The sequence below is a fragment of the Ceratotherium simum genome, chromosome 12 (genome assembly GCF_057802395.1).
Source record: "Ceratotherium simum simum isolate JZ-2026a chromosome 12, ASM5780239v1, whole genome shotgun sequence".
In the NCBI taxonomy this organism is placed as follows: domain Eukaryota; kingdom Metazoa; phylum Chordata; class Mammalia; order Perissodactyla; family Rhinocerotidae; genus Ceratotherium; species Ceratotherium simum.
This window is the reverse complement of record NC_141911.1, coordinates 33,030,540-33,318,897: the sequence shown is the minus strand read 5'-3', so window position 1 is coordinate 33,318,897 and position 288,358 is coordinate 33,030,540. Positions and strand designations below refer to the sequence as shown.

Genomic DNA, 288,358 nt, shown 5'->3' with positions numbered 1-288,358 from the left:
AAGCTCTTTTTTGGACTTTGGTGCCAAAATCATTTAGCACTGTTAGTTGGCTGATTTGTTTGATGCAAAAGACCTACCTGGGGGGCCGGCCTGGCGGCGCAAGGGGTTAAGTGCGCGCACTCTGCTGCGGCAGCCTGGGGTTCTCCGGTTCAGATCCCGGGCGTGCACCGATGTACTGCTTGTCAGGCCATGCTGTGGTGGCATCCCATATAAAGTGGAGGAAGATGGGCACGGATGTTAGACCAGGGCCAGTCTTCCATAGCAAAAAAAGAGGAGGATTGGCAGATGTTAGCACAGGGCTGATCTTCCTCACAAAAAAAAAAAAAAAAAAAGACCTACCTGGGAGGGATTTAGTTGGTAAATTGTGGGACATCCATATGCTGATGTTTTAGTACACATTGACATGAAAAGATTGTCATGATATATTTGATTTTTTAAAAACCAAGTTATAAAACATGCATAGTATATCTTTTTTTAATAAAAAAATGTAAACACACATATATATGCATATGCAAATATACACACTACGTTCCAACATACACACTCAAGAAGTGCATGCATCAAAATAACAGCGACTAACTCAGAATGGAGAGATTATGGGTGACTTTTTTATTTTCTCCAATTTGCTTTTCTAACTTTTATGATTTCTCTTCCATGGGTATATATCATTTTGTGTAAGAAGGCCTTCTTCACCCACCCTTAAAATTTTCCCCCTTTTCTCTTCACACTAAGTTCTTTACATGTTCCTGGTGTTCGTTCTCCTAAGTAAATATTTAGCTCTATGCTCTTCTCTATACAGAACATAAAAGTTCTTTGGGAGCAGAAACTAAAAAAGCCTCCCACCCATGTCTACTTCAAGGACAAAACAGGGCAGCTACCAAACCTCCTCAGGGCCCATATTTTCTTTGCACAGTGAGAGCACATTCAAGGGCATCTAAGAACTGAACTGAATATAACGATTATTTCTTCAGGATTCCTGTGCTCCGCAGGGTATGCATAAGAATGGAATACACCAACTTGTAGATCAAAATGATTTATAACAGCAAATACACCGTAATAAATACTTATAGAAATCAATGAACAAAACTTACATGTTACAGCAGTGCCTGAACAACATTCAAAAATCAATAGTTGGTGTTTGCAGCCCTCGGTAGAGTAGTAAATTCTCTAGCAATTCTGTGCCCAAGTGAGTCTGCTTGAGACTTCAGTATGCTGGGGACTCAAAGCTGTGCAGGTTTGAAGATGGAAGATTCTGCAGTGTAAAGCCAGGGCCCCTTGAGAGACAAGCCTCAGGTCCAGGCCTCTTCCAGTAAAGATGTTTTTGCAGTGAAACAGGAATCACTGGGTGATGCCCTGGTTTGGGGTGATCTGGCTCAGTCACTCCCAATGCCCTGGGTCAAACCACCCACCTAGTTAAAGAGAGGGGGTGGCTATTGGGTATCCACAAGAACAGAACCACCTTTGGCCTCTAATGCCACTGGAGCCAGAAAGGGAAGGAATATGTCTTCTTTCATGTGAGTTTATGGAAAGGATGAGGGGAAATCATTCACTGAGCAAAGAGAAATATTTGAAACTAGAACATCACTAAGCCTGCAAATAAAAATCTATAAATCTTCAGAGTAAGATCATGAGGGTGAAAGCAATGTCTGGCCCAGGTCCCAACCCTTAAGCCGTTCATCCAGGCAACCCTCCTGAGGAAAACAAAGGAGCCACCCTCCTTGAGGCCAGCCGGGTCTGGCCTGGAGGCTGGTTGCTTAAATGGATGATTGTTTTCTAAAGAGCTTTCAGGGAGAGCAAAAGTCATAAAACCATTTCATGGTCTCTATCTGGGAAGGTCATCCTCTGGCATTCTCGGCTCTTCTCCTGAGCCTTATCCATCACTGTCACTGTTAGGCAAGTCATGTGGGAGCTAGGTATACAAAAAATGACTTCACAGCCCCTGCTCTGCAGGTTAGGGAGCATGGTAACTGTTTTCACCTGGGCACCCAACGGCCAAGAGGGAGGCGCCAACAAGCACTGGGTGCTTGCTGAAGATATTTCTTCTGAATTGTACCTTGGCCCTATTGCTGAACTGATTGTATCCCAGACTCACTTCCTCTCTGAGGTGATCTTTTGGAATGTATGTGTGTGGGAGGCTTCTGTCCCCCGCCCCAGCCTGCCTTCCTACTATGAATTCAATCCAATTTCCGTCTAAGCCTTCAGCAGTGAGCTGTTGTCCATGGGTTGTTCCTTCTCCTCCTCTCAGCACTCAGAGGGTCTGTGCAGACTGAAGCCCTAGAAAGACGGGCAGGGCAGGGCAGGACAGCAGTGAAATGGCCAACCAGACTGCACCTCACATACCGAGCCCTTGGCACAAGGAGCACTGAGAAGTTTCTTGACCAATCTAAGTCAGAGGCAAATGCACAGCGATCTAACACCTCTGCCTCAGCAGAGAAGCAAAACCATCACCTGACAACTACAAAGGAGAAGGGAACTCTTAGAAAGAGTCTTGAAGAACCTTGACAAGTAGCTAAACACAATGAGACACAAAGTTGCTTTCTAGCCAATGTCTTATATTTTGCAGTTCTACCTTTCGTGTTTATAACTCCTAACCACTCCATATTATCACTTGCCTCCTACTTCTCCAGAAAGGCCCACGGAAACAGTACCTCACTGAGTTGTCTTCTAGAATCGCAGACTGTTTCTCGTCTCCTGCATTCTAAGTGTAGCATACCTTTGCTCCTCTTGGAATAGAACCAGGGCTGCCTTCTCTCTTCCTGTCCTCTTCCGTCTTGTGGATCCATCTGAGGAAACATTCACTCTGCCTTCCTACGTTGTCATTAGACACCCCTTCTTTTGGTAGCATTACACATGCCTTTGTTATCTGCTCTCTCCCTCTCTACCAATTTCTCAGGGTACACTGTTTTACTTTCTAAACAGCCTGTGCAGGCAGGTACAAGAGAAAGAGCCCTATCACGTGCAGAACCTCAACCTCAGCTACTAAAAATGAAGCTGGAGCAAAACATCTGAACAGGTCACCTAAAAAGCTAGATGGATGGTAAGCAAGCACATGAAAAGATGCTCAATGTCATCTGTCATTAAAGAAATGCAAATTAAACCACAGTGAGATACCACCATAGCCCTATTATATTGGCTTTCAAAAAACAAAACAAACAATACCAAACTGCTGATGAGGCTATGAAGCAACGACAAGTCTCACACACTGCTGGTGGGAACGTAACAAGGTACAACTACTTTGGAAAACAGTTCGGCAGTTTCTTTTCAAGTTAAATATATACTTACCATATGATCCAATAACCCCACTCCTAACTGAAATAAATATCTATGCTTACATAACAATCTTTATGCAAATGTTCATGGTGGCTTTACTCAAAATTGCCCAAAGCTGGAAACAACCCAAATGTCCTTCTACTGGAATGGGTAAGCACACTGTACCACAACCATACAGTGAAATATTACTCAGCAACGAAAAGTAATGAGCTATTGATACATGCTACAACATGGATGAACCTCAAAAACACTATGCTAAATGAAAGAAGCCAGACTCAAAAGTCTACATATGGTATGTTTCCATTTATGTGATATTCTTGCAAAGACAAAACTTTAAGGACAGAAATTGGATCAGTGGTTGTCAGGGACTAGGGGTGGGGAGAGGGGTTGACTACAAACGGGCAGAGAGGAATTCTGGGAGTGATGGAGCTGTTCCATATCTTAATTATGGTGGTGATTACACTGCTGTACATGTTTATCAAAACTCATGGAACTATACACTTAGGGTGAATCTTACCATATGTAAATTATACCTTAATTTTAAAAATACGAAGTCAGAGTTGGACTCTGTCTTCAGGCAGGGTGTGTAAATGCCCATGATGCCACATCTCTAGTCAGCTGTCCTGAAGGGACAGGCCACTGCTTCTCTCTTTCCCCTCTCTAGGAGAAAGGTCACCTCAGAGCCACTGAAAATAATTGCAACTTTTCTACGGAGCTTATAGCTCTGGAGGTAATTGCTATTGCTGCTTAGTTGACAGAGGTGACACTAGCAAAGATAGTCAGCTTGTGTGGCTGGTTAAATGTAACTGGAAGGGGCTCTGTCAGAGCTGCCCTTTATAAATAATGTCATATAATCAGTGGTCACGTAGTAAGTGGCAGTCATGGATGTTGAACATGGTCACCATAAGCCATTTAACACCTAGGATAACGGCCAGGGAGGCAGCCCTGCCTACCATGTGGTCAGCACACGACAAGCTCAAGAAAGTCCCGAAACCCAGTTTCCCCTCCACGCCTCCCCTTTCTCTCACACACAGCACCCAGTGCCATGGAGCCACTGTCCTGGTGAGCAACACCTCACTCTTCAACCAGAAAGCCATCTGCCTTTGGCTTTGGCTTAGAAAATAGAAAGTCTCAGAATGGACAGACCCCCATTGTCCCTTGTTTCTCTGATAAGCGAGGTCTGTTTCAGAGTCAGTTTGGGAGTGTGGGTTCCTTCTATCACAGAAAGCACGTGTTCCTGGGATCCAGTCTGCCGCTGGCTCTGGAGAGAATCCTCTGGGCCGGAGATGAACTGGAGCCTGGATCGCTCTCTTAGGTGAGTTCCTCTCCAGTCGGCCAAGCCCAGGGCGGGGCCCTGACAAGGCAGGCCACCTTCCCGCAGTGTGGAGGCCAAAGAGTGCCAGGACTCACCTTACCTCTGGTTTCTACCTCGCCCTGGCTCCAGGCTTCTCTCCTGTATCTTTTCTCCTCATTGTTCTTTCCTGGCTCTTAGTTATTCTGACCAGCGTCTTCCCCCTTTCTCCCTAACAGCTTTGTTGAGGTATAATTGACATACAATAAGCTGCACATTTTGAAGTATACAATTTGATAAATTTTCACATGTGCAAACATCCAGGAAATCATCACCAGAATCAAGACGGAGAACATATCTATCACTCCCAGAAGTTTCCTGGTGCCATCTTGGTAATCCCTCCCTCCTGCCCTTGCTCACCCCTCATTCCCAAGAACCATGATCTGCAGTCTGTCACTATAGATTAGTTTGCATTTTCTAGAGTTTTATATAAATCAGTCACACAGTATTATTCTTTTTTGTGCGCATGGTCTTGTTGCTTTCAGAAAAATTATTATGAGATTTATGCGTGTTACATCATGTATCGACAATTCACTGTTTTTTATTGCTGAGTAGTATTCCATCATATGGCTACAACACAGCCTGTTTATCCATTCCTCTCTTGGTGAACATTTCAATTGTTTCCAGGTTTGGGCAGCCTTTCTTTTTTTTTTCATGAGGAAGATCAGCCCTGAGCTAACATCCGTGCTAATCCTCCTCTTTTTGCTGAGGAAGACCGGCTCTGAGCTAACGTCTATTGCCAATCCGCCTCCTTTGTTTTCTTCCCCAAAGCCCCAGTAGATGGTTGTATGTCATAGTTGCACATCCTTCTAGTTGCTGTATGTGGGACGCCGCCTCAGCACGGCAGCCTTTCTCTTAAACCAGTCAGGCTGGCAGGTTCTCAGGAAACACCCAGAGCTCCTCACTGCCAAGGCTTCTTGCTCTGACCCCTCCTGAGCTGCTGCGGTGGGAGCCGCAGCAGTCACTCCACAGAGCATGGGAGGAGTTGTGGGGAAAGCTGGCATCTCCACACAGCCCCGCTGCTTCCCCACCTGTCCACTGCCTCCTGTCCAGTGGCCTCTCAAACCACAACTGCCCCTTGCTTTGAGCCAGAAAGGGAGGCGACCCTATGAGGACTGGGAGGAACGGGGCAGTTCAGTTGTGACACCTCCCACTGTTTGCCCTTTGAGAAGAATCATGTCTCTGCAGGGTGGTAGATTTGACAGCTCTTATAACACTGGCTCCTGGAACATGTTCTTAAGAGAACAATATAGAAGCTCTATGGCAGTGCTCCGTAAACTTTGACATGGACACAAATCATTATATGATCATGCGAAAATGCAGATTCTGATGCAGTGGGCCTGGATGGGGGTCTCAGATTCTGGATTTCTAGCAAAATCCTAGATGATTTGATGGTGCTGCTCTTCAGACCACACTCTTGGAAGGGGTCCTGCATTAAATATTAAACAAGGTGTTTAATCATTTAATAGTTGCTTTTGAACAAGTGTTTAATCACTACCTATAAAACTCCACTAAATACAGGCTAATCCAGGCTTCCTGTCTCCTGGAGATCCTGCGGCTATCTGAATTGGCCAGGGCCTCCCGCTGAGAACCTGTGTGCTGCCTGGAAGCTAGGCCTGGCGATAGTGCTGGATGGTGTCAGATTTTAGAGTGTCGAGATTAGTACCTCCTGCTGGCAAAATATCTACAGCTTCTCTTGTTTGCTGCCTCGCCCCTTAGTTCCTGGGAAATATTAAGTTCTGGAACTAAGACTCTGCACAAATGGGTTGTGGGATTGGCTGAGAAAATGTGAAAAAGAGAAAGGAAACAAGGGTATTGATAGGAAAGGGAGGAGAAACTCTTAATTACGTTCCCCAGCCTGACCCAGTGAGTGGCCCAAAGGCTGAATGTTGTATCTGAGATGTGCTGAAAGTTTGAAACCTAGATCTCCAGGAAAACTTTCCATATAGCCTCATCTGGTCCACTGTTCCCATTAAAGGTCCCTACTCTTCTTTTCGTTGGCTCTCAATAACTCCCGTGTTTGAGGAATGGCTGCGTTAATTCAGCTCATTCTTCAGGCTGTATACACTTCGCCCAGAGCCTAACTCTAATTGAATCTTTGTTCCGTAGGGGCCAACTATCACAGGCTTATCTAGAGGGGAGATGAGCTGGTTAATGGTATCTGGAGATCTCAGATCTCTGGGTGTGAAGTCCTGATAAAGCGATTTACTCAATCATGCAAGTGAATATTTATCTCCTATAATGTGCAAGGCACTGTGGGTACAGTCCCTTCCCTCAAGGGAGGACAAGACATAAACTGATATGTCTATACTCATTCAAGTTGGGAGGTATAAACTAAAAGTTTTAGGAGATCAGAGAAGAGAAGGGTCACTTCTAGCTATGGTATACGGGAGAAGGCAGCCTGGAGCAGGTGGCAATTACCTGAATGATCGCCAGGAGCTGGTTGGGGGGAAGTTAGGCAGAGGATACTCCAAGCGAAAAGCACAAAGGTGGTAATGTGAACTGTCTTTAGGGAAAGGAAGCCACCCAGTCTTTGTGCCTGGAGGAACAGGAAGATGTGAAGGGAGGCTGGAGGACTACCTTGACTCTATTTCTACCTGGACTGTGTTTGGTGGCTAACTGAGGATACAGAGTGACAGAACCAGAATGGAGCTTTCAGGTTGATTGGCCCCAAGGCACTTCGATGGATCAGAGTGGAGTGAGCGGGGAGCTAAGGAGAACAGTTAGGAGTCCACTGTGTCAGTCCAGGTGGAGAACCTCAGTCAGCATGGGGTTCCGGGAATCAAAAGGTAGGCTGAATGAGGGAGTGGGGAAGAAAGACGCCTCAGGATTGGGTGGCTATATGTCAGGGGTGATGGAGAGAAGGCAGTGATCATGCTGTGATTTGGAGTCTTTCCGGGAGAATGACAGTTCCAAACCATGAGTTTGGATTTAGTTAAACTGAGACGTGTATGTGAAAACGTCCAGCAGGCGGTTAGAAACACAAATCTGTAGCTTTGAGAGCAAGGGCGTCCTGGAGACACATATTTAGGTTACTCACATTGGGGTCCTTCTACAAACAAGCCAACAAAACCCTGAGAATCTCTAGTACTCCTCACAGCGCTACTCACCGGGGCTGCGAAAGTGAGAGAGACAGGGTCTTCCCCTTGTGTGGTTCTCAGGCTCCTGGAGGACACAGTCCCCTCCTGCAATAACAGATTCCAGCGCCTGTGGGAAGTGCTGCAGGAGAGGTGTATGCGGGATGCTGCGGGAACACAGCTGCCAGTGCGGAAACCCTGGGGGTGGATGAGAGGGCTGACGAGGCAGGGGCAGGGAGGGAGCAGGCTCTTTTCTCATCCACCTGCATTTTCCGAGAGCTCACAATGTGCCAGGTGCTGTACTGTGCACTGCAAAATGCAGACTGGTTACCACTGTGCTATACTGTCCCACCGCCTTCTGTCTGCATTCTGCAAGCAGGGGAGAGAAATTAGAGAAGGAAATGGAGGGAAAAGGTCCCAGGCGTAGGAAATCAAGATACTGAGATGCCCCTGAAGTCAAAAAGAAAAAAATTTCAAGTGATAGCAGTGGTTATCAGTGTCAAATTCTACCAAAAAGTCAAGGAGGATCAAAACTGAGCAGAGATGACTGATTTGGGGACTTGGAAGTCATGGTGACCTTTGGTAGCAATTTCAGTTAAGAAGCATCAGAGAAAGTCATATTCTAAGGGATTAAGGAATGAGCGAGTTTTGAGGAAGAGGAGGATCATTGAGTGTAGATGCCTTTTTTGAGAATTTTGGTAATAAAAGGAAAAATGAGTGCTGGTAGTTCAAGGTGAGAGCAATTTGGGATTTTTTTTTTTTAAGATAAAAGAGGCTGGGACTTGTTGGCATTCAGAGGAAGAAGAAACCAACAGAGTGGAAATATTCAAAGATTGAGGAGATAATCAACTACGTAGATTCCGGGGAAAGAGTGTAGAAGTCTTCCTGGCTGCTCGCCTCTAGGGACCCTGCTCTCCACATGGCCATCATTTAGCCTCACCTGTGCTCGCAGCCCTTGGTGCCGAAAATGGGGCCCTGGGTCAGTAGCACTCTGGTGGGACCATGAGCCCTCCTGGAGCCCCTCGGCCCTGACCAGTGGCTTCTCCCTTGTGCTCCATTTCCCTGAAAGCGAATCTGTGGCCTGAAGTCCAGTTTCCTAGTGGCATTATTTCTGCATTCTCATCCTGTAAATAAACGCTTGACCAGACCCAAAGATCTCCAGAAACTGGTTTTCCTAGTTCTGAACACTAGAATCTTCTGATCACCAGTGACAGCTCCTTTAAGTGCTACCATTTATCCTTCTAGATTTCTGTGAACGTTGACACCCAGGATTTGGGACTTGTTTTGGAAATTTTGCTAGTTCTTCTCCCAAGAGACTTTACATGGAAAACACCTTTTTAACACACAGCTATCAAGTAACCTGCCTTATTTGCACCAAATAACCAGCATTTGGCTGTCTCCAGTTTAGCTTAGCCTGCTGTTGCCTCAGCTTTGGTGTTGAGAGCAGGAGAAATTGTGACAGAGTGTAGGTGGGAGTGCCCCTCTTCCTCCTGGGAAGTTTAAAGGAGGGGAAAGATTAGTGAGTTCGAGCAGGTCAGCTTCAAGCTCCCCATTCTCCAGCCAATTAGCCATCCTCCTATCCACTCATTTATTCATCCTCTTCATTACTCCCGTATCTGTTTACCAGTCAACACAATTTGTGAAGCACCCACAGTAGGCCAGCCTCCAGAAACAAGAGACAAAAACAGAGAGAAATTCTTCGGAAAGACTGAAACTAGCCCATTGGTGACTCAGAGACCTAGACACACCCAAATTCTCTCTTGCTTTCGGCCAAGGAGAAAAGGAAAAACCTGTTTTATTCACACACTCAGTGCCGGGGCTCCCCTTAACCATTTAGGATCTCAGGCCTCTCTCACCCTCCGGTTCCCCCTAAGAGGTGTGAGCAAAACCACTATTTGGCAATTCTGGGTGAAAGGCAAGCACCGGATGACAAGTCATTTAAAGACCTTGCCCACATTGCCAAATCTAAAGGTGGGGATGAACATTACCTGCTTAATAATTCTTGCTATTCATCATGGCAAGAGGAAAATGAGTATATGTAACATTTGGAACTCAAATCTAACATGAGGCCCTGCTCCAGCAGAAGCCCCATTACTGGGGGCTTCTCAACTTTCCACTGCTGAGCAGTTCGAGACCAGAAGTGGCTCCCACTCATCCCAGTCCCACCCTGCAGATGCCTGCTTCTGCCTCCACTTCCTTCCCAAACAGGACTCATGGGACCCAGAATCCCACCAGCCTCATCTGCTCCTCCAGGACCAGAGCAGAGCCCAGCCTGGGGCCAGGGAAAGGAAGAGGCAGGGGTATCAACTACAACTACAATGCAGAATGAAATTAAAGACTTTAACAAACACGCAGGAGGGATACTCCCCCTCACCCTGCCACTGTCAGACAAGGGAATGTGCAACAGGTCAACATCTAAGTAAATTTCTGATTAAAAACAAAAATATTGTTATAGTGGAAATTGGTAAAATATTGAAAAGGATTAAGAAGAAATAAAAGTCAACCAGAAATGACTCTGTTAACATTTGGGCTGTTGCCAGTCTTTTTTCCTTTTGCTATATATATTATGTATCTACAAAGCTGTTATCAGTATTGTGGAGACTCTTGTAATCTGCTTTTTTTTCACTTCATATATCATGTCCATTTCCTCACGTTTTTATTTTTTTAGTTTTTTTGCTGAAGAAGATTCGCCCTGAGCTAACATCCACTGCCAGTCTTCCTCTTTTTGTTCTTGAGCCGCCACCACAGCACGGCCACTGACGGAGGAGTGGTGTAGATCTGCACCTGGGAACCGAACCCAGGCCGCCAAAGCAGAGCATGCCAAACTTAACCACTTGGCTACCAGGGCTGGCCCTCCTCATGTTTTTAGATGTTCTTCTACACCATATTCAATGGCCGTGTTGTATTCACAGAAAGAACAATAATAATAACAGCATCTAACACTTAGACTATAGCAGGCACTTTACATAAAGTAACTCACTTAATTCTCACAATAACTTAATGAGGCAAATGCTATAAAATTATCCTCATTTTTCATATGAGAAAACTGAAGAACAGAGAAGCCACACAGATATTAAATGGAGAGCCGGAATTTGAACCCAGGCGGTCTCACTGTGCACGCTCTTCGCCGCTTTCTCCTACTGTGATATAACTTACTGAACCTGTTCCCTGTTGATGGATACCATTCCAACTCAGGGGCTTTTGTGCTATCATAAACCATACTGAGTTGAACATCCTTGAATACAAACTTCTGTACACGTGCTTAACTATTTATTTTCGAGAATTCCTAGACCAAAGGGAAAACTTACTTTTAAGGCTGTTATACATATTGTCAAATTTCAGAAATATACCAAATTATATTCTGCATATATGGAAGTACTCCGTTTTTAATAAATGCTTACCAATGCTGGTTATTTTTTTCTTTGCCATTTATTTGGTGGAAATGTTTCCTCATGATTGTTTTAATTGCATTTCCTTGTTTAGTAGATTTATAGAAATTTTTTTTCATAAAATTATCGGCTATTTGGATTTTTCTTTTATAAATAGCCAATGTGTTTGCATACATATTTTTTTCTATTAGGGTATTCTCTTTTATTTTATTTATAAGATTTCCTTATATATTAAGATTTCAAATCTTATGTCTGCTATGTATGTTGGAAACATTATTCAAGGTTGTCATTTGCCTTTTAATGGTGTTTACACTGGTTTTTAAAAAATATACACACATTTTTAGTTCTTACTGTTAAATTCACTGACCTTTTCCCTCATGTTCTATTTTTAATGCTATGTTTAGAAAAGATTTCCCTACCTCAAGAGAAGATGAATATTCACTCGTATTTTCTTGCGGTTCTCTCCAAACAATGTCATTTAATGAGTTTACGATCCAGTGAGGAAAACTGCAGAAAATCCAACCAACTTATCCAATGACTTGACTGATTGCGCAGCTCAATATCTTCTTTGCTGTCATTTCAAAAATGTCCCTCTTGGGGGAAGACAGGACTCAGCACCATTTCGTAGCTCTCTTGGGAACCACCTATGGTCTGACTCGGGGTCTTGCACTCCCGCGTTCCCCCAGGTTCATTTCCAATCTCAGAGGTTGCCTGCTTGAGTCAAGACGATTTCTTTGCTGCGTTGATGGGAGCTGTGGGTTTACCATCTGTGTGCACTTGGACCACTTTTCTTTCCTCTCCAGGCTTCTCCAAAAAATATGTTTAGGAAAAACAAACATCTAGAGCTTCCAAAGACATTGAAAAGTTGGTCCAAGTTCTCCAACATTTCTTTTTAAAAAAAAAAAAAATTGCCGTTGTAGATGCTCACTAAACCTTGTCCCTGCAAGAACAACCCCACCCAGGGGACCACTCTCTACCTGGCTGTGATCCTAATGGTAAGGTTGTTTTCCAAGCCCCACTGGGCGTTCTTGCTGAGCGACAGGAAGCCTCAGGTTATTGAGCTGCGTCCTCACAGCAGCCACTGGAAGTAAGAAAGAGATAATTTATGTGCACGAGAGTCACACACTGCTGGCATAGAGTATCTTTCTAGACAAACTTTACCGATGGGGAATGAATGAGACACCTTCTAACTGCCTGAGCAAGAAGCTGACAGTCAAGCAAATGAAATCATTTGTGAGTAAAGAGCCTATGAATTCACTATTATAATATTTCTCCCTCCCCATTTTGAGTAAAGTAAAGAAAAATGTTTTCTCTGCATAATTTATCCTCATCCCCTACTTCCATCATCTTTTTTTTCCTGTATTATCATTACTCTCCAAGGTCTTTCAAGAGGTTCTCCAAGAGAAGTGTTTTCTCCCTGTAATGACAAAGGTATAAATGAAAGGAGTTCCTACTGAGACAGGGGAGGGGGTACTAGGCCCAATCTGCCTGAATTTTTAGAAAACAACAGCATTGTGTTAATCACACAGTTTTCTCCCTATCTTCCCCTCACCCTGCCCCCAGAAGATGCTGGCCTGCCAGTGTAGCTGCAACCGCGAGGTGCAGACTAGCAGTAAGTCTGAAAGTAGTAGCAAACTGTTCGTTCTGAAACAAAGGGGCTTCAAACTTAGAAGCAGAGGAGTGCCTATGAAATAGCGACTTTCAGTCACTTTCAATTTCTTCTCTCACAAGCATACTTAAAACAGTCTTTAGCTAAGGATTTAGCGGGTCTGCTGGGGGCAAAAGAACGTTAAAAGCAGAAAGGAGAAATTCCAAGACCCTCCATACGTCATACTATCATACCATACCCAATAACCAATAGTTTTGTTTTTTAAATACACTTTCTTTTTATTTTATTTTATTTTTTCTATTGAGGTCATAATAGTTTATAACATTGCGAAATTTCAGTTGTATTTTATTATTTGTCCGTCACCATATATATGTGCCCCTTTACCTCTTTAAATACACCTTCTATTTTAGGACAATTTTAGATTTACAGAGTTATTGTGAAGATAGTACAGAGTTCCCATATACCCAGTTTCCCCTATTATTAACATCTTACAGTAGTATGGTACATTTTCTTATAATTGAAGAACCAATATTAATACATTATTATTAATGTATTATTAACTAAAGTCCATACATTATTCACATTTTCTTAGTTTTTACCTAATATCCCTTTTCTGTTTCAGGATCCCATCCAGAATATCATATTACATTTATTGTCATGTCTCCTTAGGCTCCTCTTGGCTATGACAGTTTCTCAGACTTTACTTGTTTTTGCTGGCCTTGACAGTTTTGAGGAGTACTGGTCTGGTATTTTGTAGAATGGCCCTCAATTTGGGTTTGTCTGATATTTTTCTCAAGATTAGATGGGGTTAATATGTTTTTAGGAGGAAGATCACAGAGGCAAAAAGCCATTCTCATCACATTCGTATCCAGGGCACATACTGTCAATATGCCGTACCACCGTTGGTGTGGACTTTGATCACCTGGCTTGAGGTAGTGTTTGTCAAATTTGTCCACTGTAAGGTTACTGTCTTTCTCCCTCTTTTCTATTGTACTCACAGGAAGAAAGTTACTATGCCCAGGCCACACTTACAGAGTGGGGAGTTATGCTCCACTTCCTCAAGATCAGGGCATCCACGTTAATTATTTGGAATTCTTCATTTCTCTCTTCTTCTCCACTTATTTATTTATTCAATCATTTATTCATATCACTATTGATTCATGGACACTTATTTCATACTTTAGGTTAAAATCCAATACTTCTTTAACCAATAGTTTTTTTAAACTTTTTATTATGAAGAATTTTGATTATATGCAGAAGTAAACAAAATAGTATAATGAGTCCTCACGCACCAATCACCCAGCCCCAATAACCATTAAGCCACAGGCAATTCTGCCTCCCACACATCATATCATTCCATCCCTAAATATTTCTGCATGTGTCTCTGAAAGACAAGGATTTTAAAAAAGTAGCTATAGTACAATGACCACAGCTAGAACAATTAACAGTAAATCCTGAAGAGCAAAAGCTCAATGTTTAAATTTCAAAATGTTTCATAATCATATATTTTACAGTTTTTCTTTTAACTCAGGATCTGAATAAGATTCATACATTGTGATTTGTTGATGTGTCCTTTAAATCTTTTTTAATCTACACATTCTCCCTTTATCTCTCTCCCTCTCTGTTTTTTTAAGTCTTGCAATTTATTTGATGAAAGAATCAACTGTACGTCATGAGAGTTTTCCAGTCTGGATTTTGCTAATGGCATCCTTGGGGTGTATTCCTCTGACGTCTGTAGTTCCTTTAAGTTGGTGGTTGGATCTAGAATCACTAACAGTTTTAAAAGTATACAGCAATTGTCAGTGAATAATGAAACCGAGTTATCTATACTTGTTAGTGTGACCAAGGACATCACAGAAGCCGGGTCGGGGAGGAGCCACATTCAAGCCTTGGACCAGCATTCCCTTGAGATGGGTGAATGCCGCATGCCTTCAGAATTATGTCCTCACCTGAAGCAGCCCGAGGAGTGCCCACCGGCCAGCTGTGAAAATGCTATCATACTAACTTGGCATGCTCTGATAGCAGAATCCCCACAGAATTCAGGTTCAAAGAAGTCTGCATAGATCTCAATCTCCTGTTTCTATTAATTTTTAAATGCCTTTGAGATTCTTTATAAGCAGCCGCTGATGCTATAAAATAAGTTTCTTAACTATTTAAATTCCTGTGCCCTCTGATCAGAACCAACTACATAATAGGTATGAAGCCTAGGTAAGAAGATGTGGGGTCCCTTGTTCAAAATTATTAAGAATTTCAGGAGGGGCCGGCCCCGTGGCTTAGCGGTTAAGTGCGCGCACTCCGCTGCTGGCGGCCAGGGTTCGGATCCTGGGTGCGCACCGACGCACCGCTTCTCCGGCCATGCTGAGGCCGCGTCCCACATACAGCAACTAGAAGGATGTGCAGCTATGACATACAACAATCTACTGGGGCTTTGGGGGGAAAATAAATAAATAAAATCTTAAAAAAAAAAAAAAAAGAATTTCAGGAGGACAACAGCAGAACAACAGTCCAAGCATTGGACCCTTCTAAGTGTGGGACATTGAGTGACTGCAGGGCCCGTGAAGCCAGTCCTGCCTGTGATACTCCTTAGGAGTTAAATGGGGAGATGGCTACTCTTATTGTCTCCACCCCTTACGCAGGCCCAAGGAAAGCTCCCCCCCCGCCCCCCATAGAACAGAGCACTTACAACCTCAGAACTCACTGAGTCCTTTGTGGAACACCACGGGACACTGACATGTTACCTCCCTCCACGACAAATCCCTCCTCATCTAACTCACGGAGACCCAGAGGCAATGTGCAAAGGCCTTGGCCCTGCATCCAGGACACCCTGGAACTGTTCCATGGCCGGTTACACTGCATGGCACCGGGGGAGTTCAGATTCCAAGAACACTATCTCCAGTGTTGTGGTTTTGTAGGAAACGTTCTTAAGACATATGTACCTAACTATTTGGGGTGGAGCATCAGAATGCCTACCACTTCTTTTCAGATGGTTCAGGGTATATATATAGAGCTATACTATATACACAATATATACGTAGTGGTAAGAGAAGGCCTCTCTAAGAGTGCCCACTTGGAAATCTGAGGAAAGAGTGTTCCAGAACAGGGAACCACAGGAGAAAGCCTTGAACCAGGGTGTCCTGGCCAGGCAGCCAGGGTGGCAGAGCTAAAAACCTAAATTTTGGATTCCAAAACCAGACAGGTATCTCCTATAGGTCCTGCTTTACTCCATCATAGCGTTTATCACAAGATGAACTTACTCTGCTCTGTAATTTGTTTGCTTCTCTCCCCACTGGAACGTAAGCCCATTGGAGAAGGAACCTTGTTTTTCTTATTCACTCTATATGTACCACTGCACACCAACATCTGGAACAGGCCACAGCAGTAGGAACTCAACAAGTATTTGACTGAATGATGATGTATGGTCAAAACAATTTGACCATTTAGCTCAAGAACGTCTCCAGGGAGCATTTCTCCCTTGGTCTCCAGGGCGCATTTCTCCCTTGGTCTCCAGCGCACTGCTGGCCCCAGGGGAGGAGAGGAATCAGCAATGTCAATCACACTGGCTGGTCAGATCTCCCACTACAGCTTCTCAGGAGTATGAGACATTTCAAAGAAAACAAAGGGAGAGGATAGTGCTGTCACTAGAACAGCAAACATCCATGGAAGAGATGGTTGGGATCAGCGGAAGAGAGGATTAAAGAGAGGAACTTACCTGCTTTTCAAATCATTCCACATGATCAGAGTTTGGAGCCCACCCTCCCTTTCCCTTTGTGGACCCTCCTAAAACGTGTGTGCGTGGAGGGTGGAGGAGTTGCTCCGGGTGTTATTTCATCTTTGCTCAGCAGCTCTCTCTTATCAGAAACAGGAATTCAAAGGTCCAAGGGTCAAAATACCACTAAGACCCCTCACCAGGCGCCCCAGTGGGCTTTACAACCTGTCAGAGTTAATCTCCTAAGGTTTAATCCACCAACTGATTTTATTATTATAATTTTTCATTTTGGAAATACACAGTAGCAGGCCAGATTTAAAGGGAGATTGACAATGACCTGTAGAATGTTGATGATCTGGCAGAATACAGTGGAATCCAGAGCCACATTTTCTCATAATTTTTAGCAGACAGGCCTATTCTGGTGCCAAGAAAAAAAAGAAAATGAAAACAAATGTCTGGGAGATCAAATAAAACAATAATTCCAGACTTTAAAAATAAGAGTTGGATGTATGCCACAGGGCTCAGCACTCTTGTCGAACATGTTTTAAGAACAGCAGGTTTCTTAAGCACAGCACCACATGCGGTATTGGCAAACCGGTGAGGTGGCTTCCCCGCCTTGCGAAAATGTGTGCATTTGTTCATCTGAAAACACCTTGACATTGGCAAATATTAAAAAGCAAAAATAGGACTTGTTGTGTTATATAAATAGGATTAATGAACCAGATATGACTTGTATGTCAGAGAACAAAAACACCAGAAGCTTCTAAGGAGCTAGGAGGTTGAAAATCTAAAGGGGTTTTTCTATCGTTCCCCAAAGCCAAGAAAACAAAATAAAAATGATGCCAAATTATTCCAATGTTTCTCTCTGCTAGTGAGTTTAAATTCTTTTTAGGGTATAGTCCCTCTGTTTAAACAAAAGAACAACAGCCCCTTGGCCTTGACACAGGTAAAACTCCTTAAGAGACTTGGCCCTTTGCCTCAGATAGAAGCTAGACATGCCAAGTCCACAGACATCAGAAGTGGAGGTGATCCCCTTCCAGGAACACATATCGGTGTAGCCATATGGCAAATGAATAGGTAAGCATCGTGTTGGCAGACAGATAAAACTGAAGCAAACAGACAGCTTGAAAGTTTCTGCAGCTTCTCTCAGAATCAAAGAAACAGCAAGTTGGTTATAGCAACCAGCCCATTATGGATTAGAAAACCTGGCATTAAATATCGGATTGCAGCGCAGCTTGCATCACACAAATGACTAATCTAAATACATCTAACAGTAAACAGCTGTTTTAGAAGAATTGTCATCTAAGTTTTTATTTTAAGTCATCACACATTTTTTTTTAATAATTTTTTTTTTAACTTATTTATTTTTCCCCCAAAGCCCCAGTAGATAGTTGTATGTCATAGCTGCACATCCTTCTAGTTGCTGTATGTGGGACTCAGCCTCAGCATGGCCGGAGAAGCGGCGTGCCGGTGCGCACCCGGGATCCGAACCCGGGCCGCCAGCATTGGAGCGCACGCACTTAACCGCTAAGCCACGGGGCCGGCCCTCACCACACATTTTAAGAACACACTTAAAACTACCGGGAATATCAAGCAGATTCCTTCAGATGATAAGTAAGGGTCTACAGAAGACCTAGGAAATGGAAGGAGGCTGAGTTCATTGTCTTATTTTTCTCTGGCTGTTTAGCTCTGTTTCTTTTGCTTTCAGAGTGGGGCAAGTCCTTTCTTAAGAGTGTTCAGCTGATGTCTTAGAAACTAAACAAGTAAGAATAGATATAGGGACATATGCTGTTGAGATATCCTCTAAAACACACAACTGAAACGATAACAGTATTTTTTTAAATAGTTTGAAATCTGAAACTGTTTTCTAAGACCTATATCTAAATACCAGTCTGATAACTTTTTAAAAGACTAGGCTTTCATGAATTCACTTGGAAAAAATTGTTTATTACATATGTATGTTGGAACCAAAACAACACCTCCAATTTTTAATCTCCTTTTCCTTATTCATATAAACGAAATAATGATTTCTATCTTATTGTGGCTGCTGGATAGAAAAAATGCCCCCACTAAGATTCTCAGCAGAGAGGGCTGATCATGTGTACAGCTTTGGTCTCTCTTGCCTATAATACACACCATTCATCCTCTATTTACTGAGACCTACTACGTGCGAAGAAATGAACTAAAGGCTCTGGTGCATATAGAGTTGGCTTGGATGTGGATCATTTTTCATGGGATGTCTGGGATAAGGAACACACAGGATTAGGAACTGGGAGATGGAGTTCTACTCCTGGCTCTGCTGCCCACCATGTGACCCTTGGCAAATCACTTAACCCCTGGAAGCCTCCCTGTCTTCACCTATAAAACAAGGGAGAAACCAGGTCAGTAATTCTTTTTTTTTTTTTTTTTTATAATTTTATTTATTTATTTTTCCCCCAAAGCCCCAGTAGATAGTTGTATGTCATAGCTGCACATCCTTCTAGTTGTTGTATGTGGGACATAGCCTCAGCATGGCCGGACAAGCGGTGCGTCGGTGCACGCCCGGGATTCGAACCCCGGACCGCCAGTATCAGAGCACACGCACTTAACCGCTAAGCCACGGGGCCAGCCCCAGGTCAGTAATTCTTAACGTGGGGTCCACGACCCCCAAAGTGTTCAAGGATAATATTTGCGGTCTATAAACTTGTATGGGGAAAAATTGTGTTTTATTTCCACTAAACTCTAACTGAAAATGCTCATTTCCTTCCTATGTGAATGTAGGCAACAAACCACAATAGCATTAGCTGTGCTTTGTCACCAGTAGAAATCACACACAGCTTCATATTATACGCCAGTTGTTGCAGATATCTAAACTATTGTTTAGGCTCATTATTACTTCAAAATTATGGTAGTTATTAGACCTGCTGATAGAATTTTTTTAAACTAATATGTTCATAAAAAGCACATATATGTTACTATATTACAAATTTGTTTTTAAAAATATGTCGAAAACTCCACCTCATACCCATTAGGATGGCTACTATTAAGAAAAGAAAAAGAAAATAACAACCGTTGGTGAGGATGTGGAGAACTTGGAATGCTTGTGCACTGTTGGTGGGAATGTAAAATGGTGCATCCACTACAGAAAACAGTATGGTGGGTCCTCAAAAAATTAAAATCGAATTATCATCTGATCCATCAATTTCACTTCTGGGTACCTACCCAAGAGAACTGAAAGCAGGGACTCAAACAGGTATTTGTATTTCCATGTTCATGGCAACATTGTTCGCAATAGCCAAAAAGTGGAAACAACCCAAATATTCATCAATGGATGACTGAATAAACAAATTGTGGTGTATACATACAATGGAATATTATTCAGCCATAAAAAGGAAGGAAAGTCTGACACATGCTACAATATGGATGAACCTTGAGGACATTATGCTAAGTGAAATAAGCCAGGACAAAAGGGCACATGCTGTATGACTCCACTTTTGTGAGGTACTTAGAGCAGTCAGATTCATAGCGACGGAAAGTAGACTGGTGGTTGCCAGGGGCTGGCAGGGTGAGGGCTTGGGGGAGGAGAATGGGAAGTTATTGTTTAATGGGTATAGAGTTTCAGTTTTGCAAGATGAAAAGAGTTCTGGAGATGGATGGTGGTGATGGTTGCACAACAATGTGAATGTACTTAGTAACACTGAATGGTATATTTAAAAATGGTTAAGATGGCAAATTTTATATTATGTGTATTTTATCATAATTTTTTTAAAAAGTAATAAAAATATATGCTGATAACTGTATTTCAACATGATTGACATTTCTGGACTCTTATGCATTTAAAAATATTATTCTGTAAAGGGGTCAGTAGACTTCACAAGAATGCCATAGGGGTCCATGACACAAAAAGACTAAAAGCTCCTTAAAAACCTCAAAAGTGTTTTTCAGCTTTGAAAGTCTATGATTCTCTGCAATGGAAAAGGAAACAAGAAAAAAATAGTTGTTTTATAAACGGGATGAACGCAGTCATATGTAGGAATATTTAAAACTTCACTATAAATTCATATTTTTTTCCTAATAAAAATGTTAAGCTGTTTTCAGAAACATCGAAAATGTTCTTTAAATCCCAATAAAGAACAATCATATTTTAAGCTGCCCTTTTCTTCAAAACACTCACCTTGGGAGTCTGGTCAGTTGCTTTATGAATGATTTTAATTATTGATTATAACTAATCAAGCCAGATTTTTTTTTTTCAACATTTACCAAGATACTATAGCAGGCTAAGAACAAGGACTTGCACATCATTTTACACAAAGGAAAAATATAGAAAAGATCTCCTTCCACTTTTTTTTACATCTTAAATTCAAATGGGAAGAAGAAAGTATCTCAAATCTTTAAAGCAGTTTATCTGTTTCCATTACCCACCCCAGTTGGCTCTGCTATAGGAAGCACAGGTTGGTTTAGCCAAAAAGTCAAAAAGAATTTTCTTCCTCAAGAAATAAAGCCTTCTTTACCAATTCTGTTTCCCCTACCTAATCTGCAAGGTTTTGTCTAATTACCTAAGCTGCAAGTAGGTCATTTTCAGTTGAAATGGATTTTTATATAAATTGCTAAATATTATGTCATCTGTATAGACTGCATGTCCTACAGAATGCCTTCATATCCCGTGTCTTAGTAGTCCTTACAAGGGCAATTTTGTCTTCCAGGGGACTTTTGGCAGTGCCTGGGGACATTTTTGGTTGTAGGACTTGGGGAGGGGGCTGGTGTTCTGGCATCTAGTGGATACAGGCCAGGGCCAGGAACGCTGCTAAACATGCTGTAATGCACAGGACAGCCCTCGACAACAAAAAATGATCCTGCTCGGAGTGTCAATAATCTCAATGCTGAGAAACACTGCTTTATCTAATTTTGCTAAAAAAGAAAATGATTTTCAGATGTCTCTTGAGAGCCCATCTTGGATGAGGGAAGGTGGGCAAGAGAGGAGAACATAAAATCATAGTGAGCACTTCAGGCTTTACTTATTACCTTAAATGCTCACCAAAACCATGTGTTTTAAGTATTTTCTCCATTCGTGAAAGTGAAGGAACAGTCTCCATGAACATGTCCAGGTCATAATGTGACAGAACTAGAATGAACCTGGGCCAGTCTGGCCCTAAAGCTTATGCATTGTCTATCATCTGTGCTGTAAGTACCAAAAATTCAGCTAGAGTGTAATAGAATGAATCTCAAAAACATGAATCCCTGGTCTTTATTAAGTCCTACCATGCCATGGACAGAGACCTAGGATCTTATATAATACTCTATCTAGCCTAACTCATTGCTGCTAAAGTAGCATACAAAAGAAGTATTAGATTGTTCTAGGGGAGCAGAAATGAATTGAGGAGAAAAAATGGATCCGTATGAAGCTACTAAATAATAGCACAGTATATTGTAACATAGTATATTGAATTGAAGTAATAGCATAGTGTATTGACAAGTGTTGAAATACTTGGCACCAATAGTGAATGCTATGGGAGTTGAGAAGGAGACCCTTCAGTGTGTGTTGGAGTAGACAGCAAGGCTTAATAAAAGAAGTGAGACTTGAGTTTTCAGAGAGCATGAGATTTGAAGACAGAGTTAAATTCAGGAGAACAAGACAACATATTATTGTGGAAAGTATGGGCTGCTCTGGAATCAGATTCCCTAGGTTTAAATCCTACCCCTAGCACTTAATAAGTGGTGTGACCTTGGGCAAATATTTAACCTTTGTGTGTTTGTGTTTTCTTTTTCTGTTTTTTTAAAACTTTTATTTATTTATTTATTTTTACCCCAAAGGCCCAGTAGATAGTTGTATGTCATAGCTGCACGTCCTTCTAGTTGCTGTGTGTGGGACATGGCCTCAGCATGGCCAGAGAAGCGGTGCGTCGGTGCGCCGGTGCGCCTGGGATCCGAACCCGGGCTGCCAGCAGAGTAGCACTTGCCCTTAACCGCTAAGCCACGGGGCCGGCCCTGTGTGTTTGTTTTTTCATGTGTAGAATCCAGATACTACATTTTTTATTAGGTTGTTATGAGAAATAAGATAATGCACGTGATGTCGTAGCATAGTGCTTGCCCCATAGTAAATGCTCACTGAAGGTTACCTTAAAAAAAGAAAAAAGGCAGGGTGTGTGTGTGTGTGTGTGTGTGTGAAGTCAGTTGAGGTTCTTATTTAGAAGCAACAGAAATATAGCTAACTTAAGGAGGAAATAATTTTACTTGAAGTCTAAAGGTAGCTCAAAGTATTGACAGAGGGCGAGAAAACCTGGATTAAGAAGTCAAGGGCAGCTGGGTCACTGAAACTACAGCCAAACTACAGGCAGAGTCCTGGCTTCTGCCAGATCACACGATGAGGAGGTCCCCCAAATAGGAAGGGGATTAAGGTGTTGGGTAGCTCCTAGATTAGCAAATATTTACTAAAGTGGGTGTTATGTTTTGGGGGAGTAAGAATGGATTCTAGGGTTTTGAGTTCGATGAAGGGTAATGGGAGAAAAGTCTTAAATACTGAATGGGCACACAGGATCACTGGGTAGGCGATCAGGAGTGCAGATGCACCTTCTGAGGCCGCCTGTGTGAGCAAGGAAAATGAAAAGTGGTGTGAGTGGAAGGCAGCACTTCTAAATCTTCCCACTGAAGCAGCTTAACCAGCAGGCGGAGGAGAATGAACTCTTACCTCTGAGGGACCAGAAGGAGCAGCCCAGAGGGGCCTGCCACAAACTCATACTTTCTTTTAAGTGTCCTGGTTAGTCTTTAAAGTTCTTGTGAATTTACTATTCTTGTTCATAATGTGTTTGTTTTGACATATAAAATAATTTAGGTTACATACTAGTTAAATTCTTTAATATTTTCTCCTCAAATCTTCAAGTAAAATTAGGATGTGCCAGGAAAATATATTTTACCCCTGTGACTTCATACATCCCCACCCGACCAAATTGGCCTCGTACTCTCCAAGGAGATACGCAAATTTTCAAGCATTCAACAAATGTTTATTAAACCCCTCCTATGAGCCAGATGTTAGGTACAGTCACGTGCAATATTTGGGTCAATGACAGATCACATATATGATGGTGCTCTCATAGGATTATAATGGAGCTGAAAAATTCCTATACCTAATGATTCTCTAGCCGTCGTAATGTCATAGTGCAACAAATTACTCACGTATTTGTGGTGGTGCTGGTGTAAACAAACCTACTGTGCTGCCAGTTGTATAAAAGTATAGCACATGCAATCATGTACAGTACATAATACTTGAAAATGATAAAAGACAACTATGTTACCGGTTTATGTATTTACTATGGTACACTTTTTATCACTATTTTAGAGCATACTTTCTACTTATAAAAAAAAGTTTACTGTATAATAATATGCTGTTACGTCAGCAGCAGCCTCATACATCTCGTGTTTACCACATCTCTCGATTGCATCATTTTCTCTTTTGCTTGATTTAATCTCATGTTGTTTTGTTCATCATGGCCCCTAAGAGCACAAAATCCACTGCTAATGTTGCCAGTAAGAGGCCACATTGAGTGATTGACACAGAAATGAAACAAAAAGTGATTAAGGACTATGAAGGTGGAAAATCTGTGATGGTTATTGCTCGCCAGTCAGGCATGTCCCATTCCACCATAATTATGATCTTGAAGAACAAGAACAAAGTGATGGAAGCTGTTAAAGAATCTGCTTCGGGGCCAGCCCGGTGGCGCAGGCAGTTAGGTGCGTGCGCTCTGCTGTGGCGGCCCGGGGTTCGGAACCCGGGCGCGCACTGACGCACCGCTTGTCAGGCCATGTTGTGGCGGCATCCCATATAAAGTGGAGAAAGATGGGCATGGATGTTAGCCCAGGGCCAGTCTTCCTCAGCAAAAGGAGGTGGATTGGCAGGTGTTAGCTCAGGGCCAATCTTCCTCACACAAAAAAAAGAAAAAAACAAGAATCTCCTTCATTGAAGGTAACGAGACTAACAAAAATTCTAGAAGGGCCTGTATCAGACATGGAGAAACTTCTATTGACCTGGATCGAAGACAGACACAGAAGGGTATCCCTCTCAGCACCATGAGAATCACAGCCAAAGAAAAAAGTTTGTTTGCTTTGTTGAAAGAAAAGGCTAGATCTCCCGATGATGTTGAATTTACTGCTCTCTTGGATGGTGTAAATGATTCAAGAATCGTTATTTATTACATAATGTGACGGTGAGTGGTGACGTAGCTGAAGAATTTTTGGAAACTCTAGATAAGCTGATTATGGAGGAAAATTACTTCCAGAGCAAATATTCAATATGGATGAAACCTCTCTATTCTGGAAATGGATGTCTGAAAGGGCTTTCATCCATAAGGAAGCCAAGTCAATGCGGAGTCCATGGCTTTTAAGGACAGGATAACCGTCTTGCTTGGGGGCAATGTTGCAGGCTACAAATTGAAACCCTTGGCAATATGGCACAGTGAGAACCCCAGGGCCTTCAAGCATATCAATAAGCACACAATTTCATTGTACTACAGGAGCAATAAGAAGTCGTGGATGACCCAACTCCCCTTCCAGGATGCCCTCCTGAATTGCTGTGCCAGCCAAATGGAGAAGTACTGTTTGGAGAATAACATACCTTTCAAGATTTTGCTTATTGTTGATAATGCTCCCAGACATCCTCCTTTGATTGGTGATCTTCATCCCAATATCAAAGCAGTGTTTCTCCCTCCAAACACCACCTCTTTGATCCAACCAATGGATCAAGGAGTTACAGAAGCTTTAAGGCCTACTACCTGAGGAGGACATTTACCCAGGCTATTGCTGCAACTAGGAAGACACTGAGAAGATGCTGATGCAATTCCGGAAGGATTACAACATCTATGACTGCATCGAGAACCTTGCTTGGGCTTGGGGTGATATCACTGAGGAGTGTATGACTGGCATCTGGAAGAAGACATTCAAGAGGTTCGTCCATGATTTCAAAGGATTTGCCAAGGGTGAGGAGGTTGCAAAAATCAACAAAGGTGGTATTGAGATGGCAAACAACTTTAACCTGGGTGTGGATGAGGATGACGTTGAGGAGCTCCTAGAGGTGGTTCCTGAGGAATTCACTAATGAGGAGCTGTTGGAACTGGAACAGGAACGCATAGCTGAAGCAGAGCCAAGAGAAAAGGAAGCTGCAGGAGAAGAAAAAGAACCCCCAAGAAAATTCGCAGTGAAGGGTTTAGCAGAAGCTGTTGCAGACCTTAGCAAGCTCCTTAAAAAGTTTGAAAACATAGGGCTGGCCCGATGGCATAGTCGCTAAGTTCGCATACTCTGCTTCGGCAGCCCGGGGTTCTCAGCTTCGAATCCCGGGCGTGGACCATCGCACCACATATCAAGCCATGCTGTGGTGATGTCCCACACACAAAATAGAGGAAGATGGGCACAGATGTTAGCTCAGGGCCGGTCTTCCTGACCACAAAGAAAAAAAGTTTGAAAACATGGACCCTAACACTGAAATTTTTTCGTTAATAGAGAGGAATGTTCATAGTGCATTATGTACTTACAAGCAAATCTGTGATGAAAAAAAAGCAAACTACCATGGATATATTTCTGGAAAGAGTGACACCTCCTCAAGAAGAGCCTCAGGCAGGTTCTTCAGGAGATATTCCAGAAGAAGGCATTGTTATCCTGGGAGATGATAGCTCCGTGCATGTTATTGTCCCTGAAGACCTTCCAGTGGGACAAGATGTGGAAGTAGAAGACAGCGATATTCATGATCCTGACCCTGTGTACGCCTAGGCTAACGTGTGTGTTTGTGTCTTAGTTTTGTTTTGTTTTGGTTTTGGTGAGGAAGATTAGTCCTGAGCCAACAGCTGTTGCCAATCCCCATCTTTTTTTTTTTGCTGAGGAAGATTGGCCCTGGGCTAACATCCATGCCCATGTTCCTCTACTTTATATGTGGGACACCTGCCGCAGCATGGCCTGATAAGTGGTGTGCAGGTCAGCGCCTGGGATCCGAACCCGCAAACCCTGGGCCGCTGAAGCAGAGCACACAGACTTAACCACTACACCACCAGGCTGGCTCCGTGCGTCTTAGTTTTTAACAAAAAAGTCTACAAAGTAAAAAAATAAAAAATTTAAAAAATAGAAAAAAGCTTATAGAATGAGGATATAAAGAAAGAAAACATTTCTGTACAGCTGTACAACGTGTTTGTGTTTTAAATTAAGTGATATTACAAAAAAGTCAAAAGTTTAAAAAGATTTAAAAGTTTATAAAGTAAAAAACTTATAGTAAGCTAAGGTCAATTTATTATCGAGGAAAAAAATAGTTTTTAATAAATTTAGTGTGGCCTAAGTGTCCAGTGTAAAGTGTGCAGTAGTGTACAGTGATGTCCTAGGCCATCACATTCCCTCACCACTCACTCACTCACTCACCAGAGCAGTTTCCAGCCCTGCAAGCTCTGTTCATGGTAAGTGCCCCATACAAGTCTATCATTTTTTTGTCTTTTATACCATATTTTTACTGTTCTTTTTCTACGTTTAGATACACAAATACTTACCATTGTGTTACAATTGCCTACAGTATTCAGTACAGTAAAATGCTGTACAGGCTTGGAACCTAGGAGCAATAGGCTAGACCACATAGCCTAGGTGTGTAGGAGGCTACACCATCTAGGTTTGTGTAAGTACGCTCTATGATGTTTGCACAATGAGGAAATTGCCTAACGATGCATTTCTCAGAATGTATCCCCATTGTTAAGCAATGCATGACTGTACATAGAAGTGAGTAATAACCAATGATGTCCCTTTTCTCATGGTGTTATGATCTATATCGTACTCCAATCTAAGAAGCATAAATCCTGGAGGGCTGTAAACAAATATGGCTGGAGAAATATAGATGGCACAGATCATAGAGTCAATCTCAGCTCAACAAACACTAGGCCTTAAAGAGAAAAAAGAGTTTATACCAAGTGGGAGAGGCAGACAGGAGGAGGAGAAAATCAGACTCAAAAAGTGGGCAGAAAATATATAAAGACATACAACAGGTATGATAGTTCCTAGTAGAATATGTATAAGAAAGAGAAAGCACAAAGGAGATAGCAATGAATTCTGCTGAGGAGGAGATGTTGGCCTGAAGAGAATTTTAAAGGATGACTAGGAGGTGACTAGGCAGACAAGAAGGGAAGGGCATTCTAGGCAGAGAAAGACAGAGCATTGTGAAACCATGTGGTGTGTTGGGAGTGGAGAGAAGAAGACCAAAGAGATGATCAGGGGCCAGATTGTGGCCCCTTTGTGTGTCTGACACATAAGTGCTGGGACTTTATCTGAAAGCAGTGAGGAGTCACCAAAAAGTTTTGTAACAGGGGAATCAAAGGATCAAATTTGTTTTCAAGAAGCATAACTATGGAAGCAGTGGGTGGGTCTAAAGGAGGCAAAACCAGCGGCCGGAAGACAACTTTCGAGACTAGTGAGATAGTCTAGGCAAGAGACGGTGGATGCCTGAGGTGAGAACACTGCTGTAGGGATGGAGAGGAGGGGACAAATCCAGTAGTGATGAAAAAGATGATGATAAGTATAGCAATAAAAAACCCTAGGTAAGATGAATAAAACTACTACTATATGCTAGGCACTGTTCTAAGGATAGTAAGTGAATTATTTCCTTTTATTTAAGTCACTCAACAAATATTTATTGAGCATCTACTATATGCCAGACATAGATCCAGGCAATAGGATATGGCAGTGAATAAAACCAACAAAATTCCTTGCCCTCACAGAGCTTACATTCTACAGATAGACAATAAACAAGATAAAATTTAGTAGCATGTTAGATAGTGCTAAGAGCTAAGAAGAAAATAACACAGGAAAGGGGAAATAAAGTGTGGAGGAGGGGAGTAAAAACTAGATAGCAGAGCTGAGCAAGGCCTCAATAAAAGGTGAGATTTGAATAGACTTGAAGAAATGAGGGGACTAGCCACAAAGATATCTGGGGGAAGAGCATTCCATGCAGAGGGGATAGCATGTGCAAAATTCTGGAGGCAGGAGTGTATCTGGTAAGTTCCAGTAACAGTGGGAAGGTCATTTTGGCTAGTCTTAAGTGAATGAGAGGAAGAGAAATTGGAGATAGGATAAAAGCAGTAATGAGGTCCCAATCTTGGACTTTGAAGTTCATAATAAGGACTTTGGCTTTTATTCCGAGTGATATGGAAGCCACTGGAGCATCCTGAGCAGAAGAGTGACATGATGTGACTTAAATTTTAACAAGATCACTCCAGCTGATTTTTGAGAATGGATTGCAGGGAAAAGGGCGGACTTGGAGAAACCACTAGTGCTATAACCCAGGAGAGAAATTATGGTGGCTCAGAACAAAATGGTTGCAACGGGGATGGTGAGAAGTGATCAGTTTCTGATTATAATTTGAAGATAGAATCAATAAAATTCGCTGATGGATCAGATACAGCATGTGTGTGTGAAAGAGAGAGGGACAGAGAGAAAGCAAGGATATGTCTAAGGGTTTTGGCTGAGCAGCTGGAAAAATGGAATTGCTCTTAACTGGTATAGGGTAGACTGTAGGAAGAGCAAATTATTTTTGCAGGGAGGCGGATATCAGAAGTTCAATTTGGAATCTGTTAAATTAGGGATGTGAAGTTGGCAGTTGGATATATTGGCCTGGACTTCAGGGGAATGGTCTGCATTGGAGATAAAAATGTGGGAATGATTGATACACAGGTGTTGTTTAAAGCTATGAGACTAGATGAGATCAACTAGGGAGTGAATAAATAGAAAAAGAAGGGGTCCAACTACCAAGCCTCTGGGCATTCTGACAGCGAGAGGTTGAGGAGCTGAGGAAGAAGAAACTATTAGAGGAGAGGAAGATGGAGCAGCCGGAAAGGTAGGAGGAAAACCAGGCAAGGGCACTGTCCTGGAAGCCAAGTGAAGAAAGTGTTTCCAAGAGGAGAACGTCAAGCCACCGTAAAATGCTGCTGCTGGGTCAAGTTAGATGAGGACTGGGAAATAACTACTGGATTTATCAATATGGAGTCGCTGGTACCCTGCTAAGAGCTGTCTCCTAGTGGAGATTCAAGAAATAGTAGGAGGAAATTGGTGTCTGTGAGTATAGACAATTCTTTCAAGGAGTTTTACTCTAGAGGGAATGAGGGGAATGCAGCAGTGCCAGATGGGAGGCTGGGGGTAAGAGACATTTTTCTTAAGATGGAAGAAATAATAGTATGTTTGTAGGTTGACGGAAATGACTTTGTAGAGATGGACAAACTGATAAAGATAGGAGGGAGAATTTCTTTAGCAGTGAGGGGAGTGGGCTCTAAGGCACTATTGGTGAGCTGACCTTAGCTAGGAGCTAAGTTCACCCGTAGAAACAAGAGAGCACAAAGAGAATACAAGCACAGATAGATGCTTTACATTTAAATTAGTTAAACATTAAATAAATTTAAAATTCACTTCCTCAGTGGCACTAGTCACGTTTCAAGTGCTCAGTAACCATGTGACTGGGGCTACCCAACTGGACAGAGCAGATAAAACATTTCTATCATCGCAGAAAGTTCTTTTGGACAGCACTGGCTGAGGGTATGACCATGGAAATAAGTGGCTGAGGTCGGGTGGAGGAGATTATTGGAGGAGAGGCCAGGATGTTGGAAAGGTCATCTGTGTGTAACTTGAAATTGCTAAGACTCAAGACAGGGTAATACTGGAGAAAGTAAAGGTGAGACAGGTATTAAAATAATCAAAAAGTGACAGACATGACTGGAGACTAAGTGTTACAGTCTGATGATAAGATCATCAAAGCTGAACGAGGTTGGGCTAGAGGCAGCAAGGAGGAGCCAGAGGAGCCCCACCTCACCTCCAGGCCCTACAGGAAAGACTCCAGCCACCACTGCAGAGGGCGGCAGGGGAAGCCATGTCCCCAGGGGACAGAGCCAAGTTTCAGTTAGGGAGGTGAAGGGACACTCAGCGGAGAGGTAGAGGGGAAGAAGGATTTTGCTGATGATTGACTCAAGTTCCAGAAGGCAAGTGAAAGGGTTTCAGGAGATGGGGAGGGGTGCCCGATGAGGTCAGAAAAGGTAGACAGAGTCATATGGGGATTAGACTCCCTGGATGAGAGATGACCTGAGAGTCCCATGTCTTGTGGAGATGGACATCAGCAAGGATAAGGGACATGATGGGGTTAGTCCTGATGGTCACACGGCAGATACTGAGGAATCCTGGGCTGGACAGGTTCTGGGGATCCCCTTGATGGCTGCTGGGAGAGGTGTGGAATCCCGCACAGGGGTGGACTTACACCGGGCAGGCCTTCAACTACAAGTTGAATCTCGTCTTACTCACCAGTAAGGAAGTTGAGAGGCAGTCATTTGGGAGTGAAAGTGGAGGGGAAGAGGAACTGGGAATTGGATTCCCATGTGACAGGTTTTGAGCTGAAGGTGTTGGGGGGGTGGTATTGACTAGTGGAAATGGGTTGAAGATGGTCAAAAATACAGAAGTAGGCTTGGCTTATGCGGGAGAGGTTGGTTTGGGAGTCAGCAATCCAAGCTAGAGCAGATTTTTCAGTCCCAGATCTTCCCAGGTAGAGGTCTTACCACCACAGGGAAAACGGAATTGTTTTCTAGGGGTGAGAAACAAGAAGATATTAGAAGTGAATTTCAATTTAGGAACTTGATAAAATCCCAGCTGTGGTTCTCAAACTACCTGTATAATATCTTTTCGCTGGTAGTGTTCTGAAGGATTCTTTCTCAATTTTATTGCTGGTTTAAGGCTTATGCTTTTGAAATATTGCTTTAACAGTGACCTCTAGTGTTACAAACAGATCTCTGCTATCTGAGGAGGCGGTCTGAAAACGAAAATTCCCTTAACCTGAGTCATCCTGTAGATTTGTATTGCCAGAAGGTACCTTAACAAATTATTCAGTCCATCTTTCTGCCTCTAGGGAGGACATCACTTGAACAATTCCAGGTCACTTCCCTTCAAGGCAGATGTAATGGAGCTTGAGAAATTTCGGAGAATGGCAACTACAGTAAACAAGGAGGGAGATGCACTTTCCTGTGAGAGTGGATTTTAAAAGAAGAGCATACTACAGACTAGAAAGTGGGCACAAATAAAACACTGAAATAGTAAAACAAACAAATCTCCAAGTGCGAGATCTAAGAGGTTCCTACCACTTTTGAACATTTGCTTCGTTGGGTATGCTTACAACAACCCATAAGGTAAGAATCATTATTATCTCCATTTTACAGAATGGAAACCAAGGTATAGCAATCAATTAATTAGCCAAGGTGATACAGCTGAAAGGGGGCAAAGTCAGGATTGGAACCCAGGCTCTTTGACTCCCAAGTCTCTGCTCCTAACCTCTAGATACAACAACCCTCTAATAAACAGGAATGCTCACGTAGATACAGTATGGGCATGTCAGTAAATTGGCAAAGGCTGAAAATATAAATTTGTTCAAGAAACGTGTGGATGTGGACATGGCAGTTTGGGAATGTGTGGGATGTTTTCGGGCATGGGTGGCCCATCCAGAGTTCCTCAGTCCTAGCAAACCCCTGATCTGATCCTGTGTGCTAGTTCTCATGTCTTCATTACATGTCAAATCTACAGACCTTCAGAGAAGAAAGCCCACACAGACTGAGCCATCATTTCAATTTTTAATAATCCTCACTAGCAGAAAAGTTCTTCATGTCTAATTGAAATCCCTCCTGTTGACGCATTTTCTTTTATTCTGTCATCAGTAAAGATTGAAAACAGTTGGAAATAATCCTCCTTAACCTTTTCTGTACGTGAACACCATCGTTGTCACTCTTCAGCCTTCTGGTCTACCCACCTTCAAGATACATAGTCCCCCATCCTTTGGAATATCTCCGTAGATCTTATGGTCTATCTTGAAGCTTTAATGCATCTACTGGGACCATTTGCAATTCTAAAAGAAGTTTGTGCTTATGTAATTAATAAATCATAAAAATGTCTTCCTCCATAATATTTACACTATATATCTCATTTTCAGAGGACTCATACTTTATCTTGCTTGATCCTCACAAGTTTGTTCCTGTTTAACAGAAGAGAAAGTGAGTCTCCAGGAAGTGATTTGGCCGTGGTCCCATAAGGGAATAGTTGGCAAAAAACCAAGATTGTCAAGAAAAGATGGTACATGGTATTTGATGACTCGGAGAATCAGAGAGAATTTTTTAGATGGCACGTAAGTTTTGAAAAATAATCCTTTTTGTCTTTTCTGTTTGTTTTGGTAGCTATCAGCATCTGGTAACATAAATATCTAGCAAACAAAACAAAACAAAAGTGCATCCCCTCTTTTGGGTCATCTTCTCGGCTTTCATTTTCATAACTAGAGACCAGATCTTCTCCTTCAACCTATAGGCTTTAGGTGGCTCCAACTCAGTGCCACCTAATTATTATTATTTGGTGCCAGGCACTGTTTTTTGTTTTTTGTTTTTTGTTTTTTTGTGAGGAGATCAGTCCTGAGCTAACATCCAATGCCAATCCTCCTTTTTTTGCTGAGGAAGATTGGCCCTGGGCTAACATCCACGCCCATCTTCCTCTACTCTATATGGGATGCCGCCACAGCATGGCCTGACAAGCGGTGCGTCGTTGCATATCCAAGATCCGGGCCTGCAAACCCTGGGCCACCGAAGTAGAGCTCGCACACTTAACCGCTGTGCCACCGGGCTGGCCCCCAGGCATTAAACCACTCTACGTGTTTTAACTCATGTAGCCTTCACAATAACCCTGTGGGGTGGTCCTATTTTTACCTCTCATTTTACAGATGAGGAAACAGGCACAAAGAGGTTAAATAATCCGCTCAAGGTCATACGGGTAGTCCTGGTGAGTATAATGGTAAAGTTTATGGAAAAGCCATCGAAACTCTGCTACTAAGCAGTAAGTGTTCATTACGGACTATGACCCATTTCAATGCTATAAGGTAGGCAGGACAAATATGATCCCTTTGACGCATGAGGAATTTGGGTCTCAGTGAGATTAAGTCATTCAGTGTTGGTCACACAGTGAGGCTGGTCTGATATCTGTTGGCACCCACCAGTATGGTCATACCAGTTGTTAAAATGGTAAATTTTTATGTACAGGTTGGCAATGGCTGCTGTCTCAAGTCCTCCCGAGAACCCTCATCTCCCCTGCCGCCCAGGCCCCTCCCCTGCAAGCCCTCCAGTCTTCTTATAGCCCGGTGGCTCCAGGGGTCCCTGCTCCAGTGAGGGTTTCACTCTGCCCTGCAGGCTTTCTTTGGGAACTGGTGGGGAGACAGGAGCGGGGTGCCGGGGCAGAGCAGGGGGCCAGAGAAGAGAGGGCAGCCCAGGACAGGAGGCTTTAAGGGAGGTCTGCTGTGTAGTTGGTTTCACTTTCCCTCTGCATTGTTACCCAAAAGACAAAAATAGAGAACAGGAACAGCAGAGAAGGTATCTTCTTTGTTTTCACATTAGCTGGAGAAACTCTAGGTGTCTGAGCAAGGAAACAACCCTGTCTGTGGTGCAGAGGTGCCCAGGGGGACTTAGAGGAGAGAGGACCAGAATTTGGGGAGAGCCAGAGGGCTGGAAATGAAGACTGAAGGACTTTTCTCCTCTCTATTTGGTGGATACATGATGATACACATGCATGAAACCCTCCAATACAGAGCTGGGCCCCTACCTGGTGCTCAGTAAATATTTGTGTACTTTCTTGACTGATTAAGTTCTGATGTAAGCTGTTTAAAACAGCTTTCAGCCTTGAATTTAGTAGGGGATTACTATAGCTCCAGAGCAGACATGCAGGGGCCGGGGAGGGGTTATCAAATAAGGAGACATAGTTTCGGTAAAAAAAAAGAAAGTCTCTGAAATGGTCCGGTAGTTATAAATACCGATGGCAAATGCCTGTATGCTGATGTCAGAAGACGAATTGTAAAAGCATGACTGTCTTAGAAAAGACCTGGGCATAACTGATTGTTCCAAATGTGAATCCACTGGGTTAGCCCTGAGTCTCCTTAGGCATCACATGGAAAAAAGGGCAGCAGACAAGGCACCTTCCATCTGCACAAACACACTCCTGCTAGTGCCTCTCAGAGCTCAAGGAAGCAAACAGAAGCAAAAGACAGGATAAATGGCACAGGGTGAGAAGTCAAGATGGTGAAAGACCACCAACAGATGGAGCCTGAAAACTAGCAGGGAGTTTGTGAAGTGTTACTCGGTCGACAAAGAGATTCTACAAAGAATCTCTTGTTGAGTTTAATAATCTTATTCTTGCAAAGGATATAGGAGAAAGAGAAATGAGTCATAAAAAGCAAAAGATGTTTCTGTTACTTTCCTAAGGCTGCTGTAATTTGGTGACTTAAAACAACAAAATTTATTCTATCACAGTTCTGGAAGCCAGAAGTCCAAAATCAAGGCGTCGGCAGGGCCATGCTCCCTCTGAAGGCTCTAAGAGAGGATCCTTCCTTGTTTCCTCCAGCTTCTGGTGGCTCCTGGCATTTTTTGGCTTGTGGCGGCATAACTCCAAACTCTGCCTCTGTTTTCACATGGCCTTCTTCCCTGCGTGTCTCTTTGTGTCCTTATGTCTTTGTATTAGAACACCAGTCACTGGATTTAAGGCTCGCCCTAAATCCAGGATGATTTCATCTCGAGATCCTTAACTAATTATGTCTATCAAGGCCCTATATCCAAATAAGTCCACATTCTGAGGTTCTGGGTGGACAAGAATTTTGGGGGAATATTATTCAACCTACTACAATGTGTGACCCATTACAGAAAATGGACAAAAGAAAGAGATTGTGTATTTAGAAGACAGGAAATTTGTTTACTCTTTATGATTAACTTGTTATTCTTACTTCAGTTAATTATCTAATGATGTGGACAGTCAAAAGCAAACTTGACCTTTATCTATACTATTCTGTAAGACAGTGGTTCCCAGATGCTGGGTGATGGAATAGCACTAGTCTGAGGGGACATTTTCACAGGCCATGGCCTCTTTCCCTGTAAACCCAGTAGGCTCTACATTGAGGCCCCACGGCCTCCAGCTGCCCAGCCTCAGTCAAGAGGAGCCACTGAGCAGGAGAGTCTTATAGGTACCTGGGTTCCACTCCCTAGATTCATCAGAGCCTGGTAAGGAATAAGGGTAGCTTCAGAGCTGTCAGTGAACTTGCTTCAGTTTACACAGAATATTCCAGATGAAGGGAAATGCCACTAAGAGAATTCCTTCCATTTTTGTTAACAAATCTATGAGAAACTGAATTTAATAGTGAATGATTGAGATAAAATATGAGAATAAATTGAACATACATTTATGCTCTACTTCATGGTATCCATTGAGTATATAACCACAAGCTGATAAATGCGTATCAAACTAACAATTTTTTTTTTTTTTTTTTTTTTTAATTTTTTGTTTATTGCAGTAACATTGGTTTATAACATTGTAAAAATTTCAGGTGTACATCATTGTACTTCTATTTCTGCATGGACTACATCATGTTCACCACCAAAATACTAATTACAACCCATCACCACACACATGTACCGAATTATCCCTTTCACCCTCCTCCCTCCCCCCTTCCCCTCTGGTAACCACCAATCCAATCTCTGTCCCTATGTGTTTGTTTATTGTTGTTATTATCTACTACTTAATGAAGGAAATCATACGGTATTTGACCTTCTCCCTCTGACTTATTTCACTTTGCATTATACCCTCAATGTCCATCCATGTTGTCACAAATGGCTGGATTTCTGCGTTTCTTATGGCTGAGTAGTATTCCATTGTGTATATATACCACAGCTTCTTTATCCATTCGTCCCTTGATGGGCACTTAGGTTGCTTCCAAGTCTTGGCTATCGTGAATAAGGCTGCAATGAACACAGGGGTGCATGTACCTTTGCAAATTGGTGTTTTCAAGTTCTTTGGATAAATACCCAACAGTGGAATAGCTGGATCATATGGTAGTTCTATCGTTGATTTTTTGAGGAATCTCCATACTGTTTTCCATAGTGGCTGCACCAGTTTGCACTCCCACCAGCAGTGTATGAGAGTTCCCTTCTCTCCACAACCTCTCCAACACCTGTTGTTTCCTGTCTTGTTAATTATAGCCATTCTGACAGGCGTGAGGTGATATCTCATTGTAGTTTTGATTTGCATTTCCCTGATAGTTAGTGATTTTGAACATCTTTTCATGTGTCTGTTGGCCATCTGTATATCTTCTCTGGAGAAATGCAAACTAACAATTTTATACAATGCAACATTGTAAAATAAAATTTTATATTGTGATTCTTCTAAACTCAAAAATAATGTATATATTTGTAAAAATATCTTTCATTTGTGTTTGTTGTCAGAATACTAACTGTTCTTTATGCTTATCCTTTTACTTTTGGGATGTCAAATTATTATTTCTCTTATGAAATAATAGTAAAAATAGATTTTTGCCTCACAAAATATAAAGAGGGTGACTTTTTGTTGGTCCTGTGCTTTTAAAAAAATTTACTGGATATATTTTATATTTCAATGATTTATTATTCAAGTGCTTTGGAACACAGAATGATAAAAGAAATAGATTTCAGAATATAAAGGTATTTCACCATAAGAAAACTTGCCATTTAAAAATCAAACTTAGAGGACATATTGGTTAAAATATGATTATCTGTATTGTTTTGCTTTAAAGTAGGAGAGTTTCCACTTAAGAGAAGGTACACCACGGATGTTGTTTATACAGTAAACACATAAAGTGCATTTATAATATGATTACATTTTATATTTAAATCCAAAATTTCAAGAGTAGAGACACTTTGCAAATCAGGTTACACCTCCAATTTTTTCCTGAGGCAATTGTCAGCAGGCAAGCTATTCCAGCTACAGCACTCACCTCTCCTGCCCACCTGACTGCTCACCAGGTGCTTTGAGATCAGGCAGGGAGAATGACTGCAGAGGAGGAAGCCATACCCAGACTGGACACAGTTGTTCTGCCCAGGACATTGGCTTTTCCTTTCCTGGCCCTTTATTCTGATTGACCATCTGACAAAAAACTGACAGCAACGGCAAGGTCACTAGATAGTTATTGCAGTCGCTTTCAAAAGTCAGAAGACCTCAGTCTATCTTCAGATGGAAACTCTCACCCCTCTCGTCTGGAGGAAGTATTGAGTCCCTACTCAGTCCAAGGTGCTCTAAGGGGAGTGGCTTTCAGTCTACTCGTGTTTTGTCTTTTTACCTCCTTGATGTTTCTTTTGTGCAACTGTTTCTGTGCTTCCCTCCTTCTACACCTAGGGAGAGAAGGCAAAAGTTTCAGATGCCTTACCAGGAATTGATTTTGTCAGTTGCTTATAATTAAAAAAGCACTAAGTTGGGGCTGGCCCGGTGGCGCAAGCGGTTGGGTGCGCGTGCTCCGCTGCGGCGGCCCGGGGTTCGCTGGTTCGGATCCCGGGCGCGCACCGACGCACTGCTTTGGCAAGCCATGCTGTGGCGGCGACCCATATAAAGTGGAGGAGGATGGGCACGGATGTTAGCCCAGGGCCGTCTTCCTCGGCAAAAAAAGAGGAGGATTGGCGGATGTTAGCACAGGGCTGATCTCCTCACAAAAAAAAAAAAAAAAAAAAAAGCACTAAGTTGTCTTCTAGTCTTTGCGAATATTTCCAGCTTTTAGAGACCAAGGTCTTACTCATTGCATTTTAAATGTTTGAATTACAACCAGAGGCCTTATTTACCAATATCCAGTATAAAGTTACATTCTAAGAGATATGTATGTAACATGGCTGACTTGCTTTCTAATTGACTCTCATGGAAAGTTAACCACGTACTTACACATGTGGGTGCAGATACATGCATATCGCTGGCTGATTCCCAATGAAATCTCTTATCCGCCTCCATGGAGATACATAGTTTAACTTGATGCATCAAAACTGCTTGATAAATCTTAGAAGTTCTCATCACAAGAAAAAAAATTCTTTAACTATATGTGGTGACGGATGTTAACTAGACTTATTGTGATGATCATTTCTCAATTTGTACAAGTACCGAACCATTATGTTGTACACCTGAAACTAATATAATTTTGTATGTCAATTATACCTCAATTAAGAAAAAAAAGACATTATTTGAGCTCTGCCTTCTAGAAAAGGAGCTGGCATAGACACAAGGATGGCAGGAGTCTAAAAAAGATGAAAAACATTCATAAGTTTCTTCTTGGTCTTTCTGGCACTTCTGCAATTCATACCTGAAATATATTACGTCCTTGGAAATGGCCTTTCCCCCCCTCCCCTCCTACCATCACGTCAGAATCTAATATATCATAGCGTAAGCCAGATATAAGCATCTTCTTGGATTGAGCTGGCCAGTAAATTAACTTATGCTAAACGGCTGTCTGCCAATGACTGTCAACTCTATCATTCTTGTCTGTCTCCTTCTCCCTTTCCCAGACATTTCATTTCACTGTGGATGACATTTCATTTCATTCTCAATACCATTTCATCTCCTTGCAATGTATGAAATTTTTCAGGGAACAGGATACTCACTGACCCTTCTGAAACCAACAAGGATATTTGTGCGCTTCAAACAAGTTCAATAATACAACACTGCCTGGCTTTCTTTCCAGTCTCTTCCAAGCCAGTTTAAGGTTGAGTTCTTAAAAAGCAGCACCTGTCCTACCTGTGCTTGACTCTCAGAACTTGACTTAAGCCTGCATTATAGACACACACCATCAAGGATAAGCTGTCATGTGAAGGTCCTTAATGGACTAGCGGGCAAAGGTCATCTAGAAATCAGAAATCAACAGATATTTTCTGAGCACTTGCAGTGTGACCTTGGATACTGGGCTGGTCTCAAAGTCACCTTAGGAGCACATGATCACTATAAGCTTTATGATAAGAAGAAGAGATTCATATTTCTACCATGACAACATTCTAGAAGTCCTCTATAAATATACCAGGGCTCTAAATTCTTCCTACCTCTTCAGTCTATATACAGAATCATTTTTTCACACAACCATTTATTGAGGTCCTACTAAGTGCCAGGATATCTATTAAATGCTGAGGAGACAATGCTGAAAAATATAGGTACGGCTTAGTTCCTCACAGAGCTTATGGTCTGGTTGAGGAGCTAGACAAGAAAACTATTAAGAAGAGGAGCTGAGAAGTATAAAATGCTGTGGGAGCACACAGAAAAAATTCCCTTACACAGGTCTTGGGAATCAGGAGGGCATCCTGGAGGAAGCAATATCTAAACTGAGACCTGAAAGGTGAGTAGAATTTAGATAAGGGAATAGTGAGGGGGCCATATCAAATCTCCGCTGTGGATTAAGCATTGGCTAGGTTTATGGTGGTAATCACTCACACGCACATACACACACACCACTCCAGACCAACTGTAACTGACATCTTCCTATTTCATGCTCTGTGAAACCTGAGATGTCATTTCTGGTTCTATCTCCCAGTCTCCCAGCTCAGGCTTGTCCAGGTCCGCTCCTAGCGTCATCGATGAGGAGCTCCTAGGAGGAGAAACAGCTAACTCTTTTGTAGAGCAACAGGTACCAAAATGACAATGACCAACATTTGTTATCATTTCTAAAGCACTGGCAGTGACTTGTTTCATTTGGTTCTTGCAATTTGTGAGATTTTATTAGCCTCATTTTATAGATAAAAAAACAGAGGCTCAGAGAAGTTAACTGATTTGACCACAATCACACAGCTCCTAAGTGGCAGACTGGGACTCAAATCGTGATCTAAGAGGGGTTAGTATTTGTAAAACGCTTTGAACAGTGTCTGGCTCATAGTAAATGATACATGGGTGTTGGTTAAATAAGTAACAAAAAATGTTAACAAAATAGGCTTCCTGATTCCAAAAACAGAGCTGTTCCCTTGATCACAGTGGTTTCTCTTGAGTCCTATGCAGTAGTAGAGTTCTTTGGGGGTTTACTGGGGGTCACTTTAGGGACTCTAAGAGAAGGCAGAGCAGCTGGGACTCAAGGCCCACCCCACCCCATGCCACCAACCAGAGCAACTCTACTACCTACTTTTCCCTGGATAGTTCATTTGCTTGAAGACTTTCTTGGATGTCAGGGGGCCGGGGGTGGGAGGAGCAGCCTCAACAATGACATAGCATGCATATATTCTATAAATACCGTTTGGGGATGATGGTGATGTTATTGGAAAATTGTAACCTAAATATGAGAAAGAGAAACAAGGCTTCCTAATTTCCAAATGCATTGTGTCCCATGGGGGAGAATAGTTTCTATCAGGTGGATCACAGACAGAAGTAGCATTATCTCCTCGGGGGGAAAGATCTGGAACTTTTAAGTTTGAGAGATTTATATTTAAACCCAAGCATTCAGTTGGCTAGTGTGAGCCTCGGTTTTATCACTTGTGGTAATGGAACTAATAAGCCCCCTTTACAGGATTATCGTGAAGAGTCCCTTGTTTTGTTTCTCCACCGTATCCCCGTGCCTAGAACAGCACATGGTAGGTGCTCAATCAATATTTGTTGAACGAATGAAATGGAATGATAACTATGAGACTTTCTAACCCAGCATCTGGCTCACTGAAGATGCATTATTTTCTTCCCAGGAAGATGAATCAACTGGATGGAGACAGAGTGTGTTTTTGGAGAGACAGCAGAGTAAATAGTAACAATAGGTAACGATTAAATACTCTGTGTACCAGGTACTATTCTATGTGTTCACACATATTAACTCCTGTGCCCTTAGGAAAGTTATTTAACCTCTCTCTGCCTCAGTTTGCGCATCTATAAAGTGGAAATAATAATAGTTCTGAGCTCATAACTTTGTTGTGAGAATGAAATTGGTTAATCCATATATAATTCTTAGAACAATTCCTTGTACATAGTAAGCACTCAGTATGCTTTACTTCTGATTAGGTTGCGAAATCTCCACTACTCCCTACTCCATGTTTTTCTAATGTGCTGTTCTTCTGAGCTCAGTAAAGAAATGCTTTCTGAGTTCTGAGATGCGATCAATGTAGGCAGTAGGAGCATTTACCAGAGGACACAGGATTGAAGCTGGGCCTTCACTAAACTCGGTTGGGCAGAATGGAGTGGGAAGGGCATTCCAGGAAGGGGGAGATATGTAGCTGGGGAAGGAGTTAGAGTCATCCTCTTAAGTGCTTGAATTCAACCTTGACCATTTACTAGTTTCCCCACCTGTAAAATCAGGATAATATCTGCCTCACAGGGTTACTGCTATTCGGGTGTTATACGAAATAAGGAACATAAAATTCTCAGCCCAGTGCCAGGTGCATTGTAGGCATCCAACATAGGTAGCTAGTATTATTATTATCATAGAAGATATAGAAGGGCTGAAATAGAAGTTTGTGAGACAATGAGAAAACCAGCTGATTCCATCCAAGAATGGAGCCAGCCCTGGCTCCCCAGAATATATCATTAACTTAGTGATTTTTTCACCTACATAAGACCTTATTAATAGCACAAACCTGATTTAAGCAGAGCCTTAAGTTTTAAAAGTTTGGATTTGGGGCAGGGGGAATGGGAACTGATTTTGAATAGACTTCTTAGAATAACTTCTGTACTTTAAATTAGTTAATGTTAAAGTTACTGTGAAACTGGATTACTGGAAAGTAAACTGGATAGTAAGTTTAGTGCAGAAGTGATTTATTCTTTCTTCAAACCCTTTCTTGCAGGCACAGTTGTGCTCCTCTTAAGTCACCTTGCTGCTGCTGGGGCAGGGAACAAGTAACATGAGCTGGATTACTTTCCAGACACTCCTTAACATGCTTGATATAAACTTCGAGCTCCCAAAATAACCTTCTTGACCTCAGTGCTCGTTGGACTCTGGTATTCCCTACTTGATCCTTTCATCCAACCCTACCCCAGATAGCCTATGGAAGCATGAGCTTAGGCCTAATTTTCCTTTCATATCTATAGCAGGAATTGTTATTTTAATCTTTTTTTGTGTGTGTGAGGAAGATCAGCCCTGAGCTAACATCCATGCCAATCCTCCTCTTTTTTTTCTTTTCTCCCTTTTTCTCCCCAAAGCCCCAGTAGATAGTTGTATGTCATAGTTGCACATCCTTCTAGTTGCTGTATGTGGGACACCACCTCAGCATGGCCAGACAAGCGGTGCGTAGGTGCGAGCCTGGGATCCAAACCAGGGCTGCCAGTAGTGGAGCGCGCGCACTTAACCGCTAAGCCACGGGGCCGGCCCCCTATTTTAATCATTTTTAAAAGTTTCGTTGTAAAGGTTACATGCACATTTGGAATGGAAGGGCATTTTCTCATTGGAGCTTTATGCAATCAAGGGTAGAGTTTTGTAGATTTATCTACAACATGCTCAAGCCCGAGGTGAATCAATGGACTTGTCTTCTACAATCTACACTTGGAAATATTATAAATGTACACTCTTTCTTCCTTATATATGACACAGAAAATATCAACCTAAAAATCCTTTAGAAATTCTTCCAACCTGGATTTATTACCCTGCGCTTTAGTTGTCTAGGCTTGGGACCCTCTACCCGATGCCTTCCTGACTGCAGCAGCTCACACCAAGCTCTTCTGTGAACTCTTGGATTTCTTTTGATGCACTCATTTGAAACAGCGTATAAAGGCTTTTATCACCCAGTGTGTTTACTCTGTCTTGCCAACTCCATGGCAAAATCCAAAGTAGAGACCAGGTCTTTAACTCCTTGATTCCCCCTCACTACCTAACACAATGACTGGCAGAGAAGGCTCTCAAAATAACATTTTACTTTATGTGGCAGTCCTCCTCCCAGGTCAGAAATAGCTTGACTAATAATGCTTGTATGATGAAATCATTATTTTCTTTGCTCCAAAACCAGAAAACACATCATTCCTGGGAGGTTAACAATGTTCAGTTTTTTGTTTTGTTTTTTTTGTGAGGAAGATCAGCCCTGAGCTAACATCCATGCCAATCCTCCTCTTTTTGCTGAGGAAGACTGGCCCTGAGCTAACATCCGTGCCCATCTTCCTCTGCTTTATGTGGGACGCCGCCACAGCACGGCCTGACAAGCGGTAGGTTGGGGCACGCTGGGGATCCGAACCTGGGCCGCCATCAGTGGAGCGAGCACGCTTAACCACTATGCCACGGGGCCAGCCCCTGTAATGTTCAGTTTTTAAACATTGTGTTTCTGTTACTTTTACTAGATGATAATATCACAGAGCATCACAGTGAGCAAGTCCTGGGTATGGAGATTCAGCCTGCTACTAATTCCAGACTCTCTGTTCAGCTTGTAGGGAGCACAAGGCCTCAGACAGTTCTATTTATTAATTGGCAAAGGGAATTAATTCCTTGTAAAAATGCAGCAAGCTATTAAAAATAACATTCAAAGAAGAAAGTTAAAAATAACGTGCAAAAGAAGACCACATTGCATAATTCAAATACAAGTTTAGAAAAATAATTCTACTAAAATTGTTTTAAGTATTATTGGTAACATTGACATGTTTTAAAAAGAAGGGTTAGATGTGGGATGTTAGCTCAATCTCCTCAGAAACTGAGTTTTTTTTCTTTTTTAACATTTTGTATAACTTTTAATAATGAAGACTTTATAAATGGTGGAAAGACGAAGCCGGGTTTCTTAATAGTGAAATCTCCTGAAATTTTAAGCAAATTTTATATACATGTCCTTTTTCTGGAGAAAATCAAAGCTTTATTTGGGTTCTCAAAGGAAGCTGTTAATCAAAAGAGATTTAAAAACACAGGTATTCCTCCTACCCACCTTCCCACCCACCTACCTCTGAGTTTAATAGGAGAGATGGAGACACTTCCAAATGATCTTTATTTCAACTACATCTCAAGTTTCAATGCATTTTTCACTTATTTCAAAGTAAACAAAAACCCTCGCCTTTAACAGTCTCAAAATTAAAAAGAAAAAAAAAAAAACACCAGAAGTAGTATTTATTCAAGGGCTAAACTTACATAACAATCCCATGGGCCTCTAGAACTTGACAAGGATTTCTAGAGTTGCTCTTGAGAGCTTTGAACATCTGGAGTCCTCATAGGAGTGGGGCTGCCACGTCATTAAAAAGTGTTAGCTTTTTAGTTTGCCTGATTAAAAATGGAGTATCATCTCCCTCAGGTCCTGCAAAATCCGCTAAAAGTACTTAACTGATTCCCACACGGTGCAACCATTCTCTGGGCAGTTAATTAGGAGCTGTGCCTTTCCTAGACCCAAAGAAGTTTTCAAACTGTTCAGCACAGTGTGTCTATTACACACATTAGTGAAACTCAGAAAAGTTGCCTGAGCTGGTGGGAAAAGTTCTGAAAGAAATCAAAAGAATCATCTTCTCATGAGGGGTGTTATGCTAAATGAAGTTAGTTTTTAAGAAGTCTGGCTTCTTGTTAATTAAATAGGGTGGGGGTGGAGCAGTGTGAGAAGAAAAACAGGTTTTCAGTGAAGGTAATTTTAGAGGCTCCTGCTCCTGAGAATGTGCTCATCATAAAGCAGTGAATGACACTCCAGCCGAGAACAGTGGTCACTCCAGCGACAAAGACAGAATTTGGAGAGGACAGTGCATAGTTCTAAAAATATATTTTCTATCTTTTATGTTAAGGATAGCTACAGAATATGATTAAAATACCAAAGAAAATATCCACAATTAAAAATCGGAGAAAGGGGCCAGCCCCGTGGCTTAGCGGTTAAGTGCGGGCGCTCCGCTGCTGGCGGCCCGGGTTCGGATCCCGGGCACGCACCCGACGCACCGCTTCTCCGGCCATGCTGAGGCCGCGTCCCACATACAGCAACTAGAAGGATGTGCAGCTATGACACACAACTATCTACTGGGGCTTTGGGGGAAAAATAAATAAATAAAATCTTTAAAAAAAAAAAAAAATCGGAGAAAGAATCTTATCTGTTGTGCTTTCCAAGTCCTGAAAGTATACTTTTACTCTTCCTTCTTGACACGAGCCCCTGTCTGTTATATAGAACAACACATCTTGTTACTATACTAGATAAGAAAAAAAGGAGGAAATCATTTATTAAAGATCATCAGTTCTTAAATAAATATTTATTTTGCCTTTCATCATGTTTTCTTTCCTCAAGTGTTTTCAAATCCTCCTTTTGAGGCTGCAACCTTAAAATACATAGCTTTCAGGCAGATTATTTACTTCTTTTTCAAGAGCACTGAAGATGTTTTATTCCAAGTAGGATGTTAATTCCCAATGAGGCCATTGGAGAGCATTGGCCTAACGTAATTCAAGCTGCCCCATGTAAAACCACACCTCAAAACAGAATTAGGAGAACCTTGGTTATCATTCAACCTGTGCTTCCTCATTACACCTTAGTCATACGTATTTACAGAGAAGAGGCAGAAAGGGAACCAAGAATGTTAATATGAGACTGTTGAAGTCTATTTTATTGGTTTTGTAAAGATGTATGTCTTATAGTATGACTTTATCTCTTTGTTCCATATATTCACTCTTTCCTTCCAGTTTATAATTTATATTATTAGCATCAAGGAAATGGTTTCACCACTATGGGAGTGTGTGTTGGGAGAAGGGGTCAGTTACAGGGATCTTAAATGAGTTCACTTCAGGTCCTGTTCCAAGTTCAGGAATGGGAAGATTTCCCTTCCTCACCCCCACCATCTCATGAGGTGTCCAGGGCCCATCTGCCCTTCTGTTGGACAGTTAAAAGGTACGTTGCTCATACGAGGAAGTGGACAAGATCTGCCAAGGTCTTGGGGCTAAGACTGCAGGCATTTCTGCAAGCTTGTCGCCAAGCAAAGTACTGGCTGCTGTGAAAGGAAGACTTCCCTGAGGATGCTGTGAGGAGGGAGGATTGTTGATGCAAGCCCCACGCCCAGGCAATAGACACTGCTCATTCCAGTGGGGACTGCGCCATCTGCAGAGCCAATTCAATTCCCATTAGTTCCTTGACCTTCAAATAATGTCCCTCTCAGTGACCTTGGCTGTAATCTTCCTCATTATTGTGAGGCCCCACTGATCTCTTTGCTCTCAGAGCCTTTCTCTGTCTCTTTTCTCTCCACACCTGGAGGGAATCTTTTTCATCTTGGGAGGAGACTCGACCTTCCTCACTCTACTTTCTCTCTAACATTTTGCCTATGTTCTGAGTTCTGTTATTTTGCTATAGCCCAGGCTTTGGAAAACAAAGATGGAAAGAGTTCTCCTTTTCCTCCTACGTTTTTTTCCTATAAATAAGATAGTTAATGTTTACCCAGCCCTAACTATAGGCCAGTCCCTGCAAGGCTTGGCCTCTACCTACCTCATCACACTTCTCCTCGTTCTAGACGATTTCTTTCAGTTCCTTAACCAATTCATGCTCCTTCCCTCTCAGAGCCTTTGCCCAGAATGGTCTTCTTTCATGTCCCTTCCTAGTTAACTCCTATTTATCATTCAAATCTCAGATGTCAGCTCCTGACATTTCTTTAATGACCTCTTTCCTGACTTTGAGACTAGGTCAAATTCCCATATTATATGACTTTATAGAAGCAGGTGCTACTCCTTCAGAGTATTTATTGCAGTTGCAATTTTATATTTGTTTGTGTCATTATTGAGTAATGTCTGCTTCCCCAACTGGACTGCCAAGTCAATAATGGCAGGGATTTTTTTTTCACTCTCACCATTAAAAACTCAGTACCTAGCATAATGAACATGCTAGGCTCTTGTGCAATAAATGGTCGTTTTTTTTTCTCGCTACGGTCTTTAGAGTCACTAGGTTTGATTCAACTATATTCAGAAAACTCCCTCAGTAATCAAATAAATTAGATAAGATCTATCTGGACTTCCTAGGATTTTGTATGATTTCTCTAAGAGAATAATTGAATCTGGCAGACAATGATCAAATTTGGAAGAAAAAGACTCAAAGTTGAAATTCCACGGCCTAAGTATAAGTAGATGTTGTAAAAGGTTATTAGCCTTGTAGTGGACTTAAATTGTATACACTACAGTTCGGGAATGCAGAAATATGCTTTTTTTTAAAAAAGTAAATTTTACTTGCCCACAAGCCCCTATTTCCTTTCAGTAGCCGAAAAACAACAAACAATCTTTCCACTTAAATGTAACTGTGTTTTGGTATAAAACCTAATTTCTTCTTAGAAATTATTCGAACATTGTAGGATTTAAACTCTTCCCCAGCATTACTTCTTGGTACAGGTGCAGAAACTTGTTATAAATAGAAAAGGCATTACAAAAGAGTAAACTAGTCAATATATGGTGGTGACTTTCCCTTTAGGAAAAATAAGATTAGATCCTTGCCTCTACCACACACAAAATAAATCTAAATACAAAAACAAAACTTGTGGGGCTGGCCCTGTGGCTTAGCGGTTAAGTGCGCCCACTCTGCTACTGGCGGCCCGGGTTCAGATCCGGGCTCGCCGACGCACCGCTTGTCCCGCCATGCTGAGGTGGCATCCCACATACAGCAACTAGAAGGACGTGCAACTATGACATGCAACTATCTACTGGGGCTTTGGGGAGGAAAAGGGAAAAAAAGGAGGAGCATTGGCAATAGATGTGAGCTCAGGGCCAGTCTTCCTCAGCAAAAAGAGGAGGATTAGCATGGATGTTAGCTCAGGGCTGATCTTCCTGGCAAAAAAATAAAAAAATAAAAAATAAATAAATAAATAAATAAATGCATCATTAGGTGATTTCGTTGTTGTCCGAACATCATAGAGTGTACTTACACAAACCTAGATGGTATAGCCTACTACACACCTAGGCTATATGGTATAGCCTATTGCTCCTAGGCTACAAACTGTACAGCATGTTACTGTACTGAATACTGTAGGCAATTGTAACACAATAGTATTTGTGTATCTAAACATATCTAAACATAGAAAAGGTACAGTAAAAATATGGTGTAAAGGATAAAAAACGGTTCACCTGTGTAGGGCATTTACTATGAATGGAGCTTACAGGACTGGAAGTTGCCCTGGGTGAGTCAGTGAGTGAGTGGTGAGGGAACGTGAAGGCCCAGGACATTACCGTACAATGTTATAGACTTTATAAACTCTGTACACTTGGGCTACACTAAATTTATTTTAAAAATATTTATTTCTTCAATAAATTAACCTTAGCTTACTTAACATTTGTAGTTTATAAACTTTTTAATTTTTTTAAATTTTTGACTCTTTTGTAATAACACAGCTTAAAACACATAAACATTGTATAGCTGTACAAAAATATTTTCTTTATATCTTTATTCTATAAGCTTTTTCTATTTTTAAAATTTTTTTTTTACATTTTAACAAACTTTTTTAACAAAACTTTTTTGTTAAAAACTAAGACACACACACATTAGCCTAGGCATACACAGAGTCAGGATTATCAATATCACTGTCTTCCCCCTCTACACCTTGTCCCACGGGAAGGTGCTCAAGGGCAGTAACATGCATGGAGCTGTTATCTCTTATGATAACAATGCTTTCTTCTGGAATATCTCCTGAAAGACCTGCCTGAGGCTTTTCTTGGGGAGGTGTCACTCTTTCCAGAAATATATCCATGGTGTTTTGCTTGGTTTGATAATGCATCATCATAGACTTGCTTTTTTTTTCATCATAGATTTACTTGTAGATACATAATGCACCATGAACACTCCTCTCTTTTAAGGAAAACCTTTTGGTGTTAGGGTCCATCTTTTCAAACTTTTTAAGGAGCTGCAAAAGCTTCTGCTAATTCCCTTCACTGTGAATTTTCTTGGGAGTTCTTCTTTTTCTTCTCCTGCAGCTTCCTTTTCTCTTGCCTCTTCTTCAGCTATGCGTTCCTGTTCCAGTTCCAACAGCTCCTCATTAGTCAGTTCCTCAGGAACCACCTCTAGGAGCTCCTCAATGCCATCCTCATCCACACCCAGGTTAAAGTTGTTTGCCATCTCAATACCACCTTTGTTGATTTTTGCAACCTCCTCACCCTTGGCAAATCCTTTGAAATCATGGACGAACCTCTTGAATGTCTTCTTCCAGATGCCAGTCATACACTCCTCAGTGATATCACCCCAAGCCCAAGCAAGGTTCTCGATGCAGTCATAGATGTTGTAATCCTTCCAGAATTGCATCAGCATCTTCTCAGTGTCTTCCTAGTTGCAGCAATAGCCTGGGCAAAGGTCCTCTTCAGATAGTAGGCCTTAAAGCTTCTGTAACTCCTTGATCCATTGGTTGGATCAAAGAGGTGGTGTTTGGAGGGAGAAACACTGCTTTGCTATTGGGATGAAGATCACCAATCAAAGGAGGATGTCCAGGAGCATTATCAACAATAAGCAAAATCTTGAAAGGTATGTTATTCTCCAAACAGTACTTCTCCATTTGGCTGGCACGGCAATTCAGGAGGGCATCCTGGAAGAGGAGCTGGGTCATCCACGACTTGTTATTGTTCCTGTAGGACGCTGCAAGTGTGTGCTTATTGATACGCTTGAAGGCCCTGGGGTTCTCACTCTGCCATATTGCCAAGGGTTTCAATTTGTAGCCTGCAACATTGCCCCCAAGCAAGACGGTTATCCTGTCCTTACAAGCCTTGAAACCTGGCATTGACTTGGCTTCCTTATGTATGAAAGTCCTTTCAGGCATCCATTTTCAGAATATGGAAGTTTTATTGATACTAAGTATTTGCTCTGGCAAGTAATTTTCCTCCACAATCAGCTTATCTAGAGTTTCCAAAAATTTTTCAGTTGCCTTCACATCACCACTCACTTTCACATTATATAACGAATAATGATTCTTTTTTTTTTTTTTGTGAGGAAGATTCACCCTGAGGTAACATCTGTTGCCAATCCTCCTTTACTTATTTTTTTGTATGTGGGACACCACCACAGCATGGCTTGATGAGCAATGCATAGGTCCATGCCCGGGATCTGGGCCTGCGAATTCTCGGCTGCTGAAGCAGAGCCCATGAACCTAATCATTTGCCACCGGGCTGGCCCCCTGACTAACAATTCTTGAATCTTTTAAACCACCCAGAGTTAGCAGTAAGTTCAACACTGTGGGCAGGTCCAGCCTTTCTTTCAACATGAAAAACAACTTTTTGCTCCGGTTGTGATCATCGTGGTGCTGAAAGGGACACACTTTTGTGTCTGGTCTTCAATCCAGATCATTAGAAGTTTCTCCATGTCTGATATAGGCCGTTCTAGAATTTTTGTTAGTTCCATTGCCTTCAAGAAGCAGATCCTTTAACAGCTTCCAGCACTTTGTCCTTGTTCTTCCAGACCATAGCTGACTTGCCTGACTGGTAGGCAATAGCCATCACTGATTTTCCACCTTCATAGTCCTTAATCACTTTTCATTTCGTTTCTAGGTTGCCTCTTACTGGCAACCTTAGCAGTGGACTTTGTACTCTTAGGGGCCAGGATGAACAAAACAACATGAGATTAAATCAAGCATAAGAATAAATGATGCAATCAAGAAATGCAGTAAACATGATGCGTATGAGGCTGCTGCGGGCATAACAAGGCATATTGTTTTACAGTAAACTTTTTTTATAAGTAGACAGAGTACACTCTAAAATAATGATAAAAAGTAGAGTATAGTAAATACATAGACCAGTAACATCGCTGTTTACTATCATTATCAAGTGTTATGTACTGTAAATAATTGTATGTGCTATACTTTTATAGGACTGGCAGCACTGTAGGTTTATTTACACTGGCACCACCACAAAACACTACTATGTTACGACAGCTATGTTGTCACTAGGTGATAGGAAGTTTTCAGCTTCATTATAATCTTATAGGACCACTGTCATATATACAGTTGTTGTTGACAGAAACGTCATTATGTGTCACGTGACTGTAGTAAAAAATCACTCACTTTTCTCTGTACTTGCAGAGCAGTCAGCCCTCCGTATTTGCAGGTTTCACGTCTATGGATTCAAGTAACTGCAGGTCAAAAGGCCTACAATGGTTGGGTCTGCACTGAACACTTACAGACTTTTTTTTCTGGTCATTATTCTCTAAACAAACAGTACAACAATTATTTACATATCATTTACATTGTTTTAGGTATTATAAGTAATCTAGAGACGACAAAGTATATGAGACGTTGTACGTAGGTTATTTTCAAATACTATGCCATTTCATAAGAGAGACTTGAGCACCCATGGATTTTGGTATCCTTGTGGGGGCAGAGGGGGTCCTGAACCAATCCCCGGAAGATATCAAAGGATGACTGTAATCAGAAAATTAAAAAGGGAAAATATTCCATTCACAGTTGCAACTAAACTATAAAATACTTAGGAATAAATTAAGAAAATGAAGGATATATATAGTAATCTGAAGCAAACATGGTAATATTAATTATGTAAATTGGTAGATAGATATTTGTATTATATATACTTTCTCATACTTTTTAATGAAAAATTTAAAATGAGTATGTCAAATTAGATATTATTCTCGTGATATTATACATGAGTCTTCTTTTTCCAAGTTTATTGTTGGCTGACTTTACAATAATTATAAAAAATTAACATGGTTGCAGTGCATAGGTCTGAGATTTTTTTGTTATTATTTGCTTTATTTTGTTTCCTCACTTTTTGGTAACTAATTTATTTGGTTTAATTTAACTTAGTAATTAACTGTTCATTATATGAACAGTATGAAATTCTCTTAGATATTCACTTTAGAGTGTAGGGGTGAGGCAAATATCTCTCTGCGAACCACTCCAAGAGTTGAGAGATGCAATTCTGGATTCTTTTGGGGGAGTAGTTCCTCAACATTGCAGGTAGCAACATGAAAATGGCTCTTATCTCTATGCTTAGTTACTTATTTTGCAATATAGATAAGGCGTAGTACCAACCAATAACATAGGCAGTGACTTTGCATTAACAACAAGGAGAGTTTAGTGGCATACAAAGAGGAAGTTAGGGGGAAGCAAAACAAACACAAGCATGGTCTTTATTCCTAATACAGGAAACAAGACTCTCTGTAACCTTTCACTTAGTTCTCCAAATGAGCAGATATTTAACCATATCAACAGCCTGCTTGTATTTAATAGGTACTATTGGGGAGATATAAACAGATTATACAACACTCCCACCTTTGGGAAAAAAAGGTGATCTTGGGATTTGACAACTAAGAAAAAATAAGTAAAAGTGGAGTGAAGTGGGGCACCTATCCTTTCAATTTTTCTCCCTGATGTATTGGCTAAGAGTTCTCTGATTAAAGAAGCTGACATCTTTGGACTTAAATTGGGCTAATGCATGAAGATGCACATGTAATTTACAGTATGTTAAAGCAGCAAGTCTAGTTTTTCACCAATTCAATACTATGTTATAGTTCCTATTTTACTTGGCAAGGAATTTTCTAGCCTTGTAATGACAGTAAGACGTTCAACAAGGAGAATTGGAGGAAGAAGACATTTTAGTTCCAGAATTTGCAAGTCGAATTTAGAAAATATCCACTTCAGTTCAGGCGAGTAAATCTGCATATACGTGCAAGTAAAAGAAGTCAACAAAAAGGTTGGACCTCAATGTTTCATTCAATATAAACATGTATATTTAATCAACTCTCTATTAAAAACATTCAAATAATTCTCAGTCTTTTGTTTTTAAGCTATTATAAGACTGCAATCTTTTATTTGGCTTCTGAAACATGAAAAGCTCTGAAAACCTTTTTGCAACCCATTTGGTGGTAAAAGTGTTACCGCACAAAGGGCATGATCTGCTTGCAGCGAGACAAAGCCAATCATCAAGAGGCAAGATGATGGAAAAGAAAGGGCAGTTTATTACAGCTTGCTAGCAAGAGGGAAGATGGCTGACTAATGTCTCAAAGAACCATCTTAAGGGGGCACAAAATCTTACAGCAGTTATATAGGCCAGTGAATTATAGGGGAGGGGTTAGGAATGTTGACCCTCTGGTGTTATAGACTGGGAATGCCACACCAGATCTTTCAGTTTTCATTGATGATGGCTATCAACATAGACTCTCAGTTTGGGGGTCATCACATTCCTAAGGAACTCAAAAGAACAAGTTATCATCTTATCGCGGCTGGCAGGTACGTGCACAAGCAGGGGTCATAAAATCTACAGAGCAGCTAGATCTCCTGGAGGGTGCAGATCCAGCTAGGTTAGTTTGTCAGAGGTCATTCAAAGTTAGAATAGGGTTTCTTTTCTACAATATGGCTTCCCTTATGTCAACCTTGTCTTGAGCCAGTATCAAAAGTGGACCTGACATGAACTTATTTGGCAATAACAACTATGAAGCTATTAAGTTATTTACAACCTTTACATATCTGACTTCATGTGAATACGTTTCACTGAAAAATTATTAAAGTTTGATTGTGGGATGCTGACCTAGTACCCCCTGGAGGTGTTATATAACATGGAGTATATGCATATATTACCTTTTTCAAATCTGAGAAATTTGATTTCTGAAACATATATGCCCCTAGGGTTTTGGATAAGGGACTATGGACCTGTATACACTGCAACAAATGTCCTCAATATCTTTGCTTTGTTAGGATAAATTTATATCATGTACCACATATTTTTAAGACAGATTTTTTGGGTTTGAATCCTAGTTCTGTTATTTATTAGCTGCAGCTATACCTAAACTTCCTCAGCAGTAAAATGGGGATGATAATAGTCAGAGTTATTCTGAGGATTAATTAAGTGAGGTAACATATTCAAAACACTTATAACAATTTGGTAATTAGTAAGCATTTAATACACGTCAGCTATAATTGTAATAACAGTGTACCAATTTCTGACAACGGTGCACCCATTTCTCTATGCTCTTGCCTATATTTGGTATTATCATTCTTTATGATCTTGTCTAATGTGATAGATTCTCCCCCAAAAGATATCCCATTGTTTTGCTTGCATTTCTTTGATTTCTAGTGATGTTGAAAATATTTTCATACTTTAACTATTAGTATTTTTATACTCAACTATTTTTCTTGAATGTCATACTTTTTAAAAGATATTCCCTATGAAAATGTTATTAAAAAATTTACATTTACTTATATTTTTCCTAGCATTTGCAAGTTTCTTTCCTTTCTCTGCTTTTTTTCCCTTCCTTCCTTCCTTTCTTTCTGTCTTCTTCCTTTCTTCCTTCTTTCCTTCTTTCAAGAGTTTAATCCTTTCAGGATTCATTTTGATGTATGACTTTTTTTTGAATCCTGTATTGTTAACCAGTGGCCCCCAAACAAGTTACTGACTAATCTATCTTTTTCACCACTTCTTAAAAACCATTCTTATCATATGTAAATTCTTTATCTTTTTTCTAGACATCACATATTATTCCTTTGATTGACCTATTAATTCTCTTGCCCACCCTATATTGTTTAAACTTCTGGTATAGGTCAAATACTATTTTTATTTTTCAAAAATTTCTTAGATATTGACATATTTGTTCTTCCAGATAAAAATCAGAGTCTTTTTGCAAAACTTTCAACAAATCTCCATTGGGATTTTGATTGAGATTAACTTGAATTAAATACATATATTTCAATATTGAGTTTTCTCATTTATTCAAGGACATGAAATATGTCCCCATTTCTCCTTAAAGTTTCATAAACTTGAAAGTCCTTGCTAATACTTATAGCTGATTAACAAGTTCTGAAATATGCATGCCCTTTTAGTTTACAGCAAATTGGAAACTAAATTGATTAATATGTGAATACCTTTATTGGTACCAGTTGTTATGGACTGAATGTTCATGTCACCCTCAAAATTTATATGTTGAGGCCCTATCCCCCCAGTATTTGGTATTTGGAGATGGGGCTTTGGGGAAGTAATTAGGGTTAGATGAGGTCATGAAGACGGGGCCCTCATGATGTCATGAGTGCTCTTATTAAGAGACACCAGAAAGCTTGCTCTCTCTCTCTCTCTCTCATGCTGGCACAAAGAAGTCATGTGAGCATACGGTGGGAAGATGACTGCCTGCAAGCCAAGGTGACAGCCTTCACCAAAAACTGACCATACTGGCACCCAGACCTCAGACTTCAGCCTCCAGAACTGTGAGAAAATATATTTCTGTTGTTTAAGCCATCCAGTCAATGGTATTTTGTTATGGCAGCCCAGGCAGACTACTACAGTAGTGTGAATATTAGTCTTCTCCCAGACCCTAGGTTACCCTTGGCTCCACAAGTTATCACAGCCCAAGGAAACAGTACAATTGACTCAGCTAATGTGACAGAAAGGGCTACTTCAGGATGAGTACTTATTTTATTGAATTGCTCTGCACAGGGATCAAATCAGGAAAAATGTAGGTTTCTAAGTTGCCTTACTCTCTCACTCAAAATGAAAATTAATTTTTAGTTCTACAGATAATTTGCATATTTATAAAAATGTTGGCTTCCCTATTTTATTGCATGGAAGAATGTCAATGATAAAATTGTCATTGATGTTTAGTGACCACAATGTTAACACTTGGGCATATGTGGAAGTAGTAACATGGAGGCACCTTTGTAGTCATTCCTTTTAGTTGTGGAACACTTCCGAGTTTGCTAAAGGCATTCACATGCAAAATTTTCTTTCATCCTCAAAATAAATTCAAATGAAGTGTCAGTCTCATTTATGGATGGAGCAAACCGAGATTCAGAGAAATGAAATGTCTTTTGCAAGGTAGCATAGAACTAGAGCTAGATTTAATTTATTCCATTGAATGAAATTTTTTCTGAGAACTTATTGTGTGTACACTATGGCCCCCAACCTAGGCCCTTCTCTCCTGCGGTGGTAGGATCTCCTCTCAGCAACTGCTCTAGCTTCTTGGCTGCCTTATGCCACGCTGTACTCATCTCAGGTTGCTCTAAGGCAAAGATCCAGCGCACCACTGGACTCTGAACCTGTGGGCAGATATGTGCTGCTGCCTCTCCTAAGGAACAAATCTCTCTGCCAGTCTCTATCTAACCCCTACCTGGCCAATGACTGACAAGGGCTTCTCTTGACATCTGAGGTGTTTGCTTGGGAAGCTATCCTTGAACTCCCCCTCCCCTCCCTCCCTCCCCCTCCCAGTTATTCTGCTTTGTATACAGTAAAAGGGAGGTTTGACATTTGTCTTAGGTCCAAATGAGAAGCCAGGCAGGCAATGAAACCCACAGGCCTTGATTTACTCATTGTCCTACTTTATCCGGAACCAAACATTTCTCTAGTGAAGTGAAACAATGTTCCAAATTCAATCTAAGATTTGCTGCTTGATGAAGTAGAGAGAAGTGAAAACATGGTTGAAATAGTAGGAATTTATAAGCCAAGAACAATGAAAATAATGCCACATTTAATTGAAAAACAGCTGAATTGTAAGTTATTTTTTGAAAAGACAAGTGACATTTATTCCCAACTCTGTATTGACCGTGTATAGAGATGATAAATCAGGAGTAAGGTATGCAGCAGTGACTGTCCCAGGAAAAGCAAATTTTTAACATTTTTATTCTGAAAATTGTTTAAATCTATTTATCTTGTAAACTACACAGAAGACTGTACATTAACAACTTAAAGAAAATTTATCTCTGAACTTAAATCTGCAGGCATCTTTTCCTTATTCTTTATAGGAGTCTTGTCTTATTTTTGTCACCTTCAGATTTATTATGCCCCCCAAGTGAAAAATGGATCATGTCATATAGGAGGAAAAAAGAGTAGGTGGTTTCTCAGCACTTTGGAAATATTAAAGTTGTTTTCAATATTTTCTTTAGAACTCCACTGGAACCTCTGTGTTAGAGTGGTACAGAATTACCAAATCAGAAGGTCACAGTATTTCCTTAGTAACAGTGTTCTCAGGAGAGATCTTGTGAAGAGAGCTATCAGTGCAGATCCAGCATATTCTCTGAAATATTTCACCCTTGAGCCCCTAAATTCAAGGGAAAAAAACAACAGAATTTTCTTTTATGGAGTATAGAAAAGCAGCATTGTGGAATATAGTTAGAGGAATGCAGAACTAGGTGGCAGGGAACTACTGCATTTTAGTTCTGGTCCTGAGATTTTAACCAAAATCATCTTTCCAGGGTTTAATTTCCCTATCTGTAAAAATGGAGATAATAATTCTTATGTCATAGAATATCTGTAATGATTAAATAAAAAACACTTGATATCAAATGGTATGAACTAGAGAAAGAAAGAGAGAAAAATTATTGAGGGCTCAATATATGCCAGGTACTCAAGTTACAGCTGGGGTTCTTAAGAGAGAATTAAGGGCCATGATTTAGGTCCATGATTCTATCACAACAAAATTTTAAATCAAATCATTAATAAAAATGCTTTTAATTAAATTTAAATAATCCATATTTCACTCTAAAAGAAACTTTCTTAATTTTAATACATTTTTAAGGCTTACTTTACTAAAACTCAAAAGCAGAGTAAATCAACAGTGGAAAATAAAAATACTTTCTATAAATATTCCCTTCCAAATGTGTCTTTTGTTGACAGACTAATAATAATTCATAACAAAAATAATCTGTATAAGGTTTTATATTTTTTCAAAATACTTTTCAAAGGGGACTCTAAATTAGATGCAGTAAGTTAAATAAGCATAGTATTTAAAATTTAACAACATAAAAGTCTGAGACACTGTTATATTTTTCTACTGTTTAAAGATTATTTTATGGAGAGTAAATAATTTCATATAATGTTTTAAAATATTGTGTAGACAAAACTTCCTCAAACAGAAATTTAATCCAAAATGTTACCATTAAATTTGAAAAGAAAAAAAAGGATTAAAAACATCAAAATATGCTGAAAGGATGCTCAGTTTAAATCAAGAAACTAATTAAATATTATAGATTAAAAGCTTCAGCTATTAAAATTAGAAAACTATCCGAGAACCACATAAGATATTTTCTTTTTTTGTAACTGCATATGTATCTTCATAGTACTTTTTAAGAGTACTTTTATTAAAATATAAATATCATAAGAGTTTAATAAGTGTTTCAATAATGCATTTTTCTATTAAACACACACATATACATACAAATATTTAGGAAGAATCCATATCATTTTCTGATTATAGATGACCAAAAAAATCTGATAAGGTCATAGTCTTTCATTTGACCTTACATAGAAATAACTTGAAAATAGTAAGACATATATTTTTAACCATTTTGGTACATAATTGGGTCAGATTTTATTCTAAGTAGTTTTTCATAATTTCTTATTAGGAAGACTAGCTAGTAATGAGAAAAATAATTTAAAATTAATACTTGATACTTAAGAGTCTAGTTAGAATATATATGTCTTTATAAAAATAAATATCTAAGCAATAGATAGATATTTTGTTTCTTAGATGAGGTAGACAAATTAAAATATTCCAAAACATGATCTGAATTTAAAAGATAAAAACAATAGAAAATAGAAATCACCAGTTCAACCTGTATGAATCAAATAGCTGGAGAGTTCTTTTTACTTTTGACGTATATACCATGTTTCAAGCACAAGGCCTCTGAAATACATTTTCTACTCCCCAAAATCTTGCTAAATTGAAATTCATATGTTTCATTTACTTACTCAATATTTAATCTACCTAGGGAAATTTGCTATTCAGACCAAAGACATCTTCAATTAAACCAAAGATTACTAGTTTTTCATTTTTTATGTTTAAGTGGTATTTTCCCTTTATATACCTTATATAGTAAAATACATTAAGAAAAGCTATTATTCTTTAGATGTTGTACGATAAATAGTTATTTAGATGATAAAGAATTAATAAAAGTTTCAAGATCTGCTAAAGAATTATGAAGCCCATCATTTATATCTTGACTTCTAAGAAAATTTTTAAGAGTATCTAAAGCAGTTATTGCCTCATTTTTTGATGGTAAAGGGAGTTCGGTTCCTAGAGATCCACCATCATCCTCTTCATCAGAAGTATAAAATCCAGTTTCATCTGATTTATTTTCTTTGGTCCATACCGAATCACCACCCGGCACTGCTTCACATGTCTCCAAATCATCATCCAGGGCAGCATATTCTTCTATAGATAAACCTTCAGGAAATTCCACTCCTGCCGCCCGGGCATGGGCAACCAAATCAAGACCAGTGTCCGTCTCTGCATTTGTCTGGTCACTTTCTTCCTTTTGAGATTTGAATCCTGCCTCTTCATAGCTCTTCACAATAGTCTCTGGGGTTACAGCCCTCCAACAGAGATGCAATGTATCAACTGCATCTAGTAAGGAAAACATAAATTCTTTACTGCCTTCAACAGAGCTTAAAAATTTCTTGATAAGACAATGTCGATATCTGATTTTAAGGCTTTGAATAACACCTTGTTTCATAGCTATAAATTTCGAAGATAAACACGATGGAAAGAACGCCAACTCAATGGCCTTTAGGTTCTTTACCTCTGGATGTGCAGGAAAAGAATCAACAAAAATCACCACTCTTCGTTGCTGGGCTTGAAATTTCTCATCAAGCTTCCACATCCATTGTTCAAATACATCTGAGGTCATCCATGCCATCCTGTTAGCTTCATAATACACAGGCAATGATTTTATACCTTTGAAACACTGTGGATTTCTGTTTTTTCCAACGATGAGCAAAGGAAGTTTCTCTGAGCCATCCATGTTTGCCCCAACCACCAGAGTTATTCTGTCTTTGCATAACTTTCCAATTGAGCATCTTTCTCCTTTAAAGGCAAATGTATTTGTAGGTAACATTCGGTAAAGCAACCCAGTTTCTTTTATATTAAAAACGTTCTTAGGATGATAATCATTTAAATAATAAGGCAGTACGTTTTGCTGCCAGACAGTTGAAGGGTCTACTGACACACCTGTGGCTTCTACAGGTTGAGCTCTGAATACTAAGCCATACCTGGATTTAAAGCGATCCAGCCAACCATTACTGCATTTAAAATCATTATGTCCCAGTTTCTGGGCAAAATCATTCGCTTTTAGACGCAACATTGGACCATTAACTGGTACATTTAGACACTGAGCAATTCGATACCACCTCATTAATGCCTCTTCCAGATCTGTATAAAAAGCAGTTCTCAGTCTTTTTCTCTTTGGGTCAAATCTCAGAGATTCAAAGGCTTCTAGAACCTTGTCTTTATTCTTCATAATAGAAGACAATGAATTTTTCTTTATCCCATATTCAGCTGCAATCTCTGCTTTTTTCTTGCCACTTTCTACTGCATTTATAATGTCAATCTTTTCTTCAATGGACAGACTTTTCTTTTTCTTCACTGTTACAGGCAGAGTTGAGGCATCCCCGGAAGCTTCCGCCATCTCAACCAGGGCTTATGTAGAGATTTCTCTTCCTTCTGGCGTCTGTTTCTTTAATTAGATTTCTTTTCCAGTATGATAAAAATTGCTACTTTCTGTCCCACTTCATATATTAAAAGTTGATAAGTGTCTAATAGTTTTATTCCTCAGGAAATTGATGAGTAAATATATTTTCCAAAGGATCTGAATAAGAAAAATGTTATATGCAGCTAGAATATTTTAGAAGAGAAACTTCCCTCCCGGGACTTTGTGTAGCTCAGTTTATAGTTTCTTCAGAGTTCCAGAAGTCAAGCTAAAATAGAAATCTCATTATGTCAAACCTGTCCAGTCCTGCTGATGTATTTTTGGAACTTCAATCCTTTAAGATGATCTATTTTATCCATGCGTGCATTCAACCTCCTATTAATTCTCCACAGAAGGCCTCAGAGATAAGAAGAAAAAGCATTCAGTAATTTTCACACAAAATGTTACCCATTAATTTCCATATCTCTTCAGGGTGGAGAAGAAAATGGTAGAATCCTTCTAGGACTTGATGATATATCTTCTGTCTCTTGAAAATGTAAAAAGAAAAAAAAAGTAATTTTAGCTATGATATGTCAATTAAATGTCAAAAAGAATATTTATACTAATTACTTATGCTTTTAACAATAATGAAAAGAATGAGAAGATGTTTCTGAAAATACAATAACCAAAGCTTCCAGGAGAAATGCTTACCTCCTAAAGGGCCTCTTAAAAAGCTCTCTAGCTCTGCTCTGTGCATTTGAATTCTCACTTGCTTTCGAATGCTTTGTAATATATACTTCTGAAATGAATCAGACAAATTTGATCTGTTTTGAAAATGTGGGCTTACCAAAATTAAAGAACTAAAAATGATGCTGGATAGATCTTTGGTGGCTATTTTTTACATGAAGTCACAGACTGCCGCTCTGACTTCACTAAAAGAAAAACATAGCCAGACAGTAGTCACAAGGTTCGACTGTTAACAGCACATGGGAGACAGTGTCTCCTTCATAGGAGTCTGCTAGAAAATGCTTCACTAAAAATCAAATCAAGTGATTCCATTACAAATTTTTAAAATCTAAATGCTTAAAAACCTAGTAACTTTTGCATTAATTTTACACATTAGCCAGATGCGCAGAGGCCAGAAATACTTGACAAAATGCACAGGAATAAACAAATTATTAAGAGGATATAATGCAGAAAAAGACTGAGACTAAGAGTGAGAAGGAGTGACTACGGGTCTTAACCTCCTCCTTATCTGTAAAATAAAGGGCTTATCATAGTGTAAGGACATGGGCTTTGGTGCCAGACACACCTGCACTGACAAGTGACTCTGCCATTTAATACGTGATCCTGGGTAGTTTACCCGACCACTTGAAGCCTCAGCTTCCTTACTTGTAAATTAGGGGTCATTACAGCCCTACCTCATAGGGGTTTTGTACATTCAGTGAGCTCCAATAAGAGAGTGTAAAGCACTTAGCACAGTCTTCAGCACCTTACAAGTGTTCAATGAATGTTTGGTGATGATCTCAACATCATCTTCTCTCTAATGTCCCTTCAGCTGTGTCAGTCTACAAAATTTAGAGATTTTACAAAATCCTACTTGCAAGTATAAGCAAGACTCTCACCTTAAACAGATAGTGAAAGCCAAATGTATACTAAGCCAGACAGTACTGTGAGAACAGTCACAGGGCCCCAGATGGGCTGCCCCTACCTTTCCACGTAGCATCTCTCCTACCAGAATCTACAGGCTTTGGGACCACTGCAGGCCACGGTAATCACCTAATTTGATGAGCAGGTGTTACTACTGTGTGAGATAGTGTGGGCATTCCATCCTTCTAGTTTTTTCTCTGTTCCCCCAGGTTTCAAGGTGACACAAGCATTTTTTGCATAAAATTTTTTGACAAAATTCCTCCGCCCTGGCTGTGCAAATCAAAGAAGTAATTTTTATCATAGGGATTAAAAATAAAGGAGTTTTTTGTTGTTGCTGTTATTGTAAAAAAAAAGTCTTAATAATAATTATGATAGCCCAGGGCTTTAGTTTCCAAACTGCTTTACTTCCTGTATTCCAAACAGCTCGGGAAGAAGGTAAAACTGGATTTCAAAGCTTATACAGTTATAATATGGTTGAGTGCAGTCCGGAATCCAGGCTTTCTAATGTCAAGTCTACCGTTCTTTTCACTATATTATAGCGTCCCTGAATCACACTGGTATGGCCCCTCTGAGAACAGTTACATAGTCTATGCCCCCAACAGCAAGCCAAGTCAGCATTTACAATGCATATCCAAGCCTAACAAAAAAAACAATATCAGGCCTCCATAGAAGAATAGGCCATTATGAATTCCGTGACCACAAACAGCAACATATCCGACTGCTGGGGAGGCTGACCTTTCTAAGTAAATAATATTTGACCACTCAACTAGAAAAAAAAATCTTGTTCATACATGGGACCTCCCTGTTCATTTTTCTGCAATTTCCTGTAAATCTACAATTATTTCAAAGAAAAAATTTAAAAATATCTTGCTCTTATTAGTAATATACCAACCTTCAGAAATTGAGGTAGCAAGAATCAATTTTTAAAGAAAAGACAAAACCCAAGCAAAATTACTCTCCAAGAGAAACAGGGGATCTCCCCCTTCTCTTTTCCTCCTTTATTTTGTTCTCTCCTTTCTTCTTCCTTCCTTCCTTTTTTCCTTTTGCCTTATTTCATTTGTCAGAAATAAACCCCATCATCTCAAATAACAAGGATTACAGATAAAGAAATTTGAATTTCCTCCCTTATCCCATTCCAAATAAAGCAATATACATAATCAGAGATTACTGATTATCTTGATCAAATTGAAAATAGTGATATGTTTATTTAAAAAGATACTTTCTTTTTGAGAGTTAACAGTATATATTTCCTTCTAAAATAGTAGTCAAAGTGATAATTTTCCATGATAAGATACAATATATCTTTATTCCTGAAACAATCACATTTCTAATGCCAAACCAGACAAGCTTGACTTTTTCCCTAGAAAAGAATAAGGCACCAATTCTGCCTAATCAACGAACTGGCATTTTCTATTCTCCCAAAGTATAATTAACGTCTGGGATTTTTTTTTAGGGAGTAATGGCAGCAGCTAATGTTTCTCAGAAGTACTCACCCTCTCAATTAAGCTCATTAATCATTCTACCCCTTGAAAATGTTACAGCAGAGAAATGTTGTACTACATGTTAGGGACTATTTTCTCTATGTCAACAGTAAAGCTAACTAAATAGGCAATTCACCAAAAAATTGAAGTCCAAACAAAGAGAACAATGGCCAATTCTACTGGTAACAAGAAATGTAAATCTTCTTTCAAAACAGGAGATACCTTTTCGTTTTTGCCTATCAGAATGGCAGTATCTAGTGTTTCTCAGGATTCAGTTACATAGGTTGTTAGGAGGCACAGAAATTGGTACAAATCTCCTGGAGGGCAAATTAGCAATATATACAAAAACCTTAAAAATGTGCATAACTTTTATCTAGGAAGTCCCTACCTAGGATTTTTATCCCAAAAGAATAATTATAGATGTAAAAATAATCTAGCTTACAAATTTAATCATTTTCCACTGCTGAGTAACAAATTACCACACATTTAGTGGCTTAAAACAACATCTATTTATTATCTCACAATTCTGTAGGTCAAAAGTCCAGGTAGGCTCAACCAGGTCCTCTGCTTAGGGTCTCACAAGGCAGAAATCAAATGTCAGTCAGGCCCGGCACTTATCTGGGAGCTCTGGGGAAGAATCTGCTTCCAAGCTCGCTCAGGTTATTTGCAGAGTTTAACTCCTGGTGGCTGTAGGACTGAAGTCCCTGGGTTTTTTGTTGGCTGTCAGCAGAGACTGCCCTCAGCTCCTGGAGGCCTCCCTCAGGTCCTTGCCCATGACCCTCTTCATTTCAGCAACAGAGAACCTTCTTCATGTCAAATCTCTCTCATACTTCAAATCTCTCTCACTTCCTCTGCTGCCACCAGCAAGAGAAAGCTCTCTGCTCTTGAAAGTCTCATGTAATCAGTTTAGGCCCACCCAAATTATCTCCCTTTCAATTAACTCAATGTCAACCGATTAGTAACTTTAATTACATCTGCAAAATCCCTTTTGCATGTAATTATAATCATGGGAATAATACTCTATCATATTCACAGGGGAGGGAATTATACAAGATGAGGGAGATTGTAAGTCATCTTAGAATTCTACCATACAAGAATATTCCTCACAGTGTTGTTTCATAATTATAGACAAAACTGGAAATAACCTAAATGTGTAACAAAAAGGATTAGGTAAATAAATTAAGGAATATCTGTATGCTAAAATACTACTGAGCCACTGAAAGAGAATATTTAATGATAGGAGGAAAATTCCATAATATATTAAGTGAAAAAAGCAAAATACAAAACCATATGCCAAAAAATACAACACATACTGCAAGTTACACGAAGGCAGAGGCTCATGGCTATTCCTACAGTGCTTAGTGCCCAGTGTAAACAGTAGGTTCTCAATAACAATTTGTTAAATAAATGAAAAAAAGAAATATATGCATAGAAAAAAAGACATTGACCAAAATGTTGAATGTTAACTTTAGGTAATGGAATTATGAATAAGTTCAGTTTTTTTCTTTTTGTTATTATTTTCTTAATTTTTATTTATTTATTATTTTTTGTGTGTGTGAGGAAGATCAGCCCTGAGCTAACATCCATGCCAATCCTCCTCTTTTTGCTGAGGAAGACTGGCCCTGAGCTAACATCTGTGCCCATCTCCCTCCACTTTGTGTGGGACACCGCCACAGCGTGGCCTGACAAGCAGTGGTTTGTGCGCGCCTGGGATCCGAACCTGGGCCTCCAGCAGCGGAGCAGGCGCACTTAACCGCTACGCCATGGGGCCGGCCCCAGTTTTTTCTTTTTGTAGTTAAAACAATTCTACTCTTATGTTCTACTCATTTTACTATTCATGGGCTTCTTTAAATGTTCCATTATCAGTATCCTCTAATAAAGGGTCTGTTTCCAGAGAATTACACTGTGCAATCAGTAACTAAGTATCTCTCCACAAAAAGCAAGATGTTGATAAAGAGCGATGAAATTTTTGCAACATTACCAGAATTCCCCTAGAAAAGATCTGGAGGCAGCACCTTCTTCTTTCTCTTGAGGAAATAATATTGATAAACAGTATACAGTATTCAACATCTAAAGCAAAGACAAAAGGTCACATGTACATTTAATTCATTCAGAAAGAAATAATAACAATATCTTTTAACCTGTTGCCTCCTTTCCTTCCTGGTCAATAAATGAAAGATAGGCTGCCAGAGTTCTCCACAAGCCAAATGAATAAATGGTACCGGATTTTTCGAAAGCGGAGTAGTAGTCAACAGCAGTGCAAAGGTAAATGAGTAAATAATCCCCATGTCATAAGCACATATGGCAGGCAGTTATTCCCTTTTTTCTTACCTCTCCAAATATAAATGCCAACTGAGAGAAAAGGAGTAATCTTTTATTCTTCCTAGAGAGAATGGGCAGGCAGAATTCCCCAAGCTCCAGGGCAAAAGAAAGAAAAAAAGAAAGAAAGGAGGGAAGAAAGGAGGGAGGAAAGAAGGAGGGAAAAAAAGTCTCCACATAAGCAGGGTTAGGTTTAAAATAAGGTCTTTCAGTCAGTAGAAAAAATTTCCCTGGGGCTGGCCCTGTGACAGAGTCATTAAAGTCTGGCTAGTTTTGCTTTGGCAGCCAGGGTTCACAGGTTCGGATCCTGGGCACGGATCTACACCACTCATCAGCCATGCTGAGGTGGCAAACCACATACAAAATAGAGGAAGACTGGCAACGGATGTTAGCTCGGGGTGAATCTTCCTTAGCAAAAAAAAAAAAAAGAAAGAAAGAAAGAAAAAAAAATCCCCAAATCCAAAGAATAACAGGTATGGCTTCCCTTTTCCCAAAGAAAGTGCACAGAATTTCAGTTTTCCATCACCAGCTGAGGTAGCCTCCAGTGTTTTCTTCCAGCATGCCTACATTCTTATTTCCCTTGGGGAAGCAGAAATCATAGGAAGATTAATGAGGGCTAATCATGCACAGTACCAGAATTACACTGGACTAAACAGTACCTAACACAATTAATAACACCTTCACCAAGCAGAAGTTAGCATTAGTTTTAACTGATTCCAAGTCCATCCGAATTTCTATCAAAACTATTAGCAGCTGCCAAGGAAACTATCCAGCTAAGGACAAATAACTAAAGCAAGTGTCCACCTTTACAATGTAAGACACACCTCTGAGTCTAACAGTCTAATAGTTAGACTAACTTTAGTGAAGCTAAGCATTCCCAAACTCAAGAGACAGCTAGCAGGAATCCTTAAAGCACCAGCCAGCTCAAATAGTTAAGTACACATTATTCAAGCATCACTGAGCAAGTGCCATGCACCTCTTCTTAGTCACCCTTCTGAAACTCTAAGAATAACACTTGTACTCAGTTACTAAGCACCATTCTGTTCCTATACAATAAGAGCAGTAACTATTCTAGATTGGGATCTATTTCTCATAATTGAGAAGACAGAATGGCTTTGAACAAGAAAATCCACAGTAAACTATAGAACCAACGTTATAGTTTGAGTGAATTGGCATATATATTTGCTCTTTTGTTAAGGACAGAGTCACTTAAGATAAGGGTCTGTTATACACAGATTCATTTTTTGGGATTTCAGTAATGTTTTTGTCAGAGAAGGTGTCCCGGAGATCTCAGACAACAAATATTGCTGTTTACTTTTGAAACATTTGTGGTGTCATGGGTATTTACTATTCCCGGATATGGGGAAGAAGATATCTGTACAGGGAGATACCGTTCACTACTCTGGAACTTCCCAGAAATTTGTAGAGGCAGAGTTCTGCCTTGGAGCAGTCATTAAAAATGTTCTGTCAACTAGTGTGACAAGGAAAGGCAGGTGAGAAGTACGGTCTAATGGAGGGTAAATCCCACGGAGTGCACCATTATCCTTAACTTTTCTACAAATGAAATGGCTGTAAAAACAAGCATCAGGACTGTCAAAGTTAAAGCAGTCCAGCACCTTGAAGGGAGAGGTCTGCGGATGGATCAGCTGTATGTAATGTAGGTAAATAAGCTTCAGGTATGTCTAGCACCATTGCGGAGCCATCCATTCCCTCCATTCGGCGCTGGGGATAAGGGAGAGCATCCGAAGTACAGGTTGGGGCCTCAATTTAGGAAACTACAAAGGGCTCTGAGAGAAGGGATTGTTCAGCGGTTTCTGTAGACAGGGCAGTGATCTACTTAAGAAGTAACGAGGCAAGCAAAGAAATCGGTCATCTGGGTAACGAAAGAGCAGCAGGAAAGAAAAGTATCAGGGATCCACTGTGGGCGAGCGAGCAGAAAAGAAAGTGATCACAAAGACAGAGCAAGTGACAAGAACTGAGGGATGCCGGGCGTGGGGGTCTTGTCTTCCTGAAGAGGATGGGCGTGAGTGACGTGGCCGGAGGGGGGCCCTCCAGGCACTGGGGAAACGAGGGGGAGGCGCCCGCATCCCGTCTGCCCCCTTAACCCCGCATTCCCGCCACTCTCCCACCCCCCGTGGGGCTGGAATAACCTTCTACGTGCTCTCCGGCAGCTGAGAAAGAAGCTGTGGCTCTCCTGTGATTTGCGTGGCGGCGAGCTACGTCCACCTTTACCCTCCCGCCACCGGCTCACCGTCTGCTGGGGGGACGCCTAACGCGTGAGGCTGGGGTGTGTGAGTGAGAAAGAAGGGATGCTGAGGGCTCCTGGAGACCTCCGACCACTCAAGCCCAGGCCCGCGCGCCCTCCTCTAGCGCCCAGCGCAGGCAGGTGCACAGGACCCGAGCGCACACCCCTCTCTAATCCGGTCGCAGCCAGAAAATTACCCGGGCAACGGCGCCGGCGGAGCCCCGGATGTGGTTGCTAGGGCCTCAGCGGGAGGGGCGGGGCCCGCCTCCTGGAGAGGGGCGGGGGCCCCGGTGGGAGGCGCGCTGGCACCATCGAGACGTGGCTGGGCAGGGACAGATTCAGGGAGAGAGAGGCCGTCCAGGGCCAAGGACACGCTGCTTCCGGTCTCCTCACTTCCGGCTCCGCTGCTTTCGGTGCTGGTGCTGTAGGCTGGGTGGAGAGGCCGCCGGTCTGCGTGTCCGCGGCGGTTGGTCAGTGTGAGGCGGTGACAGCTGCAGTTGCTCCCCGCCCCCGAGGATCCGAGGTGCGTGGGGGGAGGGGAAGAAGGAGAAGGCCCGGGTCGTGGTTCCGCTCACTTCTTGCCAGGGTTTCGGCGACTCCAGGGAGCGGCTGCAGGGATAATCCTCGACGTGAGAGCCGCCGGGTTCCCCGAAGGCAGGTGAGGGCGGAGCTGGCCGGCGGGGAAAGGCTGGGCTGAGGTGTTGGCGGGGGCGGACACGTTGCCTCTGGGCTGCGCCGTTCCGGACTTTCCCAGGGCAGTTCTGTCTTTAGTCTGTGCCATGTCTGCCCAAGTGTTCGGCTTTTGGTTTCTGCCCCTTCGTTCCTCCTGTCCCCCCGAGTGTATCCCGGAAACGGCCGGGTGAAGAGGGAGGACTGGCCCTTCCAGGGCGCCACCTTTTGGCTTTGCATGCATTGGGTGGGAAAAGGGGTTGCAGGATCCAGGTCTTTCTCGACTAAGTCTCGGAGGGGGCCGCCCTCTGGTTGGTGTCCAGCCTTTATTTCTCTCGTCTCCCTGCATCACCCACTTCCTCTCTCCCGCAGGGAGAGGAAGGGAGAGAGCGATAGTCCCCCCGAGAGGTTCCTCGGGCAGTGGGGCAGGGAGGAGCCTTGCCTATGAAATGTCCCAAGCCTGACTGTGCTTGTGAGGCCGGCTAAGGAATGCTGGAGTTTGGGAAGGAAGTTGTGCTGTCGTCTTCTCTTCGTCTTGCCAAGTTACTGCTGTTTACGCGTCTAGGAAAAGGAAAGAGTTTTGTTTGAAAAAGAATCGTTTCTAGACGCTTCTTCCTTTTACTTTATAATTACTTCCTTTGTTTTGTTCTTATCTCCTTCTTGAGTCCTTTGATCTCAGAAACTTTGTAGTTTACACTTCCCTCAGATTCTTTAGCCACTCTTTTAGGATTTTTGTGCGCCTCCCTTCATTTTCTCCTAGATTAAAGTATATTATTTCTCTAATTCGGTTCTTATTTGATAAGGAAAAATGGAAGGTTTGCAGGACTTTTCATAAACTTGTGCTTTCGCCTGCAAGGGTGTGTTCACGTTTGCCGCTTCGTTAACTTAATTGGCATGGAAATATGCATCAGAATTGGTTAAGTCAGTCCTGTGTTAAGGCTGCAGGAATTGGCCATTTCATTGCTGCTATCTCAGAGTGACTACCACAGACTATACGTTAATGCTGTTTTAATTCCGCTTTGCTTCCATTTGTTTATTTTCCTTGCTCAACGTGACCGACACCCTCTCCCACCACTACGTCTAACACTCGTTATCTGAGAAAATAGAAAATATTTCTAATCTTATTTTATTTTCCGGATTAAAATCTCTGCCTCAGTTAATTTCATTCTTTTTCAAATTGGTAAATTAATTTCCCATGATCGTGGGTGATACCTTGAGGTCCATGGTCTAGGGGTCATTGACTTTCAGGGGTCTTCCTTCTCCCTACCCCTGAAATTATGTGCAGAGATTTATTTGAGAGTGTTTTTTTTCTGGGGAGAATGTCCATTTTTTAAAATCAAATTCTCAAAGGAGATATATGACCTCCAGATAGATTAAAAACCACTCCTTAGATAGTGTCTTGTTGAAGTTAATGCAGACTTTTTTTGTGGAGGTATTATTTTTTTCAAACTGTAAATAGCTTGTTTTGAGCGAGTAGAATGCAGAGATTCTAACTTTATACTGAAATCTCCAACTACTTCAGAACTTTTCAGTGTTACTAAATTCCTTCCTAGACCTACAGAAGGAAGTAAGACTGCCTGCTTATTTAGTTCCTGATTTGTGGTTTTGAGGTTTCTTTTTAGGGATAGCTGTTTGTGGCCAGTGCTGTGGAGATCATTATTTAATACGTATTAAATATCACCAACCTTCTAGATAGAAGTTCAGAATAAAAAATTTAAATTCTGGTTGTACTTTGCTTGCATTTTCTTGTTTTTCACTCAAGGCATCTACTTTGGGCCTTGGCTTTGCTAGGAAGGGCAAATAAGATGTTTCAGTGGTGTGGTCCATAAGGTTTTGGTATGTTGCTGCTTACCTTGCCAGCCCCTTTTCCTCCGTTCTATATTAGGTGTTTTAATGATTATTTTCTCTTGTGAATAAGTTAGTATCCTTCCAAACCTAATGTAAGTTTAGAGTGCATGTTTGAACTTACTGATTTGGTTATGAAGTGTTTGTTGATCGAGCATTGAAGTTCTAAATGTTTGACACTTGTTTCAGAGAATGTTAGAACTTGAAGAGACCTATACAGCTCATCATAGTCCATATAGAGTAACCAGTTTCTTCTGCTCAGAAAATAAAATAATTTTCCATCTGTCTAGTATCCTCACTTGGGGGAGTAGAAAACATAACTTTATAAAGAGTAGACTGTGCTTAATTAATTTCCTTCTAAGGTAATGACAAAGTCGGAAGATTATATCTAACACCATAACAGCAATTAACTTCTGTTTGCTTACTGTGTGCCGGACATTATGCTAGGTACTTTACATAATTATCTTATCTGATCCTCACAGCAGCCTTATAAGGTGACTAAAATCCCCATTTTTATAGATGAAGAAACTGAAGCTAAATGATTAACTGAAGCTACAGTAATCTGCTCAGAATTAACACTGGTGGAGCCAGGATTGAACCTAGGTTGTCTGACTGCAGACGGTGAGCTCTTAAGTACTACTCTAGACTGCTTCTCCCGTGTTTCCTTTACATCTTTTTTGGCATGAGTTGAGGGTATCTGACCTGATTTTCTATCAGACATTAAGAAAAGAAGATCTCTTCCTTTAATCATCAGTGGATGAATATCTAGTTGTATGTCATACCGAAAAGTATGACAAAAAGAAATGAATTTGGAGGAGGCCTGTTTTTTTGAGTGTTATTTGATAGGGTTTTCTCATGGGATGGATATAAATCTATGTGTATGTGGGGGGCATGTGTGTGTATTATGACATGTGAGGAGTGGAAGATGTGAAAATAAAGGTTTTAAGTAATAAACTTGGCATTTTAAGAGTCGGGAAGTATAAATACATTCCAGAATGATAAATTTGGGATGGAGTAAGGAATAAATTCAGGATGGAGGAAGGAGTAAATTCAACAGGAAATTTAAGATAATATGGCTATGGATGGAAAACTAACAATATATGTACAGACTGGAAAGAGTAGGTCCACATGATGGACATAATATAGAAGATGATGACTTAGGGACTGTGACAGTCTAAAAGTCAGATATGCACCAGCATTAGTTCTAGGATGTATGAAAAAGTCTATAAAGCAAAAGAATCTGAAAATAATCTTATCTTTTGTTTCTACTAGCTTTAGGTAGTCATGGAAGCCACTGAATAGCTCTTGCAGATTCTCAGCTGTTCTCTACAAGACAAAAGTGTATATTTTCTTTTTCTCTTTCCTTTATTCCTTTTCTCTTTCTTCTTCCTTCCATCTCTTATTCCCCTCTCCTCCATTACTTCTACACCTTTGTCTTAGGATGGGTGTAGGCAGGTATTGCTGGCAATTGCCCAAATTTTTTGTGAAAATATGGCAATATCTTTGCCATATTCTCACCTAAGAGTTTTTATTTTGTTTCATTTTTGTATATCTGTGATAGCATTGGACTAGCACCTCCTTGATGTTCAGGCTTGTTCCTTTCTGATCCTTTGGGGAACTGTGATACACTCTCTTTGGAGCAGCATCATAAAAGCAGCAGAGTTGTTGTGAGGCCTAAATTGTACAGAGGAGGGAGTCAGCTGGCCAACTCCAGTTACTACTAGCATGAGATAGTGTTTTAGAACAAGATTTCCAAACTTTTCTGCATCATGGCACACATGGAAAATGGTTATATTTGTATGGCAGACTATAGCTGGGCTCTCCATGGCTCCCTAAAGGCTAAGGGGGGCAGGGAGAGGGTGTCAATATTTCAGCACATCTGTAATCCCTTCTTGGCACACTGATTGGAAAGCTTTGCCCTAGAGAAGAGAAATATGTTACTCTTTAATTCCTTCTCTTTATTTAGCATATAATAATTTACAAAGCACTTTCACATATATTCTCATTTTATTTTTACTCCAGCCATGTCAAGTAGTAGAGCAGATAACAGTACCATGTTAGAAATGAAGGAATTGAGATTTTAGATGAGGTGCTTTGTATAAGGTCACACAGCTAATAATGGATGGATCAGGAATTCAAATCCCAGGTGGAAAGAGTCCCTGGAAGTTAAGCCAATGGCATGTAACCTCCAGGATGGCTGGGATCCTATCTGTTTTGTTTCAGTGTGCTACCTTCAGCATCGAGGGCAGCACCAGGCACATAGAAGTCCGTAATAGTTGTCGTTTCTTGAGTGCATCTGGCTAGGCATTATGCTGTGTAGATGTCTGTGTGTTCTTATTTTCTGTTAACAAATGAAGAAGTAGATATAGAAACCAGCAGAAGTAATTAGTCCAAGGTCATCCAAGTAGTAAAAGGAGAACCACAACGCTCATAACCAAAATTGCTTGACTCCAAAGCTTGTACTCTTGTCTTTTCACTATAGTGACTAAATGATTTCATGACATTGTAGGGTAGAGATTGGGTTCCAGTTACAGTGTGTGACATTGGTGGCAGAGGGTGATGGTGAGGATGGTGAAAGGGAGATAAGGCAAGTAGACTGTTGTTTTTGGCAGTTTTGAGGTAGCGTTCTAGAGATGATGGTTATCTAATAGAATTTCCAAGATGTTTGGGGATGGGGCTGGAGTAGAAGAGACATGTGATAAAACTCAAAGAGAGAAACTTGGCCGTTGGTGCTACAGGTACTTCTAACAAAAGGGTTAAAGATGTAGATCCTAGGGCTGGCCCCGTGGCTTAGCGGTTAAGTGCGCGCGCTCTGCTGCTGGCGGCCTGGGTTTGGATCCCGGGCGAGCACCAACGCACCACTTGTCCGGCCATGCTGAGGCCGCGTCCCACATACAGCAACTAGAAGGATGTGCAACTATGACATACAACTATCTACTGGGGCTTTGGGTGGGGGAAATAAATAAATAAAATCTTTAAAAAAAAAAAAAAAGATGTAGATCCTCTTCATATATGGCTAAATATGAATTGTAAATTATTTCTTAAAGGTAGGTTTACAGATTATTTTAATTTTCCTCTTTCTATATTTCCTAATTTTTCTATATGGCATATTAATTACTTTTAAAATTAAAAATATTTTTAATTATACAAGTAATATGTATTCTTGAAATAAAAATTCAAATAATATAGTCAGCAGATGGAATGCAAGTTTCCACTTCTCTAGTCCCTCTATCCCCCACACCTGCTCCCAGTTAATTCACAAGGTAGTTGTTGGCAATTAGGTGAAATATATGAGGAAGCTCTAAACTGGTTCTGTCTAATGCTGTAGCCACTAGCCACATGTGGCTATTTAAATTAGTTAAAATAAAATTGGATTAAAAATTCAGTTCCTCAGTCACACCAGTCACATTTCAAGTGCTCAGTAGCCACATGTGGCTAGTGGCTACTTTGTTGGACAGCACAAGTATAGAACATTTCTAACAACAGTGGCCACCCCTGCTAAAACTTTAAAATACTGTATGATTGGTGACGTAATTACCATACTGTTGAACTAAGATTTTAAAAAATTTCTGTGTTCCCTGTGGTGCCTAGCAGTTTTTTGTTTTACCTGATGAAATATTATTGCCGTGTTCTCTCTCAGCTTTTTGTTTTAGCTAAATCCAGATGATCAAAGTCTAATATTTTTCTTGGATATTTGGGGATTATAGTTAGCTGCTTTTCTAGGATAAAGATGTCAGCTTTTCTAAGAGCATGAGTGTTTTCTATCTCCTCTGAGCTCCAGACCTGTATATCTTGCTTTCTAGTTGGCACCTTCTCTTGCATATATTAAAGATATCTTCTCAAATACAGTATGTCTAAAACTAAACTAATTCCCCTTCACTCAAAAAAAAAAAAAAAAGAACCCAAAATGTTGGTCTTCTTTCTTCCTTGTTTCAGTGAATGAGTCTATTATCTTTCCAGTTGTAAAATCCAGAAAACTAGGGGTGACGCTAGTAACTCCCTTTTCTTCATACATCCAGTCTGTCAACAAGTTTTATTAATGTTAATTTTCTAAATATCTCTTAAATCTGTCTACTGCTTCCCATTTCCACTATCACCACTTTAGTTTATTACCATCGTTTTGCCTGAAATTTCTACAATAGCCTCCATTTTTGCCTACCCACTTCTATTTTGGTCCCTCTCTAATCCATTATCTATCCTGAAGGCCCAGTGATTTATTTTGAAACACATATCTGATTGTCACTCTCCTTCTTCCTCCCTGAACTTTTTATGACTTCCCATTGCTTCTAAGATAAAAAAAAAATACTTAATGCTTAGCCCACTCATCTTTCACTATGTTTTGCTTAACCCTCCACTTCAACCATGCTTGCCTTCTTTTAGTCCTTTGTACTTGTCTTGCTTGTTGCCATTATAAAGCCTTTGTGCGTGCTTTTCTCCTGGTCTGGACCACTCTTTCTTTACTTTCATTTCACACGTTGGCTCCTAGCCATCCTTCACACCTCAACTGAAGTTATGCTTTCTTAAGGAATACTCTAACCTCCCAGATTAGGTAGTAACATCATACATTTACCACAGTGGCGATTTACGTTTATTTGTATGATTATATGATTGACTTCCTCTTCTGCTGCCTCCAAAATGCATGAAGACAGGGACCACATCTTCTTTCTTTTTTGGCTTATTATTGAATCCCTAAGACTTAGCTCAGTGCCTGACACCTAAATATTGCTTGAATTTTCAAGTTGATCATATCAAAGATTTCAGTTCATGGAGTTTTGTAATACAGGATTTTGAACATGAATATTTATAAATATAGTAGTTAAAATAGTATTAGTTAAATTGCCAGTTATACTGATTTTTTCAAGTGCGTAAAAACAAATTATTTTAATATAAATTTACATTATTAATAATATTAATTGTTGAAAGCAATTATTATAGACTATAGCACAGTATTCTTAGATTACAGTCATGTGCTGCTTAATGACATTTTGGTCAATGATGGACCACATATACGACAGTGGTTCCATAAGATTATAATGGAGCTGAAAAATTCCTGTGCTTAGTGATGTTGTGGCTGTTGAGCACAACACATTACTCACATGTTTGTGGTGATGCTGGTGTAAACAGACCTTCGCTACCAGTCGTGTAAAAGTATAGCACATACAATTATTTACAGTACATAACACTTGATAATGATAATAAACAATGTTACTGATTTATATATTTAATATACTATACTCCTTATCATTATGTTAAAGTGTACTCTTTCTACTTATTAAAAAAAGTTTACTGTAAAACAATATGCCATGTTACACTGGCAGCCGCAGCCTCATACATCTCGTGTTTACTGCATCTCTCGATTGCATCATTTTCTTTTGTGCTTGATTTACTCTCATGTTGCTTTGTTCATCATGGCCCTTAAGCATACAAAATCCACTGCTAATGTTGCCAGTAAGAGGCCACGTTGAGTGATTGACCTAGAAATGAAATGAGGGCCGGCCCGGTGGCTTAGCGGTTTAGTGCGCGCGCTCTGCTACTGGCGGCCCCGGTTTCGAATCCCGGGCGTGCACTGATGCACCGCTTCTCCGGCCATGCTGAGGCCGCATCCAACGTACAGCAACTAGAAGGATGTGCCACTATGATATACAACTATCTACTGGGGCTTTGGGGAAGGAAAAAAAAACAAAGGAGGCGGCTTGGCAATAGATGTTAGCTCAGAGCCGGTCTTCCTCAGCAAAAAGAGGAGGATTAGCATGGATGTTAGCTCAGGGCTGATCTCCCTCACAAAAAAAAAAAAAATAGAAATGAAATGAAAAGTGATGAAGGACTATGAAGGTGGAAAATCACTGATGGTTATTGCTCGCCAGTCAGGCATGTGGTCTGGAAGAACAAGGACAAAATGAGGGAAGCTGTTAAAGCATCTGCTTCATTGAAAGCAATGAGACTGACAGAAATTCTAGAAGGGCCTGTATAAGACATGGAGAAACTTCTGATGATCTGGATTGAAGACCAAACACAGAAGCATATCCCTCTCAGCACCATGATGATCATGACCAACATGTTTTCTATGTTGAAAGAAAAGGCTGGACCCACCTATGATGTTGAATTTGCTGGTATCTCTGGGTGGTTTAAACGATTCAAGAGATGTTATTCATTACATAATGTGAAGGTGAGGGATGATGTGAAGACAGCTGAAGAATTTTTGGAAACTCTAGATAAGCTGATTGTGGAGGAAAATTACTTCCAGAGCAAGTATTCAATAATGGGCGAAACCTCCCTATTCTGAAAATGGATGCCTGAAAGGGCTTTCATACATAAGGAAGCCAAGTCAATGCCGGATTCAAGGCTTGTAAGGCCAGGATAATAGTCTTGCTTAGAGGAAGTGTTGCAGGCTAGAAATTGAAACCCTTTGTGATCTAGCACAGTGAGAACCCCAGGGCCTTCAAGCATATCAGTAAGCACACACTTGCAGTGTCCTACAGGAACAATAACAAGTCGTGGATGACCCAGCTCCTCTTCCAGGATGCCCTCCTGAATTGCTGTGCCAGCCAAATGGAGAAGTACTGTTTGGAGAATAACATACCTTTCAAGATTTTGCTTATCGTTGATAATGCTCCTGGACATGCTCCTTTTATTGGTGATCTTCATCCCAATATCAAAGCAGTGTTTCTCCCTCCAAACACCACCTCTTTGATCCAACCAATGGCTCAAGGAGTTATAGCAGCTTTTAAGGCCTACTATCTGAAGAGGACCTTTGCCCAGGCTATTGCTGCAACTAGGAAGACACTGATGCAATTCTGGAAGGATTACAACATCTATGACTGCATCAAGAACCTTGGTTGGGCTTGGGGTGATATCACCAAGGAGTGTATTAGTGGCGTCCGGAAGAAGACACTGAAGAAGTTCATTCATTACTTCAAAGGGTTTGTCAGGGATGAAGAGGTTTCAAAAATCAACAAGGCTGTGGTTGAGATGGCAAACAGCTTAACCTGGGTGTGGATGAGGATGGCGTTGAGGAGCTCCTAGAGGTGGTCCCTGAGGAATTGACTAATGAGGAGCTGTTGGAACTGGAACAGGAACGCATAGCTGAAGAAGAGGCAAGAGAAAAGGAAGCTGCAGGAGAAGAAAAAGAAGAACCCCCAAGAAAATTCACAGTGAAGGGAATTAGCAGAAGCTTTTGTAGACCTCAGCAAGCTCCTTAAAAAGTTTTTCATCAATAGAGAGGAATGTTCATGGTGCATTATCTACTTATAAGCAAATCTATGATGAAAAAAAGAAACCAAACAAACCACGATGGACATATTTCTGAAAAGAGTGACACCTCCTCAAAAGAGCCTCAGGCAGGGCTTTCAGGAGGTATTCCAGAAGAAGGCATTGTTATCATGGGAGATGACAGCTCAGTGTGTCGTTTTTACCTCTGAAGACTTTCCAGTGGGACAAGATGTGGAAGTGGAAGGCAGTGAAATTGATGATCCTAACTGTGTGTAGGCCTATGCTAACGTGTGTGTTTGTGTTTTAGTTAAGAAAAAAGTTTACAAAGTAAAAAAATAAATTTTTTTAATAGAAAAACCTTATAGAATGAGGATGTAAAGAAAGAAAATATTTTTTCTATAACTGTGCAATGTGTTTTGTGTTTTAAGCTAAGTGTTATCACGGAAGAGTCATAAAGTTAAAAAAATTGAAAATTTTATGAAATAAAACAGTTAAGGTTAATTTATTATTGAGGAAAGAAAAAAATTTTTTTTATAAATCTAGTGTAGCCTGAGTGTCCAGTGTAAAGTCTGCGGTAGTGTACAGTAATGTCCTAGGCCTTCACATTCACTTACACTCGCTCACTGACTCACCAGAGCAACTTCCAATCCTGCAAGCTCCATTCATGGTAAGTGCCCTATACAGGTGAACCAGTTTTTATCTTTTATACCATATTTTTACTGTACCTTTTCTACGTTTAGATGCACATACCATTGTGTTACAATTGCCTACAGTATTCAGTACAGTAGCCTGCTATATAGGTTTGTAGCTTAGGAGCAATAGGCTATACCATATAGTCTACGTTGTGTAGGAGGCTATACCATCTAGGTTCGTGTAAGTACATTCTGTGATGTTCGCACAATGAAATCGCCTAACGATGCATTTCTCAGAGCATATCCCTGTCGTTAAGCAACACATGATGGTATTTTATAATTATCACTTATTTTAGAACAGTTTTAGATTACAGAATTGTTGCAGAGATAGTGTAGAGATTCCTGTATACTCCATGCCTGGTTTCCCCTATTATTAACATATTACATTAGTATGGTACATTTGTCACAATTCATGAACCAAAATTCATACATTATTGACTAACATATGTTCAGATTGCCTCAGTTTTCTCCTAATGTCGTTTTTTTAATTCCAGGATCCCATCCAGGATACCACATTACATTTAGTTGTCATGTGTCCTTTTAGTTTTGACAGTTTCTTAGACTCCTTGTTTTTGATGATAGGTTGATAGTTTTGATGATTACTGGTTATATGTTTTGTAGACTGTCCCTCAGTTGAGATTTGTCTGATGCTTTTCTCGTGATTAGACTGCGTAATGTGTTTTGGGGAGGAAGACAACAGAGGTAAACTGCCATTCTCATCATATCGTATCAAGAGTAAATACTGTTGCCTTACCACTGTTTATGTTAACCTTGATCACTTGGCTTGAGATAGTGTTTGTCAGGTTTGTCTTCTATAAAGTTACTTTTCCCCCTCCTCTCTTTGCATATTATACTTTTTAGAAGAAAGTGACTGTGTAAAGGGCACACTTGAGGAGAGGGGAGTTATGTTCCACCTCTTTAACAGTGGAGTATGTACATAAATTTTTTGGAATTTTTCTGCAAGGGTGATTTGCCTCTCTCCCCCATTTATTAATTTATTCAATCATTTATTTATGTCAATATTGACTCATGGATAATTATTTGATTCTTTGAGTTATAATCTAATACTACTTTATTCTGTTGCTCAAATTATTCCAACTTTGGCCATTGAGAGCTCTTTCCATTGGTTTCTATGTTCCTTTGAGATATCCTTATTATTGTGAGGTTTTTTTTGTTGTTGTTTTGTTATGTTTTTTTTTTAAGCACTTTTTTACTTTCTGGCACTACAAGATACTCCAGGATCATCTTGTATATTTCCTTCCCCAGTCCTAGAATTAGCCATTTCTCTGAGGAACACTGGTTCTCTTTATTGGAGAATGGTATTAGAAACCAAGATAGAATTCTCTGCTTGTTATTGCTGGGGTCGCTCTTAGGAAGTATACACTAACTCATGTATATACACACAAAAATATTTCTATATGTAACTATCTGTATCTATATTAAGCTATATTCTTAGATTATTTACCCTCAGCTTTTTTCCATTGAAAAAGATTACCTGTGAATATTGAGGGATTTATTTTATATGGTTTTGGGAATTAGTAACTCTCCAATTCTCTTGGTTCTTGGTTGGCTACACTGCTAATGTTCTGGAACTCAGCCATCTATGAAGAATGAGGCCACAGTACACTGAATAATTTAGAGTTTATTTACAGCTAGTTTTCTTTTCAGGAGTAATTTAGTTTTCAGAGTCTTATCATTTTACTTAGTAGTTTCTCTGTAACACAATCTGAATGGGAAAAATAAAAAGACTTCTCCAGACAGTTTTGTTACTTGGATAAAAGTTGGTAATGATGGTGGGGATGGGAATAGTTGAATATCTGTTAGGTTGATTTTTAAATTGTTTCCCATTACTAAATATAATGGAAAATTAACTATAATTTGTCAAAGCTTTCTATTTTTGAATTATCTAGACTGATGTGTTTATCTTAATGAACAACCTAAACTTAATTTATCACTATCTAAAAGGGCTTATAGATGTCTAGCAAAATAGCTTTTACAGATACCAGATGTTTGTTGACATAAAGACAGCAGCATAGTGTAAATGATTCTTTATTATCTTGTTTCTTTTTGTTTGGTTATTCTATTTATGAAAGGAAATCTAATGTACTTTGAACATATTGTGTGGTAAACCATTTTCATTTCAGTATCATTTGCATTGGACAGTAGGGAAAAGGATTTTTTCCCTATGTTAAGAAAACTACCTTCATAAAAAGCAATTATTTAAAATTTTTTTGACTAAAACAGAAAGCTTCTGTATTTTGGATATTATTTTTCAGCTCTAAACATATGTAGTTATTTAATGTAGTCACTATATATTTTAACTCTATTTTTGTAAACAAGTTCATTGTAAACAAGTCAGTTCAACTTGAAAATTAATATTGAATTATGAAGTTAAAATAAGTCTTCCCATTCTCTTCCTATTTATCCATTAGCAAGAAAAGATAGACATATTCCAGTAGATTCCATCAAGAATGAAAGAAATAGGGCCACTTTCTTTAATCTTTAGCTTGGTAACCAGTCTCTGGAATATCAGTGATATAACAGTCTAAAGAAACGAAACAAAAGTTCAGATCAAAGCAAGCCAGTGTGTGCTACTTTGTGCCCTCAGTTTTTTGTATTTACCTTCTTAGCATTGTCCTTGACTCACCAAGTCAGAACTCCTTGGTCCCATACATTATTATTTATAGGACTTCTCCAGTTTTTTTACTAAAGGAGCCCTGGGAAGAATAACTGTTCAGATGTTTCTTTGGAGACTCATATTTTATCATAAAAATTCAGGAAATTTCTTAGAAGACTTATGTGTATGGTTTTATTCAAGTGAATTTTGCTTTAGATTCCATAATGTCATACTTAACTTTAATAAAAAGAGTATAAATTCTCATTTCAGTATGATGTGCCATGTTTATTCTGTTTACGTCTGCCCTGTTCATATCTGCCTTCCTGTGCCTTGAGAATACTATTTCAGACCCCTTGTGGTATGAGTACCTCAATTTGAAAAACTCATGTTATGGTTTCTGTTCAACAATACTCATCCTATACATAGATCCTTTAGTATTAGACTTCTGAGTCTAACTCATTGGCGTCATGGAGACTGTAAGTGCAGTTTTTTCTTTTCTGGTATCCATGGAGTCTTTTGTTTCGTCTTATCTTCCAGGATCCTGGCAAATCTAGTAGCTCTTGCCCTCTCTTTCGTGGGTCCTGGGGAGACCCTAAATGCGTTTAAGAATTGTAAGGTATAGAATTCTCCCTTAAATTCTGGTTAAAGTTCTTATTATATAGTTTCCCTCTAGGTAAATCTATTCTGTTCAGTTTGTAGAAATCAAAATGTAGTTTTGATAATAAAATAAAAAACAATTGGATGAATTATAAAATTCAGGTGATATTATTTATGCATTTTTTGCAAATGTTAATAGCAATTCACATTATAGGTCATTGGTTCTTACACTCATTAGTTAATGAATACCTCTGACTGATTTACAGAAGTAGAGCCCCAGAGATAACTTAAGGTGTTTTTGGCCTCCAGTATAAACTGGCCTGTGAAGCCTGAACATTAACGGTAGTTTTTTTTTTTTTTTTTTGGTGAGGAGATCAGCCCTGTGCTAACATCTGCCAATCCTCCTCCTTTTTGCTGAGGAAGACTGGCCCTGGGCTAACATCCGTGCCCATCTTCCTCCACTTTATATGGGACGCCACCACAGCATGGCCTGACAAGCGGTGCGTTGGTGCGTGCCCGGGATCTGAACCTGTGAACCCCGGGCCGCTGCAGTGGAGCGCGCGCACTTAACCGCTTGTGCCACCAGGCCGGCCCCTGAAGACAACTTTTAAAGATAACTGTAAATTCGTGTAAAGATCAGAAAACATATATCTTAAAACAGCAGAAATTACAAGTCATTAACTTTTTAAATCTGGTCATTCCTCATGTCTGTTAGTTATCAAAGTTATAAACAAACTTTTAAAAAATAAGTGTGAAGAAGGTCAGAGCATTTGAAGAATATGAATAAAACACAGATTTAGTACCTATGTGTGTAATTCTCAGAAATTTGATTTCTGGTTTCACTTTCTGCCAGGGGTCATTTAGTCTTTTCTTGAGCTGGATGGTAATGATATATCTTCCTAATTGGTGCTACTGTTTAATAGAAAGGAGCAGATGTTAACTCCTATTTCACAAGAAAGTAGAAGACAACAAAAATGGACTGCCTTAACTTTCTTCCATTTTCCATTCCACTCTTCACTATCTCCATGGTTCTTTCCTCCTTTTATTCTTCCCTCAGTGGAAGAGATTTCCTCCTCCTGTCTGAGGGTAATTCCTCTCTACCTTTGCTCGGAATTCCTTACTGTTCTTAAAAAAGTTTTATTTTCATCTAACTTTAGACTTGCAATAATAGTACAGAGAATTTCTTTATGTTCCTCACCCTTCCCCTAATGTTAACATCTTACATAACCATAATATAATTATCAAGAATAGGAAATTAACATTGGTACAGTATTATTAACTAAACGACAGACCGTATTAGAATTTCACCAGATTTTCAGCTAACTGCCCTTTTTCTGTTCCAGGATCCTATCTAGGAACCCACATTGAATTTAGTTATTTCTCTCTGTTTTCTTTCTTTTTTTTTTTTTTAAAGATTTTATTTATTTATTTATTTTCCCCCCAAAGCCCCAGCAGATAGTCGTATGTCATAGCTGCACATCCCTCCAGCTGCTGTATGTGGGACGTGGCCACAGCATGGCCGGAGAAGCGGCGCGCCGGTGCGCGCCCGGGATCCGAACCCGGGCCGCCAGCAGCGGAGCGCGCGCACCCAACCGCTAAGCCACGGGGCCGGCCCTCTCTGTTTTCTTTCAATCTCACATTTTCCTTGTCTTTCATGACCATGATGCTTTTGAAGAGTACTAATCAGTTATCTTGTAGAATGTCCCTCAGTTTGGGTTTGCCCAGTGTTTTCTTGTGATTGGACTGAGCTTATGCATTTTTGGTGAGAATCCACAAAAATGATATGGCCCTCTCAGTGCAGTGTATCAAGGGGATTATGATGTTGATATGTCTTACTGCTAGTAATTACTTGGTCACTTGGTTAAGTTAGATCTGTTAAGTTTCTTTACCATGACCTGTGAGTTTCTTCACTGTCTTTCCCTTTTCCATTGATAAGTACCTTGTGGGAGATATTTGGAGATTATGTAAATCCTGTTTCTCCTCAAACTTTTGCCCTCTAATTTTAACATCCATCAGTGGATCTTGTCTGCAACATTTATTACTGTGATGTTTGCCTGATGGTGATTCTGTTTCCCTCTTTCTTTTCTATGTTTATTAATTGAGATTCTGTAGTGAGGAAGAATTGTCTCTTTACCCCCATTTACTTCTTTATTTTCTTATTTATTTATATTAGTGTGGACTCATTAATATTTATTTTATTCTCTGGGTTTAAATCCAGTACTACCATTATTTATTTTGTTGCTCAATTTGTTCCAGCATTGGCCATTAGGGATTCCTTCAGGTTATTTCCTGTGTTCTTTTGACAAGCCCCCATCTTACTTTTTGAACTTTTTCTTAGTTTCTGATGCCAGAAAATGTTCCAGACTCATCTTGTATTTTCTTTGCCCCAGTCTTAGAATCAACCACTTCTCCTTAAGAACTGTGGTTCCTTTTGGGCCGGCCCTGTGGCTTAGCGGTTAAGTGCGTGCGCTCCGATGCAGGCGGCCTGGGTTCGGATCCCGGGCGCGCACAGACGCACTGCTTCTCCAGCCATGCTGAGGCCGCGTCCCACATACAGCAACTAGAAGAATGTGCAACTATGACATACAACTATCGCCTGGGGCTTTAGGGGAAAAATAAATAAATAAAAAATTAAAAAAAAAAAAAAGTTTAAAAGAACTGTGGTTCCTTTTATTGGAGACAAAGATCCGAGCACCAGGTGTACTCATTGTTTCTGAGTATCACTGCTTCTAGGGCCTCTCAGTGAACAAACCTAGGAAACCTATACATATATATATGTGTTACGCACATACACATATGTTAAAAACCATGAATTTATGCTGTTAACTCTGATTCCAGTCCAACACCACAAGGTTCATTTTAGCATTTCTCCTTTCTTTGTTCTCCAACAGTGAGAAACCCACTTCTCAGTATCTACATCCTTTTTCCTTATTTGTTCGATACACATAAAGCAATTTCAGAATTATTAACTCACACCCCTGTGAGAAACACTTTTACTAACTAGATTAACAGATTTACGTATAATTCTTTTTGTCTTTATCCTTATGGTGTTCTGTCAGGATACTCTTATGGTGTTCTGTCAGGATACTCTTTTCTTCTTCCCTTCCCTCCCCTCCTCCTCCTCTTCCTTCTCCCTCTCCCCTTTCCCCCTTCCTTTCCCTGAGTTATTCATTTATAATACAGTTAGGTTCATTTGTTGGTGTTTTTTTTATACCATTTTGAGTTCCTCTCAAATCCTGCTTGGTTTTAATTATTTTTTTTATGAAAGGTATATGAAAAATTACTATGGTTCTAAGAGTCAGAATTATTTAAAAATTTACATTCAGAGTAGTATCATTCCCTCCTTATCCCTGCTACCTTGTTCCCATTTCCTACTTCTTTCCACTCCTTTCCTACCTGCCTCCTATAGGTAACATGTCTCCTTAGCTTCTCATTTATTCTTCTTGCATTTATTTTGTTCCAATGAGCAGAAACATGTATTTTCATATATTCCCTTTGTTTTTACATGAAGGTAGCGTACCTGTAGGTGTTTTTGGACTTTACTGTTTTCACTTAACTGTGTGTCCTGGAAATCACTCCATATCACAGAGATCTTCCTCATTTTTTTTTTTTTTGCAGTTGCATAGTACTCCACTGTTTGGATGTATCATAGTTTATTCAGTCACCTTCCTATGTATGCCCATTTAGGCTGTTTCCAATATTTTACGATTATGAAGAATGCTGCAGTGTGTATGTATTTTTGTATTGTTGGAGGTGTATTCCTAGGATAGAGTCCTAGAAATGGGATTGCTGGGTCCAAAGGTAAGTGTGTATGTGATTTTGTTAAGTATTGTCAAAGTTTCCTCGGAAATGGTTGTACCAATTTGTATTCCCATCAGCAATGTATGAAAGTGCCTGTTTCCTTACATCCTCACTGAGTGTTTTGTTATATTTTAAATTTTTTCACCAGTTTTATAGGTGAGAAATGATATCTCAGTGTTGTTTTAACTTTCATTTCTGTATTATGAGTGAATTTGAGCATTTTTGATATTTTGGAGGGCCCTTTTAGGATATTTTTTTGTGAATTGTCTGGTCATGTCTTTTTCCTGCTTTCTGTCTGGTTTGGGGCTTTTTTCCTTTTGTTTTTAAGAGTTCTTTGTATATTAGGAATATTAACCTACTATGGCATATATTGTGAATACTTTATCCTAGTTTTTCAGTTGTCTTTTGTCTTTGCTTATAGTGTTTGTCATACAATCTTTAAAATATTTTTATTTAGTCAAATTTATCAATTTTTTTATTGTCTCTGGATTTTTAGTCAGAATTAAAAAGCCTTTCCATACATCAAGTTTAAAGTGCAATTCACTCATGTTTTTTTTTCAGTACTTTCCATGGTTTCATTTTTTATATCCAGGTTCCTAATCCATTTGGAGTTTATTGTGTAAGGTTGTGTAAGGTGTGAGATGTGAATCTAATTTTATATTTTTCCAAATGGCTACCTAGTTTTCCTGACATCATTTGTTGAAAAGTCCATCTGTACTCCAGTGATTGGAAATACCACCTTTGTTATATACCAAATTTCTGTGTATATTCAGGTCTAATTCTAGACTTTTTATTCTGTTCCACTGGTCTCTTTGTCTATTCATGCGCTACTACCATAGTGCTTTAGTTGTAGATGCTTTATAGAATGTTTTAATATCTGATAAAGGTAGTACCCTTGTGATTTTCCTTTTTCAGTGTTTTCTCAGCTATTCTTGCGTGTCTGATTTTGTAAATCAACCTGTCTAACTGTATAAGATAGCTTGTTAGTATTTTTCTTGCATTGCATTGAATTTGTAAATTAAGGGAGCACTGACATCTTTATAATGTCATCCTAGCCAAGAATGGGATGTCTTTCCATTTGCTCAAGTCTTCTTTAGTGTCTCTCAGTTGTGGCTAAACAGTTTTTTCATATAGGTTTTATACATTGTTTAGTTTACTTCTAAGTATTTAATCTTTGTTGCTATTGTAAATGGAATTTTCTCTGCCATTGTGTTCTCTGATTATTGTTTTTGTATATGAAAACTATTAATTTTTGTGTGTTAATTTTGTATTCTGCTTTTTCATTGAATTCTTTTATTTTTTAGTTAGTTTTACTATTGATTCTTTGGGGTTTTTCAGGTATACCATCATATCATTTGCGAATAGAGAGAGTTTTCATTCTTCTTTACCTGTTATTTCTCTAATTGATTTCTCTTACCTAGTTGGTTTGGCTAATACCTCTAGTACAATGTTGAATAGTAGCAGAGATGGTGGGCATCTTTGTGTTGTTTCTGATCTTAGTGGAAATGCCACTGTTATTTCTTTATTAAGTAAGATGATGGTTGTAGGACTAAAGTGTGTGTGTGTGTATATATTTTATCATGTTGAGAAAGTCTCCCTTAATTCCTTTTTCCTTGAGTGTTGAATTTTGAATAAGTATTGAATTTTTGTCAAAAGATTTCTCAGTGTCTATGGGGAAAACCATGTTTTTCCCCCTTAGATTTATGAATACAGCAGGCCCCCCTTATCCACCGTTTCAGTTGCCTGTAGTCAACCATGGTCCGAAAATAATGCAACATCACAATGCCTAAGCCATTTTCCTCACTTCCTCTTATCATGTAGGCATTGTATCGTCTCACATGGTCACAAGAAGAAGAGTGAGTATAGTACAATAAGATATTTTGAGAGAGAGAGAGACTTCATTCACGTGACTTTTATTAGGGTATATTGTTATAATTGTTCTATTTTATTGTTAGTTATTATTGTTAATCTCTTACTTTGCCTAATTTATGAATTTATCGTAGGTATGTATGGATAAGAAAAAACATAGTATATATAGAGTTCAGTACTGTCAGTGGTTTCAGGCATCTATTGGGGTCTTGGAATGTGTCCTGTGCCAATAAGTGGGAACTGCCATACAGTATATATTAATAGATTTCCTAATTGAACCAGTCTTGTATTCCTGGGATAAATCCCACTTGTTCATGTTGTATTATTTTCTTAATGTGGTATTGGATTTGGTTTGCAAATAGTAAAATTGTTCCCTCCAATGTATTTCAAGAGTAAAAATTTGTTTCTTAGAATTATAATACCTAACATGGTGTCTTGTAATTATTTGTTTATCTGTCTCCATGATTAGATTCAGAGTACTCTTAGAACTTGAATTAGATTTTACTCTTCTTTCTCCTTAGTGCTTAACAGAGTTCTTCATATATAGTTGGCGTTCTCTAAATGTTTTTGAATAAGTTAAAAGCAGAAATAGCTCATTAAACTTTTATTGAATGAAATCTGAGTATAATGGTTCACTTAGACCATGAGCAGTCATATCTGTTATCAGTACTAAAGAGCGCTGACCAGGGAGGTGGAAGAGGTCTGAGTTCTGGTCTGAAACTTGGGTATTATGTAGGCCATGAATAACATATTTTGGCTTCAGACATCTTTGGATCTCTTTTTTTTTCATCTGTCAAGTCAAGTTGACACTCTCATCTTTTAAATTCTGTTTCATATCTAAAATGGTTTTATGAAATTATTTTTAATCATTGACATATGTATTTTTATATTCTGCATACTTTTTCTGAAATTTTGTTTGTTTTTAGAATTGTTTACGTGTTATAATGAATAGATAGTCAATAGATTGTAGATAGTTTTGCAAAGCAAATCTGACTGCAAATAAATTAGTTATGTTGTGGAATATTTGTAAGAATATCGATGAGGCGATACAGCTCTTTTAACTAAATTATTTAATGCGCTTAACACATTTACTTTTAGGTATGTCTGACTGCAGGAATGATACTACAACTCTTGGTGCATCTAAACCAGCCACAGAAGAAGTCAAGTCTAATTCTGAGGTGATTGGGTAGTATTTATATTGTTTTTCAAAGTCAGCCCATTTCAATCAAAGTTTTAGACTGTCCGAATTAACTTAATTCGTGTAAACATGTGCCATTCTAAATAAACTCTTCTTTACGCATAGACACAGGAAAGGAGTGTGAGGAGAGAGAGAAATTTCTTCATAATGGGAAGTAAGTTACTATTTGCATTTGGACATCTGAAATTCTGGAGTATACTTGTCACATAAAAATGAACGTAAAAGTTGAGGTCAAACTATAGTTTTTAATTTAAATATGAAATGAAGTTTGTGTTGAAATAATGGTAGTAATAGGTTCACATTTGAGCTCATCTACTACCATATGCTTTCTCTAGTTAGGTATGCAACAGAGTCCAGGTGAAGAGTTTGTGAAAAAAATATTGAGTTCTGGACTTCACTTCAGACTCACTAAATCGGAATCTACAGTGATAGACACTGGGCCATGTTTTTTTTTGTTTTTTGTTTTTTCCCTTTGTGGAAATTCTACAGGTGATTCTAATATATACCTCTAAGAACCACTTTTCTAGTTCATTAGAATAAAGAGAAAGATATTAAGAAGTTAGTTTTAGGGCCGGCCGTGGCTTAGCGGTTAGGTGCGCGCGCTCCACTGCTGGCGGCCCGGGGTTCGGATCCCGGGCGCGCACAGATGCACCGCTTCTCCGGCCTCGGCCACGTCCCACATACAGCAACTGGAGGGATGTGCGGCTATGACATACAACTATCTGCTGGGGCTTTGGGGGGAAAAAATAAATAAATAAGAATCTTTAAAAAAAGAAGTTAGTTTTATATTGAATTCAAGTCACCAGATGCTTTTTGAATACCTAGTACTAGTAATACCTCTCATACTTACAGAGATTTATTTATTAAATTAAAGATTTATGGAGTAGCACTTTCATATTGCCCCCTCCCCCCCGATCCTTACAACAATTTGGTATAATTCAGTTAGGTAAGTGGAACAACTATTATTTTCCCTATTTATTTGTTGAACATATTTAACTATCAGAGAGGTGGTGACTGACTCAGAGAAATTGGCAAGGCTGAAACGCAACATGGGATAAATGGTAGCAGGGCTTAGAAGGACGGGCTAATGCCCGTTATTACATTGCTGTCAAATTTAGTAGCATGATGTGAAGGGTCTGCAAAAGCAACACAAGGCTAAACTGTACTCAGTGAGAGAACCAAGAACTGCTGCTTCTATATCAGTAGAAGAAATAATAGCCTAATCAGCACTGTTCACTGAGAGCTTGTTGGGTACGAGGCACTGTACTGGGTTTTACATATATTATCTCATTTAATGCTGCAGTAATCTAGTTTGCAGTTGAGGTTTTCTCCCTCATTTTATAGATTAGGCAACCTAAAAAGGTTAACATAGCTAATGAGGGACAGAGCTGTGATTAGAACCCAAATAGAAGTGGAAAAGATGAGTAAATTTAAGAAACTAAATAGGAAAGAAATTATTTAAAGGTAGAAGCAAGGAAGTTGGGAAAACAAGCAAATAAGATGTATTTTTAATAACAACAACAACAAAGGAAAGAAAGCAAAATAGTTGTGTTAGGTATTTGTTAGCATATCCTGGGATTATTGCCTGAATTCTTCTTTTCTGTCTGCCCTTCAATATAGTAACACTAATACGTATACCAATTTCTAATAGCCAAGAAGAATATACAGATACTTGCATTCTTCTTTTATGTAGTTAACTCAGAGGTCTAAAAAGTGAGTTAGGTACAGATCCTGCACTCAAGGTGCATGTTGATTAATAGAGGAAATTTTCAAATAAATAAATAAATAAATAAAATGTAGAATAATAATGCTTTTGGAGTGGTACAGGTAACGAATTGTGGCAGTTCAGAGGAATATCAGTGAGGTGGCATTTAAACTGAGTCTTATAGTGTGAGTAGAATTTGAGTATGTGAGTGATGATGGTCACTGCTTGAGCAAAGGCATAGAGAAAGGAAATTGAGAGACCTATATGAAGAAGTGTGAATGATTAGTTTGATTTAGTAGGGTATCTGAAGAAGCATAATTGGTGGAAAGTTGATAGTTCAGATCATGGAAGGATTTTGAGTGTCAGGAGGAGTTGGATTTTATGTTGTAAACATATTGGGGAGGAAGACAGACATGTTAAACATACATAAATTATTTTATAATATAATGTAAAGTAGTCCTTACTGCTAAAAAGCAGGATAAGGAGCTGAAAAGTGATGAAGAGTGCTGATTTACATCGGATGGTCAGGGAAGGCCCTTCTTAGAGGATATTTGAGCAGAAACTTGGATGAGATGAGGGAGAGGGTCATGTGAAATTCTGGGAGTAAGAACTTTCCAGAAAGAGGAAGCAGCAGGGGCAAAAATAAGATAGGTTTGAGGAACAGTGGCTTGACATAAAAATGAAAATGACAGGCAGAAGATGAGAAAGTTGGGAGAAGATTTGAAATGCAATATTCAGGTAGCACGTGGTTGAAAACATAAAACAAATTAGATATTGACACACATTAAAACATTTGTTAAGAAAAATTTGAAATATATGAAATAAAGGTTAAATAGTGAATGAATTTCCATACATTCATCATCCAGATTCAATAATTATCTGGGTTTTACCACATTTGCTTTATCCATCCCTTTATATAGGTTTGAGAGTCATATTCCTTTTAAAACCATGAAATTGCCAAGATAGATAGAATAAAGAAAAAAAAGAACAAGGCTATAAACAATAACATTTGTAACCGTAATTCAACTCTGTCTTGATATCAGTCTGTTTTAGAAAAGTGTGGTTAGGGTACTCATAGTGACAAAGTCAGGAAGAGTGGCTGTGCTGGTAAATACTAGTGTTGATGGAGCTACTCCAATATTTGTCCTGTCGGTCCTGAGCTGAAATCAATGTGCTATAATTATAACATCTTCATATAGCAGTTTCAGTTCTCCAAGCAATTTCACATTTGGTTTTTATAATGGCTGTATGATATATAGGTTAATAATCTCATTTTATAAATGAGGAAATTGAAATTTCGGGAAGTAAAGTGACTTCTATAACATTCTAAAAAGAGGCAGAGCTGGTCTGTAAATCCATGTCTCCTGACACCTTGGTTAGTTCTCCTGAGACTTCATGCAGTAAACTTATTCGCCTAATACTTTTGAACCATGTTGAATTAACACTTCGTAATAAATATGTTAACCATTTTTTAAATTATTTTATTGAGATCATATTGGTTTATAACATTGTGTAATTTCAGGTGTACGTTATTATATATCAATTTCTGTATAGACTGCATTGTGTTCACCACCAACAGTCCAGTTTCTATCCATCACCGTACATATGTGCCCCATTACCCCTTTGGCCCTCCCCCCACCCCCCGCCTGCTCCCCTCTGGTAGACACTAATCTGTTCTCTTTATTCATGTGTTTATCTTCCACATACGAGTGAAAGCATACGTGTTAACCATTTTTTAAAGAAGCTCGTGCTTTTACTAATACAGAAGGAAATTTCAAAGACTATTTGAATTATGAGTTTAATAGAATTGCTTTCTCTTTTTGTAGGCAAACAAAAATCTAAATAATTTCATCTGACACAGAAGGCATTTGTGCTTTTTGGTATTGGAATAAAATATGGTCTCTGTTGACATGCATAATTAGTCCACCAGGCACTGCGACCTTCATTGTCTGAAGCCATAACTAGAACAATTAGTGTTGAATATTTGTGGCCTCTCTTCTTTCTTTTCTTCTTTCGCACTGTTTACTTTCTTCTGTGCTCTTTTGTCTAAAATTGACTCCAATTAAGAATTTAGTCCTTTAAATTAGAAGAAAATATAACTACTTGATAGCAGAACAAAATACCTACTGAATATATGCAGTCAGTGGACTGAGCATTGGAAATATTTCACAGTACTTTTTAATGAATTTTCAAATAACTCTTTTTAAAATGGTAGATTTAAGAAATAATTGGAAAAACTTTTAAGTTTATTATACCACTTTATTTTTTCTTGCTCAGTGGTAAATTGGATTAAAGATCAATGTTGAATGTGTGCATTTTAGAAGATATGATGTCTTGTATAGTTCCAGAAGTCTAATTAAGGCTAAGACAAGTTCTTTTACATCCTTTCTAGAAAGTTTCTACCTTGTTTCTGAGCATTTTAGAAATTAGATTTTATCATTAATAATGTAATATATTGATAACGGCAAGAAACTTATTTCCAGTATGCCTTTTCTTGCATTATTAAGATAGATTTTTTTAGTCTTGGGGTGAATTTTTGTTAATGTTGCATCTTTTATTTTGCATGGAGTGTTCACCTACAAATGCTGACCATCATATGTAAAGTCTTTTTAAATGTTAATGTAAAGGTATATTTTCAGAATTTGAAAAACATAGGTAGTGCCAGAAAAAAATTACATGAACTTTTTTCTTTTAGTCTAGGTCTTGGGCAGCTACACAAAAAGCTATAGACTTGGAGTTGAATTGACGTGGAGAAGAGTTACTGTGCATCCTGAGAATGAAAATGAAGTTAGTAGATATTTGGTTGCCTAATTGGGCAGTATGGAGAGAGTTAGGGGAGAGTATGGTATGAGAAGCAGCTGGAGAAGTAGGTAGGGGTCAGATTGTAAGTAGTTTTATGAGCCATGTTATAGCTATTGTAGTGTTGAGAAAGTTTGCTGGAGTGATGGATAGTGTTAATGGTTCACCAAATGAGGGCATGGGGGAGTTATTCTCCCCCGATGCAGTTGGGCTCATGCTTTGAAATGGGTTACATTTTGACATTAAAGTGAGTAACTGTTAAGACCCATGGGGCCTGCTAATGTAAGAAGCAATTTATAGCATCAGGCTATTTACAGAATTTTTCAGCTTTGACACTATGACATATTTGGCTAGATGATTTTTTATTGTGGGGGCTTATCCTGTGCATTGTAGGATGTCTAGCAACATCCCTGGCCTGTACCTTCAAGAAGCCAGCAGCACACCATTCCCAGCTTTTATAAGCCAGCTGTTAAACATAGACATTACTTAAAAATTAAGTTATATAAACTTAAAATTAAATACATATGTTAAAAACAAAGATGGTAAGTACTCAAAACTTTTCGGTTCCTAATATTTTACTGTTATCTGTAGTGTTGAGGTTATGTCTACAGTATTTTCCTGATATAAATACCATATAATTATGTGGTGCTGCACATCTCTTCCCACCTCTAGATTCAGTAAGGTCATATTGGAAGCTTGAAATTTGCCCTAGTGGGACTATTGACACCATGGAAATGGGCAAATGCTACAAATTATGGCTTTTTTATTATTATCATTTTTAATTTGGAGAACTCGTTGTTAAACATCTACTGGCACACCACTGGAAGCATCTTTCTTTCAGTCAATGAATGCCTACTGTGTGCTAGGTACTCTTTATAAGTGCCTTGAATTTATGTTCCCTCAGGTATTATCTGAGATGTGTTTATTTTCTTAATTTTATAGATGAGAAAAATAAGCTTAAGTAACAAAAGATCACAAAGCAACTACTGTATTATGGGGCTTGGGTTTTAACTGAAGTCTCTCATGTTTCAAAGTTCTTAACCTTCTCATTATACCTTGCTGTCTCTCTGAGGCTTTGGAATAAGTTTTATAGAAGAGGTAACATTTGAGCTGAGCCTTAAATTATGGGCAGAATTTTACTACATATGAAGATGGAAGAATATTTTAAACATTGGAAACCATTTGAGCAAACATTCACAGATATCAAAGTGCATTTCACTCCAGAAATAACAGGTTAAATAGATTTAGTAGTACAGGATCTTTAGAAGGGTAAAGTTAAGAGAAGTGTATAGCCTGAAAAGTTGATTGGACCCTATTGTGAAGGACCTTGTCTTAGTCCATTCTGGCTGCTATAGCAAAATACCCAGACTGAGTGGCTTATGAACGACAGAAATTTATTTAATGCAGTTCTAGAAGTCCAAGATCAGGGTGCTGGCATGGTCAGGTTCTGATGAAGGCCCTCTTCCAAGTTGCAGAATGCCAACTTCTCCCTGTATCCTCGCTTGGTGGAAAGGGCTAGGATGCTCTGTGGGGCCTCTTTTATAGGAACACTGATCACATTCATGAGGGCTAATCACCTGCCAAAGGCCCTACCTCCTAATAGCATCACATTGGGCATTAGGATTTCAACATATGAACTTTGGGGGAGATACGAACATTCAAACCAGAGCAGATCTTACATAACATGAACCTTGGAACAAAAGGGATTCTGTTTTTATTTCTTTCTTTCTTTCTTTTTTTTTTTGTGAGGAAGATCAGCCCTGTGCTAACATCTGCCAATCCTCCTCTTTTTTTGCTGAGGAAGACTGGCCCAGGGCTAACATCTGTGCCCATCTTCCTCCACTTTATATGGGATGCTGCCACAACATGGCTTGCCAAGTGGTGCATCTGTGCGTGCCCGGGATCCAAACCGGCGAACCTCTAGCCGCCACAGCAGAGCGCGCACACTTAACCACTTGCACCACCGGGCCGGCTCCTGTTTTTATTTCTAAAGGACATAATTATTTCCCCAAAGCCTTTTGTATGATTATTTTGAGTGTCTAATTTAAATTTAAATTCAATTTCAATTTAAAGCATGAGTGAAGTACCATGAATGGTTTTTGTCCAGGGAGATGACATGGAGTTTTTGGTTTTGAACCCTGTTCTGCCCATTGTGTGTTGGCTATTAATTTTCACTGCTGTAATTAATGTTTAGTAAATGATGTTCCTAAAAGAAGGTCATTTTTTGTGGGTAAGAAAATGAATAGATAATAGGTGGAATGTTTGTATGTCTTTTGGCAAATGAGTATTGCTATTACCTACTTTATGGCATAAAGTGGTGTTAGTTGATCATCATACTTCTCATTTTGGTGGGAAAGATTCTCCCTGAGCTAACATCTGTTGCCGGTCTTCCTTTTTTTTATTTCCTTCCCAAAGCTCCAGTACATAGTTGTATATTCTAGTTATGTCTTTCTAGTTCTTCTATGTGAGCCTCCGCCACAGCTTGGCTACTGACAGACAAGTGGTGGTGTTCCGCTCCCGGGAACCAAAACCCAGGCCGCCAGAGTGGAGCGTGCCAAACTTTAACCATTAGGCCGTCAGGGCTGGCTCCATATTTCTCATTTTTGGAATGCTTGTTTCCTATATAAATTAGAACAACACGTACTTCCACTGCTATAATTTTCTCTGCTGTGTCTGCATTGTGAACTTATTTGCTGCCCCCTGCCCCATCTACTGACTCCTTTTTCCATATTCTCGCCTTTTAGAGTTCTATTGGATGCTTTTCTTCAGCTTCTCCTCTTGTCACTTTTATCAGTTCATGCCGTCCACATCCCTACAGTGATAACTCCCAGATTTATGTCTTCAGCCTGGAGCTCTAGACCTGCATTTCGCAAGTTCTAATGTGCTAGTGGACTTGAATACTCCATAAATGTTCTCAAATTTAGAATGTCTACCAATGAACTCATTTTCTGACTTTTCCAAGCCAAATAAACCTGGTTTTCCCACTTTGGTGAGTGACATATTCGTCTTTCTAGTTGCCCAAGCCACAAACCGGGTAGGGGGCAGGCAGAGGGCATAGGTCATCCTAGATGCCTCCTCCTTTTTTATCCCCTGCAAAAGAGACTCTGTCTCTTACTTCTCCCTCCTAAACAACTCTCAAATCCACCTTTTTCCATTCTCACAATCTTAATTTAGATCTTTATTATTTCTTACTTAGACTGTAAAATAGCCTCCTAAATATTTTTTCTGCCTCCAGTCTTTCCTTCTTTCCCTTCAGTCTAACCTCCTACCAGACTGTTCTTTAAAATAAATTGCTCAGATTCTTCTGCAACCTTCTCCTTTTTCCTTTCAGGATGAAGTCCACATGTTGTCTGGTATTATAAAGCCCACCATGATAGGCTCCTGCATACTTTTCTAGCCTCTTTGTTACTTTTAAAACTTTAATTTTGATAAGATTTCATACAGAAAACTTATACTCTTTACCCAGATTCACTGATCATCGTTTTGTCCCATTTATTTTAACATTTTCTCTCTCTATAGTTTCTTTTTTGAACCATTTGAGAGTGGTTTGCAGGTAAAATGTCTTTTTATTCCTAAGAACAAGGACTTTCTCTTATATAACGTCAGTACATTTATCAAAATTAGGAAATGTAATTAGAAAATTGATACAAGACTCTTATTTAATCCACAGTTGTTCCAATAAGGTCCTCTACAACTATTCTTTTTCCTAGTTTGTGATCCAAGCCGGATTGTAAATTGTATTTACCTGTCATTTATCTTCAGTCTTCTTTTTTCTGCAGCAGTTCATCTACTTTTGTTTTTCATTAGCTTAAGCTTTTTGGAGTATACAGGCCAGTTTTTCTACTATTTCCTTGATTTTTAGTCTTTATTTTATTTTATTTTTTTTAAAGATTTTATTTATTTTATTTTTTCCCCCAAAGCCCCAGTGGACAGTTGTATGTCGTAGCTGCACATCCTTCTAGTCGCTGTATGCGGGACTCGGCCTCAGGATGAACGGAGAAGTGGTGCCTCGATGCGCACCCGGGATCCGAACCCGGGCCACCAGCATCACAGCGCACGCACCCAACCACCAAGCCACAGGGCCGGCCCTAGTCTTTATTATTATTTCCTTCCTATAGCTTACTTTGAGTTGAATTTGCTTTTTTTCTGTTTTCTTAAGGTGCAACCTCAGATCATTGGTTTAAGATCTTTCTTCTACTCAAATATAAGCATTTAGAGCTATTAATGTCTCTCTCTAAGCATTGCTTTAGGTGTATCCCGCAAATATTGATATGTTATGTTTCATTATCATTCAGTTCAAAATATTTTTTTCCTTTTGTGATTTCTTCTTTGTCCCATTAATTATTTAGATGTGTTGTTTAATTTCCAAATTTGGGTGTTTTTCCTGGATATCTTATGATTGATTGTAATTTAATTCCACTGTAGTCAGAGAACATACTCTATATGGTTTCAATCTTTTAAAATTTATTGAGGCTTGTTTTACGGCCCCAAATATGATCGGTTTTGCTGAACATGTCGTGTTCACATGAAAATAATGTGTATTCTGCCATTATTGAGTTACCGTTCCATAGATATCAGTCAGGGTGGCTGATAGTGTTCAGATCTTCTGTGTCTATGCTGATTTTCTTTTTCTAGTTCTTTCAGTTGCTCTGAGAGTTATGGTAAAATCTCCAACTATGATTGTTGACTTGTCTGTTTCTCCCTTTAATTCTGTCAATGTTTCATTTATTTTGAAGCTCTGTTATTGGGATCAACATGCACATTTCTGATTGCTAAATATTTCTGATGAAATGATCCTCTTTTCATTATGAAAAGTCTCTCTTTATCTCTGGTAATATTTTTTTTTAAACTATTTTATCAAATATTAATAAAGTATTGTCAGCCTTCTTATGCCTCCTCTTTTCATGGTTTATCTTTCTCCATTCGTTTATTTTCAGCCTATTTATACCTTTGTCTTTAAAGTGCATCTCTCATAAATAGTGTATAGTAGGGTTATTTTTAAAAAAAAATCTGTTCTGACAATCTCTACCTTTTAATTGAAATGTTTCTTCTAATAATGTTTAATGCAATTATCGATATGGTTGATTTTGTATCTACCTTTTTAGTTTCTTTGTTTTTTACTTGTTTCCTCTATTTTTTCCCTCTCCTCTTTTCCTGCCTTTTTATTTATTCTTTGATTACTTGAATATTTTAAAGAATTCCATTTTTATTTTCCTGATGACATTTTAGCTATACTTCTTTGCATTATGCTTTTAGTGGTTGCCATAAGGATTATAGTGAATATCTTAAACTTTTCATATTCCACTTGTAATTAATAATATACTGCTTCACTTAAAACATAGAAATCTTTGCAACCTTTTAGGTCCATATTTTCCTTACCTCCTCCCTTCTTCTTTGATATAGTTGTTATCTGTTTTACATCTGAATTCATTATAAACCAAAGAAATTATAGCATGTTTGCTTCAAGTAGGTAATGTGGTTTTTAAAGAAATTGAGAGGAAAAGGCAAAAAGAAAAAGAATAGTTTTTTCCATTTACCCAGGTATTTACCATTCGTTTCCTCCTCATTCTTTGCTGAACATCCATGTTTCTATCTGGTTTTATTTCCCTTCAGCCTGAAGAACTTCCTTTAGCATTTTTTTATAGCGCAGGTCTGTTGGTGATGAATTCTCTTAGTTTTATCTGAAAATACCCTTAATTTCCTCTTTATTCTTAAAGGATATTTTCATTGGATATAGAATTCTGGACGGACAGTTTTCTTCTTTCAGTACTTTAAAAATGTTCCACTCTTTTCTGGCCTTTCTAATTTCTGATGAGAAATCAGCTATTAATTGGATTGTTGTTCCCTGATAGTAATATATTGTTTTTCTCTTGCTGCTTTTGAGGTTAGCTCTTTATCCTTGGCTTTAAATAATTTGATTGTGATGGGCCTTGGCATGGACTTGTGTTTATTCCGCGTGCTCTTCATTAAACATCTTATGTCTATAAATTTTTGTCTTTCATCAAATTTGGAAAATTTTTGGCCATTAATTCTTCAAATATTTTTTCTGTACCATTTTCTGTCTCTTCTTCTTCTGGTATTTTAATTACACATAAATTGGAACATTTAATATCATCTAATAGGTCTCTTAAGCTCTTTTTTCTTCATTCTTCTTTCTATTCTTTACCTTGGATAATTTATATTGATTTAATTTAGGTTCATGTCTCTTTCCTCTGTCATCTCCATTTGGCTAAGTTCATCCAGTGAATTTTTCTTTGAAAAATTTTAGTTTTCAATTCTAAAATTCTCATTTGCTTCATTTTTACTGTTTTTATTTCTTTGCTGAGATTTTCTATTTTTTGCTAAGATTTTTCATTCATTAAAGATATTGTGTTTTACTTAATTGAGATAGTTATAATAGCTTCTTTAGAATCCCTATCTGTTAGTTCCAACTGGAACATCTTAAGAATCAGACTGATTCATCTTAGAGTCAGACTAGATTGATTTTCTTTTCCCTTGGGAATGTGTTTCGTTTTCTCGGTTTGTCATATGTCTGGTAATTTTGGATTATATTCTGAACATTTTGAACATTGAGATGTGGAGATTCTAGATTCTGTTATTTTTCTCCAGTGAGTATTGCTTCCTTTGTTTTAGCAGATAATTTTCTTGGCTGGACTTGCATTACAAACTCTGTTTCTTGGGTGGCAGCTCTGGTCTCAATTCAGATCTTTTGTCTTTAGCTGACCTCCTTTGAGTGTGCATTCTGGGGTTAGTCAGAGATGTGAGTAGACAGAGTTTGGGAATCCCCTTTCTAGATCATTCCTTTTCAGGATACCCCCATTCCCTTTACTTTTGTCAGCTTAACTTTTCCCCACCTCAAAAGGACTACAGTTTTCCCCTGATTACCCTGTCAGCTACTGGGTGCACAGCATGAATAGGACTTAGTTTTAGGCTAAAAGTCAAGAAGATGGAAACTTGCTTGCATAGCTCCCTGTCTCCCCTCCTTCAAGCAAGCATGCCCTCTCCACCGGAGTCTCTGCTTCTTTTTACTCTCCAGTACCTTCAAGTAATTGCTTCTTAAATTGTGTTCAGGTTTTATAGTTGTTTTCTGTGCAGGGATGGGGGGATTCAGTAGGGTCTTAGTCCATCAGTCCCAGAAGCAGAAACCTGTCTTCTTTTTACCTAGACTCAGAAGCCATCTGCTATGGGTTTTCTTCTCCCTTACTTGCCATCCCTTATAAGTTTCCTTTGCTAGTTCCTCCCGTATCCAAATATTGGGGTCTCCCAGAGCTTAGTCTATAGACTCCTCTTTTCTGTCTACATTGACTTTCTAGGTCAAGGGTCAGGCCACTTCCATGCCTAGTCATTTACATGTTGTCTGTGGCTGCTTTTGGGCTACAACAGCAGAGTTGAGTAGTTGTAATACACAATTTATGGCCCACAAAGCCTAAAATGTTTGCTCGTTGGCCCTTTACAGAAAAAGTTTGCTGATCCCTGTTCTAGGTGATTTTATCCAGTCAAAGGATTTTAAATGTCATCTATAGACTGATGACTTCTGAGTTTCTTATCCCCAGCTTTAAGCTTTCCTCTGGACTTCAGGCTCGTATATCCAAGAGCCTACTAACTTTAACCACTTGGATGTATAGTAGGCTTATAAACCTTAATATGTCCTAAACTAAACTCTTGATATTTCCTCTACATCGTGCTCCTCCCTGTCCAGCTGTTCAGGTGAAAAACTTTTGTGTGTGGCCTTGACCTCCCTTTTTCCCATCTCTCACATCTGTCTTTACACACACAGTCTGATCACTTACCTCCTCAGCCACTATCACCCTACTCCAAGCCATCATCTGTTGCCTAGATTATCCCATTAGCTTCCTAATTGTTCTCCTTGCGTCTGCCCTTGCTCAGTTATAGTTTAATTCAACACAACTGGAAAAGAGTCAGCCTTTTTAAATGTGAATCAGATGGTTTCACTCTTGTTGAAAACCGTCAAGTGGCTTCTCATTTCACTTAGAATAAAATATAAAGTTCTTATGATGGTCTCTAAAGCCACACATGTTCTTGCCACTGGCTGCCTCTCTGACATTTCCTACTGTTCTCCCCTAGCTCTCGCCTTAAGCCACATGGTCTTCTTGTTGTTCTTTGAAAAGCTGAGCATGTTCCCACCTTTGTCCTCTTTGTATTTACTATTCTCTCTGCCTAGAATGCTATACTCCCAGATATCTTTATGGCTCACTTCCTCACTTTATTCACGTCTCACAAAAATATGGTACCTCTTTTGAGGTTTTCCCTCACCACGCTATTTAAAACAGCAGGTGCATGAACACATGTGCATCTATACATGCCAACATTTATGACTATATGACATGTATATTTGTTTGTTTGTATTTTGCAACAAGAATGGAAGCTCTATGAGGTAGGAAGTTTTGTTCACCACTCTGTCCTGTGTGTTTGAAATTGTGCCTGGCACATTAGAGAGCTCTATAAATTAGTTGAACTGATGAATGTATGAGTGAGTAGTCACCATTCTAGGCAAGTCCCTTTACTTGCAGATTCTAGAATATATTTAGACTCTTTTTCTACTGTGCTCCTATTATTCCTTCTATTCTACGAGATTCAGCTTAAATATTACCTCTGATTAATCAGTTTTCCCTCTTAGTGCTCACTGCATTGTTAAGTGCTTCCAGCTGGTGCTCCACTCGTCTTGATTGGATTAGAGACCAAATACCTAGTGTCTATACATCTTTTACTTGAAAGGAGCAGAAACTTAACTTCAGTAGGCACAAGTAATCTAGATGTATTGTAAGGATACAGTGGCAGTGAGGAAAACAGAAATCTCAAAAGAATCCAAGGTACCTGGTCCATTCAGTGGAAAAGGAAGGTCTCTTCAACAGATGGTGCTGGGAAAACTGGATATCCACATGCAGAAGAATGAAGTTGGACCCTTATCTTATGCTATACACAAAATCAGCTCAAAATGGATCCAAGACCTAAATGTAAGACCTAAAACTATAGAATTTTTAGAAGAAAACATAGAGGGAAAGCTTCATGACATTGGATTTGGCAAAGATTTCCTGACTATGACACCAAAAGCACTGGCAACAAAAATAAAAATAGACAAATTGGACTTCATCAAAACTAAAAACTTCTGTGCACCAAAGGACACAATCAGCAGAGTGGAAAGGCAGCCTACAGAATGGGAGAAAATATTTGCAAACCATATATGTGATGAGGTTAATACCCAGAATATATGAAGAACTCCTACAACTCAACAATAAAAATAAAAATTACCTGATTGCAAAATGAACAAAGGAATTGAATAGACATTTCTCCAAAGATGATATACAAATGGCCAGCAAGCATGTGAAAAGGTGCTTCATCACTAATCATCAGAGAAATGCAAATCAAAACCATGATGAGATAGCACCTTACACCTAGTAGGAAAGCTACTGTCAAAAAAACAGTAAATAACAAGTGTTGGTGAGGATATGAAGAAATTGGAAATTTTGTGCTCTGTTGGTGAGAATATAAAATGGTGCAGCCATTATGGAAAATAGTATGGTATTTCCTCAAAAATTAAAAAATAGAATTACCATAGCATCTAGCAATCCCACTTCTGAGTGTATTTCCAAAAGAATTGAAAGCAGGATCTTGAAGATCCTGGTCATAGCAGCACTATTCACAATAGCCAAGAGATGGAAGCAACCCAAGTGTCCATTGATGGATAAGTAGATAAATAAAATGTGATGTATACATATAATGGAATTTGATTCAGCCTTAAGGTAGGAAATCCTGACACATGTTACAACATGGGTAAATCTTGAAGACATACGCTAAGTGAAATAAGCCAGTCACAGAAAGACAAATACTGTATGATACAATTGAAATGAGGTATTTAGAGTAGTCAAATTCATAGAAAGTAGAATGGTGCTTGCCAAGGGGTTAGGGGAAGGAGAACTGGAAAGTTGGTGTTTAATCGGTGTCGAGTTTCAGTTTTGTAAGATGAAAAAGTTCTGGAGATTGGCTGCATAACAATGTGAATATACTTAACACTACTGGACTGTACACTTAGAAATGGTTAAGATGGTAAATTTTATGTTATGCATTTTTTACCACAATAAAAAAAACAATCTAAGAACAGAAGATTGTCATAAGGTCATAAATTAGAAACAGAGGAAGATCTAGACACAGATAAAACTTTGTCAACAAACTTTCGCAAGTTTTTTTGTGTGTGTGTGTGAGGAAGATCAGCCCTGTGCTAACATCCATGCCAATCCTCCTCTTTTTTTTTTGCTGAGGAAGACTGGCCCTGAGCTAACACACGTCCCGATCTTCTTCCACTTTATGTGGGATGCCGCCACAGCATGGCCTGACAAGCAGTGTGTTGGTGCGCGCCCGGGATCCGAGCCTGGGCTGCCAGCAGCGGAGCATGCAGACTTAACCACTACGCCACGGGGCCGGCCCCTCACGAGTTTGATAATACTTGTCAACTAGAGTTTTGTGAATTTTAAGCTGTGACCTGTCATCAGTGTAATTCTACTCTTTGCTCTTCTTGTGTTCTCAGTTGTCTTCCCATCACCCCAGTTGACTGATTCGCTCAGCATCCCCAATTCACACTTCAGGAAGTTCCTCTTTCCTTTGTTGGCCAATGCTTTTCTAACCTTGGCCTTATCTTAGCTTGTAACCTGTGCATCAGCCAGCCCTGTGTCAGGGGTTCTTCTTTGGTTCAGTCGGTAGCCACCCCTTAATTGGAGACTGTGAAAGAGTTTCGCTTAGTAAAAATCAGTGAACTTCTGTCAATTTATGCATAAAGTAGCCAGATATCCTTTAAACAAGACATTTCAAATCTTTTTAAAGTAGGTACTACTTTACAATAGTAATAAGCAGGCTATGATGAGTGGCTCAGTTACCTCCTTTAGGACCAAGGCCCTTATTCCAGGAGTGTTGCCTGCTGAGGGCTCATAGCTGAGTCTTCCCAGGAATTACCTCTTCAAAAGAGAGCCACCTGTCCACAGTTATATCCCTCCCCAGGGGATAGCCTGCATCTAATGATCAGTGATACAGATGTGGGGTTATAAAGGCCTGGCCCCCTTGCCTTAATTTGGAGCAACTTCATAGAGTTATCTCAGCTTCAGTGCTCCTTGTGGGATTGGCAAAGGCCTGTAATATTATAACAGCATTGCAGCTCTGTCAGTCTTAGTGCCCTGATTCACTGGAGGACTCCAGTAAATTTCCTGCATGCAAACTTCTATTTCAGAGACTCTTCCCTCGAATCCAACCTAAAGCAGAGCAGTTTTTGTTTTCCCTTCTTGAACTTTTGGAATTGTCTCTCTGAAATTTTTTTTTTAACTTTCACCACTTACACGAGACGTTAACTTTACTAATTTCCTCGCTAGTTTGAAGTTTGTGATAAGATGGACTCTGAAATATGGCTTTGTTAAACCAGTACTTTTTTAATAAGATATTCAGGAATGCAAGGAAATAAGTAAGCGTTCTGGGAAATGTTTTAAGTGATATTAGCAGGATTTTTGCATTATTGTGAAGTTCTTTTTTCGTTGGCCTAACCAAATTAGGGTTTCAATTTGATAGTTTTGTCTTTTGTAATAACTGTCTCAAAATAAACCACTGATTTTGAGATATTTGATAATTCGTATTTTTTTGCTATTTCAGACATTTCCCCTTCGTTTGTTTTACTGCAGTGATATCCACAAGAAGTAATAAATGTGTTATTACATACTCCATGGGTGGGACAAGAGAGAGAGTGGGTGTGGAGCACAAATGTATAATGTTCATTTTAACACTTTCCTAACTACAAATCAGACTTTTGGTATAGTTCATATCCTTTCCATTCAGTTAACATGTATTGAGAACTTCTTGCTTGCCACACCCTGGGCTAATCTCTGAGGATACAGAGATGGCTAAGACTGTCTCTGTCCTCAAGGACCTTACTTTACTAAAAAGGAGAGTATTCGTGTATTCACTCAGATCTTCATTCTGTTGCCCTGGGGATACAAAGACGTAGAGATAGTCTGTTCATTTTTTTTTTTTTTAAGTACTTTTTTTCTCCCCCAAAGCCCCAGTAGATAGTTGTACGTCATAGTTGCACATCCTTCTAGTTGCTGTATGTGGGACGCGGCCTCAGCATGGCCGGAGAAGCGGTGCGTCGGTCCGCGCCCGGGATCTGAACGGGGGCCGCCAGTAGCGGAGCGCACGCACGTAACTGCTAAGCCACGGGGCCGGCCCAGTCTGTTCATTTTTATGTCCAACAATAGAAACATTATTATGTATAAAATTTGTCATGATAAAGAAGAAGAGGTTTGTAGAAGTAGAAGAAGTAGAAGTGTAATAAACATGAGGATCTATGGGAAGCAGGACATTTTTAGAGCTATCAAGAAATACAAATCTGGCCTAGGAAGACCCTAGGATTTATACAATCTCTAACTATTCCAGTAGGTTTGTTTTAGAGGATCCTAAAGAAAGAAGGACAGATACTTACTGTTCTAGGTATTTACTGAAGAATGTGGTAGGTCTTCCAAACTGAATCAGTGGTACTTTCCCACAGAGTAGTGACTACCTTATTTGCTTTTTGTATTCTCTAGAATCTAGTAGAGTGCCTTCACATAACAAGCTTTCAGTCAACGTTGGTTCAATTTATCTATACCAGTGTTTTTCAAAATGTGGTCTCTATGTCCTAAGGGTCCCCAAGAATCTTTCAGGGAGTCTCAAGGTCAACACTGTTTTCAATAATACTAAGATATTATTTGCATTTTTCATTGTTGTGTCGTTTGCACTGATGGTGTGCAAGAATTGGTAGATAAAACTGGTGTCTTAGCAGGAATCAAGGCAGTTGTCCCATTATACGGTAGTCGTATTCTTCCAACCTATGTACTTAGAGTTAAAAAAAAGTGCCAATTTCACTTAAGAATGTCTTAAATGAAGCAGTACAAGTTTTAAATTTTATTGTATTTTTAATATTCTGATGAAATGGGAAGTATGCATAAAGCACTCCTGCTGCATGACAAAGTTCAATGGTTATCTTGAGGAAAAGCACATGTGATTGAGTTTTTAGCTAAACTAATTGCTTTTTTTATGGAATATCATTTTTTATTTGGGAAAATGACAGGCAGACTGTGGTTATATTCAGAGTTGGGTATTTGGGAGACATGTATTGGAAAACCTGTTACTTCAGATAAAATAACTGACTTTATTTGTTGCCAGTGATTAAATTCAGGTTTTCAAGCAAAAATTAGAATTTTGGAAAATTTGTTTTTTGTTTTTTGTTTTTTTGTGAGGAAGATCAGCCCTGAGCTAACATCCATGCTAATCCTCTTCTTTTTGCTGAGGAAGACCGGCCCTGAGCTAACATCTATTGCCAATTTTCCGTCTTTTCTCCCCCCACCCCCAAAGCCCCAGTAGATAGTTGTATGTCTTAGTTGCACATTCTTCTAGTTGCTGTATGTGGGACACGGCCTCAGCATGGCTGGAGAAGTGGTGCATCGGTGTGCGCCTGGGATCCGAACCCAGGCCGCCAGCAGCGGAGCATGCGCACTTAACCGCTAAGCCGTGGGGCTGGCCCGAATTTTGGAAAATTTGTATTCACCAGCGTGAGCTTGACAGCTTCCCAGTACTTAAAAACTTTTCTGGTAAGATCAGATATGACTTTTTAAAAATCATATATGGAACTGCATCAATATTTGGATTATCTGCATAACTCATTGAACCAGTGTTTTCTAAATGACCAATGTATGATGTTACCAAATCATGCATATGTAAAAGATCCATTCAAAGTACAAGGTAGACCAATGGATTTTAATGTTATAGATATGAGAAGTTCATATTATAGTTTTATATTCCACATTGTAGTAAACTTTTAAGAAATTACCGCTTGTCAAGTTTTGATATAGTATCAAAGAAGTATATATCCACAATTATTTGAAAAGGCAGTAGCCACATAAGCTGGATTTCTTCATATACTTTTAACAAAACAACATATTGCAACAGATTGAATGTGGAAGTAGATATGAGAGTCCAGCTGTCTTCTTATAAAGGCAGACATTAAAGAAATTTGCAAAAATGTAAAACAAAAATGTAATGAGTGCTACTGCTCTCACTAAGTTTTTGTTGTTATGAAAAATAATTATTTTTAATTAAAATATTTTATGTTAACGTGGATTTATAATTGTTACTTTAAAATGGATTAATAAATATTTTTTAAAATTTACAGCATTAATTTTTACTACAGTAAATATTAATAGATATAACCCACATAAGTAAAAGCTTTTTGGGGCATTCACTGGTTTTTAAGAATGTAAAGGGATCCTGAAGCCAAAAAGTTTGAGAATTGCTGGTCTGTAGTGTTATGTTATGTAGATTATTTCAGTCATACATTCAAATATTTGCCAGTATCTTCTATCTCACTTACTTAATGATATATAAACACACTCTGTGAAAAGTGTTGTTGGGTGTCATCCAGTATATTTTAATAAGCCTTTTGATGTTTCATAGAAGTAGAGACGAGACCACAAACCCATTTGCATTAATTCTTGCTTTCAGTAGTATGACTTAGCCTGTAGTAATTCCCTAAATTATAAAAGTGTAGTGCAGGGTTTTTTTGAAAAATTTTCCTGGCCTTTCACCTTTCCTTAACCCCTTAAAAATAAATAAAAAAAGTAATGCTTGAGTTAGATATGGCACTATTTTAATTATTTTAATCTCTTTTTAAAAAAATTCTTTCCAAGAAAATCGAAGAACCTCTTAATAATAATGTTCTTGACAATAGATTCAGGTCTGTAGATTAAACACGCACACACATTCACTTCAGTTGTTTGGTTTGGTTTTGGTAATTCTGTGCAGTATTGGGCAGCAGCTAGATTCAGGTCTGAGCATTAGAACATATCTTGTTAGGTGTTGATTCTGTTCCTAACATGTATTCCTGTCAAGGCCTTTAGCCTAGTGGGCCCCATGGTTGAAAGTGTATGTATTTTTAAAGCTATTACTTGTTAAAAAACCGGGAGGAGGGAAGAGAGAAGGGCACCTGTTCTCTGTGAAAAGTGGAATAAATTGTTTAGCTTATTTACTCTGAAGTTTTTTAATTTTTAAAATAAGGGAAAATAGATTATTTTTAAGATCCTTTACAGGTATGAAATTCCTCATTTTAACTTGTAGCCACAGTTTTTTTAAATAACACACAGTGGAGCAAGAAAAATTTGTACCAACCATAATTGATAATCTGTTATTGATGAACTATGTTTAGTTTCTGAAAGAAATTTATATTTTCTATGGTTATAAAATTAAGGAATGTATTTTTAAACATTATTTGACTTTTAGAAGAGTAAAGCCAGAGCGTAGAACTTAATTCTTCTAGTGTAGAGGTTTAAAAAATTTTGTTACATCAGGGAAACTTTGTCTTTAGACAAAAGCTGACTTAGAAGCCCATTATATACAACAGGAAAAATAGAGCTGTTTTAGTTGAATTAATAATCAAGCTTGGGGCCAGCCCCTTGGCTTAGCGGTTAAGTGCGCACGCTCTGCTGCTGGCGGCCTGGGTTTGGATCCAGAGCGCACACCGAAGCACTGCTTCCCTGGCCATGCTGAGGCCGCGTCCCACATACAGCAACTAGAAGGATGTGCAACTAAGACATACAACTATCTACTGGGGCTTTGGGGGGAAAAAGGAGGAGGATTGGCAATAGATATTAGCTCAGAGCCGGTCTTCCTCAGCAAAAAGAGAATTAGCGTGGATATTAGCTCAGGGCTGATCTTCCTCACAAAAAAATAAAAATAAAAAAAATAAATAATCAAGCTTGGCTTTCTGTAATATTTTTCCAGTTGTAAGTTGGTAGTCTGTGGTAACACTGTTTACAAGGCAAGAATATTGTCCACTGGTACCTACAACAAATAGCTTGTTTTTAATGAAGAAATTTAAGGTGAATGCAGTTTTAAAAGCCAGGTGCATTTTTTGTTATATTAGTATCATGTTTATTATATAAGTATTAGGTAGGTTTAATTATTTTAAAAATGCTATAGTGTGGCTTTTAAGTGCTATAAACATGCATATAGTCTTTTGAATATTTGCCTTTTATGATTTGGTGTTATGACCATTTCTTTTCTCCTTCTTTCAGGAGTCTACTATGGCTCAAGAATCTCCCAAAAATTCAGCAGCAGAAATTCCAGTGACTAGTAATGGAGAAGTTGATGACTCTCATGAACATGGCTTTAATATGGTAAGAACACTTTTCTTTCTCTTAATACAAAGAATCTGGTAAGTCCTTAAATGTTGAGATGAAAGTAATAGAGTTTAGTCTAGGGATGTTTTCTTAGATTGGCTGAAATGCCAGGAATCTAATGTTACCATGTAGGGATGACTAGGTTGGTCATGTTAGTGATTTGTCAAGATTAAGCTCCAGGCCAGTAAGCATTTAGGCTTTAGTGTTATTATCATTAATTCTATTGTATGACTAGAACAAGAGTGTGTCTGACGATTTTGGCATATAACTTTATAAGACTACTTAATTTTATTTGTGATAAGAAAAAATATTAACTATACATTATCCTTTTAAAAATTGGCTTTGTTTAATCTCTTTTCGATGTGTTCTTGGTACGTAATAGGCTACTCCTGACTTTTACTGTTCACTTTCTAAAGTGGCATACTTGACTCAGTAGAAAATGAAACTTGAAGTGATTTAATTTTGATCTGCTTCTCATTTTAAATTGAAATTTAATGCATTTTACTGGGAATACCAGGGTTTTGGAGATAATCTAGGTTCAAATTTCAGCTATGCCATTTCTAGTGGTTAAACCTGGGCAGGTATTTATTTGATCTCTTGTAGATTTTGTTTTCTAATCTCTATAAATGAGAATCTTATTTATTTTCATGGGGATATTAATATAAAATGAGCTAAAATAAATAAGATGCCTAATATAGTCCTAGAAATGATAGTGATGATTATTGTTTCTGGAGATATTTTCGTAAAACATCCCTTATTATGACATTTGATACAGGTACGTAACTTTAAAAATACATTTTTCATATTATTTTTAAAAAGTAATGGTTGAAAGATACTTGAATTGTTTTACAGTAAAGGACTCTTTTTACTTCATATGTTTAAGAATAAAATTTTTTATTTTAGTTTAACAGAGGTGATATTTTAGATCAGGATGTGTCAATCTGAGCGTTACAGTAGGCCCCCCCCATCCTCAATTTCATTTACCCGTGGTCAACCGTGGTCCGAAAGTATTAAATGGAAAATTCCAGAAATAAACAATTTGTACGTTTTAAATTGCACGCTGTTCTGAGTAGTGTGATGATACCTTGCGCCACTCCACTCCGTCCTGCCTGGGATGTGAATCATCCCTTTGTCCAGCATTCCCACACTGTATATGCTACCCACCATTTAGTCACTTGGTGGCCATCTCGGTTATCAGATCAATTGTCACAGTATCGCAGTGCTTATGTTCAAGTAATCCTTATTTTCCTTAATAATGGCCCCAAAGCGTGTAGTGATGCTGGCAATTCGAATATGCCAAAGAGAAGTTGTTGTTGGTCTCTTACTGTGCCTAATTTATAAATTAAACTTTATCATAGGTATGTACATATAGGAAAAAACATAACATGTGTGCGTGTGTGTGCGTGTGTGTGTGTGTAGTTTGGTACATATAGCAGTTTGCTACTTTCTGCGGCTTCAGGCATCCACTGAGGGTTTTGGAACATATTCCCTGGGTCTTAGGGGGGACTACTGTATCCATACTTTACCCAGATAAATTCCTTGTTGTGTAGGGTTGGCCTGTGCATGTAGGATGGTTAGCAACCTCCCTGGCCTCTTCCTACTAGATGCCAGTAGCACCCTCCAGTTGTGACAAGCAAAAATGTCTCCAAACATTGCCAAATGTCCCCAGGAATGGGGAGAAACCCCCTTCTGGTTGAGAACCACTATTTTATTTATTTATTTATTTATTTATTCATTCATTCATTCATTTATTCATTTATTTATTTACGAATGAATGAATGAGGAGGACCAGCCCTGAGCTAACATGCAATGCCAATCCTCCTCTTTTTTGCTGAGGAAGACTGGCCCTGGGCTAACATCCGTGCCTATCTAACTCCACTTTATATGGGACGCCGCCACAGCATGGCTTAACAAGCAGTGTGTCAGTGCGTGCCCAGGATCCGAACCAGCGAACCCCGGGCCGCCGCAGCGGAGCGCATGCACTTAACCGCTTGCGCCAGTAGGCCGGCCCCGAGAACCACTATTTTAGATAGATCATTTTAATTGATTTTAGAAAATTCCACTGAATTTCACTTATTTTTGCCTCACCAATCCTTTAGAAGGAACGAATGTGTCTTCAAACTTGAGGTTTGTTTATTTTAATTGCAAGTGCTTTAACTTGGTTTCTAAGCACCTATGGCCTGATATAGAGTGACTCACAGAAGAAAGAGACTCTTAAATTCTGAACACACAAAGGACATTTTCACTTCAGGTTTTAGTCTTTCTAGTGTTAGAAAACACTAAGACACACCTGCATAATAGGGAAAATATTCTACCAATTACTTTATAAACTTTATTAATTCAAATAACTCATTATACCAAGATTTTAGTTAATGATTGCTTCATCTTATTTTTGATATGAGCGCCTTTGGCAAATTTATTTGGCAAACATTTATTGAGTATCTGGTGTGTACCAGGCACTGGGGATCTAGCAGTGAGCAAAAATGACAAAGTACCTGCCATCAGAGAGTTGCTGTTCTAACAGAAAGTCTAACGACACTGAGGACCTTTGTCCAAGAAAGGTAATACATACAAAAATATACCGCATTGTTTTAGAGATTCACCTGCCATCAAGCCTGTTCTTTTTTCTTATCGTTGTGGTGTTTTTTTCGAGCTATAGCTTATACAGAGTAAAAAGCACAAATGTTAACTATACAGCTCAATGGAACTACCACCCATATCAAGAAGTAGAAGGTTTCCAGGACCTTAACTGACTCCCTCTTGCCCTCTTAGGCAACATACCTCCCACCCTCCCAGGGTAATCACTGCTACTCTAACTCTATCATCATAAATTGCTTTTGACTGTTCCTGAACTGCGTTTAAATGGAATCATACAATATGTACTCTTTTTTGACTGTTTTTTTCCCTCAACATAATGTCTGTGAAATTTATTCATATTGTTGCTTGTGGCAGTATTTAATTCTTTTTCATTGTAATATAGTTTTCCGTTGTTTTAATATACCACAGTTTGTATATCTGTTCTTCAGTTGATAGGTACCTGGGTTGTTTCCAGTCCGTTGCTATTATGAATAAAGCTGCTATGACCATCCTTGTACAGATCTTTTGGTGCATAATCACCTATTTCTGTTGGGTATATACCCAAGAGTAGAATTGCCAGATCATGGGTACATAATGTTTGGCTTTGGTAGATACTGTCAACTAGTTTTCCTAAGTGATTGATCCAGTTGACAGTCCTACCAACAGTGAATGAGAATTCTGTTGTTCCACATCCTTACCAATTCTTGGTGTTGTCATACCTTTAATTTTAGTCATTCTGGTGGAGGCATAATGGTACCTCAGTGTGGTTTTCATATGCATCTCCCTGATGACTAATGATGTTGAGCATATTTTCATATTCTTATTGACAATTTGGGTATTACCTTTTATGAAGTGCCTTTTCAACTCCTTTGCTCGTTTTTCTATTTGGTTTGTGCCTTTTTCTAGTTCATTTGTAAGAGTTCTTTTTATATTCTAGATATAAGTCATTTGTTTGAATATATGTATTACAGATATTTTCTTCTAGCCTGTAACTTGCTTTTGCATTCTATTAGTGGTATCTTTTGCTGAACAAAAGTTGTTAGTTTTAATGAAGTCCAATTTATCAGTGTCTTCTTTTGGTGATTTTTGTGACCCTTTTAAGAAATCTTTGACCATCCCAAGTATCATGAAGATGGAGCAAGTATTATCTTCAACCTTGATACCTGGTAGTTAATTCCTCCAGCTTTGTTCTTCTTCAGGGTTGCCTTGTACCTTAAACCTATTCATGAGCCTTTAGTTAAGAATGTTTATTTGCGTTTGAGTAGCACTGAAAAAAGGTTTTTATCCTTTCAAATTTTAACTTTAGAATAGAGTCTTATTAGAATAAAGTGAATTAAATCATAGTATATTGGTGGATTCTTTGCTTATACAGTCAAAGCTAATTAACTTGCTATTTGTAAGTTTACTCACTCGTTAATGTCAAATTCTCTTTTTGGAGATTGCCCTGAAGTATTATTTTACTTTCTATTGGGAAGTAGAGAAGGAAGAAAGGAGATCTTGTCTTGGAGGTCTCTCTTTATTGGATGTGAACTTTACCAGTGGGCAGGGCTCCTTAGAAGCAATAATCCACTTCAACCAGTACAATCCACTTCACCTCCCTTAAGAAATTCAATATGATAAAACTTATTTCTATTTGTACCTGCTCTTGTTAAAAACATATGCAACATGAGTCTCTTAGATATTTAATATCCTTTAATTAAAATAAAAATTTGCTATGTGATCTTTTTCACTGTGAGTGAAAACAATAAAAAAAGCATCTTTTGACTTTTGAAGAAATGATGCTCAAGATCTATTAGGCATATATTTAGCTAGATTTTGGCATACTTTCCCTCCTTTATTTTCTTGAGCAAAAAAATGGAAATTGCATTTAACTTCAAATCCATGTTTCTATTTTAATGGAGATAAAAGTTCATAGGGAAAGTTTGTTCAAATGTTGCTTAGCGGTAGACTGTATTTTATAGACTAGTAAAAGAAATCTCATATGTAGAACTGGATCATAACTAGAGTTTTCTGAGGTATTTTACTTATGTACATTCTCCTTTTATATCCGTTTGTTGTTTAAAATCGTATAATGGCTTATACTTAATGCATACTGCATAATGCACTCTCAAAGTATAAAGTCTTGTATAAAATTAAGATGGTAGCTTATTAAGTTGTCATAACTTGGCTGGCCAGTTGGTGTCACTGTGGCACAGGCAGTGAAATTGTAAAGGTTTCTGTTCTTGGTTTTGTGTCTCATTGCAGATGTTTCATTTTCCTTTTGATTTCCCTTCTTAGTCTGTCCTACAAGAGGCCCTGGTTAAACTCTTAACTCAACAGTCACGTTCATATAGAGATTATAATCGAAGAACCTGTCCTAAAAATCCCCTGGCAGCAGCTTAGCATATGTTAGTGTTTCGGGGCTTGTTACTCTTTTTATTAAGATAAGGGGCAGCAGCTATATATGTAGATGATAGGATGATGATCTTAGTGTTATTGCAGTTTTTTTACAACAAAACTATTTTTGCTTCTAAATAAAAAGTAATTCTTGTTTTTTAAAGAGTAGTCCAGTTTAATCTCTAAAGACTACACATCACTCTTTTACTTTTAAAAGAGTCAAGTACTCTTTGCATATTATTTATAATTTATTCTGTTATAGTGCTGGTCAAAATATTAGGTTAGAAATGTGCAATTTTGTGCCATGAATTAAAGAGAAGAAGCAAATGTTAGCTCCACATGGTTGAAACTTCTTGTGAATTAAGTTATATTTGGCAGATTTTGAGAAATTACCTTAGTAGATATAGCTAAAATGAAACTTTTTCTGTGATAGGCCTAAAACCAAAATCCATGATTTAGGTTTTTCCATGTATGGACCTTTTCTCTAGAAATATGTACATATATGTGCAACACAAATTTTGCATTCAGTTTTAGGGAGTTTAGGACCCCCTGAATCTTGCCTGTGGATCCTTAGGTTTCCTGGGTCTTAACAATTCCTGGCTTACAAATTTTGAGTTAAATCACAGGATTTTAGTTCAATAGGAGTACCTTAGAGATTCCCCAAGTCTCACTCCTTTATTTTACAACTAAGGAAAAGGGCCCTTGAGGTTGTAATGGAATTACCCATATTAACTAGCTGTACCAAAAAGCTTTTGTGATTTGACTGTAAGTACAGTGAGGGCAAGAAAGTGCCCATTCATTACCTTATCTCCAGGACCTGGCAACAGTGCTGGCACATAATAGATAATCCAGGCTTTTATTAAATGTTTGGTGAATGAGTGAGAGAACGAACCAGCACATTAGAGCCAGGACTAGAAACAAGGTTTCTAGACTTCTATGGAACAACAGGGAAGAGATATTGTACTGTTAAACTTGATACATCTTGTGTCCTTAATTTCCCAGCATACCTCATCATCGTTGTTGTTGTTGTTGAAGTTTTTGTGTATACAGTCTTTATTGTTATTATTGTTTTACTCTTTTTTCGTGTGTGTGTGAGGAGATCAGCCCTGTGCTAACATCCTCCAGTCCTCCTCCTTTTTTGCTGAGGAAGACTGACCCTGGGCTAACATCCATGCCCATCTTCCTCCACTGTATATGGGACGCCACTACAGAATGACTTGCCAAGCAGTGCGTCGGTGGGTGCCTGGGATCCGAACCGGCGAACCCCAGACCGCCGCAGCGGAGCACGCGCACTTAACCGCTTGCGCCACCGGGCTGGCCCCAGTTTTACTCTTTAATGCTTCTGTTAAACTAAGTAGTTTCCCCATTCCCCTGTACTTATCAGTCTGGATAACATACTCTAGCAGTCTGGAGAAGATTTGGGAAGGAATATGAGTAGAAATTGTCGTAACACTGTTTTGGGTATATTTCCTCCCCTCACCCCAATGTTGTAACAGTAAATGTTGTCCATTTATATATCTGCTTTTCCTAAGAGACTGGAATCACCTTTAGAGCAGAGACAGTGTGTACACATAGCACAGTTTATGGTTCACAGTAGTAGCTCAATAAAGGCAGTATAAGGACTTAATATTTTCTACTTCAACCATCCTACCCTAGAGTTTGAACAGCATGTGATGACAGTTTGTCTTCACACGGTATAGTAGTACGATGTAACATTTCTGCATTACTGACTTCGAAAAAATTTAGTAGCGCAGTCAGGGGCAACATTGATGTGATGGGGGCTTTTTCCAAAGACCAGTTTTTACCAGATGTATGTCTTGGACCCTTTAAGAGGTATGGCAAATGTTTTTCAAGGCTTGTTTAACCCATGCAAATCTAGATTCATTTTAATATTTACTTTTCAAGTATAGAATATATTGTTAGTACTATTAGCACAAATTAAGTTTTTAAATATATGTGTTTATTATATATATATATCTATTAAATTAACTCTGGATTGGGATTCCTGTTGAAAATTGTGAATAAATATAATTTTTAATGAAAGGCTGAAGCCTTAGCTCTCTTAATTATAATCTGTAGATTGTGCCTTTGTTTATAAAAAAACGCTATCATGGATAAATTTTTTGATCCCTAGGAGGAATTTTTGAATGTAGATACATACAAATATTTCCACAAGGGTAGCCTTTGAATGAATTCAGCATGTCCTTGATGCAAGTTGGTACATGATTTTATTCTTATCAAACTTCAGTACTGCTTAGAATCTAGACTAAGGTAGTGCGGGAGTGGGGGTGAGGCCAAGAGGGTAGGCAGTTAACCTCCGAAAGATAGTAATACTGTAAGTTCTTGTTAAATGTTTGTTGAATGAATGAGGGGGAGCAGGGAGAGAGCGAGAGAAATGAGATTGAGATTTTGAGAGAGAGAGAGAGAGAGGGAGAGTGTATGTGTTGATGAACAGAGAAAATAAAGTCAGGAGATTTGCTATCTTGATCAACTGAAATAACAGATATCAGAGGAGGTTGTGATCATAAAGTGAATTATTAGACTTAAGATTCCAGAAGTGTTACTTCCTGAGTGATGATAAGGTCCAAAGAGTGACCATGGGAATTCGGTTACCTGAGTAGAACGGGGCATGAAAGATGAAAGGCATTAGAGGTGAAGAGGCAAATGAAATCTGAGACTAAAGTATAGGTTGGGTTGTACTATATTGGTCTAATATATCTTTTGTCTGCCCTCCAACTTTTTCTGACCCTTTGTGCAATTGCAAATTACCAAACCTGAATCAAACTACCAACTTTACACTTCCTACAAGTATAATGAGGAAAAGAAAAAAATCATACACCTTTACAGATAGTTATTACCACAGCCTATCATTCTGCATCGACATAGGTAGACAGGCTCATGCAGTAAATTTTATTTCATTTTAAGTATTTCACAATTTGTATTAAAAAAATAAAGCAAACATACTACATACCATGCCATTAGTAGACTGTGTTTTTGATGAGCTATGAAAACTCTGCGTAGACACCTTATATATCAGTTGGGAAGGAGCTGCAAACTGAACATAGAGTCATTCAACTGAAAGTGTGCCCAGTGGCATGCAAAAGTTGAGTTAGCAGGATAATAGTAAGAATTGGGGATAGAGCAGAAGACCTGGATATGCCAAAGCCCTCAATAAAGATTTGGGACTGACTGGAAAGAAGGTAGATGACAATGTTAAGATAGGGAAGAGGGCAGTGAGGTAAGGTGGCCAGCAAGGAGATGAGGGATGGGGGTCAGTATTGCACAAGGATGGAAAAGCAGTTCTCTCCGAGAGTTTCTCAAAATGTAGACGAAGAATTACCTGCATCAGAGTCGCCTGGCAAGTTTACTTGTTTGAAATTCTGACTCCTGGCTTCCACACTCCACTTAATGAGAATCACAACAGGCAGCTAAGAAGAATCTGCATTTTCAATAGGTTTCTTACTCAAACTAAAGTTTAAGGACAGGTAGTTTAGAAGTACCGGTGGAGAAAATTCTGACCTTGCCTTCTACCCACTTGGTAAGTACAATGTTGGAGAATAATCAGCTTTGACTCAAGATAATTGTAGAGAAGCAAGAGGCCGCTACGAGGAGGTTAAGGATGTTGCAATATGTTTACAGTAGAATTTGGAATGTGGTGGTCTGTTTGAATAATAGCTTTGCTTCTGGCAGTTATTCCTTGTAGGCAGCTAACTGTTAAAACAACAAAGGGAATTTTAAATTACCAAAATTCATAGAAGATTTAACATAAAATTTTCAATTTGTTTCTTTAAAAATTATATTATATAAATGCTTTGGAAGGTTTTATCTATTTTGAAGAATATGAGATAAGATGTTTAAATTGAGAAAATTTATTAGTAAATGAAATGTTAGTGTTATATCTGCTAAATGCTAGATATAGTAAAGCAGAACAAGACAGATAATCAACCTGGTCTTAGAAAGCTTACAGTCTGCAGGGAGAGAGAATATAGACAAATTAATTTTAACACTGAGTGAGAAGTGATGTGCTAGGCCAAGTATAGCATGGTCTGAGAACTGGTAGGAGGAGTATGTAAAGATTACCTGCTGTCCAAGCTGAATCTGAAGGATGAGCTAGACAGATGAAGAAGGATGAAGAATGTTCCCATCAGAGGCAACTATAAAGACCTGAAAAAGGTGCAAGACCATAGAATTGAAAATTCACTGTTGTTGGAGTGGAGTATATGGGGGCAGATGTGTAAGAAGTGAGGCTAGAGAGATAAGTAGGGACCAGATCCTGCAAAACTTTAAAACCGTGTCGAGGGGTTTAGGCTTTACGTAAAAGGCAGTGGAGGGCCATTAAATGACATAAAAATGGAAATGTCTCAATCAGATTCACATTTTAGAAAATTGTCTCTGCCTATAGTTTGAAGAATGAATTTTAGGGATGATAAGACTAGAGACAAGGAAGACAAATCAGTTAGGTCACCAAGGGAAGAAGGGAAATAGGACTTCTTTTATAGATAAACTAGAACAGTGAAGAACACCAAGCTGTTTTTAAAGATGTAGATAGGAGGAAAACTGGGAGAGTACAGTGTAAGGAAACTAAGGGAAAAAAGTTTGTGTAGTTTATAGACTGTTTGGAGAACCCTTACAGATTGTCGTGGTTACAGTACATGCTTTGAGAGTCACTGCTTTATTCAAGGTTTCTCCTCACCCTAAGTAAAAGGGGAGGATTAATTAATAAATCTCTAGTTCTGCTTATGTATTGCAATGTTGTGCATCTTATAAAGGATGTGTATTTTAAAGCACATTTGCTGAACATTTTGTGTTCTTTGTCTGTTGGTTTTGTACTAACTTTAGTTCAAAAGTAGATTACATACCATGCTAAATTATAAGTTCTGAAGTTATGTTTTTAACCTTATTCTTATTCTTACCTCTGTTAAAATATACAAAATGGAGGCAAGTTATTTGGGCTGAAATAAGCACCCCTTCACAGTTTTATGGAAGCTATTACTACAAATATTATTTTGTATCCTTTGAAAAGGACTTAAAATATACATGAAACTTTTTTTGCCAAAAGCATTGTGTTTTGTTTTAGCTTAATTATTTATTTTTAAAAACTATTAAATACTCCAGCATTATCCTAGTAGCTTGAATAGAAAGTTAACTTCAGGTTTATTCCAATTTATTGTACAGTTGTTAAGCACAACTTTGCAAAGTCTTAAACTTGGAGTTGAATGTCAGCAACATAAAAATGCAAATTCGAGATTTTATGTTGTTGGTTATAAATGGACTCATTGTCTCTCAAATATATTCTGGAAACTACAGGAGTAAATGCAATAGCAGATATTTTAAAAGTTACTAAGCTAGGCACAGCCTTATTACTGAGATACTTTTAAAAAATGTAAGGGTTATGTAAAGACACATTTTAAGTTTTTGTGAACTATGAGGCTAAATTATATTACTTAGAGAATGTGTATTTTACAAAAAACAGTCAACAAGCTCATAAAATACTGAGTGTTACCTCAGAAGTCATGCATTCCTCTCACATAGCCTGTATCATTTTGTGTTGCATTTAGCTGCCAGACCACTGTCAAAATGATATTTCTGTTTAGAATCTGAATGGACCCATTTGTACCACTTTGGGTTAGGCTCCTCTGTTAGTAACAGTTTAGGCAAAGGAAGGCCTTAGTGCTTTTCTGATTTTACAGCTGTTTTACATAAAGGACACGAGGTTTTTTCTGGAAGACCTTTTGTTTGTTGAGGAAAGGACCCCTGGGAAACCATTGAGAGGGGTTTGAGTGAGATGTAATATCCTCAGACAACTAGAAGTTTTTTCTTAAAGAGGCGATTTGTGACAATACGAAAGGCATCCCTGTAACTTCTTGAAAACTTAGGTAATCAGAGATAGCCATCATATTTACTATTTAACTTGTTACTAGCTCCCCTCTTCCCAACTACTACTACTGTATCTCTTTTCTGGGAATTTGCACAATATTTTGTGACAGGACAGATGATTCTAATGAGTAATGTTCTTGCAGGTAAGTTCCAAGAATATAGCATACACAACTCTCCTGGACCTCTATGCCATTTGTGTGTTGTTTGAGTGTTATTTTGTTATCCCTCATGTTTTGAGGGGTGTCTTTGATACTTTTTTTCTTAAGGGGAGCTGAAAAGCTGTCAAGACTTAGAGCAAGGCAACATCCTAGGAAACCATTCTAAAAATAGTCGACCTTAATGACCAAACTTGTAAAGTGTAAAAGATACCTTGGTGGTTTGATAGTATTTATTTTATAAGTGAATATATTTGTCTTTCAGAGAGAAAAGATTGTCTGGTTTTAATGTAAATATGAATAAAAGGATCACTAATATTTAAAACTAGAAACCATTGATTTAGCATATTAAAAAATCAACTGGAAAGGAAAAGATAATTTATTTAGCAAAATGAACAGACTCAAAGATTTGGTTTAAAAAATAGGAAGTAAATAAAACAGTGTAAAGAATGTTTTCTTTTTAATTCTAAGTGCTCTTCAAAACAATATACAGATGAAAAGGATGTTGTCCTGTGACAAGAGGTTTTAAGTGACAAGAGGAAATAAGTAAAATGGAAGGAAACTTCATCTGTTTTGATTGGTAGGAAATTAAAGTTGAGAATTTGCATTAGTGTGTTTAAACTTTTAGCAGATTCTGAAATAATGATTTTTAAAAGGTATTTCTTTAAATCTTTTAGAAAACTTAGTAGATAAAATGAATTCTAAGTCTCTAATACATTGCTTGTGGCTATTTACATTTACTAGACATTAGAGTTAATATTCTTTCTTGAAGCTTAGTCCTAACTATATTGCTAGTTATTTAGTAACTAAATGACACTTTTTTGTGTCCCAGTTTTCTCATCTGTAAAATAGTAGTGATAGTACTATTTAAGTATTATTGTCAAGATTAAATGAGATAATACACAGGCAATTCTTGCTTTGTATAGTTCCAATATGCATTAGTTTTAGTTACCGTGCTTTAATTAAATAATACCAGTCCCCCAACAACACAGCTCAAATTGCGGTCACCACAGTGTATCTACTATAATTATATAGAGTACAAACTTTGCTGCTAGCACTTAGGTCCATAAATCACTATGTAAATATTAGATGGGTATTATGATTATTGACTAATCATGTCACTTCTTTCAAAGTCTCTTGGTGATTGGTCACTGCATTATCTGTTATTCAGTTCACATACAGACAGCAAACTGTGTAGTTATATTACCTTCTTGTCTCCTGATCATAAACTCATGTGACATTTTCCAAAAATGGATAATCAAAAGGGAATGGGTGTACAAAGATTTAAGTGCAGCAAAGAAATGAAAAAGTATAACACTAGAAGAAGTGAAATTCAAATCAAACCTAAATGGAGTTGTGGAAGAAATAACTGACCATTGTTAGAATGTTGATGCTGCCACTGTTCGAAAGACTCTAGATTTGAACCAGAAGAACTTAGTGAAGGCTAACTTAACAACATAAACAAGGAAAGTTTTTAACATTTTGACAAGAATTTTTAAAGGTCATGGAATAATCCATTTTTCCCATTAATCACTTTGCACAGTTTTAGCTTGCTTGGTCATTTTTATGATCTTGCACTGACATGCAAACTGAGGACTGCCTGTACACTAAACTGCTTAGAACAACTCCTGGCACATAGTAAGTGCTCAAGAAATATTTAGCATTGTGATTGTTAGTAATAGCACTAATTAGTTGTAAAGATGATTGTAATAGGGGAGAGGGATGGCTAACATTACCTGAGTGCCTAAAAAATATCTACTGGGTGCTTTGCCCATATTATCTCACCTAATTTTCATAATACCCTGAGGTAATTTTTAGCTTCTTTTTACAGCTGAGCAAACAGGGTCTAAGAAAGTTTGTAAGTACTTGCCCAGGATCACAGAGCCACTAAATAGGAAAACTGGTCAGTCTGAGTTATCTTTCATGTTTCTAGTAATAGTTGGTACTTGATGTGACGATCACAAACTTTAAAAAGTGATTTAAGAGGCTGGCCGTGTGGTGTAGTGGTTGAGTTCGGCCCACTCTGCTTCGGCGGCCCAGGTTTGCTGGTTTGGATCCCGGCTGCAGACCTACAACACTTGTCAGGCATGCTGTGGCAGCGTCCCACATACGAAATAGAGGAAGATTGGCACAGATGTTAGCTCAGGGCGAATCTTCCTCAAGCAAAAAAAAACAAGAGGAGGATTGGCAACGCATGTTAGCTCAGGGCGAATCTTCCTCAGCAAAAAAAAAAAAGAAGTGATTTAAGAGTCTTTGCTGTTGATAAACGTCTTTTAAGTATGCTATACAAAATTCAAAAGATGTTTTCATGGGGAACTCTAATCAGGGTGAAGTAAGCAAGAAGTAAATCTTTGCAGCTTACTTATATATATTATTATATAATGTGCTCTTATTTTATGTTTATTACTTTGTGTTTATTCCCATAATGATTAGCAGTAAGATCCTTAAAATTAAAAAAATATATATGTTATACCTTTGCTTGGGTAACAAAATACTGGAGTAGGTACTTTTTTGCTTTTTCTTCTTTAAGGCTAATTCAAAGAGTTGTTCCTGGTAAAACCAATGTTAGTTTTCTGTTTTGAAGCAGACCTGTCACCTCCACTGGATTATCTAACAAAGAGTTTGCTTTGAGTCTTGCTAATGAAAAACTCTGGATATTGAGTATACATTGGTTTTACTACTACTCTTTCTTAAAAATGTTTTTATTAAATATTAGATATAAAAGAATGTTGACACAGTATATATAAAGGTATAAAGAATAACAATACAAATAAAAAGCATCCAGATTAAAAAGGAAGAGGTAAAACTATCTCTATTTGCAGAAAACATGATCTTGTATATAGAAAATCCTAAGGAATCCATCAAAAAACTATTAGAATAACAGCAAAGTTGCAGGATATAAGAGCAATATGCAAAATTCAGTTTTATTTCTATACACTAGGAATAAATAATCTAAAAATAAAATTAAGAAAACAATTCCATTTACAATAACATCAAAAATAAGAAAATACTCAGGAATATGTGCAAATACTCAGGAATATGTGCAAGACTTGTATGCTGAAAACTATAGAACATTGTTGAAAATTAAAGAAGATTTAAATAAATAGGAGGGTATCACATGTTCATGGATTAGAAGACTTAATTTGTTAAGATGACAATGCTGACTTTTTTTTTTATTGAGGTCATAATAGTTTATAACATTGTGAAATTTCAGTTGTACAATATTATTTGTCAGTCACCATATATATGTGTCCCTTTACCCCTTATGCCCACCCCCCAACCCCCTTCCCCTCTGGTAACCACTAATCTTTTCTCTTTGTCCATATGTTTGTTTATCTTCTACATGTGAGTGAAATCCTACGGTGTTTGTCTTGCTCTGTCTGGCTTATTTCACTTAACGTAATACCCTCAAGGTCCACCCATCTTGTTGCAAATGGGATGATTTTGTCTTTTTTATGGTTGAGTAGTATTCCATTGTGTATACATACTATGTTTTCTTTATCCATTCGTCAGTCAGTGGGTGCTTGGGTTTTTTCCACATCTTGGTTATTGTGCATAATGCTGCACTGAACATAGGGGTGCGTAAGTCTCTTTGAATTGTTGATTTCAAGTTCTTTGGATAAATACCCAGTAGTGGGATAGCTGGACCATACAGTATTTCTATTTTTAATTTTTTGAGAAATCTTCATACTGTTTTCCATAGTGGCTGTACCAGTTTGCATTCCCACCCCAGCTGGCTTTTTTGTAGAAATTGACAAACTGATCATACATAAATACAAAGGATCCAAAATAGCCAAAGGAGTTTTGAAAAAGAAAAACAGTTGTGGGATTCACTACCTCTGATTTCAAAACTTGCTACAAAGCTACAGTAATCAAAACAGTATGGTACTGGCATAAGGAAGACATATAGATCAATGGAATGGAATTGAGAGCACAAAAATAGACCCTTGCATTTATGATCAGTTGAGTTTCCAAGGGGGCCAAGACAGTTTTCAATGTGGAAAGAATAGTCTTCAACACATGGTGCTGGGACAACTGGATATCCACATACGAAGAATGAAGTTGGACCCAGACCTCACACCATACTCAAAAATTAACTCAAAATGGATCAAAGACTTAAATGTAAGAGCTAAAACTGTAAAACTCTTAGAAGAAAAACAGGGGTGAATCTTCATGACCTTGGATTAAGCCCTTTGATTTCTTAGATATGACACCAAAAGCATAAACAACAAAAGAAAAAATAGATAAATTGGACTTTATCAAAATTTAAAACTTTTGTGCTTCAAAGAACACCAGGAAGAAAGTAAAAAGGCAGCCCAAAGAATTGGAAAAAATATTTACAAATCATGTGTCTGATAAGGGAATTGTATCTTACAACTGAACAGTAAAATGACAAATGACCCTATTAAAAATAGGGCAAAAGATATGAATAGACATTTCTCCAAAGAAGGTATACAAATGGCCAGTTAGCACATGAAAAGATGCTCAACATCATTAATCATCAGGGAAATGCAAATCAACACTACAGTGAGGTACTACTTCACACCTGCTAGAGTGGCTATAATCAAAAAGACAGATAATAACAAGTGTTGACAAGGATGTGGAGAAATGAGAACCCACATACATTGCTTTTGGGAATGTAAAATAGTGCAGCCCTTTTGGAAGACAGTCTTGACAATTCCTCAAAAAGTTAAACATAGAGTTACCGTATGACCCAGCCAAAAACACGTGTACTAATGTTCATAGCAACATTATTTGTAATAGCCAAAAAGTGGAAACAATCCAGGTGTCCATCAACTGATGAATGGATAACAAATTGTGGTGTATCTATACAATGGAATATTATTCAGACATAAAAAGAAATGAACTACTGATATATGCTACAGTATGAGTGAACCTTGAACATAGTATGCTACTGAACATATACTGTATGATTCCATTTATGTGACTGTTCAGAGTAAGCAAAACGATAGAAACAGAAAGTAGATGATTAGTGTTGTTAGGGGCTAGGGAAAGGTAGGAATGGGGAGTGACTTGTAGTGGATGCTAAGTTTCTTTTTGGGGTGATGAAAATGTTCTAAAATTAGGTATTGGTATGGCTACACAACTCTGTAAGTATACTACTGAATTATACACTTTAAAAGGGTGAATTTTATATTTCAATGAAGTGAATTCACGGTACAGTGAATACCTATGTGTCCACCACTCAGTTAAGAAATAGAACATCACTGCTACCTTTTAAGTCATTGTTCTCTCCTCACATAGCCACACAGCTCACTCTCACTTTGTTCGGGATTCTGCCCACATTGTACCTCCTCAGAGAGACCCCACCTAAAATAGTACCCTTGGCCTGTCACTCTATATCCCTCTTGTCCTGCCTTAAAAGAAAAAAAAAAAAAAAGTTATTTAGTATTTATTACTTATAGCACTTATTATTACCTGACATAACATTTATTTGTTTACTCTCAGTCTTCTCCACCCTCTACCCCCCATATAGGTCTAACATGGGCAGAGACTTTATCTGTTTCCTACACTGCTGTATCTCTTGTGTCGGAAGCAGTGGCTGTTATGAAGTTGGTGCTTATTAAATGTTGGTTCAATGAATAAATAAATCCTTTATGTTCCAGAGCTCAGGCAGTACTTTCTCCTTTCTTATTTGGTTCTCATGGACTTAGTTCCTATTCTGAATTCTTCTGATACTTATTGTCTTTACTTTGACACTAAGTTCAACTTTTATGTTAATGTTTATATATCTTATAAAGTGAGGCAAGGACTGTATCTTATCTTTTTCTTTGCCCAGAAAGTCTAACATATAGTAAGAATAAGCAAATACTCGTTAAATTAAATTTTAAAATAAATCTGTTGCTATAGGACCTTCTTAATCTTTATGGTGTTGAGTCATAAGTCCTTTAGTTCATTGAACAAATTCATTTATTCATTCATTCAACAAGTATTTATTGAATATCTACTACATTTCAGGCACTATCTCATTGCTAAATATATAGCAGTAAACAAAATAGACAACATCCCTGCTCTCATGAAGGTTGCAGTATAGTGAGGGGAGACAAAAATAAACAAATATACACATAATATGTTACTTAGTGTTAACTGCTATTAGAAAAATAAAACAGTCTAATAAGCAGAATAGGGAGTTCCAGTGTGAAAGTTGCATGAGTTACTATTTTGTGTTGTTGGGGAGGAAAACCTCTCTGGCCAAAGGAGCGGTAAAGAAGCAAGCCCTGTGGATTTCTGGTAGAATTTCTTCTACTCTACAAGTACAAAAGGCTCTGAAACAGAGTTAGGTTTATTGTTTTTGAGGAAACAGGGCAGCTGCAAGGCTGAGGCTAGTAGGAGATGAAGTCAGGTATATAATCCTTTGAGAACATTTAATAGTCTGGGTTTTACTTCTAGTGAGATATTGGGGGCTATTGGAGAGTTTTGTATATGGGGTAACTTTGGTTGATGTGTGGAGTTAGTGGTGTGTGTCATGGATAGAAGCTGGAAGACCAGTTGGGAGACTCTTGGAATAATCCAGGTCAAATATGATGCTAGTTTAGACCAGAGTGGTAGCAGTGGAGTGGAGATGGTAAGAATTGGTTTGATCTTGGATATATTTTGAGGGTAGATCTGATAGGAGTTATCGTTGACTCTTCTTCTTCTCTCATATCCACATCTAAACTATTAGCAGATCCTAAGTTTTTGGCTAAGATTTTGATAGTAGAGACGCCATTAACTGAAAGAAGTGAAAACTGTACATGGTGTTATTTTGTTTTGTCTTTTGGGCGTGGGGATTTACTGTGAAAATCAATCGGTTTTGGACATACTGAGATGCCTATTTGATATCCAAGTGGAAATGACAAGTATGTGGTTAGATATATTGGAATTAAAGAGGGAGGCCCAGGTAAGACATAAATTTGGGAGTTGTCAATGTATAGATGATTTTTAAAGCCAAAAGAATCAATAAGATCACCCAAGAAGTGAGGCTAGGAGAAAAAGTCCTCTGATTGAACCCTGGGGCACTCCAGGATTTGGAGGTTGGGGAGATGAGGAGGAATAAGCAAAGGAGATGATAGAACATGTCACATGATGTAAGAGGAAAATCAAGAGTGTCCTGAGCTGGGAGTTGAAAGTGTAACAAAGAGAGAACAATCGTCTGTATCAAATGCTGTTCGATAAATCACATAAAATGAGAATCGACCTCATTAGTTATTAATACAGAGTTCACCATACCAATCCAGTAATTGCCTAGGCAAAATTGATGAGCTTCTCAAGAAAAACCCTTCTCAACACTTGTCAGTTATGAGAGACTACATCTGTTAAGTTTTGACTTTGCAAGTTGGAAAACTCAAAATGTTAGTTCTGAGTTTTCAAATTATAACTGTACGTTGTATGTCTTAGGGTAAAGTATTAAGAAAGGATTTCAAAGACGTATTTATCTTTTAGTGCATCACTAACTTGTCATTATTGTGGAAAACCAATAGGATCCATCATAGACTCTGATTTTGAAAATTTGGTAATTCTTTATATCCAAGCCAGAGGAAAGAAAGGAATTTTAATTGGAAATCTGTGTTTCTTGGCTTTCTTTTTTTTTAACTGTAAGACTGAATGTTGAATATTATATTTATTACAGTTAAGTTCCAATTATAAGCTAATTTGCAGTTAGGCTGACAATATCAGTGTTGAATATAAATCTAAATAGCAGGAAATTTCCTTTACCTAACCCTGATTAAAGTCAGAGAAGCCCTGTTTACCTAGCTAACCTTAAAATCAAAGGAAAATTAATATTGCAAGTGAATGATTTGTTTGTACTGACCATTAGCCAGGATCATCATGATTATATTAGACATCAGTCAGTTTTTTAATATTAAACATGGCTTTTTAGTCCTCTTCATTCTGTTTTTTAAAATGATATTCCTGGTGTATCAGTAGATTAGAAATTTGAAAATTTATTTTTAATATCTGCCTGCTGCTTAGTTCTAGAACAATGAAAGTATGTTGTATTTGGTATACACTGTACCTCTCAATAGCAAATCTTGCTGATTTTGCTGCTGGTTGTACATCATTACAGAATGCTGTGACAGCATAAGGGAATACTACATAGTAGAGAGAAAAATAGTTTAAGATGTGATTAAAAGGACACTGAACTGTTATGTGATGTGAGATTTTTTTACAAAGATTTTCTCTTTTATTCAAATGTTGCTAAGGATTTGAAGCGTTCATTACCAGCTGGACTTGGTCTCTCAGAAACCCAAATTACATCTCATGGCTTTGACACTACCAAAGAGGGGGTTATTGAAGCAGGAGCATTTCAAGGTAAGAGCCCATATGTTTTTAAAGATGGCTATGGCGGAGGATGGGAGAAGTTCACCAAATGCTACGTTTATTAATAAAGCATGCGAGTCGAGCCCTTTAAATCTGTGATAAAACACCAATTATAAACATAATCCTTTTTCTCTTCAATTTAAATAATTTAACTATTGTTTTAGTAGTCTTCTTTATGTAAATCAATGTGCATAATTTCACTGATTCTTATTTAAGAATTGGTTTTAAAGTACTGAAATAAAAACTAAAAAATTATATCAAAAATGCAGATTTAAATTATTTTAGCTTGTAACCACAAAATGTATAGCTATAAGTGAATATTGATTTGTAAAAGGCATATTTCCTTTCTCAAAGTAATTAGAAACATGAAATTTTTATTTTTTCTACTATACATGCTGTATAGAGATCTCCAAGACCACCCTCAGATTCAATAATTTACTAAGAGGACTCACAGGACTCAGTATAGTCATACTCACAGCTATGATTATTACAGCGAAAGTATACCAAGAACAATTAGCAAAGGCAAAGGATGCCTGAGGCAGAGTCTGGGGGGTAGGCATAAGCTTGCAAGGGTCTTCTCCCAGTGCAGTCACACAGGGCGTGCTTAATTTCCCCTGCAGAGATGTGGCAACATCTCTGTATGAAGTGTTGCTAACCAGGGAAGCTCATTAGAGACTCAGTGTCCAGGGTTTTTCTTTTCTTTTATTGAAGTCACATTGGTTTATAACATTATATAAATTTCAGATGTAAATCATTATATTTCTGCTTCTGTATGGACTGCATCATGTTCATCACCAAAAGTCTAGTTGCCATCTATCACCATACACATGTGCTCCTTTAACCCTTTTGCCTTCCCCCTGCCCACTTCCCTTCTGGTAACCACTAGTCCGTTGTCTATATCTATGTGTTTGTTTATCTTCCACATATGAGGGAAGTCATATGGTAATTGTCTTTCTGTGACTTATTTCACTTAGCATAATACCCTCAAGGTCCATCTATGTTGTCACATATTCAGTGCCCTGGGTTTTTACTGGAGATTGCTCGCATAGGCACCCTCTCCCTAGCATGGACCAAGATTCCAGACTCCCAGAAAGAAAGCAGGTGTTTAGCCCATACTGTTTGTATAAACAGTTTAGGCATAGGGAGCCCGTCTTACCATCCTGAGAATGGAGGGAGTCTTCCCAAAATTTAAGTTCTCAGATGCCAACTAAGGGCCTGTCTTGTAAGCTGGTCTTTTTTTTTTTTTTTTTTTTTTTGAGGGAGATCAGCCCTGAGCTAACATCCATGCCCATCCTCCTCTTTTTGCTGAGGAAGACTGGCCCTGAGCTAACTTCCATGCCCATCTTCCTCCACTTCATGTGGGACACCGGCATAGTATGGCCCGACAAGTGGTACGTAGGTGCGTGCCGGGATCCCAACCCGGGCCGCCAGCAGCAGAGCGTGCGCACTTAACCACTACGCCACGGGGCTGGCCCCGGTAAGCTGGTGTTTTTAAGGAGAAGCAGTTAAACCTTTACATTAACTGTTTTCTGCACATATTCCATATATGTCTATTTTTAATATAAAGGAAAAAGTTGCCTCCTTTTTCAATACTCTTGCCTTAATAAGCTTTTTAAAGTATTTTTTCATTTTCACTTGAGTGAAAGAAAGTAAAACCATGTAAACATTTGGATGTAAAAACTGGGTTGTTTTCTTGACAGAGCTGTAGTTAAAGTAGTAGCTATAGTTAATGTTCAATGAAGTATATTAATTTTAATACTACATTATAATTTCACAAAATGAAAAAGTATCTCCATGCCTTTGTAATTGTTAGCCCTCTTGAAGATAATATTCTATATTTTTATTATACTAAAGGCCAATACTTTATTCAAAAACAACTTATATTTTGAAATATATTCTTTGCTAAATAGGTCCTATAAATAAGCATTTAGGATAATCCAGTATGATATCCTCTGCTCTAGACTGTAAAATGAATGGGCTGTCTAGTGACACCATTTTTTTTCCCTTTTCATTCTAATGTTCAGAAAAATAAAGCTATAGAAAGGGAGCATACATGTCAGTAATCAATAGTCATTGTATAGCATTGTGGCATACTTATCTAGGGGATAACTTTGAGTTTGAAAGAGTTGACTGAGTGCCTAAAATTATGAGTGCTTAAAGATATAAGGCTTACTTTGCATAATGTGACACTTTTTTTGGACCAATCACCAATTTCCAAATTTAAGTGTCAACATAGAATAAAAAGATACTTTTACTACTAAGATACTTTATTTTCAATGAAATTATTTAGGCTGACATTTGGTTTAATCTTTTTCTCCTTAAATGGAATAGTATTATACAAGAATTGAAATCAAATGGCCATTATAAACTACTGTACATGAGCATGAAAATGCCAATCAGTTTCACTTGCTTATGGATACATCTTAATCCTTCAAATTGGAAACAAGATATGTTTCATGATAATGGCAGTAATTTATGTCTCAGATTAGTTAAGCATTTATTGGAAAGTTGCAGTTGTTTTAAGTGCCCTTGTTTTAAGACATGTATAGGTAAATTGAAAGGAACATGAGAAAAAGCAACATGATTAGAATTTAGGAAATAGGTCTTATGAAAAAATGTTAAAGGAGTTGGAGCTGTGTTAGCTCTCTGAAAAAATAACTTAATGACAGCTTATTAATGACTCTATTACTTGAACAGTTATACTAAAAGAAGAGTATTAACCATTTACTTTTGCATCTCAAGAGCAAATTTAGAAGAAATTATGCTTAAATTTAGCCTAACAACAACAAATATTGAAATCTGCCTAACAAATATATTGCAGACTCAGTAATAGTGGAAATCATGAATAAATGCGAGTTCACAAAAGTAAAGTGTATTTGGTACCTAAGTTTTGTTTTAATGGGGTTTTGGTCGTTGCCTGCGTGTATTCAGATTCATACACATATTCATATTCCTAGATTTCTGTTGTTGAGATGAAACAGAGCGAATTCCCCAAATTTAGTCAATTAGCAAGATCCTAGATTCTTAAGAATTATTTTTTATTGGATATTAGTGAATGATTTTAGTAACTGATTTCTTCTAAATTAGTGGTTTAGAGGGTTGAAGATCCAGAGAAGTGATAATTACCCTTGAAAGGAAAGCAAAAAAGCTGAAGTACTCAGTTACCTCAGCACCGTGTCTTTTGCTATTTTAGTTTGGAAAGTTTTGTGTCATTTGTTACATATATTATACACATTCTCATGTTATGTCATTGGATTATTTCTTATGCAAGATTAATAAACAATGATAACCAGAACAACAGAGCTCTGTTCCTGGGATCATCAAGAAATGGAACTACAGTAGTCATCTTTTATTTAACACTTCCTGATTTCATAGAAACCCTTGTGCCTTGGATAGTAAAGATGGTCTTTGTTTACAATGGTGATTGGACTGGATAATCTATTAAAATGCCTTCCAGCTTAACAAGTAATTTATGGATTGGTATTTTCTATATTGAATTTAATAATAGAGATATTATAGTGTGGATTCAGAACATTTGAGTCTCTCATAAGCTGTTTTAACCTCTCTGGGGCCTGTTTTCTCCTATAATTTAATGTCAGACCAGTTGATTTCCATCATCCCTTCCAGTTTTAAATTTTATGATTCAACAGATTTAAAGAGACAGGTATCTCCCACTTTGAAAGGTAGCACCAGTCTATTTAGATTTATTGTATGTTGGGATTTTAATGCCAAAACCAGTTCAAATTAAGATTTTCATATTCTTAGAACTGGTGATTTTCTGCATCAGCACTTAGTCTGTCTGAGATATGACCAATTATTACTAATTGTAAGAAAGTTGATGTTGAATCTGTCCTATTAGAAAATTTTAATTATAAATTTGATACATAATAGGTTTTCTAAAGAAGTGGGAAAAAGTGTAATTGAAATAAAAGTATCTTACAGACAGTAAAATATTCTCAGCTAGGGGGCCAGCCCCATGGCTTAGCGGTTAAGTGCACGCACTCCGCTACTGGCGGCCCGGGTTTGGATCCCGGGTACGCACCGACACACCGCTTGTCAGGCCATGCTGAGGCGGCGTCCCCCATACGGCAACTAGAAGGATGTGCAACTATGACATACAACTATCTACTGGGGCTTTGGGGAGAAAAAGCGGGGGGGGGAGGAGGATTGGCAGTAGATGCTAGCTCAGGGCCAGTCTCCCACAGCAAAAAGAGGAGGATTGGCATGGATGTTAGCTCAGGGCTGATCTTGCTCACACACACAAAAATTCTCAGCTAAATGTGGAAAGATGTGAATAATTTTTTCAACTTCTTTTTAATTATCACTCCCCTACAGATGTACAGCCTTTACAATTTAAAATAAAGAAAGCAATGGAGGGGCTGGCCTGGTGGCACAAGCAGTTAAGTGCACGCACTCCTCTGTGGTGGCCCGGGGTTCGCCGGGCCACCGGCGGCACCCAGGTGCACTGACGCACTGCTTGTCAAGCCATGCTGTGGCGGCGTCCCATATAAAGTAGAGGAAGATGGCCACAGATGTTAGCTCAGGGCCAGTCTTCCTCAAAAAAAAAAAAAGGGGAGGATTGGCATCAGATGTTAGCTCAGGGCTAGTCCTCCTCACAAAAAAAAAAAAAAAAGAAAGCAATTGAAGCTATACAGTTTTCTTTGGTTTAATGGTGGACATTAGCAACATTGTTGGGTAGTCAGTTTTTCTTACTTTGTAGATAACTAAGGCTCAGAGATGTTGAGTAATTTGCTAGGATGTTCCTGATACTATGGGGTAAATAGAGCCAGAATTTCAAACCCAGAGTTAGAATTTGAAACTTAGTTGTGTTTTATTCAGAAATTGTGTTCTTTTCCCCTAAGTTCTCAAACTTAGTTGTGTTTGAGAATAATCTGAGTAGCTTTTAAAAAACTACAGATGCCTAATGTACAGCAGAGAATAGATTTCAAGTGTTTTCACCACAAAAAAAGGTAACTGTGAGGTGATACGTATATTCGTTAGGTTGATTGTGGTAATCATATCACAATGTATATTTATATCAAAACATCACATTGTATGCCTTAAATATATACAATTTTTATTTGTCTGATAAATAAAAAACAATCGAATAAAAAAGCTAAATCTGTCCCTAAACAAAAAAACCTCTACAGATACCTGTTTCACTGATGATCAGTAGATCTTATGGCATGTACCAGGTATGTTTTTAAAAGTCCAGAAGTGATTCTTATGATTAATTAGAATAACACTCTGACTACATCAGCACTTCTTAAACTTGAAAATACATACAGATCACCTGAGGATCTTGTGAAAATGCAGATTCTGGTTTGGTCTGGGGCAGGGCCTGAGATTTTGCATTTCTAATGAGCTCCCAGGTGACATAATTGATGTAGGTCCCTTGCATCCATACTATGAATAGCAGTGATCTACACTATGTAATATTTGATTTATGATTTGAAATTTCAAATTTCTGTGAATTTTAATTATAAATTTGATACAATATTACATGCCTTTGGATTTCTACTTGAAGAGCTTTCCTTTGTATGTAAGAGTAGCAAGTTATAAAATATTTCCTTAAGCTTTAAATCATTCAGCGACGGGACTTGAATCGCATTCTGTTAATTGATTTGGAAATAGCAGAGTACCGTTAAAGTCCTGTTTAGGTGTGATCTTGCCAAGTTTCTTCTTATAGTTATATGTTTTGTTTGGCTTTAATAGTCAGATGAAAAGTTTATACAAGAACTCAGCCTGGTAGCATCCGTTTATTATTAGTCCATTCCTGCAAGAAAGCAAGTATATTAATTCCAGTTTTTAATCCTAGTTTTTGAATATTTTGAAGGAAATGTCAGTAAAGCTCTACTCAAAATGTACAGTATGTGGAGGAGAAAAAGGATTTTCACAGTTAAATGTCTACCCTTTTCAGGTTCCCCAGCACCACCATTGCCATCTGTTATGTCTCCTAGCAGGGTTGCAGCTAGTCGACTGGCTCAACAAGGACGTGATTTAATTGTTCCTGCAGGTATTCACTGCACTGATTGGATAAAGCCCTTGCTACTGCTGACGCTAAACTAATTCACTCAGTTTCATAATCACTCGCTTTATTTTCTTAGGTGTGTGTTTTTCTGGCTTTTTTGGTGGCTGCTGCTATTTTTTAACAATAGGGGAAATAATCTTTCTAGCCATATCTATCTTTCTGACTTTTCAAAGTTATTAGCTATATTTCAAACCTGAAATTTAATTTACTTTAAGATTAAAAAACTTTGTAAAATTTGATTCATTTTAATTCATCCTTTCTTTGCTCTGGAAAATGTGGGTTCACTTTTTTGATCCTAAACTCACAGCTTTGCAGCTCTGCTGTTTTTCAGTTAGACAAGAAAGGAGCCTTCAACAATTGGGTTGTTCATTATTTGGCATAGGTCAAGTGAAAAAGGCTATGTCTTTCTGTTTTCAACCTCAGCTTACAAATAGTTTGCATATTGCAACAAAATACTGTATAATTTACCAGTTATGCCCAATTGAAAAATACTTGGGAAAAAAAATCCATTAGTTTGTGTTGAATTGGCTCTGCACTTTAATATTGCTGGGCTGTTAATACAGGGAAAAAGTTGAACTCCGTATTTCTTTTTATATGAAATGTTAACATTTTGTATTTTGTTTCTATGAGAATTTTGTAAGTTAAATTTATTTGCTGGTCTGGCTGTAGGAGTAAGTCAGAAAGGAATTTTTTGCTGACTCTTTTAATTGAGCTAACATTGGTTTATAACATTATGTAAGTTTCACCTGTACAACATTATAATTCGACTTCAGTATACACTGTAGCATGCTCACTGCCAAAATTTAGTTTCCCTCCATCACCACGCAGTTGACCCCCTTTACCCGTTTTGCCTTCCCCTGGCCCCCCTTCCCCTCTGATAACCGCCAGTCTGTTCTATGTATCTATGTCTTTGTTTTTGTTTTGTTTCGTTGGTTTTGTTTTTTTTGTATCCCACATATGGGTGAAATCATCCAGTATTTGTCTTTCTCTGTCTGGCTTATTTCACTTAGCATAATACCCTCAGGATTCATTCATGTTGCAAATGGCAAGATTTCATCTCTTTTTATGGCTGAGTATTCCATTGTATGTATATGTATACACCACACCTTCTTTGTCCATTCATCCATCATTGGGTACTTAGGTAGGTTCCATATCCTGGCTATTGTAAATAACCCTGCAGTGAACATAGGGGTGCACATGTCTTTTCAAATTCGTGTTTTTGTTATCTTTGGATAAATACCCAAAAGTAGAATGGCTGGACCGTATGGTAGTTCTAGTCTTAACTTTTTGAGGACTCTGCATACTGTTTTCCATAGTGGCTGTACCGGTTTACATTCGCACCAACAGTGTACGAGGGTTCCCTTTTCTCCACATCCTCTCTGAAACTTATTTCTTGTCTTTTTTTTTTTTTTTTTTAAGATTTTATTTATTTATTTTTTCCCCCCAAAGCCCCAGTAGATAGTTGTGTGTCATAGCTGCACATCCTTCTAGTTGCTGTATGTGGGACGCGGCCTCAGCATGGCCAGAGAAGCAGCGCGTCGGTGCGAGCCCGGGATCCGAACCCGGGTCGCCAGCAGTGGAGCGCGCTCACTTAACCACCAAGCCACGGGGCCGGCCCTTCTTGTCTTTTTGATAATAGCCATTCTGATGGGTGTGAGGTGATATGTCATTGTGGTTTTGATTTGCATTTCCCTGATAATTAGTGATGTTGAACATCTTTTCATGTGCCTGTTTGCCATCTGTACATCTTTGGAAAAATGTCTATTCAGATCTTCTGTCCATTTTTAATTGGATTGTTTGTTTTTTTTGGTGTTGAGTTGTATGAGTTTGTTTCTTTGGTGTTGAGTTGTATGAGTTCTTTATATATTTTGGATATTAACCCCTTATCACGTATATGATTTGCAAATATCTTCTCCCATTTGATAGGTTGTCTTTTTGTGTTGATGATTTCCTTTGCTGTGCAGAAGCTTTTTAGTTTGATGTAGTCCCATTTGTTTATTTTTGCTTTTGTTTCCCTTGCCTGAGGAGACATATCCAGAAAGATACTGCTAAGACCTATGTCAAAGAGCATACTGCCTATGTTTTCTTCTAGGAGTTCTATAGTTTCAGGTCTTAGATTCAAGTTTTTAAATCTATTTTGAGTTAGTTTTTGTGAAAGTTTCATTCTTTCGCATGTGGCTATCCAGTTTTCCCAACACCATTTATTGAACAGACTTTCTTTTCTTCATTGTATGTTCTTGGCTCCTTTGTCATAAATTAGCTGTCCGTATATGTGTGGGTTTATTTCTGGGCTCTCAATTCTATTCCTTTGATCTGTATGTCTGTTTTTCTGCCAGTACCACACTGTTTTGATTACTATAGCTTTGTAGTATAATTTGAAATCAGGAAGTGTGATTCATCCAGCTTTGTTCTTTTTCTCAGGATTGCTTTGGCTATTTGGGGTCTTTTGTGGTTCCATACAAATTTTAGGATTTTTGTTCTATTTTTGTGAAAAATGTCATTGGTTTTTTGATAGGGATTGCATTGAATCTATAGATTTCTTTAGGTACATGGACATTTTAACAATGTTAGTTCTTGCAGTCCATGAGTACAGACTATCTTTCCATTTCTTTGTATTTTCTTCAGTTTCTTTTAACAGTGTTTTATAGTTTTCAGCATACAAGTCTTTCAACTCGTTGGTTAAATTTATTCCCAGGTATTTTATTCTTTTTGTTGTGATTGTAAATGGGATTGTTTTCTTAATTTCTCTTTGCTGGTTAGTTGTTAGTGTATAGAAATGTAACAGATTATCGTATATTAATTTTGTACCTTGCAACTTTACCATATTTGTTAATTATTTCTTATAGTTTTTTGGTGGATTCTTTAGGGACTTCTGTATATAAAATCGTGTCATCTGCAAATAGTGACAGTTTTACTTGTTTATTTCCAGTTGGATGCCTTTTATTTCTTTTTCTTGCATAATTGCTCTGACTAGGACTTCCAATACTGTGTTGAATAAGAGTGGCAGGAGTGGGCATCCTTGTTTTATTCCTGACCTTAGAGAGATAGCTTTCAGGTTTTGACCATTGAGTATGATGTTAGCTGTGGGTTTGTCATGTCAGCCTTCAAATACAGAAACCAGTTTAAGAGGCAAAGTATGTATTTGGGATCAAAGAATTGCAATTCAGGGAGCACAGATACAGGCAGAAACCCAAATAGTGTCCTGCTAGGGAGTCAAAGTCAGGGACTTTTAAAGGCAAAGAAGGGAGGTTATATTACAAAAAATTTTAATGGGGATTGGAAGCAGAGAGCTAGTCTTGGCTAACTATTGATTGACTATTGATTCTATCTTCAGAAAGTCCACAGTCCTCAGTCTTTGTGATCTGGATGTCCATTCTCCTGTGACTTCTCAAACGATTGTAAAACAATTCCCATTTTGGCCCAGTCCAGGGTTCAAGACAGCAAGGCAATTTCTCTGGAAAGGCAACTCTGACTCCATTTTAAAATGATTCCACTAAAGTCAATTTTGAAAGTCATATGTGGCCTTTATTATGTTGAGATACGTTCCTTGTATACCTGTTTTATTGAGAGTTTTTATCATAAGTGGATGTTGACTCTTGTCAGATACTTTTTCTGCATCTATTAAAATGATAATGCGATTTTTGTCCTTCATTTTGTTAATGTGGTGTATCATGTTGATTGATTTGTGTATGTTGAACCATCTTTTGCATCCCTGAAGTGAATCCTACTTGGTCATGGTGTATGATCCTTTTAATGTATTGTTGTATTCAGTTTGCTAATATTTTATTGAAGACTTTTGCATCTGTGTTCATCAGAGATATTGATGGCCTATGATTTTGATGGCCTGTAATTTTCTTTTTTTGTGTTGTCCTTGTCTGGTTTTGGTATCGGTAATGTTGGCCTCATAAAATGAATTAGAAAATGTTTCCTCTTCTTCAATTTTTTGGAAGAGTTTGAGAAGTATAGGTCTCAGATCTTCCTTGAATGTTTGGTAGAATTCACCAGTAAAGCAATCTTGTCCTGGACTTTGGTTTTTTGGGAGGTTTTTGATTACTGTTTCAATCTCCTTACTAGTGATCGGTCTATTCAGACTTTGTTTCTCCATGACTGAGACTTGAAAGGTCATATGATTCTAAGAATTTATCCATTTCTTCTAGATTGTCCACTTTGTTGGCATATAGCCAGCTGTTCATAGTAGCCTTTTATAATCCTTTATGTTTCTGTGATATCCATTGTGACTTCTTTTTCATTTCTGATTTTAATTTATCTGACCCTTCTCTCTTTTTTTCTTAGTGAGTCTAGCTAAAGGTTTGTCAATTTTGTTTATCTTTTCAAAGAACTAACTGTTTGTTTCATTTATCTTTTCTATTGTCTTTTGAGTCTCTATTTTATTTATTTTTGCTCTGATTTTTATTATTTCCTTCCTTCTCCTGACTTTGGGCTTCATTTGTTTTTCTTTTTCTAATTCCTTTAGGTGTAAGGTTGGATTGTTTGAGATTTTTCTTGTTTCTTGAGGTACACTTGTATTGCTATAAACTTTTTTCTTAGTACCTCTTTCTCTGCATCCCATAGATTTTGGTATTTTCATTTTTATTTGTCTTCAGGTATTTTTTGATTTCTCTTTTGATTTCTTTGTTGACCTGATAGTTATACAGTAACATGTTGTTTAGTCTCCACATATTTGTGATTTTTCCAGTTTTTTTTTTATAGTTGATTTTTAGTTTCATACTGTTGTGATCAAAAAAGATGCTTGATGTGATTTCAGTCTTCGTACATTATTGAGACTTGTTTTGTGTCCTAACGTGAGCTATCCTTGAGAATATTTCGTGTGCACTTGAGAAGAATGTGTTTTCTACTGCTTTTGGATGGAATGTTCTAAATATATCTATTAAGTCCATCTGGTCTAATGTTTCATTTAAGGCTGATGTTTCCTTGTTGACTTTCTGTCTGGATGATTCTTATTGATGTGTGTGAAGTGTTAAAATCCCCTACTACTATTGTGTTGCTATCAATTTCTCCCTTTAGGTCTGTTAATAATTGTTTTATATAGTTTGGTGCTCCTAAGTTAGGTGTGTATATATTAATAAATGTGATGTCTTCTTGATGGATTGTCCCCTTTATCATTATATAATTTCCATCTTTGTCTCTTGTTATCTTTTTTGGCTTGAAGTCTATTTTGTCTGATATAATGTGGCTACACCTGGTTTCTTTTGGCTGCCATTTTCTTGGAGTATCATCTTCCATCCCTTCACTTTGAGCCTATGTTTGTCGTTAGAGCTGAGATGAATCTCCTGAAGGCAGCACATAGTTGTGTCTTGTTTTTTAATCCATCTAGTCACTCTGTGTCTTTTGATTGGTGAATTCAGTCCATTTACATTTAGGATGATCATTGATGTATGAAGACTTAGTACTGCCATTTTATCTTTTGTTTTCTGGTTGCTCTATATCTCCATTGTTTATTTTTTCCTTGTGTTTCTGTCTGCCATTTTAATTTGGTGATTTTCTTAGGTTCGTTTTTTTATGTTTCGTGTCTCTGCTCTAGATTTTTGTTTTGTGGTTACCATGAAGTTTGGATAAAATGTATCATAGATAAAATAGTCCTTTTTCTGCTAATAGCATCTTATCTTTATTTGCCTATAAAAGTTTTGTCCTTTTCCTCTTCCCATTTCATGTATTTGTTGTCACAAATTGTTCCTTTTTATGTTGTGAGTTCATTACTAAATTGAAGTAGCTATAGTGATTTTTAATGCTTTTTTTCCTTTTAATCTTTATGCTGTAAAGAAGTGTTTAACAACCTGTTCTGAAATAGAGTTGCAATTTTCTGATTCTGTCTATTTATCACCTTACTCAAAGTTTTGTGTACTTTTGCCTTTTTGTTTCAGGTAGAAGAGCTCCTTTCAGCATTTCTTGTAAGGCAGGTCTAGTGGTGATGAACTCCCTCAGCTTTTGTTTGTCTGGGAAAGCCTTTATTTCTCTTTCGTATCTGAAAGATAACTTTGCTGGATAGAGTATTCTTGGCTGACAGTTTTTATCTTTCAATATTTTGAATATTATCATTCCACTCTCTCCAGGCCTGTAGAGTTTCTCCTGAGAAATCTGCTGATAGCCTGATGGGGGTTCCTTGTAGGTTACTGTCTTTTTTTCCCTGGTTGCCTTTCAAATTCTTTTTTTTTTTTTTCATTTGTGAGGAGGACTAGCCCTGAGCTAACATCTGATGCCAATCCTTCCCTTTTTTCTTGAGGAAGACTGGCCCTGGGCTAACATCCGTGCCCATCCTCTACTTTATATGGGACGCTGCCACAGCATGGCTTAGCAAGCGGTGCGTTGGTGCGCGCCTGGGATCCAAACCTGCGAACCCCAGGCCACCGCAGCGGAGCACACGCACTTAACTGCTGTGCCACCTGGCCGGCCCCGCCTTTAAAATTCTTTATCATTGACTTTTGACAGTTTTAATATAATGTCTCTTGGAGAGGGTCTTTTTGCGTTAAGATAATTAGGTGTTCTCTCGGCTTCTTGGACTTGTGTTATCTAGTCCCTTCCCTAGGTTTGGGAAGTTCTCAGCTGTTGTTTCTTTAAATAAGCTCTCTGCTCCCTTGTCCCTCTCTTTTCCTTCTAGGACACCCATTATCCTTATGTTACCGTGTCTAATGGAGTTGGATAGTTCTCACAGAGTTTTTCATTTTTTAAAAAATCGTAGTTCTCTCTCCTCTTCTCCCTGAATCATTTCTAGATTTCTATCTTGGAGCTTGCTAATTCTTTCTTCTGCTCTGTTTCCAGTGCTTTCTGTTGCATTCGTCATCTCATTTATTGAGTTCTTCAGCTCCAGAATTTCTGTTTGGTTCTTTTTCAGAGTTTCAGTCTCTTTGGTTAAGTATTTCTTCTGTTCATTAGTTTTATTCCCGAGCTCATTGAACTGCCTTTGTGAGTTTTTTTGTTGCTCGTTGAGTTTCTTCATGACAGTTCTTTTGAATTCTCTGTCAGTTAAATCACAATCTTCCGTGACTTTAAGTTTGGTTTCTGTAGAATTGTTTTTTTTTGTGATACCATGTTACTGTGATTTTTCACGGTGCTTGATGAGTTGGTCCTCTGCCAGGCACATTTGAGGTAGAGGACACCTTTCTTATTTACACAAAGCTTTGTTTACTTTGATTCTAACAGTTCAACTGGTTGGTAATTAGAAGTCTTTTTTTTTTTTCAATAGGTGGCGCTATAGCACAAGTTTTTGGTTTCACTTACCTGAGCTGCTTCTGGCTATATTTGAGATTCAGCACTTTCCAACCTCCACCACTTCCACTAGAGGTGTCGCCAGGGCCCTCATTGGTGCTGGTGTCTTGTTGCTACCTGTGTCACTGTGGTCACTGGTATTGCCGCTCAGGGTACCGTGATGGCGAGTGCCTCTGCCACATCCAGGGTCACTTGGGTTGAGGGCACTGCCACTGAGGAGTGGGGGAAGCTGGGGTTCTGGGCACCTCTGCCATGTCTGGGGTTGTTGGCTTCATGGGCCCCACTACCACTGCTGCCTGGTTCCCTGTGGCTGCAGGTGCCACTGCAGCTGGGAGGCTAGAGTTGTATGTGCCGCCTCTGCTGCTGCTAGTGGGTTCTCTGGGGCTGTGGGCTCAGCACCCACAGCTGGGGAGCCTGAATTGCAGGCACTGCCTCCACTGTTCCCCCAATTCCATCTGCTCTCTGTGTTCCAATTCACCCAGCTTCCGATGTGCTGATGTATGGATCTTCCTGGTGACATGGTGTGTTGGCAGAGGAACCTTCGTTGAGTTTTGGATGTTTTACTAGCTGTAGATTCAAAGGGAGAGACAACGGGAGCATCTCATGCTGCCATGATGCTGATGTCACTCTGACTCTGAGTTTTTAAAACTATGTTTTACAACTTTTTATCTTCTCTTTATTTCATTGTTCTTTTTAAATTATTGTAAAGTTTCTGTCCTAAGTCATTAGTATCATATATGTTTATTAAATATTTTAGTCTATGAAAAATACTTTACTATTAGGAGCTATAGATAGTTGTAGAGTTGTTTTTATGTCATAATTCTTAATTGTTGGAGCAACATTGTCAGGGCTTTATACTGTCTTTTTTAAATTATAGCTTTTGGGGGGGGGATTTCTTGAGGAAAAAAAGGAGGTACAATGTAGGTCTTGTTTTAACCCAGCCTTTCATACTGGTAGTAAAATGTTTTTAATGGCTATTTGAAATTTGAATTAGATTTTTAAGTCCTCCAAAATTATAGTAACATTGTATTGTTGCTCTGTTCTACGTAGTGCAGTGAAAAGAGATCACTGTGAGGTGTACGTGGCCTTTCATATTTTTACTGACACAGTTTTTTTAGGGTCATTAGGCTGTAAAATTGTGGAAATTTTATTATTTTTTTTGAAGTAAACAACAATTTATTTAGAAAAGAAGGCTAAATACAGCATTTTTTTTTTTTTTTTTTAAAAGAAGCAGACAGACAAACCACAGGGCATTTGTGTTTAATGGACAGGAATATTTTTTTAAGTGTTAGGAAATTATCCTCAATGATTCCAGGAAGTTCTAGTCCTTCACCTTGTGGGAACCTTTTTATTTTAAAATGCATAAGTAGTTTAATTTGAACAGCATCAATGTTTTGTTTTCTTTCCTTACTTGTCTTTATCTGGTTTGTGTTTTTATCTTTTGTTGTGATCATGCAGGTGGCCAGAGAACACAGACGAAAAGTGGACCAGTTATTCTAGCAGATGAAACTAAAAATCCTGCAATGGAAAAGTTAGAACTTGTTAGAAAATGGAGTCTAAACACCTACAAGGTTTGTAATTTTTTAATGTTTCCACGCTAACTGGCTCTAAGAATTTTCATTTGTATGTTATTCAAATTATTATTTTACAATTATATGACTATATAGGAGAGAATAATGCCATCTAAACATAAAAATACAACTAGAAAATGAAGTATTTTGTTTTATTATTGATCTTTGCATAAATGTAGTTTAAAAAGTCCGTAGCAAAAGAGTAAAAAAGCTACTAAACCGCTTATTAATTGATAGATAACACATAGTTGAAGAAGAAATATATTGCTTTGGAATATGTTTAGTTGTAGAACTGCTATAGGTATGTTTGTTCCCACCTCCCTCTTTTTGATGCTTTATACCAACTGAATGTCAAGAGAGGTGTATTAGTTTTCCAAAGCTTGAAATTATCTGATCTTGTTGTAATAACTAAACATTAACTGTACAGACGGCACCAGATTGCAAATGAGTGGGATTTCAAAAGTTTATTAACGTTGTTAGTTGCATTGCTTCAGAGTAATTGGTGATTATTTTCTTATGCCCTCCGTAAAACAAATAAGCAAGTTATTTAATCTATACTATATTTGATGTATTACAAATAGCTCAAGCCCCAAATCCACTTAGTACCTTTGAATCTTAACAGGGATAACACAGTAGAACTTGTAGAATAGTTAAGTGGGTGAAAGCCCTAGTAGCTCAGGTTAGAGCGTTAGCCATAACACTGTCTATGTATGTGAACTGGTTGTGGGTCTAGTGGTATGTAAATCAGGAAATGTCTGTATTTTTATACAGAGCACATCTCTTATGTGTCTTCTCAAGAGTAATACAAAAGTGAATTTATTCTTTCAGTTAATACTTTTAAAATATGATCTGAAATCCTCTACAAAAGTATAGGTTTTCTTAGGATGGTAAAAGTGCCCTGAAACATGCTACATGAATTTTTCCAAAAATTATTTAGCTGATGTCAGTGTAAAACTGAGAAATGCCGATGGTAATCATCAAAAATTGATGCCTGTTTAAACTGGTCTCATTCAAGACATTCTATTTAATCATTATGGCTTCTCTCATTCCATGTATTGTTTTTCCCTTTGTATTCCTTTATATCACAACGGTTCACCCAAATATTCAAATTTCTGCGTCATCTTTTTGCTGACTCCACATATCGAGTCAATCATTAAATGCATTCTGCCTACTTACTATTCTTTGACTTTATCCTTTTTTCTCCATCCCAGCCTTCACAGCCATAGTTCATGTCTTTATTACTCTTTCACATTACTGTAATAGCTTCTGAACAAATTCTCTTGTCTGCCTCGTGTAGTTCAATTCTTGCCTAAAATCCTTCAGTTGATCCCTATTGCCATTAGAATGGCGTGAATCTGATCCCTGCTACCTTTCCAACTTTATCTCCTACTGCTCCTCTCTTCCACCCTTTGGATCCAGTGATCCATAGCAAATTATCCAGAGATTTCCTAAACAAGCTGTGCTTTCTCACATCTCTGCTACTTTGTTCATGAGGCTGTATCTGCCTACCACTTGGAATTCCCCTTCATGTTCCCTTTCATTTCACTTGTTTATCTTTTATCCCAGACTGAGCTTCATTCATTTATTTATTAAATTTATTCAGCCATTCCTTTGTTCATTTATTCGTGAAATTTGCCTCTAACTAGTAACATTCTATGTCCACACATTTTGAACCTAAAGAATACAGGCCTTATTTCTGAACCAAATCGTACTAATTACAAATTACAAAGTTTAAGATTTTGTTCATTTGAGCCTTCCTCTCTTGTATTATTTAGTTCATGTTTTCCTTATCTTTTTTTCCTATGTGTGTGTCTATTATCTGTTCCTTTTTTTCTGTCTCTTACCTCTATAATAATTTGAATTGAATTATTAAGATTCCATATTTATCTTTTAAATTAACATATCACATTCAGCCTTTCTTAAAATTTGTGTTAATGAAAAGAACCAGTCTTTAAAATGTTGTACACATGGCATAATACTTTGTGGAGGAATTATTCTCCTCAAAGTGATCATTTTATTTTTAACTGAAATTTTTTTTCATCACTACTTAATTTGGATATTTCAGTTTAAGTCAAAAGAGAAAAATTTCTAACTTACATGATTTTATGGAGTTGGTAGCCCAGTATGTCTGCGCTAACATATGCCTCTCGAATAAAAGAACCTCAGAATGTAACGACCTTTTTGAGTCTACATGATTCTCTGTTCTTGTGGCTTTTTGACCTCTTCGGACCAAACTGTGAGCTAAGATAGGGCATTCATTGTCATTTGGAGAATCCTTCAAGTATTGATTCTGATATGGTTGATTTAGGACTGTGCTTGTTAGCCATTTACTCTTGAGTAATTCAATTCTGGCTATGACTTTGATCCTCTCTTTCTTGGACTTCAGTTCCTTCATGATTTCTACCTTGAATTTCTTTTGTCTATTTCTATTCTCTGGCAAACAGTTTAAGGCTTTTCCTCAAAGAGAATATTGAGCATTTCCTTTATTGGTTAGTTTTGGCTTCAAGACCAGTCTGGTGATTAAAACCAAATATGTAATAGGAGTAATTTTAAATTTAGGCCTTGAACCCATCTTCTTAAACATTATTTTAATCTACCTGATTTTATTCACAAAATTTGAAGCCAAAATTTATTTTCTCATTTATTCTCATCTGCAGGAATAGTTGTGAATAATGAACTCTGGTTTATCTCTTTTGTTTGTTTTTGTATTTTCCTGGTGTAGAATAGAGTACTTTTAGAAGTCCATCTTTTTTTTTTTTTAAGAATAATCTCAGTTTTAGCATTCAGAGCTATTTGGCATCTTTCCCAAACATTAAATGCTTTTAAAAAATGTTTTAACAGTTTGCCATCAATATTCACACGTTCATCATATTAATCTTTGTTGTTTTTAAGCCAATATCTTTTAAGCTTTCATTTCTGTTTTTCTTGTCATATTGCCTTATTCATTTACTGGTTGACCTATTTCCCCTGTTAAGTTTCTAATATTTGCTTTTATGCTCCCTTTTTCCCTATACTTGACCCTTAATGAGTCTTTTTATATCTATCACTTGTTGCCATGAAATTATTCTTTTCCTTGTACTTAAATGTTTTTATTCATTTTTTGGCATCATAGAAAAAGCTCTTAGTGCTATTTAAATACTCAGAGTACACAGTGACTGTCTCATAAATTCATGACCTGTATGATGGTGATTCATGGTATTTTGTGCACTGTTTATTACTTTATTTTATCCACCCTCCCCCAAGTAGCAGATCTACATAGAGCACTAATTTACTTTTGCTTCTTCCTACTCCTTTAACTTTGCTCCATTTGTCCTATTATCTTCAAAATGAATTCTTAATTTATAAGTATGGAAAACTGAATAGGACCACCAGCTCATTGTAAGTCATCTGCATTTTCAGGGACTTTGAAGAGTAGAGAACTGAGATTCTTAATTCTTGTCTATTTTAAACTTGCTTCGTAATATATACCGGTCTCCAATTTTGCATTTTAATTTCAGTATATGCTAGGAAGCAATTTAAATAAAAATCTGCTTTTTAGTGATTATGTGAGAAACTTGCTCTGGGAACCTGGTGAGTGGGGAAATGATGAGCAACTTTGTATTTTCTCACTACAACTTTCTTTACAAAGCTCCATTTAGGCTATGTATAGTACTCTCACTTCCAGATTACTTAGATTTTCCTTAGGAGTGTATAGATATCTGTATTGAAATATAAGCTTTGTAAATTCAGTTTCAAAACTTGTTTCAAGTGTCCATATTAATCTTAATATGCCTCATAATCACTATTGCCTTACTCTTCCCACTGTCTTAGCTTCCTGGAAACAAAAAACGTTTCCTCATTAAACCTTTGACCCTACTGTCTGCTTGTAACTGTTATTTCTGTGAAAAAATGACCACTCAGACAACACAGAAGACGTTTCTTTCATTTTGCCCAGTCTACCAAGCTCCTTCAATGAATTCTGGCTTCTTGACTTTCAAAAAACTGTTATATCTTGGTTGCTATGGAAGGTACCACACGCTTTGCCTCGAGAATAGAGTAAATGTCTCTGATAGTGTTGCACAGGGAAAATCCTGGTGTGGATGAAAAGTGGGAATGAGTGGTATATCTCCTTTATGTTGTTACCATTTCAGATATTATTTCTTGCTGATGTTTCTCTCATTAAAATCACGAAGTCTGCAGTTAAACTGTTCTCTTGATGTGATTTTCATCTCCCAGGAGTGTTTATATGTTTTCCATAGCAATAATTTTACCACCCTTCTGTGAGTTTGGTCTCTCACCTTTCCTATCATTTTCTATATAGATAATTTCTCTACTTTTTTAAAAAAGAACTCCTTTGTAAAAAATGTTTATTCATAAAGATCCTTAATTGATAAGAATGGAGAATGTATAAGGGAATTTGTTGCAATTTTAAATAGAAAAATATGAGTAACATATATGCTAACATTAAAAGGATAAATATAGGTTTACGTGTACTGACAAGGAAAAGTCTCAAGATATTTATTCATAAAAAAGAAATGTTCAGGATATTATGTATAGCATAGCATGGTCTCATGTTGACTTTAAAAATACTGTATATGTGATTACATAGGTTTAAAGGAGCATCTAGGCTACCCATCAAACTGTTAATAGTAGTTTTCTGCGATTTAGTGGGATTAAAGGAAGGAAGAGGAAATTCACCTTTTATTTCATTCACTATTTTAATTTTTACAACAAATATTAATTCTATAATAAACTTTGAGAGACATGATAAAAGAGCAAGTTCTCAAATTTTAAAAAGTATAGTACTTACTACTTTTTTAGAATATTTTTGTTAACCTTAAAAGATGAGGAGTATGTTAATGCTCTTCATGGTTACTCTCAAAATGTATTATTGAGTAGTGAAGTTGCTTATAATTTTTTATTTCTAACAAAAATTACTAGAAAACTTATTTCCATGTGTTCTGAAATTAGGTACTTTTAAAAAATTATAAGTTCCTGTATCATTATTTTTGGGGCCGAGTAGAGTAACATAATTTAATACTATTCTATCTGGGCAAAAGTAAAAGAAAAATTCAGGCCTCCAATCTCTACTTCTTTCTCTTCCTCCCTCCCTCCCTCTCTTACTTTCTCCACTCCTCCTCCTATCTCTCCCCACTTGCCCACCCTCTGTTCTTTCGTCTTTCTCCTTCCTTCCTTTCCTTTATTCCTCCTACTCACACACATACACACAGCTATTTAAGGGGAAGATAGAAGGAAAAAAAGCATTTGAAACCAATAGGAGAGTTGAATTTTGGTATTCTTATTATTCCTACATTAACAATCCAATATTGTTCTTAAATCAATGTCAAGTATCTCAATTGTTTTAAATAATCTACCCAAGTGCACTAAACTTGAAATATGGTTATGTGAGAGAGCTCATCTGACAGTATATAAATTAGCTACTAGTCTTATAACTTCCTCTGGTTAGTAATAGTTAATAGACTTGTCTGATAAATTTACTGAGTCCTGGTGAACTTCGAAAAGGGCTGACAGTTTTAATTTGTTAGGTTAGCTTATTTGAATCCAAAAATGATGTATGCTATGTGTTCTAGCAATTTGACTTTAGATTGCTATATTACTTTTTTTCTTTTGTTCTTTTTTTTCCCCCTAAACAAAGTGTGTCTTTCCCCTTTTAGTGCACTCGACAAATTATTTCTGAGAAGCTAGGCCGTGGATCAAGAACTGTGGACCTTGAACTTGAAGCTCAGATTGATATATTAAGAGATAACAAGAAAAAATATGAAAATATTCTAAGACTGGCTCAGACATTGTCGACCCAGCTTTTCCAGATGGTGCATACCCAAAGGCAACTTGGAGATGCATTTGCTGACTTGAGTTTGAAATCACTAGAACTCCATGTAAGATTATTTTAAGTAACTATTTGGGGGATGAGAGGGAGGAGAACGGCAATAGGCATGTTTTAAGACGTAATTTATACATTTCTGATTTGCTGAACTCTTAATAAAATTGGAATCTTGAGGGGTTCTTTTAAGATATTTCGTGTAATTTTTAAGAAGGCCCACTGACTTCTGTCAATATAGTGATCCAGTTGTACCCTAGAGGAGATGTCAGGTGGGGTTTCAGGGGAAGGGAACTTGGTTAAAGGAAAGGAAAAAGAGAGTACTCAGCCTGCCTGAGCCTGGAAAGAATCATAGCTGGGTGTATAGTTGGGCATGGGTAAAAAGTAAATTTTGGCACCTAATGAAAATCTCTTACCTGGTCTCCAAGTGTCTTGAACAAATAGTAACTTGCTTGACTGGATTTGTGACATACTTTTACTGAAATCGATATAAATTATGAATTTTAGAATGATATTATTTTCCTGCATCTATCTCTATGAGTATTCAGCAAAGCATTCCTAAGAATTTCTTGTGGTATCTTATGTGACTCCTTTTATGTCTTCTTTTTTTCCTCACTTGGAGCCAAAAGGTGCAGAAATCCCTGCCTACAGACTTCTAACTTAAAGAGTTGGATAACTTAGAGCCATAAATCGTTTGATAATATCTAGAATCTTGGACAAAGAAAGTTTGGCTGGAAATGGCAGTATATATCATAATAGGGAAAAATACTGAGATTCAATTCTGAGTCATTAGATAAATAAAAGAAGAACTAGTTTAATACTGAGAAGCTAAATAATCATAACAGCTGCAATTATTGAGTGTCCACCATTTCACTGTAATGGACTGGGTGCTTTATAACCATTATATCATGTAATTTATCTAACAACACTGCAAGAAATGTTATCCCCATTTTATAGATGAGGAAACTGAGGCCAAAGAGAGGTTAGGTAATTTTTATAAGATCACAAAACAAATAAAAGGTAGAACTGGAATTTATATCCAGGCCTGTCTTATGTTTCTTCATGATCTCTTACTATATCTTTAAGTGGAGTCTTTAGAGGGTCTGTGACACAGAGAAAAATCCCCACAGTATGGAAAGAGGTAGCCAGGGTATAGGGTCTGGGGAAGTGTTGCAGCAATGTTATCAGTGATGCTACACTTAGTAGACACTATTAATTATAATAGTTAACACAGATTGGGGGCTTGCTATATGCCAGATACTATTCTAAATGGTTTATATATGTATTAGCTCATCTAATGCTTCATCTTAGTAAGTACTTTTGTCATCTTTCTTTTGTAGATGTGAAATCCTTTTTGTACAGAACTGAGAGGTTAATCCTCAGTATTCAAGTCCATTGGACCCAGTTTTAATTTTTGAGTTTCTTGTTTGAGCATTTCTAACTGTAGGGATTGATATTTCATGACTTACTCTTTCTTAAAGATCTTCCAATTAGAAAATTTACATTTTTTTTTAACAGAATAGAACTTTTTATCTTGCAACTACTATATGGATCCATTTGAAACTAAAGACACAGTGTGGGATCTTAATGACCTTATTTCTTATATCTTAAAAGTGTTTTGCTGTTTCATCATCTTAGGAATTATTTCATAATTACTCATCAGTTATTTCCAATCATGTTAAAAATGACTAAGATAATAAGAAAACAAAAGAATGATAGCATTGCCTAGAAGAATGCTACAATAGTGAGATAAATACTTTTTGTTTGTTTGTGTTGCCAAAACGAAATCTGGAGTCACCATTTCTGTAGTGTTTTTTTTTTAATGTTCATGCAGTACAGTTGAGAATTTAGAATTCTTCATTTTCTGCCCATAATGGCAAAGAGAAGACACTACCAGAGGAAGACATTTCATAATTATTAGACAAATCAGAAGATGACTATAAAGAGACAGCAGTATTGACTCTTAACAATGATGGTGAAATTGATAATATAAGTAAAACTTCAGGCCATGAGTCTTCCAATGGTGATATCCTAGATGAATTTTCTTCAATTCAAAAGTCAATGATATACCAATTTTACCTCAATCAAATAAATAAAAAGTGTTGATGAATAACAATGTATTTTTAAGGACAAAAAGGAAATATGGTATTGTATTAATCAAGATTCTCCAGAGAAACAGAACGAACAAGATGTGTAAATATATAGAGATTTATTTTAAGAAATTGGTTTATGTGATTGTGGAGGCTCAGTACATCCAAAATCTGCAGGGTAGGGTGGCAGGCTGGAGATCCAGGGAGGAGATGCAATAGGAGTCCAAAGGCAGTCTGCTAGCAGAATTCCTTTTTGCTCAGGGGAGGTCAGTCTTTGTTCTATTCAGGTCTTGAACTGTTTGGATGAGACCCACCCACATTATAGAGGATAATCTGGTTTACTCAAGTCCACCAGTTTAAATATTAATCTCATCCAAAAAAACAGCTTCACAGAAACATTCAGAATAATGTTTGACCAAATATCTGGATACCATGGCCCAGCCAAGTTGTCACATAAAATTAACCATCATAGGTATTTTCGTTCAACAGGAATGACTCCATCATGCAACATTTTTCGACAAGAAGCTGGACCATCTTATCTTGCTAAAAAGATGTACTATATTCTTCTTTGATGTTTATGCACCAAAATGTACCTGATATGATTCGTTAGTGAACAAATGCTGAAGACAAGTGTGTATACGAAAGTGATTTGAAGGAAATAGATAATGTAGAAATGAAAAAATTCATTGAATTGAACATTCTAATTGGTGTTTATAAATGTAAAAATAAGGTAAACTAGATCCTATTGGAGAGGTATTTGAAATCTGGAATCAGTATTTACAGGATGGATGTGTTTGTACCAGTGAGGATTTTTGAGAGAAATAGAACCAGTAGGAGATATGTGCATAATACACACATACCCACATATAAAGAGATTTATTTTACAGAATTGGCTCATACAGCTGTGGTGATTGGCAAGCCTGAAATCTGTAGGGTAGGCCAGCAGACTAGAAACTCAGGCAGAATTTCTGTCGTACAGCAGAATTCCTTCTTTTCCGTAAAACCTCAAACTTTTGCTCTTAAGGCCTTCAGCTAATTAGATGAGGCCCACCTACATTATGGAAGATAATCTCCTTAGAGTCAACTTTAAATCACGTCTACAGTCTTTATCATTATAAATGTTATTCACATCAACAACATTTGTACCTTCATAGCAACATCTAGACTGGTATTTGATCAAATGAACACTATAGTCTAATCAAGTTGACACACAAAATTAACCATCACAGTCCACCGTTTGTCATTTTAGCAGCTCTTATAAACATCTCCTTAAACCATACAGTTATCTCCAAATAAAGACAATAACAAAGTCTTACTTCCACCTAACATGATACAACTATTCCTGCATACTATCAAAGAGACACTAACCCGTTCCCTGGAAGAAGATGCAAAGACCTGGGGTGATATTCACTTTTTTTCTTGATATCCTGTAACTTAAAATACTATGATGTAAAGTTAATATATCTTATGTTATGTGATAAGGGGATAAGAGAGGGAAGAAGACTAGGGTACTTGCTTTACACACACACACACACACACACACACACACACACACACATTTATAACAAAATAAGGAAAAAATACTCAACAATTATAGTCCTCATTTCTATAAATGGCCACATGGTCATAGCTTCTTCCACTACCCATTCCATATTGCATTTGCCCTCAGCTAGCATCTCAGCCTGTTGTGGTTCTTTGCCTGGTGGGGTAACCCAAACCCTCATTCCTAAAGGGTCCGTGTCATTAGCAGCCCTGTGTGAAATGGGTTGTTGTAGTTTTCCATTGATATTAATCATAGGGCATGGTGGTACTAAGAGACACCCTAAGGGGTTATGTATATTGCATGCATACTCTTCCTTACCTCCATTGCAGAGTAGCAGTCCAGTTTCTCCCTGGTAATAAGGATTAATCACACCAGCCAGCAAAATAATTCCCTTCTTTGCCTGTTGATTTTTTTTTTTAGGAAGAGTTCTAGAGTGCCTTGGTGAAGAGCTGGTGTCCACTTCCTCTCACCTTATGCCATATTAACTGAGATCCACAAAAAATACTTAGCAAAAGGCCTGGCACATAGTGGCACTGAATAAATTATGATGATTGTGATACCTGTTGTTGGAATTGTGGCATTTGGGAGTTGAGGAAGAGTTTAAAGATTAGTCCGATTCCTTCGTTTTCTAGAAAAACAACCAATATCCAGCAGTTAAAGAAAGCAAATCTCAGGGCCGGCCTGGTAGTGTAGTGGTTAAGTTCACATGCTCCGCTTCAGCAGCCTGGGGTTCACAGGTTCGGATCTCGGGCGTGGACTGATACACCACTTATTAAGCCATGTTGTGGCAGCGTCCCTTATGAAGTAGAGGAAGATGGGCACGGATGTTAGCCCAGGGCCAGTCTTCCTCAGCAAAAAGAGAAGGATTGGCAATGGATGTTAGCTCAGGGCTGATCTTCCTCACAAAAAAAAAAAAAACAAATCTCCTGAAAGGAATGGGAAATGATCTTTTAATGAATGCCTGTCAGCTGTCAGAAACTTTATACAGGTTATCTCATGGCACTTCCTATCAAGCTTGTAAGGGAATTATCTTCATTTTATTAGTAAGGAAATTGAGGCACAAGGAATTTGAATTATTGACGAAAGACGCAAGTGCAGTCAGTGGCAGACTCAAGATATGAATTTTGAAACTGCTTGAATTCCCAAACTTAGACTTTTATCATTTTCTCATATGCCTTCTGTTATACCATGGCACTTCTTTAAATTGTATTTTCTCAGTTTAGAGGGTAACGTCTACGTCAAGATTAGAGAACTTCACACAATCCATATTATTGTCAATTATCAATTAGTACTTGCTATTCTAGTTTTTGACCTCTCTGTATTATTTTTTAAAATAACCCATTTGTTATTAATTAGGTAATAATTTATATTACTAAAACTTGATGTTTTAGATTCAATCAGATGCTTCTGTTATTTGGTCCTAATGTATAAATTGAATAGGAAACAGTAATCATTTACATCTGGTAAGTGTTATGAATGATGTCTGAGCTGCTAAAGAGAATAAAAGAAATTCAAATGTTTTCAAAGTTTATTTTCTCTATATATAAAGCAAGCAAATTTTTAGATCAAGGAATTGTATTGGCCTTCCTTCTTCAGTGGCAGATTAGACCTACAGCCCTGTTCTTGATGTATATACCCTTTGGTTATTTTATGTTTAGTCTATTTGTAAGTAATTGCTAAGGGAATTTATAATAATATGTAAAGTGCTCCTGCCCAACTGAGAATACTAAAATGACTTATAAACTAAATAAACTTCAGGAGTCATGTTTTATCTTAATTTCACTTCCTTCAAAAAAGCATATTTAATTATTTATGTATTTATTTATAATGCATATACATATGTATATTCCTTTCTTTCTAGTGTCCTGATGGCTTTATATCTTTCACTATTATCTCTCTTGGACCTTACTATGAAAAAAGCTTTTTTATTCTAGCCAGTTAAGTTTTCAAATTATAGATTAAAATCTTAGGTTTTATACACATTTTCTTCACCAAGTTATAGGTGAGATTTCCATTTATGAGTCAGAACTGTGTCAGTTTACTCTTCCTGTCTGCTTTGAATTTAGGCCTATTTATCTCATCTGTAAATGCAGAATTCCCAATTCTGCTATGTAACATTTTAATCTGCTGCATTTCATCTTACTATACACTAGTTATTTTGTTTGTTTTTGGTAAAAGAGCAGCCGTCAAGGTTGTGTAGATATCCCTGTGGTTAAATTAGGACTCGTGGCATTTTCAGAGTTAATAATGTGGAATCATGCATATTGAGAACTTTTAGAAATGAACAATGTTACAGGGGTATGATGTAATGATAGATACTTTGTTATACAGTGAGTAGAAAAAGTTTCCTTTTTATGAACTATGATATTTATATCCAATCCAACTTTCATATTTTTCTTCCTCTTGTTTGTTGATTTTTTTGTGTTACCTCTCAATGAATATCAAAGATATTCATTGATAAGTACAGTTGTAATATGGTATGTGAACTTCTTCTAAAAGTTGTAAAAAATGTTTTCTCCTATATTATTCCATTTCTAGTAACATTTATTTAGTCTTCAGTACATATCTTAGCTTGTAAAAACTTGGTGCCAGATTCTTCAGCTGTCCTGCCTTTCATTTAGTTTTTACATACATTGATTGATATTCCTTTTATGTAATCCTATATCTACCAATATTTGCAAATCAAGGTCTTTAAAATTTTGAAGACTGAATCCAGAGTAAAGAGTTATATAGACCTTTCTTAAAAGGAAAATGCTTTTAACACAACAAAGATAATTTTACTCTCCTCCTGTTTATTAATTATTGAGTATTTTATCGCCTAGAAATTTAATTTTAACTATAGTGCTAGCATTAAATTAGCATCTTCTAAGATTCTAGTTAATTTAATATTACACTATTTTTTTTTTCAGTTGAAATTGAAGAGTGTTTTATAACAAACCTCAGAATTCTCAAATTGAATGGTACATCTTACAATAAGATATGATCAAACTTTTTATTTGGTCACATGTGTTCCTGATAATCTGTTAATTAATCAAACTTAGACTGGAAAGCTTTTGCTGCTGAAAATTGAGAGTTCTTGCCACATCTAAAGGAGTCTTAGTGTAATGTTTGCTAAGCCAAGACTCAGTTTATTCAGAGAGAATGAACTAAAACTTGGTGTTGAGTGATCCTTCCTCAGCTGTGTGCCTTGACAGACCTGAACTTGGGAGTCAGCTGGTCACTAAATTTACAGAGATGTGTGTTGTTAATATTTATACTTTGAGGAGATTTAGTCAAAACACAAAAATTGCAATCTATTTTATGTCTGAAAGTTTTAGCCAATTGTTACCTAATTTGGTGGTGAAAGTTATAGTTTCTCTGATTAATAATCTGCTATATTTTTCTTCTTAACAGCTGTGCTTACAATATAATAGAAACAAAATGTAGAAATGAAAATATTCTTTCTACTACAAAATAGTTTAACTTTAAAATTATTTGATTTTAGCTATGCATCTGAGCTGATGACAATTTTGGTTTACTAGACTTTTTCAGTAATTATGTAGCTAGTTGTGATTTAGATTCCTATTTATTTAAACATTGAAAGAAAAAACTTCTTTAGGTAGATTTCTAAATCATATATTTTCCCAATAGTGATGTGTTTGAGATTTTTTTTAGTCACCTTTACTAATTTATTTCTGGATAAGTTAAGGTGACTTTTTTGTTTTAGGAAGAATTTGGCTATAATGCAGATACCCAGAAGCTGCTGGCTAAAAATGGAGAGACTCTTCTTGGAGCCATTAATTTTTTCATCGCTAGTGTGAACACTTTGGTGAATAAAACAATTGAAGATACATTAATGACTGTGAAACAGTATGAAAGTGCCAGGTAGGTATAAATTTCCAGTATATTGTCTGTTTTACAGACGGTACGTGATTTAGTTAAGGTTTTTGGTTGCAAACAAGAGAAACCAACTCTGGGCTAATATGGACAGAAAAGATTGAATGTATTAGAAGGTTATAGGATAGCCCACAGAACTAGCAGAAAGGCAGAAGAACAGATTCTAGAAACAGGCAAGAACCAAAGCCAAGATAATGCCTCAGAAGAATCTATTTAGGGCCCTTATGCTGGGTACCTCAGGTACCTGATGCTGCCACGGCTACCATAAATAGTTTCCAAAAGGCCCCTGAATCCTTTGCTTCATTGCCCTGAGAGAGTGTCCGATTGAGCCTTGGTCATGTACCCAAACTCTGCCTGCTAGGGAATAGGGAGGTAGAGGATCTCCCAGCACCAGCTTCCTTAGAAGAGGACATGGCCTTGTGTTCTACCAGGCAGATACTAGATGCCCTCTATAATCTTGCCTAAACCTACCTTTTCGCCCTTATTACCACTGCTTCCACAACTGCTGGACTTATAGCTTCAATTTCTCTTGACTATATAAGCTCATTTCTGCCTCCATGATTATGTTTATGTTGTGGATACCAACTCCCTGATCTTCTGTTTATCCAGATTATCACCAGCCTTTGAACTCTTTTAAATTTTACCTTTTACTTAAATTAAAAATATTTGCCTGATATTTTCATAGCTGTTAGTAATGTAGTGTTTTCATACATTTTATACACACGCACAAACACGCAAACACATACATATGATTTCCCTATCTCATGAGCATCCCATTAGGTAAACGGAGTACATATTAATAAATACTTATAAATGGGTAAAAAGTAGCAGACCCAAAGTAGCATTTTTCAACTTTTGATTCTAGGCCCCATTTTTTCCCCAACTCATTCCAGTCCCCTTTGAGGTTTTTCCTCTAAACACTGATAATCCTTATTTTCTGTTATACTTTTTATAGCATAATTGAAGATAAGTGCCAACTTTACCTTTTAGATGTATAACTTTACTTTTTTGCCCCTTGCGCTAGTTTAATGATATGACAAATGCCTCTGAAAACTAAACTCACGTAGTCTTTTTGCAATTGAGTGCTTATTCTTATGTATTTCCTTATATTTTATGTAAGTAAAAGTCCCAATTAATTGGAAAGTTAACTTTTGATCTTTTTACAAGAAGAGATGCTTGTTGTGAAAGAAGTGTCTTCTTTTCAGTTTAGTATTAACATATGAGATTCTTAATGGCTTAGAAATAAAGGTCAAGACAAATAGCTGTGGTTGTCGGGTAGCAGAAGGGCAGAGATGGGGCTGTGTGCCTTATTTAGGTTTTGGGCTCGGTGTTTTATTTTTCTTTATTGTTTGAATTATTTACTACCATAGTATTAAAATCTGAAGATAGAAAAAAAGAAACAGAAGGAATCTATCAATAGGATATCCCTCAATAACATTGAAGGAATCTCTCAGTAAGATATCCTTCAATAGGCACCCCTTTAACAGCATTCCCAGTAATTGGTTCTCCAGTCTCTATTCCTGGGCTTTGTCTGTATTGTTCAAAGGATTCATTATGTATATTTTTCATTTCTATAAATTTTATTTGGTTTTTTTCCAAATCTGTCTGTTCCTTATTTGTAATGTCCTGATTTGTTCATAATGAATACTCTTCCTTTTATCTCTTTAATCATTATAAGCATTCTTTTTTAGTTTTTCTGATTGTTTTAATATTTGTGGGTTTTGAAGATTAAAATTCTTTTGTTCCAAAAGTACCCCCACCACCTCCCAGTTAAGAACTTCGTGAATCTAGTTTCTGTTTCTCTGCTTTGTAATTGTCCACCTATCCTGAAATATATTTTAGTTACTATTAAATTTATTATAAATAAATAATAAATTTATTACTTAATAAATTTATTTATTACTAAATAAATTAGTAATATCTTTTTCTTCAGCCTTTATTTCTAACATGCTTTTTAAAATATTAAACCATATTAAAGAAAGACAAATTTCTTAGATAAATCACTGTTCATACACAAAACATCTTATGTTTAATCTGCAGAGGAGAAAAATAAGCCTCTAGAGATTAAATGGTTTGCTCACTTGGAGCCAATTTCAAAGGCAAAATGAGAATCCATGGGCTCCCTACCTTTTACTTTTGATCACTAGGCCTCAAGCTTGAACTGGATTAATCTCAAATTTTTACATCTAATTATAAAAAATAACTTTCACATCTTATAATGAGAAATCTGACTTAAAGACAATATGATATAAGATTTATCCAACATATAGATTTGTTTGAAACTTTTGAACAAAATTATAAATCAAGTTATATGTACTTGGTAGCTGGTTATCAAAATCAAGTTATATGTACTTGGTAGCTGGTTATCAGGAAACCTTTAGAAACCTCAGTGTGTACTTTAAAAACCAACAACAATAATGACCTCACCCCGTAATTTATTCTTTTTTATTGAAATTACAATGTATGATTTTTATTCATTAAACTTAGTTTGGGGTTTGACTTTTCTGTGCTATTTATGAAGTAGCTGAAGACACTAAACCATTGCTACTGAGGGATAACATTCCAAAAGAATCTCAGATTAAAAGTTTCTCAGTAGCTGAATTTTCTTCTCTGTCAAGACCAGAATTTACTGACTTTCAGGGCAAGGGTCAGCTACTTGATCAGCACAAAAAGTGGCAATTTAGGCAAATGTCCGGGTGGCTTTTTAATGCTCCCTATTATGCATTGTGTACCAGTATTTCCTAGCCCTCTGGTGCTTTGTGTATAGAAAATCTTGTAACAGCCCATTCAACACTTCTCCACAGCAGCACCAACAAGGGAGTCAATTGTGGTCAAGACTTTTCAGATGTGGACACCTGTTCTCTAGAAGTTTTACATAAGCCATAAAGTAACCAGCTATCACTAACTTTATTGATATGGACTCAATTCAGATTGGCAACCTTGAAGTGAAGAGTTGCATTTTGAAAACTTAGTGTGCTTCTCTTCCTGCTTAGTAATGAGCACTGTTAGAGAAGCTCTTATGGAAAGTTTTACTTTGATACCATCTACAAACTCGGAATGTAAAAATTAAGGGATATAAGGTCAGTATTATAACTTTGATTGTGTTAAATTAATCACTGTTCTTTAGAAATGTGCTCCAAGGGTATTGAAGGATATTTGTCTTCACATTAAATCACCACATATTACTATTTATTTTTGTTCTACTTTTTTCTCTTTCATTTCTTATTGTTTTTAGTATGTTTGCTTCTGGCTGTCCCTCTTCTAATTTGGCCATAATAATAAGCACTTTAAAGATATTAGTTATTACCAGGTGTCCTAAGTACTTTATATATGTGAAGTTTTGTGGAGATTATTATTCCCATTTATAGATGAAAAACTGAAGCGGAAAGAGATAAAATAACTAGCTCAAGACGTTAGAGACAGTGAAGGGCAGAGTGGTCATTCACTTTGGCTGTAGAACCCATGGAATTTAACTAACTTGTTATTGTTACCAAGTCAGTCTTGCCTCCTAAATCTTTAGTATGTGTCTCCTCCTTAGCTCCACTGCCATTGCCCTGATTCAGTGACTCATTTCTCTTTTTTCCATAGTCTCCTAAGTGATTTCCTTGCTTCTTATTTCTTTTTTTTTTTATAAGGAAGCAACTTATTTATTTATTTATTTATTTTTGTGAGGAAGATCAGCCCTGAGCTAACATCCATGCTAATCCTCCTCTTTTTCCTGAGGAAGACCGGCTCTGAGCTAATATCTATTGCCAATCCTCCTCCTTTTTTTTTTTTTTCCCCCTAAAGCCCCAGTAGATAGTTATAGGTCATAGTTGCACATCCTTCTAGTTGCTGTATGTGGGACGCGGCCTCAGCATGGCCAGAGAAGCGGTGCGTCGGTGCGTGCCCGGGATCCGAACCTGGGCCGCCAGTAGCGGAGCGCACACACTTAACCGCCAAGCCACGGGGCCGGCCCTGCTTCTTATTTCTTAATCTTCTTCTCCAGTCCATCCTCCATTCCTTATACTACCACTAGAGTCATCTTTCTATTTTCTAGTCGTTGAACAAATAGAACGTGTCACTTTCTAGATCAAAGTTCTTCAATGGCTCCCACCACTTGTCCTACTGGATTAAATCTGATCCCTTTAGCATGGCCTGTAAGGCCCTGCTTAATCTCAGTCCTGGTCACCTGTCTGACTTTAATTCCTTTCATTATCATGTTTGAACTTCAGGTTCTAACATACTGAATTACTTTCCGAATGTGTCATGATATCTCACAAATCTATGTATTTGTCCTTGCTATTTTCTTCCTGTAATGTTCTACAATTTCCCTGCCCCAGTCCATCTCATAAGCTTTTACCATCCTTTAAAACTTAATTCTATTGTTTTAATTCTGTTCTGAGATGCTTTTCCAGATACCCAACTCAGTCATTGTTTCTCTTGATTTCTACTATACCTTGTCCTCCCTCCCTCATGGCAGTTTCCATTATCTCATTTTGTCGTAGTTGTTTAAAAACTTCTCTCCCTCTAGATTGCAAGCTTCTTGAAGATAACTTTATCTGTTCATCTTTATAGCTCTAGTTTCTAGCACAGTGCCTGGAATGTAAAAGTTACTCACTTAATAATTTGTTGAATGAATCAATGTATCAATCAATGAATGAGTGATCCTCTTTTGGCCCTGAAAGATCAAGTTTGTTAAATTCAGTTTAAGTTAAGAATAAATTAGGCTCAGTGTAAGGGACTGATGTATTCTTTCTCAAGTCACGTATACAATATAGTTTATGTTGTTTACAATGTTCTTAATTCCCAGAATAGGAGATAGGAGTTGTATTTTAGATATATGAATAAAGGCTTTTAGTTTTAGGGCATAAGCTTGTGATGTTGATTTGACTAAATTAGAGGTCACTTTGCTTCTTCTTAGCTGAGTGCTGAATAGTTGAGACTGCTGGATAAGTCACTATTTAATAAGCAAGGTAGTACTGTACTTACACAGGTGCTGTGATAGGGGTATTTTGAGGTGCTGTGGGATCATAGAGTGATGGTGGTGGGGTAACTATTTCAGTTAGTGGTGGGAGAATATTAGGGGGAGACGTCTCAGGGAACACAAGGTGGTAAGTGCTCTATAATACATGTCATTATCACATTCTGAATACTAATGTTACAGAAATCCGTGTAGAGTTGTGCTGTCCCGTATGGTAGCCACCAGCTACATGTGTCTGTTGAGCGCTTGAAATGTGGCTAGCCTGAATTGAGATGTGATGGAAGTATAAAATACACAATGGATTTTAAAGACTCAGTTAAATAGTTCATTAACAATTTTTTTATATTGATTAGATGTTGCAGTGATAATATTTTGGGTGTATTGGGTAAAATAAAATACAGTGTTAAAAAAACAGGTGAAATTAATTTTTATTTTAATGTGACTACCAGAAAATTTTAAGTTGCATATGTGGCTAGTATCTATTTCTGTTGTGCATTGCTGACCTAGACTATAAGGACCACTGACCCTCCGTGTAACTTCTTTTTACCATTAATTTAAGTATGTCATTCTGAAGTCTGCTATCCTCACCTGCTTTGACTTATTAGTATTAACTAGTTCACATGAGAGATTGATCGCTACCCTTGATCTTTTTAGCTTTAGGTTTGGACATCTGCTTTTTTTTAACTGGTTTTTAAATTTAGGAAATTTTACTTGTCAGTTAATACTATGCTTTGGGAGGAACAGTTAATGAGGTTAAGAAGCAGCTTTTTTCCATCATGCTTGTATTAATAGAGCTTTGTATTAAAGAAATACATGATTTTAAAAGCACGAGGTATAAAATATGTATGAGAATTATTATATATTAATGTATAATATGAGACTGTTATGTATTTCCCACTAACCTCCTGAACTTATTTTACTTTGTTTTTGTAGTATGCTTCACTTATTCTCTTCTTTCCAGGATTGAATATGATGCCTATCGCACTGATTTGGAAGAACTGAATCTAGGACCACGTGATGCAAACACTCTGCCAAAGATTGAGCAATCACAGCATCTGTTCCAAGCACATAAGGAAAAATATGATAAAATGCGCAATGATGTTTCAATTAAGTTGAAATTTCTAGAAGAAAATAAGGTAAATTTATTTTTTACCTTCTGAGATCTTTTGGTAGACTTTAAAATGAAGTCACCCTAAAGAGAGATAAATAGAAAGGTTTTTGTTTCTGCTAACTCTTTTTCGTTAACAGTTGCAAAGTGGAATTCCATTTATAATCAGTGTTTGAGTTTTTAGAAGTATATAAAATATGTTTACCTTTCTGCCATAAAAGTTATCATCGACTCTACTGTCCTAATCTTTCACATATAATAATTGGTAAAAAATACTTGATATTCAGCTGTTGATCTTCAGACTGGTGTTGGTTTCAAGTGCTTAAAAAGTTGTATAATGATAGATTCTCCTCTGAATATTTTGAAACCTTTTTATTAATGATAGGTACAGATTTCAGGAAGAGAACAGCATTCTTCTCAGTAACCGGTAAATGAGGAATGACTAAAAGGCCCAGCTTAGGGCTGCAGTTAGCATAATCTAGAAGAAATAAGCCAAGAAATCAGTTTTCCATGTTATTTTCATGTTTTGTGAACATATCCAAGGATTAGAACAGTGAGAGCTGAGATGGACCTGCTGTAGGCTTCACTTGGAGATGGATTCAGATATTAACAGGCTCTTGAGTTTTGGTTTAAGTAAAGGACAGGTTCCCATGTTTAACATTTCTTCCATCACATGCATACTCAATTTTGTGGGGGTGTTGCAGTTCTGGAAATGGGAGAGCCAGTAGTGAGCATGTTTCAGAGTAGGTATAGCTCAGTCTGTGGAGATGGGGTCTTCCCATTGCACATCAGTGGTCCTTTTCCTGTGCTTTACACATCCTCTGAAGTCATGGTAGGTCTTCAACTCTGCTTTCTTCCAAGTACCCTCTTAAAATTATTCTTCAGTTCTACTTGTCTGTTGATATCATCTTGTTTTCCTTAACATTTCCTTACAAACTCTTCTGGCTACCATAAAAGCTGCAGAATGATACCTTTCCTTGGGATCTACCAAGTCCAGCACTGTGACTCACTTTTTTTTTAGCTTCAATGGGTGAAAAGTATTCGCCAGAAAATGATACAATGGCAATAAAGGAAACCTCAGCAGAGTTATCAGACAGATTGCCCGGCATCATTCAAACAAGAGCACAGTGCAGCCTTTTAGCATTCATTAGCTGAGCACATAAGATGGCATTCATTTTGGTCGTTCATATATATATCTATATATACATATATATTTATCAGTTACACTGTTTAGTATTTTGATAGATAGGGATATATCAATACTTAGATACAGACGTATGTTTAAAATATAAAAATATTTTTGATGTACTGCCCTATAATGGATCAGTACTATACAGTTTAGTGCTAAATGAGATATGCTAGCGTTTTATGGGCTCTTTCCAAAGCTAATTTGAAGGGAAGGAAAGGAATTCACCTAATCTGGGGGTTCAGGATCTCTGCTAATAGAGAAAATGATTTTAGGAAATCTATAAAATGGTAATTGTGTTTCTTTGGGATCTATTGATATTGTGTGCTGTTCTCTGGTTAGTGAGATTATGAGTAATTTTTGTTTTCTATATATTTTTCTGTATTTTAGACGTTTTCTCTGAAAGGTTGTGTTGCCTTTTTAAAAAGGAGGGAAAGTTATTTTGAAAGAATCAGTACTCCTAAACCAGCTATGCTTATATACTTCTTGGCAGAATAAGTAAAAATACGCACATTGCACAAGGATAAACAATGGCCATGTGACTGCTACTTCTTTTACTCTGACTGTTTTTGAAATTTGACAGTAGATCTCCAGATTTAGACATGAATCAGGGAAAGCATTTCTTATTTGTCAGTTGCTATGCATTTTACATGTATTCTCTCACTGAATCCTCACAACAACCTTCATACTTTAATTCTTCTAGTAGATATTATTAAATACTGTGTATGCTAGGGATACATCAGTGAACAAAAAGGACAAAATCTGTCCTCTTGAGGTTTGCATTCTTATCAGTCAGATACTTTCATTATCCACATTTTACAGATGAGTGAATTAGTTTTACATCATCTTCTGTGACCATATATGCCCTTCACTTCTTATCTTTTGGAACTCTGTCTTCCTGATCTGTTCACTATAAGGATGCTCCTCACTTATTAGGAAGAGGTACATGACATACCTAGGCTCTTCCTTTTCCTGTGTCCAGGAGAATTTCTCCTAGATCCTGGGAACATCAAAATCAATATCTGAGCTGTGGAAAATAAGCTGAAAAAATGATTTGAGGCCTGTCTAACTCTGGTGTCATTCCTGCCTAAAGTAACGCTGTGCTGTGTCTGGAAAATAGCTGTAGTGCTAATGTGAGAAATAGAAAGGAGGAACAGAGGTGGTAGGTAGAAAAGAAATTGTACCCTTTGTCGTCCTCTGCCCTTACTTTACCTCACTTGTTTTTTGTTGTCGTCTGCTGTACTCTAGAGTTGAATAACGTAGTCAAATGAATAGGCAAGTTGGACTGTGTCTTTTGCAAAAAATCCTAGATTAAGAATACAAAAATCTGGTGCCAGACCCACTTCTACCACCTACCAGCTTTATAACCTTGGACAAGATGCACAGTCTCTCCAAGCTTCTGTATTTTCCTCTGGAAAATGGGGTAAATCATACCTTGTGGTGAGCAAGTGAAAAAAATGCAGTGTCCTCTGTAAAGTATAAAGTACTGTTCACAAGTATTTGTGAGATTCCTACTGTATGCCAGGCACTTTGGTAGGTAAAGGGATGAAAGAGAAGGAAGATAAAGTTCATGGCCTTAAGGAGTTAGAAAAACATAAGATGGTGTTGTTTTCTAGAAGTTATCACCTTCACACCTTCCCCTGGTGGCTTTTAAACTTAACCTGTGTCCTGACTGCTTTGTGTCTTTTTTGCTGGTATGAACAGAAATTGACATTAGAAAGATGTGACAGGAGACGTGAACTGTATTTATTTGAGTGTATTTATTTGAAATGTTAAATTATATAATTTGTCATTACGTAAGCAATACTTTCTCAATGGTAAGTAAGGATAATAAATTGTCTGAGGTACATTCAGATGTTTCCCTAGCCAGCTCTCCTACCTAAGATAACTTAAGTAGCTGGCAAAGGAAGATGCTGAAGACAGAGATACATTGATTATTTAACAGTGGAAATATAGTTTTTATGGCCATAATATTTCAGACTTGGAATTCACGATAATTTCTTACTCCTTTGTCATTAAGATATCTTTTTATGTTCCTTCTAGTGATACCTCATCTGATGTTGAATTATTTATTTTTATAGATAATTAGAGAAGTACGGTTATTTTAGTATCTATAGTATTCTCTACTCATAGCAATAAATAAATAGCTATTATCTACACATACATTAAGCCTCTACTATTTCAAATACATTGGTTGTAGTGCCAGAAAACTAAAGCAGCACTGTTCAGTAGAACTTTAACAGTGGTGGAAATACTCTATATCTGTGCTTTCCTGGTAGCCACGAGCCAAGTGCCGCTATTGGTCACTTGAAACCTTGCTAATGCAGTGAATCTTTATTTTATTTTAAAGTTTAAATAAATTTAAAATTATTTTAATTAAAGGTTAAGTAACCACATGTGGCTAGTGGCTATCATAATGGACAGCACAAATTCCAATTCTTAAAATTTCCCTGATTTGAGAAAACTTGCTTAACCTCTCTGAGCCTCGGATTCCTTATAAATAAAAAATGAATAGTAACGCCTGCCTTAGCAGGTTGCTTTTGTGTAGTAGTGATAATGTATAAAGCTCCCAAAAAACGCCTTGACGACAACTTAAGAACTTAGTAAATGATAGCTGCTGGTATTGGAGGTGATAGTGTTTCTATTATAATTTTGGTGGCATGAAAACATGTACAACTTGCCTATTCATTTGTTTACAAGTGATCCAAAGAAGTATGTGCAAAGTTCCAAGTTACTGGCACAGATGACAAATTGAGAAGTAGTGTGGGCTGAGCTGCTCAGGGAAATCTTCAAGATCCATGGGAGAGAGAGAACTTCAGCCTAGCCTTGAGAGATCAGAAGGACAGGCCTAAAAGAATTGGGAGGAGAACCTGCTTGGCAAGAGGAATGGCCTGCATGTAAGAATAGAGGAATATACATGTTTAACAGAGCAGTAGACAACCGTAATGGGACAGAACCTTCACATGCTTAAGGAAGAGAGAATCAGAAAGGTAATTGGAAGCCAGATTGTATTGAGCCTTGATCACATAAAGATTGAATCGTGGTCTCAAAAGGGATGTATACTGAACGGTGAGGGAAGAAGGGGACCCCTTTATGACCAGCCAGATCATCTCTGTAAATTTTAAATGTCAGTCAGATGGCTTTCATATCCAACTTTATCTTGTTGGCATTGAAGAACTTTTAAAGTTGGGAGTAACAGAAAAAAATTATGATTTAAAAACACGCTTCAGGCACTGTAGTTTAAAGGAAGAAAGAAAGAGGCACATAAACCAGTGAGGAAACTTTTATAGCCAAATGAAATGATTAAGAGCCGGGATGAGGGTCATTGCAATAGCAGTAGAAAGGAAAAATACAATGATTTCAAGGCTGCCTGACAGGGCTGGGGAAATCAACATAGGAAGCTGGTTTGGCTTGAAGGTTGTGAGGGATGAGGGATGGGAATTTGTTCTGATTAACCCAATGTTTGGTTTGAGATGACGACGAGATATTCACATGGAAACAATTGGTGGGAAGTTAATGATGTGGGTTTGGAGTTTGGAGGAGCAGGGTCAGGGTTTCAGAGATAAATGTTTGCAAGTTATTGTTTTGAGAATAACGTTGTCATTGTCACATCGTCTCTTCTTTTGACCTATCTTACTATAAAATAAGAAAATTGCTTTTATTCTCAAGGATTTTATGTTGTGAGATAGCCTAGAGATATTCGTTGTTTTTGGCTTTCCACAGTTGTCATCAAGCTAAGTTTCAATTTGAACTCACTAATCAGCTATTTCTAAAATAAAATCTATTAAAAAAAACTCTGATCTTTTTTATTTAACTCTTCTAAACTATAAAGAAATGATGTTGGTCTCTTTTTCTAAGCGATAAATAACTGTAATTTGGATGAAGACTTAGATCCCTGAGAAAACTTTTCTTTGTTTTTTGTTATTGTTGTTGAGCACCTTTTACCCTTTTCTTTTATTTTTAATAGCTCTAACAAAGGGAGGAAAAAGCAAGCCTTTGGGCCTTGGAACGGGCTATCATCCGTATTTACTTTCTTTGCTGTTTGAAATACCTCAAATCTGGTTTTTTGTTCTTTTGTTAAACTACAGCTAAATTTGTGCCTTAAAATCTCTCTTATATGCAGTTGTCAGGTAATCTACTTAGCACTTGAATTTTAACAAAATATAATATTGTTATTGTATATTGTATTTTTTAAAAACTTGAGTTATCTGAAACATCAATGAGTGTGCTATTTTATAATCTGATGATGTTCTGAAGGCTACTGCTTTTTTGAAAGCTGTTTCCACAGCTTTTTTGGGGGAGGGAGGAAACTTACTTTTGGTTCTCATGTCATGGCTTTTGTAGTGTCTTTGCATAGCAACACTTCTCTAAAATGAGAGGCCAGATAACCAAACAGCTAGAATGGTGCATAAAATAAAAGCAAATAGTCATTGAGTGAAGGACTGAAAACCGTTCCTGTGACTGTCTTAATACATTTTGGTGGCCAAACATTATGAGAATGTTTTTGTTTGTTTCATTCTTGAACTTTGTTAAAAAGAAATTTTGAGAGGGATTGGGAGGTGGACTCAGCTATATGTTAGAAAATTGAAGTATTTATATGTACTTGGTCTAGCCTTCCTTCTCTTTGGCAAAACAAAGGGAATAGGTATGTAAAATACACACATTCCTGTGTGTGTGCGTGCATGAATGCTGAGTGATATGTGCACATATCCGTATTTGTCATTTACCCTTAATGGAAAAACTGGAATCCGTCTACTATTTATAATCTATACTTTCTATCCACTCACCCTCCTGATATATTGTGTTTACTTTTAACTGAGACAACCCTTATTAATCTCTGATATTCTCCTCCTTGTTTACTAAACAACACTGAGTTGCATACCAGTAAAGACAAAGTTAATTAGGCTCTTCTGTTTCTCTTTTCATCAATATTTCTCTTTTTCTAGACCTTTAAATAACATAACTTAAGCTATTTTGTGACTTAAGGCAGTTTATTTACCTTTTGTTGTTCCTTTCAAGTTTCAAAACAAAACATAGGCTACTTTAGTAAAGAGAAAGAAAGTAGACATTTCTGGTGCTTTGTAGACTTGGTGAGAATAGGTACCATGCCTTCTTTTACAGCCCTCATGATGCCTAGCAATGGTGTTAAACGTATAGTAGTCATTTAGCAAATGCATGTTTGCATTTCTTTCCAGAATTAGAGGTCCACTACAGGGAAGTGAAGGAGATGGAAGTGAAGGAGAGTCAACTAGGATGGAATAGAAGGGTGAATCCTGATTACCTCACTCTGCCTTAGTGCGAGCAAAGCATGCTCTCTCAGAAATGCTTCTATTGTCTGCAGTGTGTACTATTTTCATGGAAAGAGGAAGCAAAAATTTAGAGAAAAATATGCAGATCAATGAGCCACTCTCATGTTTGTTTGTTTACTTTATTTATTTATTTACTTTGGTGAGGAAGATTAGCCCTGAGCTAACAACGTTGCCAATCCTCTTTTTGCTGAGGAAGATTTGCCCTGGGCTAACATCCGTGCCCATCATCCTCTACTTTATATGTGGGACACTGCCACAGCATGGTTTGATAAGTGGTGCATAGGTCTACGCCCAGGATCCGAACCTGTGAACCCCAGGCCGCCAAGCAGAGTACGTGAACTCAACCACTATGCCACGGGGCTGGCCCTCGTGTTTTTTTTTTTTTTAAAAAAAACAACTTTCTAAGGACTAGCTCTGTGGCCAAGTGGTTAAAGTTCCACACACTCCGCTTCGGCAGCCCAGTTGCGCAGGTTCGGATCCCGGGCGTGGACCTACTCCACTCATCAGCCGTGCTGTGGAGGCATCCCACATACAAGAAGTGGAAGAGGATTGGCATGGATATTAGCTCAGGGCTAATCTTCCTCAAGCAAAAAAAAAGGAGAATTGGCAACAGATGTTAGGGCAAATCTTCCTCACCAAAAAAACCCCAACTTTTTATATGGCTTGTAACCACAAAGAATGTGACAAAAGTAATTTAAGATTAATATTTCCCTTAAGATGACTATAATTTAACTTGGGAGTGGTAAATCTCGTTTCAGGGCTACTAATTTACTAGGGGGAAAAAACCCTGAATATGTCAAAAGATTGAACAAAGCAGCTTAAAGTATAAATAAAAAGTCCTTGCTTTTTATTTTAAAAGTCCTTACTCATTATATACTTATTTTAAGAAGGATAAAATATACTCTTACTTTAAGGTAATGTCAGTTAATTAGCTTTAACCATTAAAAGCAAGGTTTTTTCCATTATTATATTTCAGTGACTTAAAGGATGACAAGAGGGGGCAGAAAAAGATGAACCAGACTTGGGATCTATCCTGGACACATGTTTGATTAATATAGCTACTTAATTGTAAAAAAAATTTTTTTTCTTAAAAACCATAGTCATTCTGAATCTGAGGTTGATGAAAAAACTGTTGTTTTCACTCATACTGTATTTTATATATAATCATAATACAATAATATTCCTGTATGTTAGGATTTCTTTTCTAATATATTATTTAATACATTATCTCTTTTCTAATATATTACAGACTTATTTCATGTGTATCTTATTATGTATTTAACTGTTCAGAGAAAAATCCGATGAACTAAAGTGGTAAGGCAAGAGAAAGAGGGGGAATACACAGAGAATAAAAAACCTAGAATGAAGTCAACATACTCATGTAGTGTGAGACAGCTATATATGTAATTGTGATGACTCATTGGCTTTATGCAAATACGTAGTGTAATGGGAAATTCTCAAAGCCTAGTACATTTTTATAAAAATACACTATAAATGTTTGGAAAAGTTTAGAGGGCAGAGGTATTCTTTGTTTCTGAAACTTCTCTCTGAGAGGAAAAAATACAAACCTCTAAATATAAAAAATGGATATTTGTTGCCAAAGTTTAGGGAGCATATTAATCATTACTTAATATGTACAAGCAGTTACATTCTTGAAATCTTTTTCTCCGTTGTCAAAAGAAAAGATCCCTAACTTCTTACTCTCGATACTTTTTGAATATTCATGCCAGTGACTTACTGTCCTCCTTATTTCTGTAACTGAAGACATAAACAGTATTGCCTCTTGATATTTGCTCGTAAGTCAAGTGAAATTAAGTTGTATAGATAAAAAACCCTACAGTTCTAAATAAAAAATAAGCATTTATGGATTAAAATGTGTGAGTATAATAAGCAACCTCAACACTGTGCCAAGTGTGATTACCTACATTTGGATCCTGTGAAACATTCCCTTACCTATGCAACTTTACTTCCAGACTTAATTCCTGAGTATATTTCATCATATAATTTGATATAATTTCATGTTGTTATCGTTCTTTTTTTCATTCACTTAATAAACATTTATCAGGTATATAGTATGTGACAGGAAGTGTCCTGGATATTGGTGATACCCAGTGAGCAAAAGTAGAAACATTCTACCCTCAAAGAGTGGATAGCCTAGTAAAAGAAACAACAATGATCAAATCACACCAAAAAAATATATATAAAATTTGGCAGTGACCACTGTTTTCAAGGAGAGGTACATAGTCAGTTAAGAGTGGTCAGGGAAGGTTTCCATGAGAAAGTGATGTTGAGCCTTAACTAGGTAAGTGAGAAGCAAAGAGTTTTCCAGGTAGAAAGAATAGCATGTGTAAGAGCCCTGTGGCAGGAGGGGATGTGGTGTGTTCAAAGAATGAATGTGACTAGAGCATAGTGAGAAGACTGGGAAGTAAGCAAGGGCCAGACTATGGAGGCCTTATAGACCACATTAAGGAAAAGTTTTATTTTAATATCAGTGGGAAGCAATTGAAAGAATTTTTGGTAAATGATAGGTCTAAAATGTGGAGCACAGATTTTAGTAGAACCTAAGAATGAATATAGTAGTTTAGACAAGAGATGATGGAAACTTGGATTAGGATTAGTGGTAGTGGAAATGAAGTGAACTGAAGGTGTCAAGAGATAATTAAAAAGTAAAACAGAAATACATGTAAAATACTAAGAGCAGATTGATGTATGATTGGCACCTTTGACATTTTATTTCTTTATTCAGCAAACATTCACCGATTGCTTTTTATGTGCCTGTCACTGGGTTAGGTAGTAGAAATATAATGGCCTTGCCATCACAGAGCTTATAGTCAAGTAAGAGAAATAGGCATTAACCAAATAATTACATAAATGTAAGCTATGGTAAGTGTTGTGAAGGGAAAATAGAGGGGTCATGTGAGTATACAAAGAGGACTTAGCTTGGTGTGGGGGATTGTGGAGGGCTAGCTAGAGGAAGTGACATTGGGGCTGAGATCCAAATGGGTAGAAAGAAGTTAACTAAAGGTGTTTGGAGAAAGGGAATCTTAAATAGAAGGAATAGAATATGCAGAAGCCAACTGAAGGTCAGTGAGGCCAGAGCATAATGAGGACAGGGGAGAGTAGCTCTGGATGAAGCTCGACAGGTAGGTAGGTAGGGGCCTACACAAGGATGAAATGACTTAGGTACAAGGTTACTCATTGCAGCATCACTTGTAGTGTCTAAAGATGAGATACAACCCACCAGTTCAGCAGTAAAGGACTAGTTGAATAAACTGTGGTTCATTTATACAATGGAATACTTTGTAGCTATTTAAAAAAAAGAAGAATAGGGATGCTATTGATAGAAAAATCCTCAGAACATAACTATTAAATGAGAAGAACAAGGTGCAACACACTCACTATGGTTCAATACCTTTTGTGTAAGAAATGAAGGAAATAAGAATGTATAATCCTATTTTCTTGTGCTTGCATAATGAAAAACCGGAAGAATTAACTAATTAAAATTGGTTACCTATAAGGGAAACAGAGTAGTCGGAGACAGGAGTGAAAATGAGACTTCTCATTGTATACTGTTTATATCCTTTCAATTTTGATCCTACCTATTCAAAGAATAAGATTTAATTTTAAAAAGAAAGGAAAATAAGTATAGCTAGAAAATGTTTTTTAAATAGTGTGCCTTATCTTTTTTCAAAATGAGACAATTATATTTCTATTTTTCAAATACAGTCTAATATACGTATTCATATAGCCTATAATTTTCCTCTTAGCTTAAAATCAAATAATCAATTTCATGTTGGAGAGAGTAGAAAAACAGTTAACTTGCTAGGATGTGAGTTCCATACATCATTCTTAAGTGACAGATTAGAAATGGTGTGATATAGTACCTTTCATTTATATCAGAAAATATTTTCATGTGTAGTACCATATTTGCTGCTGTTAGTGCTTTGGCTTCCAGATCCCTTTAAAAATTTTTCTAAACCCACATGGAGGAGGAAAAATTTACCTGTGGTTTGCATTGCCTCCTTTCTCTCTTTAGAAAAGAGGCAGAAACTATCTTTATATAAACCATACAACCAAAAAGAATTGTGAGTTGTGGGTTGATTTTGAAATTAGCATCGTCCAAGCCATTCCAAGCCATACCTATCCAGAGTCAGTCGGTAACATGCAATCAACTGGTGAATACAGGAGAGAGAGCGCATCTGGCTAACCAATTCATATAGTTTGTCTGTCAGTCACGCTATTTCCAGCAAGCAATTTTTGTGAAGCAGAGGTGTTTTGTACACAAGATTTCAAAGGCTTCTAGGAGGGATAGCTTCATAATCATGAATTGCTGTTTTTGTCAATTTGACTTGGTTTTTTTTTTTTTTTTTTTTTTGGCAATTATAAGGTGCTTATGTTTTTTTTTTTTTTTTTTTTTTTTTTTTTTTAAAGATTTTTATTTATTTTATTTTTTCCCCCCAAAGCCCCAGTAGATAGTTGTATGTCATAGCTGCACATCCTTCTAGTTGCTGTATGTGGGACTCGGCCTCAGGATGGACGGAGAAGTGGTGCCTCAATGCGCACCCGGGATCCGAACCCGGGCCACCAGCATTGCAGCGCGCGCACTTAACCACCAAGCCACAGGGCCGGCCCAGGTGCTTATGTTTTTTGACTCTTTGGTCAGAAGTGATCAACTCATGTGCAGGGCAGGATGTTTGGGTTTCATTTTTCTGTTGTGTATTTTAGAAAGGAGGGGATTGTTTGGTCTTTTCACTTGGAGTGAATAGGATTCACTTATAAAAATTTGCTCCTCAACCATTACTGCTGCAATGTATCTGTTCTATAAAATGGTTGATACCTCAGATCCACATTTCACTTTATTCTGCCAACTTTGGGTATCACTGAAGTCAGTTAACCAGGTTTTGTGATAAAGGTGAGTTTTTAAGTGATCAATGTAAGATTTGAACAGATCACTAATAATCTGCACTGGTTTTGGTGGCAGCATTACTGCACTTTTTTTTATTAGTTCTTGGTAGTTACAATCTCTTTGATTTACTTAAAAGTAAAACTTTTAATTAGTATTTCTGAGTAAAATCTCAGATGTTAGCAGTGTTTAAGAATTTGACTTTGCATTGGTTTTTTTATCCTTTCCTTGATGTCCTCTCAGTAATGACTTAGCACTTTTGTTGATCATATATATATTCCTTCTATGACTCATCTCTACACTTTGTTAGATTAAAAAATCATTTGATAACTAGGTTTTTTCTTTATTCCTCTTAAACCCTATAACATTTTGTTTTGCTATCCTTAGTTTCTTCCTTTAAATTTTCAAAAGATGCTTTTTTTTTTCAGTAAGTTTTTTAAGGTGCTTGTTTTGGGCTATTAATAATGCCTAATCCTAAAGAAATATTGTATAAAGGTACTATGACAAACTGTCTGCTGACAAGCAATTTACAGTCTAACGGAGGCCATTTAGTAAAAATCTGTTATATACAAAATGCTGAGTTAAGCATGAGAAAGAAGGAATACAGAATTTGATGAAGAAAAACATTAGTGTGGGCTAGAAGTACCTGCTAGGCTAGGTGATAGTATGACTTGAGCAGGAACACACAAGAATGAGTAACATGAGCATTGGTGGGAAAGGTCAGAAAAAAAATTCTTGAAGAAACCCTGGATCATATGCTTAAATGATTTGTAAACTTTTGTTTTCTATTCTATTCTTAAAGCAGAGCATAGTATTACTGCTTACGGATTTTTTTTTAAGAGGAATAATGCTTTTATCATACTTTGATTAAGTTTTTCCATTGTTTATAAAATATTTGTTAGGTGCATAGGATCAGAATTTTGTAAGTTGGATAAGAGATTGGGTTCTTAATCTTAAAAAAAAGTTTTCTAAGATATAATACAGAACCATACTTATGAAGGAAAACTATTTTGTGAATGTAAACAGGAGTGTGAATGGGCCATTAGTTTAACTATAAGTTCTTGTTGCCAGACGTTCAAAGGCCGTTGAGAACAGGGTCACCTAATTGATGAAGGGAAATACCCAGTTCCGTAACTACTCTTCTGTACCTAAATTAATTTTGAACTAGGAGCTCAGATGCTAACTTGAATGATTTATGCTACTTTAACATTTCCTCTAGCAACTTGAAAGTTTCTTTCTTTCTTCCTCTATGTATTACCATAGTGCCCAGGGCTTTCTCCAATTTAAAACACATATCATGCTGTGCTGTGAATGCCTGCTAGTCTATTTCTTCCTCTGGAGGTAAGCTCCATGGAGGCATCTATAGAGCATTCCCTTCTTATAGTAAGTGAATTGATGGACCCTGATCTTTTGAGTACTCTGTAAATGGAAGAAGCTCTCTATAAGTATTTTGTATAATATCTAGATGTATATCTAGCTAAACTGTGATCTAGTGTACAGATGATGATGGTGAGATTCAGAGAAGTTGAGTCTCACAGCCAGACCAGGATTCAAATCTAGATCTGTTTGACTCCACAGCCCTGTTTTTAGTTAAGTATGATGCTATGATGCTGCTCCAAGTGAGGTTCTTAAAATAGCAGAGGGAGAAGATGGGAGATAACCTTGGAAAACAGAAACCGTATTCGTCACATCTAAACCTGGAGCTCTTGGAAGGAAGGGAGGAAGAGGAGTGAGCTAACACTGTCAGCCATACAACAGAAGGAAATAGATATTTTTGCTAAGGGGGAGAAAACCTCTGCACTGAGAATTTTAATGTACTGTTGGATAAAGAATTACAAGACATTCCCACAGTTCTGTGACCTACCATTATCAGACTTGACAAGTTCTGTTTCCTCAGGTATCTTCTTTTTAAAACAGGACTGCCCTTTTTTCCCTCATAGGATGTTTTTTTTTTAAACCTGCTTGTCAGTGATTTGTTGAAACCTATCCCAATGCGTCAGAAAAATGAAATCTATTCTTTTACCTCCACTTGTAGTTCATATTTGTCTTTCCTTCTCTCACTCCCTTCCCAATGCCCACACCCATATTTTTGATAGTGCTTCTCTTTCTCAACTGGTAGTTGCTTTGACATGACAGGCATTTCTGAAGCTATTACAAAGTAATAAGATACTTCACAAACCTAATAAAAGGCCAAGAAAGGTATACTTTGCTGCTTGTTACTCTTCTAGTCTCTTACTTAATGGAAAAAGATCAATGATGGGCAGAGAAAGCATATAATTATACATTTTTAAATAGTTGAGAGTAAAGAAAGGAGTTAATATTTTACATATTAGTGGTTGGAGACTTCTTACTAAAGAATGATTTTGTTCCAGCTTTTCCTCACGTGTTTAAGCCAAGCTACTGCCCCAATATTGTCGTACACTTTATACAGACCCCTATTTTATAGAATTGTTGGGAGAGCCAATAATTACTTTGAAGAACTTAACAATTGTAAATATATTGAAACTAATAACTTTTATTTTAACTAGAAATTGCCTCTTTTTTTTTAATCACCTCTGATAAGAAGGTATGTAATCTAAATTTGATTTGGAAAGAAGTTCATTTGGTAGAAATAAAGTGTCTTTTTATGGTTTTGATGCCTACAAAGTAATACTTATAAGTTTTTTCAGTCAGTAACTTTGTAAATGGAATTTATCTTCTATTGATACATGCTGTGTAGGCAGGAGAAAATTTTCAGGGTAATCCACTTGGCATCATTTATCAGTCCTGCTCTTAAATTTCTCTTATGCATTTTCCATTTAAAAGCCCAGCTTGTCTCTGCCTTACTCATCAGTGTTGAAGTTTGTTTTGCCGTTTAACAATTAAAGTATTGTATGGTATATTTTAGGTCATTCACCAGATGTTGCTATAGTGGTTTTGCTTATGTCTGGTCTGATCTGGGTTGCTCATTGTTTGGCACATCTTTATGAAAGTTCTTTGTAATTGAGTTCACAATGATTTAGTGTATTTCTAAATTACTGTAATTGTTTCTGATGTTAGGTTTTGAAAATTTGTCAAATTTGTCATCATCCATTTCTGCCTGGAATTGTTACCTCTATCTCCTTTTGCTCCTATTTTAAATCTCTGCTTTTCTGTTGTATTTTATTTATCCTATAATCACTTTAAATCTTTTCTAAGTTAGGACACACATAAAAAAATACTTCAATATAGATTTTTTCCTGCTGTGTAATTATGGAAAGATTATATGAAAGATTAATATCGCATTATTCTTCATAATTTTAGAAGGAATTAACTTTTATTTCTTTCATCTGCTCCAACCCTTGTGTTAGATCCTTGTCCTGAGGATGTTTAAATGCAACTTCAGGGCCAGAGACAAAGTTAGCAAGGAGGTTAAAGTATATCTTTTCTACATTTCTACCCTTCCTTTAAGGGCTCTGCCATATCTTTTTTTGTTTGTTTCAAACTTGATTTAAAAGCTTTACAAAATGTTTATTGCTTTATAAATAGAGGCAGGTTAAAATAGGTCAAAAGAACGTGGACCCATCTTGGAATAAGATATTCCTGAGTTCCCAAAATCCCAGCTCCTGCTTTCTAGCTATCTAAACTTAGGCACATTACTTAACTTTCTGATTCTGTTTTTTTAAACTGTAACATGGAGAGAATAACAGACTGTACAGAGTAGATATAAGGGTAACATATTATCTGTCACACAGAAAGTACCTCACAAAATCTACTGTCACCCACCATATCAAAGAATAGTCTACCAAAACACTTGGCTGTTTCTCTGATTCTGTACGCTCATCAATTCTCATGATCTAATAGCATAAGTGTAGAAGTAAATTGAAAAAGAATAATGACCCTAAAATATTTCCTCAAACATTTTGGCTTTTTGCTTCTCCTCCTAAAAGTAGAGTTTGACCTTTCCCCCACCTTTCTTCATCTCTCTCCCTAAGCCAGTTCTGTTTGAGAAACCAGAATCTTTCCTAGATTGACCTTTACAAGGCCAAATAGCCTAGTAAAGTGAACCCGATAAACAAGCCAAATAAATTAAAATAATACTTTTAAGTCTTGTTAAAACTGCTTATATATAGTGACAACAGCACAGTCATTACCAAGATTGCAAAAATTAGTTATCTTTAAAATTGAATTGCAACTGCTTTTCTAATATTGCTTAACTATTCTCTTTAATTGGTGATGATTTATATTTATTTAATAACCAAAACATCCTGAGGATTCTTTGTAGCATATCAGAGTTGCATTGAAGACATTATATGAATACATATTATAGTGCAAATTAGTTAACCAAAAATAGGCAGAAAAGCAAAATATTCTGTTTTAATTCATTTAGTTTAGAAAGTATATTCAATATGAATTGATTTATTAATTTATTTTAATTTCCTTTTATTTTCGATTTAGTAATCATTTGATTGGATAAAAGAGTCAACTTACCATTCTTATTTAAATTTGTATTCTGATTTTGAAGACATACTGCCAAAACTAAAACTTGTACTAGGATAACACATTATCAGTGCTAATAGAAAAATGAAGTAAATTATCTGTTTTGGTATAAGATAGCTTCTGAGATTAAAGTGACAATGAAATTTTATACTTTATTTCCATAATTATAATTGAAAAGCTGTGAATCTCCAAAGGCTCTCACTCTAGCAGGAAACTGCTCTGAAGTGGGTGTATACTTTAAAAGGCTTTACACATCAGCCTTCTCACAATTACTGGGAGAATGTTTTTGTGAAAATAGGTATTGTGTCATTTTGTTGTGAAAATAGGTATTGTGTCATTTTGTTGTGAAAACTAGAATTCAGTCCTAAGAAGCACCCTCTTTGCTTGATTTCCTGTGGATTAAGTTTCACTGGGGGGTGGGGAACCATTTTAAATACAGCTAATGCACTGGGTTTGAGGCTTTGTTAGTAGGCTGCCGTGCCTTGCTCAGCTGCAAGAAGAGATGTCTCTGTGTTCAGTTTGTCAACTGCCTCAGGGGATGGGGAAACTGACTTGTGTTGACATTTGTAGGGTTAGCTAGAAATTGTCTGATGCCTTTCTCACTTTCTTTCTGACTCTCTAACTTTCTAGACTGTTGTAACAGCTCTCTGCAGGTCCAGTACATGAATCAAATCCTGTGCTCTGCTTTTATTGTCTCCTCTAATTCTGAAACATTGGGAATTAAAATTCAAGTCAAAAATTTTATTATGGCCCAAAGAGCAGTAAAGTAATTGGCTAGAACCTACTTCTGAAAATTAGAATTTTGTGTGTGTGTGTGAGGAAGATTAGCCCTGAGCTAATGGCTGTTGCCAATCCTCCTCTTTTTTGTTGAGGAAGATTGGCCCTGGGTTAACATCTGTGCCCATCTTCCTCTGCTTTATATGGGACGCTGCCACAGCATGGCTTGACAAGCTGTGCGTCGGTGCGCGCCCGAGATCTGAACCTGCGAACCCCAGGCCACTGAAATGGAGTGTCAGAACTTAACCGCTACGCCACCGGGCTGGCCCCTCTGAAAATTAGAATTTTATGCTGAAAATATAGGCACCCCTTAGCTGCTCGGTAATTCCAGGAGCCAAGGATTGTCCAAAATAAGAAAACAAGAAAGGCCAAATAGTACTAGTAGAGCAGGGTGGAAACTACCTTGTGCCCCAGGTAGGTTACCACTGTGAAAGCTTTAAAAAAATACAGTACCTGTAGATAGGAAGAGTGTTTAATTAATGGGGTGGTTCATAAACTGATACACATAAACTTCCAGTTGAATTTAATAAATCTCTAAAAGAGGAGCCAGTTTCTGTCCTTAAAAATAAATAGAAATAATTTTTTTTTATTGAAAGACAGCCTTTCAGAAGAAGGGCTTTATGAGAGCCATTTGAGTTTCCAAATATATCTATACTTCTACTTAGAAAGCAATTACTTTTCCCAGAAAATTTTAGTAGAAAGGAACCATAAAAATTATCTTAATCTCAATTTCTTCGTTATGCAAGTGAGAAGAGAGTTCACATAGTAAACCCAGGACAGAAATAGGAATTGAGCCTGATTTTCCGGAATCTTTTATTCTATTTCAACTATATTAGCTTCCATCTACAGTTAACAAGAGTCTCTACAGGCAAAGAAAAAGATTATCTACTTAATGGCACAAAAAGTAGAAAATTAATAAATGGTTTATTTGTGGTAAATTTGCTTTGTTCCTAATCTGGAAAAGGCCACTTTAGAGAAGGAAATTTTACTTAAGTGTGCTTTGCAAAAATTCAAAATACATCACATATCAGTTCGTGAGGTTTGTGACATCCTATTTTAGGGACAGATATGAGTTTTCCTTGAATTCTCTGAGGTCTGTTACTTCAAATTCACAAAACAAGGTGAATGTCTTGGTTATAAATAGAATTGATCTATGGCTTTAGAGAGAATTAGAATCTGGAAAGATCATTTGAAACTTTCTAATTTAGTTTCATTTTTAGATCTATTAACTCATTTATAGTCTATTTTTGATACTGTATCTGAAATGAGTCATAAAGCGTCATTATTTTCCTATTTTTTCTTCTGTCTTTTTAAAAAATAACATTTGGTGTATATACAAAATAATATGTAATTCATATGTAAGTTATAAAGCATAATAATATAATGAACATCTGTGACCCTACCACCCAACCCAAGAACTAGAACATTACCAGTAATTTGTTTCTATCTTCATGTTCCCTCCCTAACCCATCCCCTTACCACCCCCATACCTTACATTTTATTTATTCATTCTACTGTTAAACGACATTTGCATTGTTTCTGTGTGTCTGCTATAAATGTTCCTGACCATGCCTCATGGGGCATTGTGAATGTTCAACTTTAAGATAAAGCCAAATTGTTTTCCAATGTAGATGAACCAATTTACACTCCCACCAGCAGTGTATACAAGTTCCCTTTGATCCACATTCTCTCCAAACGAAGTGAGTAAAATGGTATTTTTGTGTGTGTTCTTCATTTTTATTTCCCTCATTATTTATTGACCATATGTGTTTCTTCTGGTAAAAAATACCAATTCATGCCTTTGTTCATACTTCTACTGTATTGTCTGTTTTTTTCTTATTGGTTTGTAGGAGTTCTTCATATATTTTTTACTAATCCTTTTTTGGTTATGTGTTACAGCTATCTTCTACCATTAGCGGCTTGTGATTTTACCCTCTTTACAAGGGCTTTTGACAAACCAAAGTTCTTAAAGTAGTTTAAATTATCAATCTTTTCTTTTGTTAGTACCTTTTCTCACCTATTTAGGAAATTCTTTCAGACCCAAGGTTGTAAGATTTTTGGCTATATTTTCTTCTAAAAGTTTTAGATTTTTTTTACTTTTCACAGTTCCAAATCCACCTGAAGTTGGTTTTTTTATGTTACGAGTTAGGAATTCCTCTCAGGTGGATAACCATTTTTCCTAGCACCATTGTTTTCCCCCACAGCTTTATTGAGGTATAATTGACATGCAGTAACTGCACATATTTAAGGTGTACCATTTGACATGTTTTGATATATGCAGACACCTGTGAAAACATCACCAAAACAAAATAGTATGTTCATCATCCCCAGAAGTTTCCAAGCCCCTTAGTAATCCAAACCCTCAGGACCAGGCAACCACTGATTTGTTTTCTGTTACTATAGATTAGTTTAAATGTTCTAAATTTTAAATAAATGAAATCAAACCGTTTATACTCTTTGTTTTCTGGTTTCTTTCACTGACCATAATGTTTTTGCGATTCATCCATGCTGCGTGTATCAGTTATTCATTTCTTTTTATTGCTGAGTGGTATTCCGTTGTATAGAAATACCACAATTATCTGTTTGCCTGTTAATAGACATTTGGGTTGTTTCAAGTTATTGAAAGCTATTATAAGTAAAGCTACAATGAATATTCACATACAAGTCTTTGTGTGGATGTACACCTTCATTCCTCTCAGGTCAATACCTAGGAGTAGAAAAGCTAGGTTGTATGTATATATACATATGGGAATAGTAGGTACTTGTCTGACTTTTTAAGAAACTGGCAAACTTTTCCAAGATGGTTGTACCATTTTACATTCCCACTAACAGTGTATGAGAGATCCATTTGCTCCCCATCCTCTCCATTAAGTTATGGTTGGTCTTTAATTTTAGCCATTCTAGTGGGTATGTAGTGGCATCTCATTATGGTTTTAATTGGAATGTCCCTAATAACTAAAGATGTTAAGCATCTTTTCATGTGCTTGTTTGCCATCTGTATATTTTTTTTTTTGGTGACATGCCTGTTCAAATCTTTTCTGCATTTTTTTGTTGGGTTGTTTGTCATCTCTTATTCAACTGTAAGAATTCTTTATATATTCTAGCATCAGGTTCTTTGTCTGATACACATTTTGCAAATATTTTCTTCTAACATGCAGCTTTCCTTTTCATTTTTATAACATTGCTTTTTTAAAAGAAAAATATTTTAACTATTAATGTTTTTCTTTTATAATTTATGCTTTGTGTGTACTGTAAAAATTTTTGCCAAACCCAAGATCATTGAGATTTTCTCCTAAGTTTTCTTCTAGAAATTTTATAGCTTTTAGCTCTGACATGTAGGCCTATGATCCATTTGAAGCTAAATTCTGTATATATTGTGAGGTATAAGTGTCAAGGTTCATTTTTCCTGACAATCTTTGGATATCTTTTCTGTCTACCAACTCTCTTGATGAGTTTATCTAGTCATGTGGCTTTGAATATCATCTATATATTGATGTGTATTAACTCCCAATTTATGTTTCCATGCTAGACAGCTATCCTGAACTCTATCCAGTCTCAAAAATACAGTTACCTACTCAGTATTTCCATGTGTATGCCTGAAAAGTATCTCAGACTTGTCCAAAACTGAGCTCTTGATATCCACCTTTCCCCCTGCTCCACACTGCCCCCTCACAGTCTTTGCTATATCAGTAAATGGCAACTTTGTTCTTTCAGTTGTTCGGGTCAGAAGTCTTGACTTCGTCTTTGTTCTCTTTCTCTCACACTCCACATCTTGATCTGTGGGCGTCACCTGCATGTTATGTTGAGAATCCCACCTCTTCTCACTGCTTCCCCTGTTATCTTTCATAACCTTCCCCTTTTTTTTTTGCTGAGGAAGACTGGCCCTGAGCTAACATCTGTTGCCAATCTTCCTCTTTTTTTGCTTGAGGAAGATTAGCCCTTAGCTAAAATCTGTGCCAATCTTCTTCTATTTTGTATGTGGTCACCGCCATAGCATGGCTGACAGGTGGTGTAGGTCCGTGCCTGGGATCTGAACCCGTGAACCTGGGCTGCTGAAGCGGAACATGCTGAACTTTAACTACTACACCATGGGGCCAGCCCCATTTCCCTTTTTTAATAATGAAAAAATGTTAAATACATTCAAAAGAATGTTTAACCTGCAGGGAAAATATAAAGAGTAGCAACAACAAAAAACAGCAGCCATGTTCCCACCACCCAGGTTAAGAAACAAAACTATCAGTACTATTGTAGCCTCCTCTGTGCTTTCCCTTACCTCATCCTCCCTCTTCCCCTCCCTCCATAATCCCTATTCTGAATTTTGCTTATTGTTCCTGTTGGTTTTCTTTATAGTTTTACCACGTATGAATGTGTCATTCAGTTATGCGTGTGTTTGAACCTTATATAAATGGAATCCTACTATGGATGTTCTTCTGCAACTTGCTCTGTTTTGCCCTATCTGATGTTCCTGAGATTCATCCATGTTGATGCATGGAGCTGCAGTTCGTTTATTTTCACTCCTATATAGTATCCCCATTGCATGAAGAGACCGCAGTTTACCCATTCTCCTGTAAATACAAATTTTGATTTGTTTTCTTGTTTTTTTAATGCTAAAAACATTGCTACTATGAACATAGTTGTACATGTCTCATGGAACACACATGCAAGTTTCTCTAGGGCATATTCTTATGAGTTAAATGGCTGTTCCATAGGGTATATATGTCTTATTTTACTAGATAATGCCGAATTGTTTTCAAAAGTAGTTGTACAAATTTATACACCAATCAACAGTATACAAGAGTTCTCATTGTTTTAAGTTTTCCTAATATAGAGGGTATAAAATGGTGTCCCAAGTTAGTTTTGATTTACATTTTCCAGTTTTCTGATGAGGCTGGATATCCTTTCCACTTTAATTGGCCACTGCTGTTTCCTCCTCTGTGAAATGCCCATCCATGTTATTTGCTCTTTTTTTTAAAATTATTTTATTGAGGTCATATTGGCTTATAACATTGTATAAATTTCAGGTGTACATTATTATAGTTCAGTTTCTGTGTAGGCTGCGTTGTGTTCACCACCAATAGTCTAGTTTTTATCTGTCACCGTACATATGTTCCCCTTTCTCCCTTCCCCCCGACCCCCTTCCCTTCTGTTAACCACCAATCTGTTCTCCTTATCTGTGTGTTTGTTTGTTTATCTTCCACAAATGAGTGAAATCATACAGTATTTGTCTTTCTCTGTCTGACTTATTTCACTTAGCATAATACCCTCAAGGTTCATCGATGTTGTCTCAAATGGCACGATTTTGTCTTTTTTTATGGCTGAGTTGTATTCCATTGTTTATATATACTATGTCTTCTTTATCCATTTATCTGTTGATGGGCACTTGGGTTGCTTCCAAGTCTTGGCTATTGTGAATAATGCTGCGATGAACATAGGAGTGCATATATGTTTTTGAATTAGTGTTTTCATGTTCTTTGGATAATACCCAGAAGTGGAATAACTGGATCATATGGTATTTCTACTTTTAACTTTTTGAGAAATCTCCATACTGTTTTCCATAGTGGCTGCACCAGTTTGCATTCCCACCAGCAGTGTATGAAGGTTCCCTTTTCTCCACATCCTCTCCAACACTTGTTTATCTTGTCTTTTTAATGATAGCCATTCTGATGGGTGTGAGGTGATATCTCATTGTGGTTTTGATTTGCATTTCCCTAATAATTAGTGATGTTGAACATCTTTTCACGTGCCTATTGGCCATCTGTATATCTTCTTTGGAAAAATGTGTGTTCATATCCTCTGCCCATTTTTTGATCCAGTTGTTAGATTTTTTTGTTGTTGAGTTGTATGAGTTCTTTATATATGTTAGAAATTAACCCCTTGTTGGACATATGATTTGCAAATATTTTCTCCCAGTGGGTGGGTTGTCTTTTCATTTTGTTGATAGTTTCCTTTGCTGTGCAGAAGCTTTTTAGTTTGATGTAGTTCCATTTGTTTATTTTTTCTTTTGTGTCCCTTGCCTGATAAGACATGGTATTCAAAACGATACCTCTAAGACCAGTGTCCAAGAGCATACTTATGTTTTCTTCTAGGAGTTTTATGGTTTCAGGTCTTACATTCAAGTCTTTAATCCATTTTGAGTTAATTTTTCTGTATAGTGTAAGATAGTGGTCTACTTTCATTCTTTTGCACATGGCTGTCCAGTTTTCCCAACAGCATTTATTGAAGAGAGTTTCCTTTCTCCATCGTTATGTTCTTGGCTCCTTCGTCAAAGATTAGCTGTCCACAGATGAGTGGTTTTATTTCTGGGCTCTGAGTTCTGTTCCATTGATCTGTGTGTCTCTTTTTGTGCCAGTACCGTGCTGTTTTGATTACTATAGCTTTGTAGTATATTTTGAATTCAGGGAGTGTGATACCTCCAACTCTCTTCTTTTTTCTCAGGATTGCTTTGGCTGTTCAGGGTCTTCTGTTGTTCCATATAAACTTTAGGATTCTTCTATTTTGGTGAAGAATGTCATTGGCATTCTGATTGGGATTGCATTGAATCTGTAGATTGCTTTAGGTAATATGGACTTTTTAACTATGTTTATTCTTCCAATCCATGAGCATGGAATATCTTTCCATTTCTTTATGTCTTCTTCGATTTCTTTCACTAATGTCTTATAGCTTTCAGTGTATAGGTCTTTCTCCTCCTTGGTTAAATTTATCCCTAGATATTTTATTCTTTTTTGGTGATTGTAAATGGGATTGTATTCTTGATTTTTCCTTTTGCTAGCTTGTTATTAGTGTATAGAAATGCAGTTGATTTTTGTATGTTGATTTTGTACCCTGCAACTTTACTGTGTGGGTTAATTATTTCTGATAGTTTTTTGGTGGACTCTTTATGGTTTTCTGTATATAGAATCATGTCATCTGCAAATGGTGACAGTTTTACTTCTTTCTTTCCAATTTGGATCCCTTTTTTCTTTTTCTTGCGTAATTGCTCTGGCTAAAACTTCCAATACTGTGTTGAACAAGAGTGGTGAAAGTGGGCATCCTTGTCTTGTTCCTGTTCTCAGAGGAATGGCTTTCAGTTTTTCACCATTGAATATGATGTTGGCTGTGGGTTTGTCATATATGGCCTTTATTATGTTGAGGTACTTTCCTTCTATGCCTGTTTTATTTACAGTTTTTATCATAATGGATGTTGGATCTTGTCAAATGCTTTCTCTGCGTCTGTTGAGATGATCATATGATTTTTATGGCTCATTTTGTTAATGTGGTGTATCACATTGATTGATTTGCAGATGTTGAACCATCCCCTGCATCTCTGGAATAAATCCCACTTGTTGATGATGTATGATCCTTTTAATGTGTTGTCGTATTCAGTTTGCTAATATTTTGTTGAGGATTTTTGCATGTATGTTCATCAGCGATATTGGCCTGTAATTTTCCTTTTTTGTGTTGTCCACATCTGGTTTTAGTATCAGGGTAAGCTGGCCTCTTCAGTTTTTCAGAAGAGTTTGAGAAGGATAGATATTAAATCTTTGAATGTTTAGTGGAATTCTTCAGAGAAGCCTTCTGGTCCTGGACTTTTGTTTTTTGGGAGGTTTTTGAGTACTGTTTCAATCTCTTTACTTGTGATCAGTCTATTCAGATTCTCTATTTCTTCTTGATTCAGTTTTGGGAGGTTTTATGATTCTAAGAATTTATGCATTTCTTCTAGGTTATCCAATTTGTTGGTGTATAGCTTTTCATAGTATTGTCTTACGATCCTTTGTATTTCCATGGTGTTCATTGTAATTTCTCCTCTTTCATTTCTGATTTTATTTATTTGAGTCTTCTCTGTTTTTATTTTAGTGAGTCTGGCTAAAGGGTTGTCAATTATGTTTATCTTCTCAAAGAACCAGATCTTAGTTTCATTGATCCTATTGTGTTTAGTCTCTGTTTCATCTATTTCTGCTCTGATTTTTATTATTTCCTTCCTTAAAAATATGGAACGCTTCACGAATTTGCATGTCATCCTTGCACAGGGGCCATGCTTATCTCCTCTGTATCATTCTAGTTTTTTAGTATATATGCTGCAGAAGCAAGCACTTATTTGCTTTTTTTTTTGGTGAGAAAGATTAGCCCTGAACTAACATCTGTTGCCAATCCTCCTCTTTTTGCTGAGGAAGATTGGCCCTGAGCTAACATCTGTGCCCATCTTCTTCTACTTTGTATATGAGACACCGCCACAGCATGGCTTGATGAGCGGTGTGTAGGTCCACGCCCAGGATCCGAACCTGTGAACCCCAGGCCACCGAAGCGGAGTGTGGGAAGCCAACCACTACGCCACTGGGCCAGCCCCTGTTTGCTCTTTTTAATTGAGTTGTTTTTGGTTTGTGGGAGTTCTTCACATTTTCTAGAAACATATCCTTTGTCAGTACGTGTATTGCAGATACCTTCCCCAGTTTCTAACTTGTCTTTTCTTTTCACTATCTTTGGATGAATAGAAATTCTGAATTTTAATGTAATTTAATTTACCAGTCTTTTCCTTTATAATTTATGATTTTTTGGCTTTAAGAAGTTCTTTCATATCTAAAGTCATCTGGGAACTTTTCCATCCTTTTTCAAAACATGTTGCCCTCAGAGTTCTCCTTTAGCAATCCCTGACAGCCTGTTCTCCAGAAGAGATCTGAAACTCAGTCACACTGGCAGAGGTGACTGAAAACATCTCAATTTTAGAAAACATTTTTATGTAAATGGGAATCAAATGAGAGATAGCCTGTAATGTTTTATTTTATTTTACTTATTTTTTGCTAGTTATAAATTTAATTGACCAATGTCTTACAGGAAAGAGATTTGGTCCTGAAATCAAACTTTACCCATGTGTGGTGAACCCTGCTTATAACCTTAATTAGAATAATTTGACCTTACTACAGTCATGTGCTGCATAACAACACTTGGGTCAATGACAGGCTGCATATACAATGGTGATCCTATAAGTTTAGCACCATATATCCTAGGTGTGTAGTAGGCTATACCATCGTGGTTTGTCTAAGTACACTCAATGATGTTCACACAATGACTGAAATGCCTAACAATGTATTTCTCAAAACATATTCCCGTCCTTAATTGACACGCAACTGTAGATATTTATGCAAATCAGTTTATCATTTTAGAGCTTGTTTGAAAAGTGATTGCAATGTAAAACTTTTCTGTCTAGACATAGAAAGTCAATATGAATTAGTAAAAGTCTATTTTATGTTGGGCAACAGAATTATACTCAGAGACTGAGACTGTCTTTGCCAGTAGTTTAACACAGGTTCACTGGAGGAATTAAAATGATTTCACAAGCCAGTAGCATACAAAATAATGTCTCTTAATAAGCCAATAAAGAAATTTGATGTTAGTGCCATCAGGTCAATGCCAACTCCTAGCGACTCTGCGTACAGCAGAGTGGAACTCTGCCGAGCCTTTTGTGCTATCCTCTCACCTTCTGGCGCTGTGTCAGACAACACTCCACTGCTATTCATAGGGTTTTCCTGGCCAATTTTTTCGGAAGTGAGTGGCCGGGTCCTTCTTCCTAGTCTGTCTGAGACTGGAAGCTTTGCTGAAACCTGTCCACTATTGGTGACCCTGCTGGTGTTTGAAATACCAATGGCATAGCTTTCAGCATCACAGCTACACACAACTGCCACAATATGACAACCGACAGAAGGGTGGTGTGGTTCTCTGACCAGAAACCAGGCGCCTGCGTGACAGCATGAAATCTTAACCACTAGACCACCAGGCCTGGCTAATAAAGAAATAACATACTCCAAAACAATGATAGATTAATCACACTATTGCTCCAAGCAAGGGGAGATGAAAAGAGTACAGTCCCAATTTAGTTCAAGGTGTACCTTTGTATGAATTGGTACTCGGGAGAGACAGCTTAGCCAACCGAGAGCTGCCAGTGCAAAACGTAAGTACTTTGTTGCTAGAGCACGAGGTTAGGGAACGACTGGCGCCAGTGTTATGAGCAAGCTAATCTTTGAGGGGCCACTGCATGGCTTCCGAGACTGCCAGTAAAAGAGTTGCCTTTATCATGGCAGGAGCTGAATGCCCCAAAGTCTTCAGAGTTGTTTAGGTAAGCAAAGAGTTGCTGTGCCCAGACCAAAAACTCTCGAATAGTCCTCACAAACTTTCAGTATTTATAGTCTAAATGTCCCCTTGCCAAAGTTGCTTCTCCACATGTTCTTACTGATAAGCCCCCAGCAGTGTTCATCTAGCAGAGCTACTGAGTGTTTATCAATGACAACAGATGAGATGGTGACATCCTGACACAGTTGACATCATTCTTGTATCAAAAACAACTTCATTTGAGCCATAAACAAGTGGAAAAAAACATATTCACGTAAGTCATAAACAAGTGGATTTGAAATCATGTTAAACCAATACACAACACAACAAAGTCTGTATTAAGAATGTTTTAAACAAACTTTACGTGTAATACTGTTAACTTGAATGGTGCTAACCAATTAATAATCTGGAAGAAATTAAGTACCTCTGTGGTGTTTGAAAAATGTGTTCATTTTAGAAGCACAGAATCATGAGGTTGTAAAGGGACGCTTAAAGGTTCTTCTGAGGTGATCTGTCAAGCAGAGGAATTCCTTCTGTAGCATCCCTGGCTCTTTTCTGCCCTTAGATTGAAGGCCGTGCATGTCAAGGCAGTCAGTGTTAATAAGCCAACTGTGCCGCTGCAATCTTTTCAACAAAATTTATTTGCTTAGCACACACCTTTTTTTCATTGTGCTAAGATAAACTTCACATCAATGTCTATCTTTGAAAAGGAAAAAACTATCTGTGTTTCTTCTTTCACACTCACAACACTTCTCAAACACTTCTGACACCAGCTGTGTATTTTTTCCCACACGGACCAATTCTCTCATTCTCCAGACACCAGCTGGGTGTCCTGCAATTCAATTCAGTTCTGACACTGTTCAGACACCAATCGAAAATCCAGCTTGTCACCTGTGCTTCTGACCAACTGGCTATAAATTGAAGGTTCCCACAACCCCTCCTCAGGTTCAATTATTTGCTAGAGCTGCTCACAGAATTCAAGAAAACAGTTTACTTACTAGATCACTAGTTTATTACAAAGATTATTAAAGGATACAAATGAACAGACAAATGAAGAGGCGCTGGAATGGTCCTGAGCACAAGAGCTTGTGTCACACAAGTTTGGAGTGCACCACCCTCCTGGCGTGTGGATAGGTTCACCAACACAGAGGCTCTCCAAACCCCATACGTTAGAGATTTTTATGGAGGCCTCATTATGCAGTCATGATTGATTAAATCATTGTCCATTGGTGATTAGTTCAATCTGTTGCCCCCTCTCACCTCCCTGGATGTGGGGGTGAAAATTCCCACCCTCCAATTACTATTTAGTTCCCCTGGCAACCAACCCCCACCCTGTAGTTATCTAGGGGCTTTCCAGAAATCTCCTCATTAACATAATTCAGGTGTGGTTAAAAAGGATTTGTTATGAAAAACAGAAGACACTCTTTTCACCTTTATAGCTCTGAGCTATTTCAGGAACAGAACAAGAGACCAAATATTATAACAAAAGATGCTTCCATGGCTCTTATCACTTAGGAAATTACCAGGGTTTTAGGAGCTTTGTGCTAGGAATGAGGATGAAGACCAAGTGTATATATATATATATATGTGTGTGTGTGTGTGTATATGTGTATATATATTCCTTATTATAAATCAAAATATCACAATCTTACTTTTTACAAGGTCCAAATCAGTAGGTTCTAAATAAATGACATTTATTTAGACAAATGAAGACAAAGAAAAGTCAGTGTCGTTTGAAGATTTGACTGTCAAATAGGTAAACTTAGATTCCACTGAAATTGAATGAGTGCTTATTCTGTGTCAGACAGTGTGCTGGGTAGTATCTCATTTCACTTAACCTTTACAACAACACTACAAATTCAGTTTGGTGATGGCATCCCCGATAAACAGATAAAGACCTTGGCCAGTGAAGTTAGAAGTGACCTGTGCCTGGTGTCACTAAGAAAACTGGGAAGTGGTACAACTAAGATTGGCACTCATGCATGCCAATTCCAAAGCTCTTTCTGGTAATTTCTATCAAGGACCAGTACGAATAACTGGAGATATTTTACTAATGACCTAGATGAATAACAAACACAAATTCAGGGAGGCCATGACCAATACCAAATTATGCCTAATGCAGCTGTTAGGTCTTCCTAGGAAGTTGGAAGTAAAAGTTTTCAAAGATGGTATATTACATTTACTCCAGAACTGGAGTTAGGTCTTGGGGCGGGTTAAGCATTTTTGCCCTTCTTGTTTGAATCTCTGTTCCCTAGCTGCTTTGTCTCTCAATTTCTCTCATGTATCACAACCACCCCTGACTCCTAACCTCCCCAGATACAGGCCTTTCTTCAGTTCCTTGATTTTTCAGCCAGCTTAGCCTTTTCTCTTTCTGAGCCTGTCCTCCCCCTTTGACTTGCCTCCTTTTCACTGTTTTCTAAAACCCTTATTCACTACTAGGAAACTGCAGTCTGTACCTTCTTCATAGATGTTACCAGTTAGCTTTTGCTGCATAACAGAACGCCCAAAACTAAGTGGCCTAGCACAATAGTGATTTATTATTTCCCACAATCGTGTGGGTTGGGTAGGGGGGTTCTCCTGGTTTCACTTTCTGCTGGAAGGCCTGCTGGGCACTGCGCAGCTGGAGTGGCTCGTCCTCTTTCTCTCTGGGCTTTCATCCCAAAGGAGGCTAGACCTGGCTTCCTCACAGGGTGGCGGCAGTAGTCCAAGAGGGCAAGCACTTGCATGATGCCTCATTTTCTAATGTTAATGCCCAAGCTCATTTTCATTGTAGAAGACTCCCCCCAGGGTGTGGATATTGACAGGGGTGATTTTTTGGGGCCATTATTATAAGAGTTCACTATAATGGAATACCTCACTCACCTTCTAGAAACCTACTTTTCCTATAATTATCCTGTTTCCTTAAAAATTGCCCCTAGGTTGAAGCTCGTCATCTTTTGAAATATCCCCCAGATCTCAGAACCAGAGAGCAGGGGAGTTAGAGTTCTCCTGTCCTGGTGTTCATCTCCAGCCTTTCTTGAAAAAAACCTACTCTCCCCACAAGTGCCTTTTTTTTTTAAGTTAACCTGATGTATTTTTTCTACCCATTTGTCATGCTAATCATCATTTTCTGCTGCCCTGTGCCTTACTTATCTTTGTTCTTTTGCATCCGTAGTACGGTTGCCTGCTATACATACTGTTGACTGTTTTGTTGTTGTCCTTGTTGACCCGGCCACAAAGGTTTTCATGTAGAAAGGTTGCAGGCCTTAAATGTCTAACCAGATAAATTCAAGATATACCTCTTTTAGTTTGTACAGACATTTTCTAGTTTTCATTGTTTCATGCTATGTGGTCCTTTTAAACTATATCCCTGCCAGAAACTTTATCTTTGTCAGAGGAAGAGAAAAAATTCCTTTTGTTTTAAACAACTTTTAGGTGAATCAGCAGCGCCAGATGCCCTAAAGGTTTGAGTAGTCAGAGAGTTAACCCAACTTCTTCTCAAGCCTTGAGATATTAATTCCCTGGGTATCAATACTTACTTTATTTCTTACCTCTTTCCTCCCTTTCCCCTTCCCCAAAGAATGTAAGCTCAGGAGGGTAGGGATTTTTTTCTATATCTCCAACACCTAGAACAGTGCCTGGCACATAGGCAATATTTAACTAATATTTGTTGAATGAATAAATGAATGGAATAAAAAGATGTCTAAGATATTTTAAGTAAAAACCAGTTACTGAAAGTGTGCATAGTGCAATCCATTTATGTTTTTTAAATATTGTATATATCCCTAGAAAATTTCTCAAAGGGTACACCATAAAATGTTAACAGTGACTCTCTGAGGTGAGAGGGGAGGGGAATAAGTGCAGACAGTGGATCAGGAGATTTTACTTTATAATCTTGGGCATATGTTATTTTTATAACATTTTAATTTTAAAAAGGATTTTACAAATCAAAAATATCCAATATAAATGTTTGTTATTTCCTTTATAGAGGTAGAGGAATGAAGAAATGGCTAGAGACTATGTGTGTGTATGTTTATGTGTATATAATATAGTGAATACGGATGTCATATCATATATAAAATGTTATAACCAATTTTTGCACTTAGCATCATATATCAGATGTTTTTATATCACTACAAGTTTTTAAAGCTCAGTTTTAATGAATATTGCATCAGATGGGTAAATCAGAGTCTATTTTATACTTTATTGTTGAACATTTGGTAGTTATAAAAAAGACCTCAGGAAGCAACTTTATTCATAAATCTTTGTGATACTTTGCTGATTTGTTTAAGAAAGATTCATAGAGGTAGTGTTAACTTGATTAAAACATTCTCTTGATATCATTAGAAGTAATAAGCAATTGAAAATGACTGAGAGTCATGAGAACTTTGAGTAAATTGGCTTTCTGGGCAACACTTGCTGCCACTGGTTTGATTCTTTGCAGAGAACTGCAGAATTTAAAAGTATATAGCCTTCTCAGTTTTACATGCAGTTTAGCCTTAATGATGTCCATACTTGGTATATAGCATATATCATATAGTAATTATTTATGTATAATTTTGCCTCTTCAATATTTGATTTTGAATATTTAGTTTGAGGGGGATTTAATGATATTTTTAATTAATGCTCTCAATAACATTTGAAAACGATTAACAGAGTATGTGTTTAGCTTCTTAAACTGACCTGTTCCCTTTAGGGAAATTAAAAAGTCATCAAAGGCTCAGTGACCCTGTCAAGCAATGTACAATTTGTGTGTGTCAAATACTTTGTCATTATTAAAACAGCTTTTCCTAAGGAGAGCTTGCTATTTAATTAAGACGTAATAAATCACCTCATATTTCGTTGTCATTGGTGGTAATGCTTGGTCTTGTAACTCTGCCCTGTTCACAGGTTAAAGTATTACACAATCAGCTGGTCCTTTTCCACAATGCCATTGCCGCTTACTTCGCTGGGAATCAGAAGCAGCTTGAACAGACACTTAAACAGTTCCATATCAAATTGAAAACCCCCGGAGTGGATGCCCCATCTTGGCTTGAAGAACAGTAAAATCACACCTGGAAGAAAAAAAAAGAAAGTCACGTTGTTATATTGCTAAACAAACCTAATAAGAATTAAGCAGAGTTGGGGAAAGAGGGAAGGAGTGACAACCGTTATAGTGATTCTTGCACAAACAGCTTTAATTTTTCCCTTTTTCATACTTTAACAATTGAACTGTTAAATTTGGTAGGAAGGTGGGTGGTTTTAATGTAAACATAATTTCTATAATCTGAACATAATAATTTTCCTTTTTGAGAAATCCTTTTGTATTGTGAGGGTTGATGGCTATTTCTGTAGTTTGAAAACATCTAATATAGATTTGCACTGACAAGACAAAAATTCAAGGGTTTTGGTCCTTGAAATGAGGGCCAGTTGTAACTTTTCCAAAGGGAGGTTTACATGATTTGTATCAACATCAGATATTTTATATATGAATATATTAAACATCTTTAAGAGATTCATTTTCATGTATTGTCTTAAAGAAAAAAGAAACTATTTTGCTGAGTAAAATTCTATGGTTTTCCTGCAGCATCCACACAGAGGTGGCAGCTCTAATGAATGACTGATTGGCTTGTGGAGTTGTGGCAAATAACTTTTTAAAAATGAATCTGTACCATTGTAGTTCTGTTTAACCTTTTTTTAAAAAAATGCAGGAATCACACTGTCATTTCTGTGAGGCTTTTGAGCTTATGAATTTGCATCACCGAAAGTCACTGGGCAGTGATGTTAGCAATTTCTTTTGATTCATAATGAAACCTGCTTAAGAGAATTTTTTTTGACAGGTGGACTTGGAAATAGAGATTGTTGATGGTTTCTAGAGTAGAAATCTATGCTCAGAAAGCTAATTTTTGGGTAAATTCCATCTTGACAGAAGTGAATTCCTAGACAGCTTTCATTGACTTCCATATGTAACAATACCAGTTAAGCCTTAAATCACAGATATGTGCCTTCTCAGATACAATAATTCTCATTCAACCAATGTACATAATCCATAAAGATACCCCTTTCAGATAATGTTTGACGTGTCTGTTCCTTCCTTGGAAAGGAGCACTGTGTATAAATGTTGGGTTTCTTTGTATTAGGTTAAACCACATTTAAGGTTTAAGGGGAAATCAACTTTTGAATTTACCGTTTCGTTTTTCTTCATTCCTTTTGCGGAATGAGAAGACAGGAATTTTTTTCATTTGAGTAATGGAAAGGTAATATGGGACAGTGTGGTGCTAACAAGAAGAAAGGGGATTGGAAAGGCCAGTACTGTTTTAGTTGCTCAGCACTGTTGGTTCTGTGTTATGTGATTGGCCTGTCCACTGTGTGGTTCTGTCAGTAATGGAATCCTTTTAAAATATAAGTTCTCTTTATTTTTGTCATAGACATAAATTAATATTTTGAGAGGTATCTCTTCACCTGTTCATTTGTTTTGTGTTGAAATGAAGTACTTAAATTACTGTTATACATGAACTTTGTGGACTGTAAGAGTTGTTATATATGTTCAAATGCCTTTTAGCTGGCTTTTTAATATGCTTGTTTTCAGTGCTTAATTCAATGTAATGTGACTGTAAATCATAAACCTATTTTAAATCATTCCTCCTGTATATTTGTACTCTGAGAGAGCCTTTTATTCTTCCAGCAGAATTACTACTTGTGATAGTTATTTACATTCCCCAGAATGTACCTCTGGTGTGAATTTTGTATTCTTATTAAAAGTGTTTGCTGCAGTACCTTGTTTTTGTGGCTCTTCGTTATTTAAAATAAGAAGCAACTACTTGGAAATTCTGAGGACATTTGATTTGTCTTTTCCAAATTTTAAAAACAATAACGGGCTGGCCCAGTGGCATAGTGATTAAGTTCACATGCTCTGCTTCAGCGGCCCAGGGTTTGTGGGTTCAGATCCCAGATGCAGACCTATGCACCACTCATCAAGCCATGCTGTGGTGGCGTCCCACGTACAAAATAGACGAAGATTGACACAAACGTTAGCTCAGGGACAATCTTCCTCAAGCAAAAAGAGGAAGATTGACAACAGGTGTGAGCTCAAGGTCAATCTTCCTCACCAAAAAAAAAATGATGCTTCTGTCACTTACAATTGTTTCATCTCTGTAAGTTATTCTTTTCCCTAAATCGGAACTTCTTTTGGGAGCACAACATGCCCACTCTTACCACATTATAACAACAATTTTAGTGGCTAAGGAATTAGATAGTTTCATGGATCGATGATTTCTCAGAATAAACTGAAAATGTCAATGATTCTGAGTAGTGGATACAGGTGCAAAAGAAATAAATTAACATATTAGCCAGTGGTATATTTATTTTGTTAGGAAAGTGATACATATTCATTGTAGAAAAAAAATTAGAGGATAATTTCAAAACATTGAAGATAAGTAACTTCCCAAGTAAGTACTGCATGGAACCAGCTAACCCCCTGAAGTTAGATATTTTAGTTACAGTTATTTATATTACAAGCTGTAGTTTGAATATCCTTAACATGCATGCATTCATTTTTGTACTCTTACCTGGTTATTACCTTAGGTTAGATTCTTAGAAGTGAAAATAAGCCTTCAAAATATATACATTTTTAAGATTTTATTATGTATTGCCAGTTTGCTTTCAAGAAAGATTTTGCCGGTTTACACATCCAGGAGCATACACGTGTGCCTGTGTAGCATATTTTTAAAGCCAGTATTCATAAAAGGACATAATGCGTATAATCAGCAGAACATCACTTCATAAATTTTTAAATGGAAAGGGAAAAATTGTCAGGAAGATAAAGGCTATACGATCAGGATTTGGGTTAGTTGTGGGGTATGGAGCAGGGGATAGATGGAAATGGCTGACTTGTCTCTCTTTAAAATATAAATTATTCAAGAAAAAAATGCACTGAGGAACAAGTCTGTGAAATTGAACTCTTCACACTGTTTTTGTGTGTGTGTGTGTGAGGAAGATCAGCCCTGAGCTAACATCCATGCTAATCCTCCTCTTTTTGCTGAGGAAGACCGGCTCTGAGCTAACATCTATTGCCAATCCTCGTCTTTTTTTTGTTTTCCCCCAAAGCCCCAGTAGATAGTTGTATGTCATAGCTGCACATCCTTCCAGTTGCTGTGTGAGACGAGGCCTCAGCATGGCCGGAGAAGCGGTGCATCAGTGCGCGTCCAGGATCCGAACCCAGGCTGCCAGTAGCAGAGCTCGAGCACTTAACCGCTAAGCCACAGGGCCGGCCCCTCTGTTTAAGAGGCGGGCTACTGGCGGCCCGGGTTTGGATCCCGGGCGCACACCGACGCACCGCTTCTCCGGCCATGCTGAGGCCGCATCCCACATACAGCAACTAGAAGGATGTGCAGCTATGACATACAACTATCTACTGGGGCTTTGGGGGGTAAAAAAAAAGGACAAGGATTGGCAATTGATGTTAGCTCAGAGCCAGTCTTCCTCAGCAGAAAGAGGAGGATTAGCATGGATGTTAGCTCAGGGCTGATCTTCCTCACACACACACACAAAAGATAAACTGAGGCATATTAAAAATTTTAAGAGTTTATTTGAGCAAAAATCTTTTCAAATCAGGCAGCACCAAACCAGAAGTGGTTAGGAGTGCTCCACTGACAGGAGCCAGGGGGCAAGACTATAGAGAAGACGAGGAAGCAAAGCAAGGAAATTATGTGATGGGCTATAGCTTAAGTGGTTGCCTTAATTGGGAAAGCCTAGTTGGCTGTGATTGGTTGTCTTTAGGTTTTGATTTCTTAACCCTGAGGCATTTCAGGCTTCTGTAGGCTACTAAAGCATCAAAGTCATCTCAATCTAAAAGCCTCCTTATTTAATTAATTTAACAATCCCAAAGCTTCCAGATCTTAGGGCCCAGGAAGGACCTGGGCTTGCAGAAACAATTTAGCTAAAATCTACACTTTAAGAAGCATCTTTTCCAAATGGAAAGCACACTGATAATGTTACTGAAGCTTATCCCACAGAGTGTGAAACTAGAAGCTTCCTTAGAGATTATCTGTTTTAACGCCCTTTTATTACAGAAGAGGACACAAAGGCCCAAAAATATATTACACTAAGCCAAGCCCCATCTCCAAATGTAATGCCAGATGATTATTTGCAACTAAATATATGAATTCCCCTTTAAATCCTGCCATTTCAACTACATAATGTGTCAAGAGTATCGTTTCTTCTACTAAAGTACAATGCATATTAAATGTCTTCTCAGTTGAAAAAAATAAATTTATCCACCGCAAATGGATTCATATTAGGTACATTTCAAAGTATATACAATGTTCATCCTTCCAATCCACTGATCTTTAACCTAAAGTATTCTGAAAAAGAAATCATGTGAACCTGAAAAGTGCTATATAAAGTAAAATTATGGGTATTGAAAAAGCTAAAGATAAGTGTCTTTTAATCATGGGACTATTCATTTGAAGAATAATTTATCTAACTCAAAATGTGCCCAGTCTCCTTTATCCATCACTGGAGGTGACTGTAGGTGTGAAAAACAAAAGCAAATTATCTAAATTGCTAGTTGAGTACAACATTTGTATATAATTTGTACTCATTTTTGTGACGTACTAAGAATGCCTGTATTTTGTAATAATGTTCCTAAATATCTTTTGCCAGTAGCTCTTTTGAACCTTTCAGTTGCCTAAGAGAGTTGAGACCATTTGAGATCCTTCATCACTCAATTCTAATCAAATTTAGGCTTTTAAAAACTCTGATGCCCCCTGTAAGACTGTAGTTTTTTATATTGGCTAATAAGACTATCCAGTTGTGAGTAGACTATTTTCTGATCAGAAGGCCAGTTATATTTTGCATTCATTCAAAGCTTTTCCAAGGGCCACAGGTCCTTTACTACTTTCACAATACAGCAAGACCTATTAAAATAGAATGACAATGCAAACAGCTTTCCTCTTTTGAGGACTTTCATTAAATTCTATTCTGTGTTCCCACTTGAAGGTTTCCTGCTCCACAGAGTTACTGGCATAAATGAGCCTTTATAATGAATTGCCAAGTGGTCCTCCTAATGTTCAGGAAACTATGAAGCTCAGCTTTGTTTTTGTGAAATAAAGGTTGACTCTTAGTAGTTTATGTTTTGTTTTGTTTTGTTTTGAGGGAGATTGGCCCTGCGCTGACATCTATTGCCAATCTTCCTCTTTTTTTTTTTTTCTTTTTTCTCACCAAAGCCCCAGTACTTAGTTGTGTATCATAATTGTAGAGTTGTAGCTCTTCTATATGGGATGCCACCCTAGCATGGCTTGATGAGTGAGTGGGTCCTCACCCAGGATCCGAACTGGCGAACCCTGGGCCGCTGAAGCAAACGCGATAAATTAACTGCTATGCCACCAGGCTGGCCCCTAGTTTATGTATTTTAAATGAGAACTATTTGTTTTTCTGGTGTTAATTCTGAAATGGAAAGACGAGATGATCCACGTGAGGAAAGGAAATTAGACCCAGTGTGAGAACTGTAATCCTATTTCTGTGCAGTTAATTGATTAATATACCATCAGAGCTGGGAATTTCAATGACATTTTTACAAATGAAACTTCCACAAAAAAACAAAACCACGGTTTGTTTTGTTTGGGCGTATGCTAGGCTTTGCCATAAGCATCCTCTCAAAGACTGTGAGCTTTCTGCAACTGGTTTGTCATGAGTTGTTGATTCATAAGGAAGACGAAAGAGGAAAAAGACACCATTTTGTTGATCTTAAACAAAAGCAACTTTCCATGATTTACACTTTCATATCACTTCGCTTTTGGTACAGGTGTGTGTGTTTGTATAAATATCTTTGGGGTGAAATGTACACCTTGCTGGCATGGGGCACATAAGGAAGAAAAATATAAACCATATTAGTCTTCACTTTATCTTGGAGATTTGATTATTAAAGTTCTAAAGAAAAAGCAAACTCTCACTGTAAAAAACACTTTTTTTTCCATTCAAATGAGTGGAGGGTATTATGGGGTACAGAGAGGGAAGATAACTTTAATCCTGTTAGCCTTGCTGAAAAGTTTTAAATTATGAAGTTTTTAGAAAAACAAAGTACTTAAATTATTTATATATGTGACTTTACTTTTATCCTCCCCTGAAATGATTTCTTTTTTTTTGGGTGCGTGTGTGTGTGAGATCAGCCCTGTGCTAACATCTGCCAATCCTCTTCTTTTTCTTTTTTCTTTTTTTTTTGCCGAGGAAGACTGGCCCTGGGCTAACATCCATGCCCATCTTCCTCCACTTTATATGGGACACCACCACAGCATGGCTTGCCAAGCAGTGCGTCAGTGCGCGCCCGGGATCTGAACCGGCAACCCCCGGGCCACCACAGCAGAGCGTGCGCACTTAACCACTTGTGCCACCAGGCCGGCCCCTGAAATGATTTCTAATTCTATATTAGGAAGCTTTTTATGGAAAACTACCTAAATTTTTATGCAGATAATTATAATTCTTTACTTTGAGGAATATATACTTATTACTCATTATTGGACTTGAAGCTCATGAGAAAGGCATTGTATATGCTTTTTTATTCCTAATTCCTTAAATAGTTCTTAGCTCAAAGGAGCCATGTAATAAAAATATGTTCATTTTTTGGATACAAAATTCAAATGCAGAAAAGCATTTTGTGGTTGCACTGCTATTTCATCTCAATGAGTTACAAAGGAGGCAGTACACTTATAATCTATTTCAAATCAATGTCAGGGTGTTACCTAAGATACTAGGATGTTTACAGAAGACTGGCCAGTTAAAGAAAATGTAGAAAGATTGGCAGAATTAGAAAATGATTTTGCAGCCCCCACTGAAATATTGATTCACACAAGGATCACCAATGTATGCTAAAATCATTAGAAATTGAAGGAACATAGATCATGTCCAAAGTGTTACACCACATATTATTCAATTTGAAAGGGGAAAATGTACCATTAATAAGAGATTTGTGCTTACCGTCTAACTCAAGTGATCAAGGTCAGCATCACTAGTCACCTGATAATCATGTGCCTCCAGATATAATGCAATATAAATTATGCAATATTACAAGATATTTTTGCGGGAATTGTTTAACCTGAAACTGAAACTAATCAAGCCTTTTGCCTGAAATTCCAGTGTGTAGAAAATACAGAGGGTTAAGGAATAAGTTAAATGATACCATGAGGAATCAATTGGATAAATCCAGAATCTGGGACATTCTACAAGATAATTGGCTTGGTTTCTTTAAAAAGTCAGTCACAAAAAAAAATATTTTAGAAATATTGATATAAAATAAAAGAGATTTTAGATCACAGTTCAAAAAATAGCTATATAAAACATTTGGGGAACAACTGAGTAATTTGAATGTATATTTGATGCTACTAGGGACTTTTTGTTCATTTTTTTAGATATGGTAATATATTGTGGTAATGTGGGGAATAGCCTTATAGGAGATGTGAGCCTCAAGTTTTAAAGGTGAAATGGCATGATGTCTGCAATTTACTTTTATTTTATTTTATTGAGGTAATATTGGCTTATAACACTCTATAAATTTCAGGTGTACATTATTATATTTCAGCGTCTGTATAGACTACATCGTGTTCATCACCAATAGTCTAGCTTTTATCTGTCACCATACATATGTGCCCTTTACCCCTTTCGCCCTCCCCCCACCCTTTGCAATTTACTTTTAAATGGTTCAGCAAAAATATATACATTCATACATACTCACATATATAGAGAGAAAGCTGGAGGAGAGAAAGAGACAAGGAAGGAGAAAGAGTAGATATGGCAATATGTTAAATTCTTAAGTATGGCAATATGTTAGCAATTGCTGAAATAGGTGGGTGGATATGTGGGGTTTCATTGTACTAGTCTTTCAGCTTTTCCTTATTTGAAAATTTTCATAATAAAAATTTAAAAAAAGAAAACTAGGATATTTGGTCCAGAAATGCAGGTGGAATCCTGCTAACTTTTCCCTCTTGCATCAGGGTAGCAATCAGGCTGTTTTTGGTACAACCAATGACACCACTTGCTTCACTCCCACAGTTATCAGAATCCCTTTCCTAGCATGTGAAAGACATTGGTTTGTATTTGGAGACACAGAAATTCCAGAAAGTGTCAAGTTGAACAGTTTTCTGTTTATCAGTCAAGATTACAGAAACAAGGCGACTGAAGAAGCAGAAATAGTTTAATATCTGAGACTAATTAGAAAAAAGAAGTCATGTAGGAAAACATGCATTCACTAAACTAGATTTTTTTTCTCTCCTTTTTCTCCTCAACTTCCCAAATAGCTATTGGAAACTATAAGAGAAGTTAAGCCCAAAAATAGAACACTAACTTTATTTTAGCTTAATACCAATGCTTTCTTCTGTTTCAGTTTCTACTCCTCTTCTCAAAAATATGAATATACTACTATTCTGTACTACTGCTCTAGATTTTTTAAACTTAGCTGCTTATAGCTTCATTTATTTTAACAATTTAGACTGTTTAAAATAAATTATATTAGTACATTGTTAATTTTTAATAACTTATTTTCAATCTGAAAGGTATTTTATGAGCTGGCCAAATTTCCCCTAAATCACACTTCTTAAATTAATAGCTTAAATCTTTAAAGAACTCCTCAAATAAATAATGGATGTTTATATTGTTCTCAAATTCTCTGTTGCCTGTTCTGTCATCCCTACTTTACGTCAGAACAAGGAAAATCCTGTGGATTAAAATTTTCTAACTAGTTTACATCAATAACAGAAGCAGCAAAAAGCCGAGACAATGTTTTGAGAAGTGAGTGTTTACCATGGCAATGGTTGCTATATAATCACTGGTACTATCGAGTGAGTTGAAAAAAATCTGCGTAAGTTGAAACGGTCATGAGTATTTGCTGAATGACTGGTCAGCTTACCATGTTGACTTTCATCACGTGATTCCACTAACACCCTCAAGAGGTTCAGATGGTCCCTGAAGTGGCTCTAACAATTTCTTCTTGGAATTGTGTTGGCCACTAGAAAAGGCCAGACCTTTAATTCACCATTTAGGTTTCCTATGGTATGGTCTTTTAAAACATAATCTGTCTTTATATTCTGTAAACTTTATTTATCTAAAAAGTTTACTATATTTCTTTGTGAAGTTCAGTTAGCATTTTCCTCCAATTAAGCCAGCCATAAAATAAGAGAAATTAGTTAGAAATTGCAAATGAACAGCTCTAAGTCTAAAGATAATTTTTTTTTTTTTTAAATATAGGAGAACTTGCCTAAACTTACAAGGGAAGGGAAAGTAAGTATTAAAGTTCATGGCAGGCTCTGGTCCTAACTTGCCTCTTTGTCCTCTAGAAAAAAAAATACAACGACATAATAAAAGGCTGTTGTGCTGTCTTTGGGTTTTCAAGCTTTTGGAGTCACTATTTGTGCTCATGACTAGAGCAATGAAAACAAGTCTTTTTTTCCCAAGACACAGTAGCTTCAGTCCAAGCCACTCCAGACTTCCTTGCCAATGACCTCAGTAATGACCTTGATTTATTCTAGGAAGAACTCTGCCTATTTAGTCCTTTTAGCCCATTTTTATGTGAATTTCTGTTCACTAGTGGTGAACTAAGAACACTCAATTAAGAAAAACTTCATTCATGACTAATTTCTAGTGTGCTGACTTTTCCTCTTATATTTTTTCCTTACAGTAGCCTCTTTGGAATCTTGTCCACCTACCCTATGGAAGCAGTTTACCCAAGCAGTGACAGAGCAGACAACTGTCCTACCAAGGGTGTGCTTAGTCTCTCCTCATTTGAAATCAGGAATCCCATCTCTTTGGTGTAGCCCCAGAAGAAGTAGAGGATCCAAGCTACATGCTTCCAGTCTTAACCCACTGTATCAAATTTAAGAAGAGAGAACTCAATCCCAAACCTTGTTGAAGCTGGAGGTGCTGGGCTGCATTGCTTTGGGTAGGGCATCCGCATGTCTTCTGAAATGTTTCACTTGACTGGCCTATGCACGCCTACATTTCTTCAGTTCATCATGAGATGTTATGATATCTGGCTGTTCTCTTCATGTGCTCTTATATTCTGCTTCAAAGAGCTTGAGTCTCATCTGGTGGATTCCCTTCTGGATTATAGAAGCCTCTTGAGGGCAGAAGTGCTTTGAACATTTTTGTAGCCCTCCCTGTGCCTTGCACACAAAGGCATTCAGATTTGTCAATAATGGCGATTATCATTGCCAGAGCCTCTAGCTTTGAAGGACTAGAGGCCCATTGGTGTCGTTCGCTGGTGATGAGGACTAAGTTTAGCTGGCAGACACACTGATTAACCAACCATTGTCAGAGCACTGGGAGTAGATAATACTGAAATATGAAGATGAATAAGACAGCCCTACCCTCGAACTTTTTGGTTTAACGGGGAGAAAGTCTATGCAAATCCTGGGAATGAATGGTGTGAGGAGGGGAGGGACCAGTATGTGGAACATGCTGTTAGTGGCTGAGTGTGGAAGCAGTCAGCCTTTGGCTCCAAACTGGAATGTCTTGTGCATCTGTGTGTGTTGGGTGCAGAAGGGTGCATCTTACCATCCTACCATGGCAGCTCGGTCAGTAGAAATGGTCCTATCCATGTTGTCAAACTAAACTCACATTAATCACATCTTAAATATGGTACAATATTATTTCTTTGTAGGCTTCGAATCTTAACACTTTTTTTCCCCACCAGTCAGACTGACAGAATGCTTGATCCCTTTTTACCTAGTAGCACTAACGTGTATTTGGACAGAGAGGCAGAATTTGTCTGTAGCTTCTAGGTCATCAGGAGAGAATGTTTGGTCAGAAGATTTAGTAATATATCATCTTAGTTTCCATCTGGAGGTCAACCTGAGTGCTCCCATTTTTGAGAAGGAAAAGAAATTAATAACTAGTTACCTAGCTGCTCAAATGTGTGTCTTATAACTAGGCACACAAGGACTGGGATGCATGAGTGTTTCAACGTCACCTTGGGGAGCCTTAGAATCTGCACAAATGGCTTCCTGGAATTTGAAAACAATTCTGGTAAAGTCCTTTATTGCTATTTTGATTATTGTAGCCTCGTGAAGAAGGAATCAGCTTATTTTGACAGGGAAGACACATAGGCGTAAAATGTCTTTGTTGGTTATCTCAAGAGTTTTGTCTAAAGTAGAATAATGTGTGACTTTTGTTAAAAATCTGTATGCTAAGAAAAATTGGGGGTGAGTCATAACCTCCATGGTTCCCCTTCTCCCCCTGTGTCCCTGTCTCTGCTCCAGCCTTCTGAATTAGCCCCTCTGATTTCTTTATGGTGCCTCTACCCAGCCTGTCACACAGGACAAAGGTCTTTGAACCATCAAATGACTTCTGTAGACTCTGTACCGTGAACATGGGGATCACAAGGGGCCCCCTTTTTTATGAGCTCTTGTGCAGTGGATCTGCTGGGGTAGAATTCCTTCTTCTGCCTTCCCCTTCATTAGACAAGGTTTAACCTGATTATGCCCAGCAGCAAGTAGGTGCCCTCGGAAATTAGTCTCCGTATTGAGATCAACTGTGAAGAGGGCATGCTTGTAAAGGAAAGAATGCAAAGCTAGAAATATGTTCAAATCTTTGATAATGGGGGGTGTGGAGGGGGGAATGAAGATGTGTGAACATCTAGCATTTTCTCTGCTTTCCCTTATTTATACTCCTCTTAAAATTACAAATGTGATGTGTCTTTGTGAACCCAAAGTTGAGGTAAATAAGAATCCACAGCAAGAGTGTATTCAATTTCCCTGGGAAGGGAAATTGCCTCTTCTTTTTTTTTTTTTTTTTTTTGTGAAGACATTTCCAGCATAAAAGTAATTCCATCCTAGAGTGTAAATTAAAGTCCTGTGTTTAATCGTGTGCTTGTCCTGCATCCTCTCCACCCCCTCACCCCCTGTGTAAAACGGACACCTGGAGCCACACTACCCATCAGTCACCCCCCAGAAAACATGACACAATTCAAAACCCCAAAATTCAGGTATTCATTTACCTGTGCTTTCAGCAAAGGGGTGCAGTGAGGAGTGAACCCAGGGTTTTACTTAGAAAACCAGCAACATTTCAAGAAAAATTAAAAGTAAAGGCCTTTACTCTTTTCTATAGTCCTGAGAAATCAACACCAATATAAAAATACTTTGTACAGATAAATTTTTCTCTATTTTATGACCTAATATACAATTTAACACACAAAAATTGATCATATGCACAAAAACACTAGATAAAGGGAACTTAGAAATGTGAGGGGAAAGTTTTTCATCCACTTTACACTACAAATGGCTGAATGTTGAATACCACCTCTCTGAGTTAGATTCAATACAGAAGCTTCTTTTTCAGGAGGGGCCAGCAAGTTAGGAGAGAAGATGAAAAGAGAAGTCCTGGGTTAACCCCAATGCACCCATTTCAGGTTTAGCCTGGTCAGGCCCACAAGGGGATGTACCTGTGAGCTAATTGTGATGCTCAGTGTTTTGATAGGAATCCTCTTTGGGGCCAAGGCCAATCAAAACTTGAATAATGGTATTTCTACCAAAAAGCTTACCCTCTTTATTTATTCCCCAAATGGTCCATTTTAATTATTTCTATAAATCTGTCTTGAGAAATATTGACACTAATTGTTATGGGCTGGTTTTGTTGTTTGCTATCATATGCAAAGTATTTACCTTTTTACTAAAAATAGAAGCTTAGTGCAAAGGGATTGTTCATAACTGGTCCACTAAACTAAGTACACACCCAATTTCCAAGAGGATTAAAAAGGGCTTTACAAATTGCTAAGTCACCAACATGTCCTTTCACCCACCTTTATATGCCCTACAAAGTCTGGCACGGGATGTGCACATAGTATTTCCGTAGGGGAACACACACACACACACACACACACACACACACCACTGTTGATTTATTGAGTTTCTGTTTGGAGACTGCCTATACTGTGTGTATTATGGTTTCAAATTACTGTTTGCTCTTCTAACTTCTTAGAAGGGTAAACAATTTGAAAACAGTTAAAACCAATAGCAAAAGAAATTGGCATCTGACATACTCCTTAACTTAATTCTCTTACAGAGACTCACACACTTATTTTTGATGATGGGTCACGGGAAGAAGTGATTCACTTTCATGTTATGTTTTAAAGCTGTTTTTCTCCTCAAAATTTGAATGTTAGAACAGCCAGATCCTACATTTATAATTAACACCAACCAGTTTTCTAAGCACAGTATCAATTGTCAACTAAAAAAATGCCTAGCTGAAGGTTTTTGGGGTAAAAACTCTGACATATACAGTATTTCTCCTTCCCTAGTTTCATCTTCCATCCCTGCCTCCAAAACACAGACACACAGACACACACACACACACACACACACACCCCTTAAAAAAGAAAATGGACAATTTTCTGTAAGGAAACACAGACAGGCAGGAACAAGGGTCATCAGATGTCTAATTACCTCATTCCTATATGTTGGGTGAGGGTTGTCTGTCATCTCTCCTACCCTCAAACAAATCAGGCACTGTTATTGACAAAGTATCTGTATTTCCTTCTGGCGAGGGAAATGCCACTGATGCTGCTATGGATATCAACATCACATGTGAAAGCATTTTCTATTTAAAACTTTCAGAACTCACTACTTAGCATCCAGAAAAAAAGTTTCTCCCTCTTAATGATCAAAGTCTCATCATTATTTACTATATTTAAAGGCAACTTACTATTTAATTTCTTAGCCTGCAAAAATAAAACATCATTTCGTCAGTTCAAAGTTGTTTGGAAAATTGGAGTAATATAGTGTCTGCATTTTGCCAATAAGATAGTTGATGCAAATTTGCATTCATAGTGACAGTAACAATTCCACTGATTTTATTTATTTTACACTTTCTACCCTTTGAGTGAAACAAGGTCTAGCAACTTCTCTGAGAAATGGCTGTTACTAGAAGCGTTGGTGAGTCTTTGCATTTGTCTGCAAGTCTGTTTAACTATAGAGTTGGTCGTGTTTGTTTCTTTGCAGTTTCCAATTTTAAGCGTAAGGACACAGCCTATAATCTAAATACAGAACAAGTGATCTCATCAGTTATGTTTTAAGAAGAATAAAGATTAAGTAAATCTCAGTCTGTATCAGAGAGAGAGAGAGAAATTTAAAAATCAGTTTGGGGCCAGCCCCGTGGCCTAGTGGTTAAGTTTGGTGTGCTCTGCTTTGGTGGCCCAGGTTTGGTTCCTGGGTGCAGACCAACACCACCCCTCTGTCAGTGGCCATGTTGTGGTGGCAGCTCACATACAAAAAGAGGAAGACTGGCAGCGGATGTTAGCTCAGGGCGAATCTTCCTCAGCAAAAAAAAAAAAAAAAAAAAAATCAGTTTGGGGGCTGGACCAATGGTGTAGCAGTTAAGTTCGCTCACTCTGCTTTGGCGGCCCAGGGTTCACAGGTTCAGATCCCAGGCACAGAACGACATACCACTTGCCAAGCCATGCTGTGGTGGCGTCCCATATAAAGTAGAGGAAGATGGGCACGGATGTTAGCCCAGGGCCAGTCTTCCTCAGCAAAAAGAGGAGGATTGGCAACGGATGTTAGCTCAGGGCTAATCTTCCTCACACACACACACAAAAATCAGTTTGATGCCTCATTCCTATGCGAGAGGGGACTCATTTCAATGTGTCCACTGTGGTCCCCTAGAGGGCCCATGAATCAGCTCACAGATTAGACTCACTCTCTGTGCAAATAGGCCTGTTTTAGAACTGTAAGGTATTTTTTAGAATGGATCCTGAAATCTGATTCATTTTGGTTTGAAGTCTTTGTTTAGTGGCTCCTAATGACAGATTCAAATAGAAAATGCTGGATGTAGGAGAAACTGAAAGCTTCTCAGGGTTGAGAAGGTAACACTAGAAGAAAGAAAAATGAACTGAGCAAAGGACATGGAGCAATCTGGAGAGGACAGCCTGGGGAGAGGGAAGAGCAAGCTGCAGACAGAGGCTTCTTCTGGAGGGCTTGGAGCTGGCACCTGTAAGGCCCGTTGCCTGGGCCACACTGAGCTGCTAATATGCTCCCTGAGAGGTCTGGCTTTATTGGAAAAGTGCAAGCTGGCCACACTGCCCACTGCTCAAGAGCCCCTGCAGTAGCCACAGCAGCCATCTCCAAGCCACAAATTCCAGGGGCTGCACTGACTTTGGGCCCCCTTGGCTTCAAGTGTCTTTCTAGCCTTCCTCGCAGACAGAGTGGCTGGCACATTTTTGGGGACACAGGCGGACAGCAGATCTTAACTCTAAAGCACAAACTTAGGTGAGATGAGGCTGTGCTGAACAACCAACATATTAATAGATGAAGAATAAATCGCCTTCTAGATTTGCAGCCTTAGATCCAATCCATCGAGACATTAACTCTATGTGAGAGTTGTGCTCTGCTCTGTCCAAGTACTTTTTGGCCTCCTAATATACACAGCATAGAAAATAAGAGTCAAAGAAGCATGACACAGGGGCCACACACAATGCTGCTCGAGTGGAACGCGACGCTTCAAACTGTAGAAGATGAAGGTAGAATATGCTGCCACAGTGTCAGGCTGAAGAAGGCCACCTTTTTCCAGTAGGCACATATGTGAACTTATAGGAGGTTTTGAGCAGGTAGGTAATGTGATGAAATCAGACTTTAAAAAACACTGACCTGAGAGCAAAGCAGAGAGAAGAGAGAAGGAGAAAGAACACCGAGGCACTGGACACAGGAATCCGAGTTAACTTCTCTAAGCTAGAAAAATAGAGAATGTACGGTTTCTAGGATTGTTGTGAGGATCAAGTGTGATGCCTGACACGTGGCTAACAGCAAATAAATATCAGTTCCCTTTCCTGTAACTGGGGCAACTGCAGTGGCCGTGGATGTGAAGTCCAAATGTAAGAGAGATTACTTGGGAAAGAGCATCAAATTTGGCAAATACTTGGATATAAGGAATTTAGAAGAGAAAAAAAGCCAGAGGAAAGCTGGGATGTCAAATTTTTAAAATCAGGTCTTAAGTAAGGGGTATGGGCAGGAAAAGTACCAATTTTGAGACAAAGATGGGTTGACTTTTGGGCATTGAATTTGGACTTGAGATATTTACAGGGACAATATGGTTCCAAGAGTCCCTGGCATAGAGGTGAAATCAGAAGTAGATTTACCTCGGAACTCAACTTTGCACACCCCTCACTAGACAAGGACACATGTCTAGTGTTGTGTTTGTAAGTTTTTGTGTTTTTCTTTAAAAAGCTCCATCAAGAGTTGTACAAGCTTCAGGCCCCGCAAAATCTGGACCCGTCCAGGTTTAAGTCAGAAGACAGTACCCATGGGATAAAGGGAGGTAAAGAGTTGAAAGAATCCAGTTACTCCTTAAAGGACAAGAAGGCTCCGCAGAGAAGGCGGGAGAGGCAGAGAGAAGGCCTGTAGGCCAGGATGCTGCAGGGAGATCAAAGGCACTGGGAGCTGAGAATGGGTCATTGGACTTGACCCCTCAAAAAACGGACTGACTTTAGAGTGCACACTCTCAGTACAGTGTGAGGGAAGCCCAGGCTGGAGGGGGGCTTGAAGAGCAGGAAGTCTGCATTGGGGGAAGCGGACTTCTCATCTGGCGGGGCTGACATAAAAGAAAAGGAGAGGATGCCATTCCACACTTCACTTTCCATATTCTGTAATTTAACACTACCTGTGCAGTCAATATTCTTTTGGGATTAATCTTAACTCTCTGCGCATGGGGCTGTCTTCTTTTACTACATACATTTCCCACTCCTTGAGATTTTCTGGGGTCTTAGTTGAATCTATTTCTCTTCATGGTGAGTGTAAGCCTGGTCAACAGCTAAGAAATGAGCTATTGGCTGGCATGGATTTTGTTGGTTTGATTTCTGTTTGTTTTAGTTTTCACCCTAATAGCTTCTCTTTTTTCCATCCATATGGAGGTTAGGAATTCTGTCTTAGGAGTTCAGGGGCTGAAGACCAGGGTGGAGAGACGAAGTCATCAGGCACGAGAGTCTGGAAGCGCTCTGGTCGGTTATCTGGGATCACCGAGTCAAAGGTAGCGATGACTTCACCCCGCAGAGGGCGCCTCCCCAATCCTGCAGCCGATTTCCGATCAGCCGGTTTGCCCGGGCTGGGTTTTCTTTGACTACTTGTTTCTCACTGCTTGGCATCACAAATCACTTTGAAAAACGATGCGATTCAACTGTTCCCCGGTTTCCTCCTGTGAGAAGTCTTTCCCAGACAGCGTCTGTTCATGCGATCAGGCCTGGAGTGGACCTTTTCTTTTTTGTGCTTATATATAACTGAAAGGTTCCTGTTACCATCATCATTGAGGCGATTAAAAAAAAAAAAGTAACAAATTTACAGGTCTGCAGGCCCCAGGGAGGAGCTGACCTTTGGGAAGCCCCGGCCCGCCTGGGATTAGGCGACACGGGCTAGGACGGTTCACTCAAGCGCTGCCTAGTGCTCTAGGGAGAAACAAGTGTGGGGCAGAGGGCGGCCAGGCGCGCGTTTGTGTGTGTGTGTGTGTGCGCGCGCGGAGTGTGTACGTGCAGGAGGGTGCGTGTGCGCACGTGTGAGTGCGCGCTTGTGCGCAGGGGAAGGTGCCGGGGAGGCTGCCGCAGAGGCTCCTTTGTGGAAGGCACTTGCCTGTTCAGAAGCCAGCTTGGCGCCTCCCCTTGCTGGTTCCACGAGGACACCTGGCTCTTCACAGTCCGTACATCTCCGTCCTCCGCCACCCCTACTTCCCTCGGTGGCCCCCGCGCCAGCCTTCGGGCGCGGGGAGCAGCGTGCCCAGGGGCGGCTTCCGGGCCCCTGGGGCCCCCAGCAGGTGAAGGTGAGCGCCTCAGCGCCGACGTTGGTGCTCGGAGGGTGGAAGGAGCCGAGCAGGAAAGGGCGTGCTGTCCTTTGCGGCTGGCGCTGGGAGCTGCCTCGTCTGCAGCATTGTTACCTGAGACCGCGGCTGCGCCCCGCCCCGCGCCGCCCTGCCCCCTCGCGGTCCGGGGCAGCCGGGCTGCAGCGACCGGCCAAGAGGCGGCTGGGAGACAGCAGGCGGCGGGGAGCGAGGAGCGCGCACGGCGAGCGCCGGCTGCGGGTGAGTATGAGCGGCGCGGCCGAGGCAGGGTTGACCGCTGCTCGGGGGCACCGGGAGCCGGAGACTCCCCGGCTCCGGAGGGCCGGGGGCGGGGATCAGCCTGGATCCCTGGCTGCGGCGCCAAGTATCGGCTGCCTTCGATACTGGGAAGGCTGGGGAGGTTTGAGCTCCCTCCACACCCACCTGGGTGACTTTGGCGGCTGCACTCCCAGGCCGCAGAGGACAGCAATCGCTCCCTTGAGGCGAAGACGCGCGGAGCTGGACCCGCGTCCAGAGAACGAGCTAGGTCGCGGGCTAGAGGGCCGCCTCCGGGTTGGACCTGGGTCGACTAACTTAGCTTTAGCTGCTAAGACTTTTGGATAAACTGCGCCCCCACTTGATCCCCGCTCGTCCAAGAGCGCGCAACTGGGGCGCCGCGCCAGGACCCTGGCCAGCGAGGAGTCATGACTTGCCCCTCATGACAGTGGGTGCAGGGTGGACAAGGACGGCGTCCGGGTGATGCGGACCGGGGACAAGACGGCTCTGGCTTAGGCACACTCGTTCTGGCCGTGCAAAGTTCAGGTTAGAAGTTGCGCCCTGCGCTCATGGAAGCTTGGAGGGGAAGCGTGTGGGCTGGCGGGTTACCTCCAGCCGCTGCACTGCCCCCAGCTCGGGGACAGCGGGATCTCGGTTTAATCCTCGGACCAAACACCAGGAGTCTCCCCTCTATGTTTTTCTCGCCGGCTCTTCCCCGCTCCCTTTGGCTCATCCGCAGTGCGGCCGTGAGGCTTTCTCCCTCGCGCCCGGGACCCTGATCCGGGACGTGGGGAGGTGTCATCGCAGAGATTCCAGGAGAGGGTGGAGCTCGTGTCCGCGAACCAGGAGAACCCTCCTACCCTTCGCTCCAAGCACAGACACCTTCCCTAATCAACCGGTGTTTCTCTCCTCCCTCCCCCCTTCCCCGGCCCCCCCCCCCCCCCGCTTCTGGGAGCTTTGTGCAGCTGCCCTCGCAGAGGGGGCGGGCACTCGGGATCAGCGTGGGGGGGGGCGGGGAACCGGCTCTAAAGCCGGAGCCCTCGAGGCAAGGGGGCGGGGCCGGGCAACCCCTTGGCCCGGCTGCAGGGGACCCGGGTGGGGCGAGCCGGTGCGGCAGCCGCTACAGTCGAGTCTGCTCGAGGACGTGCGGACGATTGGCGCTCCCGGGAGGTGGAGGGTCCAGCCGTTCCCCGGCGTCGGCGCTGTCGGCCCCGCTGTCCCCGCACAGCAGGCGGCGGCCTCCGCACCGCCCGCGTCCCTGCCCCGCCGGGCGGCCGCCGCAGAGCCTGCGCGGAGCGTGTGGGCGTCTGTCTCCGTGCGCACCCGCGCCCCCCCGCCGCGGCCCCGATAAGGACACCGCCCGGGGTTCGCGTGCGGCTTCAGGGACCTCCCACTAGGGGACCTGCCACTTGCGTCCCTCTTGCTGCCGCCAGACACTGAACGGGGCTCCCCGGGGATCCGGACGCGGCTGTGTGGCTGCCGCCGGCCGGGGGTTCGCGGCGCGCTCCGAGTCTTTTGTGCTGCGGGGCCGGTGGCGTTTTGGTGAGCGGCTGGGGGGCGGGGGGGACGCGGGCGCGGGGTTGAGGGCGGAAGGACGCGGTGGACCTCTCGTCGGTGCGGAGACCTAGGAAACTACTAGGTATCCAGACTTTTTAAAAGAAATCATGCCCCCGGTGTCCCCAGACCTAGTAGTTTTCAAACATCTCTTTGCACTGAAACTGCCCCTTGTGTTCGGCCGTCTGTGACCCCCTCTACTGACCCACGGTTGTCGTCCTGGAATGAGTAGCGAGCGCTTCCTTCTCTCTCTCTAGAGCATCCTTTGGCGCTCGTTTGCTTTTTTTCTTGGTTTGGGGACAGCGAGAGAAAGTGAAAATGCACATTCAAAAACAGGCGTTCTTTCTCTGCTCTCAGGGTGTTGCGCTCGGGGGAGTCTGTGAAATGTTTATGTTGTGCCGCGGATTAAACACGCTGACTGGAAACGGCGTTGGGTTCTTTCACTGTGGGCCAGAGTGCCACGGTGAAGAGGTGGGTGTTGCCCGCTCTGGTTCAACTGTGTGGTTGACGTTCTGCGTTTAATAATCAAGAACGGTTTTGAAAGATAGGTGGTGGGGGAGGAGACTTTTCCCAATGATTTAGTGGAGTGAGAGCAAAAATTCCATATTTTAGAGTTGCCTGGACTTTCCCCACCCTTTCTTCTCCCCCAGATAAAGTAGGCTGTGTGTTCTTCTGCCTTTTCTCTCGAAACCTGGCTTGCTCTGCCCCCGTTTGTCGTCAGAAGGGTGTGGGCCAGCCCTTCCTGCTCCCACCTCATCTGTGACACATGTCAGGAGTCAAGAGAAATGGTTTTCTGGCTGGTTTTCCTTGGCGTTTACTTTTGATTATTGTTGACCTAGGGAGTGAGTGACCAGCTGAGCAATAAGGCCCCACTAACCCTCTTTCAAGAAAGCTCTGAGCTCTGAACTGACTTTCAGGAACATATTATTCTCCTAAATATGCTGTGAAATGAAGCATACATACTCGTGCTTTTCTTCCTTCCCACCCACTCCCTTCAAGAGAATAGAGCTTCAGGGGTGTTTCTGACACTAAAAGCAAAGTAATGGCAGCTATTTAGGCAAGAGAGTTTAGGCGGGACCAGAGGGCTTCTTTGAAGACCCTTAAGAACATTCTCATTTTAAGACTTTTTACTTGCTTATCAGCTAAAGGCTAAGTACAAGATCACAGCATTCCCTGATTAAAAATTCACATAATTAAAAGATACTCAGCTGAGCCACGGCCTCCCCAGGAGGGTCCATCACTCAGACACACCTCCGGTGGATCATGATTAGCACTCAGGGGACTTGAAGAGAAGTTCTTATCCTCAGAGCCTTACCGTAACAGCTCTACATTTTTCTCAGGGCTGGGCATTTGTCAGCCTTAGCAGCCGTCCTTCCTGCTGCTGAGGTCCCCAACCTAGGTGAGATGGTAAATACAAGCCTGTCTCTCTCTGCCGTGGGAAGATTGATGGGACACTTGACATTTTCCAGACAGAGCCAAGGCTAATTCCAGTGTCCTTGCTGGTAATTGCCAGCTGTGAGAAACAGCCATTGTCTTTAGAGCTGTTGGATTATCTATGTTCTCCTAACATACTAGGACAGTATGTGTTTGCATCTTTGCTGTGGACAGTACCATAATAAAGCAAATGTTTTTTGTGTATCCTCTGTTTTAATATCTTGTGAGACTGTGGAAAGAGTTAGAATGTGTGTGCCTGCACTCTCTTTTTCCTGCCATCTCTTTGACTCTGAAAATCCTCACCAAGGGGGAAGCCCTATTGAAGCCAATAGTAAAAACATTAGCATCTTAGCTAATCATTGCTGGAGAACTTATTCATTAGAAACTGTTGGGGGCCTAGGATCCTTGTATGTTACCCTGGGGAAAAAAAATTAGCCAAACAACATACCAGAAACAGTGTTGTAAATTTTTCTTTCGTTCCTTTAACTTTTTAAGATAACATTCTTTCTCAAGATAGGGCAGTGGTTAGAATCATGCCAGTGCATAGCTAACACAGGTCACTTTTTACTTCGACAAGCTTTTATCTGGTGCTTCTTCTGTGCAACACACAATACTCAAAAAGACTTGCATCCTTCGGAGCTTTAGTGTTAGAAGATAATGCTGTTACACAAACTCTGAGTATGTAGTCTTTGTCATTCTTTATTAGTATTTCTACATTTGCTATGTGAGGTTTACTGGCACATCTGTGCATAGACTTACGCAGCACTGAATGAGTTATTGCTTTCTAGAATGGAGATTTTTTTGGTTATCACCATTCTTAACAGGGATAACCTATAAACAAGTCACCAAATCTGGAATTGGAGGTGAATTGGAGGATGAGCAAGTTTTCTATACATGACGTATTTTATGTACAGAAGTATTTTAAAATATGTCAGGGTAAACTGCCAAGATTACCTGTACAGTCTTGAAAAAAGAAGAGTTCAAATATAACTATAAACTGTAATTGACAATGACTCATTGGCTTTCGGGGTGCCAATGGTGAAAACAGCCTAGTTATGCCCCTAATGATAATTATGAAAACTCCCTTTAAAAGCCAGTTGCATCTCAAGTGAGCTGTAAGTTGGCTTGGATAAATATTTTCAGTTTTACTTTCTAAAAAATTATCCCATGGTGATGGCTACACACCGCTGTGAATGTACTTACTGCCACTGATGTACACTTAAAAATGGTAAAAAATAAATTATCCAATTAATACTTGGAAATGCTATTTTCTACCCGTATATAATTTTCAGAACTTGAATATTCAAATGTTTCATAAAAACATTTGTTTTTGTAATGTCGAGATAATTTAATATACAGTCACTGAGTATTGAAAAAGGACAAATCTCACAAACCTAGTAACTTAGAAAGCAGGGATCGGTAATATTAAAGGATGTTTCTAGTAGCCAGGGGCAACTTAGGATTTTGTCTATAAACTCAATACATATTTTAAAGCAAATGTAATGCCTGTGAAAATAAAGAGATATCATATGTACATATGACACCAGTTGTTGTTAATAATAGCTAACTATGGACCAGGCATCTTGGTAAGGAGCGTACATGTATTAGCTCATTTATTCTTACACAAACCAATGAAAGGGCATATCCTTATATCATAGATGAGGATGCTGAAGCCTAGGTTAAATAACCCCCCTCACCTCAGCTTAATCTAAGAAGTAGCAGAACTGGGATCCGGGGAAAAGCACTCTATTTCTGGAGTCTCCGCTCTTAATCCTAAGGCAGTCCTGCTTTGTTTATATGATTCTGTGTAAAACATTTCATAATATTTGAATTCATGATATCAGTTTACTCCTGCGTCATCCGGTATTGTTTGACCCGTGTGTGTTTGTAAGTGTGAACTTTGACAGTGATACTGTAAACGGATAATTACACTCAGAAGTCCATTCTGAAAATCCCTTCCATGTTGCCCTTTATGACCTGGAGGAAACAGTCCCCTTTTCACACATCCACATAATCGGGGTGCTCACTCTGTACCCCCATGGGGTCCCTTCTTCCACATCCCCACTTGCCTGTCCTCATAGCTGAAGAAATGTGGTTGTTTGACCCCTGTTTTCACATCAGGTGTGTAACAACCCAACACCAAAAACAAACATTTAAAGGTCAATAAAAATACAAGTTACTAGAATAAGTCAGTGACAGTAGATAATGGTTAGCTATGTGGCAGGTGTGATACGGGCAGCATATCCTTATGTGTGTGTGTCTTCTTGCTGATTGTGTCACGGAAGAAGCAGAAGATGCAGGTGAAAAGTTCTGATGGTTTCCAAAGAGTGGCTTTACTAGAATCCAAAGTGATAGGGTCGGAAGTGACAATAGAGGTCATGTAAAGTATCCCAGTGTCCTAACTTTACAAATGAGAAAACTGAAGTCTAGTGAGGTGAAGTGACTTGTCTAAAACTGTAAGCAGTAAAGCTTGATTTAGAGCTGGAACCTTTCATCTTCAAGTTTAGTGTTCTTTTCTCCCTTTCTGGGAAAGCTGTGTCACCAAGTGGAACAGGAACATGGTGGCCCTGACTCCAGGGGAATGAGTTTGGCCGTTATTTTATCATCTCCAAATGCCCTGCCTATTACGTGCAAGGTGGAAGATGCCCTTTGTCCCACTGATTGGTAGGGGACGTGTCCACACTCGAGTAAGGCAGGGTCACTAACACCTAACGCGTCAGCCATGTGGGTAATTTCCCTAGAGGTTGGGTATCCATTGTCCAAAGAAAATGCCCCAGTTAGTGAACAAGCAGTTTATTCATAAAGTGAGCAATACTTGCTGAGCCTATAGCAAGTTCTCAATAAATACGTGTTTTATTGATTAATGGAAAGTTTCCAAGTTGGATTTATTGCTACTGCTTTGGGAGCGTTTCCAGGTAGTAAAATTTGGTTCGCATTTAGAAAAGTATTAGTCCCTTTTAATGCTCTTGTGGATGTGTTGCCCCTCATTGATTTTAATGTCCAACTAATCTAGGAGGACTGACCCTAGCCTCTGAAGAGGATAGCTAGTATTAAAATGTTTTCCTGTACTGATTTTAAAGTTGTTTCATCTTTGTAGGTTTGGAAGATGACACACAACAGAATTGCCTTTTCCTCTGGCGGCAGACTAGCGGGTGTATGATGCAAGTTTGATGTTTGTGTCTGCTTTCTCAAGGTCAAGAAATTATCTCCTTAGAAGGCAACAGTACTATGCATGTTATGAATTGTGTCTCCTTGGTCGGTGATAAAGAAAATGGGAATATCGCCACGGCAGCTGGATTCATGATCGGGCAAACACCACCGCCGCCTCCTCCTCCTCCACCGCCTCCACCTCCACCATGTCCATCTTCAGGGGAAGGGTTTCCTCCCTCTCCTCCTCCTCCCCCACCACCTCCACTACCTGGAGGGCCTCCGGCCCCGCCTCCCCCTCCAGGCCTACCCCCAACTTCTCACATGAATGGCTATAGCCACCTTGGTAAGAAAAAGCGGATGAGAAGCTTTTTTTGGAAAACCATTCCAGAGGAGCAAGTTCGTGGCAAAACCAACATCTGGACTTTGGCAGCCAGGCAGAAGCATCACTACCAAATTGATACAAAGACCATCGAAGAGCTCTTTGGGCAGCAAGAAGATACCGCCAAGTCTTCCCCTTCTAGGAGAGGAGGAACTTTAAATTCATCCTTCAGGGATGCTAGAGAAGAGGTAAGAATGGAGCATGGAGGGATAATCCTCCACATACTGCATTGTTTTGTGTTTGAGGGGGCGGAGTGTGCATATGTTTCAAAAGTTGCTAGAATCACTAAGAAATAAGATGATGCAAGCGAATGTGCTCTGGAAATGATAGAAAGGGCCTTATATGATGAGCTGGAGCTGAGTAGCAAAAAAGTGGGAGAAGCGTGCATGCCGTATCCTCCCAGACATCCCGGTGGATTATGACCTCATGCAGAGAACATGCTATCTGGGGCCACCACTCTTTGGCCTCTCAGCACTGCCCTGTCTCTAGCACATCTGCTGCCATTTCCCCTGGTGGAGTAGTTCTGCTGAAGTTCAGTATTATTAGTCTCCGTTGAAACAAAAAACCGAGTTCCTGAACCCAGTTATCTGAGATTAACTGGAGCTTTCTGGGACAAAATACCTGTGTTAAGTAACGTCATTAACTAATATACATCCTTCGGATTTTTATCCTTAGTTTTTCCTCCAGTTTTCCTTCCACAAGTGTTTTGAGATGACCTTCATTCCTCAGATCTCTGAATTAAATTATGGCCATGGTGGAACAGAGACTTCCAGAGAGCCAAAGCATAAAGCTATTTTCAGATACACTTTCCAGGAAGCATATTTCCAGTTAACACTAAATGTGTTACTTTGGGAAAAAATAAAGCTGGCAAGTTATAAGAAGTTAACTGAAAGCATGGCCTCAGAGCTACAGGTCACCATATGTTGTGGAAACTGAGTCCAAAGTTGCATTTGTAAGTACTCTTTGTCTGGAAACATGAAAATAAAGTAAGAAACCTCTGCTTGTTAGAAGAAATCATTAGGAAGCCAGGAATTCAAAGGAAAGAATGCTTCCCACTAAAAAAAAAAAAAAAAAAAGGCACCAGAAGTGCATCATTTTTAATCTGTTGTAAAAGGAACAGAGAAAATAGGTCAGAGATGGAGTTGACTAGATAAGAGAGTGAGCAGCGCTCTGGAATGAAGCAGCAGCTCTCTGCATTATTGAATTGTTGAGCTGACAATATTGGCCTTTTTTCTCTGTCTGGCCCAGGAACACGTTAACTTCTTCTCTCCAGAAATTCACTTAGGGGCTTTGAAGCTTCTGGTATAGTCCACTGTTGAAAGAATAGTGAAGAGTCTATTTATTATAAAATGTGAAGAAGGCTAGGGTTAGAATTAAGTGTAAACCGTGGAATAAGTTTGAGAGGAAGTCTTCAGGACAACCCTTAGTGCCCTCCCATGCTGAACATGGGCTTTTCCCTGCTTTTTCCTTTATGCAAAGTCCTTTTATTTCTCAGCAGATCCTTTCAGTATTGGAAGGAGCCAGAAGTCATTTCCTTAGTACCCTGGCCTTTGCCCCAGCTTCTAGCAGAGGTTCCTTATTGTACAGTAGGTCACTTCTCACCATTGTTTCCTAGCTCTATTTACTGAATTTCAAGAATTTTGAAGGAAAAAGTGGATGGACGCACGTGGGAACGGAGCGTATGTCTCAGGAAAGCACCTGTGACAAACAGCAGGGGGTCTGGCTCCCCGTGCTCCTGGGGAGGCAACTGGCCAGGTTAGAATGGGCAGCATCCTTTGTAGATTGTGGACATTTATTTTTCCAAATGATAGTTGAAGTGGCTACGAGGAGCTTGCTCTATGTTTGTGAATTCAGGAGAGGTTAAGAACCACTCTGAGATGGGGGGAAGTGGCAGGGAGTGTGACATCTTTTCCCAACTATGGCGGAAGCAGAAATGTCAATTTCTAGGCCAGATCTCAAATTCAAGAAGAAAGAGTCTTTCTCTTTGCCTCCCTCCACCCCTGTACACTAGGTACATCTTTACTATTTTCTTCTTTAACTTTAAATTACCCCAAAAGTGAATGACTATTATTTTTAATTGAGGTAAAATACACATAACATTTACTGTCTTAACCATTTTTAAGCATACAGTTCAGTGGCACAGAAACGTCCATGCTGTTGTGCAACCACCATCACCATCCATCCACAGAAGTCTTCTCATCTTGCAAAACTGAAACTCTGTACCCATTTAACAATAACTCCCCATTGCCCTCTTCCCCACCCCCTGGCAACCACCCTTTGACTTTCTGTCTCTGTGAATTTGACTACTCTAATTACCTCATACAAGTGGAATCACACAGCGTTTGTCTTTTCATGGCTGGATTATTTCACTTTGCATAAAGTGCTCAAGGTTCATCCATGTTGTAACATTTGTTAGAATTTTAAGGTCGAATAATATTTCATTGTATGTATATACCACAGTTTGTTTATCCAGTCATCTGTCAGTGGACACTTGGGTTGCTTCCACCTTTTGGCTATTATGAATCATGCTGCTATGAACATGTGTGTGCAAATATCTTTAATTTTAACACTTGTAGGTCCTCATCTGAGAGACAGCATACTAGAAAGAAAAATTAAATCACCATGACTGTATCATAAAATAATCTAACTCTTCAGCTCCTCAGTACTCAGGTAGGATAAGTAGTTTAGGTAGATGGATTTAAGTGCATATTAGGTAATGTTGTTACATAACAGAGGGTTATCCAGAATTATTTTCAATTTTTTATGCCATCTCTAACATGGCTAGAAGCATTATATATACTTTTTTTCAGTAAGAGAACACAGTACATGCTGTTTTCTTTCCTCATTAGATTTTGTTCTAAAGAAGTTACAACTCAGCAGAGTGATAGTCTAACAAGGACCAGTAATAAATCTTTCAATTCATTCTGTAGTGAGTGGAGTCCAGGGTTGAAAGTAATAGTCCTCACACCTGTGTGTGTGGACTGGAGAATGCCCTAAACAGCATGTTCAGCAGAGGGACCCATCCTGAGCCTGGAAACATGGCATCCAAACCCGCTACCACGCAGGCTGTAATTCTGGAAGTTCAAATGTGCCCAGGATCAGATTGTGTCCCCTTGAAATATAATAACCCTCTACAGAAACGGCCTGCCATTATGTGGTTGGCTCATGCTTTAAAGGGCTTATAGAACATTACAAATAAGTTCCATTGTACTCCAAAGGAAGAAGTTGCTGGAAGATAGGGAAGAGCTGGGTTTGGGAATGGCTGAACTTAGGAAGAACATCACTTAAAATAGTGAATTAGAACATTTAGTAAGGTGGACAAAGGTTAAGTATTACTATCTTTGTTACCTAAAAATTAACTTGAAGAGGCTCCAGATGTTACATTAATAATTAAACTGTAATAAAGTAATTATAAATAACAAAGATACAATAGGGGGGATAATAATAAAAAGATTCAGCTCAAACTTCACCTTCTTTTCTGAGTTCGCTAATCTCACCCCTGAGAAGTTCCCCATGCTCTGCCCCCTCAGAGCCTCGCACTAGTTGTTTGGGTCTGTACTCATCTCCCTCTAGAATCTGAAATGCTCTTAAGGAAAGGGACAGTCTTAGCCATTTGGTGTCCCCCAAAGAAATTAACTCAGCTGACGGAACTGAGCCAAAGGCGCAAAGGGACTGTCTTACAAGGTATCAATATGCTAGATCAAAATTGGGGTTTGCAAAGAAAACACCATAAGGTGAATAAGGTCTGGGGATCTAACGTAAAACATGGTGACTATAGTTGATACTACTGTATTGTATAATTGAAATTTGCTGAGAAAGTAGAACTGAAATGTTCTCACCAAAAAAAAAAAAGAAAAAAAGATAAATATGTGACTAGATGGGGGGAATCCTTTTACAATGTATACGTATATCAAATCACCACTATGTACATTTTAAATATCTTACAGTATTATTTGTCAGTTATACCTCAGTAAAACTGAAATAAAAGAAAGAGAAAACACAAATGTTGAAACACTTGAGGTCGTTCACTATGATGCCTGTTGTAATATTACAATTAATATTAATTATACCTTATAAGAAATAACTAAAATTGCTTATTAGAGAAAGAGAGGAAGGGAGAGAGAGAGGAGGAGGGGAAGGATGGAAGGAAGATTGGTTGTTCTAAATTTGTGAGAAGTAATGCTTTATTCTCCACACTGTAATTCAGGTATCAGTCATTCTTTCTCAACTTTTGTTATGATCCCCATATGTTCTAGAATTCTGGGACATCCTCAATCCAGAACTGTAGAACTAGGTAGAGTATTTGAAATATATTTGAAAGAAAAAAAAAGCTTCTACTGGGTTTTCATTTTTTTTCCCCAAAGTGGGGGGTAGGTACATTTGCCAATTGACAGCCAACCAAAAATAAAAAATAAAATGAAAAACCATTAAAAAGTAAAAGCTAAGTCCATCTTGGATGATACAGGAAGATTTTTAAAATTTTGCTTTTCAGAATTTGACGTAGTATTGAAATAACCACTACTTAGTGTTATTTAAGTAGGTAATGAAGCCTCCTTTGACATATTGAAACAAAAGTGGTTTAAAATTTTCTTCTTCCTCCTGAGGACATTACACTGAGTGAAATAAACTAGTTACAAAAAGACAAATACTGTATGATTCCGCTTTATGCGGTACCCAGAGTAGTCGAATTCATAGAGACAGAAAGTAGATGGTGGTTGCCAGGGGCTGGGGGCGGAGAGAGGAGTGGGGAGTTATTGTAAAATGGGTATAGAGCTTCAATTTTGCAAGATGAAGAGTTCTGTGGATGGATGGTGGTGATGGTTGCACAACAATGTGAATGTATTTAATGCTGCTGAACTGTACACTTAAAAATGGTGAAGATGTAGATGTTATATGTATTTTACTACAACTAAAAAACAAGTTTCTTCTTCCTTTAAAGAATATGGGAGGCAGATTTTGTAGTGGATTGATACTAGGTGAAAGTACAAGAATTGCAGTAGAAAAAACTAGGAGAGTTTATTTGGAGGTTTTAACAAGGGGTGGTATAGCCATTGGCCCCCTTTACTGAGTACATAGTACTGCTGTCTCAGTGCTTCAGAGGGCGTCAGAACAACCCAACCACCCTGGCAGTCTGTGAGGAGACTGTTATAGCCGGGTCCCCCTCATGTCCTAGTGGGCCATCCCCGGGATGGGATGGATGCGTTGAGTGCATTACCTTACATTTTAGCTCCCCTGTTCGCCAGGGATGATTGAACTCTGCGGTGGGCCTTTAATGGGAAAGCTCATGAGCCCTGTAGCACGCTGACTGCACCTGCTGTTGCAGGCCCTGACTTCAGTGGGGTCCTGCCTACATGTCCTGCCGTGTCCAGAAAAGTAGATACGGATTGATTGGAACTGGTGGAGAGAGAGGGAGGGGGCCAGGTCGGTTCACCCCTCTTCTTGGGACGATTTGTCTCAGCCTGTGCAGCCAGCAAGTCTCACGGGGTGCCACGTGCAGCCTTCACTGCTCTGAATGATTCCAAACACCACCCAGTTCCACATGCACCCGTTTCTGAATTGCCCAGCTTTGGGACGGCAAGCACTTGGGAAGTCAGATAAGCTAATTTACATGTGTAGTGATAACCCTCTCTAAAGCGCCTGAACGGGCGCTTTATAACACTGCCTTAGAAGAATCGAGTGTGATAACTTGTGAGAATGAGACTGCTCAAACATGAGGCAGATCTGAGGATGCCAGGGGAGCGTGGGCCTGTCCCCGCAGTGGCGTCAGTTGTCTCGTGTTCCTGTTGTTTGGATGAGGTACGGGGCTTTGTTTTCCCTGTACGGTGCTCAGTCATGGCCAGCCCAGATTTTTCCTTAGGAATATTGCTGAATTCTCTTAAACTAGTGACCAGTTTCTGAAGCCTTGCTTCAAGCTGTGGAGACAACGGCTGCCCCAGGCTGTGGCTGCCCCTGTGCTGAGCATGAAGGGCTGCCCCTGGAGGCCCAGGGCTTCCGCTCATGGAGCCGTCTTCTCAGGTGAGAACACGATTTCTATCCATCATGCCACACTTACCTCTCCGGGGTCTCCAGGGGACTTGGCCAGGCCCTGTGGATGGCATTCTACAGATCTGCCCCCATTCCTGGAGAAACATCCCAATGCGAATACCGGGCTGGTATTTGCCTCTTCTCTATATGCCTGTATCCTCAGCAATATTAAATCTCACAGTAACTAGAGAGGAAAGGAACCAGAGAGACCCAGGCTAGCATTGCAGTTCTAGTACTGCTTTGAGGGAAGTTATAAAATGGCATCTCTGAGGCTCAGTTTCCTTATCTGTCTAGTGCGAATAATAATAGGAGTAATTTCTCGGTCACTTTTCCTGCAGCTACAGCTGTGGATCTGGGCCAAGTGGACCAAAAGTCCCAGGAGAATGAGGGCGGGGCTTGGGGTGTGGAAGGGTGCTGCCATCAAGGGTTAAATATAGCAGGAGCTGGTAATTTCATGAGAGAAATAGAAAAGAAGTCTTTTCTTCTCCCCAGAATGGGGAGAATGGGTAGAAGTGAGTACAGAGGGAGTTCTTCAGATATGGATATAGCTCTATCGATATGCATGTTCTTACTTGTGGCTTTTTAATGTATGAAATATAATAAACACATGGTTTTCTGTCTTAATAAATTTGGATTCTGCTTTTGGTGTGAGCTTTTCTTGTTAAAGGGTGTTAAGTTTGAGAGATTTTCTCACCCTGTCTTTCCCCCTCCTCTGCCCTCCCTTCACACTGAACTTGAACTGCAGTCCCTGGGTAGGATTCCAATAAGGAGCCTGCCCTTTTAGTTTGGGAGTTTATTTTATGGCTGGCAGGTGATTGTGTTAATATGAAATAAACCCCTGGGATAGTAAATAATGTGATTGTTTAAGGTTAGTCTTCAAAAGGAGGCAGCCATGCTCTGGTAAAAATTTAACCGTATAGCCAGAAAGTGCCATTAACTTTGGTTAACAGTCTTGCTGCCTCTTATGTCCTTAGAAGCAGGCCCAGAGATTGGGAATTTAATCTGAAACCTGATTCTCTTTTGTTCACAATGAATCACGTACATTTGGAAAGGAAGAGCATTATAACAACATTCCTGTTTTAGCTAGTCTCCCTTTACCAAAAAACAAATGGAAAAAATTACAGCAGTTTTAAGATTATCTTTCCTCCTTGGATCCCGGATATTTACTTCCAAAAAAATGGCTTCTGTGTTTAACAACAACCCCTGTGCCCCCCCTAAAAAGGGTTCTGTCTAATTTCTAGTCTGATAAAACCCCTCCAAATTATTAATTTTCAACAGCTTAAACCTGTTGTAGCCAAAATCTGGGTTTTGATGGTACATTAGAATAGCTGCCATATTTCATTAAATCAAAGATGAGCCATGCATTGTAAGACATCCTGATTCCAGAGATGCAAAAAAATATGTCTAAGGTAAAATATAGCACAAGGGTATTTCTTTTTAAATTCTGAGTAAATAAAATGTAGGACACTTTCTTACCTCTTCCTGAAAGGGCTGTTGGACATATATATTGTTTTTCGATGAAAAGAAATTTTTCTTTTAGGAAAAAAATAAGAATTTTACTATGTTTCTGGAAATAACAGTGTTGATCCTTTTACATCCCTAAAGCAGGGTTGGGACTCACTCTGCAATATCTTCAGAGTTATTTTTTACTTTCTTAGTTCAAATCTCATATGATTCTTGCTATGCTAAGACATCTGTTTCCAAATTGGGGCTTTTAAATGTGGGCTATATTATTCTAAGAGAAAATTGCTTAATTAAAAAATTTTAAATATATATGTTATTAAAAATTATATAATATTAAAATAGATGTATATATAATTATTACAGTTAAGGAAATATAATATTGCAGAAAGTTTGGGAAGATGATAGTATTTTAACATTCATAAAACTGTACTGGGTATATCAGTTAATCACCAGATTTACATATTGGGGATTACTCTTTTATAAATTAGTGATGTATTTTGGTAGGTTTTAATTCTCTTCTTTCTTCCAGCTCTTCTTATTTGTACTTTAATGATCTTATGTGTCTCTATTTTTTTCTAGATTACTATCTTGGATGCAAAACGGAGCATGAACATTGGGATATTTCTTAAGCAATTTAAGAAGTAAGATTTTGCACACATTTGAAACTTTAATCGTATCCATGCTGTCAGCATCAGAGCTGTGGGTGTGAACTGAAATTCAGATTCTGATATGAGTAAAAGTCATTCCTCATACCTTCTTCGACACATAGCTTGATGAGTCTGGAAGTGTGTGTCACTTTCTGCTGTTTTCCTTCATGGAAACATAATCTAGGGGCTTGAAGTACAGGGATTGCCCCTCAGGGTGTCTATTCAAGACTGCCATCTCAGGGAATTTATAAATTTATCTGTAGTGTTGCCCCTTGAGTAGAGGTTGGACTGGTGAGTAAACAGTGGTTAAATTCAGGTGTTGTAAAGTGGAAAGGAGAGGGCTCTGCAGGGGTTCCATGAGACGAAAGGGGATTGTTTTTCTTCCCCCAAGAAGACTCTCAGTGTTGTTGCCTCTTGCATCCTTTCTGGGGTTCCCGAGGAAGGTTTTCCAGGTGAAGGGGCCTCTGAGTGGTGTATCAAGATCTCGGCTTTCCTGGCAGTGGGGCTGTTGTGATCGCTGACACAAAACCACCTGTCGGGCTGGGAAGAAGGTGGGATGGAAGGGAGTGTGGAGGAGGTTTTAATTTCCACTGGCTTGTGTTTCTTTGGCATTCCAGCAAATGTGAAATGGAATCTTAATTAATTGTCTTTTCAAGGTCTCCTCAATCCATTGTAGAAGATATTCATCAAGGAAAGAGTGAGCATTATGGATCAGAGACATTGCGAGAATTTCTGAAGCTTTTGCCAGAGTCAGAGGAGGTAAGGAATTTGGCGCGTGAGTTAGATGTTAGCAGTCATGATAAAAGCTTAATATTTTTAGGAATGTCAAAACTCGCATGAGAAGGGCACCCTCCTACCTGGAACCAGAGTTTTCTCATATAAAAGTAAAAAGTGACCTAGTAGAAAGAGTATGGGTTATGGAGTTCAAGAATCTAGGTTTAAATTGGAGCTTTACCCTTAATTGAGAAACTTGAGCAACTTTCTTAACTCCTGTGAACTTTAGTTTCCTCACCTGTAAAGTGACGATAATGATGCTTACCTCATTGGATTGTCAAGATGATTAAACCCTAGTTATGCATGTCATGTGGTGCTTGGCACATGGGAGCTCAATAAATTTTAGTTGCCTTTTCTGTCTAATGATGACCTTTGCCTAAGGTGCACCCAGGTTATTTATAACACATATACTTTTTTTAAAAAAAAGAAAAAGAAAACCCACATTTGGATGAAGGTGCTCTAAAAATTTGGAGAGATAAGTAAACTGTTAATAAATGTTGTCTATATAATTGACTAAAAGGTGGAAATTGCTGTGATAGCAATTTTAGGACCACAATATAAAGTTAATAGATTTTTGGGGGGACTGAATCAACTGAATTTTTGAATGGTTAGGAGCTTGACAGGGAAAAACAGAAAAACAATTTTATAAAACCTTCTAAAACTGTGATATTGTCTTTTATTTCTGAAGAAGTGACCCTTGAAAAAATTCAATAAGAAATTGCATGAATAAAAGCATTCGAATAGTATGGAGTCTTCTGAAGTAAAGTCATCCTTTTTACATATACTGCTGGCTCCTCCCTCCCCCATCCCACTCCTCTTCCCAGACATAATTTATGGAACTTAACTTTAGTGCCATTAATAACAACAAGAGAAATATGTCTTTGTGCTTTTTCTTTTACATCAATCAGTGACAAAACTCACAATGTCTTAGTGGGTAACTAGATGTTCTAGGTACTTCTAATAACCTGAGCCTCTCGCTCTACCTTGGGTTGTCTGTTTGCAAATTAAGTGTAATTCACCTAAGCCAAGATTAATTAATGGCATTTATTGATGTTAGTAAAGGATCTTAAAGTATTGAGGGAAAAGTACATTAAATCATAATTTACCTTGGATCTTATATATTGAACCCTCCTTAAGCTTTCTTTTAGGTAAAGATTGAGAGTTCCAAAATCTTTAATTAGGATGGATGGGGTTTAATTAATTTGTGTTTTAAAAAACATTTAGTTGGTCTCAAAATCTTATTCCTGCTTGGGCTTTTTTCATGACTCTTCCTTAGGACCACTTGGTATCCACTCCTAACTGACCTCATCGTTTTTTTTTTGTTTTTTTTTTTTGCTGAGGAAGATTTGCCCTGAACTAGCATCTGTTGCCAATCTTCCTCTTTTTTTTTTTTATTTGAGGAAGATTAGCCCTGAGCTAACATCTGTGCCAGTCTTCCTCTATTTTGTATGTGGGTCACCGCCACAGCATGGCTGACAAGTGGTGTAGGTCCGCATCCGGGAACCAGGCCCATGAACCTGGGCTCAACAGCGAAGCATGTCAAACTTAACCATTACACCACAAGGCTGGCCCAAGACCTCATCGTTTTTCTTAAGTGAGGATTAAATTTGATAGCACATGTGAAAGTGCTCTGAAAAGCTCTAAATTTCTAACTAAATGGAAGTTAGGCATGAGGGAGGCTGCCAGCTTCATGCCATGAAGAGGTGGGAGATTAATTATGGTTTTCTTAATATCTTCATTTCTAATTTAAAATTCAGAGGTGACTAGGGAATGCAAAGGCTGTGGAAGACTAAGGGATTTTTCAGAGAAACAACTTAGCTGTCAAACCTTTCATGTTTGAAAGAACTCTGTTTTTTGAGTTGTGTGTGGGATATAATTCAAAGGGCAGAATGTTAAGGGACGATGACTGAAAGGCACCCAAGCCTGCCCTGAGTCCCCAAGGCACTCTCTCCCCCCTAGACAGTTAGCTAACCCCGCAGACAGTGCCCTGCTGAGATGAAACATTGCTGTGGGATCCTGAACTGCCTTCCCTGCCTCTGAACCAGGCCACAGCTGTTTCTCCCGTCACCCTCCTGCTGCAGGGTCATCCTCGGCCTGAATATCTGACAAGCTTGGTCACACTTCTCCTTGTTTACATTACTGGGTCTTGGCGTTCAGCTCACCACACCCTCCAAACTCAACTGGGAGCTTCCTTCAGCAGGAACACCCTGACAGTCCCCAGGGGCCCCTTCCTAAATCACTCTGCTGGCAGAGGGAGCTGAAGCCACTTCATGACTGATGCTGGCTGCAAGGACAGACTGGCTTTGTTGTGAGTGCTGTGCGGCCTCTAGCACCACCAGGATCCGAGGCTGACCCTGGAGTCTTTGGTGGAGGGTGGAGGATGGGGAAGAGGCCAAGGAGGAGGCAGGGCCAACTGAGAGAGGTTTAGGAATGTGGCAGAAATATGCTAGTAAATGCATAAGCGTATGCGTAACTGCATGTTGCTAAGACTGCGGTGTAACGTTCTGTGCTCATTTTTAGCACAAGAAGGGACTAAAACATCGAGTGCTCCCATGTTCCAGGCACTGGGCAAGGAAAAATTCAGTCAAGGAAGATAATGTATTTTATTTTATTTTTTTTTATTTATTTTTTTTTAAAGAATTTGCTCTTATTTTTTTTTTTTTTTTTTTTAAAGATTTTATTTATTTTATTTTTTCCCCCCAAAGCCCCAGTAGATAGTTGTATGTCATAGCTGCACATCCTTCTAGTTGCTGTATGTGGGACTCGGCCTCAGGATGGACGGAGAAGTGGTGCCTCGATGCACACCCGGGATCCGAACCCGGGCCACCAGCATCGCAGCGCGCGCACTTAACCACCAAGCCACAGGGCCGGCCCAAGATAATGTATTTTAAGTGCTTAAGCCCAGTGTCTGGCACGTAGAAAGTCAAGAAATCATCACTCTGATTATTTTGTGTATTTTTTAAATTTAATCCTCACAGCCACATTGTAAGATAGTCCTCATTTTACAAATGGGAAACTGAGGCTCACACAGGTTAGCTAGACCGTGTCTCGTGTCCCGTGATTGATAGGCCCTAGAGGAAGGGGATTTGAACCCCGGTTGTCCGACCCCAGAGCAGTTCCTTCTGCTGCACTCCACCACCTCCCTTTGAGGAAGGAAGGGCAAAGGTTCTCAAAACTCCCCCTGCACCAGGCTGGCCTCCCAGCCTTTTCATCACCTCTGCCATCACAGAGGACTGGTGTGAGTAAGTGTCACTTGAATAATACTGTAATCTTATCAGCGTGCTGAAAAATATGAACGGAAACAGCCCTTTTCTCTCTGCATTCTCAGCTGACAAGCCAACCCAAGGTTAATTTGTTTTCAGGATTTCTCTGCCCTTCATCACAAATCTTTTATCTGGCATGTTTGTTCATCTTGTCTCAAGCTTGTGGTTAAAACCTGCAGAGGAAGAAGGTAGACCCAGAAATGAGAGCAGCGGGAGAGTGCTCTCCATCCGGCACAGTATTCCCGTGCCCTGAGGGGGGGCTCCAGGAGGAGCCAGGTGGGCAGTGGGAGGGAACCCCCCACCCAGCCTGCGAGCCTTTCCCTCTGTTGAGGCTAGTACCCTGTCGCCATCTCAGTGTCAGGGCAACAGGGCTGGAAGGTGGTGGAAGTTTTCCATTCTCTCTGGAAGCAGGTTGAGCTGCCTCCTTAGACATTTTTATCGCTTCATTCCTACCTTCTCTGTTTACTCTGCCTCCGGGAGGGAAATGACAGGGAGGAAAACCTAGTCTTCTCTTGAGTAGTCTGTTGGTGGGAAATCTTGCTATTTCAAGGCCATGTGAGTGGAATTAGATGGGATGAAGGAGGCCTGCCCTTTGGAATGTGTGCGTCTTAAGGAGCGTGCTGTTTGCTGTTAGGACAGAAATCGGGCACAGCTAGGTCATAATAGAGTCACTTGGCTCAGACAACGAACTCAGACAACGAACTTATGCCTAATAATGTTGGATAAATGCTTTTTGATGATGATGAGAATGCATAATAATTATAGGGTTTGTTCACCTCTCTTTTTTACCTCCCTGCCACTGTGAAGGTACAATAATCCCTCTTAATGAACGTAAATCTCATTTTGAAATGGAATTAAGAACTGTATACATGGCATTTAAATTAAATACTATCTTTCCATCACCATTCTCTTGAAATCCATAAACATTTTTAGCTCTTTACATAAGTGAAGGAGATTAATCGTCGTTCAGTTATAGCTGAGCACATGTTTAATAGAAATATCTACAAAGTTTACTTAGTGTGACCTGTTCTTGTGCTTTAGACAGAAAACTGTGCTGCTGTTTTCAGAAGTTTTGCACATGCTACATATATGGTCTTATAAAAGGCACAACCTCACTCTGCCCCTGCCCATATATAGTGAATTGTTAGACTCGGGCTCAGAAGGGATCAGAATTCATCCTATGGCTTTCTCACGTCAGAAACTAGGCACTGATTGAAGTTTAGCTAAATCAGAAGTTCCAACTGCACTTAAATTTAGTAAGACTAAAACTGGTAAATTCACTTTGGGGCCCTAAAGGTAGGGGAAATAATGCAATTCTATAAATGGCTATTTTCTGCCCATTGGAAAAAAAAAAAAGTAGTGTTAAGGACCAGACTTAATACTAGGGTATGCATCTGCACTGTTAGATTTTATGTTTTCGGATAATTGCTGTGGATATTTTAGTTTGTGGATCTTTGCAAATACCCCCTTCTCTGTGTTTTTGAACTGTGATTTCTTACTTTTCAAATGGCTTGAAAATCATGTTATTTTTATGGGCACCCAACATAATCCAGGGGGCAGAAGAGAGAAAGCTTTGTAAAGAACAATAAAAAGTGGTTAGTGCCTACTGGCGACAGTTAGCTGCAAAGTTAGACTGTCTACTTACTAGTAATCTTGAGGTACTACTTACCATAAAGTATTTTTGTTGGGGGACCCTCTGTTGCGGTGGGCAGAAGTGGTTTGCTATTGGGTTGGTCCAGTTGTCTGTTTGGGGGAAGGCATGACATGCTCTCCGATGCATTTTGAGAGCTTTCTCTTTGCCTCCATCCCCATCTGCTAGCTCTTTGGCTATATTCCTATGTCAAACTCTCTTTTTTTCCTTTACTACAGTTGAAGGAATATTTGTTTAGTAACTTTTAGTTTAGTTTAATTTTTTTACAAGAGTAACATATGCTCATTGTAGACATTTTAGAAAATAAAAATGAGCAGCAGAAGAAAATAATAATCACTGTAATCCTCTCACTTAGTGGAGGTGGGGCCTTTAGTCTTTTTGTGGTGTATGTAGGATGTGCATGGAGGGTTGGGAGGTAGTAGACACTTTTTTTTTTTAATTTATAGAAAAGGAATCCTACTGTACATACTGTTACTTTATTACCTGATTTTTTCATAGGAGGATATCTTGACACCACCACTTCTGTGGCCCAGGGTTTGCGAGTTCAGATCCTGGGCGCAGACCTACACATCACTCATCAAGCCATGCTGTGGTGGTTTCCCACATAGAAAACAGAGGAAGATTAGCACATATGTTAGCTCAGGGACAATCTTCCTCACCAAAAAAAAAAAAAAAAAATCTACAAAGTTTACTTAGTGTGACCTGTTCGTGTGCTTTTCTTAGTCTTTTCTTAGGTCTGCATTTTATTAATTTGAATTTAGCACCCAAATCCTATTTTCTTAAAGAAATTCTAAGATGAAATTTAAAATCATGTTACATTTTAATCATAGTTATTTTTTTCTCTGCCCCCTTTTCCATTTGTCTTTTAGATAAAGAAATTAAAAACATTTAGTGGAGATGTGTCCAAGCTGTCCCTGGCAGACTCCTTTCTGCACTACTTAATTCAGGTGCCAAAGTAAGGATCACCCATCATTGTTCTTTGCAGAGTAAGGTTTTTAAATGAATGACATCAAATTCTACAGTTTTGCTTTTTAAAATTTTGCAGCTATTCACTTCGGATTGAAGCGATGGTGCTAAAGAAGGAATTTTTGCCTTCTTGTTCTTCTCTATACACAGATATAACTATTCTAAGAACTGCTACAAAAGGTAAGTAGATGCATGGTGCTTCATGTAATTCATTTTTATTAATTTTGGTAGCAGTTTATTTCTAAAAACTATTCAATTGGAATTAGAAGTAGAAGGTCCCATTTCTGATACACCCTAAAAAGAGAAAGTGAGATGTTCCCAGGGATGGCATTTGAGGCTTATTTTCATTTACTTTCCCCTCTTGTTAATTAATTGTTTAATTAATTGGCCAATCAATCAATTAATTAGCATATTATCCTCCCATAAAAGAAGCTTTCTTTCATCTCAAGCTTTGGAGTAAACCTTGCTGGTTGCACCTCACTCTTGTTCCTCTCCTAGGCTAGCTTTCTGTGTGTATCTGGGGGGTATGGGTGTGTGTGGTGGCATGTGCTCAGAGCCTGGCTCCCTGGGCCAGCCGTGTCTCTCCTGGTGCTCTGGCCTCTGTTGGTGTCTCAGACACCAGAAGCAGGCCTCCTTTCCTCCTGACTCCTCCCGGGCATCTCCAGTCACGCTTCTGCCCTGGTGTTTCTGCTCCCACCCACTTCCCCTCCAGACTCGAACATCTGGTGGGCTAGTTATCTTTGAGAGGGGCTAGTTGGTCATTTTCGTTTCTTTGAACAACTTGCTAAGTTTTTGCATACCCAGCGTGGACAGACTCCTTAGAGTTGCTCTAATGTCTCATTCCGCAGGGCTGGGAGTTTTGCTTTCTTGCATTTGCAGCAGGCATTTGCATTTGTCCACTTCACATCTCCGAGGCAAAGTCTCTGGCACTCCCTGACTCTCACATTTTCCAGCATTCCTCAGCCCGATTTCCCCTTGGTCCTTTTCTGGGTTTCTGGTTACTATTGTAGCATGTCTGTTCCTATTTGGTTTTCCTGTTTAGTTGCACTGGCCTGTGTTAGGATAAAATTTCTCTCTTTAGCCCATCATATTTTCTTTATTTTAGAGAGGAGACTATGAATTAAGGAGAATTTTTCTTCTTTTAATATAAAGACATTTTAAAATTTCTTCTACCTCCAAGGCTATTGGCAGCATCTTTGGGAGGGTTGTTGCTCCTGTTCACATAGAGCTGGAAGAACATGTTTTTGTATTGAGCAATGTAAATTTCTAGGCACGGTGGAAACATTTCTTATCTAGCTACCCTTCAAAAACTGGCCTTCTTAGATAACAAAATATAGGCAGTGATCCAAATGTAATTTTTTTAAAGTAAAACCAGACTTAATGGAGAATATTAACTTAAAAATATCATAGGTGACATTTTATTATCTATATGTACTAGAATTTTAATAATCAAACTTTCTTTTTAGCTTTTCAAGTACATTAACAGTTTTTAATACTGTTTATTTGTGTAGGTGTGTGTACAAAAGATTCTGTGTTTAAAGAACTAGTTTACCAATATATTACAAGGATAAGTTCCTTTTTAAATCTTTATGCCAATCCAAATGAAATGTACAGTTTTGAATAAAATGGAAAGATTCTCTGGTGACTGGTCTCTAAGGGATGGTACTTTGCAAGTTATTTACATGTCATCTCAGTCTGTTTACGTTTTATCTCTTTGTAGCTCATCGACTAAGCAAAATGTCGCTTGCTATTAGTTTTCATATTCCATAAATATAGTCTCAAAGGCTAAGTGGATTTAAAGGAAAAAAATAAAGAAATAACTGCTGAGAAGAAACTTATTCCGATAACACAGTATACTGCTTTTCATAAGGCCTTTGCATTGTCCACGACTTGAATATTTTCATTATTGAACTATTTTGTGATGTGTCATACATATTTGACTCCCAGTTAAACTCTAGGATGTGAATGGCCAGTAGCAAATGGTGCATTAGATATACCATAGATGTGCTCCTTTATTTGTGGTTTTCAGTCTTTGTGTACAGTTTAGGGTCAGAGCTTGCTTCAGATACACTTGAACTTGGATGTGGTAGCTGTCTTCTGTGCATTTAAGCTGCAGGCTTCTCTAAGGCACTGTGGTGTGTTCTTTTTGACAGAGCTGATGTTGTGTGAGGAGCTGCATTCGATATTACACTTAGTGCTGCAGGCGGGGAATATCATGAATGCAGTAAGTAAAATTCAAAAAAACAAAAATGTTGTATTTCCAACTTTATTTGTCTGTCTAAAGGTATGTGTATATTTTTCTCTTTTGATTTGTCTTCTTTAGGGAGGGTATGCTGGCAATGCAGTAGGATTTAAACTGTCTTCTTTGCTCAAATTGGCAGACACAAAAGCAAACAAACCTGGGATGAATCTTCTGCACTTTGTTGCACAGGTATGTGGAAGTGATTAAAACAGAGAGGGAAAGTGTGTGAATCCCCCTGGAGGTGGTGGAGTTTTTCTGAGGCATAAGGTGGCGTCAGACAGAGTTAGGAAAGGGCATGGCAGGTTCCAAGATGGTTCTATCTGCAGAAGCACTATCTGCAAATTCCTGAGTTGAGCTGTGCCTAGGGTTATAGGACTGGAGGGAAGTGAGGGGTCAGGGAGTGAGGCAGAGGTCGGGGTTGGTGAAGCCAGGTTATGAAGGATTCAAATCTTGAAGCTGGGGCATTTGGATTTCATGCTTTAGCAATGGGGAGCCAAGAGAGGTTTGCGCACAGCATAATGGCATGACCAGGTTTGTTTTTGTGTTTAGGAAAATGAGGCAATGTAGAGCGTGGGTTGGAGTGGACAGAGAACTAGAACTAGAAACACCTCTTGATATAAGTTGGCTCTAATTATTTGGTGAGAGTTGAGAATCAGAGTAATGGCCACAAGGATGGAGAGTAGAGGCCTGGGTGTTGCAACATTTCTGATGTTGAAGTCACTAGATTTTTGACCAGCTATGTGTGAAGAGTGAGGGAGTCAGAGCAATTAAAAAGATCACTTCGGCTTTTTTTCTTTTTGAGCTGTGGGTTAGAGTGTCTTACCACTCGCTAGCACAGGGTTTGGGGTCTGGACCCTGTCTATCACTTCCATTTTTGAGTGGGTCTATGTGATGCCAAAATAACAAGTTAAAGTGAAAAATCAGCCAAGGATGGTGATCTCTTTGTTGTTAATTTATCTCAACAAATTGTACTGATTTGTTCTTCCTTCACTGAATCTGCTTGTTGTTTTGACAGCAGTCACATAGACAGAGCTTTAACCTGGGGAGGAAGCTGCATTGCATGCTTGTTTCAAGTGTGAGCTTCACAATGGGGCAGAGCTGGGAGACTTTGACTTGTCCTCTATTAGCTGTACTTCCTGAGACAAGTCACTTAAACCTTAAGACCCTCAATTTCTTCATCTAATGCTGGGGATAGTGATACTTACCTCAAAACCAGGTAATTGAGAGGGCCAAAGGAGATAATTCCAGAAAGTGCTTAGCTCAGTGTTTGGTATATAGTAATTGCTCCATAAATAATACACACTATTATTATTACATTCTTCAGAAGACAGAGGGCATGTTTAACTCAGTACTAAAGTAAAAGTTAATTTTCAGAGCATTAAAACCAGAAAATGTGTTCCTCGGCCCACGTGGCTTGCAGAGAGTCTTCTGGCAGCCCTTTTGGATCCATTATCCAGGTCCTCTGTGTATCTTGGTCCCTGCCCATGGGAAAAAGTGTCCTGAGTTGGTAACGGCTCCCTTCCCATCTGCCTTCCTTGCACCCTCTGAACAACTGAAGAATCCAAACTCCTCCACGGCTCTTGCACCTTCTGATTAAACTCAGTTTGCAAACTAGTTTAACCGCTGAAGGTATCTCAGCTATTTAAAGGCATTCTCATAGGTATGGGTGGTATTTAATCAGCATATATTGGATTCTCTTAGAAATAATGGGCCCTGCTAAGCTGCCACCTGCTTCTGTTGAGTTTTCTTGCACATGAATTTTGTTCTATGTCAGGGTCAGTTGCTCTGGGAAGTTAAGTGTACCTGAGAGTAGGGGAGTTCTGGTAAATCTTACTGAGAATATCAGAGTTCATGGCTCAGTGAATTGCTTTGAATGTATCAAGCGTAAAAATGGGAACAGTGATGTTAAGTTTCCTTTAAGCCCTGAGAAAATGATTTCCTCCCTGTTTTATCCGTATAGTGAGAGAAAATTCTGTTTTTGTTCCAGGAAGCACAAAAGAAAGATGCCATTCTTCTAAACTTTTCTGAAAAATTGCATCATGTTCAGGAGGCTGCTAGGTAAGTGAGGAAGACTGAAGGTAAATTGTGAGAATTCAAGGTTTTTTTTAAACTATCTTCTTATGAAAATTGATGAATATTTCATAACTTCTGGATTTAAGCTTGAACTTTAAAGAGTTTGGTTGAACTTTCAGACCTTCCTTTCATTTGCTTACAGAGGTGTGTGCAACTTTGGAATTTGGGAGTTTTGAAAAATTAATCTTTATTTTTAATCTAAAAATACCTATTGCAGTTTATTCTAATAAATATCATCAGTGTAAAAAAAATATGTATTAAGAACTTCAAATCCCTCCACACCCAAAAGACAGAGCTCAAACAACACAGCCTGTTACCTTGGGAGTTGGTGCATATCAGTCAAACTTGCAGGGCCATACATCACTCTTTCTTGTAGAACCTAACATGGAACATTTATTTTCTATTGCATTAGAAGAAGTTGGAACCATACCAAAGGCTGTGAAAGGATTTTGTTTTAAATTAGTCACTCAACTTTACAGAGAAAGTATCTCCCCAACATAAAGTTCTATTTACAGCACTTTAATTTGCTTCTCATCCTAATACAGTTGTGTATTTTAATGTAGCTATAATCTGTGTGTGCTGCTGTTTTGAGTTCTCTGTTTTTAAATTTGTAATACATATTCATGCATTCAGTGGTAAATGTTCAATAACCAGCTTTTCGGGAGAAGAGTCCTGATTTGTAGCATTTGCTGATTTCTGTGTATAAATATTGCTGCCATGGTTGATTGCGAGCTACCAACTCGGCATTACTGAATGCGGAGTTGGGAAGAGATACCCATACCCATGGCCGCCTCCTGCGAGCTGGCTTCAGCACACCACTTCATGTATCAAGCCAGTTCATGTCATATACTTATTATCTGAGTGTCTGTATCCATTCAAGACAGCTATGAACCATATGCATAAACACATGAACCATAGCTCTTCAAGCCAAGCCCTGTCACTGGCCATTGTCTCAATGTTATTGACTCTGAACATCTAACCACAGATTACACATCTTTCCCAAAGTGAGATTATCAGCCCAAAGGTGTGAACAGCTCATAGTTCATGATTACAGATGGCCAGATTATTCCCCCAAGAGAACAAGCATCTTATAAGATATAAACTAAAACAAATTTGTGTGGGAATCTTTTTTCCTCTGAGTAGTATAGAAATGTTACTAAGAGACAGAGAGAGAGAAATAACATTACATTTTTGAATTGACATTTCTGGTCAGAGTTAGATGAGGAAGTTTAGCTAGATATTGTCTTAGAAAAAAACCTATTCAGTAAGGTTTGCTTATTTGAAGTGGAAGGTGAAATACACTTGTGAAGTATAAACAGATCATAGGTGGATGCCAATGACCAGTGAAGGTGGAAAACTTTATTGCAAAAAGAAAAGTTAGGTTGACAATGGAAGCGTGAAAGCACCCTAATTTATAAATTTGCTAATGGAATTCCACCTGGATTTTAGGTGTCACTTATTTACTTTACCAGGTGACAAAAACATCATTCATGCTCTACTAATCTTGATTTGACATACAGAACAAAAGCCTTTCAATCAGTCCTCCCATTTCTTTGCAGAATTGTTAGCTGTGTGTTAGTTCCCTCTAAAATACAGTGCTGGGCCGGCCCAGTGGCGCAAGCGGTTAAGTGCGCGCGCTCCGCTGCGGCGGCCCAGGGTTCGCCGGTTCGGATCCTGGGCGCGCACCGATGCACCACTTGGCAAGCCATGCTGTGGCGGCGTCCCATATAAAGTGGAGGAAGATGGGCACGGATGTTAGCCCAGGGCCAGTCTTCCTCAGCAAAAAAAGAGGAGGATTGGCAGATGTTAGCACAGGGCCGATCTTCCTCACAAAAAAAATAAAATAAATAAATAAATAAAACACAGTGCTTACCCTGGGTGTCTGTGGCAACCAACATGAAGTCTGCTTAGACTCTCCCTATTACCCTTAGTGTCAGGATTAGCAGCGTTTGCTGTCTTGCTTTTCGTGAGTTAGAACTTTTGTGTTTGTGTTTAATGGCCAGAGGAGAGTGTAAGGATCTGAGTCCTGCTGGCTTTTAGCTTTTAATGCTTATTTCATAAAGGTGTTCAGACAAGTCCCATGGTTTTGGTTATCTCACCAGCAAGAGCAAAGTTACAGCCTGCTCTCTTTGAACCACTGTGTGCCTTTAGGAAGGAATCGGGCTTAAAAAAACATAGGAGGAAGCTCTAAATACAGGGATAGGTAAAGGTAACCGCAGTAGCTCTCCCCTTCTGTTTCTAGGGTTGACCAACGGTTGGTCTTGTTTGATGTACCTACATGACACATGGCTTCTCTGTGCCAACTGCCCACTCTCCCCTTTCTTCTTTTAGATTATCTCTGGATAGTACGGAGGCAGAACTACACTCGCTCTTTGTCAGGACAAGATCTCTAAAGGAAAACATCCAGCGGGATGGTGAACTTTGTCAGCAGATGGAAGATTTCCTTCAGGTTTGTGGGTGATTCAAGTCAGTCCCTCTAATTTCATCTTCCAGCAGCACCGCGGAGGCTGGTTAAATTTGCATGGGCGTGTTTGTGGAAGCAGCAGGTTCCCATTCATATTTTTTCCCCCAAGTCAGTGAAAGGAACTTTGTATTTCAATGCCCATTCTCTGTTGGATTGGTTTTTTAACAGAGGATATTGAGTAGGGTCTAAGCCTCAGGTGTTTGTTAGGGGCTGGGCCCGGGGTTTATCACGGCTCCGTTTGCATGATCGCACCCCACCGTAGTGAACAGGTACCAGCTTCTGGGGCTTACGCTTGGCAAGTTATGTCTGGGAACTCAAGTTTTGGTTCTAAACCGTGATTTAGGCGTTCCTGTCTCCCAGTCAAACTTTTGGACAACAGAATGACGTTCCCTAGAAATTGTAAAGACACCTGAGAACTTGGGCTGTGGTTCCTTCACTTGTTTTTATTGAAGAAACAAGCTGCATTTTGGCATGTGTTCTAATGAGCACGGGAGAACACAGGATAGCTGTGCCTATCAATACCCAGAATACCTCAGCCGCACAGGGTGTGTCGGGAGCTGCTCCGAATAACATCAACAAAAAACAGCAGAGTGGATGTGTTTGTGACAGCTCCTTGTGACTCACTAATCACATAGTCTGACATACTTCTTCTCTCTTCCTTATTTAAAAAAAGTGGCACCGTTTCATGCTTTCAGTCTTGGGTGAAATGGTGTGCTACCTTAAATGTCAGTGCTTTGAGACTTGCGAGGTGGAACATGTGTGGCAGGCTGCCCTTGGCACTAGGAAGGAACAGCATGCGCCAAAGGTTGTACCAACCTGGGCCTCTACTCATAATTAAGCTACATCAAATATTGTGAGCTTCAGCTCCCATCAGCAAACACTTGATTTTGTTTGGCTCTGCTGTGAGTTTATTTTTATTATTAAACACGTGTTCTGTGTTTTCTTTCAAATATAACCAAACTCTGATTTTCCCTTTAAAGTGCACAGATTTTCCTCAAAGTGAAACCACAAAGCAAACACCACCACAGAAACACCTAACAGTAGGTAGTAAGCACATTCAAATGAAACCAATCCAGAAATTCAAGGAGAAGGCCCATCATTCATCGAGATAAGAATTCTGGATGTCTCATTCTCCAGTTCTTATATTAAATATTAATATCTTATGCTAAATAGTAATACAGAAAGGCTTATGATGAAAAGCAGGTCTGTCTTAGCCGCGCATCTAGACCCCTCTTCAAAAGCGACCTTGTTTTAATTCTAAACGCTTCTTTTTGGTGGTCATTTTTCTCTCTGTAAATAAAATATCCCATGCAGCTATTATTTTTCTTTTTTAAATTCAATTTCTTTTTAAATAGGGGAGATCCAATTCTTTAAGGTAGGTTATAGGGTCAGGCCATGAAGGGCTATGAATGCCTCTGAACACTTTGGACTTGGTGCTCTAAGCCGTGGGGAACTAGTGAAGGTTTTTGAGCAGAAGAATGACAGGAACACAGTTTTGCAGATCTATGTCAGTATTTTGACCCTGTGGGCAACAAATACCAAGTAAATTGCTTTGGAACTTTGGTCCGTAGCAGACAAGTTAGAGATGGAAAGTTGAGTTTGCTACCGGAACTGCTAATCTGTTGTCAATCATGCTTTACCAGTGTAGCTTTGGACTTTTACGTTTATGGCCCTAGTTGTGTAGAAAATGAACTTGTGGCAAATAACTCTGAGCATGGTGATTTTTCAGATCCATATTCGGAATGTTTCACTGTCCCAAGTCCTAAAGGTGACTGCAGTGCATTTAAGTTTTTCCTTCCTAGTATTGTCTCAATGCCCATGGGATCTGGTGATGAGACATACGAGGTGGAGCTGAGCTCCCATATAGATTCTTGTCAAGAGTCCTATTTTTTTGCAGTTGAGCTGTTCTTGGCTGGAATCCACCTTTCCCCTTGTGGAACAATGACAGGCAAAGATTTATCCTTTCATTAATAACCTTCTTTCCCTAAAGAAAAATATGGCATGAATGTACACACTGCCTTGGGCTACTGACTCAGATGGTTACTTTCTCTGGTATTTGGTTTCCTAAATAGTTTTGGTTTCCTGCTACCTCTTGAATGTTTGGTGTAAGAAAAGGGCTTTTAAGGGGGAAAGTGTGTTGGAGTGGGTGGGAGGTGATGAGTCTTCTTGGAATTTCTCTTTAGGTTCTGTAGCTCTCCAAGCACGTTCAAGCAGCGATTCCACTCCTCAAGGGTGGGCAACCTATAACTTCACCATTTGCCAGGCCTGTCCCCCCACTCAAAAAGAAGTTTCTCAAATATAAGCCTTTTTAAAAGCATGATACATGTGACTTCATAAAGTAATATATTTCATACATTTCTTCTTCATATAAGCCTTGTTCCTCAGTGACAAAGAAAGCAGTGTGAGACTTCAGTGTGATCCCAGATATTCAGTCTCCATGGGGTTGTGGCTCCTCCAGCCTGCTGTGTGCTCATTTCAGTTCAGCATTCAGTCACTGAGCTGCAGTTAGGGAAGGGGGTTTGTGCCCCTTGGCCCTAGTGGATCCCTGTCCTGAAAGGGTTGGGAGCTCATTGGAGGAAAGCAAGCTCTGTCATTCCCACTGTTTGGTTGTGGCAGTATTTGGATCTGAAGGGGCCTTGGAGACTTTGTGTAGAAGAATTAGGAGACAGTGAAGAAGTAAAGAGCATGGATTTCTATCTGGCAATAATTCCTAACCATGGGTACCCATCAGAGTTTTAATAAAATATTAATGGCAGGTCCACCCCACACCTACTAAATTGCATGGGTGGGGTACAAGCATGGACTGTAGACAGTGCTTCCCAGCTGGCTTGGACAAGCACCCCTGTATGAGAAGCCTTTGCTAGGCGTTTGTCTAGGCACGAGAGCTTCAGTCCTGTGGGGGTGATATTGACCCTGACGTAGCTCATTTGCAATTAAGTTTAAACTCCCTCTCAACAGGGCAGACCTCTCAGCAGACAACTTGTGAATCCAACAAGGGCCTTCTGGACCCTAAAGTAAACTCTTGGCCAGTATAAGACTCGGTTTTAAGAGAAGGAAGAACAGACGCAGAATGGGTCTTCCTTAATAAAACCAACTGTACACCGTGTCATTTTTTCAATGACATTAAAGGTGAACATTTTGTTAGTGGCATTCCACAGGTTAAAGCTCTTTAATCTCTTGTGGCTTCCAGGCCTCACACAGGAGTTCACCTTGCTTCCCCAAGGTTTAGTTTGGGTTGAATTGTTTTCCTTTTGGCTCCGAGTGCAGTGGACTTGCAATAAACCTCACCTTTCTCAAGACCTGAAATTGAACCCCGGAGCACGTCTTCCCGGGGCACCAGACGGGACGCCGAGCGCCTCGCAGCCGACCCTGTTTACTTCAGCGTGTGCTCGTTTGTTTTCCTGCAGTTTGCCGTGGAAAAGCTGACGGAACTGGAGCGCTGGAAGCAAGAGCTCCAGGACGAGGCCCACACCCTGATAGATTTTTTCTGCGAAGACAAAGAAACCATGAAACTGGACGAATGCCTTCAGATATTTAGAGACTTTTGTATCAAATTCAACAAAGCGGTTAAGGTACGGCTGAGGGCATCTCTGTGTTTTTCTGAGTTGTTTGCATTTTTATTTTTCTTCTTCTGGACCCAGCCCTCTGCCCATGGCACAAAGATGGTTCAGCATTTCCACGGTTTCAGGAAAGTCTGGTTCAGGCAGCGTTGCCAGGCTTTCAGTTGGGATTACTGGGAAGCGGCTCTGCCATTCCGGCCCCAAGCACTTTGTGTCGTCAGGAGTCTGGCATTTGGCTGCTTCTGCTACTTTGCTGCTCATACTGACACTCGCTTTAACGCCCCCAAAGCATTTTGTTGGTAAAGTTTATTTATGATGGCAGTCAGGATATTAAAAAGTCTGAAGACCCTGAATGACTTTCTCACCCCCACCCCAGGAGGGGATGTCCTCTTTCAGGGAGACCTGGATTGTGGTGGGATGATCCGAAGGCCTTCTCTCACCTGTGTCGAGCACGGTAGCCATTGCTCCGGGAGTGGGCACCATGGGAACCAGAGCAGGCTTCGAAATTCTCAAATATTTAGGGAGCCGACTGCTGTCTGAGCACAACAGCCGTGTTTCTTGCCCTTCCACCACCAATTCCAGGAATCTCTGAGTTCAGTGCAGAAGCCAGAAAACTCTCTGGGTTGCTTGGCTTTGCAAATAAAACTTTCATCTGTGAATTAAAAACAAAACATCCCTTCACTTCACGTGGTGCCGAGGAACCAAATACTTGTGCGTCATCTCTTTCCCTATATTTTAAATGTAGGTTTGTCCATAGCCGAATTTCTTTGAGGACTGGTCAAATTTCTCTTCAGTCCTAAGTGAGTAGCCCAGAGTTACTTGAGTTCTCAACCTTTCCTTTCTCTATCCAGCTAAGAGAAGGAGGCTAAGCCTGTGGCCACGTCTGCTCTCCTGGGTCCAGGCAGTGAGCTCAGTGGGGAGGCGGTGGTGGGGGGTAGAGGCCAAATTGGCTCTTTCTGAGGCCCTCACTCCCTGGCAGAGTCCTACAGGCCCGAGAGACCACCTGTGTGATGCTCTCAGCCCAGCCGCCCTGAGAGCCAGGAGCTAGCCCCGCCCCCACTGCAGACAGCCTTGAAAAGAACGGCCTCAGAGACATGGGAACATGGGGTGTCTGAGGCCAGAGCTGCAGGAGGGGCCAAGAGTCCCCAGCCAGAGCCAGAGCCTCACAGAAACTTGGATGGGAAAGTCCACCGTCTGAGGAAAGTGATTTTCAAGTAACAAATACTAAGGATAACAGATTTGGGTTGTGAGAGCCACATATTTATGTGACACAGATATATTTAAAGTGCACAGCCAGGCGCTAAGTGTGCTTTGGTATGTGCCTTTGTGCTGGTTCCATTTGGTTGGGGGAGGGCTGGGCGCTTGGAGCAGGCTGTAAGGTAGAAGGTTTTGGAAAGCAAATCCTCTTCTCTGATTGTGGGAAGGGGGTGGGGCACAAGGGACAGAGCCACCGTGGCATTTCTGGTGTTTCTTTATCAGGGAGCGCTCAGAGAACAGAGATTTGAAAGACATCTCTTAATGTCTTGGGTATGCATTTATGCACTGAAATCCTTGTTAGGTAGAATGTGCTGCACATGAGAAAGAGAGAGAGAGAGACAGTGTGTGTGTGTGTGTGTGTGTGTGTGTGTGTAGATCATGCAACACAGCGGGACAATTTCAGGCTCCCCCTTTTAACACCCGTAGTATTTTTCTTTCTGCCATTGCCGACATAGCACTTTCCTGGAAGTCTTTTCTGTCTTGCCCTGCTTAGAAACCAAGTTAGGTTTCCTCAGAGTCGAGGTTGCAGGCATGTGTGGAATCACATGCTGCCCTGAGGGGACAATGCCTTGACTGGAAGTTGGGCCCAGTGATCCAATGACAACCTTAGACAGATTACTGGGGCCAGGCCTAGTATGCTCCTCCAGTCAGATCCCCAAGTAGGGCTGGGCGAACCTAGCCCTCCCCACACACACGCAGGTGCAGACACACACAGTCTGTCTCAGTGAAGCTCATGACCCAGGTCTCTTCTCCACGTGGGTATCTCTCACTGGAGTTCTAGGGTAGGTGGTTCTGGAATTGCACATGGCTCCCTCGTGCCTCATGCATCTCTGGGCTTCTCTCTACCCCTCGTTCAGGACAACCGTGACCGGGAGGTGCAGGAGCTGAGGCAGCTGCAGCGGCTCAAGGAGCTGGAGCAGAAGCGTCGTTCCTGGACGGCTGGGGAGCTTGGGGGATTCGGCCGGAGCAGCAGTGAGAATGACGTGGAGCAGCTGACCAAGAAGGGTGCAGAGGACCTGCCCTCTTTCCTGCACCCCAGGCCCATCAGCCCCTCCTACCGACCCCCCAACACCCGCCGTTCTCGCCTCTCCCTGGGCATCTCCGCTGACCGGGAGCTGCTGACCTTCCTGGAGAGCTCCACTGGCAGCTCAGAGGAGCCCAACAAGTTTAACAGCTTGCCCCGGAGCAGCCCCCGGCAGGCCTGGCCCACCGTAGTCTGGATGGATCCTGGAGAGCCAAGGGGCCAGGACTCCAGCCGCACATGTAGACCTGAGGCCTCAGAGAGCCAGGAGGAAGCCCCTGACCCATCCTTAGCTTGGCAGAGCCAGCTCCCAGTCCCTCGGCCTGGGGAGGCTGCATCCGCCTTCCCCCAAGCTCGGCGTGGCGGCATCAGCATCCTCCGAAAGAGGAACAGCGAACCTGTGGGCCTGGGTCCCGGCCGGTCCCCTCCACTCTCGCCACTGGCTCTGGGGATTAAGGAGCATGAGCTGGTGACAGGGCTGGCCCAGTTCGATCTCCAGGGTTCCAAGGGCCCAGAGATACCCCGGCTGATCGTGAATGACTTCACCCCAGTGGTGTCTTTGGAGGATGGGAGCCTGCATCCCCTTGGCACCAGCAACGGCAGCCTAACACGTGTGGGCAGAGGTGCCCCGCGGGGCCTCAGTCCAGCCCTGGGGGATGGCAGTGCTGCCCCTAATGAACCCAGCAGCTCGGCTCTGGTATCTGTGGGCAGCAGTGACCCTGAGAACAAAGATCCGGGGCCTCTGGTCTACATCTCGGACACCACCGACTGTTCTCTGACCCTGGACTGCTCAGAGGGAACCGACTCCAGACCTGGAGCGGGGGAGCCGGGGGAGAGGGGTGAAGGGGATGGCTCCGTGTCCTCTGGGGCTGGGGAGACGGGTGGCAGCCAGGTCTCCTCTAACCCTGCTTCCAGCCCCCCTGGGGAGGCCCCTGCCCCTGTCTCCGTGAAGAGCGGGCCCAGCTGTAAGGGTGGCCTTCCCAGGGACAGACCCGCGAAAGGGAAGGATGTGGTGGCACCAAAGAGAAACTTCCTCAAAGAGGTGTCCCAGGTGGCCTCCAAGCCGGGGAGTGGCCGGCGGGGCCAGGGGGCGGCACCCAAGCCCGTGCGGACCTTGACCTCCTCAGAGAGCGAGGGCATGCGCAAGGTCGTGCCCATCTCCAGGGCCAGCAGGGCCTCCGCGGGCTGGAAGCGGCCCCCTCGGGAGACCCCCGGCAGCACAGATGTGCCGTGGTCGCGCCGGAGCGCTGTGCGGGGGAGCTCAGATGCGTCGCCCAGGAGGCCCTCGACGGGGCCGGTGGTGGTGGCTGAGGAGCAGAGGCTGCGCCGAGCCAGTGGCAGCTCCAGCAGCGCCCGTCCCGGGAAGGAGCCCTCCCTGCAGCCCAGGGGCTCCGTCAGGAAGCCCAGCGCCAAGCCCCTCAGAAACGTCACCAGACAGAAACCTGAGGACAATAAGATCTGCTGCTCCAACTCCCAGGGCCCCGAGAGCCCCCAAGAAGACCCCAAGCCCCCGCCAGCCCCCAGTGTCCCCCGTGTCCCACTCCCCATCCCGAGCTTCGCCCGAAACACGGTGGCCTCCTCATCTCGCTCCATGAGAACAGATTCCCCTCCTGTGGCCAAAGTCCCTGGCATCACGCGGACAGTCTCGCAGCGGCAGCTGAGGGTGAAAGGTGGCCCTGAGGACGCCGCCCCCAACAACAGCGGCACCCTGCGGCGAACCAGCAGCGCCCGGGGCCCCAAAAAGGGTCTGGAGTCTGCTGAGGGTCCCAGTGCCAAGACAGAGACCCCTCTGAAGGGCAGAGGATCTGGGGAAAGGGCCTCGATCCGACTGAAAGGCCCAAATCAGACCACACTGGGGAACGTGTTTCATCCCTTACGGAAGTGATGGGTGCCTGTGCTTTGTCACCTGCTGGGGTTCAAATGGAGAGGACAGACTTCTGTGAAAGGCCAACACCGAATGTCTTTGTTCCACATAAAGCGATCCACTGGTGCCGCCTGCCAACGCTCGTGTCACTGAATGCACAGTCCGGGATGCCTGTGGACTGCCGCCTGCTGTGCTGACTCCTGCTGTAAAATCCCGAGTCAGGACGTGGGTTCACCAGTGATGGGCCAGCACCTCCTGCACGCCGCACCCCAGAGGTGTGTGCCCTCGAACCCTCTCCCCCAAATCAAAGACCCTGTGAAGACCCCGACGTGTAAGATGTCATTCTTATATAACAAGTCAAAAAAGAATTTTGGCCAGTTTTATATATCAAAGACATTTTTTATGATAAATATTAAATGTTGTTTAGTTGGTTCTTTTTGGAGAGTGAAATGCCTCCCAGGGGAAAAAAGAAGAAAAACCCCTTAATATGAAGATACTTTTATCTTCCTGTGTTCTCTGGCCTCAGGGGTCCACCTGCCCACACTGTCCATTGCAGGCAACTGGACTTCTCTGTCAGCCCTTGGTGTTCTGTGGTTGGCACCATCTCCTTGAAGATTTTCTGCCTATGGTTGGCACCATCTCCTTGAAGACTTTTGGCCTTGCTCGTCTCTCCCTGCGTAACTTTGGGTGTGGGTTTGCGTGTGAGCAGGAGGGAAAATGAGGCTGGTGGACAGAAATCAGATGCTCCCATGTATTCAGGGCAGGCACCATGGGCATGGGGTGTGTGCCTCTGGGGCCTGCATGGCTGCAGGGCAAGCCTCCTCTGCAGATGGATGGCAGCCCCTGGGAGAGTACTGGATCTTCCAGAATTTAGAAGTGCCATATTATAATGGAAAGGCGTCAGGGGCTGTTCAGCTGAGCGCATATTTCCCGTTCTGTGTGTTCTCATTCGTGTACCTGTTGTAAAACTGAGTGAAGGCTGCTATGACTTGAGTTCGCTCTAGTTACAGGGAAGAATAAACCCTTCCGTCTCCCATCTTTCTTCCTTATCTTTTTGCTCCCAGCCCTTCCGTCTTTGCAATTGTGACCTGGAGCCTGGAGAGTCTCTCACACTCTGTCTCTCTCTCTCTCTCTCTCTCTCTCTCTCTCTGTCTCTCTCTTTCTCTCTGTGATGATACTTTTTAATGTTGATGTCTGTTCTTTGATGCAGTGGTTTTTAAATCCTGAGAAAAACCAAATCAAGTCTTTAAAAACAGACCAAAAAAATGAACTTGCTTTCAGAAGAACTTATATCATCAGGCAAAATTAAAAAAAAAAAAAATCAGGCTTCATTCAAAAGAAAGGGGAAAACATCCTTTTTCTACACAGTATCCATTCACTGCTTTCCTCTGAGATTAATTGAGAAATGGGGGAATTCTTGAAACTTTATTGTTTTTTAAAAATTGCCCTCCACTTTTTTTCACTTTTGGTCACTTATTAGTGAAACCTCGTTTTGGATCCAACGGTGATCGGTGGATTTAGGCAAATACAATGTATTTGTGATGAATCCATGTGGTTAATGTTACAGTCTCCCTCCTGTAAAATGTTGCTTTCCATCCAAATTAATTGGAAACTCTGAGCTTCCATAAGTCAGCCAAATTGAAAAGGTAAACTTTATGGTTGAAGAAGTGAGGCAGCGGACCACAAAACCTCTTGTAAAAATAGCTCTGAGTAGATGTTTCCAGGGCTCCACAAAGCTGGATATGGGAATGCTGAGCTGTTTTTCACCATCTAAAAAAGCCTAAGAAATCATATTTAATCATGCATCCAACAACATTCAAAACATAGGGCCCATGGGAGATGGATGAAAGAGGTCAAAAGTTTTTGGATTTGTGGATAGTGATGGAGTCGGGACCCCTACGCAGGACCTGGGAACCAGGATCTGAGTCCCTGCTCTATCACCAATGCCATGTGACTTTGACAAGTCACTCCCTCCCCCTAAACTTCTGTTTCTCAGTCTGCAGAAGTGGGGACATGGCCTCAATGATGGTCTCCAAGGGTCCTTCTAGCTCCAAGAGTCCAAATCATCATAAACAACCAATGACCCATTTGCCTGGGGTCAGCTTCTCTGAACCAACCCTCAGCGTCCCTATAGCAGAGGCCTCATGTAAAGGCCTGCTCAGAAGAAGGCACCTTCAGAATGGGTTGCTGCTTTGAAATCCTGAGAAGTGGTGTGTTACTTAGCCCTGTGGAAAACATCTGTGTATACATCTGTGCGAGCAGGTGATCATTCTATTACCTTTTATTGGTAGTAAGCTTGGAGAAATAATTTAAGTATATAATGGAGAAATGTACATACGTTTCTATATAAATTTGTTTAAGATGAACTGAATGTATTTAAAGGTCCATTTATATGTTCTTTTACCTAACATGTAGTTTAATAAAGTTCCTGTTTATGGGAGTTGTGTCGTATCCTCGGCTGTTTCTATGGGTGTGTGTGTGTGATCCTGGTGGGAGGGTGTGTGATTTCCCGCTCAGAGAGAATGGGGGGGTACAGGAGGTGCGGGAGGGTTGAGAGACAGCCGTCTTACCCTCAAAAGGCTCAAGAGCCGAAATCAGGCTGTGGGTGTGTGTCTTCTGGGTAGCACAGAACCTGCATTTAACTGAGGGCCTGGGGAGTGGGCCTTGCGCCAGACCTGTGGGAATGCAGGCGTGCATCTGATACGCAGGCCATCGATGGAATGTTCAGCATCTCGTACACGCTCACATTATTCCATGTTTGGGGCCAAGCTTTGTGTAATCTCCACGGGGCCGGCAAGTCTGGATCTGCTCCTGTGTGTCCTCATGTGTTTTGGCTCAGGAGACTGTTGGGAAATCTCAGCTCACCTCTGCGGCTGGCTCAGGAATGAGCAGAGAAGGGGGGTGTGTGGTTTTATTTGAAATGAAGTGTTGGTGCTTATTTGAAAAGAAAGGGGGATTGTGCGTAAGCAGCGCCTCATAGCTGGGGGTTTCATATCTAGTTTTAGCCCCAGCTACTCTCCCGCTTTATTTGAAAGTGGGTTAGAGGAAGATCCCTGCATCAGGCGCCAGTGGAGGAAGAGTCGATGACGTCATTTAGAACCTGGTTTTGCCTGTTATAAGCAGTTTGGGACGCCAGACCCCTCCCTGTATCTTCAACCCTGCAGTACCAGGGCTTAGGGACATAACCAAAAAGCTTTTTATTTTCACAGTGAGTCTCAAGTATTTATCTTTTCACCCTTTTATTTTATGGCTTTCACAAGGAACCTGTCTTCCAGTCCTCCTCTCAAAGATGTATGTTGAATTTAAAGGGCCACAGTTTCCTAATTGTTCATTCAAGATTCTGCGTATTTACATGTTATGGTGAGAGGTTCCAGAATTGTTCGGTAGAACTCTTAATTCAGCCATCTGAGGCGTGCAAATTCACGAACTTCTGCCCCTAAGGGTGCAATATCCTTCCTCTACCTCCTCCCATCTGGCAATGATGAGAATTTGCAATTTCACAGAATTTTCTATTGAAACTTAAACTTTATCCTTAATTCTTTATTATACTTTTGCTTCATGCTCCAGTCCTGCCAAAAAAAAGAAGAGGGTTTTTTTTGTTGTTGTTGGTATGTGTCCTCAAACACATATAAGCATCAAACATATAAACCGAATGTGAATAAGGGGCATTGCATCTGGTCAGTCAGTATTTCTTAAAATTATCTGGGCCGTGAGCACAAATGAAATGGGGGACAGCAGGTCTGCAGAGTCACCCTACCGGCATCTATGGAGTAATAGTGTGTAGCTTGGACTGAATCTGTGGCAGGGTTGAAAACATAACCCAGAGCAACCTCTCCCTGGGGGTTTTTTTAATCCTCAAATATCTTCCAGTAAAATGTCCTATGGCTCACTGATCACCTCCGTGAAAACAAAAGCAACATTCTCGCAGTCGAAGAAAATGGCTTTTCTGTCTTCTAGGCCAGAGCTCAGCAAAGAGGCTTTTGGCTTCCTGGTTGGTACACAGGACAGTTGGGCCCACTGCAGGAGGGGCCACAGCCCCAACCAGCATTCACATTCTACTCATTCATGGACCCTTCACCCAGGGCCCACCAGGAGGCTGGCACGACCTGACCATCAGCCTGTGGAGCAAAGGTGGCTGAGCCTTTCAGTGAGGACGCTGCTTGAGGTCCCCGTAGGCGCATTCATGCCAGGCCTTGGGAATCAGGGCTGGGCTTTGCCCCCAGCCTCCTCAGAAACATTCAAGGGCTGAGTCTGATAGGCAGTCCCTAACTTGCAAGCCTATGATGTTCCCCAATGATGTTCGCAATTAGATTTGAGGAGTTCCGAATGCACTTTCCCAGAGCAACCATGTCCTGTATTATGGGTGGGTTTCCAGGACAGCCCACTGGGAACCTATTGAACCCATCCGTGGGTGGTCTGTGGCACCGAAGTTTCAATAGAAGAGAACCTCACTTGTAGCAGTGTTCCTAGGGGAAAATGCCAGGGAGCCAGGAAAATTCCTCCCCTGGTTCGTGGCATCAAGGAGAGATTGAGGCACTGCAACTTGAGGGCACCAGTAATTTCGCTCTCCACTGCTGGATAAGAGAAAGCCTTTCTGCTCTTGAGGTCAGACAAAGGAGCTCGCATATCCCAGGCCAACTCCAGTAAATATGGGCCATTTCTCTATTGGAGACTACCTTTTGTCTGTTCTTCCTAATAGCCCAGCAGAAAGGTGTACACCCTCTGCTTTCAATTTTCCAGGAGGAAGGCTGGATTCAGCCACACTCTCTTAGCCTCCTGATAACCAATGAGAAGATGGTGGGGGTTGTGGGGAGGTGACCTTTGCGGCCAGGGCCATGGCCTCATGAGCCAAGGATAGCTGGTAGCCGGGCAAGTGGCCCCCTTCAGTGAGAGCTGAATGTCTGCTGCAGGTGGCAAGCACTCTGTGGTGCCTCCTGACTTCTGACAGTATTGGAGCACCCTGAGACACCCACTTTCCTGCAGAGTGGAGTGCTCCAACGTGCGACAGAATCCCCCAGGGCTGGTGGGTGATTCCTGGTCCCACCCCAGACCTAAAACAAGTCAGAATCTTTCTAGTGGGGTCCCCAAATTTGCATTTTAAACAACTCCCCAGTGATTCATTTTTCACCCTGCTGATGAGAACCAATGGGCTGGAGAGAGGCCAGAGGCTGGGATTCTGATGTGGGGCTAACGAGCTGTTCTCTGGGCTGAGCCCCTCTCTGAGCCTCTGTCAGGACAACGCAAGTGCTTTTTCCCCTGGGCAAGCGATGCAGGGCATTGACTCTGAGCTCAGCGCCCACCCTGTTGGGAAGAGAGCTGCCTCATGCGAGCCTCAGGAGGTGGTGTAATTGGGGTCTTAAAACAGAAGCACCCCCAATCATACACGTGGCCACTCCTTTGAGTCTGGAGCTCTCAGTAATGCAGCATCAGAGCTTCTGGAACAATGGCTCCAAGGGAGCATAGGAAGCGACCCTTCACCCGAGTCTTGCAGTGACTGCCCTTTAGGAGGATTATAATTCAGTGTCTGTGAAGCAATTTGCTAATAAGTGCTGAACAATGCCACACCTCTCCAAGTGCCCACGGGGAGATTTTGCCAGCAAAGCTGCTCTTTGGAGCCTTGTTCCCTGGGCCTCTTGGCCTTGGCCTCTGGAGCTTTCCACAGCCTTCATGAGCGTCACTTTAACTCTGTTCTTGGGAGCTTTGCCTAGTGGCTGCGGTTCCATCTCTCCCTGTACTGGGGCCAGGCAGGCCAGCATCTGTGCTGACCTCATGGGTTAGGAAGGGGGTGGGGCGCAGCTCTCCAGGGTGCTGACTCAGTGCAGGATGGGAGCTGGGTGCGTGCTCACGTGCAGCATTCAGAGCACAAGCAGAAGAAGGGAATTGGGAAGACAGCCCCCCCCACCCCATTTTAGTGTGTGGAAGCCCTCCCTGCAGGGAAGACTGGCCCTTGGTTCTTTCCAAAGCCGTCAGCCCAGAATAATTGACCTTTCACCTCGTCGTGCTGTAAATGGCTCCCCATCAGACCAAGAAAGTTGCTGAGAGAGTCTGGACAGTCTTGCCACTTTCAGGGACAATCATTTTGCCAGTTTGGGCAGGTGCAGTAGAGGAGTTTGAGCTGTATTTGGCTTAAAACGATGGTTCAGCTCTGGAAGTTGCCTCCACGGAGGAACAGTGCCTCTATTCAGCTGTGGCTGAGCGGAGACGTCAGCCTCCTTGGTCAGCTGTATTTTCTTCTTTCCCAAGGTACCAGCGGTTCCCACCAGCTGATTCATCCCCAGGGAGGAGAGGGAAGAGGTGGGCTGCCTGCAGGGCAAGCTTCTTACCACTGCTAAGAGACAGAGGGCAGAACAGCCTCCCGGCCACCACAGGGCCTCCTACTCCCAAGTTCAGGTTCGACTCCAATACAATAGAAGTAAGAGTCACTAGATAAACACCTGGATAAGGTGCCTAATGCTCTCATCCCTTTCCCAAGCCCCTGCTTTTCTCAACCAGCTCATAATGTTCTGAGCTCTGGCTAGTGCTTTTCTCCCAAGAAACTCCTCCTGGCTTTGCAGTTACTCATCACACGCCCACTGTCCCTGTGACCCACTGGGAGGTGAAACTTGTCATTCTCACTTTTCAGTGGAGGAATTCCTTCTGGAAGAGGTGAAAGGGGAGCGTGTGAGCCAGTGGCACCATCTCTGGCCACATTCATGGAGTGATAACATCCAGCATGAGGTCCAGCTGCTCAGTCCACATCTGGACACTGTCCCCATCCCTGGAACAGCTTTCAGGAGGAAGCTTGATGAGCTGGAGCATGACGGAGGAGAACGACCAGGACAGCCAAGGGTCTGGGCACTGTGCTCGAGGATGACCACCTTGAGGATGAGGCTGCCACGACAGTTTAACCTGAAAAAGGATAATAAGAACCTGGGGTGGGATTAATCTTATTCTGTGTTGTTCTAAAGCAAAATGGAGATAAATCTTCAGGTACAGGAGGAGTTCACACCAAAGCTGTATGTCCACCTCCCTGGGCTAGAGGCCCTCCAAGTCCCTTCCGTCTGGAAGACTACAAACTTGTGAAATGACTGCCCCAGACTCGGTTGCTGAGTTGATCCAGTAGCCCCTGAAGATGACTTTTCCCTTGCAGGGGTCACCTCCTGGAAGGCTCAGCTACACCTTAAAATGTCGTGAGAAGAAGCTTCATGACAGTCATCCTTGTCATCACTCCAAAAACGTCTCCTGGGTGCAGGGCCCACTGTTGCCATGGGCAGCATCTGTTGCTCCCTCTTGGATTTTTCCATATGGCAGGGCTCTGGAGCGCAAGGACAGTCACCTTATGACAGATTCTCAGGGCAAGTTAAAGAAAAGTTTGTGATTCTCGAAAGTTCTGAGTCTTGCAGAATTCTAAAACAGGGTGCCAGGGCCTGTATTGTCCAGTGGAGCCCAGCCACCCTCCAAGTCCAGCTGGAATACTTCTTTCCTTCCATCAACTCTCCTCTGACCCCTCGCTTTGGAAACTTATCTTCTCCTCCTCTGAACTCTCAGAGCGCTTGGGGTTATAACATGGATCCCCACTGCCTTGTACAACAGTTGGTCATGTTTGTGTGATTCCTGAACTAGGCCGTGGCCTCCCTTGGATGGGGTGGGCGTGCTTCTTCATCTATGGAGCCCTCCAGGACCCAGTGTAGGGTGGCATTAAGTAGGTACTCAGCATGTTGTACTGATGGAATCTAATGGGTGAGGGGAAGATTCGAGGACCTGTGCCCTAGGGGAGCACATGATTGAGGACCCAAGGCCTCTCCCTCACTGACAGGTCTCTGCCTGTGCCTGGGCTTGGCCTCAATATGTGAGGTGGTGGCACCCAAGGCTCCCAGCTGAAGGCCCCCATGAAGGGAGCTAAGGGCTTCTGGGAGAGGAGGGCCCTTAGAGGAGGGCTAGAAAAGGGACGAGAACAGAGAGAAAGACAGTGTTGAGTGCCCCTGGCACGGGGCCTATGCTTTACGTTGAGGGGAATGGGAACCTCACCTGCACACCTTCAGGTCCATTGGGACGCAGCTCCTTCTAGGGTGGCCAAAGCCCCATTGCAGGGCTGCCCTCATCTGCCCTGGACACCCCGAAACTACACCCTCAAGCACTGAGACCAGAGAGAAGCAGCCACCAGGCATTTCAAACATGACCTCTGCATCCTTGATTTGCAAAGGGCCCTGGCACATTTCTGGGGATGCTGGGGAGATGGACATGGCTGGGTTGCCTGTCCTCCACCAGCATCTAGGCTACTGCCTGCTCTGCCATTTACTAGCTGTGTGACCTTGGGCAAATTGCTTAACATCTCTGCTTGGGAATCATATCTCTATGTAACTTCAGAGCAGTTGAGAGGGTTAAATGACTAAATATGTTAAGATAGTATAAGTGTTTGCCATTATCACTATTCTAGGTCAGAGCCCACACCTGGCAACTTCCCTGGGGGCCAAGTGATGTGGGCTGGCTGGCTGAGAAGGCTTTAGAGACCCATGTGCATCAGACAGGGAGGCCAGCAGGTTCCCCAGCAGCCTGTGGACTCAGTGCAGTGGGTCCTCACCTGGACTCTGTCCCTATCTGGCTGAGTGACCTTGGGCAGTTCACTGAATCCAGCTTTGCCTCTATTTCTGCTTCCTTCTCCAGGGGAGCAAGCAGGCAGGGCTCCGTGACACCTGACAGTACATAAATGGCCGGTTGTGTCTCATTTATTGGATCTATAAAATGCATTTGCTGAAGGCCCATGATCTCACCCTCGAGGCCAAAGTCTTCCGAGGATTCCCTCCCACCTGGGACTCCTGGCACCCCTTCTCTGGGAAGATGTTTGCCCAGCATGTCTATGGAGGGAAGGTGCTCTTTACCTAGTAGCAGTCTCACTGTTGTTTCAGGGAAAGATCAAAGGAACACACTGTGCCCAGAGTCTCCCTCAAGGTCAACAAAGCCCAGCGAAAGCCCAAGGAACAGGAGGCTGTGTCTGCAGCCCAGCACATACCTTCCTGACTCCACTGTGGGGCCACCTGCTTCCCCGTGGCCACCTGAGCAAGCGTGTCCTCTGCCCACGTAAAAGCTGTCACCTTGACTGCAAGGAAGGCAAGACAGAAAGGGAGAGACAGCCAGGGCTCCAATGTCTGCAGACACTGGCAAAAAGCAGCCCCCAGACGTTGGGGAAAGAGCAGAGGCCTGGAATTCAGGAGACCTTCTTGTCCTGCCCTGGGTGACCCGGGGCCAGTTACACATCCTCTCTAAAGGTCACATTCCTCATTCCTTCAGGGCAGGTTTCTAAGTTTCCATCAGGGCTGATGTCTTTGATTCTAAAGGTACGGTTCTTGGCGAGCCTGTTAGGGATGTGGGGCCATGTCGCAGCCCACTCCTTCTGCTCCGCCTGCTCATGTCTCACCCCAGTGGCCTCATCTATCTCCTCAGAAGGAGCTCAAAGAGCCCGCCCATCACTGCTCTTGATGGTTGCCTTCCTGGGACCTGTGAAGACTCATGGGTGAGGGTGTGGGCTTTGGAGCTGGTAGACCTGGTTCAAATCCCAACTCTGCTATTCCTAACTGAGATACCTTGGGGAAGTCACTTACCATCTGAGTCTCAGTTTCTCCTCTGTAAAATGGGAAAAATCATGCCTCTCTTTTGGGGTTGTTGTTAAAATGGGAGATATATCCTGGTGCAAAGAAGGTGCTCAATAAACAGTTATTGGGATTATTAGGGAAGTCTGTTCCGTCAATATTCCCTGTGTGCTTAGTGACAGTGGGCTGGGGCTTTGTTTTCTGATGCGCACACACGTGAGAAATGTGATGGGTAGTCATACAAGCTTATAACTGCCTTTCATCACAGATGTGATACAACCACAAGATAAAAGAACTCTGGCTTATCATCTGGCTCCATAGGAATTTCTAAAAGAGAAATTCTAAGAGTGATTTGAGCATACCAGACCACTGCTTCTCACATGTGGCTACAAAGCTTGGCTGTTTCCCATAATCTATCTTTAAGGCTCTGAGTTTGTTATCATTGAGCCTTCTTGGAGGAAAGTGCCAGGAGCTCGTCCCAGGCCCCTACATCACACCTCAAACGTGTGTCCCCCCAGCAGGGTCCAAGGGGGCTTAGCAAAGAGCTGCAGCCCATTGTAGGATGCCCATGGATGTCAGATGGTGCAGGGAAGCTGGGAGCCAGTGGGAGGCCCTGGCTGATCTGCCAGGTTTCTGCTGACTCTCTGCAGGACTCTGTGACTAAGCAAGTCACTTAGTTCTCTTTGTGCCTCAGCAGCCCCCAGGATGGGAACATTGCCTGTCGCCTGCCTGTCTCACAAGAGAACAGTAGGGTCAAGGGAACCAATATTTAAAAGGGCTTTAATCTTGAATGACAGGTGGCAACTTACAAGCGCATCGTGTTTTTGACCACAACATGTTCTTTCCAGGAGCTAACCATCAACGGTATTTTGCTGTAGATTCACCCCGAATACAAACACAGCCACTGCCTACTTGTTTCCTTCTTCATTCTGCCGGTTGCTAGATTGGCCACCCTGATAGATTTTCCAGACACTCAGTTGCATCTCAGTCTAGCGACAGAACTGCCGGCACAACCCACCCACGTCAGGAAGGGATTTCTAAAAGCTTCCCAATCCGAGCCGGGTGGAACCTCACACATCTGAGCTAACTCAGGTATCACCCAGCACAGGGTCTCTTGTCTGCTGACACCTACGGACTCTTATGCTGATGGGACTCACAACTCCTCTCTGCTGTTAGAAGTCGCCATAGTGGCCACACTTTGGAGGGTGGGCAGTGACCTGAAAGGGACTTGGGGGACTTCTGTGGTCTGGGAATGTTCTGTAATTTGACCAGGGTATTGATTATATGGGTATGTGGAATTTGTGACAACTCATCCTTATGATATGTACAGTTTTCTATGTATGTCTATTGTGCTTTAATAATAAAAAACTGGGCCATGCAGGATTTGGGGGCTTTAGTGACATAAGCCCACTCAAAGGCTGCTCCTTCAAGAGACTCTGACATTTGTTGTTCATCCCCTCTCTCAGGAAAGTCAGTCATAAACCTCCACCAGCCTCCCACGTTAATACCCTGCTCAGTTTTCTTGTCAGCAGTTTTATGTGTCTGTGGGTTCCAGCGAAACTGTTGACATCAACACACTGTACCCACACTGTGCAGGGGCTTCTGGACATGCCACGGGCAGAGCAAATGCTGAACGGGCTGTGGGAAAGATGGTCCTTTAAAGACTTGCTCCTCCTGGTCTTCCTCAGCAAAAAGAGGAGGATTAGCATGGATGCTAGCTCAGGGCTGATCTTCCTCAAAAAAAAAAAAAAAAAAGACTCGCTCCTCCTGCTCTCAGCACCACAATGATATCATTTCCTCCCAACAGGATCCACTCCCGTTAAAGCCCTGTCCAGGTTCTGCTCTTACCTGCCCAGGTGAGCCATGAGCTCATCTGAGCTCTGAGGCAGTTGTCCTGGAAAGAGAAAAACACTTAACAACAGAGATAAAGTAGTCCCTGAACCTCCTAGCTCCCTATGAGGTTGTCACCCTGAACTCTACGCAGGAAGGGCCAGTCAATGCCAGGGCATGACTTCAGACCGGGCGCCCGTGTGCTAAGATAAACATCGCCAAGCCCTTTAAACAAATACCGCGGGGAACTAAGGTTGAGTGGTTAGAAAACAGAACCAGACAGAGAGTGGGACACAGGGTGCCAGCCAGGGGCTAGAACCCGCATCAAGTCCTCAACTTGCTACCAAGGAGCTGTGCAACGGGGCAACTCACATGCCCTCTCTGGGCCTTGGGTTCCTCAACCCTAAATTGGGTTGGAATCATTCCTAAGGCCCCTGAAAAATGGATTGAAATCACTGTGCCCATGTGAAGTGGCCTTCGTCAGGGTTTTTCCTGGTTGGTTGGTTGGTTTTAGGTTGTCTTGTTCTGTTTTGGACCCACAGGAGCAGAGAGTAAACTGATCATACTCAGTTTTTGGCACACAATTATCTGTGCAAAGCCCATGCATATTATTGTATTTCCCCATCTCTGATCTCCACTCCCAGTAGGCATCCACCATAATATATTTGATATCTGTCCTTAGATATGTGTGTGTGTATCTATATGTCTATATATAGACATAGATATATCCTTGTAAAACACTTAACATTGTTTTGGGTGTGGATTTTTAATTTACGTAAGTGACAGCATACTATGAATCTCATTCTGTTTCTCCACTCCACATTCTTTTTTTATGATCCTTCAATGCTGTCGTGTGTATGTCTAGCCTATTAATTCTCACTGAGGCACAGAATTCCTTAGTCTGGGGCCACCACATTGTTCTTATCCATTCCCCTGTTGATGGACATCTAGGTTACTCATACACCATCTTATCACACACGGCACCACCATGAACATTTCCACACACATCCCCTTAGGGACCCCAGAGAGAGTTTCCCGGGAACTGCCACCTCATACTGTGAATGTGTAGTCACTGTCACTAGGTACTGCCAGATTGCTCTGGGGCAGGGACAGAGGACAGATGCTCAGTGCCAGGAGGCAGAGCCTGGAGAAGGGCCTGCTGAACCAGAGCGTTGTTTGGCTGAGTTGCCTGGCGCAAGCTCTAGATTCCCTTCTCTGGAGAAGGCACGTTTTTCATTGATTGGCTCCAATTTTGAGAGCCACTATCCCCTTCCCTTATAGCCCGCACAGTGGTTTGTGATGAAATGTGAGTTGATTGACTATTTGATTGTCTTTCTCCTCCTAGACTGCAAGTGCTCTGTGGGCAGACATGGTGTTTTTCTCACCACAGCTGTATTATGCCCGATGCCCAAGACAGAGCTAACACTGTAGGTGCCCAGCAAACAGCCGTTGAATTTAGAAATCAGTGACGAATACAAATGAAGCCTCAGCAGGGCTGGGACCTGGATGAGGGAAGAGAGGCACCTAGGGCACAAAATGTAAGGAGGCCTCGCTCTCAGGTGCTGACCTGCACGTGCCCTAAATGAGATTGGGGGTCTCCCTTGCCTTGTCCTAGACCAGCTCTGACCTCAGATACAACTTCTGCCCTAGAAAAGCTTTCAACCTCAAGTTTAGCATCTAACTGGGTACCTTCCTCCTCCTCTTCCCTCTCTTCCTTTCCCTTTCATTGAGCATCACTGTGTGCCCAGCCCTGATCTAGGACCTGGGCTAGAGAAACTCACGGTCACTGTCCAGTAGGGGATGAGGCCATGGCAATAATCATTATGACGCACAGAAATGAGTTTTAAAAAAAGAACCCAGGACATCACCCAGGACATAGGAGGCACAGAAGAGTGGGTGGTTATCAAGGAAGCATCGAGGAGGTGATGGCTGGGGTCGAATTTTGTCAAGAAGGCAGGAGGGGAAGGGCATCTGGGCAGTGGCACCTTGTGCAAAGGCCTGAGACAGAACAAGACAGTGTGGGCAGCAAGTTTCAAGTGTCTGTTTCTGGAGCATGAGGTTCAAGGCTGGGAGGAAAGGTGACAGGTCTGGGGAGCAGGGAGGTGAGGCTGCAGGGGGATGGGGATGTGAGGAGAATGAAGAGGTAAAGGCAGAGTGCAGGTCTGAGGGGCCACATGGACTATATCCTGGGAGCAACAATTTATCAAAGAATTATAAGCAGGTGAGTGGCAGGAACAAATCTGTGCTTTAGAAGGTTGTACATTTGTGCAAATGTGTGTAAATATGCGGCCCTGGGTGTCCAGAGAAGAACTGAGGCATCTGGGGAGCTAGCGGGTAGAGTCTCACTGGGGTAAATAGAAAGAGAGCCCTTTTGAACCACAGAGATGACTCCTCTATGGAATAGGGGTCTCCAGCCTTGTAAAACAACCAACCATCGGCAAAGTAGTTTTCCAGAAGCAAGAAGGGCCACTGGGCAAACTAGACCCTAGGAAAGGCCATCCAGGCTGCCTGGCCATCCTCACACTCCAGAGGGAGGGGACACAACTGACACCTGGCATGGCACAGCCCCGGGCTGGGGCAGCTCCTGGCACTGGGAGGGTGCCTCTCTTTGTACCCACTCACAGGAGTTTTCTCTTTCCTCTCCTGAAACTGAAATCTAAAAAGCAGGCTTTGAAATTAGTAGGACCATCCTGACCACACCATCCCGAGGAAGCCTCGGAGGCTTCTCTTCTTTCCCTTCTCTCCCTTCTCTCGGAGGGAGAAATAATTATCTTTCTGCTTACTTCAACGTTCACTTTGCTGAAGAGAAATTTTTATTTCCTCTCCACCCATTTACCAAACTAGACTTTCAGGCTCTGCTGCTCTGGGAAAGTGTTTGGGGGTTACCGCGCCTTCAAACCTTTATCCTCCTCCCACTGCCGCCCCCCCCAAAAGCTCGGTTTGTTTGTTTGTTTCCTTTGAATCTCTCCTTTGTCCCCTGACCTCAGATCCCTTGCCAGGTGGCCAAGTTGAGAACTGGTGCAGCCTCTGCCATCCTCCTTCCCCTCAGCCCTCCAGCTTCCAGAAGCAACAGCAGAGCAGGCAATGCCCGGCCAGGCCCTCCTCAAAGGGCTATGAAACCTGTTGTCAGCACAGCCCTGTCCTACCAAGAAAACCCCGGGCTACAGCCTGCTTCCTGGCGGAAGTGAGCTCCCCGTGCATAGAAACGGTGCCAAAAATTGGCCTCTCGTGTCATTTCAACGTTGGTGACACTGGCTTCCCCCCTGCAGCCCTCTGGGCCCTTCATGCCCGTCCTAAAGGAGGTCTAAGCTTTCTCAGCCTCACACTGGAAACAGGACCTGGGGACATATTTCAGCCCGGCTTGGTTAGAGTGACATAATAGCTGTGGATCTCTGCTTAGGGAGATGTCAGAATCACCAGGAAGCTTATTTTTTTTAAAGAAAATGATCAATTCAGTTAGCTTTTTTAAAAAAAGTTCACCCTGAGACAGCTATGTTGATCCTTTCCTCCCTCCTCCTCCTCTTCTCTCTCACTTCCTACCCTACCTGGGTGTAGGTAGACTCAGGAAGTGTCAGAGGGGGCAGATCCTAGCAGAAGTTCCCCAGGGGATTCGGTGCAACCCAAGGTTTGGAAAGAGCAGCCCCAACACATATTGTTAGTGCACTGTTTGCACTAGGAGAGGACCAGGTCATTTAGATGCTAAATCTTGGCCTGTGTCTCCAGGGAGTGAAGGCCTGGGAAAGTGGATAGAAAAAAAAAAGGAGGTAGTTACTTGGGGCCGGAGGGGCAATTTGTGTCCATGGAACCCAGTGAGCTATTTGGCCTGTTGGTCAATGAAACCTTTGACCTCATTCCTCAAGGGTCTAAACATGTGAAGCCTAGACCTTCTGTATCTTTGAATTCAACTATTTTGCTATGATTTAGGCCAGAATTTTGAGTTCCTGGGTCTGCCTACAGCCCAGGTAGAAGAGGAAGAGAGAAGGAGGGGACAACACAGCTATTTTGGATTCTCGGGGGGAATTTATTTTTGATTATTCCTAGTAGTTTTTTATTTCAAACACTTATGCTGTACAACTTTATACAGTACAAAGTAAGGGTCACCCTCCCTGCCAATCCTCTCCTTGGGGCGCCCACGGTTAATGGCGCTCATTGGAATATGTGTATCTCTCAGGCCCTTTGTCTCTGTACAGAAACACAGATGGCACAGGTGTGCTATTGTCAATGTATTGTCCTGCCACTGCCTCTGCTTTCTCAACACTGCCTTGTGCACACTCAGGGAGGACTTGCTGCTGGGTTCTGAGTTCTCTGGCAGGTGAGTAATCCAGCAGTTCTTCCTGCCTTACGGTGGGTGAGGTCACCTCTCTGGTGTCTGCCCAGGAGCCAAGAGGGTGATTCACAGCGCTCTTCTCCTTATTTGTCCAGTTTGTGACCAGCCTGGTCCACTTCAGTAAAGGATTTAGTAAGGACAGGCCATTATATTCAGTTTGGGGTTTCTTCTTAAACACTTGGTTCATAGGGCTACTAAAGGAAGCTCAGAGTCGTGGAAAGGGCACTGGACTTTGAGCCCATCAGTCAATCAACAACTATTTGTTGAGGTCCTACTACGTGTCACTGTTCAGGCATATGGATGTAGTGGAGACGAGAAACAAAGTCACAAGGAGCTGACATGGTGGTGGATGTGTGGGTGGAGGAAAGACAGGAAACAATCACGGAAATACAGAAGACATTGTAGACACCGGTCACCGCCATACGGATAGTACGATAGGGCGAGCTGACGGTGCCTTGATGGGTGACTGAAGACCTACAGACTTGGGGCAGCTCTGGTCCAGCCAAGAAGCCACAGTATGACATGGGACAAGGCATGGGCTTCATGTTCCTCATTGCACAGTGAAGACATTGGCCCAGGTCACCTCGCGTCTCCTATCCACAGAGAGAGCATTCAGGAGGTTCAAGCACAATGTCCCGTGACTAGTTTTTCCCAGAGTCCCTTTTCTGTGGCGGCAGCCTCTGGGAAGGGAGATCTTTGTTAAAATCCTTTACCAGATAATGGCCAAAGTTCTAGAGAACACAGAACAGCAGGAAGAAGAACCCAGCCTTGAAACCAATACATTCTATACAAATTCAAAGTGGCTTTGTGCCCTCTGGGCCTTTGCTGAGAGCCCACATGGGAGGAAGGGCAGGTGGTTCTCTAGAAGTGAGTGCACTGGGCAGCTGGGGTCACACAGCCATCAACCACAGGGGCAGGGCTGCACTGAGACACTTGGGGAGGGAGGCTGAGGAAGGTGGCTCTGAAATAGAGGGTGGCAGAAGCTTTGCAGGGCCCTTGGGAACCAGAACCCTCAGCTGCAGCACACCTGCTTGCTGAAGGGGCCCCCAGTCCACTTGTCACTTCCCAGCTACACCAAGTAAAGCCCCCTTGGCACGGCTCTGCCGCAAACAGGGTGAGCAGATCTGGTTTGCTGAGTGATCTCAGGGCCAGCCCAAAGGGGACCTGAGTTCAGGCAACACCAGGAAAATCCTGCTTTGCAGAGAGGACCAGTTTAGCCCTTGAGAACCAGAGGTGGGAGGAAGGAGTGGAGAAGATCTCTGTCTTCCCCTCCCTCAAAGTGCAGTGACTCATACAGTTTCCTTTTTCCAATTTTCAGGTTCACTTGTCACTTAGAAAGTGGGCACAGTGCCCGGGGGTCCCAGACCTGGGCTCTTTGGATTCCAACAGGTGTAGGATTTCGAACTTCAATCCAGGCCGAGGTTTTCCCATCTCAGCCGGACAGGAACATCACACACCTGAAAAGACAGCAGTGATAGTGCTTTTACTTTAGGGGGAAAAAGAGGACTCCCGGGAAACCTCCTCTCCTCTCTGATTCATGCTCCTTCATAATGCAGCAGGCTCAGGAACCGTGAATGACATATTAGTGCAAGAAAGCAAGCCGGTCAAATAGACTCATATGTCACTGTTCTTGTGACACACAATTATTCACGCTATTGAGGCTTGTAACTCTTCACAGGGAGCCAGGACATCCAGAAACAGGCAGCTTGGGAGTTGGTTGAGATGAATGAAGAGATTTAAAGCACCAAAATGCACCACGTTCAGTCTCTGAACCTTGGCCATGCCATTGGAGGAATCTTCTGGATCAGATGGGTCTACATACAAAGAGCCGGGTTCTCGCCTGGCGGCCATGGGTGAAGCTTCCCCATTTTGTACTTTTCGAAGGAGTAGCAGGTGGGGAAAGTGGGGGGGGGGGGGGGCCAAGGGGAAAAAAGGACAGCAGTGACCTTCAAACCTCTGAAAATTTCCCACCAGGCCAGGAATCTTGGGAATTTGCCTGACCCAACAATGGCAGGGTGCTGATTGCTCAGCCAAACCATCCCATAGGTAAGCTGGACTGCAGTTCTTTGCCTCTGCATTTCTGCCAGAGCCATTCTCACTCCAATGGCAAATTCAATGGTGGGGGGTGGGGGGGTGGGGGGTCGGGGGTGTGTACCAACAGATGGAATTGCATTCTTGGAGCTTGACTGAGGTTTCCAGAGACTGGCAGGGAGTTAGGCCTCTCCACACTGCCCCTCCTTCCTGCTATCCATTCAAATCACCCCCCTTACTGTGGGAAAATGAATGGTGGGTGCTGTTCAGGGCTGGGGTCCCAGGGACACATCTCAAATGCCCATAGCCTCATGCAATGACCAGAGGTGGGAGGGATCTCAGAGGGGTGGGTGGTGGGCCTGGGGATGTGCAGCACTTTCTCTTTGGCTTGGGCTAAAGAGTTGCTCACAGAGAGGAAAGAGGTTTACACGTAATTAAAAGCCGCAAAATTCAATCCTTTCTGATTCTACCCTAAACCTCTGCCCCTGTGTTCCATCCTTGCCGTTAGGCCACTCAGAGCTAAAATCCTTCCTAAAGCTGGGGAGGGAGAGAGAGCTGTGTGACGGCAAATGATTGGGGCAGGTGAAGGGCAAGAAAGACCCTTCCGTTTCCATCATCAACTGCTCCCCCGCCCCCACAAATCCAGTCTCCAGGCAAAGCAAATGGCCCTCAGTCTGGGACTGGCTGGCTGCGTCCCTGCTCCCCCAGCTGTCTGGAGATCTCTGTCACCCTTTAGGACTCATTTCAAGGGTCATTTGCTCTGGGAAACCTGACCTGACAGCACTGAAGCAGAGGTGACCTACCCTTTTGTGTGCTGCCCCTCCCAGCAGCAGAATGCACCTCCACGCTCACTGTCACTCAGAGATTAGACAATCTCTATATATGTCTCTCTTGGACTCTGTCGGTGTCGTGTAGTTCTTTGTGTCCCTGACACTTAGCTCAATGGGCATCCGCTACATGCTTATTATATGAGGAAATTTGCTCACCTGTGAAAACAAGAGTCATGGGGGAAGGAGCACCAGCTTAGAGCCGGGAGATCCTCCAGTGTCACTTTCTGTTTGCGTGACCCTGGGAGAGTCAATGAACCTTCCAGAGCCTCACCTGTTAAGTGGAGATATGCCCATTTCAGGATTATGATGCAAGTTAAGTGAAATAAAGTTAAGCACAATAGTAAAACACTATGGTTGAGTGTCGATCACGTGACAGGCACTGTGACCAGGCTGAAGAATCAGATGTTGGGTTAAATAAGAGACTGGCATGGACAGATCTCAAGGAACACATTTGCATGGGAAGGACCCTGGCAGGTGCTCAGTACAGAGTACCCTGTTCCATAAACGCAAGTTAATTGGGGTCTGGTGGCCAAAGCTGACCCAGGAGACCAATGGGAACTAATGGCTGGTGAAGCTTCGTGGCGGAAAGTCCTAAGGACAACAGCAAGCCAGCAAGAGACTGCCTTCTTTTTCTCTTCCCAATAGCACAAGGAAGTACTTCCTTGGAATTAGAAAGGACTAGAGACTTCTCCATTTTATGACCAAATGAAATTAAACAATATTAAAGAAATACTTCACGGGACTTCTAGAAAGGACTAGAGATGTGTTCATTTTGTAGCTAAAAGAGATTAAGAGGATATTCTTGGGAAATTTTGGCCTGAGGTCCTGAACCATCTAGCAAATCCCTAAAGCTTTGCTCGTGGCAAACATGTTCTAAGCTCCCCTAAAAATTACTACGTCCGTCTGTCAAGCATTGATACATTCATGAGGAGACTGAGATCAATTATAGTTGGGGGTACTAAGGCCTTTACTCTGACTTTTAAAGACTCACAGGAGTTTTTTATGGGCCTTGGGCTTCATTTATTTTCAAGGGTGACCCTTTCCAGCTGTGCCCAGAGGAAAGCTTGGGCCGCCCAGCATCACATTTCTGAAAAGGTTACAAACAGCTGTCTCTGAGACACACCACCTCCCAGCCTAATCCCTCCCAGGAAGGATGGGTATGAATTGAGGAGTCATGACCCTAACAGAGCTGGAGGAATGTTCCTGAGAGATTTATAGATCCTGGAGTGTAAATGCATTTGCAAAAGCCCAAGACCTTCTCTTTCCCATCCTTCTGTTTTGAAGAGCCAGTCCTTTCCCAGTGGTCCTCAGTGGGGTGATAGGGGTAGGGGATGTGTCAGAAGGGCCTGGAGAGCTTTTTAAAAATGTATTTGCCACCTCTGCCACCTCTTCTAATTCTCTGGGGGTGGGAGGTGGAGGGGAGCTGGGCATTTTGAAAAAAATCTCTGGGAGGCCTTGTTGACTGGCCAAGGTGGGATTCCCAGGCCTTACCCTCCAACTGTCTAATGACTCACCACCAAACTCCACATACTCTTTTTTATGTCTTATTTTTCAGAGAACAGGCTCTGGCATTTGCCAGACCTGGGTTTTAATCCCAGATCCACCACTTTCCTGTTGCTCATTTTCCTCACCTTTGCAGGCTGGGCAGGAGAATCATGTGAGATAATATGTTTCTGGTATGTAAAGCCCCCATTGAAAGCATGGGGCCAGGATGACAGAGAGCTGGCTGGCTGAGAAGGGAGCATGGCGAGTGCCCTCGGAGCTTTCTGCAATGGTGAGGTAGCACTGGGCAAGTCCTCGGAGGGGAATCCAGTGTGAGAGGCTGGGACTCCATGGGTGCCTAGGGGAGCCTGCAGAAAAACCCCAGAGCTGGAGTGGCCCTGAGGAAGCTTCAGGGTGACCCAGGACTGAGGAGGTTCCTGGGATGTTCGACTTTTGGTGCTCAAAATGGGACAGTCTCAGGCAAACCTGACAAGTTGGTCACCCTAGCAGCTATTGTCTTGCTAGGGGAGCTGGGGGACGTGGCCTAAGGAGGGTCTCTCTCCCGGGATAAAGAAATGTGGTTCATGAGGGCGTTTAAGATAGCAAACCTGATCCCACCGCCACCAGGGCCTCAGAGCACCAGAGGGTGGATCCCATCCCACTGGGGATGCTGGGGAGCAGGGAGTAGGTCGGTTGCTCTGCGGCACTTCTTGTTTTTCTTTTCCCCCTTTTGTCATTCAAGTCGCTGCCTCAGAGGGAGGGTGCCTTTGGACAGCTGTTTTCTGGTGAAGGTAAAGAAAAGAAGGGAGCAGAGGATTAGGGGACCCCACACGGCTTCCTCTGGGGGCTGCACACGCAGGTGGGAACAGGCAGACTTCCTCCTGGGCAGAACCCCTTGAAAGCCCTATTTGTCCTGCCCTTTTCCTGCCGGAACATCCTTTGTCTACAGCCAGATGTTTAGCCTGTGGGAGTGGGGCTGAGCAAGCACACGGCCAGGTACCGAGGCTGCTGCCCCTCAAGTGTCTGCTCTCCGGCCTGTCTTCTCTGCCTTCTCCTCTCCCTTGCCTCTTCAACTCCTAGTAAATCTCTCCCTTTCTCCCTGGCTCTTCACTCCACTCTTATTTCTTTTTCTTTCACCTTCCTGCATCCCTCCATCACTGTATCCTGATAGATAAAGTAAGGTCTTGGCAGGTCCCTTGTCCCAGGCCCTCTTCCCTTTCTCAGAAATTCTTAAACATTTAAGGGAAAGACAGCTTTTCACATAGAAAGTGTTAACCTTTTCATCCCTTCTCACTGGGCTTTGAGTCCCCCAAGGGCGGGGACTGGCTCTTCCTCGTGCCCGCTGTCTCCTATAGCCTGGTGTGTAAATCTGCCTTCAAAGAATATACAAATAAAAAAAGAAGGCTTCCTTTAACAGGGCTGGCATGTGATGATGAGTGAGGTAGACAGAGAAGGAGAAGAAGATGTTCAAGGAGAAGGAGATGTTCAAACTTATTTATTTACTCATTCCTTCTTTTAAAAGTATTGACTTTGGTCAGGTCTTTTGGTCATGTGGAATGTAGTCTTAAGTCATTGTCCAGGTCTCCTCAAGAGATGGGAGTTGTAAGGAGAGCCTGCCTTGCCTCCAGCTCCTAAGGGAGTCTCATTAATACAGGAGCGAGATCAGGGAAATGTGAAGCAGGAAAGTGGGACGGAGGTGTAAATTTAGATGAACTTTCTCTCTCTCTCCATCTAGCCAGCATCTGTGCTTTGTCTGTCCTGCCTCAGGAAAAGCTACTTTCTTCTCTAGAATCCTGAGGAGGGGAGCGGGGAAAGGAGCTAATTTTATTGAGCATCTACTGTGTGCCAAGCACTTTACATAAATTATCTCACTGATTGATAACAATCTAGCTTGATGATATTATCCTTTTTGGACAGAATGAAATTCAGTAATTCACCTTAATATACACACAAGAAGTAGAGCCAGCAGTTAACTGACCCTCTGGTTCTTACGCCTGTAACTCTCTTTCCACTACATTACGTTACAGTGGTTACTAGAATAAAGAAGATAAAAGAGAGTAGAAGAGAGAAAGGATCTTTTAAAATTAGAATCATGTTTGTAAATATTACAAATTTGCACAGGGCTCAAAGCTGTCTCGTGCAATTTTAGAGCAGTTTTCACCAAACGTTTTGAATCCCAGCGATCCCTCACTTAGCCTCATTTATATTCCATGATTGAGTCTATTGATTTAAATTCTTCAAACCTGTTTGTAATATCATCAGCCTGTAGTCTATTTTGGGCTAATGAATTCTTTGTTTGCCACCTGCTCTGAAAGCACTACTTGCTGTTATTTGTCCTACAACTGCTTTTTCTAAGTTTCAAGGCAATACTTGTTCGTTTAAGTATTCCAAAATGTTCTCCTTCTCTGGGATGTCTGTGATCTCTTAAATTTCAAGCATATTCTCTCTTTGACTTTCATCTTCCCATCCAGAGCTTCCCTCCTTCTTGTCTGGCCTGGCTGATTGTCTGGGCTCATCTAAATGCCACCCTTCTAGTCCCCTCAATGCAACTTTTTATGCCAATAATATCTCAGGACAGTCCTCCTACTGTGGCATATGAGTGAGCCTCTGGTTAATAAGATGCTCATGTCAACTTTGGTGATTTGTTGAGGGCCAGCTGGGCATATAACTTTAATAAAAAGCCTTCTATTCCCCTCTGTCCCTTGGGATAATCAGAAGAGAGCACTCCAACAGGGTCCTTCCTCCACAAGAAAGCCTTGATCACTTCCCCAGAGTGTGTGGGGAAGAGGGAAGAAGGCCAAGCCGAGATGCTCATGCTGGGTGGGGGCTCAACTAGGCCCCCTGACTGCTCAGTGACTTCCATATGTCAGCCCCACCAGACAGTGTCAAATTCATGCCCCAGACAAATGACACATTCCTACATGTCTCAGAGCTTCAGTTCCCCTTGAATGCTGGAAACTGTGATTGCCCAGGGGCTGGTGAATATCAAAAGAGAACTGATCTTTCTTTCCTCAATCTGGAGGGTGGGTACTGTGGCGTAGTACCTCCTGCCAATACCCAGCACTGAGATGAGGAACAAGCAAGTGCTGGATGATTCTGTTTCTCCTCTGGGCTGGGGTTTGGGCTGCCCCCTCACTGATCCCTCGGAGCCTTCTCTCAGCTGAGCTGATCCTCAGTCTGTCCACGTCACAGGCTGCAGCATGATGCTTAGAGTGGGCATCCAGGGGGCTGGCAGATTCTCCAGTGATACACGAGTTTGGGGAAGGTTTGAAGGTAGGGGCTGGGAGTGCGGGTTTTGGTTCTCTGAGCCATATCATCAACTTCTTTGCAGAATGAATGAGTCCAAATTAAATGTGGGAAATCCTGGTATTGTGGGTTAATTGTGCCCCCTAAAATGCATATGTTGAAGTCCTAACCCTTAGTATCTTAGAATATGACCTTATAGGGAAATACGGTTGTTACAGAGGTCATTAGTTGAAATGAGGTCATACTGAAGAAGGGTGGGCCCCTAATGCAATATGACTGATGTCCTTATAAGAAGAGGAAATTTGGACACAGGCATACCCAGGGAGAACACCATGCGAACGTGAAGGCAGAGATCAGAGTGATGCTTCTACAAACCAAGGAACACCAAAGATTGCCAGCATACACCAGAAGCTAGGGGAGAGGCCTGGACAGATTCCTCCTCGCAGCCCTCAGAAGGAACTAACCCTGCTGACATCTTCATCTTGGACTTCTGGCCTCCAGAACTGGGACACAATAAATTGTTATTACCATCCTTGCAAACTAATACACCTGGGTTAGACCATTTTCTTGACTTCAGAACTTCTCAGAGCCTTTAATATAAACTAAATTTGTGTGCAATGGTTTCCAAATTTGACCATAGGACATTTTTTTACCATTGGGCATCTGGGAGGGATAGTTTTACAGGAACATACGCTGGGAAACACTGTTCAGACTCCTTCTGTGAGTCTGGTCTAGGTTCGTCAAATCTACCTATTAGAAAGAGAAGATGCTGTTTTGAAACCACCACCTGAGACTATACCATAGGTCTTGGCACCCACATCACTAAACTTCTCTGTGGCTCCGTGTCCACCTCTGTGCAGCCAGATGGGCGGTCCACTCAGACCAGGGTGTGATGCACTGCACGTGCTCTGCAGGTGTAGGGGGACACCTCCAGTGCTATTTTCAGGAACAGCACCATAAATGATGCTGGGGTGTGGGGTGGGGTGGAGCTGGGGTCTCCTGTCAGTTCTGCTATGGAGCCTGGAACACAGGCCCTGGGGATGGTGGGGTGGGGAGAAGCAGCCCTTATAGTCTGGCTTTTATCCAATAACAGCAGTGTGAGCCAGGCCCCTTTCCGAGAGGCCTCGGGACAGCCTGAGGCAGGAGTTTCCAGAAGGCGAATTCCCATGGTCTTGAGGACTAGCTGACAGAGGTCAGCCTCCATCGCTGCCCTTCTGCTCTCCAGCAGCCAAAACTACTCACTCTTCACCTAGGGTTTGCCATTATCTATACTGTCCACGGCTTCCAGACAGAAACCCGGGCCAGCGGGAGCTATAGGAAGGGGCCAGGGCAGGCAGCATGGAAAATGGTGGCTGTGAGCTGAAAATAACACACACAGCCAGGGAGTGTCACTTCCTAATTCCTACCTCAGGATGGATCTGGCAGATAAGAGGGAGGAGCAGGAGATGTGAGGGCAGAGGGGTGAGGGACACTAATTGTTATGTGGCAAATACCCCGCCTCCAAAAGCACCTACTGCACTAGGGCCTCTGAATTCACCTCCCAGTCATCGTAAAACTGACTTATAACAGTTCACACCAAGTAGAGGAGGAGAGTGGGTGGGTGGCAGGGTTTGGCAGCAACTGTACCCGTGAGCTAAGTGCAGTGACCTCAGGTTAATAATCTGCCCCCCTCCCCAAAGCCCCTGAAAGGCATCAGGGACAGCAAAGGAAGAAGCAGCGGTTCCTGGCTGGGGCATGGCGTGTGCAAGGAGGCCGAGGAAAATAAGATTGGAAAGGCAGGTAAAGGTCCGACTGTGGGGGTCTTCAAAGTCCCAATTTGTGTATCTGCAAAGGGTTTCAGGGGCCCATGGGGAAGTACAGTCCTTCAAACAAATGAGTGACAAATCAGAGCAACACTTCCAATGGCTTGAGATGAGGACCTGAAAAGTGATTAAGACGGGAAACTCTGAGATGTCTCACTGAGATGTGGGTAGGGTGCCACAGAAATCACTACAAAAGCCCAGAGCCTAAGAGGCTGGCAGGGCACCAGCCCTGTGGCCTATTGGTTAAGTTCGGTGCACTCTGCTTCGGTGGCCCAGGTTCAATTCCTGGGCACGGACCTACACCACTTGTTGGCAACCATGCTGTGGTGGTGACCCACATACAAAATAGAGGAAGATTGGCACAGATGTTAGCTCAGGGAGAATCTTCCTCAGCAAAAAAAAGAAAAAAATAGAAGATGCTGGCAGGTGAAAAAAAATGATCCTTGTCCCTCCTCACACCTGCTAGAATAACTAGACTTAAAAGGACTGATGATACCAAGTGTTGGCAAGAGCATGGAGCAACCAGAACTCTAGTATATTGCTGGTGAGAGGCCCTTGATTGAAAGAGGACACAGGGAAGGGGTGACCCATCTCCTGCTGGCTGCTAAAAGATGCAAACTCAAAACTCTGATCGAGGTCTGAGACATTGCCAAACCGTGTTTCAAAGTGGTTGTAAACTGCTTTGGAAAACTATTTGACAGTTTCTTATGAATTTTAACATGTACCTTCCTTATCATTCACCATTCGTGTTTCTAGGTATTTACTGGGAAAAATAAAAGCATATCTCCTCAAAAAGACTTATACAAAAACGTTCATAGTGGCTTTGTTCACAATTGTCAAAATCTCCATCAACAGGAGAATGGATAAACAAATTGGCTAGTCATATCATGTCATACTACTCAGAAATAAAAAGGAACTAGCTACTAACGTCCACAACGACATGGATGAGTGTCATAGACATGTGAACAAGGCCGGATGTAAGTGCGTGCTTACTGTATGAGCCTATTTATATGAAGTTCACGAACAGGCAAAACGAATCCAGTGTGACAGAAATAAGAACAGTGATTGTCTTTGGGGGTGGAGGGTGAATTGGAGAAGGGCAGGAAGGAACTCACTGGGATAATGGAAATCTTCCATATTATTTATTTGGGTGATGGTTGTCCCATAGAAACATAGAGCACTTTTTTAAAATTCAGCATCTGGCAGGAATAGTGTTTATGGGAACATACCCTGGGAAACTCTGTTCAGACTCCTTCTTATGTGTCTGGTCTAGGTTCATCAAACTTACCTATCAGAGAAGAGGATGCTGCTTCAAAACTACCACCTGAGACTTATGTTATGGGAGTTGGCACCAAAACACTTAACTGCTCCATACCTCAGTTTCCACATCTTTACAGCCAGAAGAGGCAGTCCACTCAAGGTCTAGCACAAGACATGATGCATTATAATAACTTTTCTCAATAAGGAAAAGCTGGTTGCAATTAAGCAAGATTCACCTCCAGTTTCTAGTCCGGTATGTAAGAAACTTAGAAATTGCCACTCTGTCCTAACAAGAAGATATAAAGGTGGACACACTGAAAAAATCAACAGCTTATCTTAGATCCATAAGAGAAGTGAGGTTACAGGGCAAACTGCTGCTCCCCAAATTAGAGAGGACTGACAGGCAAATACAGAGAATCACATCTTACTAAAGCAGAAACCCGCGTGCTGAAACCTCATGGGAAGCAGTGCTGGGGTCGGGAAACCTGAACTGTAGTTGATGAATTGCTGGAGGCTCAGTGAGGCCAACTCTGAGGTTTAAAAACTCCAGGGTGACCCAGTCATAGGGAACCCCCACACTTTTGTGAGTTTTACCTCCTGGAGCTCTACCAGGTTCTCACAGGGAATATCAGAAAACAATTCCCTTGCACCTCTGGCAGGGGGAGGGGAAAAGGAACCATTTTGAAATATGCCAGAGCAATCTGTTCTTCCTGACAAGGTCTGCCTTCAGGAGACAATAGTTAACTAGAGCCTAACCTGTTGGGGTTTTATCAGAGCCTAACTGACCTAGGGGAAGGTCCACCCAACTCCAGCCGTCTCCGGCCATCCTACCCCACTTAAGAGAAGCACAGTCAAGAATCATAGGCTCACTAAAAGATTGAGACCCACTCATGGGACTATAGAACACTTCGTCTACCCCCGCACCTCATCATCACATTACTGAAGGCCTATTTACAGCCGTTTCTTTTACCCAATACATTGTGCCCAGCTATCAAGAAAAAATTACAATACATATTAAAAACACAGTTGCAAGAGACAGAGCAAGTGTCAAACCCAGACTCAGACATGGCAGGGATGTTGGAATTATCAGATGGGGAATTTAAAACAACTATGATTAATACGCTAAGGGCTATAATGGATAAAGTAGACAGCATGCAAGAACAGAAGGGCAACATAAGCAAAGAGATGAAAATCCGAAGAAAGAACCAAAAAGAAATGCTAGAGATTAAACGCTGTAACAGAAATGAGGAATGCCTTTGATGAGCTTATTAATAGACTGGACGCAACTGAGGAAAGAATCCCTGAACTTGAAGATATCTCAATAGAAACCTCCAAAACTGAAAAGCAAAGAGAAAAAAGACTAAAAAAACCAGAACAGAATATCCATGAACCATGGAACAACTACAAAAGATACAACATACATATTGGGAATACCAGAAGGAGAAGAAAGAGAGAAAGGAACAGAAGAAATATTGGAAACAATAATAATTGAGAATTTCCTCAAATTAATATCAGACCCCAAACCACAGAGAACTTGAAGCAGGACAAATGACCAAAAAACTACACCTAGGCCTATCATTTTCAAACTACAGAAAATCGAAGACAAAAATCCTGAAAGAAGCCAGAGAAAAAACACAAAGATAAGAATTACATCTGACTTCTCCTAAGAAACCAGGTAAGCAAGAAGAAAGTAAAGGGAAATAAAGTGTTGAGAGAAATAAACCACCAACCTAGAATTCTCTACCCTGTGGACCTATCCTTCGAAAGTGAAGGAGAAAGAAAGACTTTCTTGGACAAACAAAAATTGAAGGAATTTGTTGCCATTAGACCTGTCTTGCAAGAAATGTTAAAAGAAGTTCCTCAGAGAGAAGGAAATTGATATAGATTAGAAACTTGGATCCACATAAAGAAAGGAAGAGCATAAGAGAAGGAGTAAGTGAAGGACAAAGATCGTATTTTATCATAGTTTTAATTTGTATTCCTTTGAATACGATTAGTTAAACTTTTCTTTTTCCAAATTAAAAAAAAAAAATTTTTTAATTAAGCGAGATTAACTGTGGTTTCTCTGAGCTGTTAGCTTCAGCCTTGTCCTCCATCAGACCTTGATCAGAGTTCTGAGTTTGCATCATTTTAGAAGCGAGTGGGAGAAGGCTATCCCCTTTCTTCCCTTTCTCCTTTTCTAGTAAAGGGCCTAACATCTCTACTTGCTTCCCAAGGAGCCAGACAGGATGTGAAAGACAAAAACCACCACAAAGATTCTACGTTTGCAGGATCTTTTGCCTACTTTATCTCATTTAATCCTCAAAGCAGACCCATGTGATTGCAGGATAAGCATTAACCCTATTCTACAGATGAGTGAATTACCCAGCTGAAGTGGCAGAATCTGGGTTTGAACCCAGGTCTCCTGGCTCCTCCTGACCCCTTCCACCCAGGAGAGTTACGACAGCAGCAGCAGCGGGAGTGGTTCATCTCAGTTCCTGAAAACATTGAGCTCCTAGGACATCTGAGGATGTGAGATGGATGTCTGAGGATGTCAGAAGAAAGGGGGTTATCTGCATGCAAACAAGTGGGAATTGAATCCCTGAGAAAGGCAATTACTGGTCACCTTCCCCGAGCAGGTTTGAATTGCAGCAGGAGGGGCTGCTGGTTGCATCCAGTTCACCTTGGCTGAGTGTGGTGCTCAGGGTGGGGGTGTGCCCAGGTCTGGCAGGTGGCAGCTGGCCATGCTCTGCGTTGGTGAGGACCACTTTTCTCTCTTAACCCTGTTCCTATAGGAATCCTTGTGGTGGAGGCAAGCACATTCCAGAAGGTGCATGAACTTAGAGTTATCTGGAGGTGCTGAGAGGACTCTGGGGAGAGGACTTTGTCAGAATCAACCCCGTTCACCAGACCACCAGGTTAGTCAGCTCTTCCCTCTGAGCCTCAGCGCCCCGCGTGGCACAAAATCCAAAGGGCCAGAGTCCATGAATATTCACATTCTTGCCTTCCTTTCTGTAGGTCACTTAGGAAGATTTTTTTTTCATTTTAATTGCTCACTTAGGGACTGAGGTCTGAAAAAAGATCAGAATTTTAAGATTATTTTAGAAGACAGATTTTAAGCCCAAGGATTGAAAATGTGTTTTAGAAGAAAATGGATGCATCCTGCTGGTAGACTACTGCATGGAGCACTTGAAAGGGATGATGTTTAAAATACTTAACAACCGATAAGGCACAGGCCCTGACCAACCATCGTGAGGGCACAGAATCTTGGCGAGTTCAACAGCACCAGATGTTAACCTTTTAGCTGCTGAATCTTGGAGAGAGATGATGGGGAAAGGCGGGGAAGGGGTCTTGGGGGAAGGCTCAGGGCTGCGGGGGAGGGGAGGAACCCCTAAGGGCTCAGTTATTCACCAACTGGCACAGAAGTATTTCTGTTTTTAACAACTGGTTTGCCTTCACCCGTGCAGACAACTGAATACTAGCCCCTAAAGCTAAGGGAGGTTGAAAGAAAGATCCAGTTGAGGTCATGCAACAATGTCCCAGCTCAGCCTATAACCCTTGTCTTTAGATCCTCAGCCTAATACTAGGAAAAGGGTGTCTCTAACATTTTGGTATTTCATATTTAGCCTATCTACCCATAGAACTTGTCAAAACCCTAATATTTTGACTTATTTATAATTGTATAGGCTGTCTAAAATCACATCAATATATGAAGTACCTATATCATCTAGACCAAGATTGGCAAATATCTTCTATAAAAGGCCACCTCGTAAATACTTTTTGGTTTGTGGGTCTTTGTGGGTCATACAGTCTCTGTACCTCTGTCATTGTAGCCTGAAGGCAGCCCTACAAGTAAGTAAATGAATGAGTGTGGCTATATTCCAATAAAATTTTATTTATGGGCACTAAAATGTGAATTTCATGTGTCACGCAATAGAGTTATTCTTTTGATTTTTTTAACCATTAAAAATTGAAAAGCAGGGGCTGGCCTGGTGGCGTAGCGGTTAAGCTCACACACTCTGCTTCGGTGCCCCAGAGTTCACAGGTTTGGATCCCAGACACAGACCTACACACTGCTCGTTAAGCCATGCTGTGGCGGAGACCCACGTGCAAAATGGAGAAGGATTGGCACAGATGTTAGCTCAGAGCCAATCTTCCTCAACAACAACAACAAAAATTGAAAAACATTCATTGAAAAAAACATTCACTCATTGAAAAACATCTTTAGCTCACAAGTCATATAAAAACATGGCAGGCTAGATTTGGCTCACAGGCTGCACTTCACCAATCCCTGGGCTAGATGGTTTAGGACTCTCAAGATTCACCATCTCCCCAGCACAGTGTTTATATAAAATTGAAACCAACGTGAAGTTGGTGTTTCTGTCTAACTTCCTCTAAATCCCATCTACCTGAGTCAGCCTGTGAGAACCCCTGAATTCCAGAAATCTGTGTGTGGATGTCCAGGAGACTGCAGATGCATGGTGGAGCTGGCCTGCTCTGGGGGCTGTCTGTGCAGAGTTGCCTGAGAATTGGGGCTCGCTGAAACCAGGCCATGGGCTCCCCACGCCCAGAAACACTCCTCAGCCACAGGCCCTCACCTGGTAATTATCCTGTCCTGGTTCTCTCTATACTTACTCAGGAAGGTGCTTGTCAAGAGCCAGCATTTAGACTCCTTCTTAATCTTCATCATCATGTTATTCTGAGAGGTTATATAACAAAATAGGTGAGTGCACGAGCTCCGGACTGCCTGGGTTTGAAACCCAACTCTATCACTGTGAGTGACCTTGGCCAGGTTAGTTATCCTCTCTGTGCCACGTTTCCTCAACTGTATGGTGATGTGGAGTAGCTGAGTCAATATGTAGAAAGGATTTATAACATACTCAATAAAATTTAGCTGTTAATCTTCCTGTTCTGCTTCTCTCCTCCATCTCACCTGAATCCATCCATCCAATGTCTATGAAATGCCAGGATCTGTGCTGGGGAGGGGGATGCAAAGCCAGGGGAGACTCAGCCCTGGTCCTAGAGTCCCTCAGCCTATTCAAGATTAGTGATGTTTCAGTTAGCCATTGCTATGTAACAAAACACCCTAAAACTTACTGACTGAAAACAACAAGAAGCATTTATTTGCTTACAATTCTGCAGTTTGAGCAGGGCTCGGTGTAGATGGCTCATCTCTGCTCCACGTAGTCTTGGCTGAGCGGCTCTGCTGGAGCTGGAGGCTGCAAGATAGCTTCGCTCACATGTCTGGCACCTCAGCCGGGTGGTTGGAACAGCCAGGGGCTGGCTGAGCGGAACCCTCTCTCCTCCAGCACCTCTCTTTCCTCATGGCTCCTCTCCAGCAAGACAGTTGGATTTGTTTACAAGGCAGCAGACTTCCATGAGGCAAAAACAGAAGGGGGAAGGCTCTTAAGGCCCAGACCCAGAAATCATATAGTGTTGACCTCCACCACATTCTGTTGCCAAAGCACGTCACAGGGCCAGCCCAGATTTAAGGGGAGGGGAAATAGTCTCCATGTCTTGACGGGGGGAGTGTGCACAGGAATGGAGGAACTGTGGGTGACCATCTTTGCAGGCAATCTACCACAACAATGGAGACATTAGTGTGAACAACTCCAGAGCAGGCACCCAATCTGGCTTCTTCACCCTTTATCCCCAGAATTGAGAGCAATGTTTTCGAAGATTTATTTCTCTGCTGGTTTAGAAGAGTTCTCTTAATTTTGAAGTTTATTATCTTTTAAAAGCTTTGTTCATCTTACTGAAAAAACACTAAGATAATGCTAACAAAAAAATGAAAGTTTTAATCATTCATTCCACGGTAATTCAAAAAATTTTGTGTATCACTTTCTGTTTTTGCATATCACATTCTATTTGTATAATGATAAAAGTTCTATAACATTCAGAAATGAGAAATAGAGAAAGCTTTTATATAGTGTATTCATATATATAATTCTGTATTCAGCTATTTTTATTTATCATAATATGCAACATTTTTTCCATGTCCCTACATGGTCTTCATAATTACTCTTCTTTTAAATAGCTACTATAATGTTCCATTGTGTTGATCTGTCACAGCCCATTAAATCTTTCCCCTCATGGTCATCTAGGCAGTTTCTGCTGTGAAACATCTTTCCGTCTTTTGACATAGCCTTCCTGATTTTTTTCAATAGCCGAATGATAATTCATCGTGTTTATCTGTCACATTCTAGGAACACACGTTCCCTCCATGTTGGCCATCTTGGCTGTGTGTACAGACTGGATCAGAGGAAAGCTGGTCACAGAGACACATGCTGGGACCAGGACAGGCTAAATCTGTAACTCAGAGGCAATGGGCAAGTCCGGGGGGAACCAGGGCTTCAAGCAGTTCCATCACAGAGTAGTCTGATAAGTCCTGCTGAACTTTTATCTGTGCTGCTGTTCATCGATCACGCCCAAGCTTTTGTCCCAGGATGTCTCAAAATGCCTCTTGCCTCGTCTCAGCTTCCTATTGTTGTTATTTTTAAAATGTTACAATAAACCTATAGTATCATAGTTCTTTTATCTTCTTTTGAATGATTTTGTTAAGATAAATTCCCAGGAGTGAATTACTAGGTCAAAGGGCATGAATATTTTTTGGCTCCTGCTATGACTTGCAAAATTACTTTCCAAAGTTGGCACTGCACCCTGGTGCTACTGTTGGACATTAGCTTTGAAAATTAGCTCAAACACAAATGGGAATCTCCAACAGGTGTTTCTTTGGTTCTCCTCTGTGTGCTCTGATCACAGCACTGACCAGTCTTTGATGGACAGTTCACTTGCCTGCCTGCTGGCCGAGTTTCCACGCCCCTAAGAGGGGCGAGTTTCCACGCCCCAAAGAGGCACATTGTCCATCTTTATATCCCTACCTCTAGCACAGTGCCTAGTCCTACAGATTAGAAGTAAAGTAAATACTAATTTAACAAATGATTACCTGCAATGATTATTATCTCAGACTTAGGTTCAAATTCCATCTCCTTAAGTTTTGTCCATACTCCCTGGTCCTCAGTTTACTCATCTATAAAATGGCAATGATAACACTGACCTTGCAGGATTTATGGAGGGATTTGAGACAGTATTTCTGAAGAGTCTAGCATAGAGCTTGTTTCAATAAAAAGCAACTATTTTTATCATGATGTCGCATGCTCATTCACTGAATTTCCCATTGTGAGAACTGTTCATATATTTCCTCCATTTATGCTAAAGTCTAGCTGTTTTTCTAATAGATTTAAATAGAATTCTTCACATATTTTGGCATTACAGTCTTTTGTCATGTAAGATTTAAATATTTCAATTTTGTCATTTTTATTTTAGAGGTTTTACAACTTTATACATCTAAATATATAGATTTTTTCCATTGAGATTTCTTATATTTCTTCAACTAGAACATCATTATATTCTTACGTGATATATTTTTCATTTTCTACTGGTTTTCTGACAATTAAAATTTTTTTTTTAATGTAGTTCTTTAATCCATTAGCATATATAGTATAAGATGTGCCTTTAATTCAATATTTTCCCTCAGGCTGGTACACTACTATATTCATTTGCTGGGGCTGTTGTAACAAAGTACCACAAACTGGGTGGCTTAAAACAACAGAAATTTACTCTCTTACGGTTCTGGAAGCCAGAAGTCTGCAATCAAAGTGTTGGTGGGACCATCTCCCCCTGAAGGCCCAGGGGAATATCTGTTCTCGCCTGGTCCGGCTTCTGGGGGCTCCAGGTGCTCCTTGGCTCACGGCTACATCACTCCAACCTCTGCCTTGTGCTCACATTGCCCTCTCTTCTTTTCCCTTCTTTCTTTTCTGCGTGTCTCTCAAAACTACACTTGCGATGACAATTAGGGCCTGCTTCGATAATCTAGGGTAGTCTCATCTCAAAATTCTTATTTTAATCACGTCTGCAAGGACCTTTTTTCCAAGTAAGGTAACAGTTACAAGTTCCAGGGATATCTTTGCGGGCCACTATTAAAATTCTTTCCCATCAGTGCTGTCAACAGAAGTCCATGCGCCTGGGGTCTGGAGTGGAGGGATCTTTTGGCTTCTGGTGGCAGGGATGACCGGCTTAGCTATTGATTATCTTAGTGACAGTCTCCGGCTAACAGACTCTCTGCCTCCCCTGCATCAGTGGCCGTGAGACTAACTTCTGATCAAAGACCTGCAAATGAGAATTCACTGGGTGGAAGTTCCTTCAAAGGGAGACAGATAGCTGGGCAGTGCCCCCATTGCCTCTTTCCCTTTCTCTTTTTCATGCCTGGAATACAGATGTGATGGCTAGAGCTCTAGCAGCTCTTGAGCCATAATGTGCCCATAAAGCTAGAAGTCAGGCACTAGAAAATGTGGAATAGAAGGGTAGAAAGAGGTAGGCCCCTGATGAGCTACTCTAATAGCCCAGGGCTGCCTACTTCTGTACTTATTTTACTTGAGAGAAATAAACCTCTAACTTCGTTTGGCCACTTTGGTTAGTTCTTGTTAATAACAGTTAATCTCAGTTTTTAATAGATACAATTTCAAAACTTTATTCCCTATTCTTTCTTTATTGACTTTTGGCATGAGTTTACTTTCCCTATAGCTTTCAGCCCAAATGTCACCTCCTTAGAGCTACCTTCTCTGACTGACCACTATATCTAAAGTTGCCACCCTCCGCCTTATCATTCTATCCTGTTGCCCTGGCTGAAGTTCCTTATTGTGCCTTTCATACCAGCAATTATCTTTTTCTTTCTTTCTTTACTTGTTTGTCGTCTGTCTGCCTTTCTGGAGAATGTAAACCCCATGAAAGCAGGCACCGTGCCAGTCTTGCTCTCTGCTGCCACCAGGAGAATTCTCGGCATATGGTGGGTGCTTGATAAGTGTGCGTAGACTGGATGAGTCTGTGTGGGAACCAAGATGAGACACAGGGAGTAGGTGGTGTTGCTGAAAAGCTTCCTTAGGGGAAATCCAAGAAGCTCGAGTGGAAAACCTGTTAGTACAAGTGGTTAGGAGTCCAGGGTGCTGAGGGGGAGGGAGATGTTGACTTTCCCTAATCCTTCTTCTTCAGAGCATAAAACACACCCACTCAGGGCCCCATTGCCTGAGCAGAGCATGAGCTCACATTCATTGCCCGTGTGCATGGCCTCTACCTACTGGCCTGCACTGTATGATCTCAAATTCCTAAAACTTCCATGTCAGGATCTAACTTGGTCCCATGGGAGACTAATCACGTCGGGCCTCCTAGATGATGATTGTTAATTGACTGAGCCCCCATCATCCCTACAGGCACAGGTCTTTTTCTCCCTAGAAGATCTTTGACAGAAATAGTTCTGGTTTCTCCCTCTCACTACTTGGTTTAATCCCTCTCCGTCTCAGCTGCCCAGCCCAGGTCTCACTCCCTCCTGGAACCTTCCCTCATTGCTTTGGTTCACCTGGATCCTTCCTGTTCACATTGCCATGACTCTCATTTTGATATGTCATTCATTTATTTACTTGTTCATTCACCGAAAAACTCCTAATTAGGGCCTCCTCTGAGCTGAGCACTATGCTAGTCCTGGGGTTACAATGACAGCAAATAGACACCATCCCTATTGATCACATATTAATTATTGAACAGATGTTTCCAGTTTTCGGTGCCTTGGTGATCACCAAATAGGATAAATAAAAGCCCCAAAGTTAGGTGACATACACAAAGCAGATACAAAGCAGCTTTAGACACCACTGCAAGCACTCATTTTGTGACTAGCATGGTGGCAGCTGCAAAAAAAAGGTTTCCCATGGGACACTCCTGTTTAACCTTTTGAAGGCAGTAGACATGTGCATACACGTTTGTAGCCTGGGCTTTGTGGGTCCTCCCTGGGGGCTGGAGCTGAGAGCAGACCTGCCAAGAGGTTGCTGTGGGCAATGGACTCGGAAGGACATCCTTGCTCTCCGATAGGCAGCTGCTGAGCGCAAGTGTAAGGCAAGGGGAAACTCTGTTATCCCCTAGAAAGGCAGGACTTAAGGTGTGGGCGACTAAGAGGCAGAAAGGGTGGAAGTTTTGATTCAGTGAAAGCCCATGAGCCTGCAGCAGGGTGGTCTGAAGACCAGTCAGAGACACACAGAAGGGTCTTAATGGCACCATCAGAGGAGCAGAGGGGCTGCCTTTCTCTTGTGGGTGGGCGGGGGCAGGTCAGCACAGATCCTGCCTTTCCTTGCTCAGCAAGATCAAACACGCTCTAACCACAACTAGTCAATCCGTGAACTTGTTCCATGCCCTCAGACACAAATGCAATCAAATGTCCAGTATGACGTCGCTCCTTAATCTAGAATCCAAACAACCACAAGGTCACAGAGCCAGAGTCTTTTCTATCCTTTGCCTGCATGACCAGGAAGTAGCTTTTACGCTATATCACAAGGCTTGTAATATGCAGCCAGTCCCCACATCACTCACAAGCACAGCACTATGTCCGTGGATAATTCACACTCAGAATGACGTCCCTGGGGCAGTGCTGGATTCCGAGGAGGCGACTGAATCAGCATGGATGATCCATGTTGGGTAGCATTTTAATGTTGGGTGTATTTCATTGGAACAGGACTCTTTGAAAACAGCACAGCCTCTCTGGCATTTGATTAATTAGAGTGTTGAAGAAACCAGGCCAGCTCATGGTTGACCTTGCCGGGCAGGCTTGGGGTTTACTGAACATATGTGGAGCACCTGTCTTGTGATGATCTGTCTTCTTTTAATCCAGGCCTGGCTTCTTCCTGCCACCCAGAGCTCTTTGGGCTGTTCCTACTCCTTGCTGTGTGCTCAGCAAACGTAATTTCATTTTGGAGATTAAGCAAAACATAATTAAGAGGGAAAACCTCTTAGAGGAAGGAAAACCATAAACAGCGAGGCATTCCAGCCCAAATTACATGCTGCCTTAACCACCCATGCATCCACCCCTTGCACTTAGCTCAGCGAGCATTGGGAGCGGGCCTCTGTGGCCCTGTGGCATGGTGCTTTGTGGGCAAATCTTCATTTATTGCATTTCACTAGACTTTGAACTCTCAGGGATCTGGGACCAGAGTGTTGGAGGTGTGTTCGCTCCCAGCCCGTGTTCCACCCACACTCTCGGGGACGGCAGAATGGTTCCAAGTGGAAACCGCCGAGGTTCTTTGGGACCAGCAAAGCGATGCTGCCAGTCCATGGGAGGAACGATACCAAGGGTAAAGATGCAGCAGCAGGGCCTGGGACCGCGAGGGTGTCTGGGGAGATTCTGTTTTCTTCTTGTGGCCTGGGGAAGGGGTGGGGAATACGTTCCCACCCAGAGAGTCCAGGGGAGCAGCAACTGGGGATTTCCCAACCCTAAGCTTCCAGAATGGCTCCATCTGCTTCTACCATTGACCTTTTCCCTACTACTGCCTGCTATGGGTTGAACTGTGTCACCCTACAAAGTCCTAGTCCAGTCCTCAGTACCTCAGAATGTGACCTCATTTGGAAATAGGGTCATTACAGATGTAATTAGTTAAGATGAGGTCATACTGGAGTAGGGTGGGCCCCTAATCCAATATAACTGGTGTCCTTAGAAGAAGACCATGTGAAGACAGAAACACACAGGGACAGAGTCATGTGACAACAAAGGCAGAGACTGGAATGATGCAGCTGCAAGCCAAGAAATGCCAAAGATGGCCTGCAAACCATCAGAAGCTAGGAAGCTTCCTCTATAGGTTTCAGAGGAAGCATGGCCCTGCTGACACCTTGGTTTCAGACTTCCAGCCTCCGGATCTGTGAGACAATGCATTTCTGTTGTTTTAACCCACCCAATTTGTGGTACTTGGTTACAGCAGCCCTAGGAAACGAATACATACCCCCTCTTGCTTCTTATTAGTTTGCACCAGAGGTGAATTTACTGTGAATGATGAAAGGTAAGATTCAGGCCCCTTCCTTGTGTAGACTCCTTCCAAGGCCTTGTACCTCATATTCTGTTCATAATTTTGGATTATTTCTCTTAAAGAATATCCCCCAAATTGCATAAGATTCAGACTCCATGAGGCCCAGCTCTACCACCGGCCCACAGCCATCCCCCTGTTGGCACTCCATCCCAGAAACAGCCTCGGAGGGCAGGACTGCAGTCCATCTTGAGTTTCTTTGCCATTCCTGGTTCCATGGGCGTCACTCCCAGTCCGGGAGGCTTTAGAAAAAGAGGCCAATGCTAGGTTATTTTATCCCTTTGTGGGGGCCGAGGGCTGAATTAGAGGCCCTCTTGGGGTCCCTTCCTGCCGAGCATCTCCTGGATAACTGCATAGAGTCACTTTCCTTCAGAGCCTCAGTGAGCAGAAGCTAACATTTCCGACAGGCAGCCTCAGTTTGAGCAGAGCCGAATAGCCTTATGGGCGAGGCCTATCACCATTCCAGTCTGGCCACACTCATTCCAGGCTGTCCTGCTGTGTGGCTTCCCCACCGCCATCCAAACCTGTCTTTACACTCTACGTCCAGATCAGCAGAGGTGGCAGAAATGCCCCCTCAGGCCCTACACGCACGTGTATGCACCGACACATCCCTTGTCTCGATAAGACTTCTTTCTCACCCTGTCTCCCCACCTCCAAGCCAACTCTAATTCCAGCCAATATCATAAACACGTGTGCGGAGCTTACTCTGTACTAGGCACTAGGGAACTCTGGATCAGTGGTTCAAAGGCCCTGGGAAGGGGGAGACAGACCTGAATATAAATGACCACACAACATAGAAATAACACTAAAGAAGTGGTGAATGCCCAACATGTAAGTAATGTGCTATTTGACTTCTCACGAGGGCAATTAATTCTGATGTGGGTGGAGGGTGGGTGAGGTTTTATGAAGGAGGTGCTACAAGTTGTGATTAAAATATATAACAGTCAGAACTGACAGCACTGTCCAGTGGGAGAAGAGCAAGTTCCTGGAGGGCCCTGATACGAATCCTCAGTAGCTGGGATGTGGGAAAGTCCAGGGAACTTGAAGAGGGAGGCCCAGGCGGCTGGGGACATGGCAGGGCTAGGGACAACGGCTATCTATCATTCACAACCAAAGTATTTCGATATTTTAGCAACGGATTCAGCCGTGCCCAAGTCTACCAGCTGGCTCTCAGCCCTGGAGTGGTGTGAGGGCTGGGCACATTGACAGCACTTGATTGGCCCCTTCCCTCTGGAAATACATTTCCTTCCATTTCCAGAACCGCCTCTCACAGTTAGGCCTGCCTCTTCTCACTGGATGTTGCAACAAACCACCTGCCTCCCGTGAAAGAGGGTATTGTTTTCCATCTGGGCCGCCCACAGCTGGGCGGCTAGAACAGCGGGCACCCACTCCAGGGAGTCCTCCCAGTCGGGCCCAGTCATGCCTCTCGCTCGCGGGGAGGAGTGAGGTGTTGGCCTGGTGTGGGGGCTGCTGGACACCAGTCCTCAGGCGATAGAGAACTGAACAGTGGGTGTGGCTCGCACAAAATAAACAACTCCCTGGGCATTGCAGATTCAGACATAGGGCTGCAGTTTGCTTAAAGATGTAATTATGGTTGGGAAAACCACTCTCTTTAGAGCTCACCAACCCTTGGGGGTTAGAATGTTTACAAGAGGAAAAACCGTAAAGGGATTTTGTTTTGTTTTTCTTTAGACACTTTAGCCACCCACAATCGCAGTTACGTAAAAAGAAAATACTCACATCCACAGTCCACACAGATAGAGCAAAGATGAGAGTCCTGAATGTGGCAG

At 40.1% G+C, this 288,358-nt stretch overlaps 3 protein-coding genes, 1 long non-coding RNA gene and 1 other non-coding gene across 20 annotated transcripts; 3 read left to right on the top strand and 2 right to left on the bottom strand.

The window, feature by feature from the left end:
• The first annotated feature begins 31,282 nt into the window (after nucleotides 1-31,282).
• Nucleotides 31,283-35,646, top strand: LOC147915817 (uncharacterized). The gene is made up of 3 exons (XR_015553739.1): nucleotides 31,283-31,548; nucleotides 32,396-32,534; nucleotides 34,693-35,646. It is a non-coding gene; the product is annotated as an uncharacterized LOC147915817 (long non-coding RNA).
• A 22,036-nt stretch (nucleotides 35,647-57,682) lies between these two features.
• Nucleotides 57,683-68,412, bottom strand: TIGD4 (tigger transposable element derived 4). Of its 3 annotated transcripts, none has more exons than XM_087437525.1 (3): nucleotides 68,272-68,412; nucleotides 65,492-65,580; nucleotides 57,683-60,926 (listed from the first exon to the last, which is right to left on the bottom strand). In XM_087437525.1, exon 3 carries the CDS (start codon nucleotides 60,377-60,379, stop codon nucleotides 58,841-58,843), a length of 1,539 nt encoding a protein of 512 aa, XP_087293651.1. In that variant the 5' UTR covers nucleotides 60,380-60,926; nucleotides 65,492-65,580; nucleotides 68,272-68,412; the 3' UTR covers nucleotides 57,683-58,840. The 3 variants fall into 3 exon arrangements, with proteins under 3 accessions (XP_087293651.1, XP_087293649.1, XP_087293650.1); XM_087437523.1 differs by lacking the exon at nucleotides 68,272-68,412 and adding an exon at nucleotides 67,980-68,248; XM_087437524.1 differs by lacking the exon at nucleotides 68,272-68,412 and adding an exon at nucleotides 68,081-68,248.
• A 65-nt stretch (nucleotides 68,413-68,477) lies between these two features.
• On the top strand, nucleotides 68,478-196,258 carry ARFIP1 (ARF interacting protein 1). Of its 10 annotated transcripts, none has more exons than XM_087437527.1 (10): nucleotides 68,478-68,597; nucleotides 88,472-88,551; nucleotides 109,176-109,277; nucleotides 128,470-128,578; nucleotides 134,508-134,603; nucleotides 143,301-143,413; nucleotides 149,068-149,289; nucleotides 156,571-156,728; nucleotides 162,665-162,839; nucleotides 194,394-196,258. In XM_087437527.1, exons 2-10 carry the CDS (start codon nucleotides 88,474-88,476, stop codon nucleotides 194,547-194,549), a joined length of 1,209 nt encoding a protein of 402 aa, XP_087293653.1. In that variant the 5' UTR covers nucleotides 68,478-68,597; nucleotides 88,472-88,473; the 3' UTR covers nucleotides 194,550-196,258. The 10 variants fall into 10 exon arrangements, with proteins under 10 accessions (XP_087293653.1, XP_087293657.1, XP_087293652.1 ...); XM_087437526.1 differs by having other exon boundaries at nucleotides 68,540-68,728; XM_014780220.2 differs by having other exon boundaries at nucleotides 68,540-68,732.
• LOC147915816 (U6 spliceosomal RNA) lies at nucleotides 187,406-187,514 on the bottom strand. Its single transcript, XR_015553856.1, has one exon. It is a non-coding gene; the product is annotated as a U6 spliceosomal RNA (small nuclear RNA).
• Nucleotides 196,259-212,023: 15,765 nt separating the features above from the next.
• FHDC1 (FH2 domain containing 1) lies at nucleotides 212,024-250,761 on the top strand. 5 transcript variants are annotated; one of them, XM_087437521.1, is made up of 12 exons: nucleotides 212,024-212,261; nucleotides 218,620-219,239; nucleotides 227,119-227,180; nucleotides 227,843-227,945; nucleotides 233,744-233,829; nucleotides 233,920-234,020; nucleotides 235,994-236,064; nucleotides 236,164-236,271; nucleotides 238,070-238,140; nucleotides 240,487-240,604; nucleotides 244,027-244,191; nucleotides 246,294-250,761. In XM_087437521.1, exons 2-12 carry the CDS (start codon nucleotides 218,751-218,753, stop codon nucleotides 248,340-248,342), a joined length of 3,423 nt encoding a protein of 1,140 aa, XP_087293647.1. In that variant the 5' UTR covers nucleotides 212,024-212,261; nucleotides 218,620-218,750; the 3' UTR covers nucleotides 248,343-250,761. The 5 variants fall into 5 exon arrangements, with proteins under 5 accessions (XP_087293647.1, XP_087293646.1, XP_004420982.1 ...); XM_087437520.1 differs by lacking the exon at nucleotides 212,024-212,261 and adding an exon at nucleotides 212,307-212,519; XM_004420925.3 differs by lacking the exon at nucleotides 212,024-212,261 and adding an exon at nucleotides 213,784-214,076.
• Nucleotides 250,762-288,358: the final 37,597 nt, after the last annotated feature.

Bases quoted from the DNA above. Each gene is read 5' to 3' on its own strand.
- ARFIP1 (XM_087437527.1), top strand. From the start codon at position 88,474: ATGTCTGACTGCAGGAATGATACTACAACTCTTGGTGCATCTAAACCA. The intron at 134,604-143,300 runs GTATTCACTGCA...GTGATCATGCAG, and splicing joins TGATTTAATTGTTCCTGCAG to GTGGCCAGAGAACACAGACG. The intron at 162,840-194,393 runs GTAAATTTATTT...CCCTGTTCACAG, and splicing joins AATTTCTAGAAGAAAATAAG to GTTAAAGTATTACACAATCA.
- FHDC1 (XM_087437521.1), top strand. From the start codon at position 218,751: ATGCATGTTATGAATTGTGTCTCCTTGGTCGGTGATAAAGAAAATGGG. The intron at 236,065-236,163 runs GTAAGTAAAATT...TGTCTTCTTTAG, and splicing joins CGGGGAATATCATGAATGCA to GGAGGGTATGCTGGCAATGC. The intron at 236,272-238,069 runs GTATGTGGAAGT...TTTTTGTTCCAG, and splicing joins TTCTGCACTTTGTTGCACAG to GAAGCACAAAAGAAAGATGC.
- TIGD4 (XM_087437525.1), bottom strand. From the start codon at position 60,379: ATGGCGGAAGCTTCCGGGGATGCCTCAACTCTGCCTGTAACAGTGAAG.